The 256,933-nt window shown below is 45.8% G+C and overlaps 1 protein-coding gene and 1 pseudogene across 1 annotated transcript; both read left to right on the top strand.

The window, feature by feature from the left end:
- Positions 1–46,165: 46,165 nt before the first annotated feature.
- On the top strand, positions 46,166–198,744 carry efhd1 (EF-hand domain family, member D1). Its single transcript, XM_070883380.1, has 4 exons — positions 46,166–46,514; positions 154,770–154,917; positions 190,523–190,657; positions 195,928–198,744. Exons 1-4 carry the CDS (start codon positions 46,219–46,221, stop codon positions 196,057–196,059), a joined length of 711 nt encoding a protein of 236 aa, XP_070739481.1. The 5' UTR covers positions 46,166–46,218; the 3' UTR covers positions 196,060–198,744.
- A 21,139-nt stretch (positions 198,745–219,883) lies between these two features.
- On the top strand, positions 219,884–220,016 carry LOC139266383 (U2 spliceosomal RNA; annotated as a pseudogene).
- The last annotated feature ends 36,917 nt before the right edge of the window (positions 220,017–256,933 follow it).

The following is a 256,933-nucleotide window of genomic DNA, read 5'->3' as shown; positions in this document are numbered from 1 at the left end:
TATCCTCTCCGTCACAAAGACTGCCTATTTCCTCCTCTATAACATAACCATCCTCAACCCACCTGCTGCTGACACCTACGTCCATGCCGTTATTTCCAGACTCAATGCAATAATCTTGATTTCATCCAAAACTCTGCTGCTCATATCCTAACACACCTCAAATCCTATTCACCCATCACCCCTGCTGTACATAAATTCAGCTTCCTGAAACTGATCCTTAAACTTAGCTGACAGTTAAATTGCTTTCCCTTTTCAAGCAAACTGTTTGGCTGAACATTGGTTATATTTAACTCATGGTATCAGTCCATTAAGAACAGGGGAAGTTACATAAATTTGACAATAAAGTAAAGGTATTTTCAGGATTTAAAATATTTTCAGCATTTGTCAGAATTTTACTAGCAGTAACTTAGGTTGGAGACGTATTTTAGCACTTAATTGTTTCAAAGTTATCAGATGCATGGCAGTGTTATAAATAGGGGCAGATTTTCCTCTGGGCATAAATAATGGCCAGGCACATAGAGGAATATCCACCCATCAACGTTCTATTCTACAAATGTGAACTTTTCATTGGCTGAGAGAGTTTAAATGTGCAGCACATCAGGAGGTTTTGAATTAAGAAAAATTTGCATATATAAATATTGTGATTATGAATGAGTCATTAAGTGGCTATTAAATATTCATGAAACCGATCAATAAACGCTGAATAAAGGAAAGAACAGAAATTAATGTTTTGCATTGTAAAACAGTTTCAGCAATTTGTGAAGAGTTTCATCCACAATGTGTTCCTTCATTTTACACAACGGGGGATTTCTGTAATCTTATAAAGAGGACAATTAAAATCGCAATGTTATAATAAATGAGTCCAATGCAGTTTTTTATGTCTGTCAGATATGCAATTATGTATGTTTATTTGATCTGTAGTTCCTGTGGGACTTTATTATGCTTCACAGGTCACCCACAATTGATATGTAGCATTATGAGCTTAATTTGAGTGAAGTCACCCAGTTACTAGACAGTATTTTTATGGTACAGCTGAGCCAAAACACACCCTATTACATCTTATTAATTTTCAAAAGCTAGGATGTGGAGTATGAATTTTGAGGAAGTGAATATTTATAGAGAGACCACTCCCATCATAGAGGTTCATTCATTGGCTAAGGTAATTGAAACAGATTTGGAAAGCTGTCGAGTTCTCAGCACCTCCAATAGCTGAGAGAAGTTCCATCAGATATAGGTACTGAGCAGCTAAGGATGCTGGGAACAGTAGCCTGGATGGTGACATCATACATGAGTGGTCCTCAACCTCAGAGATGACATGAACATAACAGCATCTCTGGATGGGAGACCAGCCATCAGTGAGTATGTTTTCCAAATCTATTTTATGTAAAAATATACACTTTTTAATTTGTAACTTGGAGCAAAGCCATTATACAGTCTCATCATATAGTATAAATACACCCCGCCAATATAAAACTCTCATTTGTATCACAGTATATATTTCACTATAACATTACTGACTGATGGCACTCAATGTTTTTGTGTTATATGCATGTACTTTTACTGGATAGTTGGCATTATAGTCTATAAGATGATTATAGCATTGCTCACGGTCACTGTACCATGCAAGGGCCTCCAAGCAACTTTCACATTGGGATGTTGAAGAGATAAATACTTGTAATTAGAACAGCTACCAGAGTTGAGCACAAGTTAAATACATTGTTTTAAATTTAAAATGAATAGAAAGCCTGGAGATATTCAGCGGGTTAAGGGAAACTCAGGTGTGTGATTATTTGGAAGGGAGAAATCAGGAGTCTGGGAACACTCAGAGTGGATGTGGGAGTCTTGGAGCACTGGATGGAGGTCTGAGAGCACTTTGAGGGTCTATGAATACATAGGTGGCTGAGGTCTGGAAATACTCGGGAGATGGGGGTGATGGCTAAGGTTTGTGACCACTCGGGTCTGGAGTGTGGAACACATCTCGGAGAACTTGGGGAGGCCTGAGGTTGGAAATACTTAAGTGAGTCTGTCGCTGGAGACACTCAGGGAAATTAAAGAGCTTAGAGTGGGTGGGTCTGGGATTTTGGAGCACTTGCAAGGTCTGGGAGGACTTGGGGGTGGGGGTGTGGAGGAGTGATATCTGGGAATTCTCAGTAATGCTGGGTTATCTGAGTAATGAGAACTTTTGGTCTGTCAGCATTGGGGGTGTGGAGGTGGGGGGGGACTGGGAGCAGTTAGGAATTCTGAGAACATGGGGTGGGGAGGGGGGGTAGATTTAAGTGATCTCAGCTGGAGGAGAAAGGTGAGATTTGGGAGCACTCAGGAAGGAATGGGAACACTCGGGGTGGGGCAGGACAGAACTGAACGGCTGAAAGCAGGCAGCAGCTGCGACCTCACCAAGAGGATGGGAGCGGAGTGCACATGAAGAAGCCTGAACACGGGAGAAGTGTAGGAGACATGGGGCACTGAGGTCAACAACTCACCGAGGCCTAAAAAGATTCGAGACCCAAGGTCCAGCTGAACAATGCAAGCTGAGGGAATAAAGAAAAAGGAAACCCCTGAGAGTGTGGCAAGACCACGTGGAGGAAAGTTATTTTAAATATTGGTAGATGGAGAAGGTGAATTTAGTAAATTCTTTTCCTGAATTGTTTGTGTTTGTTTATTTTGTTTTTAGGCATATATTGCAGCCAAGTGAGGAAGCAGAAGATAAACAGAGCCCGTTGATGTACCACATTAGTGAAGCACAGGATGGCATTAAAATAGCGGTTGTAATGTTTACCAGCAGCTTTGAAGACTCCCTAAATGGCTCAGTGTGGGACATGAAGTTCGCGGACTCTCAGACCCCACCACTACTTTTGATTTTTCACGCTGCTTGTCTGACATCCATCCTGTATTAGATAAGCAGAAATTTCTTCCAATTAAATATTGGGAAAATAGGAACATGGGAACAGGAGTGGGCCACTTAGCCCCTCAAGCATGTTCTGCTATTCAATGAGATCATGGCTGACCTGTTAGCTAATTCCATATACCTGCTTTTGCCCTATATCCTTTAATACCTTTGGTTAACAAAAACTAGTAAACTCAAGTTTAAAATGAACAATTAACCTTGCATCAATTGTCATTTGAGGAAAAGAGTTCCAAACTTCTACCACTCTTTGCGTGTAGAACTGTTTCCTGACTTCACTCCTGAAAGGCCTGGCTCTAATTTTTAAACTATGCCCCTTAATCCTGGATTCCCCAACCAGTGGAAATAGTTTCTCTCTATCTACCCTATCTGTTCCCCTTAATATCTTGACAACTTTGATCAAATCACGCCTTAACCTTCTAAATTCCAGGGAATACAACCCTAACTGTCAAATGTCAGAGAGTGGAGAGCACCAGTTCAAACTGTCACAGGACGGGAGAGTGGAGAGCACCAGTTCCAACTGTCACAGGACAAGAGAGTGGAGAGCACCAGTTCCCACTGTCACAGGACGGGAGAGTGGAGAGCACCAGTTCAAACTGTCACAGGACAAGAGAGTGGAGAGCACCAGTTCAAACTGTCACAGGACGGGAGAGTGGAGAGCACCAGTTCAAACTGTCACAGGACGGGAGAGTGGAGAGCACCAGTTTAAACTGTCACAGGACGGGAGAGTGGAGAGCACCAGTTCAAACTGTCACAGGATGGGAGAGTGGAGAGCACCAGTTCAAACTGTCACAGGACGGGAGAGTGGAGAGCACCAGTTCAAACTGTCACAGGACAAGAGAGTGGAGAGCACCAGTTCAAACTGTCACAGGACGGGAGAGTGGAGAGCACCAGTTCAAACTGTCACAGGATGGGAGAGTGGAGAGCACCAGTTCAAACTGTCACAGGACGGGAGAGTGGAGAGCACCAGTTCAAACTGTCACAGGATGGGAGAGTGGAGAGCACCAGTTCAAACTGTCACAGGACGGGAGAGTGGAGAGCACCAGTTCAAACTGTCACAGGACAAGAGAGTGGAGAGCACCAGTTCAAACTGTCACAGGACGGGAGAGTGGAGAGCACCAGTTCAAACTGTCACAGGACAAGAGAATGGAGAGCACCAGTTCAAACTGTCACAGGACGGGAGAGTGGAGAGCACCAGTTCAAACTGTCACAGGACAAGAGAGTGGAGAGCACCAGTTCAAACTGTCACAGGACGGGAGAGTGGAGAGCACCAGTTCAAACTGTCACAGGACGGGAGAGTGGAGAGCACCAGTTTAAACTGTCACAGGACGGGAGAGTGGAGAGCACCAGTTCCCACTGTCGCAGGACGGGAGAGTGGAGAGTACCAGTTCAAACTGTCACGGGACGGGAGAGTGGAGAGCACCAGTTCCCACTGTTACAGGACGGGAGAGTGGAGAGCACCAGTTCCCACTGTTACAGGACGGGAGAGTGGAGAGCACCAGTTCAAACTGTCACAGGACGGGAGAGTGGAGAGCATCAGTTCAAACTGTCACAGGATGGGAGAGTGGAGAGCACCAGTTCAAACTGTCACAGGACGGGAGAGTGGAGAGCACCAGTTCAAACTGTCACAGGATGGGAGAGTGGAGAGCATCAGTTCAAACTGTTACAGGACGGGAGAGTGGAGAGCACCAGTTCAAACTGTCACAGGAGCATCCAGTCGTGCCCCGGTAACTGCCCCCAAAGGAAGTGGAGTGTGGGAAATTGCACTCCGCTTCCATTGAGGGGTGGTAAGGCCAATTCTGCGGCGGGAGCAGGACTTCCACGCTGGGGGCTAAAATTCCCTGCTCCAGAAAGTTACCGCCCCCAAGATGGGAGCCTATGCGGGGAGGCAGAGGGAAGTTGAGGGGAGACGGGAGCGGGGGATGGAGGGGAGAGTGGTGGAGGTGGGGGGCGGAGAAACCAGGGCGGGGGACAGGAGGGGCCACATTGCAGCGAAGGTCTGGAGGGGTGCGAAGTGTGTTGGAGGGGCGGGTCTGGGGGCTCTGTGCCTCGGTGCGGGGAGTGTTCGGAGTGGGGTGGACGGGTTGACTGCACAGATGGCGGTTGGTGGATGTGGTGTGATTGGCGTCGCGGGGGCGTGGCTCCGGGGTGGCCGGGGCTAGGGGCTCGACATCCGGGGGTGTTTGGCATTTGGGGAGGATTCTGACGGGATGGGGTGGGTTGGGTGCGGGGGGAGTGTTCCCGGTGTTGGGTGGGTCCGGAGCCGGGGGAGGGGGGGCACGCTCTTGGGATGGGGGGTGGGCTGTTTGCGGCTGGGATTGGGAGAGACTTCTTCACTTGGGGAGTTGTTGGCCTGTGAGATTCCCTGCCGCGGAGAGTTGTTGATGCCAGTTCATTGGATGTGTTAGGGAGGGAGTTGGATGTGGTCCTTGCGGCTGGCGAGGGTCGGGGGGGCGGGGGGGGGGGGCGGTGTGGAGGGGGCGTGGGGGGGAGGTGCTGGGGTGGATGATCAGTCATGATCGTATTGAATGGCGGTGCAGGCTCGAAGGGCCGAATGGCCTACTCCTGCACCTATTTTCTATGTTTTTATATTTAGCTTGTGTTATCCTTCCTCACAATTTAACCCATGGAGTCCAGTTATCATTCTGGTAAATCTACGCTGCACTCCTTCCGAAGATGTGGAGCCCATGTACATAGGTCATTAAAATGTCCAGGTGTGGTCTAACCAGGGTTTTGTATAGCTGTAGCATAATGTCCACCCCTTGTATTCTAGTCCTTTATAAAGGCCAGCATTTCATTCGCCTTTTTAAATATTTTATGTACATTTTAATGATCTCTGTACCTGGACCCCCAAGTCTCTTTGGACAACCACTGTTTCTAGCTTTTCACCATTTAGGAAGTACCCTTTTCTATCCTTTTTAGATCCAAAGTGGATGACCTCACATTTGCCTACGTGGAAATACATTTACCACAGTTTTGACCATTTCCTTACTTTATCAATATCTCTTTGTAATTTTAAACCTCTATCTACACTGCTTATAATGTCGCCTATCTTTATGTCATCTGCAAATTTGGATATGAGGCTTTCTATCCCATTATCTAAGTTAATAAATGCAGTGAATAATTGAGTACCCAACACAGATCCTTGTGAGACAACAATTTGAATACCTACCCATTATCCCTACTCAGTCTCCTGCCGCTCAGCCAATTTCCTAACTAGGTCAATAATTTGCCTTCAATTCTATGAGCTTCAACTTTAGCTAACAGTCTCTTATGAGGTACTTTATCAAATGATTTCTGCAGGTCCATATAAATATCACCCAAAGACATTCTCCTGTACACTTCTTTAGTCGCCTCTTCAAATAATTAAATGAGGTTCATCAGACATCACCTACCCTTTACAAATCCATGCTGGCTCTCTTTGATCAGCTGAAAATGTTCAAGGTGTTCAGTCATTCTATCCTTAATTATAGACTCTAGTTGTTACATATGTAAACCTGTAAATACCTTGTTTAACCACCAGAGGGCTCATCCCCTGAAGTCCCAAGGGATCCCACAATCCCTTGAGAGCACCTGTACATAAGGAGGCCTCACAGGCTGGAGAGGCACTCTGGAGACCTGTAAACCTGTAATAAAGGACTATGGTCACACTTTACTTTGAGCTCACAGTATCTGGTCAGACTCTATTCAATACTTAACAACTGGCGACAAGATACAGATGACATACCCCACTGCAATGATGCAGAGAACAGTGGGTATTCTGGAGAAATTTTCAGAGGGAGATGATTAGGAAACCTGCGTGGAGTGACTCGACCAATACTTCGTAGCCAACGAGCTGGAAGGAGGAGCGAATGCTGCCAAACGAAGGGCGATCCTTCTCACCGTTTGCAGGGCACCAACATATGGCCTCATGAAAAATCTGCTTGCTCCAGCGAAACCCACAGAGAAGTCGTATGATGATTTATGTACACTGGTCTGGGAGCATCTCAACCCAAAGGAAAGCATTCTGAGGCCGAGGTATTGGTTCTACACGTACAAGAGGTCTGAAGGCCAGGAAGTGGCGAGCTATGTCGTCGCGCTAAGATGCCTTGCAGGACATTGCGAATTTGAAGGACATTTGTTGCACATGCTCAGGGACTTCTTTGTACTTGGCATTGGCCATGAAGTAATACTTCACAAACTTTTGACTGTAGAGATCCCAACCTTGAGTAAAGCCATAGTGATAGCCAGAAATTCATCACCACCAGTGACAATACCAAACAAATCTCTCAGCACACGAGTGCTGCTGCAAGTACTGTGAACAAAATAATGTTGTTTCTGAGTCGTAACGTACAGGGCAGGCCTCGCATGCCTGCAGCTGCACGTCCGCAGATGTCTGAGTCCACCATCAAGGGTGGTGAATGCAAGGCCATTAACACCTTGTTGGCGCTGCGGAGATGATTCATGCCACTTCAAAGGATATGTTTGCAATGACTGTGGAACAATGGGACATCTCCAATGTATATGCAGACGAGCTGAAAACCCTACTAATCCTGCAAACCACCATGTTGCAGAGGGGGACAGATCCACGGTGGATCACAATGAACCAGAGCCTCAGACCGAGGAGGCAGAGGTATATGGGGTGCACACATTTACCACAAAGTGTCCCCCGATAATGCTGAAGGTTGAATTAAATGGACTGGACACGTGCGCGAGCCAATCCATTCTGAGCAAAAAGACTTTCGATAAATTGTGGTGCAGCAAGGCCTCAAGGCCAGTCCTGACTCCCATTCGCACTAAACGGAGAATGTACACAAAGGAACTGATTCCCGTAATTGGCAGTGCTACCGTAAAGGTCTCTTACAATGGAGCGGTGCACAAGTTACCACTCTGGGTGGTACCGGGTGATGGCCCCACGCTGCTTGGCAGGAGCTGGCTGGGGAAGATACACTGGAACTGGGACGACATCCGAGCGCTCTCGTCCGTCGACGATACCTCATGTGCCCAGGTCCGAAACAAGTTCCCCTCGCTGTTCGAACCAGGCATCGGGAAGTTCCAAGGAGCAAAAGTGCAGTTCCACCTGATTCCGGGGGTGCGACCCATCCATCACAAGGCAAGAGCGGTACCGTACATGATGAGAGAGAGGGTGGAGATCGAGCTGGACCGGCTGCAACGTGAGGGCATCATTTCGCCGATCGAATTCAATGAGTGAGCCAGTTCGATTGTTCCCGTCCTCAAGGGAGACGGCACCGTCAGAATCTGTGGTGATTACAAAGTAACTATCAATCGTTCTCCCTGCAGGATCAATACCCACTACCAAAGGCAGATGACCTATTTGTGACGCAAGCGGGAGGAAAAATGTTCACAAAGCTGGACTTGACCTCGGCCTACATGACGCAGGAGCTGGAGGAATCATTGAAGGGCCTCACCTGCATCAACACGCACAAAGGTCTCTTCATTTACAACAGATGCCTGTTTGGGATTCGATCAGCTGCGGCGATATTCCAGAGAAACATGGAAAGCTTACTGAAGTCGGTCCTGCACACCGTGGTCTTCCAGGATGATATCTTGGTCACAGGTCGGGACACCGTCAAGCATCTGCAGAACCTGGAGGAGGTTCTTAGTTGGCTTAATCGCATGGGGCTCAGGTTAAAATGCTCGAAGTGCGTTTTCCTGGTGCCTGAAGTGGAGTTCCTGGGGAGAAGAATCGTTGCGGACGGTATCAGGCCCACCGATTCGAAGACGGAGGCAATCGAGAACACACCGAGACCACAGAACGTGACGGAGCTGCGGTCGTTTCTAGAACTCCTGAACTACTTTGGTAACTTCTTACTGGGTCTTAGCACACTGTTAGAACCACTGCACGCTTTACTGCATAAGGGAGATGAATGGGTTTGGGGTAAAAGCCAAGAAAAGTGCCTTTGTAAAAGCTAGAAAACTGTTATGCTCAAACAAATTGCTTGTGTTGTATGATCCATGTAAGTGTTTGGTACCAGCATGTGATATGTTGTCATATGGTGTCAGGTGTGAATTGCAACAAGCTAATGAATCTGGGAAATTGCAACCGGTTGCTTATGCATCCAGAAGTCTGTCTAAGGCTGAGAGGGCCTACAGCATGATCGAAAAAGAAGCGCTAGCGTGTGTTTATGTGGTAAAGAAAATGCATCAATATCTGTTTAGGCTCAAATTTGAATTGGAAATCAACCATAAGCCACTAATATCCCTTTTTTCTGAAAGTGAGGGGATAAATATGAATGCATCGGCCCGCATCCAGAGATGGACGCTCACATTATCCGCATACAACTGTGCCATCCGTCACAGGCCAGGCACAGAAAACTGTGCCGATGCTCTCAGCAGGCTGCCATTGCCCAGCACAGGGTCGGAGATGGCACAGCCCGCAGATTTAGTTATGGTAATGGAAGAATTCGAGAGTGAGCAATCACCTGTTACCGCCCGACAGATTAGAACCTGGAAGAGCCAGGACCCCTTACTGTCCTTAGTAAAAAAAACTATGTGCTCCATGGGAGTTGGTCTAGTGTCCCGTTAGAAATGCAGGAAGAAATAAAGCCGTTCCAGCGGCGCAAAGATGAAATGTCCATACAGGCAGGTTGCCTTCTGTGGATAATCAGGTAGTGGTGCCAAAAAAGGGCAGGGACACTTTCATTAGTGACCTCCACAGCACCCACCCAGGCATTGTAATGATGAAAGCGATAGCCAGATCCCACGTGTGGTGGCCCGGTATCGATGCAGACTTAGAGTCCTGCGTGCATAAGTGTAACACATGTTCACAGTTAAGCAATGCACTCAGGAAGACACTACTAAGTTTATGGCCTTGGCCCTCCAAACTGTGGTCTCGGTTCCATGTCGACTATGCAGGCCTGTTCTTGGGAAAAATGTTCCTAGTAGTTGTAGATGCGTACTCCAAATGGATTGAATGTGAGATAATGTCGGCAAGCACGTCCGCTGCCACCATTGAAAGCCAGTGGGCCACGTTTGCCACGCACGGCCTGCCTAATGTCCTTGTGAGTGACAATGGGCCGTGCTTCACCAATGCTAAGTTCAAAGGGTTCATGACCCGCAGTGGGATCAAACATGTCACATCTGCCCCGTTTAAACCAGCATCCAATGGTCAGGCAGACAGAGCAGTGCAAACAATCAAGCAGAGCTTGAAGAGGGTAACTGAAGGCTCACTGCAGACTCGCCTACCCCGAGTCCTGCTTAGTTGCCGCACAAGACCCCACTTGCTCACAGGGGTCCCTCCCGCTGAACTCATGAAAAGGGCACTCAAGACAAGGCTCTCCTTAGTCCACCCTGATCTACAAGAACAGATAGCGAGCAGGCGGCTTCAATAGAATACATATCATGATCGCTCAAGTGTGTCACGCGAAATTGAGGTTAATGACTCTGTATTTGTGTTAAACTATGGACAAGGTCCCAAGTGGCTTCCCGGCACTGTCGTGGCCAAAGAGGGGAGTCGGGTGTTTCTGGTCAAACTTTCAAATGGACTCACCTACAGGAAACACTTGGACCAAATCAAACTCAGATTCACGGACTATCCAGAGCAACCCACAATAGACTCTACCTTTTTTGACCCTCCAACACACACACCAGTGGCAACCGACCCAGTGGTTGACCACAAAGCAGAACCCATCACCCGCAGCAGCCCAGCAGGACTCACCACACCAGACAGCCCAGCAAGGGCCCAACAAATGACTCACCAAAACCAACATTTGCACCGAGACGATCATGTAGGGAAAGGAAGGCCCCAGATCGACTCACATTGTAAATAGTTACAGAATTGACTTTGTGGGGGGAGTGTTGTTATATATGTAAACCTGTAAATACCTTGTTTAACCACAAGAGGGCTCATCCCCTGAGGTCCCAAGGGATCCCACAATCCCTTGGGAGCACCTGTACATAAGGAGGCCTCACAGGCTGGAGAGGCACTCTGGAGACCTGTAATAAAGGACTATGGTCACACTTTACTTTGAGCTCACAGTATCTGGTCAGACTCTTTATTCAATACTTAACACTAGTAATTTCCCTTCAACAGATGTTAGGCTAACTGGTCTATAATTCCCTGGTTTCCCTCTCTCACCTTTCTTAAATAGCAGAGTGACGTGTGCAATTTACCAATCTAAAGGAAAGTTCCCGAATCGAGAGAAGATTATACCTCATTTTCTTTGGTCCTCACCACTAATTCTGTTCCCTAGCCCCGACTCCATCCCCCTTCCTGGCTACTGTCTGAGGCTGAACCCGACTGTTCACGCCCTTGGCATTCTATTTGACCCCGAGCTGAGCTTCCAACCCCATATCTTCACCAAGATCGCCTATGTCCATGTCAGTAATATCGCCCATCTCCACCCCTTCCTCAATCCTTCTGATGCTGAAATCCTCCCATGCTTTTTTATATCCGGATTTGATTCTTCTAAAGCTCTCCTGGCTGGCCTCCCAACTTCCACCCTCCATAAACTTCAGCTCATCCAAAACTCTACTGCTCGTATTCTAACTTGCACCAAGTCCCATTCACCCTCACCACTGTGGCTCCCCTCCAGCAATGCCTCGAATATAAATTTCTCATCCTAGTGTTCAAATCCTTCTATGGCCTCACCCCATCTTATCTCTGTAACCTTCAACAACCTTCAAAATCTCTCCATTCATCCAATTCTGACCAATTGCAGCCCCAATTTCCATCGCCCTACCATTGATGGCTGTGCCTTCAGCTGCCTAGGCTCTAAGCCAGTGATGGGCAAAATCCGGCCCACCAAATCATTGGCCCGCTGGACAGCACAGAAATAGAATGCGAGCCAGAGCTCGAGCTGCATATTAGTCTATCCACTTTCACTTCTTATGGGTCAGAGATGGTCCCGAACTGCAGCCAAGGAATTCACAGTAATACTTCATTCAATTTATCAATTTGCAAAAGCGAGTCTCCCCAGCCCAATCTTAAACAGATCCGTTCCGTAATTCTGGGTCCCAATGGCGGGCATCCATACCCAGAATGCACTGCGTACTCAAATATGCCCTATCCATTTTAGAGTCGAGTCTGACTGCACATCTCAATGACTCTTTTACCAAAGAAAGAGACTGGAACTGCTTCTTTCCTCTCCCGGTACCCAGAATACCATGGCGGGGTGGGGGTTCTCATTGTCATTTTAGACACAGGAATAGATCCCGGAGCACAATGACGCCATTGTAGTTCAGGCCTTGCAAAGCCTCAGGCTCTCATACTCAACACACTAAAATGAGAACACCTCTCACAATGGAGACCCCACAGACTCTAGCCTCTCTGCCAAACAGCCATGTAGATTTTCAATACAATATATAATTGATCGATCAATCATTTCATTCATTTAGTAATGGAAGATGTTATTATTTTACATAACATTTTGTCTATTGAATTTATGTTTATAAATTATTGAGTGTAGAAGTGGAGTGATGAGCAACACTATGGGCCAGACTTTCCCTAAAGGTCCTCAACACCCAATTGCCCGCTGAGAAGCACCGCTAACGTTCGGCAAAAAAAGCTGGTGAGAATTTCCATTTTAAAGGTAAAAGTAAGCAGAACTAATTGCCCGGTGAGAAAATGGGCATTGCACACTCATTCTCGACGGTTTTCTCGGCGGGTAAGTACAAAGTTAGACAAATGGGCGGTCGTTACTGGAATGGACGGTTGGTAATAAAATTTAGTCCGAGGCTGCGATTGGGCTGAGGGAGGAGGGAAAACTTAAAAAAAACAAATTTCATTCAAAACAAATAACCACGTACAAAGCATTCCCAAGACAGTTTTAATCCTAATCGGCGTGTTAAAATTTTAACAAAATAATTAAAGAACCTTTAACTTACCTTTCTTTGCAGGGTCCCCCCTTAACGCCCTGTTCAAGCAACTTTTACAGGGCGGGTTTCTTGGCGATCTGGACGTCGGCGGTTGAGGCCAAACTTACGCCCTGGCGGTTGTTCTTGGCGTTGCACGTGGGCGGTTTGGTCCCAGCGGGCTACTTCAGATGTGGGCGATAACGTTCAAAAACTTACGTGGAAATTCTCGCCGGGCAAAAAAACAGCTGTAACGTCGAGAAAATCGCTGACAATGAAGCCAAAAGTCTGGCGCTATGAGTTGGCCTGTTTCAAATTTACCAATTTAACACTTTGCTCTCACTAATGACTGTTAATCGGGTTGTTAATTCTTGCACAATTATTCACTCGTTTTAATATTTATTAACCCATTTAATTAGCATAGTGGAGGCATAACTAAATGGACCCGGGTTTATTGGACATTGCATTCACTGTTTTTAATTTAAGCCCCTTTTCCCCATACCATGAACAATTTAAATTTATTGTCATGACTAGAAAAAGATTGCAGAGATTTATGTTGTTGGCAAGTCCCAACAATAGCACTCGGGGAAGCAATGTGCATTAAAATGTTGTATTACTTGTGCCCATTCTCAAGTGAAAGTCCACAAACTCTATAGGCATCTTGGCTTGTTTCAGGAGTGATAGTACGTTGACAATGAACAAGCCCAATTTGGTGAATGAACAAGCCAAAATGGATGGCTGATCTGGACTGCAGTTTGTGGTATAAATCATTTTCCGACTGCAGTTTCAAAAGCATCAAAGGACCACTTTCATGTTCAATTTTTAAAGGTTGTATAAATGTTTTTATCCTTGATTGCGCCTTATACCTTGTTTATAATTGCCAGTGGAAGCAGATTCGATCTCTCATTTTCCACGATAAGAATGAATTTAGACCATTTTGAATAAACGTATCGTGCACTTTTCAATGTGACTCGTAAACCTGCATCAATTTATTAGCATGTTAATAAATGTTATTTTTATGATGTGTGGAAATGACATGAAGGGTTCTTTTATACAATAAAGGCCATAACAAATTTTAATGATAGCTGCTGTTAACACAATTCATTTTATACGGCGGCAATGTTCCCTCTAGGTTTTTTACGTGCGTGGTCCCTTTAAGTTTGCTGCGCGGCTGCGCATGTGCAGTATCGTTTCCAGCAGCAGGAGCTAGTGAGCAGTCTGTGTGGGACTTCACAATTGGTCTGCCTAGGGGGTCACCTTAGGGGGCCCTCAACAGCTCACCAAAACTTGTTAAGTGGCCCTCCAATCCAAATAATTGCCCACCCCTGCTCTCAGGTCTGGAATTCCCTCCCTAAACCTCTCCACCTCTTTCTCCTCCTTTGCGTTGGAAAAAAGAAGATGGGAAGCTATTATGTATGTAGGCACCTTGTTAATGACTCCATGAGGCAGGGGTATGGTGCTCAAAGTGTGTAGACTATAATCCTTTATTTACAGCTCCTCGAGTGAGGACACCAAACTGTGAGCTCCCTTTTATACTGGGTTAACTGCAGTGTACAGATAACCCTTAGGTCTCCAGCAGCAGTACCCTCTGGTGTACAGGTAAAGTGTGTACAGTGTAAAGGTACATTCAGTGTTACAGACATCATATAACAATACAAGCATGCATACATAACAACACTTCCCCTTAAGCATTTTTCAAGTCCTTATTGTCATGACCTGGGGAGGTGATCAGTAGTGGGCTGTTATAGGTTGTGGTGAGGGTTGTGTGGGTGCCAGGTGTGATCCCTGTACTTGAGGCTGGCCTCGTACATTCACCCCCCCCCCCCCCTCACACACACAGACCATGTGGGTGCCACTGTTGTGAGATCCCTCAATGGGGTAGCCAGTGCAGCAGTGGGTAGGGTACATACTCTGTGGTGTGGGTAAGTGTGTGGTGTGGGCTCCTTGTCCTCCATTTGGGATGAGGGTATGGTCATCCCAGGGTTCGCCAGGAAAGCTGGAGGGTACTGGCCTCTCGCTCCTGGTGCTGGCCCTGCTGGCCAGGGGGTGTAGGGCTGGTCTGGGGCAGGTTGCCAGTGGTGGTGGCTGTGCTGCCCATTGACCACTGTCCCTGAAGTGGGTCTGCTCCCACTGGGTGTGTGTGTGTCCTTCCTGGGGCATCACATTTGTTCCAAAGGTCCAGGCTACATAGTCTGGTAGCCCGCTGGACCTGGGGGTCTCCCACCGGGGGATTCCTCTAGCATTTACATTGTCCCTGTAGAACCCAGTGTCCTTTAACAGTCTCCTACCTGTACATGACACGATGGCTCTGATCATACATAGTCGAGTCTACATTATTAATTACCTTTACATTGTTAATTGCAGCATTTACATCACTTTCTTGTATCATGGTCTCCCCATACATTAGTCATTTTGAATTTACCACCATAATCATTAGACCTTACAAGCTTGGTCTTAACCTTACTTACATAGGCATTCATTTCATTTTTCTCATCAGTTACACCAGCATCACAATTCCTCATTACATTATCATACCTGCACCTGTTTACTGCATTTTTAGCTTTAAAGTCCTTGTCATCTTTCAGTTGAAACTGTCCCTTTAAATTTTTTTGATTACCGGTCTTCTTTAAGGGAGCCTTCCAATCCAATTCGCCGCTCGGTGCCATGTGTCGCTCCTCCAATGCCGCCCTCGTGGTCTGGTCGTGGACATTTTGATTGCAGGTTCTTCTCCTCATGGTCTGGCCGCCATCTTCTGGTTCTCCTCCAGGTAGGCTGTGGTGGTCCTTTCTTCCTCAGGTTCGGCTATGGATGTCGGGAATCCACTTTTCTCGACGATATTCGCCTCTTGGAGTCCTGCCCCGAAAGGTGAAGTTTGGACTTTCGGTCCTGGAGATCTCGCCACGGTGTTGTGGAGTCATCACCGCACAGTCGAGCTGGACGGTGGGATCTCTAGATGCAGCGATGGATCCATGTTCGGGGCTGCGTGGGATGTCGATTGCTGGAGCCCGGAGGCCGTCGCCACTTCGACCGACTTGGATCGGCTTCATCCAATTTCTTCCCAACAGCGAGGGACCATCGCCGGCAACAAGCCACAGGGGGAGTTTGTTCATTACGCCGCCCTGGGAGACCTGGACATCCACATTGCTAATGACCGGGATTTTATCTTTGGTGTAGGTGAGCAGCTTTGCTTGGACACGAGACAGTTTTGGTCGATTGGCAGGATTTATCCAAATTTTATCAACTGTCGTTTGGCTCATCAAAGACTGGCTCACCCCTGTGTCGATCTCCATTGAAACTGGGACTCCGTCGATGTCTACTTCCATCTTCCACGGAGAACTTTCGGTGGAGCAGGTATAAATTCCATACTCTTCCTCCAGGGGTTGAGCAGCTTCATCTTCATCTGTGTCGGAGCCCTGATGATCAGCCAACTCTTCGGTGACGCAGTGAGTAAAACTTTTTCTGCACATTCTCTGAAGGTGCCTTTTCTCTTTGCAGCCTTTGCATGTATAGTCTTTGTAGCGACACTGGTGGGCCCTGTGGTTTCCTCCACTGCGTCAGCACGGGGCCAGCCAGTTTGCCCCATATGGCAGACTCAGGGTTGCGGGACTCGGGGCAGCAGTTCTGCCTTTAGAAGTAGCCATGCGGTGCACTGCATTCGCCGGTTTAAAGTCCTGGTCAGTATTCGCCTGGAGTCGCTGGCCGAAACCATGTAGGCCTGGCTCACTTGAATTGCTTTCTGCAGGGTGACCGTGATGTCCGCAGAGAGCAATTTGTGTAGGAGGCCCTCGTGGCCGATTCCGATGACAAATATGTCCCTTAGTGCTTCGTTAAGGTGGTCGCCAAAATCACACGGTGCAGCCAGTCTTCTTAAATGTGCAGCATACTTGGCAATTTCTTGGCCTTCAGGTCGCCGGTAAGTGTAGAACCAGTGCCTGGCTGTGAGGATGCTTTCGTTCAGTTTTAGTTGTTCCTGTATGATTGTTACAAGTTGCTCATAGCTCTTGGTGGTTGTCTTCTCCGGGGCTAGCAAGTCCCTGACGAGACAATGGATGGTGGGCCCACAACAGCTAAGCAGGATGGCCCTGCGCTTGTTTGGTCGTGTAGCCGGTGTGTCCCCATCCAGGTCATTGGCTATGAAGAAATGTTCCAATCTTTTTACAAAAGCGTCCCAATCTTTCCCATCGGTGAATTGTTGAAAGTTGCTGAGATTCGTCATGCTGTGCGTGTAGTTCATGACCTCATCTCCAGTTATAATGTATGAAGGCACCTTGTTAATGACTCCATGAGGCAGGGGTATGGTACTCAAAGTGTGTAGACTGGAGTCCTTTATTTGCTGTTCCTCGAGTGAGGACACCAAGCGGTGAGCTCCCTTTTTTACTGGGTTACCTGCAGTGCGCAGGTAACCCTTAGGTCTCCAGCAACAGCACCCTCTGGTGTACAGGTAAGGTGTGTACAATGTAAAGGTACATTCAGTGTTACAGACATCATATAACAATACAAGCATACATAACAGGAATAAAGTAGGTGAATCTTTCCCTTCCAAAAAAAAATTCCACGGTTATACTGTCCACAAAAGAGTAAATGATTATTAAAATAGTTTTTTTAAAGGATAGACTTATTTGTCATCATCGTCATTGTCATAGGCAGGTCCCTCGAAATCAAGGAAGACTTGCTTCCACTCTAAAAGTGAGTTCTCAGGTGACTGTACAGTCTAATACGGGAATTACAGTCTCTGTCACAGGTGGGACAGACAGTGGTTGAAGGAAAGGGTGGGTGGGGAGTCTGGTTTACCACACGCTCCTTCCGCTGTCTGCGTTTGGTTTCTGCTGCTCTCGCCGACGAGACTCGAGGTGCTCAGCGCCCTCCCGGGTGAACTTCCTCCACTTAAGGCAGTCTTGGGCCAAGGATTTCTAGGCACCGGTGGGGCTGTTGCACTTTATCAACGTTAGCACTTATTTGTACTAATAAAATGGCCGCCGTGTCTCTGATTGGCTCTCCATTATCACATGACCTGTTGTTAATTGGTCCCCTTGGAGGATAAGCCACACTCTGAAGTTTCTGTTGAATATGTAACTGGAACCACCCAGCCCAAGTTCTGACTGACTTTGCAAATTGTAATTCGATCCATTCTGACTTCAGAAGCCAGAGAGGACAGATCTCAAACAACCCAGCAAAAGTCACCAAGTTCCAGCCAAAGTCCCTTACCCCAGCCACCCCTTAGCCCCCCCATAGATGGAGCATTGTGTGTGGGTCACGGATTGTTAACAGGTTTATTGGGTATGAAGTGAATAGTGACAGTGTCGTGACTTCTGGATTTCATCCACTCTAACGATGTCCCGAGTAACACACACACTGAGCTTTCTGAGAAATTGGGTGTGGGTGTAAAGGGGGTTGGAAGTATTTGATCAGTCTTCCCTGAGTTCCCTCTCTTCCCTCCGATCCCTCCTCCCACTTCCCCTCTCTCTCCCCCCCATCTCGCTCTGTTCTCCCCCCGTGTCACTCTCTCCCCCCCCCAGTCTCTCTTCCCCCCACCTCCCGTGTCTCTCTCTCTCTCTCTCTCTCTCTCTCCCTCCCCCCCGTGTCTCTCTCTCTCTCTCTCTCTCTCCCTCCCCCCCGTGTCTCTCTCTCTCTCTCTCTCTCTTCCCCCCCCCCACCCCCTTGTGTGTGTGTGTCTCTCTCTCTCTCTCCCCATTTTTCTCTCTCTTCCTCATTCCCGTATCTCTCTCTCTCCTCCCCCCGTGTCTCCGTATTAAAGGAAGACTGTTCAGAGAAGGTTCACTAGGTTGATTCTGGAGATGAGGGGGTTGATAGGTTGAGTAAGGTGGGCCTATATACACTGGAGTTCAGAAGAATGAGAGGTGATCTTATCGAAACATATAAGATAATGAGGGGGCTCGACAAGGTGGATGCAGAGAGGATATTTCCACTAATAGGGGAAACTAAAACGAGTCAGGGCTGGAACAACCATTAGGCAAACTAGGCAATCGCCTAGGGCGGCAAAATTTGGGGGGTGCCAAAAAATTGAATTAAACGAATCTCTCCAAGGGATGTGCTGGGAAATGGGTTCGAATTCAGCGGGAATTCTCCTAACTAGAGCCCTTAATAATCAACCTGCCTTGAGTATTTTGAGTATTTTGTAACTAGGGTGCGAATGGCGTGCATTTAGTGTTATATAGAACACCGAGATCCCGCAGAACTAAAAGGAGCAGGTTGGAGGGGCGGGGCATGGGTGTCAAGGGAGGAAATAAAGGTACCCAAGTGATATCACCCTCTTTTTTTCCTGGCTCATTAATCTGACGCTGCCCTACGCTGTCCTTTCATTCAAGCACCTTGACATGTTTGAAGTTCAGGGCAAAGTGGGAAGATTTGGAACCGGAAAAAAGATGTAGCCAGGCGCTGCTGATTGCTGAGCAACGGGTGAGCATCGAAGTTGCAGTGGGTTCCCAGCTTTCCTTTTTATTTAATTTTCATTTGATTTTCTTCGTTTGTGGAGAGTGGGGTTTTTGTTTTACTGTTCACACGGCGCACCATGTGAGCCGCCGAACTGTCTGTTTGCCCTACCTCCCAGCCGTCCTCCCAGAGACAGGGAGTGAAATGGACACGGTGAAACTGACAGTGGGTGGCGGCAGACACACTCCCGCCATTCCATGCAGATCAACGCAGCTCAGCTCAGATCAGATGAGACATCCAGCTCCATGCATTAAAAGAACAAGCACTGTATGAACAGTGGGTGAAAACATCCTTTAAATGGAGACAGCTCTGTCACACACAGTTTGGCCACTGCTTCTGATTTATCCTTTTAAGATCCTTTTTGTCTTCTGAATGATTCCCCATTATAGATACTAATCTTGAAAATATTCTACTCACTCCCATCTTTATCACACTTCTCTTTCCCCAGTAAATCATCAGCTCTCTGGTAACTGTGGTGCTGTATTTTTTATAGCGTTGCCTGGTCCAAAAAAATGAATGAAGTGCCATTTTATATAATCTACTTCAAACTACAACAGTGTTGTCCTCTGCAAGGTGAAAAATACCTGGGTCATGATACGTGGATGATCACAGGATACTCGTCAATACAGATTGTGTTGTGTATACTGGTGTATATTCAGAGATTGAACTCCAAGTCATAGTCAACATCTTCACTGAAGTGTACGAAAGCATGGGCCTTACACTAAACATCCGTAAGACAAAGTTCCTCCACCAACCTGCCCCGCCACACAGCACTGCTCCCCAGTCATCAAGATCCACAGTGCAGCCCTGGACAATGTGACAATACCTCGGGAGTTTATAATCAGCAGGGGCAGACATCGACAACGAGGTTCAACACCGCCTCCACTGCACCAGCGCAGCCTTCGGCTGCTTGAGGAAGAGAATGTTCGAAGATCAGGCCCTCATATCTGCCACCAAGCTTATGGTCTACAGGGCTGTAGTGATACCTGCTCTCCTGTATGGCTCAGAGACGTGGACCATATACAGAAGACACCTCAAATCGCTGGAGAAATACCACCAACGATGCCTCCGCAAGATCCTGCAAATCCCCTGGGAGGACAGATGCACCATCGTTAGTGTCATCGATCAGGCCAACATCCCCAGCATCGAAGCACTAACCACACTTGACCAGCTCTGTCGGGCAGGCCACATTGTTCGCATGCCTGATGCAAGACTCCCAAAGCAAGTATTCTACTCTGAACTCCTACATGGCAAGCAAGCCCAAGGTGGGCAGAGGAAGCGTTTCAAGGACACCCTCAAAGCCTCCTTGATAAAATGCAACAGCCCCACCGACACCTGGGAGTCCCTGGCCAAAGACCGCCCTATGTAGAGGAAGTAACTTGGTTTTTCTGGCGTAACTTAAAAATCCCCAGTTTCCCCAAACAATTTGCACCAGCTTAACTGAGTTAGTTATGATTTTTTTAGGTTAGTTTTTTTCCCAAAAGTGGGCGTTACCAGCCACCAATGCCAGTTCTGCCCATTTAGGCAACTTTGGCCAGCTAATAGTTACTCCATTTATACTTAGGCCAGCGTATGTGGCCACTTCAGAAAGCCCTTGTGGAGAGTTAAAGAAATCGGCGCAGGAAGGTACATCGGAGACCATTCGGCCTGGGATAGGGGTGGGGAGGGAAGCGGAGAGGACCTGCACCTAAAGCACCAAGCCTTATAAACCACCAAACCTTGCAAACAAAAAGTTCTAAGAATTCAATAAGAAATAAAAAATTGAAGTAAGTCTAACTTCATCTTCAAACTCGGCCTGGGAAGGCATTGGGCCAGTCGGTGCGGGAGACCACTCGGCCAGGGCTAGGGGCGGGACGATCGAACTGGCCGGCATCGGGGCCCACAGAGCGGCTGCAGCAAGCAAATCAACGGAGAGGCTGGGGGGGGGGGGGGGGGTGGGGTGGGTGGCAGGTGGCGGGGGGGAGGGAGCTGGCAAGCATTGGGGGACCGAGAGCGAGAGCTTGCAATTCAACAGAGAGGCTGTGGGGTGGGGTGGGGGGGGGGGTTTGGTTGGAGGGAGAGAGGTCACAAGACTCAAGGGGGGGGCGGGGGGAGGAGGAGAGGACAAAAGATATTTGGGTGTGGTCCATCCATATAGACCTTGGGGGACGAGAGAGAGAGAATTGCAAACCTATGCTGCCTGCTTTCCTGTCATTTTGACCTTCTTTAAAAGTATGGGGGCAAGACTGACAATGCCATACCTTTTGTAAGCGTTCTGCATCATTGTGCTATGTAGGAGACAATTGATTAGAGCTCATCACATCAGGAACATCAGAGCCCATAGGCTGCTGGGCAGGAGGCCTTACCCACCTCGGCAATTTTGAGTCAAGTGTTTGTACCCTACCTGAGTGATGCAGAATGTGTCAGAAGGCCTCATTTCCACAGAGAAGTTGACCGTGAGATCTGTGAGTTGGTGAGACCAGATTTACAGCCGAGAAGCGTCAGAAGGACTGCTTTGTCAGTTGAAGTGAAGGTTACAGCTGCACTTTCCTTCTATGCTTCCGGATTGTTTCAAGCTACAACTGGAGATGTGTGTGCCATCTTTCAACATGCAATACATGTCTCCATTCACCAGGTTACGGGTGCACTGTATACGTGGAGGAATGACTTCATCAAGTTCCCAATGACCGCCTAAGCAATCCATGACAGGGCTGTGGGATTCTCAAGGATTGCTGGCTTCCCAAAGGTACAGGGCAGCATTGATTGTACTCACATCACCTTGCGAGCATCTTTGGAGAATGCCGAGCTGTTCAGGAATAGAAAAGGCTTCCACTCCATTAATGTGCTGCTCGTGTGTAACAACATGCATCGCATCATGTCAGTCGATGCGAGATACCCTGGCAGCACTCATGATGCGTTCATCCTACGTGACAGCGTTATATCTGACATGTTTGAGTGGCAGCCAGAAGGGCAGAGCTGGTTACTGGAAGACAAAGGGTACAGCCTCGCCACCTGGCTCATGACGCCCCTACGCGTAACCTGGACAGAAGTTGACCGTCAATACAACATTTTGCACATTACGACGCACGGCATCATAGAAAGGACCATTGGCATCTTGAAACAGTGTTTCCGATGCCTGGACCATTCCGGAGGCTACTTGCAATACTCCCATGAGATTGTCGGTCAGTTCACTGTTGTGTGCTGCATGCTGCATAACTTAGCCATCATGAGGCAGCAGCAGCTGGTAGTGGAAGAAGACCCACCTGCGGTGAGAGTGGCTGATGATAATGATTTGGACGATGCAGGTGATGAGCTGGAGGAGGTGGTGGAGGAGGATGATGATGAGGATGAGGAGACCATGCAAGTGCCTGAGGCCGGAGCACGACGGCGGAGGAGGGGATGTTAATGTGGAGGGCCTGGCTTGGGTCTCTTCAGAGGCTGGTGTGGGGATTGCAGTGGGAATGGCAGTTGATTCTGTCAATGGGTGCATGGCCTGGGTGTGTTCCCTTATTGCAGCAGCTAACTCACACATGCCCTCCCTCATGCACCCTGACAGTGTCTCTGACTTCCTTTGACATTCCCTCCCTCATGGACACTATTCCCTCACTGATGTGCCCGGACATCATTCCCATTTCTCGTGCCATTGCTGTTACTTCTCCCGACAGTCCTGCTACCTCATCACTCACCCCACTGATAGTGTCCAGGAGTGATCTGGTAAGGTCAATGCTCTCCGCACTCAATGCCATGATCTGGACTACATCTGTTGCATCCTGCACCTCTGGAGAGCGTGGTCGATTTCTCCTTCCCCTCACCCTGGGTCTGCCTCGCGGCATCCCTGTGGAAGGTGCAGGCTTGGATGGTGGGGCCCTGGGTGTTACATGCTGCATCCCACCACTGGGACCCGCAACCTCGGACGGTGAGAAACCAAGGAATGTCCCACCAGAACTCAAACCACTAGTCATAGAAGGGGCTCGCAACTCCGATAACTGCACATTCTCCAAATTCAGTATATAAGTGGTAGCTACATCCAGCTGACACAACCCCTCACCCCCATGTTGGTCTGGAGGGTTGGCTTCGAAGATGTTCTCGTGCTCCGGCTTGTCCACGTATGCATCTGAATCTTCTTCTGGATCTTCAGGATTAGCATCAGGTTCTGCAAAATGTAACAGAACAGTCAAATGTTTAGCAGCAGAAGAGGGGGCAGGATTGGTGGGTGGCATAAGTAGGCTCACACATAACAGGCCAGGCAGCAGGTTGATTTGGAGGGCCACGATGAATTTTCAGGACTTGCCCTCTCCCTCAAGTATGGGCCCAGCTTGAGCAGTACTGATTGTTTTTCTTCAGGCAGGACTCATCCAAGCAGTGACTCTCTCTTCCAAGGGTGCCAGTGTGTGCAGATTTGATGGGCCTCTTCCTATTCGAGTTCTTTCCCTTTTGTTGTGGGACAATTTCTTCTGCAAAGATGAAAATGCAATTTTTTAGAGAGGGTATCTTTCTGCTGGGTGGGACATATACAGCTGGTCACATTTACAATTGCAATTGCATTGAATAAATGAAAATATTACTTACACTAACTACTTGACCAAGGTCCTGCCATTTCTTGGTTCCAGTGTTTTTTCATTTCTTTGGGCGACCTCTGCTGGTATCCAGCTCCTGCCATCTGTTTTCAATTACATTAACTAGTATCTCCACTTCATCACGCAAGAAATTCTTTGTTCTTGGTGCACGTTGCTACATTGCTGTATTGCTGCAGCTGCTCTGAGACACTCGCAGCACTTTTCCAATGCTCTTAGACACACAGTGATTTTTCCAAACACACAGCATGCAGCAGTAAATTTTACAAATACAGCACTCCTTCTGGCACTTTGGCAGGCATGCAGCACTGATTTTACCAAACAGAGCACTGCTTCTTGAATTCAGCACTTCATTTTGTACCACAGCACTCCTTCTGGCACCAAAACACAAGCAGCTACCTAGCTCTTTAAAAATGACCGATTGTCAACTTTCAGCGCTACTGCGCATGCACGGACATCACCAGCAGACTACACTGCGCATGTGCAGACGTCCCAGCACAGATTTCGGTGCAGAACGCTGGCTCCACCCCCAACTCAACTGACCACGCTGCGCAACTACAGGGAAGAGGCTGGACAGCGGCCAAAGTGGCAACAAAATTTTTCAGCGCACCTCGGAACGGAGAAAAGCGGCACAACTCCGGTAAGTGCGCCGAAAAACGGGCTCGGCCAAAATTGAGGCCAATAGGCACACAGTTAACATACACAGAGGTATACTTATAAAACTTATAATATACAAATGTATATTATATGTGCACTGTAAGTATTATTGGACAACCTGATTATGCAACAACTTCAATATATTTTATCACAATGGTGCCTATTGCAGCTTTTGATCGCAGGGTTTTACTGTGTTAGCAGCAATTATCGTCCTTTCTCCAGTGTTTGGGGCTTTCAAGGAATATTAATCAGCAGGCTGTAAGTCATATACTTACAATATATCCCAGCTTGCTGTGAGCACATGAAATAATCACTGTCTATTGCAATTTTCCCAATTTATGACCAAACATTGTACAGCAGGCTCGGGTGTTTCCTGTCTCACACAATCTTCACCGTGGAGAGGACTTTGCAAGAAGCATATGGAAAAAAATGAAACACTTCTCCAGTTTGTGGAACATCTGCTGGACAGTGTTTGGTCATAAATTAGGAAAATTGAAATAAGTAGTGATTATCATTAATAATTTTGTTTTGGATATGATAATAAACCAGTACATGTAAGACATCTTGCAATGTTTTTTCCTTTATATTGGAATTGGTTGAGGTGGAAGGGATTGGTGGGATGCCAAGTGAACAGTTTGCTTAGGGCGCCAATTACCTTTGTGTCAGCCCTGGACATAGACTAAGGGGCCACCCATTTAAAACTGAGATGAGGAGGGATTTCTTCTCTTAAGGTGTTGTAAATCTGTGGAAATCTCTGCCCCAGAGAGCCGTGGAGGCTGGGTCATTGAATATATTTAAGGCGGAGATAGACATATTTTTGAGCGATAAAGGAATAAAGGGTTATGGGGAGCGGGCAGGGAAGTGGAGCTGAGTCCATGATCAGGTCAGCCATGATCTTATTGAATGGTGGAGCAGGCTCGAGGGGCAAGGTGGCCTACTCCTGCTCCTATTTCTTATATTCTTATGTTCCCTTCCCCGTGTATCTCTCTCTCTCTCCCCGCACCCCACCCATGTGTCTCTTTCCCCCGCCCCCACCACCATGTCTCTCTCCCTTTCTCTCTCCTCCACCCTACCGCACCCCCCCCCCCCCGGGTCAGTCTCTCCCTCCCGTGTCTCACTCTCCCCCACCATGTCTCTCTCCCTCTCTCTCCCCCGTGTTTCTCTCTCTTCCATATCTCTCTCCCACCCCCCTGTGCGAGTCTCTCTCTCTCTCTCCCCCTCCCCCCATGCCTCTCTCTCTCTCCCCCTCCCCCCCCCCCCCCCCATGTCTCTCTCTCTCCCTGCTGCTTCCCTTCCCCCCGCAGGCTCGGAGGAACAACGTGGTCAATTGCAGGGCCCACTTTCAGTTTCGGGCGGTGGGGGAGGGGCGGAGTCCAGAGGACATAGGCGCCGAAGGAACAGAAAAGAATTAGTACAAATAGTCACTCTGTTTTTTAAATGTTCTAGCCTTGTGGGGCGGCGAGAGTTTGTAGAGGGACATGATCGGGGCCCAGGAAAGGCCTGAGTTCAGGGCCAGAAGAGGCGAGGGCCCAGGGGCAGCACAGGTCAGCCCTCACTGCGATATGTGTGTGCACTATGTCCGTGCTGCAGAGCTGGTCTCCAGTCATCTTGGATAACCCTTATCACTGGACCAAGGCCTAGCTCTGTCAAGCCTGTGTGGTGGCTGGTGTGCAACGGCCACCACACGTTAAAAAAATCCACGCACAGGCATCTTGCATCCTTCAACACACAGTTCAAGACCTGGAATATTAGGTTCTTCATTGAAACACCTGTGAACTCATCCCTTTTTGGAGTGGAAGCAAGTCATCCTCGATTCGAAGGACTGCCTATGATGATGATGTCTCATGGGAAATCACAATGAAACCATTCTAACAGCCACCAATAGAGGGCAACAAAACATCACCGTAAAATGTTGGTATGTATTACCTGTACACACAAAGAATGCATGGAGTAAAAGCTAACGGTGTGTGTATATCCTATACAAACAACAGCTTTCATGTTTCTTAATGGAAATGTTACTCTTTATGCCAAATACAAATAAATAATGGTATACTTTACTTCAACCAAATTTGTGCAGTTGATGGCAACCCCAAAGTAAATTTACCAGGTCGATGAGGTTATTTTTGGTGGAAACCCTTTCTCTGAATTGAGGAGCATTCTTGCCAAATTTGATGAAGGAATGTGTTACACCAGTTGCAGTAACCTGTGATTGTCAGATTGAATTGAGCAAAATTAAAAAGAAGCAAACTCTTCAGGTGTCGACAGTTTTCCTCTTCATTATTAAGAGGATACTGATGAAGGTTCCCTTGTAGCTCAGCGGGTGTAGCAGTAGGGGGCCTAGTGAAAGTTGGATGTGACCAGATCAGGTTGGTTGCGAAATCCCAATTCCTCCAATAAAGAAAGAAACAACTTGCATTTCTATAGCGCTTTTCATGACAACAGGACGTCTTGAAGTGCTTCACAGCCAATGAAGTTATGCTAAACCCGTTCTAAAGTGAAGTTACTCTGCCCCCCGGTCATCAAAATCCACGGTGTGGCCTTGGACAACGTGGACCATTTTCCATACTTCGGGAGCCTACTATCAGAAAGGGCAGACATCGATGTCGAGGTCCAACACCGCCTCCAGTGCGCCAGCACAGCCTTCAGTCGCCTGAGGAAAAGAGTGTTTGAAGACCAGGACCTCAAATTTGGACCAAGCTTATAGTCTACAGGGCAGTAGTGATAACCGCCCTCCTATATGGCTCAGAGACATGGACCATATACAGCAGACATCTCAAAGCGCTGGAGAAATATTACCAACGCTGCCTATGCAAGATACTGCAAATCCACTGGGAGGATAGATGCACCAATGTCAGTAATCTCGCTCAGATCAACATCCCCAGCATCAAAGCACTGACCACACTCGGTCGGCTCCATTGGGCGGGCCACATCGTCTGCATTCCCGACACGAGACTCGCAAAGCAAGCTCTCTACTCAACTCCTACACGGCAAGTGAGCCCTAGGTGGGCAGAGGAAACATTTCAAGGACACCCTCAAAGCCTCCTTGATAAAGTGCAACATCCCCACCAGCACCTGGGAATCCCTGGCCCAAGACCACACAAAATGGAGGAAGAGCATCCGGGAGGGCGCTGAGCACCTTGAGTCTCGTCGCCGAGAGCATGCAGAAAGCAAGCGCAGACAACGGAAGGAGTATGCGGCAACCAGGCTCCCCACCCACCCTTTCCTTCAACCACTGTCTGCCCCATCTGTGACAGAGACTGTAATTCTCGGATTGGACTGTTCAGCCACCTGAGAACTCACTTCTAGAGTGGAAGCAAGTCTTCCTCGATTGCGAGGGACTGCCTATGATGATGATCATGATTCTTGTAATGTATGAAATGAGGCAGCAAATTAGCACACAGCAAGGTGCCACAAACAGCAATTAAATAAATGACCAGAACATCTGTTTTAGCTGGTTGAGGGATAAATATTAGCCAGGATGCCAGAAGAACTCCCCTGCTCTTCTTCGAATAGTGCCTTGGGATCTTTTCCATCCATCTGAGAGGGCAGATGGGGCCTCGGTTTTACATCTTATTTGAAAGGCAGTACCTCTGCCAGCCTAGATTATGTGCTTAAGTCTCTGGAATGGAGCTTGAAACCATGACCTTCAGACTCAGAGGCACGAGTGTTACTACTGAGTCAAAGCTGACACTGCCAATCTATTGACACTTACTCTCAAGGTTTAACTGTCATCCATGGAACCATGCCTCAGCATGGAACAAAGAAGATGGAAAAGAAAGTTGTGGTGAACATTCTGACGCACAAAATTTGGGAAAAAAACTGGCTTAAAAGTACAGTGCTGCTTGTGTCAGAGCAATTACACAAGGATAACTGGTTCCTTTATCCAGGTTTACTATGATTCTAAAAGTACTTATAGGATTACTTTGGCACAGAAACAGGCCATTCGGCCCAATCATTCCATGCTGACGTTTATGCTCCACACGAGCTTCCTCCTGTCTTTACTCATCTAAATCTATCAGCATAACGCTCTATTCCATTCTCCTTCATATGCTCGTCTAGACTCCACTTAAATGCATCTGTACTATTCACTTCAACCACTCCCTGTGGTAGTGAGCTTCACATTCTCACCACTCTTTGGGTAAAGTAGTTTCTTCTGAATTCCTTATTGGATTTCTTGGTAATTATCTTATATTGATGGCCTCTAATTATGCTCTTCCCCACAAGTGGAAACATTCTCTCTCTATCCATACTATAAAAACCTTTCAGAATTTTAAAGACCTCTATTAGGTCACCCCTCAGCCTTCTTTTTTCAAGAGAAAAGAGACCCAGCCCGTTCATCCTTTCCTGATATGTATACCCTCGCATTTCTGGTACCATCTTTGTAAATCTTCTCTGCATCCTCTCCAGTGCCTCTATATCCATTTTATAATATGGCGACCTGCACTGTACGCAGCACTCCAAATGTGGTCTAACCAAGGTTCGATATGGGTTTAGCATAACTTCCCTACTTTTCAATTCTATACCTCTAGAAATAAACCCTATTACTTGGTTTGCTTTATTTATGGCCTTGCTAATCTGTGTCACAATTTTTAGTGATTTGTGTATTTGTACTCCAAGACCCCTTCGTTCCTCTAACCCACCGAGACGCCAAGTAATAAGTGACCTCCCTATTCTTCCTACCAAAATGTAATACCTCACATTCATCTGTGTTGATCTTCAGATGCCAATTATATGCCTATTCTACAAGTTTATTATTGTCCTCCTGTAATTTGTTGCAGTCCTGCTCAGTATTGACTACCTCCCAATTTGGTGTCATCCGCAAATTTAGAAATTGTGATTATGATTCCAAAGTCTAAATCATTAACATAAATTGTGAACAACAGTGGTCCCTGCACTGGTCTTTGTGGCATACCACTACTTCTGCCACTGTGAATAGCTACCCTTTGCCCCTTCCTTCTGCTTTCTGTCTTGAAGCCAGCTAACTATCCATTCTGCTACTTGTACCCTGACTCTGCATTCTCTGCCCTAGTTCATCAGCCTATTATGGGGTACCTTATCGAAGGCCTTTTGAAAATCTAGATAAATTACACCTACTGCATTACCATTGTCTACTCTCTCTGTTACCTCTTCAAAAAATTTAATGAGGTTGGTCAAGCAAGACTTTCCCTTTTGAAATCCATGCTGACTATTCGTTATTATATTTTTGGTTTCTAGATGTTCTTCTATTTTCTCCTTTAGTAGGGATTCCATTATTTTTCCTACCACCAATGTTAAGCTGACTGGTCTATAATGTATAGTGGTAATATTGTATATGAAAAGCAGATCTTGGAGGTGCTCTGGTTCCTGACATTCTGTATAACCAACTTATAACCTGTTAGATGTATTTGGGGAATCATCCGGCTCTATGATGGCTAACTGATATGATGTGTCAGATATGATTATAGATTCCTAGAGTACAATAAACCTTTGAGATCAAAGTGCCATCTGAGCTCTGATGTGTCACTGCCTAGAAATTGCTCCCACGACTCTTCTATTTTATTTAAGTAATATATTGTAGGTAATTTTATTTTGCTTCTGTTTCTTCACATTGACAAGAATTATGAAAGGCACTCATGACCAGGACACTCTATGTTGATGTGCAATGATGTACACATTGAAGAATTAAAATTGTGATTTAATCATTACAAACTTATCAACTGATTGCCAGAAACCAACATAGGTAATATATAAGGCGCAGAAGAAATTGCATATTTGGGAGCGATTATAAGAACATAATATCATCGAAGGGTTCAGAAGAGATGGACCGTGAGCACTTTATTGGCAGCCAAACCAGGTGATATTATTTTCAATCTAATAACTCAAATGCATAGATTTTTTGATAATACATGGCACCATTCATTATATATAACAAAAAAATGCATTCTTGAAATTTAATTTGCAGTAGATTATTTTGTGTGATTTCTTAGTCACATTCAATTTCATTGCATGATTATCATACTCCTCCACTGAACTAATATTTATAGTTTGCTTGAGCTCCGAATAAAAATCAAATACTCCAATCTTCCAATACAATAATATTCACAGGTGCAATGTAAACAGAATAATATTAAAAGGGAGCAGTTAATTAAAAAGGATTTGATAAGTATAAAAGACTGGTATTTTATAATCATTTGATCCCAATGTTATTTTAGGTTGTAATAGAGTCACTGTGGTTCAGCAGAAAATAATATTACAGGAGTCAGCCTTTTAAACCCTTGCCTTTTCCAGTGCTAAAATTTCTTAGTATAATGAAACAAGGAAACTTAAATTTCTTAAGGATGTTCACCTGCAGTTAACTCCCACACCGATATTTCTGGTAAGATCTGCAATGCCTCACTACCAAGATGCATCCAGTTTCTTGTGTATCACCAAATCTTTAATGGTTTCAAATAGTTTGTGTATTAAATGGCAGATTGCTAGTCCCACATTCAATATTGGATGAACTGTAATTTCCTCCATCTAAACATTATGAAGACTGAAGCCATTATCTTTGCACGCAGCACAAAATCTATATCCTTGCTAGTGACTCCATACCCCACCCAGGCCATTGTCTCAGGCTGAGCCAGACTGTCAACATCCAGTTCAGTCACGAGCTGAATTTCTGATACCTCATCCTCTCTATCACAAAGACCACCTACTTCCAGTTCCATAATATTTTCCACCTCCATTCTTACCTCAGCCCATCTACTGCTGAAACCCTCATTCATGCTTTCATCGCCTCCAGACTCAATTATTCCAATGGTCTCCCAGCTGGCCTCCTATCCTCCACCCTCCATAAACTTCAGTTCATCCAAACCTCTGCTGCCTGTATCCTACCCTGCACCAAACCCTGCTCTATCACACGTCACCCTCGTCCTATATTGGTTCAAATTTAAACTCCCTCCTGGGCCTCAAGTTCTAGAAATCCTCTCGGCCTCTTAAATTTTCAATCATTAAGCTTTGGAATGAAAGTCATATTTATGCAAGGGAAAATAGGAATAAATGCACAAGTAAAAGTGGCATTTCGTGTTGAAAAAAACTACAACAATTGAAGCCTTTTATCTATTCATGCTTTTGTTACCTCTAGACTTGACTATTCCAACACACTCCCGGCCTGCCTCCCATCTTCCCCCTTCATAAACTTAAGCTCATCCAAAACTCTGCTAACCGTATCCTAACTCGCACCATATCCTGTTCACCTATCCCTGTGCTCGCTGACCTAAATTGGCTCCCGGTTGAGCAACACCTTGATTTTAAAATTCTCTTCCTTGTTTTCAAATTCCTCCATGGCCTTGCCCCTCACTATCTCTGTAATCTCCTCCAGCCCTACAACCCTCCAAGATATCAGCTCTCCTCAATTTTGGCCTCTTGCGCATCCACTATTTTTATCGCTCCACCATTGGCGGCTGTGCCTTCAGTTGCCGAGGCCCTAAGCTCTGGAATTCCCTCCCTAAATCTCTCCATCTCTCTACCTCTCTCTCCTCATTTAAGACACTCCTTAAAACCTACCTCTTTGACCAAGCTTTTTGTCATCTGCCCTAATATCTCCTTCTGTGGCTCAGTGTCAAATTTTGTTTGATAATGCTCCTGTGAAGTGCCTGAGGATGTTTTATTACATTAAAGGCACTATATAAATGCAAGTTGTTGTTGTTGCCATCATGGTCTGATATTCTGTCACAATTTATCTTGGAAAGTTTCATAGGGCAAAAGATAAAAATAAGATTACTGCAATAGTATTTAGCATTTATGTACTTCACAGCTATAAGCTAGAATACAGGTAGTGTGGGAGAAAGGACTGTTGACCTAGCAATTAAAATCTTCAAGCCAAAGGATCTGAGTCAGCAACTATATGGGTCACAAGTTTTGGATACAATGGTGTGTTCGAATTAGAGTCAATGAAAGACTGATTTAGTATAACATTATTGTTTTTTCCTTTAGCAGATACTGGGACAAATCTCTTACTATAACTGTTGTGACTGATTACCAACTCCAGGAATACTAACTCAAAGCTTTCAATATGAAGCTTAACCCTTGCCTAAAAATGTGTGGAAGAGATAAAAGAGATAATTCTACAATCTCATGCTGACAACAGGAAACTGTGGTTCACAGGCAGCATGGGTTGGAGAATTGGAGTTACAATATATCCAGCCCACGCAACTGGACTCCACTGGGATCATGAGTGCATGGAATTACCCCTAAACAGAAGACTTGCATTTATATAAGGATGTGTTTATTTGTAACACCTAAAAGCTCTGATTGGGTCCCCTTGATCACATGACTGATTGCTGATTGGTCCCCTTGGAGGATAAGACAAACCCATCAGTTTCTCTGGAATGTGTAATTAGACCTGCACTGCCTATGTATCAGTGACTTGCAAAGTGTAATTTGAGCCATTCTGACTGCTGACTCCAGACACAATAAAGCTCACAGGATAAGACTTTCTCCTACCCCCCCAAATAAGTTCCTGCCCCATCCCCTCACCTAAGTTCATGACCTAATCCCCCCCCCACCCAGGTTCCTGATCTAATCACCCCCAGCCTAAGTTTCTGACCTACTTCCTCACCCCCAGCCCAAGTTGCTTACATTCTCCCCCCCACCCGCCCCGCAACCCAAGTTGCTGACCTAATCCCCCCCCAACTCAAGTTAATGACCTACTCCCCCCCCAGCCCAAGTTCCTGACCTACTCCACCCACCCACCCCCCAGCCCAAGTTCCTGACCTACTTCCCCCCCAAGCCCAAGTTCCTGACCTACTCCCTCCCCACCCCCCCAGCCCACGTTCCTGACCTAATCCCCCTCCCCAGCCTAAGTTCCTGACCTACTCCCTTCCCCCTGCCCAAGTTCCTGAACATACCCCCTCCCCACCCAGCCCAAGTTCCTGAACTACTCCCCCCCCACCCAGCCCAAGTTCCTGACCTAATCCCCCACCCAGCCCAAGTTCCTGACCTACTCTCCCACTCCGCCCCCCCAGCCCAAGTTCCTGACCTACTCCACCCCCAGCCCAAGTTCCTGACCTAATTCCCCCCCCCCCCCCCACAGCCCAAGTTCCTGATCTTCTTTCCCCACTGTCTCCCGGGTTCCTGTCATTCTCCCCCTATCTACGTTCCTCACCCATGGATTCATGATCTTCTTCCCCCAACAAGTTTGCGACCTTTCCCCCTCCACCCCCCACCCCTCCACCCCCCCGCCATAGGGGTATTGGGTATGGGTCACGGATTGCTAACATGTTTATTGGGTATGAAGTGAATAGTGACAGTGTCGTGACTTCTGGATTTTGTCTAGTCTTGCCATCATGATCAGGCTCTCAAATCACCCTTCCCCCCTTTAGACCTGGATCACATTCTTCCACCATCCCCACTGTGCTCTCCATACTCTATATCCGCTCCACAGAGTTCCTGACCTACTTTCTCCCCCCGATTCTCCCCTCGCCCCGTTCTCTCTCTCTGATCCCCCCTTTCCCTCCAAATCCCCCCCTCTCCAACCACCCCTCTCTTTCCGACTCCTCTCTCTCTCTCTCTCTCTCTCTCTCTCTCCCCACTCGCCCTCTGACCCCTCTCTCGCCCTCTGATCCCTCTGTCTCCCACCGAGCCCTCTCTCTCCCTCTGATTCCTCTCTCTCCCTCCGATACCTCTCTCTCCCTCCGATACCTCTCTCTCCCTCCGACTCCTTTCTCTTCCTCCAACCTCTCTCTGCCCCCTCTCCAATCCCGCTGTCTCTCTCCCTCTCCCTCTCTCTCTCTCTCTCCCTCCCTCTCTGTCCCCTTTCCCCAACTTCGCTTTCTCTCCCCTCTCTCTGACCCTCCTCTCTCTCCCCCCCCTTTCTCCAACACCTCTCTCTCTCTCTCTCTCCCTCTCTCTCCGACCGCTCTCTCTCTCTCCGTCCGATTTCTCTCTCGATCCTCTGTTCTCATCACAAATCCAGTGAAGGGCTTTCTCCCACAGAGCTCCAGAAAGCGTGGGCCATGCCACACTGCAGTTTCAACTGTGGGATTCTGCGCATGCGTGGCCAGACCTCAGTGGCATGCGCATAAGTGGTTCAGGTGCGCATGCGCAAAGAGGGGCGGGGCCGACCGTGCGCATGCACAGAAGGACATAAAAATGATGTTGCAGATAATTCACTCCGTTTATATAAAACCTTATGACCTCTCTCTGAAACATGTCAAATTGCTTCACATACAATGAATTACTTTGAAGTGGAGTGCCTCTTGTTATGTAAACAAACATGCAGCCATTTTCTAAACAAGATTATCCCACAGGAGTGAGGTTAATGGCCAATTGATCTGTTTTTTTTTTAAGGCATTGGTTCAGAAAGGAATGTTGGCCTGCAACACTGGGAGAACATACTGCTTGTCTTAGAATAGTGACATAGTATTTTAAATTTCTACCTGAATCTCTGGAACAAACAGACGAGTCTCAGTTTAATGGCCAGAATTTTGCTGGCGTCAGAGGACTGGATTAGTGGTTAAATTTTAACTGATTGATAACGGGTGGGGACTCTGCTGTCAACCCACCGCCATACTACTTTCCCAGATGTCGGGTCTGTCCAAGCTGAACAGACCCGATACGCAATGGCAGGGGAATTAATTTAGATTATTATGACCTTGTTAAAAGCCTATTAAAAATAATTTTGAACTGAACTTACCATTTTACCAGATTTTCCACGAGGATCATGTCAGGAAAGGACAGCGGGAGTTATGTGACCATGAAGTCATTTCTTTACCTGACAGCTGCAAATGTACTATAAAAGTTCCCATCTCACAGTTGTTCACTTTGCACTTTCTTGCTTACTACATTTGGATGGTACATTGAGCTTTATGCAGGCTGCAAGTCTTTGGAGCAATCTCTCTATCCAGTGTCACCTCATTGGAACAATCTCTCTCACCAGTGACAGATCGCTTCTGTCATCTCAAGTTCACCTGCCCTCTATTACATTAGCATCAGTGCCCTTGAAACGATCTCATCTTGGTCCTCAAAATCCCACCATGATAAGCCCAACACCAGCAGCACCAGGCATACCTGCAGCATCAGCAACAACACCAACCTTCTCCGCAATCAACTGATGCTGCACAGGGCATCAACACCTGGCAGCATTGCTGTAAGGGTGCCAGGGACGGCTTCTCCATGGCCAGATTTCCTTCACTTGATGCTGTACACCCTGGCTGTCACATGGTGCACCAGGTTGCCACATGATGTGGGGCACCACCCCACACCAACACCATATAGCATCCCTACAATACCCAAGCCATTCCTTTCACATTCATCGCCATTGCGGGGGAACCGTTATATCTCACCATTCATTGCAACTCACTAAGCCACTTCCAAAGATGCACACAAATCTGCCCAGGTGTTGAAAATAAAGATTTCACTATTTGGCAGCACATTAACAGAAACTTTACATGAACAATGGTTAAAACGCCCAAGTGCCAACCCTTGTGTGTTGTTAGTTGGTATGATTGGACAGGGATCAGGGTGAGTGTGAGGGGTGGCTAGTGAGATGGGGAAGTGATAATGTTGATTGAGAGGGATGGGTGGAGGTGCAAGGTAAGTTCGTGTGAGTAAGGATGTGCAGGAGTATAGTAGGGAAGGCAGGTGATGGGGATGTGATGAGCAGCACAGCAGGGCGAATGTGGCTTTGCAGTAACGTTACGTGATCCACTGAGATCATTGAAAGGTTTGCACCACTGCAGCGTGGTCCTCCTGACGACATCTCTGCTTGTGCCCTCCAATGTGCAACCAGGCTGCGTTGGTCTCCTGGGGAGGACTCTTCTGCCTATTTGAAGGGAAGAGAACTTCCCTGCTTGTTGTGACTCCCTCCATAAGCATATGGAGGGAATCATGGGAGATACTGGGTGCAGGCCTGCATCTTTGTGCAGTCATTGTCAGTGTTTGCAGCACCTCAATGCTGTAGAATACTGACAGCACAACTGTCAAAATCAATTTGTACATGGTCCCTTTGAGGAAACCGGCTGATGATGCGTCATCAAATGACATCTTCAGACCCGCTTCCTTCAATTGGTTCGGGAAACATGCTGTACAAGCCCAATCAGCGTAAAGTCACTTCTGCACAGCGAGCTGGAACCAGTAGCAAGGTCGGGATCTGCCACCTACTCCGGCTGCACTGGACCCGCCGAGGTCAGCGAAATCACGGACAATGCCTTATAAGAACATAAGATCATAAGAAATAGGAACAGGAGTAGGCCATACGGCCCCTCGAGCATGCTCCGCCATTCAATAAGATCATGGCTGATCTGATCCTAGACTCAGCTCCACTTTCCACTTTATTTAAAGGACAGCACCTCCAACAATGCAGGACTCCCTTAGTACAACCTAGATTACGTGTTCAAGTCCTTACATGGAGCTTAAGCCCACAATTTTCTGTTTCGGAGACAAGAGTGCTACCAATTGAGCCAAATAGACAATCAAATGTAGTTGTCTTGTATGCAATCAAATCTCTTGGGGATGGATGCTGAAAATATCTGGCAAATTAGGCTGAGACATGGGGATGACAAATATTCTTAGAGTCACTTTTCTAAGGTCATGAGACAATAATTGAGTGTCAGAAACTATCTTCTTGCTAAATATTAATTAAAATTATCTTTGAATTTCAGTTACACCTTATTACATTTATTAACTGAGATCAATAGGTAGCCTCTATAAAATTATGATTTCAATTGATGTTTACAGGAATTAGTGACTTGGATCTAGAGAAGCCCCATTTCTGAAAAAAAATGTACCTAATTTGTAAAGTGAAGTGGTGCAATTAACACCTTATCGTTTAAACCATAAAAGGTTTGAGGTCTTAAGGAAACGCTTAATAGAATTTGCTATCAAGCAATAGAAAAATCTACCCAATTATATGATAATTCACCAAGAAAGGCTCTAGCTATCCACAAATTTTGGTAGAGGAGAGTTTTATTATTTCATCTTTCGATCATTGTAATATAATTTATGCATCACTTCCAATTTCTGGAAAAAAGTCATCCACTGGACCATGTTCGCTTTGGCTGCCTGCCTCTCTTCCCGGCTATGTCCATGCTCAGATGAACTTGGAGAAGGAACATGCGGTGTCCACCTGTATGTTTGAGGCCTTCTGTGACTGGTGGGCACCGCAGGGACTGGCGTGCATAGCGGATGGTGTACGGCCTGCAAGGCCATAAGCAGGCCGGTGCCATTGGACGGAGCAGTGTGCAGCGGCATATCATTACAGGGAGCAGTGTGTGCTGCTGCAGGAGAGCGACGGCTGCGAAGACAGGTCACAGATTGCACTGCGGGCAGGCACAGCAGGAGGGGCGAAGGAGTGGCAAAAGTTGTAGAGGGAAGTGACCGGGGCCCAGGAGAGGCGTGAGCTCGAGGCCCAGGAGAGGCGTGGGCCCAGGGACAGCACATGCCAGCCCACACTGCCATATGTGTGCGCACTAGGTCCGTGCAGCAGAGCTGGTCTCCAGTCGTCTTGGTTAATCCTTGCCACTGGACCAAAACCTAGCTTTGTCAAGCCCATGTGGTGGCTGGTGTGTAACGGCCACCACACGTTAAAAAAATCCACACACAGGCATCTTCTACCCTTCAGGATGTAGTTCGGGACCTGGAATATTAGGTCCTTCATTGAAACACCTGTGAACTCATCCCTTTTTGGCATGGAAGCAAGTCATCCTCGTTTCGAGGGACTGCCTATGATGATGAAATAATATTTTTATTAAGTTTTATGAGTTTCATTAATTTTTTATGATTTGGGTGTTTATTGTTTGCTAGATTATAGATTATTTTTCATTTGGGTTGATGACCCCAGGGAAATCCAGTGAGGATGTAACAAGCAGGGTGGATAAAGAGGGACCAGTAGATGTAGTGTATTTGGATTTCCAAAAGGCATTCAATAAGGTGCCACATAAAAGGTTACTGCACAAGATAAGGGGGTAGAAATTCAGGTCCGCCCGAAACGAGCCGCACCTACCATTATTTGGGCACCATTACCGCCACAATGGTCGCAGCGGCCATTCGATCGAAATTCAGTTTTTGAAAAAAAATGGCGGCCAGTGTATTGTCTGGCGGGAATCAGCAGTTTGCAGAAGTGTTGGTGGGGAGCAGGGAGCAGCCTTTGGAAGGCAAAATTCACTTTCTGCTGATTTGCTTTTAACGAGCCAGCTGGTCCCTGGCCGCCTTAAAGGCCAGTGTTTGCAGCTAGGCCCTGAGCAGGGAAGGCCTTTCAGTGAAGATTATGGCTGCTGCACCTGTAGCAAGGAGGGCAACCCATTTCTCAGATGCCGAGCTGGAGGCACTCATGCAGGCTATGGAGGTAAGGAGGCAAGTCCTGTGCCCCATGCAGGCAGACCGAGTCGGGAAATGCATGGAGAGCGATAGCTGTGAAGGTCTCGGGGACCTCCATTCATGATCGCATCGCCACCCAAAGCCGAAAAAGGATGAACGACATCATTCATTTGATGAAAGTGGGTACCTGTTCCACCAACTGCTGACCTTCTATCTGCGAGCCTCTCCTTCATCCCTCTCCAATTTCCCACCTTCACTATATAGTCATTGAAGCAGCATTTCATTGTTGAGGCCTCTTATATATATTTTTATATATATATATATATATATATATAATGTGTGTGTTCTCGCAATGAAGACTCCCTTTCATGTCACAGTTACAGCTGCATGTCAGGGACACACACGTGTGCACTCATTTCTGATGCCTCATGAAACTGCTACTCGGCAACCATTCTTTGTTTTACAGGCCAAAGTTGCGCACAACCGAATGGAGCAAAGCAGGACTGGTGGTGGTGAGGCTGAGTTTCAGATCCTTACACCTTTGGAAGAGAGGGTCCAGGCACTAGTGGGCATCCATCCTGCCTTCCCTGTGGCCTCTGGTACTGCCGATCCCGCTGTGGGTAAGTGAAGGCCCTTCTTTAATGCTATCTCTCCCTGAAAGCGACAGCGCCTACTGTGCCTTTCCTTCTGAAAGTGTGCAAGTTGCCGCCTCCATACGTTAACTCTCTACCTCCCCTTCGTGGCAGCCCTTGTGCCATTTATGCTTGCAAATGAGAAGCCTAGTAAGAGCCAAGGAGAGAGCTGTGGCAGCCGAGGCCAGGGAGATGTTGTTGTTGAGACTGAGAGGCGAGGCCTGAAGGACAGCCAAGAGGGCAATGACAGCCATGGCGATCCTGATGTCCTGGTGAACATTGGGGTCTGGAGCCTGGATGAGAGCCTGGAGCCCACTCCATCTATTGGCGCCATCTCGGATGAGGCAGAGGGAGAGGGGGACACTGCCGGCAGCACCGCATCACTGCTTCCTACATTCACACGCGCCAGCTCAGATACTGGGAGTATACGGTTGGATCTAATAGACATAACAGAGGGGTCTGCACTGGGTGTTGCCCCGGAGCCTAGTGGGCTGCAGCATGGTGAGGGGCAAAGAGAATCTCGGGTGCCATCTCTCTGGGGAGTGAATGTGCATAGTTCTGCCGAAGAGGACTCAGACGAGCCCATCGATGTTGGAGCTTATGAAAGAAGGGTGGAGGCCATGCATTCTCAGATGTTGGGGGCATTGGCAAGGGTGCCGGAAGTGGTGAGGAGCATGGAGGAGTCCGCCTCATACATTGTCGACAGCTCTGCGCACTCCATGGAGCCCATCATTGCCAGTGTGCAAGCAATGGTGGACTCCCAGAGAGACCGTGCGGGTCCAGCTGTGATGCCATAACTCGTTGGTGATGTGGCAGCTGCCATTACAGCACAGGCGCAAGGGAACGAGTGTATCGGTGCTGCTTTGGAGAGGATGCTGCGGCCTTGGAAGCTCAGAATGCTGTTATGCATCCCGGGCAACAGGCCACAGAGCGTCTTACTGCTATCATCTCTGGTGGCTTTGAGACTGTGGCTGCTCTAATGCACTCTCAGCTGGATGCCACCCGACACCTCAGTGTTGCCATCACGGCTGGGTCCACCACGGGCCATGGGGGGGACCTTTCAATGGGCGCCACAGCACTGACCTGAGCTCTCTCAGATTGGTGCCGGTGGGGATGTGCTGTCCCCGGGGAATGGCGCCGGCTCCTCGGACCAGGATCCTGATGATGTGCTCCCTCAGAATCACATAATTCCTAATGCCAAACCTGTCACTCGGCCATTGCCTCCAAGCATGGAGTGACCCGAGCCAAGGCCGACTGAACCCTCCAAGGAAGGGTTCCAGAGCCAGAGCTGGTCGAGGGTGTCCTAGAAGGACATTTGTAGTTTCTACACAGGGTATATAGTAGCCTTCCCAGACCCATGAAGCAGCCACAGGAGAGACACGGCGGCATAGTAGCAGGATAGGTTTGCATAAGAGAGGTTATAAGGAGATACACAAGGGTGAGAAATGATTATGTATATGTTTTTTGCACCTTTATTATGTAATAAATCTTTATTTTGTGTTCCTATATCTGGGCAGGTGTATCATTTGACGTTGGGCAATGATGTATGAAAGGACTCATTGGAATCCATGGAAAAGCAAAGTTGAAGGGTGAAGTGGGCATTAAATCATCTGAAACGAGCAGCAATGAGAAGGGTCTGCAGTTCCCTTGCAGGGTTGGGATGGCGCCAATGCTTCCTGGGTGGCTGGCGACGTGCATCCTTGTCCCCCTCCAACTTCTCCTCCTCCTGCGCTTCCTCCTCCTCCTCCTCCTGCACCTCCTCCTCCTACTGTTGTGCCTCCTCCTGAGGTGCTACTGCTGGATCGACCTCCAGTGGCAAGTACTGCAACACTCCACCAGAGCGGTCCAGGCAATGGAACCTCTGTTTGAGGATCCCGATGCAGTGCTCAATTCTGCACCTGGTGACGGAATGAGAGTCGTTGTAGACATGTTCGGCAGCAGTCCTGGGGTTGCGAAGGGGAGTGAGCAGCCAAGTGCACAGGGGATATCTCTTGTCACCAAGCAGCAATCCACAATCTCTTGTCACCAAGCAGCAATCCACAATCTTGGTTTGGGCCCAAGAACACAGTGGGCACACTGCTCTGGTGCAGCATGAAGGCATCGTGGCTACTGCCTGGATACCAGGCATCAACTGCCATGATCCTGCACTGGTGGTCGTACACTAGCTGGACGTTGAAGGAGTGCAATCCCTTTCTGTTCACGAAAATCTCCGCATGGGTTTGTGGTGCCCTCAGTGCGACGTGTGTGCAGTTGATGGCCCCCTGCACCCTGGGGAACCCTGTAAGCTACACAAATCCGGTCTGCCTCTCTATCTGCTTCTCCCTGCTCATCGGGAAAGAAATGTATTCCAGTCTTCTCTTGTAGAAAGCATCTGTGACTTGATGGATGGAGCGATGGGCGGAGAACTGAGATATGTTGGATATGTCTGCAGTTGCAGATTGGAAAGAGCCAGTTGCATAAAGGTTTAGTGCAATGGTCAGCTTAGTTTCAATGCTCAGAGCTGTCCTCGGCTTTGTCCAAGGCTGTAGATGTGGTGCAGAGCTCCCTCAGCATGTCCTTCCTGAATTGGAGCCTTCGCAGACATTGCTCATCTGTGAGATCCATGAAGGAAAACTGCTGGCAATGCACCCTTGCATGGTAGGACCTTCTTCCCCAACTCTATGCTGGGCCCCTTCTCACTTATCCTCTTCATGCTGCTCAGCTTCTGCAGGCTGCTGCTGGCAAGCATCTGCCTCGTCGCCCACTATCTGGTGCGGGGGGGTCAGCGTACCTGGCCCTCCTCCTCATGCCAGCTCCTTCCTGGCCAACCTCTCTGCCTTGAGGTATGTGGCCATCTCCAGGCCCTTCTCTATGTTGGGAAGCCTCCCTTGACTGCTGCCTCCGAATCCATTGCTGACAGCGCTGCCTTCTCCTGCGTGCCTCCCTGCCATGCACAATGTGCACCAGGCATCCCCCTGCTAGCATTGAGCTCATTGCGTCACTATGAGGCCTCTGTGAAGTACAGATTGAGGCCCCCAGGCCACTAGTATTCACTGCCGATCTCAAAGGGGCGAGTGAAAAACTTTTCACAAGTCCACAAAAGCTTTGACAGATCCAAAAAAGTTTGGTCCAAAAAAATGGTGATTCACGCAACACTGCTTTCAGCTCTGCTGGTGGTCTTGAGCCGGCCGGCCGGCACAATGCTCCGACACAAAAATCTGTCGTGGGCACCGTCAGGCAGCAGGTTGGATTTTTTATACTAAATATTGCTTCTGGGACAGAGCGGCAGTGGTGCGTGTTCGGATGACGTCTTTAAGGCCGCATCCACAGACCGCGGCAGAAATGGGAGGAGTGGGGCGGAAGTGAACACCGCTGCAAAAACACCTGAGGTAAATTTTGCTGGCGGTGGCCATTCAACCGCAAATCGGTGGCCATTCGACTCCGCCGCTTGGCCACCACTTTTCGGTAGTAAGAGGCCTTTTTAAGAGGCTGAATTTCGGCCCCAAGAGCTCATGGTGTTGGGGGTAATATATTCGTATGGATAGAGGATTGGCTAATTAACAGAAAACAGAGAGTCGGGATAAATGGGTCTTTTTCAGGTTGGCAATCAGTGACTAGTGGGGTGCCAGAGGGATCAGCTCTGGGACCTCAACTATTTACAATCTATACTAATGATTGGATGAAGGGAACGAGTGATTGTAGCCCAATTTGCTGACAACACAAAGGTAGGTGGGAATGCAAGTTGTGAGGAGGACACAAAGGGGCCGAAATTGCCCTTTCCCTTAAGGCCTGTTACCGTCGGAAATCGGTGCCCGCGCTGCTGAGTGCAATGGCCGCCGATTTTTCATGTAATGGCCATCATTTTTTAATTCCGCTCCTGCGATATCCCAGCGGTGACCTTCCCGCCCCCCCCCCCCCCCATCCCCCCCACCGCCACCACCACTCCACTACTGCCGATCTATCCTAAGTGCGTAAATAATAAAAATATTATTTACGCCAATGTTCTCTCCCCGATTGGGAAATTCCGCCGAAAAGATCTTGCTGCCGCTGCACGTTACTAAAAGCTGCTTCTTTCTGCCGGTGTAGTGAGGCTGTAGTCCTTGCAAAATGGTGGTGCGGCTCCCATTAAAGGGGAGGACCTACTGCCGCTGCCGCCTTTTTTTTTGTCAGCCGACTGCCATGTCGGTTCGACAATTATGCCCCCGGGTTCGGCCGGGCCACCAACAGGCAAGCCTGGCACCTCCTTTTGGGTGCCAGGTCACTGGTCCGGCCAAAACCCTCCCTGGTGGCCCAGTGGACCGAACTTAAACAAAGCTAAAGAATGGAATTTCGCTCAAGAGGCTACCACATCCACCGCGCCGGTAAAACCACGAGAAACAGGGTAGGAGCGTCTCGTTTCCAACAGTGGGCAATTTGGGCCCCAAAGATTCTGCAACGGGATATAGATAGGTTAAGTGAGTGGGCAAAAATTTGGCAGATGGAGTATAATATGTGAAAATGTGAGGTTATTCACTTTGGTAGGAAAAATAGAAAAACAAAATATTATTTAAATGGAGAGAGACTACAGAATGTTGTGGTACAGAGGGATCTGTACATGAGACACAAAAAGTTAGCATTCAGGTACAGCAAGTAATTAGGAAGGCAAATGAAAACTTAAAAAAAAAACTCCATTCTCTCAGGCCAAACTAATGCCAAATCACGGATGTTTCCAGATGAGAGAGTCCTGAACTGGAGAGGTACAACCTGTACTTGCATTGGAGGCAGTTCAGAGAAGGTTCACTAGGTTGATTCCTGGGATGAAGGGGTTGTCATATGAAGAAAGATTGAGCAGGTTGGGCCTATACTCCTTGGAGTTTAGAAGAATGAGAGGTGATCTTATTGAAACATATAAGATTCTGAGGGGCCTTGACAGGGTAGATGCAGAGAGGATGTTTCCCTTCGTGGGGGAATCTAGAACTAGGGGGCATAGTTTCAGAATAAGGTGTCGCCCATTTAAGACAGAGATGAGGAGGAATTTCTTTTCTCAGAAGGTCGTGAATCTTTGGAATTCTCTACCCCAGAGAGCTGTGTTGGCTGAGTCATTGAATATATTCAAGGTTGAGATAGATAGATTCTTGAACTGTTGGGGAATCAGGGGTAATGGGATACAGGCAGGAAAGTGGAGTTGAGGCCAAGATCAGCTCAGCCATGATTTTATTGAATGACGGAGCAGGCTCGAGGGGACATACGGCCTACTCCTGCTCCTATTTCTCATGTTCTGATGTGTTGTCCTGATTGGTCCAATCAGAAGACTAGAAAGAAAAGAGCTGAGACTATTTGAGACACTATAATATTTGCATAATAGACTTGTGGAATATGTTTACAAGGAAAGCCACCGAATTGGACAGTATAAATGAGTTCAAGAGGCAATCAATGGAATGGAAAGGGATTGAAGTATGCGGGCAAGGGGAGAAGGGGAAGTTGTGATCAATCAAAAAGGGAGGGTTTATCAGGCTAATTGGCCTTTTCTTATTCCAAACAATGTGTGTTCTCTTGTAGTGCACCCCCTCTCATCCAGTGTCTGACACACAATGTTAATTCCCTCCCTGAGGTTATCTACTACCCTCTTCTACCCTCCCTAAAAATGCAAATTGTATTAAAAAAAACATAATTGATAACCACACCAATAAATCTTTGGGAACAGTTAAGATGATGTATTTCCATTCTCTATGGTTTATTCACACCAACAAACCAAAAAATTGAGTGGAAATACAAACAAATTGATGCTTGGATTGTAGCAATGGTCTGAAAATCTTTACCCCTCTTGAACCAACAAGCTCCAATACATTATGTGATATTAATGAAATTCATATGCGTCATTCTTCCTGGGGCGATGCAGAGAAATGTTCACTAGTTCACTGTGTTCTTGCATTTTATCTCTAATATATTCACTTTACTTGATATGTCAGCATTGCTCAGTTAGTAGTGCACTTGCCTCTGGGTCAAACATCTGCGAGTTTGGCCGACTCCAGGACTTGACTGCAGTACTGACCGAGTGCCAGAGAGTGTCCTTCAGATGAAATGTTAAATTTAGGCCACGCCTGGCTCTTCTGGTGGTTCAGATAAGATGCCATTGCCCTGGTCAATATTCTGTTCTCAAAACATCACTACCACAAAAATAGATGAACTTGACCATTCAACTAATGCCTTCAGCCACCTGGACATTTGCTCTGGAATTCCCTCCCTAAACATCTCCGCATCTCTACTTCTCTCTGCTCCTTTAAGACGCTCCTTAAAACCTACCTCTTTGACCAAACTATTTGTCACCTAATATCTCCTTATATGGCTCGGTGTCAAATTTTGTTTGATAACACTCTCGTGAAGCGCCTTAGGCCATTTTACTAACTTAAAGATGCTACATAAATGTATGTTGTTGTTTTCGGGATCTTGCTATGTGCAAATTTCACTGCATATTTGCCTACATAGCAACAATCATTACACTTCAAAATATGTGAAGTTCTTTGAGGCATTTCCAAAACAATATAAACATTCTTTTTAAATTTAACTTCTATAATTTAAAAACAGAAAATGATTCTGTGGAAAATGTAAACACGAAAAATATTTTGTTCCTCAATGGGTTTCAGGTACCATGCAGGTAAAATGGCTACATGTTCTTTTTTTGAGGAGGTAGTCACCAGGGTCCTGTTTTCGAGATGATATCACAAACCAGTGTACTTTAGCACGAATCCTTCCTCCAACTCTCAAATTAACAGAACATAACATTGCCCACCCACCCCCTCCCCCCGGGTCGTGCTGATTGGCTTACTGAGAACCCAGCCTTTCTATTGGTTTGTGAAACTGTCAGTCAGATTGGCTCCACCCCCATCTCTCTGAGTTATAAAACAGGCGGCGGCTAGGAGTTTAATAAGTGTTTGTAAGTTTCACAGCTTGGTGCTGTGTCAGTTTTAGCAGGCCCTTTAAACACTCACGTGGAGGCATGGCATCTGAGGAGCTAGCCAAGAAACTCCAGCGCCGGCTGATCCTGGAGACGGCGACAGAGAATGCAAACGGTGAAATACTAGAGAATAACAATTATATAGATGTGGGTGTAGACACCGAGGAGAAACCAGTGACAAGCAACGCAGACACCGAGCTCTCCGCTAAACTGACCAGGAGACTGGGTATCAATGAAGGGACTACAGAGCCCAAGCAGGCTAAAGTGTTTAACCCTTACACGGAGTTCAAAGAATTCACCAGGAAACAGATCAAGGACATGGAAAAGATGTTCAAACAGTGAGTATAGGTGATCCTGTGAATTTACAATTCACTTCTATATCCACTTCTGTTTTCAGATCAGCATACTTACTAAATATTCAGTATATCAAATCAGAGCACGATTAATCATCGGGAAGGTACTGATTTATACCCGGGTTGTTCACAAGTTTTTCTATGTTTTTTTTTAAATTGGTGGGGGGCCGTGCTTGTATTTCTAATGGTGGAAATCGTGGAGAGATTCTCAATAGTTAAATGGACATTGAAGATTTTTCTTAATGCAAAAAGATGTACCATCATCTCCGCCAACCTGAACTGGCTCTAACGGGAATCTAATGCTCCGTCCGTAACGTTTCTGGGATGAGAGCGTTGTGCTTTTATAGTGAGCCTGGACTGGGAAATCAAACCTCCGGTTGTCTTTCAGACCTCAAAGAGCGGAGCGTTGAAGTTAGCCCGCGTCCGGTGAAGCTCGGACATAGCACGGCGACTGGGCGCTGGGCGGATTCTGGTGCGAGAGCACCTGTCATTTAACAAATGACCAGGAGTGGGATCGGGGTCGTACAGGAAGCGTGTAGACATTTCTCACCTACATCATTGGGTTATCTAGCCGAAGCTTTATTTTACCAGGTGCCTGCTACATTTCCTAGTGATAATTCTGTTTCTAATGATTAACAAGGTCCTACCAGTTTTGTGCAGTTTTTTAATGGCGCGTGCTGCAGTGTCACAGTCCTACATTGCAACAAATGAATACACGACACCAAAAGTATTTCATTGGCTGGCTGTAAAGCGCTTTGAGACGTCCGGTGGTCGTGAAAGGCGCTAAAGTATTTTTCTGTTGTAAACTTTCTAATGGTTAAGGATGCAGATCTGAATTATGCTCGGGGCAGGGACTGGGACTGGTTTAAACCGGGTGGCGAAGCTCTCTTCTTCCCTGGGGCATTCCGACATCAATGATCCCAAATCGGAGGTGTTAACCGTATATGTGCCGGCTCTGATCCAATGTGGGTAATCTAAAACCTGGATGTATGCAAATTAGTAATGATATATCCTGGTCTCCATAACACTGGCACAGATCAGCCCCGGCTGACCCCTTGTTTGTCATTGTACATTCAGACTTGGTATAGGTGCTAATTTAATTTCATGCTAATTCAAATTCTAGGCACTTCCCCCCCCCCCCCCCCCCAAAATGCTGGTACACTATTCGAAGTCCTGCTAGACACTTGCGGAAAGTATTTAAGGGCAGAGTCATAAAAAAATAAACTGGGTGAAGGCAGACTTTTAAGTAAAGCCCTGATCACGGCATTCGGTCTCTGTGTAAACGTAACACCCATCTCTGCTGGAGCACACATGTCACTGTTTATGTAGTCTCTAATTACATTGCTTGGTTGCTGCCTTTTTATAATGGTTCTGATTCACCCGACGGAATTATTCAGAAATCCTTGTGGCAAATTTTTTTTGGTGTATGTGGGGCGGAGGGGACTCTTTAGCTTATTTGCTCGAATTTGAAACACTCCAGTAATCTTGTGTGTCTTTTTTTTAATGGAATAGTTGAAATTCCAGTTCTGGAGAGACTTATTTTCTTTCTAATTCGGATCCAACCATGCATCCCATTGAGTCGCACAACCCACAAATGCATGGCCAATAGATAAACTAATGACAACTTTCTAACATTTAGAGTATGTACCTGTATATCATCTGTATCTGTTCTGCACTGAAATATTAGCAGCCTGTTCATTCTGTATGCAACGAAGGCACTTGGTGTCACATCTGATTCTCGTCCCCCACCCCAACCATGTGCTCAGCTCAGTGACTTCAATCTCTCTTCTCGCTACACGTTGCTTGTCTGAATTCTTGTCCCCCATAAATCTCGCCCCTCTTCCCCCGCCCCCCCCCTGCAATGTTTGACCTGGCCAACTCCCATGGACCTGACCACTGACAAAGCCATGTTTGACCATGACTTTGTCCTTGTATTCCCCCATCGTCCACATCCCACTACTTTTACCCCTGGGGAAAAAGTATATCTCAAGTCATTTACAACTTCACTTTTTAAATACCAACTCTCTAGCCTTTGGCCCACCATTCAGTACAATCTGCAGCCATTGATTTTCTCAACCAATCCCTTGTTGACAGCAGATATAACCCTGGCTTCTCTTCTGCACTACCAACTGTCTTAACCCTCTCCCCTCCAACAAGTATGAGGAGCTCATGGATTTATGTCAAAAAAATAATAGGACTAAAGGTGGACAAGTCCCCTGGGCCTGATGGCTTACATCCGAGGGTCTTGAGAAGTGGCAGCAGAGATAGTGGATGCATTGGTTGTAATCTACCAACATTCTCAGGATTCTGGGGCAGTCCCAGTGGATTGGAAAACTGCAAATGTAACACCCCTATTTTTTTTTTAAAAAAGGAGGCCAACAAAAAGCAGGAAATTAGAGACCAGTTAGCTGTTGGGGAAAATGCTGGAGCAGTAGTGGGACATTTGGAAAAGCATGATTCAATTAAGTAGACTCAGCATGGTTTTATGAAAGGGAAATCATGTTTGACAAATTTGCTGGAGTTCTTTGAGAATGTAATGAGCAGGGTGGATAAGGGGGAACCAGTGGATGTGGTGCATTTGGATTTCCAGAAGGCATTCGATAAGGTGCCACATATAAGGTTACTGCACAAGATAAAAGCGCATGGGGTTGGTGGTAATATATTAGCATGGATAGAGGATTGGCTAACTAACAGAAAACAGAGTCGGGATAATGGGTCATTTTCCGGTTGGCAAACAGTGACAGTGGGGTGCCTCAGGGATCGATGCTGGATCCTCAACTATTTACAATCTACATTAATGACAAGTTAGCTGATATGAAGATGAGTGGAAAGCAAATTGTGAGGAGGATACAAAAAGGGCTAAGTGAGTGGGCAAAGATTTGGCAGATGGTGTATAATGTGGGAAAATGTGAGGTTATCCACTTTGGCAGATATAATAGAAAAACAAATTATAATTTTAAATGGAGAAAAATTGCAAAGTGCTGCAGTACAGAGACCTGGGGGTCCTTGTGCATGAAACACAAAATTAGTATGCAGGTACATAACATAAGAACATAAGAATTAGGAACAGGAGTAGGCCACCTAGCCCCTCGAGCCTGCTCCACCATTCAAAAAGATCATGGCTGATCTGGCTGTGGACTCGCCTCCACTTACCCGCCCGCTCCCCATAACCCTTAATTCCCTTATTAGTTAAAAGTCTATCTATCGGTGATTTGAATACATTCAATGAGCTAGCCTCAGCTGCTTCCTTGGGCAGAGAATTCCACAGATTCACAACCCTCTGGGAGAAGAAATTCCTTCTCAACTAAGTTTTAAATTGGCTCCCCCGTATTTTGAGGCTGTGCCCCCTAGTTCTAGTCTCCCCGACCAGTGGAAACAACCTCTCTGCCTCTATCTTGTCTATCCCTTTCATTATTTGAATGTTTCTATAAGATCACCCCTCATCCTTCTGAACTCCAACGAGTAAAGACCCAGTCTACTCAATCTATCATCATAAGGTAACCCCCTCATCTCCGGAATCAGCCTAGTGAATCGTCTCCGTACCCCCTCCAAAGCTAGTATATCCTTCCTTAAGTAAGGTGACCAAAACTGCACGCAGTACTCCAGGTGCGGCCTCACCAATACCCTGTACAGTTGCAGCAGGACCGCCCTGCTTTTGTACTCCATTGCTGTCGCAATGAAGACCAACATTCCATTTGCCTTCCCGATTACCTGCTGCACCTGCAAACTAACTTTTTGGGATTCATGCACAAGGACCCTCAGGTCCCTCTGCACCTCAGCATGTTGTAATTTCTCCCATTCAAATAATATTCCCTTTTACTGTTTTTTTTTCCCAAGGTGGATGATCTCACATTTTCCGACATTGTATTCCATCTGCCAAACCTTAGCCCATTCGCTTAACCTATCTAAATCTCTTTGCAGCGCCTCTGTGTTCTCTACACAACCCGCTTTCCCACTAATCTTTGTGTCATCTGCAAATTTTGTTACACTACACTCTGTCCCCTCTTCCAGGTCATCTATGTACTATGTATATTGTAAACAGTTGTGGTCCCAGCACTGATCCCTGTGGCACACCACTAACCACTGATTTCCAACCCGAAAAGGACCCATTTATCCCGACTCTCTGCTTTTTGTTAGCCAGCCAATTCTCTATCCATGCTAATACATTTCCTCTGACTCCGCGTACCTTTATCTTCTGCAATAACCTTTTGTGTGGCACCTTATCAAATGCCTTTTGGAAATCTAAATACACCACATCCATCGGTACACCTCTATCCACCATGCTCGTTATATCCTCAAAGAATTCCAGTAAATTAGTTAAATATGATTTCCCCTTCATGAATCCATGTTGCGTCTGCTTGATTGCACTATTCCTATCTAGATGTTCCGCTATTTCTTCCTTAATGATAGTTTCAAGCAATTTCCCCACTACAGATATTAAACTAACTGACCTAAAATTACCTGCCTTTTGTCTGCCCCCTTTTTTAAACAGAGGCGTTACATTAGCTGCTTTCCAATCCGCTGGTATCTCCCCAGAGTCCAGAGAATTTTGGTAGATTATAACGAATGCATCTGCTATAACTTCCGCCAACTCTTAATACTCTGGGATGCATTTCATCAGGACCAGGGGACTTGTCTACCTCGAGTCCCACTACCCCCCTAGTGATAGTGATTGTCTCAAGGTCCTCCCTTCCCACATTCCCGTGACCAGCAATTTTTGGCATGGCTTTTGTGTCTTCCACTGTGAAGACCGAAGCAAAATAATTGTTTAAGGTCTCATTTCCACATTTCCCATTATTAAATCCTCCTTCTCATCTTCTAAGGGACCAACATTTACTTTAGTCACTCTTCCATTTTATATATCGGTAAAAGCTTTTACTATCTGTTTTTATGTTTTGCGCAAGTTTACTTTCGTAATCTATCTTTCCTTTCTTTATTGCTTTCTTAGTCATTCTTTGCTGTCGTTTAAAATGTTCCCAATCTTCTAGTTTCCCACTAACCTTGGCCACCTTATACGCATTGGTTTTTAATTTGATACACTCCTTTATTTCCTTGGTTATCCACAGCTGGTTATCCCTTCTCTTAGCGCCCTTCTTTTTCACTGGAATATATTTTTGTTAAGCACTATGAAAGAGCTCCTTAAAAGTCCTCCACTGTTCCTCAATTGTGCCACCGTTTAGTCTGTGTTCCCAGTCTACTTTAGCTAACTCTGCTCTCATCCCACTGTAGTCCCCTTTGTTTAAGCATAGTATGCTCGTTTGAGACACTACTTCCTCACCCTCAATCTGTATTACAAATTCAACCATACTGTGATCACTCTTTCCGAGAGGATCTTTTACTATGAGATCGTTTATTATTCCTGTCTCATTACACAGGACCAGATCTAAGATAGCTTGCTCCCTTGTAGGTTCTGTAACATACTGTTCTAAGAAACAATCCCGTATGCATTGTATGAATTCCTCCTCCAGGCTACCCCGTGCGATTTGATTTGACCAATCGATATGTAGGTTAAAATCCCCCATGATTACTGCTGTCCCTTTTTCACATGCCTCCATTATTCCCTTGATTATTGTTTACCCCACCATGAAGTTATTATTTGGGGGGGCCTATAAACTATGCCCACCAGTGACTTTTTCCCCTTACTATCTCTAATCTCCACCCACAATGATTCAACATTTTGTTCATTAGAGCTAATATAATCTCCCACAACTGCCCTGATATCATCCTTTATTAACAGAGCTACCCCACCTCCTTTCCCTTCTTGTCTGTCTTTTTCCGAATTGTCAGATACCCCTGTATGTTTAATTCCCAGTCTTCACCACCCTGCAGCCATGTTTCTATAATGGCCACCAAATCGTACCCATTTGTAATGATTTGTGCAACTAATGAAGAAGGCAAATGGAATTTTGACCTTTATTGCAAGGGGGATAGAGTATAAATGCAGAGAAGTCGTGCTACAACTGTACAGAGTATTGGTGAGGCCACACCTGGAGTGCTACATACAGTTTTGGTCTCCGTATTTAAGGAAGGATATACTTGCATTGGAGGCTATTCAGAGAAGGTTCACTAGGTTGATTCCGGAGATGAGGGGATTGTCTTATGAGAAGGATAGGTTGGGCCTATACACATTGGAGTTCAGAGGAATGAGAGGTGATCTTATTGAAACTTGTAAGATAGTGAGGGGGCTCAACAAGGTGGATGCAGAGAGGATATTTCCACTCATCGGGGAAACTAAAACTATGGGGCATAATCTTAGAATAAGGGGCCGCCTATTTAAAACTGAAGAGTAGAAATTTCTTCTCTGCCCCAGAGAGTTGTGGAGGCTAGGTCATTGAATATATTTATATTTAAGGTGGAGATAGACAGATTTTTGAATAAGGGAGTAAAGGCTTATGGGGAGCAGGCAGTGATGTGGAGCTGAATGATTAGATCAGCCATGATCATATTGAATGGCGGAGCAGGCTTGAGGGGCCAAATGGCTTACTCCTGCTCCTATTTCTTATGTTCTTAAATATTGCAACCTTTTTCTCAGGTCTGTGTGTGTCTCTGTCTGTTGCTCTTATTTCCATTTGTCTTGTCCATGAGTACCACCCACTGCTCTCTTGACTCTTTCCCCACCAAGTTGACCACCCATGCTAACTGACCATTCTAAATGGTTCTCCTTGCTTGGGTAGTTTAAACCCCTGAGTCCTTGCAAATTACTACCTTATCTCCAGCCTCTCATTCTTTTTTAGTTTTTCAGTGTTGTTGCCTCTCAAATCCATTAAAACATTTTTTTTTTACAACTCTCATTTGAATCTCTACAATCTGGTTCTGTTTCTGCCTTGGAACCAAAATAGCTCTAACCAAGGTCACAAAGAACATTTTCTGACTGATTGGGATGCATTATCCCTCCTTTACCTCTCTGCAGCCTTCAACATGGTTGACCATACCACCCCGTCCAATACTTTTCCTCCATTGTCTAGCTCTGTGGGACAGCCTCGCTTGGTTCCACACTTGCTAATCCAGTTGTATCCAGAGCTTCTCTTCCTGCACCATTCTTCCAGAATCTCGAGGATCTACCCCTGCCCCCGCCTCTTCCTCATCTACATGCTGTCTCTTGGCGACATCATCCGTCGACATGGGGTTAGCTTCCACATGAACAATGATGAGACTCGACTCTACCCCTCTCTGACCCCTCAACTGCCTCTGTTGTCACACTTTCTGATATCCAATGGTAGCATGCGTCACAATTTCCTTCAGTTAACCACTAAGTCCAAGAACTGGTAATGTAAATAGTGAATTAAAATTAATTGCTTTGACACAATTGCAGTTTTGAAAGTTGCTGTAACTGCAACGGATTGTGGCTTTAATGTGACTTATTCAAAATTCTAACAGCATAATTGTCTAAATGTCGCGATAGTTGTGAAATTTATCTTGCTTTATATAACTTGGTTATCTTTCAACAAAATGTCTTTTTCCATCATTTAAGATCTCTTTTCAGTTTCAAGCAGGTGCTGATGTCAGTGTACCACATGGCTGTCGGCTTCAACATGTTACATAGATCTGCTGAATTATAAATTTGTTACCTGTATTGAAATATGGAACTGAAGATGTGCAGCTCCACAACAAAACATAATGCTGCTTTATTATAAAGCAATGTGCATTAATTGGTTTATAAACTGCAAATGCTAATTATCAGGGTTTTTTCCCCAAGCCATTTAAATTCTTCAGATTGTTGGCAGCTTTCCTATTGGGTGCGTGCGTGGGTGGGATGGGGGGGGGGGCGGGGGGCAGGGGGAGGGGAAGGGGAAGAGAAATAGTTACTGCTGAGATTTTCTTTCAAGGGCAACTCCAGCTCCCAACTTGCACTTAGCACATGAAACACACCTCCTGTATCTAGTTCCAAACATTCCATCTATGCAAGAAAACCAGCAAAAACCAGCAAATTGTTTCTAGTTAAGTGAGGAGCCTTTGTCCTCATCACAATGACCTTCTGCTTGAAATGCAAATAGTAACCTATAAATATCACACAAAGCTCTTCAGTTTTGAAACAAGTTAGATTTACTTCTATTCATGGTAATCTTCTACACAGCTCAGACTTTGTGAAATTTCAGCCATGGACATCACGACCAGATGAATAAGTGGCATGTTGGTCTGTTAGTGATGTCATGCATGGATTTTTAAATTCTTTACTGTATAGATTATTTAACTAATGAATTAATATCAAAGTTTGGGATGTTTTAAGAGACTGGAGCCTTGTGCTGTACAAAACTTTTCACAATCAAAACTATTACTGCAAAAACAAATCCTCTTGAGTCTGTTTTCAATTATTTGCATAACATTAATTTCCTGATTGCTGTTTATTTCATCAGGTGTTGGTGATTAGATCAGATGACAAATTACAGTTCCCATTGATGTGACTGTACAATTTTTGAAACCAAGCACTTTAATTCTGAATTAAACTACTCCTACTACTACTACTACTACTGTTTTATTTTTTTCTGATGTGCTTGTGCAAAAATAGTACAACCAAAATGTATGAAATAATTGTAATATGCTGAGCAAAAGTAGCATAACCATAATGTATGAAATAGATTGTAATGTGCTGATCTTCTATTTATAATAATTTAATTGTACAAGGCTCCAGCCCATGTCACTCTTGTCTACACTTGGTATTCAGCAGCATCATGCCAGCCCTCAATAAACTTGTTATTATGAGTTCACACTGCCATTTGTAAACCACATGTACAAATGGAAAATATATTAAATGTACTTTACCCAAAACTGGGATGTTCTGCATTATTGATATACATTAGTTCTTGGAATATAGTAGGTTTCATTGGGTCTGACCTAGAAATGTTGCTTTTGGTAAATTGAGATGTGCTGACCTTGTATTCAAGGCATGTGATGGAGGGGATGGTGTCAGATGGAAGAGATGCTCCTTTTGCTGCTCTCCCCTGTTCATGTTCCACAGCATCCAGCTTTTTTTTAATAAATGCTCCCTTATTCCTTTGCTTGTACTTTGAAAATTGAGGTTTGGTGCTCTGACAGTGGTAGGTTCAATTTATTAAAAATATGTCAACAGATGATCTGACTGGTTGGTTTGTTTGTGAGCTAATTAGTTAAGAAAATTGTTGGTGCAATGACTTGATGATTTGGTATTTTTTTTACGTAAAGGTTAGTGTGCAATAAATATTATTTAAAATTGCTAGCATCAATATACCTTTTTTAAATATCAACTGGTATTGCTTAAGAGCTGTGAACGTACCTTGGCAACAAAATTAAACGAAGTGCATTCACACTACAAATTTAGTACTGGTGCAAAGTGGATTTGACTTCTTAACAATGCTAAACTTGTGGAGTATAAATCCGGTATCAGCACCTGAACTGCCTAGTGCAGTGAAACTACATCCACCAAGGAGATTGGGCTCTGACTTCAGATTCAGGCTGCACTTAGTGCAGTTAGCCCGTTGGCGTGAAGTGAAGCAGGTTGTCACCCATACAAAAGCATACACACTTGATCAGCTCTGCTGGGCAAGCCACATTGTTCATGGTACATTCATAATAAAAGATGAAACTGAGTAATGTGTACAATGAGCAAGTGTGACCTTCGCTCCTTTTTTAATTAGACTCCAGAGTGCAGGAACCTCGTGGGTGGCCTGCTTGTATACCATGCTCCCAAGGGATGCTGGATCCCTTGGGACTCCAACAGTTGGGCTGTCTGGTGATCAGGTGTCATACAGGTTACAAGGGGTTAAATACATAACAGTTTGCATGCCAGACACACGACTCCGAACTCCTTCACAGCAAACGAGCCAAAGGTGGGCAGAGGGAAGATTACAAGGATAGCCTCCCTGATAAAGTGCAACATCCCCACTGACACCTGGGAGCCCCTGACCAAAGACTACCCTAAGTGGAGGAAGTGCATCCAGGAGGATGCTGAGTACCTCGAGTCTAGTCACCGAGAGCAAGCAGCAATCAAACATAGGCAGCAGAAGGAGCGTGTGGCAAGCCAGTCCCACCCACCCCTTCCCTCAACAAATATCTGTCCCACCTGTGACAGACTGTGTGGTTCAGCCACCTAAGGACTCATGTTATGAGTGGAAGCAAGTCATCCTCGATTCCGTGGGACTGCCTATGATCAAGCAATAGCATAAACGCATCTTTTAGAATTGTGAAGCAGTATTACTGAAACATGGCGGTTTTTTTCTGCCCACTTTAAGCAGTCCCTAACAACAGGTTTATTTTTCAACTATACAAATGTTGAAATTATGAATCTGTTGGTGCCAAATTTAGTCACTGAACAAGCAATAGGATAATGTAGATACAAGATTGGAGGAAGTGATGTCCTAATTAGCAGATGATCCTAAAATAGGAGGCACAGTAAATAATTGAGGACTAAAGGAAGCTGTAAGGGGATATTGATGACCTCCTATAACCACGACCAATGATTTGCAGTGACTTAGTTAAATTCTATTCTGTTCTGTTTATCTTTAGACCCAATGGTTTATAGCAAATGAATAAGTCTAATTCCACTTTGCTTTTTCTAAAGCCACATTTATTGCCCATTGAGTTGCAGTGAATATGTTGTGTTGTGCTTTCTGCACTGAATTTTGCTTACAGCATTAAATACGAAAGGTGTGTGACTGGAGTCTCCTCGTATGTCGGCCAGACCGGGCAGGGTGGCAGGCTCCCTGGGCTTTTACATTAATCAAGCAGCTATTCTGTCTTTCTGGTGCCAGCATACAAATCATGATTTATTGGATTCAATATGCAACTTGCCATCATGGGACTTAAACTCATGATCTCTAGGTTGCTGGTCCCGTATCATAACCATCACACTACTATACTTTTTCATGGAATTATGGGATTTTTAACCAGTGTTATTTTTTTCAAATAAAATCACAAATCAGTGGCCTTGCTAATAACCAGTCTAGTTTCAGCCCAATTTGTTCAGTTATATTTTTTTAGACTGTCCATTGAGTTCAACTTTTTTTAATGGATGCTGTCTTATTGCTGAAGGTTTAAATTATGCTTTAAAGTTGACTTATTGAAGACTATCCATCTAAAGTATATAATCCAAAAGCAAAATACTGCAGATGCTGGAATATGAAATAAAAACAGAAAATGCTAGAAATACTCAAGCAGTTCAGGCAGCATCTGTGGAGAGAGAGAAACACAATTAATGTTTCAGGTCAATGTTGACCTGAAACATTAACTCTTTTCTCTCTCTCTCAATGCTGCCTGACCTGAGCATTTTCTGTTTATATAATCGTTTGGCAATGAGGCTTGCTTGACCGTGCCTTGCTCAGAGCTGGGGGAAATTCTGTTCTTGATATCAACATTCATCACAATACAAATCTAAAGTGGTTGGTGGTTGACATATTTTCCATCTTTGTGCTGCCTGTCTCTTTCAGCATGTTCAGTAGTCCATTGCTTCCTTCAGGATTTGTAGTGAAACTGGTAGCTACATTTTATACAAATGAGAAAAAGAACTAATGTAAAGCAAGGTCGTCAGAAAAGAATGAGAAAAGGCTGTTCAATAGGATGGTTGTGTGGGCATCGGAGTTGCCAACATTCTAAGATGGCAGGTTCAGTGCATCTTTTTTTTTTTTTCCCCTCCTCCTTTCTCACTCTTGCCCCTGAATTCCATCTGAAAATCTGGTGTAATATTGGGTCCAAAATGCTATGGGCTACAATTTCGTACCTATTGTATTCCATGGTGAGTTTTGACTGTCATACCAATAAAAGGAGACCTGCTTCTCAGAAGGGTTTAAAATAATTGGAATTACCCCAGCTATGCTCCCATTATGATTGGCTTCAGAATGGCTTTTGCAATGCCAGAGTGCAGATTACTTGTGTGGGCTTTGAGGGAAGAAGGGAAAATGTTTTTCCAAACCGTGCAACTGAATGGGATCCTCCATTCACTAAAACCCTTGAATAAACTGAGATTGGAACTAATGCTGGCTGCTGATATTCCTTTAAATCCAAGGCAATACTTTCCATTCACCCTTCCCCCTCTCCTCCTCCTCCTCCTCCTCCTCCTCCTCCTCCTCCTCCTCCTCCTCCTCCTCCTCCCCCCCCCCCACCCCTCTCCATCAGAAGTGTCTGGAAATGGTAGAATAATTCAACCAGGGCAATGTCAAATTTACCCCAGGGAAGGACTATAATCTAAGATCTGGGCTCTAGCTTGATTTCCAAGTTTATCAATAATATCTGGAACTTAGGCCAATAAATCCTGAAATAGATTTCTGTATCTGAGCTATGATACTGACCAACTTTAATGAGTAAATTAATAATGTATAAAGTCTCGACAGCCAACTGAATTTTTACTGGTAAAGGAACAGCAAATGACTAATGGGCACTGAAGGTTGAAGTTTAATTTATCATAACCTGCCCCAATGCCTGGTTCCAAAATTGGAGCTCACCATAAAAGTAAACTGAGCTCTCGTATCTTTACTTCAAATAAAGCTGTCAGATCTCGAGCTACTGACCCCTATTGTTCTGCCTTCTCTCCCATAACTCTATGCAAAAATGAAACTTTATTACAACCATGCAATTTACTAAAGTAGTCTCCATTTGTGAAATTTTATGCACGATCCATTTGTGTTTGGCAGTCTTCACATTGGGCTGGAATCGAAGGCCTTCTCCGGCCAGGCCACTCTTCTCCTCTTCTCTTGCATCCCATCCACTCAGCACCGTTAGTACAGCTTGTACTTGACTTCCTGTTTATTCACCATATTAAACTGTAAGTTGCAATTTTTTTAATGTAACATTTAAGTGGTTCCAATTCTATAGTTTTCCTTGTATTTTAAAGTGGAACTGGTAGTGACAGGAACTTCTGATTAATGGTCTTTTAATATTGAGGCAAATTTCTAGCCTCTGATAGAAATTTCTTTGTGTTAAAATGCCTTTCAAATCCAATTCTTCATCATAGTGTGTTTTTGTCTCCCTCCATTCCTGCACCAACACCACTTGGATTTACCAAAATGTATTTGTATTTTTCTTCGTAAACATGCACAGCAAACCTGGCCATTCCAAGTCAGTGAGTTATTTGATCCACTTCTTTCAAAACACCCTGAAGGAATGAGTCCAATGACCTGAGTTTAGTCCTCATGTGTTCCTTCAGGTTAGAATGCATCTGTCTTACTAAAAAAAAATGGCAGCACATGACCAGAGGTGCATTTGCCTCTTTCCACAAATAAACTGTTTCTGGTTCCTGCTGTTGTGGAACTAATGCAGCTGGAACATTTTTGTCTCTTGCCTTCGGGATCTGCTGTGCTTTTAATTCTGCAAATGCCATTTCATTCCGAATGCACAAATTGAGCTCCAAGTTTAAAAAAAAAAATCACAGCTTCTGGGCAGGATGAAATTGTGATAGAAACTAAATTGAACCAAGATTGGCTGGAATTCTTCAGAATACAGTCAGCTAGTGTGATCTCCTATACCAACCATGATTCATTTCTTTTTTTATATTTAGAAGCTTGCAAATCATTGATGTTTTCGGTGGATACGGGTCATGGTTAGTTATTAGATCCCCTGTTAATATTCTGATTGTATCACTTCCATTTGCCACTAATTATATTTTCCCCACAGTAGTTCAGTTAAAATTGCATATGTAGCTCTTCTATTTTACACTCGCAATCAAATCGAATGTTTTTTGGGGGAAAGGAGCTGAAATTGTATTTTTTTTTTTGCTGATATCCATAAACCGGATTGTGTTGCATTATCAAAGCCCAATAATTTGTTGCTTTTGTAGTTCTCTGTTTAGTGATTTTCAGTCTGAAATTCAGACATGAGTGAAAAAGATGGGAGTCTATTTTGTATACATTTTTTCCAAGGGAAGATAGCAAGCCGATTAATTGCCACTTTTACCTTCTCTCCTGGTTGTCTTCCTCTTCCACTGCCCCCACCCTGGTTCATGTACAAACTGATCATCATTTTGGATTTGATCCTTAGAGTGGCATTGGTAGTTGATGGAAGTCTGCTTTCAAGCAGTTCATACATTAGGTAGATATGACCAGTGGACAGCTGACCTTCCTAATGCCTGGCCCCTAACCAAGCCTCTGGCCATCTACCATCAATGCAGAGCTTGCGGCCAACACCTCTCCATAGGCAATTGGGCTTGTACAGCAGTGCCTGGTGTCCAGTTGTCTTGGACCCTGTTACCACTGGACCAAGACCTTGCTCAGCTAAGCCCATGTGGTTGCCAGTGTGCAGCGGCCACCCCACATTAAAAAAAACTCACGCACCGGCATCTTCCATATGAAGTTCGGGACCTGGAACGTCTGGATCCTCATGGACAATTCCAATAGCAACAGGCCGGAACGCCGCACCGCCATAATTGCCTGGGAACCTAGACGTTTTGACATCGACATCGCTGCCCTAAGCGAGACTCAGTGGGTAGGGGAAGGCCAGCTCAAGAAACAAGGTGGAAGTTGCACCTCCTTCTAGAAAGGAAAACCAGAGGAAGAACGCCTTCTTGGAGTCAGCTTCGCCGTCAAAAATGAACTGGTCAACCGCCTCAAACTCCCCCCTGCGGGGTTAACGAACACCTCATGACTCTTCACCTTACCCTATCCTGGAACCAATGCACCAGTCATCAGTGCGTACGCCCCAATATCCGATGATTCGGATGAGGCTAGAGGGTTTTTATTCCAACCTCAAGACATCCCTGTCCCGCGTCCCCACAGGCGATCAATTGATCCTCCTAGATGACTTTAATGCCAGGATCAGCAAAGACACAGCCCTCTGGTGAGGCATGATTGGCAGAGAGGGGGTAGGGAAAGCCAACTCCAGTGGTACCCTACTCCTGACAAAATGTCTAGAACACGAAGTCCTTATGTTCCAATAATGACTCCACGAGATGCTCTAATAATGACTCCACGAGGCCACGTGTTGTACTTGAACTGTAGTGACCTTAGTGAGGATCACACCTGGTGGCCTGCCTTTTATACTAGGCCAGGCACACCTGTACAGGTAACTTACAGGTCTCCCACTGCTGTGCCCTCTGGTGGCACACCTAGTGATGGTACGAACAGTAGCTATGTAAGATGAATGAAACTCCTCAACACCCTGCTCTGCCAGAGGGACACATACAAGGCATCGTGGCAACACCCTCGCTCCAAACACTGGCACCTGCTCGACTATGTCATCGTCCGAGCCAGGGATCACAAGGATGTGTGCATCACCCGCGCCATGACAGGAGCTGACGACTGCTGGACGGACCATTGCCTAATCCGATCCATCATCGATATAAACATAGTCCCAAAGCAGAGGGGACAGCAGAAGCAGTGCCGTTTTTTTTTTTTTTAAAGTTTATGCCGGGGCACTTATAGACCCAGCTAAGAGAGCCCTCGACAGCCAGCGCCTCTCAGCTAATCTGGCGTGCCTTGATGACCCTGAGATGCTGAATGCCCACAGCGCTTGGTCTGCCCTGCAGGTCTCCATAACCAGTGCCTGTGAAGAGACCCTTGGTTACTCAACCAGAAAACACCAGGACTGGTTTGATGAAAACGACAAGGAGATTCAAGAACCAATCGATCGTAAGCACAGAGCATTTCTGAGCCTCAAGCAACAACCCAACTCTGAGCTGCAAAGCAACGTTGGACCTCCACCTTGAGTCATCGAACAAAAAACCCGGGACTTAAAGAACAGGTGGTAGCTGCAGAATCACAGTGCGGATTTCATCCCCTTTGGGGCACAACAGACATGATCTTTGCAGCACGACAGCTGCAGGGAAAATGCAGGTAGCAGCGCCAGCCCTTATACATTGCCTTTTTCGATCTTACAAAGGCCTTTGACACAGTGACGGCTTATGGAGCGTCTTCCTCCATTTTGGATGCCCCCAACAGTTTGTCAACATCCTCCGGCTGCTCCACAATGACATGTAGGCCGTGATCCTTATCAGCGGTTCCATTACAGACCTAATCCATGTCCGGACCGGGGTCAAACAGGGCTGCGTCATCGCTCCAACCCTCTTCGCAATCTTCCTCGCTGCCATGCTCCATCTCAGTCTACAAGCTCCCGCTGGAGTGGAACTTAACCTACAGAACCAGTGGGAAGCTGTTTAACCTATGCCGTCTCCAGGCCGCCTGAGGAAAAGTGTTTGAAGACCAGGCCCTCCAATCTACCACCAAGCTCATGGTCTACAGGGCTGTCGTAATACCCACCCTCCTGTATGGATGATGTACAGAAGACACCAAGTCACTGGAGATATGTCACCAACGATGTCTCCAAGATCCTGCAAATACCCTGGGAGGACAGGCGCATCAACATCAGTGTCCTTGCCCAGGCCAACATCCCCAGCATTGAAGCACTGGCCACACTTGATCAGCTCCGTTGGGCAGGCCACACAGTTCACATGCCAGACACTCGACTCCCTAAGCAAATTGCTCTATGCGGAGCTCCTTCACGGCAAATGAGCCAAAGGTGGGCGGTGGAAATGTGACAAGGACACCCTCAAAGCCTCCCTGGTAAAGTGCGACATCCCCACTGACACCTGGGAGTCCCTGGCTGAAGACCGCCCTAGGTAGAGAAAGTGCATCCGGGAGGGCATTGAGCTCTTCGAATCCCAACACCGTGTGAAGAGGTCAGGTGGAAGGAGCGTGTGGCAAATCAGACCCTCCCCCGCCGCCGAATGTCTGTCCCACCTGTGACAGTCTGTGGTTCTTGAAATGAGTCCTTTGGTGGCTGAACAGTCCAATACAAGAGTGGAAGCAAGTCTTCCTCAATGCCTAATGCATCATAAGCAATCCCTCGGAAATGTGCTTATTCCATCCAAGGACGAGAGGGAATCAATCGCAGCAAAAAGATTACTTTCTCCGTTAATAGTGAATAATTCAGAGGCCATTACATTTTCAAAATTGATTTGTCATGCTTGAAGTGATGAGAGCTTGCTGGATTAAGTACAAACCAACCATCAATGTTTATGACTGGGTGCTTACTATTGTGATTCTATGAAATTATTTTGTTGGGTTTTCTAGAATTGCCTGTAAGTGAATCCTATGACTGGGAAATGCCTTTGTTTGGAAACCTGCTTTTAGTTAATTCTGTGTGTAATTTAGTTACTGAATTGTACATGCCTTTTGCATACAACATTACTATACTAACAAAAGGGGAGGAGGGGAAAAACCTCGTTTTTTAGAAAAGGTTATTTCCTTTTATTATGCAAAATGTGAACACCCTCCTTACTTGGCAACAAGTTTTACCTCAACCAATATTGCCACGGCAGCAATAGGTTGATACTGCAAACGTTGTCAATTTAATACCTTTGTTTAGACAATCCCACAATCAATGGCAGGACTACCAGCCTATTGCCAACGTGGACCATTTCGCATACCTCGGGAGCCTTTTACCAACAAGAACGATCATTGACGACAAGATTCAACACCGCCTCCAGACATGGACCATGTACAGCAGACATCTCAAGTCACTGGAGAGATACCACCATGTCTCCAAGATCTTACAACTCCCCTGGGAGGACAGATGTACCAACATCAGCATCCTTGGCCAGGCCAACATCCCCAGCATTGAAGCACTGACCACACTTGATCAGCTCTGCTGGGCAGGCCACATTGTTCGCATGCCAGACACGGGACTCCCAAAGCAAGCGCTCCACTCTGAACTCCTTCTCGGTAAATGATCCAAAGGTGGGTAGAGGAAATGTTACAAGGACACCCTCCAAGCCTCCCTGAAAAGATGCAACATCCCCACTGGGAGTCCCTGGCCAGAAGCAGCCCTGAGTGGAAGAAGCGCATCCGGGAGGGCGCTGAGCACCTTGAGTCTCATCGCCGAGAGCATGCAGAAAACTAACGCAGGCAACGGAAAGAGCATGCGGCAAACCAGTTCCACCCACTCCTTCCCTCAACGACTGTCACAGGTGGGGCAGATAGTCTGTGATTTTATATATATTGGATTGTTCAGCCTCCTAAGAACTCCTGTTAAGAGTGGAAGCAAGTTTTCCTCGATTCCGAGGGACTGATTTATGATGACCATACGAACTTCAAAATGGTGGATGTGAAACCCAGAACGAGTTTTAAATTATAATAACTTTTAGTTATTAATTGATATAAAATACTTAATGCAAGATCAACACATGCATAATGGATCAATTACCCTTTGTAAGATCTGAAATCATCATAATTTTGAACCAACTCCCATTTATTGGCAACATCAGTTGTCTTCAATACTTTCAATGTTGGGCTTTATTGCACCATCTCCCTTACAGAATAGAGCCTCCTGACTGATTTGCATCAAAACATACAAAACACCTGACTGAAATACTTCAGAAGAATTACTAAGGGGCTAGGGACAATCATGCTGTCCAGCATATTCAGACTAAACTTTTTTGTGCAAAGATGCAAACCAAGAAGTAATGTATTGCTTGGTAGTTGTTTGAAATCAAAGGATGTCCTTCTTCAGAGACCCATTTTATGTGATTAGAATCATAGAAATTTACAGCACGGAAGGAGGTCATTTGGCCCATGTCCACGCCAGCCAACAAAGAGCTTATCCAGCCTAATCCCACTTCCAACTCTTGGTCTGTAGCCCTGTAGGTTACGGCACTTCAAGTGCACATCCAACGTGGTGAGGGTTTCTGCCTCTACCACCCTTTCAGGCAGTGAGTTCCAGGCCCCCACCACCCTTTGGGTGAAAAATATTCTCCTCCAAACCCCCTCTAAACCTTCTACCAATTACTTCACAATTTGTGCTATTCTAATAATAATAATGACCTCTTATGGTTGCACTGAGAACCTAGGCTGCTGCTTGTATTGCTACCCATGCAGCTTCTAAAACCACAGAATAAGTCCCCACCTTTGTTAAATGAGCTTCTTTGATGCAGCCACAGCAGGCAGATAAACCTGTCCTTAATAGATTTTTATATCTCCCAGGCAGAGCATAAATTGCTGCCCCTCCCCATTTACTACATCACTTGCTGTGGGTTGTCTCTTTTGCATCTGAAAGCTCACATTCTTTAATACCTGTCTGATTTTAAAATTAGGCTTCAGAATTTGGTTGAGTTCAAAGGCTGTGATGGTCCCAACTCTGACTGTTTATGTATGCAGGTGGCTGGCAATTTGCTCCAGTAAACTGGCCAGATCAATTCCAGCACTCCACTGGCACATGGAACCCTATCCAAAAGACACATCCCTCCTACCCTACATCTTGCACATTTTGGCTTGTCATGGTTTCTGTATGCCAATGCTATCCAGTGATGGTGGCCAAACGTCTTGCAAGGGCTTCCTTGATAGCTGTCTTTTGTAAAACCACTGCTTAGCAAAAGGAGCAATTATTTGACCGATCTCTCTTCCTCCCTCTCCACCCTGCCACCCCTGAAGTATCCTCTGTCATGTATTCAACCAGTATTGTAACCCATGTATAAACTGACCTAAGTTGTACACCGTGAGAACACTGACCACTAGGTGGGAGACACTCCTAACTTGGACCTTCAGGTATAAAAGGGGAAGCTCCACTCACCATCACTTGAGTGCTAAGGAATAAAGGACAGGTCACAGACTGACCTCTCAAGTATGGGCCTCGTGTGCATTTATACTGTGTAGTAAGGACGTATCCTCCTCCTCTTGAGCAGGCAAAGTACATGAGGCTACCTTGTTGGGGTTGAACAGTTATTAAGCTGCATTGGGTGCCCCTGATTAACTGAACATTCTGTCTGGTTGAATGATCCTGATAACATTGCTGTAAAGCTCGTGCTCTCTGCATGCCTCCACATACTGTAAAGTCAGCTTGCTAATCTCTCATTCCTGCTCTATTCCGCTACGTATACCATGCTAACCCGCATGCCTCCATTGCTGAATTCTGAAATGTTGATCATCTGCTTGCTTAAGCTTGAGATTCTATGAAAAAATTGGTTCGCTGAGCCATCAGGTGCAGGGTCTGGAGCTCTTGGTCTGCAACCATACCTGTAAACCTTCTGGAACCATGGAAATTATTAAAATAATCAGTGTATTTGTTTACAACCCATTATATTTTCCCTTTCTGACCAGTGCAATCATAGCATTCATATCTATTGCAAGTTGTTGAACTTGGATTCTAAGCTTTCTGTAAACTTTAACATTTCTGCCTGTACAGTTTTGATATAGTCATAAGTAAGAAGAATCACACTTTTTTTAAAGCATTGCATCCACTGCATACTCTTGCAGACCAAAATCTGTCATGTAACCCACATAAAACTTTTAACCTGAGTTGAAGATTTATGCTCATCAATCTGGCATTAACCCCTTGCAATGTTTCACCTTGTCAATTGGGCCAACTTGTAATTGTACAATCGTGTATTACTTGGTGCCTACAGTGGATGTAAATTTACCACTCTGAATGTTAGCATAATATTGCTGCAGTCTGACCTGAACTCTGCCTACCACATATAGAACAACCATTTATCTTTAGTGCAACATTTTGTGCTTTATCTGCGTGGATGAAATCTTTTTATTCTGTTAAGTCCCCATGTGACTGAACTAGATTGAGAGTTCAGTTATTAAAACAATCGAGTCATTGTCCATTCTTAAAGTAGAAGAGCGTGGTACATTGGTGTTGACTGTCAATGCTATCCATAGCTGTCACAAATGTACTTCTCTCCTGAGGTACTGAGATAATAAGGCACATGGATATTTTGATCTGGTAAAACTATTCACTGGGGATACAGGCTTGTCCTAAATTTCTGTATTACTGAAAATTGCTGCAGTCAAAATATTTTAGATATGATGACCTGATTGAAAACCATGCTGTATAATTAATATAGCACTTAACTAGAACAAGTTGTCCTTGACATGTAACAGAGGGTTTATTATCTAATGTTCCTTTACTGTACTAAATACCAGCATTTGAATACTGCCCTTTCACCTCTGACCTGAGTTGGAATGCACCTTCACACTAGGTGAAATTGAGCTCTTGCAAGATGTCAAAGTAATATGGAAGAATCTTGATGCTCTTCCACATGGCTAAGTTCATAATTTAACATTTAATTAATCTTCTAGAACATAAATAGGAGCAAGAGTAGGCCATTTGGCCCCTCAAGCCTGCCCTGCCATTTAATAAGATAATGGCTGATTCTGATCATGGACTCAGCTCCACTTCCCTGCCTGCTCCCCATAACCCTTTACTCCCTTATCACTCAAAAATCTGTCTCCACCTTAAATATATTCAATGACCCAGCCTCCATAGCTCTCTGGGCACAGGTTTACAACCTTCAGAAGAAATTCCTCCTCCTCTCAGTTTTAAACGGACAGCCCCTTATTCTAAGACTGAGTGGAAATATCCTTTTTGCATCCACCTTTTCGAGCCCCCTCATTATCTTAAATTTTAATAAAATCACCTCATTCTTCTGAACTCCAATGTGTATAGGCCCAACCTATCTTCAGTCAACTCCCTCATCTCCAGAATCAACCTAGTGAACCTTCTCTGAACAGCCTCCAATGCAAGTATATCCTTCCTTAATTACGGAAACTGTACGCAGTACTCCAGGTGTGGCCTCACCAATACTCTGTACAGTTGTGGCTGGACTTCTCTGTTTTTATACTCTATCCCCCTTGTAATAAAGGCCAACATTCCATTTGCCTTCCTGATTGCTTGCTGCACCTGCATACTAACTTTGTTTCATGCACAAGGACCCCCAGGTCTCTCTGTACAGCAGCATTTTGCAATTTTTCTCCATTTTAAATTGTAATTTGCATTTCTATTATTTCTGCCAATGTGGATAACCTCTCATTTTCCCACATTATACTCCATCTGCCAAATTTTTCCCACTCACTCACTTAGCCTGTTTAAATCCCTCTGCAGATTTTGTGTCCTCCTCCCAATTTGCTTTCCCACCCATCTTTATCATCCGGAAACTTGGCTACATTACACTGTCCCTTCATCGAAGTCATTAATATAGATTGTAAATAGTTGAGGTTCCATCACTGATCCTTGCGGCACCCCACTAGTCACTGTTTGCCAAGTGGAAAATATTATGCTCAAAATAAAGGATGAAATGGAGTACTGTATGCAATGAGTAAGTGTGACCTTGGCTCCTTTTTTAATTAGGTTCAAGTGTGCTGCAAAAGCATGGGAGGCCTGCATATATAACAGTGCTTCCAAGGGATGCTGGGATCCCTTGGGACTCCAACAGGTAGGCCCTCAGGTGATGGTGTGATACAGGTTGCCAAGTGTTACATACATAACAGAAAATGACCCATTTATCCTGACACTGTTTTCTATTAGTTAGCCAATCTTCTCTCCATGCTAATATATTTACCCCCAACTCCATGAACTTTTATCTTGTGCAGTAATCTTTTATGTGGCACCTTATCAAATGTCTTCTGGAAATCCAAATACACCACGTCTATTGGTTTTCCCCCTTATCCATCCTGCTCGTTACATCCTCAAAGAACTCCAGCAAATTTGTCAAACATGATTTCCCTTCATAAAACCATGCTGACTCTGCTTGATTGAATTCATCTTTTCCAAATGTCCTGCTACTGCTTCCTTAATAATGGACTCTAGCATTTCCCCAACAACAGATGTTGGGCAAACTGGTCTATAGTTTCTTGTTTTTGTCTGCCTACTTTTTTAAATAGGGGTGTTACATTTGCCATTTTCCAATCCGCTGGGTCCGCCCCAGAATCCAGAGAATTTTGGTTTAATGTCCTAACAAAATGCAACTTTTAATAAATTAAAAAAAAAAACTCTGGGTAAATTAAGTTTTCTCGCTATTTGGGATATATTTGAAGTGACTCGTTCAAAGTGCTCCTGTTTACTGAACTATTTCTTTTTAAAAGGGCTTTTATTGAACTCCGACATTTCCATACTTTTTTTAGCTTATAATGCATTTCATGGTCTGCAGACCCATACAATGAAAATCTTGCATAATGCTGCAACGTTGCATGTTGAGTTGATGGGATATTTCCTTTCCAAAATATGGAGTCAGTGGTATGGTTAGTGGCATATAGAAGGATGCCAGCTGCATAGACTGGTGGTCTGTGCTGCAGCCCACTAGCCTTTTTTTTTTAACCATGAATGGCGATAGGGAGAATAAGGTCCATATTCTACCATATTGTTGAATGGGGAAATATGGATGAGGTGAACCTAGTGGGAATAGAGGTGCTCTCATGCTCTCTGTGAATTATTTTGCTGTCACTTCCTGTCCATCTTTTCATTCCTCTCCTGTAACAACTGAAATGCCTGAAGTAACTTTCAAGTCTTAGTTACCTGTGAGTGTTCTAAGTTCTATTTAGTGTTCAGTTCATGTAGTACAAACTCCAATGAGTAATTGATTTCATGGATGCTCTGTGCATCCTCACTGAACAGTGGCCTTTAACTACTTCACCAGTTTTTTTTTGAAGAACTAGTTAATGTAGTATAAAAACAGAAAATGCTGGAAATCTCAGCGGGTCATCAACCCGAAACGTTAACTCTGCTTTTCTCTCCACAGATGCTGCCTGACCTGCTGAGATTTCCAGCATTTTCTGTTTTTATTCTAGCATCCACGGTATTTATCTTTTGTATTAGTTAATGTAGCAGTCTTGCCATTGTGGACCAGGCAAAAATGGTGGTGTTTCTGTTCAGACAGTGGAGTTTTAAGGGGTGACCCGAGAGGTTTGACAGTCTTGAGGGATAGGACAGAGTAGAAATAAAATGTGTTTGTGATTGAGGGGTTTAGAACAAGAGGAGATAGACTAAAGGTAAGATTTAGGACGGAGACCAGGAAAAATGATTTTTTTTTTATGGCAGAGGATTGTGAATCTGTAGAATATACTTGGTGATTACAGCAGAGACCATGTAAGCATAAAGAATGGGTTGAATAGGTGATTTTTTTTTTTAAGGAAAGGAGAATTGAGAAATCTGGGAATCGAACAAGCACATGTATTAGGACTAACGTTTACATGGATGATCAGCACCAACATGGACTGGTTGCACTGAATGGCCTGTTTCAGTGTTGTGATTTCTATGTAGAAACAGTATGATGATTTTTCATGGGCATTGCTACTGATTTTGGTTTGGACCTGATGTGCTGCATCATACCAGACCCAGTGGAGAGGTTTAAGTAGTGGCTTTGTATTCTGTATCACTTATTACATGATGCATTAAATTTTGTGTTTGTGATTGGGATCTAATTAATAATCTCATTTTTGAGCAGATTGCCATTGTTTACTCCACAAGTCCTCTGACTGTCATTGTCTTTGTAATGCTGCCAGCATGACCCAGTTACCAGATTCAAGTGAGTCAGCTCTTTGTGCTGCAAAGTAGCCAGCTGGGCAGCAGTGGTACGAGAGATGTTGGTTTACTGGAATGTTTCCACAGTCATAAAATTCAATCAAACCCTGCACAAGTTTGACATTGTGTATGTTAGTATTACAAGTAGCAGCAAAGTTTTGGCACAGCTGGTTACCCTTGGCTGAAGTCAAAAGGAAGATTTATGTTATCTACGTAGTTCAGACACCCAAATTCATTGATTTAATATAGATCAATATTGTTCCACTTCCATTAAAACTGGTTTCCCCCTTAACTTTAGAAATTTAAAAACTCTTGCTTTCTCTATCTCTATCTCTCTCTGAAGTACAAAATTGCATGTCTGACAAAATCACAGCTTACACATGAATCTTTTGTTTCATAACTGTTTTTGCTCCAGCACCTAAATCACATTCTAAATCATTTCTTATTTAATTGGGAGCTTTTGGTAGTGTAGGGGTAATCCAAGTACCCAGTTGCCTACAGCTGAGAAGCTCCATTTCTAATGTGTTAATAGAATCTAGCTTTCCGCGGCAAGCTCATTTTGAAGGGCGGGATGGGGGTTGGAGGAGAGTGTGTGATAAAGATAATGAAATTGCACAGTTGAAAAAGTTTGATAAGCTGCCCTACAGTGCTCTTGTACACCTCCTAATGGTTGACAACCATGCTTTGTAAGCCCAGGAGCTCAGTAATTAAATGGCAATTAATACTTCCCTTTTTATTTTCCCTCCCCAAAATGACATTTTATTTCAGGATGAGTTGGATTTAAATTCCAGGTGCTTAGTCTGCCCTTTTTATATATTTAAAACAAATGCTTTTCTTCCCTTCCTATGCTATAATCAATCATTTTGTGAATGGTATACATGGCAACAAATGCTACCCTTGAAGTTGATTGTTGTTTTGCTCATTGGGTTATTTGAGATTGTGACCTAATATGTAGCCATAACCTCGTCATATTACACATTAGCAGTTGAATGCTATGGAAGTTTAAAATAACTTTCCTATGGGTTATTGGATTGCCTGGGTTATGTTGCATTAATGGATCTGAATATGTAAACCATCTCTCTGTCTCCACAACCAGGCCATATCTTTAATTATAATATTCAAGGATCCAAATTGCTAAATTGCCACTGGCCTGTTGCTGTGCTTTTCATTATTAAGTTTAATTACAGGAATGGAATTTAAATCTGCAGGTTGCTGACTCAATAGTAAGGTATTTGCACAATTCTGCTTTCTCCTATGACATTTAAGGAGATCAACTTCTTAGCTTGAGGGTGTCACTGGAGTTCAGTTCCAGCCAGTTAGAACTACATTATATTGCCTGGCCCCTGGCTGGTTAGATCTGTAATAGTCTTGCAAGAGACCTCTACATACAGGCATGGGCAAAACCTCTGCTGAAGCATTTGATGATTTAAAAAAATCTAACCGTTCAGAAAGCAGGTGGAAGACAATCCATGCTCTCTGTTGGTTTAAGTTGGTCATGAGGTTCATAGTGAGGAAGAAAGCTATAGACTGCAGGAAGATATCAATGAACTGGTCAGATGGGTGGAAAAGTGGCAAATGGAATTCAATTCAGAGAAGTGTGAAGTAATGCATTTGGGGAGGGCTAGCAAGGCAATGGAAAACACATTAAATGGTATGACACTGAAACGTGTAGAGGAACAAAGGTACCTTGGAGTGCATGTCCACAGATTTCTGAAGGTAGCAGCACAGGTAGATAAGGTGTTTAAGAAGGCATATGGGATACTTTCCTTTATTGGCAGTAAATTTTTAATTTTTTTTATCAGTGACTTAGAATATGAGAGAGGTTATGCTTGAAATGTAATCTAACGTACTGCATACAGTTCTAGTCATCATATTATAGGAAATATGTGATTGCACCAGAGAGAGTACAGAAGAGATTTGAGGATGTTGCCAGGACTGGAGAATTTTAGCTATGGGGAAAGATTGGATAGCTGGAACTGAGTAGGTTGAGGGGAGACTTGAATGAGGTGTAGAATATTGAGGAACCTAGATACAGTGGATAGGAAGGACCTACTTCCCCCAGCAGAGAGGTCACTAACCAGGGGGCATAGATTTAAAGTAATCGGTAGAAGGATTAGAGGGGTGTTGCAAACTTTTTTACACCGAGGGTGGTGGGGGTCTGGAACTCGCTGCCTGAAAGGATGGAAGAGGCAGGAACACTCATCACATTTTAAAAAGTAATTGGATATGCGCTAGAAGTACCGTAACCTACATGGCTATGGACCAAGAGCTGGAAAGTGAATTGGGCCGGATAGCTCTTTTTTGGCAAGCACAGACCCGATGGGGCAAATGGCCTCCTTCTATGCTGTACATTTTTATGATTTTATGAAATTGAGGAAGTAGATTTACTGCCTAGTAGGTCCAACTGAATTTGTAAATTTGTCTTGATTCTGATGTAGATTCTGTGAAACCTTGCATCTTCAAAAGTCTCTCTCTACTCAACTCTCTAGTAAGATCTGGGCTTGACTCCAGATGTACAGTGCCAGCATGACAAAGCCAAAGGGCTAGAAATTCAATGCTTGGCGCACGGGGTGCAAATGCCTTGCTGCCCGGGCGAGGCGCTGACCACACCTGCCTTTTCCAAGGAAGAGGCATACAAATTGGCCAGAAAAAGCAGCAAACCTGAGGCCTGGGAGAAATTTAGAATCGAGCAGAGGAGGACAAAGTGTTTAATTAGGAGGGGAGAAAATAGAGTATGAGAGGAAGCTTGCTGGGAACATAAAAACTAATTGCAAAAGCTTCTAAAGATATGTGAAGAGAGAGATTAGTGAAGACAAACATAGGTCCCTTGCAGTCAGAATCAGGTGAATTTATAATGGAGAACAGAGAAATGGCAGACCAATTGAACAAATACTTTGGTTCTGTCTTCACTAAGGAAGACACAGGAAAACTCCCTTCTCTTTCAAACCGTGCTATAGGACCTTTTACATCCACCTTCAAGTTAGGCTGGTCTCTGTTTATTATCTCATCTCATCAAAAAAAAAAGCACCTCCTTTCACAGAAGTACCTGCCTAGATTATGTGCTCATGAATGGGACTTGAACCCATGAACTTCTGACTCCGGCATGAGTATTGCCACTGAGCCAAGGCTGCCCCTAAATACCTCTGCACATTGACCTCAAAATAATCTTGGACATTTGATATAGTACAGAAAATGGATATCTTGTCATGATGATGTCATTAGTCAATACTCTGGATAGTATTTTACCACTGTTCACGTCAACCATACTACCACTAAAAAAAAAAATTCTGGAATTCCTTCCTACTAGAAAAATGTCTTGATATGCTAAGTTTAATTTTCTATTTTAAATAGGAATTATGGCATTAGTTGTCATGAACAAATGGATAAGCGCCAGCGCAATACCACAGGATTGGAAGAAAGCAAATTTAATGCTTGTATTTTAAAAGGGGGACCATTTCAGGTCTAGTTGACTTGCCTCCATGGTAGACAAACTAATATTCTAGGGTAAGCTAGAGGAGTATCTCGATACCTATAACCTAATGAGAGATGGTTAACCTCATTTAGAAATGCAAGTTCATGCATGACAAAATTCTTGATCACTTTGAGGACATTGGAGATAAGATAGTGGAATTCCCTACAATAGAGCTTCATTGTGCTCTGAGCTTAATGGGAATCTAGGATAGTATATGGGACTGGGTAAGCATTTGATTAAAGGCTAGGAAGCAGAGTAAGAGGTGTTCTGTCAGGCTGGGGAGATAAGTACTGTAAGGATTACTGATTTTATTTCCTTATTTATGTAAATGACTTTGGTAATATAGTTAGTGGAAACTAAGGACACAATTAAGAATTTGCAGCAGGATTCCGATCATTTGCACTCGTGAGCATGCAGATGGCACATTACATTTTAATACTGTTACTGTGCACTGGGTAAACTATGTAACAAGTAAAGAACTTGCATTTATAAATTGATTGCATCTTAGTGCTTCTCGTGAGCATAGTGAATTATGATGGGGAGGAAGAAGATTACAAATGGAATAGAATATATACTTGTATGGAGTCCACAGTTACTCCCACCCAGATATATGCACACTATAGGCGAAGATGCAAAGAGTCAATGGCAATGGAAGTGAGCAATTATATATATATTTATTTTTTTATATATATATATGAGCTGAAGGGGATCGTGTTGAAGTATATACAATATTAAATGGGTTGGTTAAGTTAAGCTAAATCAATAATGTTGTAAAATGTCAAGCGGTCAATCTGCCAGATATGGTAGATGGTGGAACAAAGATTCTAAGTACAAACTAGCAAAAAGTAAAATTAAATTGATCAAAGGGTCAATCATAAGTTCATGGAATAATCTGCTAGGCAGGATAGTTTTGAGATGTCAGGTTTAGGGGACATTGAAAATACAGTTGAGTTCCAGGCTGGGAGAGTTTGGATACTAGAGGGATAGTTTTGGTTGGCCAAATGTCTTGACGCTTGCTAAAATGAGTGCTGACTGTTTTCTTATCCGTAATCTCTGGAATTCTTCACTGTACTTGGATGGCTATGGTAAGAGAAGCTTTTATCAGCTGTTTGTGTTACATGAAGGTGTCTATCTGTCCATGTTTCAGACCAGAAGTTTTGGTTAGAATCCAAAATTACATGTAAGTGTTCAACATTGGGGAGGGGTGAAATGAAATGGGTTATTGCTTGTATTCTGTTTGATGAAGCACAGAATATTTTGGCAGTTGCACTTATTTGGAGTTCCTGTGCATGTTTGTAAATAGTTAACCCATCATTATGGTTGCATTTAAAAATATTGTGGGGATTATTTGCATGTAGAATGTGTAACTTGCTAATTCACAAACTGTGCCATTAAACTTATTCTGTAAAGGTTTGAACCAGAAGACTCGCTTGACTATTACTGTTCCTAACCGACCGAACCAGCATATAAATTATTGTCTTGCCTTTGGAGGGCCCAAATAGAGGTTACTTGTGCACAAGTTTAATTCTGGAATGTAGAAAATGCTTAAATGGAATTAACAGAACCCAATGGTACTTTGTAATGTGCATTATTTTGATTCAATTTTCCATATATATAATCTACCTTGATACTTCAGTGTGATGTAAGAGTGCTGCATTGATGGCTCTCCAACAAGACTGTTTCCTCCCCTCCCTCCAGTCAAATGGTGATCGATGCAATCTCCATCAATATCTGTGCCTATTGGCTAATACAGAACCAAGTTGTTCTGCACCCCACTTTATATTTTGGGAACTCCCTGACCATATTATTTTCTTCTCTTCCTGCCATGCTCTTGCCCTTCCACACAACCCGTCTCGAGTACCATAGCCCTTTCCACAGCAGGTGGGGCCTCAGTTTAATGTCTCATCCGAAAGACCTCATCTCAGGCAGTGCAGTGCTCCCTCAGCCTAGATTTACATGCTCAAGGTCCCGGAGTGGGATTTGAACCCCCAACCTCCTGACCCCAAAGTGAGTGCTACCAACTGAGCCACAGCTGACACAGGATCCTCATGTACCAATGCAGCCCCCGAGGAGTCCAATAAGTGCAGAGAAATAACTCTTAGACATTGGTCTTGTTAACTGTATACCAGCGAGCGCTTAAACTGGTTGACAGACAGGAAGCAAAGAGTAGGAATAAACTCCAAATAAGTGCAACTGCCAAAATATTCTGTGACTAGTGGGGTGCCGCAGGGTTCAGTGCTGGGACCCCAGCTATTTACAATATACATGAATGATTTTAGACGAAGGAATTGAATGTAATATATCCAAGTTTGTAGATGACACTAAGCTGGGTGGCAATGTGAGCTGCGAGGAGGATGCTATGAGGCTGCAGGGGGACTTGGACAGGTTAGGTGAATGGGCAGTATAATGTGGATAAGTGTGAGGTTATCCACTTTGGTAGCAAAAACAGGAAGGCAGAATATGATCTGAATGGTGACCGATTAGTAAAAGGGGAGGTGCAATGGGACCTGTGTGTCATGGTATATCAGTCATTGAAGGTAAGCATGCAGGTACAGCAGGCAGTAAAGAAAACAAATGGCATGCTGGCCTTCATAGCGAGGGGATTTGAGTATAGGATCAGGGAGGTCTTACTGCAGTTGTACAGGGCCTTGGTGAGGCCTCACCTGGAATATTGTGTTCAGTTTTGGTCTCTTAATCTGAGGAAGGACATTCTTGCTATTGAGGGAGTGCAGCGCAGGTTCACCAGACTGATTCCCGGGATGGCAGGACTGACATATGGAAGACTGAATCGACTAGGCTTATATTCACTGGAATTTAGAAGAATGAGAGGGGATCTCATAGAAACATATAAAATTCTGACAGGATTGGACAGGTTAGATGCAGGAAGAATGTTCCTGATGTTGGAAGTCCAGAACCAGGGGTCACAGTCTAAGGATAAGGGGTAAGCCAGTTAGGACCAAGATGAGGAGAAACGTCTTCATTCAGAATTGTGAACCTGTGTAATTCTCTGCCACAGAAAGTTGTTGAGGCCAGTTCGTTCGATATATTCAAAAGGGAGTTAGATGTGGCCCTTACGGCTAAAGGGATCAAGAGGTATGGAGAGAAAGCAGGAATGGGGTACTGAAGTTGCATGATCAGCCATGATATTGAATGGTGGTGCAGCCTCGAATGGCCTCCTCCTGCACCTATTTTCTATGTTAAGTTCCATATATTCCTCTCGCCATTTGAGTGAATACTAATTTCATGGGAGTTCACCATAAGTTCAGAGTACTCCCTGATAATTGGGGAATACACTCAAATCTTCCATCCATCCAGTCAAAGACTAATGGGAGTGGTGTCCTGTATCACTAAGGATCTGGGCATTGATGCTATGTAACTGTTCCTGAAAAGTGGGGGGGGGGGGGCGGTGGTGTGGTGTGTGTGCGTGCGCGCGCCTTGGCACTCTGCTTCCTCCAATGGCCCCAGCCTGCTGATGGTCTTGCAGGGGCCGGGACCGCACTCAAATCAACTCATTAGTAGAAGGTACAGTGCACACCCAAGAGCAGATCTATGCAGAGTAAGAATCCAGGAAAATGCTCTTCCCTTAGTATTTTTAAAATGACTGAGATTTGCAGTGATGTATTGTTCAAAGTACCATATGCATTTGAATGTTGAGTGAATAAAGAATGGAGAACAATATTTCAATGCGTGTGTAATCATGTGATGAGTATAGGCAAAAATAAATTCTTATACAAACGAATCACGAGTCCAACTCTTCTGTTGGATGCTAACCCATTTATTATATATGCTTTGTGTTCACTTCTATCAGGGACATTTTTCTGGGCTTTCAAACTGCTGAGTAAACCAAAGTATATCGTTGGCACAGTAAATGCTGTGATGCTAGCTTTGAGGATGAACGTATTAACATTTTTAAATGTGATGGATCTGCATAGAGTAAGGAAGTTCCATTGCTGATCTTTGACTCTTGCATAAAACACTAAACAACAAGCAATGCTGTTTCCTCTTTAAGAATCTGCATTTTTGGTTGCTTGCTTTATTCATAGTAGTGAGCTTTGCAACTTGTGTTTCATACTGCAAGTAATTAGGAAAAAACCCAAAGCCTTTCAAAGATTAAAAAGGACTATAAATTGTACAAGATTTATTGAGCTGGAAGTCAAGTTTCCTGTGGATTTAAAATGTTGCCTTCTAATTTTCTTAAAGCTGCACTGAAAGCTACAGGCTAAAAATGAGAAGGGCACTATTTAAAATCCTCCTTCCCCTTTTAACCAGATATGTGTACACTGTCCCATGATATCCGCTAATTGAAAAAATGAACTCTGGACTTCCATTCTTGCAGCTTCTAATACAAAACTCAATGCTATCTTGTGGCCAGACATCAGTACGTCCAAACAGACCTATTCCATCACTGGCTGAGGTTGAGTTCTACATGTAAAGTATTTATAGTTGGGATACTTCAGAATGAGAAATGGATCATTTTATACATGCAGCATATTCTGAGACATTCAGAACCCCTGAATGCCTAAAACTGGTCTGACTCAAATTGATCTTTTCACATTTTACAAGTTGGTTAATAAACTAACCTAATGGCACAGTATATTCTGCCACAGTTGTTGGTAGAGTTATGGTCCAGCTACGCTGTCATAGTTTTCTTTTTAAATAAGCTTCCTGGTCCAGCAGTGGTGTATATTATAATTCCCTAGCAGTATACTTTATCGATTTTTATTAATGTGATTTGGGAGTCTGTGCTTGCTGGCAGGATTTCTTGCTCTCTAGATTCCGTTTTGGACATACGGGGGGGGCAAATTTTAACTTTTTATAATTTAAAAAAAATTAAACGTGTAGGTTAGGAGAGGGGTGGGGTAGTTAGTGATTTAAAAATTGGAATCCTGATCTGAAGTTCCAGTTTTAACGGGGGCGGGCAGCCAACCCACTGTCAAGAGGCAGGACATCAATTTAAATATTACAATGAGGCTAGAAGCCTCTAACCTACATTTTGTGTTTACCTGTAATTGGTTGGGTTTTGCACACCCCATAAAACCTGGCAGTTACAGCAAGGTGAGGACTCCAGGCGGTAAGTGCCTTTTATACCTACCTCCTGGATCCTGGGGCTCTTTTGTGCTCTTGCTCTCAGCAGGGCCTGTGGAAAACCTATTCTCCTGACTGCGTTCCAGCCTCCAGCCCCAGCCTGTCTTTCCCATTATAATCCAGCCCATGGGAACAGAAGCCCTAACTTTAAGTACAACATTTGGCAGCTCTAAATATTCAATGAGAAAGTGCTCCTAAAAGATGGAAATATTCTGAATTATTACAATCCAGACTGTTCACTGATGCACACCCTACCAATCAGGTCTTGTAGTGCAAGAACATTCTCTCAAAATCTGGCCACCATTCTATTAATGTAGAGTCCATATTTTAATGGGTTCTGTGCTCGAACTAGACTTGCTTAATTGACTAAACATGAGAAGGTGTCCCTCTTCTAGCACTGAATCTGCTTGATGTGCTGTGGAAACTATCTATTACTGGGTTATGCTATTGACTAAGAATAGGAACTGGAGTATGCCATTCAGCCCCTTGAGCCTGTTCCTGCTTTTCAATTCAATCATTGCTAATCTCTAACTCTGCTCTATATTCCTTGATGTCCATGCACAACAAGGCTGCGATTTTGCCTACTGAGATGGGTCCAATGCAGCCGGAGTAGGTGATGGATTGCAACCCTGCTCCTGGCTCCATCCCGCTCTGAAAATAATTTTTACATTGATGGGGCTCTGAGTTTCCCAGCCTTTTAAAAGGAAGCACCTCTGATGTTGTTTGATGACCTGTAATCAGCTGGTTTCCTTAAGGGACCATGTCCACATTGATTTTGACAGTTGTGCTGTCAGTGTTCTACAGCATTGAGCTGCTGCAAACACTGGTAGCACTGCACAAAGGTGCATTTCTGCACCCAGTTTCCCCCACGACGGTCACAGCACTCCAGGAAATTCCCTTCCCTTCCAATGGGCGGAAGAGACCTCCCCACGAGATGAATGTAGCCTGATTGCACAGGAGGGCACAAGTGGGGATGTCGTCTGGAGGACCCAGCTGCAGTGGCATAAACCTTTCAATGATCTCAGTAGATCACAAAATGTTGCTGCAAAGCCACACTCAACCTCATCATGCAGTGCCACTCATCACATCCCCATCACTCTGCCTTCCCTAACCTACTCCTGCACATTCTCTCTCTCTCTCTCTCTCTCTCTCTCTCTCTCTCTCTCTCTCTCTCTCTCTCTCTCTCTCTCTCTCTCATATCTCACTAGCCACCCATCACACTCGCACTCATCCTTATCCAATCATACCAACTAGCACACTGAGGTTTCTGTTAATATGTTGTCAAACATTGAAATCTTTATTTTCAATACTTTGTCGTCTTGGACAGATTTGTGTGCACCTTTTGGAAGTGGCGTAGTGAATGATGAGACACAATGCTGATGAATGAAAGAAATGGGGTGGTGCCAATCTGGCGCATCATGTGGCAGCCGGGGTGTACAGCATTAAGTGAAGTAAATCTGGCCATGGTGAGGCCATCCCTGTTGTCCCCAGGCAGCAATGTGGTCAGGTGCTGATGTCCTGTGCAGCATCAGGTGATTGCGGAGAAGGTTGGTAGTGTTGGTGTGCCTGGTGATGTTGGGCCTGATCATGGTGGGATTCCAAGGACCCTGAGGACCAAGGTGATTTTTTTTTTAAGGGGACCGATGCTGCTGGAATAGATGGCAGCTGAAGCTGAGATGACCGAAACGATCTGTCAGTGGTGAGAGGTTGCTCTAAGGACATGACAGTCGATAGAGAGTTTACTCCAAACACTTCCAAACTGCATAAAGCTCAAGTGTATTCTAAATCCTGAAGGCTCCACCTTCTAAGATTGGAAAGTGAATAGCTGTGAAATGGTAGCTTTTATGCCACTTTTGCAGCAGTCAACTATTCAGAAGGATGTATACCCTTTGAAAACCCAATCTACTTACCTGACATGATTCCTGAGCACCGTGCACCTTGTCAAAAAGCTGAAAAAATGGTAAATGTCAGCTTTGGCTCAGTGGGTTGCACTCTCATCTGAATCAGAAGGTTATGGGTTCAAGTCGCACTCCAGGGACTTGACTCAAGTGGATGTAAAAGATCCCATGGCACTATTTCAAAGAAGAGCAAGGGATTATCCCCGGTGTCCTGGCCAATATTTATCTCTCCATCAATATAACTAAAAAACAGATTATCTGGTCATTATCACATTGCTGTTTGTGAGAACTTGCTTGTGCGCACATTGGCTGCTGCATTTCCTACACTTCCAAAGTACATTGGCTGTAAAGCGCTTTGAGATGTCTGGTGGTACTAAAAAGGTGCTATATAAATGCAACTTTTTTTTCTTTTTGAATTAAATTGCTTTAACAACCTCTTAATGATGTCAACTGCCTCCTCCGTTGCTTGGTGTCGTGTCTGTAAAGTGCTGACAGACCCACACTTGGGAGATTAGCATGGAGGCGGCTTGAAAGTGGGCTGTTGACCCGCTGCCGATTTTTAAAAATTAAAAAAAAAAACAATTATTTTGACAGCAGACCCGCCTCCGAACTTGCCCTCACGCCAGCAAAATTCCAGCCCAAAAATCTAACTGTCTTAAAAGCTACAATTGTCCTTGCATCCACAACCTTTTGGACTAGAGTTTCAGATGTGTGGAAAATATGCTGCATGATTTTACCTTAAAATAGCCGAGCTCTAATTTTAAGATTACGCCCTCTTGTTCTCAATTTCCCCCACCAGAGGAAATAGTTTCTCGGGCTCAATTTTCCCCAGTATTTGCTGTTTTTTTTGGAGTAGGCTGCTTTTTCTGGTCTAACTTAAAAATCGCCAGTTTCCCCAATCAATTTGCATGAGCGTAACTGACTTATATATTTTTTTAGGTTTTTTTTTTCTCCAAAAGCAGGTGTTACCAGCCACCTATGCCAATTCTTGCCATTTAGGCAACTTTGGCCAGCTAATAGTTACTCCATTTTTACTTCGGCCAGCGTATGTGGCCACTTGAGAAAACCCTTGTGTAGAGTTGAAGAAATCAGCGCAGGTAAGTACATCAGAGGCCATTCGGCCTGGGATAGGGGTGGGAAGCAGAGAGGACCTGAACCAACCAAGCCTTAGCAATGTTAAATAACTCAATGCGGAGTGCATTTGCAAACAAAAATTACTAACGAGACATTGAAAAATAAAATTCATTCAATAGAAACACCACTCCTTAGAGGGAACAGACTTGCAAAACCATCCTTCGCACAATTAAAACAATAATTACCACAATTCTATAAGAAATGTAAAAAAAATTGAAGTCGTACCTTCAGCATCAAACTCCAATCCACTTTTCTGCCCTCGGCCCAGGAAGGGAGCAGGCCAGTGCGGGAGGCCACTTGACCTGGTGCGGGAGAATGCACCGGGAAGCCACTCGGCCTGGGCTAGGGGCAGGAGGGAGCGAACTGTGTGGCATTGGGGCCACCGAGCGGCAGCAAGTCAACGTAGAGGCTGGGGGGGGGAACGAGCATACAGACCCTCCAACAACCTGGTAAACAATAGCATGCCATACAGCCCCTTTAACAATAAGCAGGGTCACAATATTGTGTATGTCCTAATGTAATTCATCTCTTGTTAAGGAATATGAAAGAGGTAGTGTGAGTGGCTTCAACAATGAAGGCCATTTTCAACGCAGTCCGTCAACTCTTCCCTCAGCCATGGTATTTTGAACAAACAGCCTTCAGTCTCAACAATATGGTGATTGTAGCGTTTCGCTGTACTGATGGCGTTACCTGTTGCAGTGCAGTTTGTAGGCTGTGAGCTCGCCACTAGTGAACACACCGCTCTGGCAGGTTTGCCACTGCGCATGTGCAGACGTCCCGGCACATTTTTCCGCCGCACACCGCAGGATTCACCCCCGAGGTGACTGGCCACGCTGCATGGGTCCAGAGTAGAAGCCAAACATCGGTGACAGTCCAACGATTTTTTCCTGGAGCATCTACTGGCGTAATGAAGTGGTGCAACTCGGGCAAGTATGCTAAAGAAATGAGCTCGGGGGAAAATTGAGCCCTCTGTATCTACCCTGTTTAATTCCTTTATCATTTTAAGCACCTCGACAAGATCACCCCTTAACCTTCTAAACTCCAGAGAATACAAGCCAAGTTTATGCAATCTGTCCCCATAGTTTCACTCTACCTTGTTCTGATTAATCTGCACTGTAACCCCTTCAAAGCTAATGTAACTTTCCTGAGGTGCAATGTCCAAAACTGAATGCAGCACTCTAGATGAGATCTGACCAAGACTCTCTTCAACTGAAGCATAACTTCCTCGTGTTTTTGTTTTCCAAACCCATTGAAATAAAAGCTTTTTCAAACATTCTATTTTTGTATCTGTACACTACACTAGTGTTTTTTTATACATGTACACCTAAATCCCTTTGCTCCTCCACAGTTCCACGTCTCTCCCCGTTAAGAAAATATTCAGATTTTTCTTCAATCCAAACCTTGCATGAACTTCTTTTGCCATAGTTTTACCCATCACTTAATCTGTCTATGTCCTTTTGCAACTTCCTCCTTCCAACTTGATGTGCAACTCTCTCTGCCTTCGTCCAAGTTATTCATAAGGTAAAACGCTGCAGTCTGGACATTTTCTTTAAGGTATTTGCATCAAAAACCGATGGCTGATGTCCATCAACTAGGAAAGTGACTAAAACTGATGGCTGATTGTTATGTATGTTAACTGGGTTTTACCTGCCACCAGAGGGCGTGACTGTCGGAGTTCTTATGGTCACTGGCAGACACGTGCAAGCTGTGTATATAATGTTGGCAGCCATGTTGAATCCTCACTTTTTGAGAATAAATAAACTGGAGTAAGGTCATGCCTGAACTAGCTCATCATATTAAGCCTCGGAGTTATTCGATACTTAACAATTAGCGATGAGTTAAACATACGAAATTTCACGCAACCATGTCTGTTGGAATTTTGGAGAGATTCATGGAAGGATAAGACTAGGAGGATTTCCGTGATCACCTCCACTAGTACTTCGTAGCCAATGGATTGGAAGGAACCGATAACTCAATTAAGCACAGGGCGGTTCTCACCGTTTGTGGGTTAAAACTTTATGGCCTTATCAAGAATCTACTCTCTCCGACTTGACCAAATGATCAGACTTGCGATGAATTGTGTACGCTGGTTTGGAACCACTTTAAACCGAAGGAAAGCATCATGTCGCGGTATCGTTTCTATACGCACAATCGCTCAGAGGGCCAGGACATGGCGGAATTTGTCGCTGACGTCTCGTTAGACCGTGCAAATGCTGCGGGACTTTTTCATGGCATCCTTCGAAAGCTGCTGGCTGCTGAATCTCTACACCTGAGCAGGGCCATCACGATCGCCCAGGCATGCATATCCACGGACGAAAACTCAAATATCTTCCCAGCATCGAAACTCACCGGGAAATACTGTGCATAAAATATCGTTGGCAGGCAGAGTTGTACATGGCAGGACCTACTCGTACGCGTTCGTACGACCTGTAACTGCTCAAAGTCCGCCAACGGGGGTGAATCAAATCTCGCCTTGTTGGCATTGCGGGGGCTATCATCGGGCTCATCAATGCCGATTCAAGCAATACGTGTGCAACAATGGGGCACCTTCACCGAATGTGTCCCCAACCGAGCAAGTGTGCTGCGACACACCACGTGGCTGAGGATGATCGATCCAGCGTGGATTAAGCAGCACAAGCAACTCAACCCAAGGTACAGGATGAAATGGTGAATGGGGTACATTCTTTTACCAAAATTCTTCCGATAATGCTGGAATTTAAACTAAATGGGGTTCCAGTATCCATGGAATTGGACACTGGTGCGAGTCAGTGAATAATGAGCCAAGGGGCTTTCGAAAATCTGTGGGACACTAAGGCAAAAAGACCCAAACTGAGCCCAATCAATGCGAAGCTGCGTACCTACATGAGAGCTCATACCAGTCATTGGCAGCGCAGCAGTAACTATATCGTACAATGGAGCTGTGCATGATTTATCGTTGTGGATCGTTCCAGGCTATGGCCCAATGCTGTTTGGCAGGAGTTGGCTTGAGAAAATTAAATGGAACTGGAAAGATATTAAAGCCTTATCAGCGGATGACGCTTCATGTGCTCAAGTACTGAGCAAGTTTCCCTCGTTCGAACCAGGCATCGGCAACTTCACAGGAGCCAAGGTGCATGTCCATCGAATCCCAGATGCAAGACCCGTCCATGAGGCTCTGGCGGTTCCGTACATGATTAGGGGGAAGGTCAAGATCAAACTGGACAGACTGCAACGGGAAGGAATCATATCACCAGTCGAGTTCAGCGAATGGGCCAGTCCAATTGTCCCGGTGTTGAAAAGTGATGGCACGGTCAGGATCTGCGGTGACTACAAGGTAATGATCAACCGAGTCGCGATACAGGATCAGTACCCGTTACCAAGGCAGACGACCTGTTTGTGCAATGCTAGCGGGGGGGGGGAGAAAGTCATTCATCAAATTGAACCTGACCTCCGCTTACATTACACAGGAGCTGATCGAACTTTCGAAAAAAAACTGACGTGCATCAACACACACAAAAAACTGTTTATATACCACAGATGCCCTTTCGGAATTCGCTCAGTGGCAGCCATTTTTCAGAAACATGGGAGAGTTTGCTGAAGTCTGTCCCGAGAACCATGTTCCAAGATGACATCCTGATCACTGGTCGTGATGTCACCGAACACCTGCACAACCTGGAATAGGTTGTACGTTGTATGGACAAAGTGGGACTCCGGCTAAAATGCTCCAAGTGCATTTTCACGGCACCAGAAGTCGAATTCCTGGGGAGCAAGATTGCAGCAGATGGCATCAGGCCTATGGATTTGAAGACCGAGGCCATCAAGAATGCACCCAGACCCCAGAGTGACGGAGCTGCGTTCGTTCCTGGGTCTTCTCCACTATTTTGGTAACTTTCTACCTAGTTTGAGCACATTGCTAGAGCCCTTGCACATGTTGCTGAGAAACGGTAACGACTGGGTTTGGGGAAAATCTCAAGACCGAGCCTTTGAGAAGGCCAGGAACCTGCTATGTTCCAATAAATTACTGGTACACTATGACCCATATAAGCGGTTAGTGCTGGCCTGCGACGTCTCATCATATGGGGTCGGTTGTGTGCTTCAAGCCAATGTATCAGGCAAACTCCAACCAGTTGCATACGTGTCCAGAAGTGTCTCTAAGGCTGAAAGAGCTTATAGTATGGTAGAGAAAGAGGCTTTAGCATACGTATATGGGGTTAGGAAAATGCACCAGTACCTGTTTGGGCTTCAGTTTGAGCTTGAAACAGACCACAAGCCGCTCATTTCATTGTTTTCTGAGAGCAAAGGCCTAAACGCCAATGCCTCATTCCACATTCAAAGATGGGCACTGACATTATCCGCTTATGATTGTCATCCGCCACAGACCAGGCACTGAAAACTCTGCTGATGCGCTTAGCCAGCTACCATTGCCCACAACCGGGGTGGAAATGCTGCAGCCCGCAGACTTGCTGCTGGTCATGGATGCCTTGGAGAGCGAGGGGCCACCCGTCACGGCTCACCAAATTAGGACCTTGTCCAGCCAGGATCCTGTACTGTCAAGTGTAAAAAGGTGTGTCCTAAATGGAAATTGGTCTGCCATTCCCAGGGAAATGCAGGATGAAATTAAGCCTTCTAGCCACCGCAAAATGAATTGTCTATTGTGTCTGTCAGACAGTCATGGGGTAATCGTGTTATGCCAAAAAAAGGCAGGGAAACTTTTGTGCGAGATTTACACAGTACCCACCCAGGTATTGTCATGATGAAGGCCTTTGCCAGATCTCTCATTTGGTGGCCCGGCATTGACTTGGATTTGGAGTCATGCGTGCATCAGTGCAACACTTGTATGCAACTGAGTAACGCACCTGTGGAGGCTCCGCTGAATCTGTGGTCATGGACATCCAAACCGTGGTCAAAATGTTTTTAATGGTAGTGGACGATTACTCCAAATAGATTGCATGCGTAATCATGTCATCCAGCACGTCCACAGCCACTATTGAAAGCCATGTTCGCCACCCATGGCCTGTCCGACGTCCTTGTCAGCGACAATGGACCGTGTTTCAGCAGTTCGGAATTCCACGAGTTTATGACCCATAATGGTGTCAAGCATGTCAAGTCTGCCCCTTTCAAACCTACGTCTAACGGTCAAGCGGAGCAGGCTGTCCAAACCATTAAGCAGAGCCTAAAACGCGTGACTCTCGGCTCCCTAGAGACCCGCTTGTCCTGCATTCTGCTCAGTTACCGGACGAGACCCCACGCGCTCAGTGGGGTCCCTCCTGCTGAGCTATTAATGGAGGCCTCAAAACCAGGCTCTCCCTTGTACACCTGGATCTCAATGATCATGTCGAAACCAGATGGCAACGGCAACAATGGTACCACGATTGCGTGGCCATATCATGTGACATTGCTGTTCATGACAGTGTTTGTTCTGAATTATGGTCATGGTCCAAAGTGGGTTGCTGGCACGGTTTTGACCAAGGAGGGGAACAGGGTGTTTGTAGTCAAACTGTTAAATGGCCAAACGTGCAAGAGGCACATCGACCAAACCAAACTGTGATTCACAGACAACCCAGAACAAATTGAAGATGACATCATCATCGAACAACCAACAAACCTCCAACCATCAGTTGACCCTTGTGTCACTCACGAAGATGAACCTACCATCCCCGACAGTCCTGTCAGACCAACTGCTGCACAATGCAGCAATGGTCCTACTAACTCACCCAAGCTTGGGTTTGAACTGAGGATCAACCAGGGAGTGGAAGGCCCCGGACCGTCAACTTGTAAGTACAACTTGTACCAAGGGCTTTGGGGAGAATGATGTTCTGTATGTTAACTGGGTTTACCTGCCACCGGAGTCCTAATGGTCACTGGCAGACACGTGCAAGCTGTGTATATAATGTTGGCAGCCATGTTGAATCCTCACTTTGAGAATAAATAAACTGGAGTAAGGTCATGCCTGAACTAGCTCACCATACTTAGCCTCGTGGAGTTATTCGATATTTAACACTGATAATGTCCATCGACTAGGAAAGTGACTAAAACCGATCGCAGATGTCCATCAACTAGGAAAGTGAACAATTAGATAGCATTTTGAGCAGACTTGTTTAAAGAAGGATTTACAGCAGAAAAGTCTATTCTTAAAAAAAAAAAAAAATAAATAAACTTATAGTAGTAGTCACAGAAGCCTTTTTAAAATTCTCATGAAATACATTAATGGAGACTGCAGTAAAACCCCTTTCCACCATTGCGCTTCTTCTATCGGTAGTGTCCAGCTTAATGTATGGCAGGAAGGAGCTTAATCCACTGGAGTGAATTTGCAAGTATCCTTGGTTGTCCTGACACTGAATTGACTTGCCATTGTGGTCTGGAATGGCAAGCATTTAAAATATAGGTCAAAATGTTGTTTTAATACTATAATTGGTATAACTGATTCTGTGACCTAATGAGAGAACCTATATGGTGCAAAGAAGAACAGGATCAGACTAATGAGTGGATTTTCCCTTGCGGCAGTTTTGTCAGCACAGTTAGGTTAGTTTGAGCTGGGGCATCAGGCCTCCCCTCTGATGATGCTAGAACCTGACCCATTTTCCATGGTTGGGGGTCATTACACATGCAAAGGCTCTCTGCAATAACTCCACTCTATGGAAGGAGTGAGGACAATGCAGTGGGACACTTGCTGCAACACCAGAAAAAGGGAGGTGGGGTATGGAGAACCAATATTGAGGGGGACAAAATATGAAATAGTTGGCTTGGGACAAGCCAACATGGAGGCACCCACCATAAGGAGCATGTGGACAGCGAAGCAGGTCCTCTTTCATTCACTGCCCTCTGATCTTCCCCCTCCCCCTGCAGTTCCAGCAAATACCACCTCTCTCTCTCTCTCTCTCTCTCTCTCTCTCTCTCTCTCTCTCTCTCTCTCTCTCTCTCTCTCTCTGGTAGGCAAGGAACTCCAAGTTTCCCTAAGCATGCCCCCCCCCCCCTCCCCTGCCACCATGTCATTTAAATGCAGCAGGACAGTCGAGGTGGGTAGTTGACAACCTGCGGGTGTGAGGAAGGGCTGCAGTGGAAGTTGAATGGATGAAAATGTGCAATGTATTTTATGGGGCAGAGATCTGGTAGTGGACCTCCCTGCCCCATTTTCTATGCTGATCTTTGGATGGCATAGCGCAGAAAAATCTAGCCCATAGTGTGCAATATTATCACTGAACCTACTGAATAATTGGGACATTTTCTCTCATAGAAAACATTGTGGTAATTGCAGATAACTACATGAGTTTTGTAATCTATGTATGGTATTTAAAAACTGGGCATTTTCATGGGGTGGAAAAATATGAATTACTAGTTTGAATTTGCTATGCGAGTGTGGATGCTATGGACTTGGTGATTTGGAACATCAAAAAGCAAATTCTTGTCTGTTTTAGTAATCTTTCTGCAAGCAATGGAAACATTCTGCTACACTGTGCATTGATCTGTGGGTTTAGACAGCACTTCGAACAGAAACCTGGAGATGCTTGTTCCAGAAATGGGTCACACAGCAGTGCTATTGGGCTATTTTCCTATAATGGAATAATTAAAATGGCAGCATAACCTATTCTAGAGTGGTTTGCAATGTTGCATGCAGTGCAGTCTTCAAATCTCTACATAGCTGTCTGAGACCTCTTAAACTGAATAGGCTGGGAGAAAAGTGTTTTAGTTAGAATGGTAATTAAACTAGCTAATTGGAAGTAGTGTTTAAAACTTGCTGAAATTTTATTTGGAGAGTAATGAAATGGCAACTTGTCTGGGTCGAATGTACCGTCAGTTCACCGATGCCTGGAAAGGTGCTCGGTCCAGCAAAGTGGATGAAATTTCAAATGTGGAATTATATAGAGTAGTGATTCACAAACTATGGGATGACATTTTCTCACTGCACAATAGTGCTAAAGGATTTGAAAAAGGTCTCCTGGGGAAGTATTTGCAACATAAATGTTTCCACCTCTAACTTCCACTTCATTGCACTAAGATTTAAAATTTAAATCTTGGTCAACTTCAGTGAAGGCTTGTTGACCGTGATTGAAGAAGACAAGCTGTCATCTTGTGTTACTGTATGGCTCATCAGGGTGGAAACTCTGGCATGTAGCCAATCAAACGTGTTTCAAATATTCAGCAAGTTTTATAAAATTTTTTTGCATGTACAAATGGTGTATTTCACTCCTCGTACAACATTCCCTTTTATAAACTTTGGTAGGGCACAGTCAGAAGGGGTGGCACATTGGTGTAATGTAGATTTCCACAACTTCCCAATCTTGGCTGGAACAGAAAAATAGTTCTTGAGGCTGCTTGTCCACATTCTCATGTTGTATTGCATGTCGCAGAGGTCTGATAGAAAAGCTTAGTCATCGGAAGTTTTAGTATTGCTATTGGTGGGTGTGTATGCATGTCCAAAGTTTTGTTATCTAAGCAGGGCAGGTTGAGAAAGCAGTTTAATAAGCAGATGCAATCCTGGCTTTGTAAATGGAGGCATACAGTGCAAAAGCAAGGAAGTTGGGTTGAACCTTTTATAAAACACTGGTTTGGCCTCAACTGGAGTATTGTGTCCAATTCTGGGCACCACACTTTAGGAAGGATGTGAAGGCCTTGGAGAGGGTGCAGAAAAGATTTGAGTGGTTCCAGGGCTGAGGGACTTCAGTTACGTGGATAGACTAGAGAAGCTCTGGTTGTTCTCTCTCTTTGAGCAGAAAAGGTTGATAGGAAATTTGAGGGGTCCAGATTGAGAGAAACTGTTCCCATTGGCTGAAGGGTCGATCACCAGAGGACACAGATTTAAGGTGACTGGCAGAAGAACCAAAGGTGACTGGAGGAAAACCTTTTTTTTGCGCAGCGAGTGGTTATGGTTTGAAATGCGCTGCCTGAAGGTGGTGGAGGCAGATTCAATCGTGGCTTTCAAAAGGGAGCTGGATAAGTAACTGAAGGGGGGTGGGGGGGGGGGAAATTTGCAGGGCTACGGGGAAGGGCGGGAGAGTGGGACTAGCTGAAGTGCTCTTGCAGAGAGCTGACACTGGCTGACTGGCCTCGTTCTGTAGTGTAACCATTCTATGGCCCCTATTTTGGTGCACAAATGTTTTTTGGTGTGAAATACTCGTTTTCCAACGTTTGTACATCGGCACCGACCATGTGCGGCAGTTTAAATTTTTTTTAACGCAGACACGAGTCAAAACTGGATCGGGTGCCGTTTTTGTGAACTTAATTGATTTTGGCCATCCGTGATGTTTTTTTGGCGCAGTGCACACTGCCCAAAAGCCCGCAAAAAAAAAAACATACATTAACTTAAGGAACCAGCGCGGGGCACAAGAGGACAGGAGCGAGGCAATAAGAATACACAATAAAATACCTTTTTTTTTTTCCACAGGGAACTCATTTTGGAGCAAGGGACAATGATTTCCAAGCTGAAAGGACTGCTCTCCCTTCCCTCTGCCCCGCTGCAATCCTGGGCAGAATGGCGTCCCGCTCCATCTGCAAGCTGAAGTTTGGGAGTAGGAGGGCCATTCGGCCAGGGATTGCAATGTATCCAGCTGCGGGGGGGGGGGGGGGAAAGCAGTCCTTTTGGCCGGGATTGGTGTGGGTGGAGCGGTAGCAGCAGAACTAGCTGGAGGGGGTGGGGATGTGGTGGCAGCAGATCCGGTGGGGGGGTTGCGTGCAGAGTGGGTCCAGCTGGGGAGGGAGGTCCTTTGTGGCCCTTTCTGCAGGGATGGGGTACCAACCTTTCGGGGGAGTGGGCTTCCGCTTGCTTTAGCATCTCTGGTTGCCCTGGCAACTTCAGCTTTTCACGCATGCTCAGAGAGTTTTTTTTAGCGCAAACTTGAAGCTCCGTCCCCCAGACTAACTTCGGAGGGCGCTGCGCCAAATTCAAATTTATTTGGCAAGTCCCATTTTATTTTTCTGGTGCAAACTTATTCACAAAATCGTATGTTAACATGCGTGGGCGCCAAAAATCCAGCAAGTGGAAAATGGGGGGCCTAAGATTCCATGATCTGGGACCATTTGGTAAGTAGCAAGGAGAAGGGAGCCAAGACACTTGTAAAGTTTAAAACATCATGCCATTAATTTTATCTATCTCAAGTTGCTAATACTAATTGATCCAAGTGTTCTAATTTATCCACCAATAAAGCAACAACACTTAAACTTCACTTTCCAAACCTTTCATGCCCACAATATTCAAGCATGACAAAGAGGTGAGTAAGAAATATAAATGGAAATGGGAATGAGTTGCCTGGGCTTTGAAGGCTAGAATATCGAGGCCTGAAGATTGAATAGTGATCCTTTTTCCTTCCCTGATCATCTAATAAATTTGGGTGGGAGAACTTTGCTTTATTACTACTTTTTTGTTAGCACAATCATGACACTTGCAATAATTTTAACATTTTTCAACCAGCTGATGAGCCACTTAATGGATATGTCAAAATTCCAGTCGGAGAGGAGAATATCATGTTGGGAAGGAACCATATTGTGATGGAGATAATATAGGTTCAGAAATTCTGAATATGTTGCCTTGCATATGCTCAGGCCTGTGGTTGTAGGTCCTGTCTTTCCTCCAAGAATGACTTGAAGTATAGGAGTGCCATTGAGTGACCAGGAAGGCCATTATTGTTGGGCACCTTTCTGTAAACTGTCTGCCAGTATAGTTCTGTTTCTTGTTGCCCCTCTTGTCTGAGGTGACGCTTTGAAATCTTGCACCCCCCCCTCCCTCCCCCCATTTCTTTTTGATGTTGAGCCCATTCATTTTTTTTTGAACCCCATGCCTGGCGAAGGGTCAAAAAGCACTTTCTTTTAGTTTAGCTGTGGAATGCTGCATAGTTTAAATGCCCTTAAGCCAATACAGAAAACCATTTTTTTCCCCTTTTTTTTGCTATGTCTGTTGATAAATATTTGAGGTATAGAAATCTCCCCTCAAATACAACCAACCAATCAATTCACTCTTTCCGCCTATGTTACACTCCTACCTGCACCTATTGGGCACCAGTGCCAATGAAATAAACAAAAGGACTAAAGGATATGGAACTATTTGCCTCCTTACATGGCAAAGGTTAACTTCCTCAGCTCTGTCTAAGATACAGATTAGATATATTTATTTAAAAAAATATATATATTTCTCCATCTGACTTTGGTACTCCTATAAATTGATGACTTGTTTAATGTGGGCAAAAGTGACTAGTAACTATCAAAGCTCTAGATTCATGAATATTGGAATATGAATATTTTATTAATTTTAAAAGATCTTTAATGAGAGGCAGCAGCTTTAAAATGTGTAGTTGAAAGTCCTGTCTGTGTTTTATCTTTTTAAAACTAGGATTTCATGGCATGGAATAGGGTGTCAATTGTTAGTGTTGGCTTTTGTTTCAGTTCCAGTTCTTTGTTTCAATGCAGTTTTATTTTGATCCTAAATGTTGTCTGCTGGAACAGTTTGTCTCATTGAGTGAAAGCTATTTTTAAAATGTGATCTTTATATATTATTATTTTTAAATATACACACAGGAATAAAAGGTGTAAGTTTGAAGGCTACAAACTTTACATGCTGTGAAGTAAACACTGGGTTGATGCAAAGATCAGATGAGACTGCAGATGTCTGCATTTTTGTGTTCCTGGAGAGTACCTGTGTCAGACGGGATGTGTCAGAGGTATAGGGCTCAACTTTACCCAGTCATTTGTGCTGTTTTTTCTGGTGTAAGTATTTAATTCAAAGTTTCTCCCTGGAATTTGTGCCAGTGTAACTACTTTAGTTACAATTTTTCTAGGTTAGGTTTTTTTGACATCCCTCATGTCTGCGCCAGTTTTCTTCATTTTTCGCAGTTTGCCCAAAATTTTTAATCCTAGGTCAGTGTATCTGGCCACTCCCGAAAAACCTTCTGGTGAGTTAACAGAATGCAGTGCATATTGAGAAATCAGCACTAAAAGCTGCCATTGTTTCTCATTGAAGTTTTTGTAGGGAGTCGAACACTTGAAATATCCAAAATAAAGTTCAACAGAGTACGTGGAAGCTTCTTGGATTTCTGAAGTTTTCCTTTTTTTATTTGCACGCCACCATTGAACATCTTCAAGTAGGGCTGGAGGGGTGTCGTAGCGTCGGCTGTCAGAATCGGCCCCGTGTCCAACTGTAGGGGCTTGGCTGAGCTGGACGGGGGACAATCTGAAGGCTTCTGCACTGAGCCTGGGGAGGGAGGTGCCGATTGGAAGGCGATTACACTAGGCACAAGACTGCAATGAGTTGGGAGGTGGGGGGGGGTGCGGGGGAGGAGGAGGAGAAGGGGAAAAGTCACCAAGACCTGGATGTGGTCCATCCATACAGACGGGGGGGGGGGGGAAGGAAGGGAAGAGGGGAGAGAGAACAAAGAACCTGTCCTGCCTTCCTGCTGTTTTGAGCTTCTTGCAAAGGTAAAATTTAACTATGGGGGCACTACTGACAATGCCATCCCTTGTGCGAGCCTTCTGCATCATGGTGCTACATAGGAAACAATTGATTCAACATCATCGGGTCAGGTAGATCAGAGCCCGTAGGGTGCTGGGCAGGACGCCTTGCCCACGTTTGGTATATTGAGACAGGCTTTCGTATCTGCACCCGAGTGATGCAGTCTGTCAGAAGGCTGCGTTTCTGCAAAGAAGTTGTAACTGATCTGAGTTGGTGAAAGCAGACCTGCAACCTAGAAGAGTCAGGAGGGCTGCTTTGTCAGTTGAAGTGAAGGTTACAGCTGCAATTTCATTTTATGCCTCTGGATCATTTCAAGCTACAACTGGGGATGTGTGCGCCAATTCTCAACATGCAACACATGTCTAAATTTGACATTTGACAGGTGACAGCTGCAGTATATGCACGGAGGAATGACTACATAAAGTTCCCCATGACCACCCAAGCCATGCGTGACAGGGCTGTGGGCTTCTCCAGGACTCCTGGCTTTCCAAAGGTACAGGGTTGCATTGATTGTACCCACATCTACTTGCAAGCACCTTTTTGGAGGATTGAGATGTACAGGAACAGAAAAGGCTTCCACTCCATTAATGTACAGCTCGTGTGGGATGACGTACATTGCATCATGTGAGTCAATGCAAGATACCCTGGGAGCACTCATAATGCATTCATCCTACGCGAGAGCGTTATATCTGCCATGTTTCAGCAGCAGCCAGAAGGGCAGAGCTGGCTACTGGGAGACAAATGGTACGGCCTCGCCACCTGGCTCATGTCGGCCCTACGCATAACCCGGACGGAAGCTGACCAAGAATACAACATGTTGCACATTGCAACATGCAACATCATAGAGAGGACCATGGGCATCTTGAAACAGCATTTTCGATGCCGAGACCATTCCAGAGGCTACTTGCTATACTACACTAAGATTGTCGGTCAGTTCACTGTGTGCTGCATGCTGCACAGCTTGGCCATGAGGCAGCAGCAGCTGATGGGAGAAGACCCACCTGCGGTGAGAGTGGCTGATGATGATGATGATGAAGAAGATGCAAATGACAAGCAGGAGGATGAGGAAGCCATGTAAGTACCTGAACCCGAAGGAGGAGGGCGGGCCACCGTGCCCCTGTAACAATTGCTCGAGCCTTGCAATCGTCCATGGCTCATCATGCATGCTTTGCTGCCTGAAGGCTCAGCGGCAATTATTCCACATGAACCATGTTTACAGTTTGGACCTGTTCCGTAATGTGTTGTATTAATGGAACAAATGATGGAAATGATTCTTTGCTTCAAAAGTTGTTAATAATGGAAATGATTCAGTTTTAATGGAAAATATATTTTATTCAAAAGTTTAACACTTCTTTGAACTTAACTTTAATAAAATTATTCTTGTATCAAACTTTAAAGTTTGCAGGTACGATCACATAAAAACTTTATGATCACTTACTAACTTTTAAACTTAAATTTACATAACTTACAAAAATCTTTTAATTTGAGAACAACAGTTACAACAGTAACAATAATAACTGCAGCAAAGAAAGGCTGCACCCATCTCTCCTCCACTTTATTTTAAGACTGCCCGCCGCGCTTGTTCTTGGTGACTCCACCATCCCTTCCCACAGGTGGTAGCAATGTTTCTGGGGTTGGTACCAAGCTGCTTATTTCCAAGATCTCGGGTAGTGCACACATGTTGTGGGGGGCGGCAACGTGGAGGGCCCAGCTTTGGGCTCTTCAGGTTGGTGTGGAGATTGGAGTGGTAGTTGATTCTGTCAATGGGCGCAGGATCTGAGCATGTTCCCTTATTGCAGCAGCTAACTCCAGCATGCCGTCCCTCATGCGCCCTGACAGTGTCTTAATGACGTGCAACATTCCCTCCCTCATGTTGAGCAAAACTGTCTCAACTACCTATGACATTTCCTCCCTCCTGTTCAATGATTGTGTTTGCAGCATCTGACATTCCCTCCCTGATGTTCACTGACAGCGCATCAGCTACCTGTGACATTCCCTAACTCATGGTCCCGGAGCATCGTTCCCATTTCTTGTGAGATTGCTGTTACTTCTCCCGACAGTCCCGCTACCTCATCACCCACCCCACTGATGGTGTCCAGGAGTGATCACGTAAGGTCAGTGCTCTCCCCTTTCATTACTATCATCTCGATCACATCTGTTATATCCTGCACCTCAGGAGAGCGTAGTCTGGCTCTCCTTCCCCTCCTCCCCATAGGTGTGGCTTGCACCCCACCATTGGGACCCGCAACCTCAAAGTGGGGCCTTGTGTGTGCCTCGCTGCATTCTACTGGAATCCCCAGCCTCTGACTGTTCCACCAACACTCAAACCACTAGTCAGGGAAGGGGTTGGCACCTCAATGGGCAGCACCTGCAACACCTCCAAAGTGAGTACAAGAGATGGGCCTGCTTCCATCCCCTCCATCTCTCCCTCCTCCTCACCCCCATGCTCTTGGTCTGGAAGGTGGGATTGGAAGATGTTCTCCTTCAGGCTTGTCCTCATCTGATTATTCTTCTTCGTCAAGCTTGGCCTCAAGTGCTGCAAAATATAAGAGAACACAGACAAATGGTTAGCAGCAGAGGAGGGGGCAGGGTGGGGGGCATAAGTAGGATCTCACTGCGCAGGCAACAGGCTGATTTGAAGGACCACGATGAATGATAGCACATTGCATCAACCGAAGCGTAGCTGATTGAGACATCCCCAGGAACCGAAGCATGGCTTGCCTGTGCAGTACGTAACATTTTAGCAAAGCCAGACTGGAATTTGCAGGACTTTCCCTCCCTCGAGTGTGGGCCCAGCTTGTGCAGTGGTGGTTTTTCTCCAGGCAGGACCCATCAAAGCAGCGAACCTCTCTTCCAAGGGTTTCAATGGCTGCAGATTTGCCCGGGCCTCCTCCTGTTCGAGTTCTTTCCCACCTTATTCCTGCAAAGCTGAAAATGCAACTTTTTAGAGAGGGTGACTTTCTGCTGGGTGGGACATATACAGCTGGTTACATTTACAATTGCAATTCCATTGAATAAATTAAAATATTACTTGCACTAAATACTTGACCAAGGTCTTGCCACTTTTTACACTGGCCTCCAGATCTCAGGTTGGTCACCATTGCGCAGTAATCTTCTGCAACTTGGTTCAAGTGTTTGTTCATTTCTTTGGGTGGGATTTTTATGTGACCTCTGCTGGTGTCCAGCTCCTGCCATCTGGTTTCAGTCACAGTAACTAGTGCCTCCACTTCATCCTGTAAGAAATTCTTGGTCCTTGCACCGCGTTGCATCTTGTATTGCTGTATGACACTTTTTTTTTTTTTTTCAATGCTCTCTCCCAGCACTCAACGTTGGTACACACACAACTGGCTCTTTAAAAATTGCCAATTGCCAACCTGGAGCTGTACTGCGCATGTGCGTCCATTTAAATAACATCAAAAACGTGTCTCTTTTTTTCCCGCGCAGAAGGCGTGGCATCGTTTTTTTCCGGCGCAGACAGCACGCTCCACCCCCCCCCCCCCCACCCCCCCAAGGTGACTGATGACACGCTGCGCGACACCACATTTGAATTATACATTGGATAAACTTTGGCAAAATATTTCAGGCCTAGAAAAACGGGTGTAACTCTGGCAATACGCCAGAAAACAGGCTTGGGTAAAATTGAGCCCATAGAATTTCGAATCACTAACTGGATGCAATATTTATCTGCAGAATAGCTTTAATCAATTGGAAGGGAAGGACAGACCCCAGGGACTTTTATTTAATGAACTGGTATTTTGAACATGGGTTTACTAATCAAGCCGAATACTGTAGCATTTCAGCTTACTGGGTCACCTTTTGGTTTGGATGCAGAATGTCAGAGGTCTTATTTCATGCAATATGAATATTCTCAATTAATTTCTTTTGAATTGTCTGTTTTTAACTGAACAGCATGTTAAGTTCTTTTATAGCACACCCCATCGAGCAGCGCAATGTAGGTTCACGCTTGTCTGTCTACTACTGATTTGAAGTATTTTGGTTATTTAAAAAAAGTGAATTCATTAATTTGAATTAACCAAAGTGGGAATTTAGCACTTACATTTTTTTTTAATGAAGCAACTCTTGCTCTAAGAGTAGACTGCGCTTTCCTGCATGTTCCAGCTGCTTGAAGGCTTCTCTGTTCAAAGGGCGAAGGGAACAAATGGAATAACTGCCCAGATTTGTTTTCCTTGCATCATAGCAGCTGGTTGGAGAGAAGCCTTAGAGTAGCTCATTTGTCTGTGGCTGGAACATGGTGCGTGGGGGGGGTGGGTGGGTGGGGTGGAAATGAGCTTGCAGAGTTGCCAACTTCACGCTTTATTGGGTTATATTATATTGGTCTTAATTGTATTGAAAGGGTTGTTTAAGTCCTTGTGATAAAGTTGGATACTAAATTCAAATGTATGCTGAATGGAGTACAAGTTCATGTTCACTAATTTTTAAACAAATCATGTACAATGTAGGAAAATGGTTACTGTGAGAATAAAGCGATCATTTTCTTTGCAATCAGCAGTGCTCTCTTGAAAAGGCTATGACTGTGTAATGGTTAAGGTTCTCCTAGCTATAATGGAGCCAAGTGTCGCCAGTGGTTCAGCAAGTGAGCAGCTGAGCTATATGGACTAGGAAGGTTGCAGGTTTGATTTTAAAAAAAAATTAAAAAAAATTCTTGATGTGGGCGTCGCTGGCAAGGCCGGCATTATTGCCCTTGAGAAAGTGGTGGTGAGCCGCCACCTTGAACTGCTGCAGTCTGTGTGGTGAAGGTACTTCACAGTGCTGTTTGGTAGGGAGTTTTATTCTCGTAGCGGTTTTGATACAACTGAGTGAAATGGCCTCGCGAGCCAGAGGGCAGTTGAGTCAAGCCCATTGCTGTGGGTCTGGAGTCACATATAGGCCAGATTGGGTAAGGATGGTGGGTTTCCTTCCCTAAAGGAGATTCATGAACCAGTTGGGATTTTACGACAATCTTCATTACTGATACTAGATTTTTATTCCAGGTTTATTTCATGTACGGAGTTGTTAGCTGGTCACAACTAGGTTGGAGGTGAGGAATGCTACAGTTGGACTTGATGCCCTTTGTTTATGGTCAGGAAATTTGCTGGTCACTGCTCCTGACTTGTTTTGTGGTTTATACTGGAAGTATATACGTGGGGATATTTGGTAAGGAAAAGATTGAGCTTGATTATGATAGCTCTTGCCACTGTATAACCTGTTAACAATTTTAAAACTCACCAAGCCAATTGGATGGGGTACCTGTAAATAAGAATCTGTAGCTGAACAAGACATTTACGCCTTCTAAGAGGAATGGAAGAAAAACTGGCAAACTGTAAAGGTGGGGAAAGGAAATGTCATAGCACTCTTCTACCAGCCAGTGAAATTAAGCTTATTCTAAAATGGAAGTATATCCATGGAATAGTTGGCAATGGCAATATCAGGAAAAGGGTGGAAATATTTCTGGTTTCCTGTTGCCAGATGCCATCCAGATTAGTTTCAACCAGAAAAATAAAAATGGTCTATTCTTAGTATTGCATGAATGTCTTCTGATAAAGAATAAACTCTCCTGCTATTGAAATAGCATAAATAACATTGTAAAAGAGTTTTAATTGTCACTGGGGGTTAGAAAATAAGGCCCGGTCTTTCCTGCTCGCATTTAATGTGAGCAAACACATTAAGTACAGGAGAGTCTCAATGATCCATATAATCCAAATATCCTGGGAAACTACAGGATGTATGCATGTTAAGAGTAGGCTGCATTGTGGGTAATGTGTAGATCAAAATAACAACCCTAAATGAGCAGAGCCATGGAATCTAAGGACTACCTTGCAATCTACTGGAATCTAAAACATGGGATATTTCGAACACTAGTTCAACTATTGAGGCTACACCCAAACTTAGTATGCATTTCCCCAAGACTTTAGAACTCCCTACCAGCAATATAGACTTGCAATTAAAGCTACAACTACTACCAGTTAATCTTCCAAATGTCTTTAATTATAATTTCCATGGTGGAAATGTTTGCCAACATTTAACAAACATTGCAACATTTTTAAAGAAGAATAGTCTGCTCTTCAAATTCTATTTCATGGTCTGTGCTTGTCCCCAATTGGCAGCACTCTTCAATCATGGATGATTTTCTTTATTTCTGTGACCTTTTTTGTGCCCCATTTTCTGTACATCCATGAAAGTTAAAATTGACCAAATACGTAAACAAAATTAGTATTTTGCTTAATAGTTGCATGTGGCTAAGTGGCATCTCTTTTGCTTGCTGTAGATTGATGGTTAGTGTTATGTATGTAACAACTATATAGACTGAATACTGTAAACTGCCTCAGGTGCAAACCTGGCTCAACTTTATTCAGGTCCAAATTGTTCACATTACATGGTGGCTTGCTTTATATACCTCGCCCGCACACGTGCGTACAGCCCAATGACCTCACAGTGGCGCCCCCTGGTGGCTGGTAAGCCCAAGCATTCATACATGACAACATCCCTCTTCAAGATCTTGGTATCAATCCTTTTATAAATTAAGATGGCCCGAGTTTTCCACTCTCAAATTGATAATCTCAGTTCAACTCCAGTTCTAGGTGAGTGTTCTGAGTCAGTTGTGACTGGAGGCTGGATAGCTGATCTGATGGGAGTGGCAATGACCATGTCAGAGATTGAAAGTCCAGATTCATTGACGGTAGAGTCCTCTGATGAATGAATATAGGTTGGTTGGTCACTGATCGTATCTACAACTTGTTCCAGTTCATCCATGTGCCGCAGCTTTATCTGATCAACATGTTTGCCTGTTCTTCAGCATGACAATAAACACTGTTATCCTCCTTGGCCGTAACAGTACAGGCGACCCACTTGGGACCTTGACCATAATTTAGCACATACACAGGATCGTTAGATGTCGCGTGACATGGCAGCACGATCATGATACCACTGCTGATTTTGACATCTGTTTTCAACGTGATTGTTCAAGTCAGGATGGACAAGAGAGAGCTTGGTCTTGAGACACCTCCATCAATAGTTCAGCAAGGGAGGCCCCGGTAAGCGTGTGGGGTTTTGTCCTGTAACTAAGCAATATTCATGACAAGCGAGTCTGCAGTGAACCTTGAGTTACACATTTCATACTCTGCTTGATTGTTTGGACAGCACGCTCTGCTTGACCATTAGAAGCAGGTTTGAATGATGCTGACCTCATGTTTGATACCATTTGAGTTTCATGAACTCTTGAAACTCCAGACTTGTGAAGCAAGATCTGTTGTCGCCCACAATGACATCAGGCAGACCATGAGTAGCAAACATGACACGAAGGCTCTCAATGGTAGCTGTGGGTGTACTGGATGACATGATTATACACTCTATCCACTTGGAATATGCATCCACCACAACAAAAAACACCTTACCCAGGAAAGGACCCGCAAAGTCGATGTGGATCCTCGACCATGGTTTGGATGGCCACGACCACAGACTTAGCGGAGATTCTACTGGTACTTTGCTTAGCTGCATGCAAGTGTTGCACTGATGCACACATGATTATAGATCAGAGTCAATTCCAGGCCACCATATGTGAGACCTGGCGATGGCTTTCATCATGACAATACCGGGATGAGTGCTGTGTAGATCACGTACAAATTTCTCTCTTGGGCATAACACGATTGTTTACTGTGGGGTAATCTGACTGAATGGATAGTTTGTCTTTGCGATGGTTGTAAGGTTTGGTCTCATCACACATTTCCATAGGTATAGCAGACCAATCGCCACCTAAGGACAATGTTTTACAACCGATAATCAAGTCCTGTCTGGTCCAGGTCCTAACTTGAGCAGTGACAGGGGTTCCATCACTCTCAAAAGCATCCATAACTAACAGCAGATCTGCAGGTTGTGACGTCTCCACCTCTGGTGTGGGCAAAGGCAAACAGCTCAGTGCATTGGCACAATTCTCAGTGCCAGGTCTATGGCAAATGACATAATCATAGGCAGATAATGTCAGCGCCCACCTCTGGATGCGGGATGATGCACTGGTATTGATACCTTTTTTTTAACGAAAACCATGAAATGAGTGGCTTGTGATCTGTTTCAAGTTAAAAACAAAGACCAAACAGGTACTTGTTATATATGTGACCATGTAAGTACATTGTTTAACCACCAGAAGACTCATCCCCTGGAGTCCCAAAGGATCCCACAATCCCTTGGGAGCATCTGTACATAAGGAGGCCTCACAGGCTGGAGAGGCACTCTGGAGACCTGTAATAAAGTACTACAGTCACACATTACTTTGAGCTTACAGTATCTGATCAGATTCTTCAAGACATAAAAGTACTGATGCATCTTTTTAACCCCATACACGCAGGCTAAAGCTTCTTTTTCTACCACACTGTAGGCTCTTTCTGCCTTTGACAAACTTTTTGAAGCATATGCAACAGGTTGTAGTTTACCCGACTCATTAGCTTGTTGGAGCATGCAGCCAACCCCATATGATGAAGCATCACAGGCCAATACTAGACGCTTACACAGATCATAATGTACCAGCAACTTGTTAGAGCAAAGCAGAGTTGTAGCTTTCTCGAAAGCTCTAACTTGAGACACACCCCAAACCCAGTTGTCGCCTTTTCTGAGCAGCATGTGCAGTGGCTCTAATAAAGTGCTCAATCTAGGTAAGAAATTACCGAAGTAGTTGACTAAGGAACGAACGCAGCTCCGTCACATTGAGGCCTGGGTGCATTTTTGATGGCCTTGGTTTTCGAGTCCATAGGCCTGATGGCATCAGCAGCAATCTTCCTCCCCAGAAATTCGACTTCTGGTGCCATGACGACGCACTTCGAACATTTCAGCCTGAGTCCCGCTTTGTCCAGACGATGGAGAACCTCCAAGGTTGTTCAGGTGTTCGGCAGTGTCACGATCTGTGACCAGAATGTCATCTTGAAACACAATGGTTCCAGGGACAGACTTCAGTAGATTCCATGTTCCTCTGAAATATGGCTGCAGTTGAGCGAATTCCAAAAGGACACCAGTTGTAGATAAACAGTCCTTTGAGTGTTGATGCATGTAAGTTTCTTCATGTCGACGAGCTCCTGTGTGATATAGGCCGATGTCGGATCCAGTTTAGTGAATGACTTCCCACCGGCTAGTGTTGCAAACAGGTCTTCAGCCTTCGGTAACGGTACTGATCCTGTTTCAAAAATCGGTTGATCGTAACCTTGTAGTCTCCACAAATCCTAACAGTGCCATCACTCTTCAACACAGGAACAATGAGGCTGACCATTCGTTAAATTCGACCGGTTATATGACCCCTTCACATTGGTGTCTGTCCAGCTCAATTTTGACCACCTCCCTCAGCATGAATGGAACAGCCCTTGCTTTGTGATGGACACGTCTTTCATTGGAGTCCAGGTGAATCTGCACCTTGGCTTCCATGAAATTGCCGATGCCCGGTTCAAACAGCGAGGGAAACTTGCTCAGCACTTGAGCACACGAAGCGTCATCCACCGATGACAATGCTTTGACATCGTTCTAATTCCATTTGATTTTTTTTCGAGCCAATTCCTGCCGAACAGCGTTGGACCATTTCCAGGAACGATCCATAACTGTAGATCATGAACCACACCATCATACAACACCTTGACTACTGCACTGCCAATCACCAGTGAGTTCTTTGGTGCAAGTACACAACTTGACATTGACTGGACTCGGCTTAGGCTTCACAACCTTAGTGTCAGTAACTTTTAACATTGTGTTGCCTATTTAAGTGTATCTAAGGGTTAAGTCATGGCAGGAGAGCTCGGTCGGGTGTTATGCTCCTCCTGTACCATGTGGGAACTCAGGGACACTTCCGGTGTCCCTGACGACTACGTGTGCGGGAAGTGTATCCGCCTCGAGCTCCTGACGGTCCGCGTTGCGGAGTTGGAGCTGAGGGTGGATTCACTCTGGAGCATCCACGATGCTGAGAATGACGTGAGTAGCACGTGTAGCGAGTTGGTCTTACCGCAGGAGAAGGGTCCACAGCCAGATAGGGAATGGAAGACCAGCAGGAAGAGTAGTGCAAGGAAGGTAGTGCAGGGGTCCCCTGCGGTCATCCCCCTGCAAAACAGATACACCGCTTTGAGTACTGTTGGGGGGGAGGACTCATCGGGGAGGGCAGCAGCAGCCAAGTTCATGGCACCGTGGCTGGCTCTGTTGCACAGGAGGGCAGGAAAAAGAGTGGGAGAGCGATAGGGGATTCAATGGTGAGGGGAATAGAAAATAGGTGCAGGAGCAGGCCATTCAGCCCTTCTAGCCTGCACCCCCATTCAATGAGTTCATGGCTGAACATGAAACTTCAGTACCCCCTTCCTGCTTTCCCGCCATAACCCTTGATCCCCCGAGTAGTAAGGACTTCATCTAACTCCCTTTTGAATATATTTAGTGAATTGGCCTCAACTACTTTCTGTGGTAGAGAATTCCACAGGTTCACCACTCTCTGGGTGAAGAAGTTTCTCCTCATCTCGGTCCTAAATGGCTTACCCCTTATCCTTAGACTGTGACCCCTGGTTCTGGACTTCCCCAACATTGGGAACATTCTTTCTGCATCTAACCTGTCTAAACCCGTCAGAATTTTAAACGTTTCTATGAGGTCCCCTCTCATTCTTCTGAACTCCAGTGAATACAATCCCAATTGATCCAATCTTTCTTGATAGGTCAGTCCCGCCATCCCGGGAATCAGTCTGGTGAACCTTCGCTGCACTCCCTCAATAGCAAGAATGTCCTTCCTCAAGTTAGGAGACCAAAACTGTACACAATACTCCAGGTGTGGCCTCACCAAGGCCCTGTACAACTGTAGCAACACCTCCCTGCCCCTGTATTCAAATCCCCTCGCTATGAAGGCCAACATGCCATTTGCTTTCTTAACCGCCTGCTGTACCTGCATGCCAACCTTCAATGACTGATGTACCATGACACCCAGGTCTCGTTGCACCTTCCCTTTTCCTAATCTGTCGCCATTCAGATAATAGTCTGTCTCTCTGTTTTTACCACCAAAGTGGATAACCTCACATTTATCCACATTATACTTCATCTGCCATGCATTTGCCCACTCACCTAACCTATCCAAGTCACTCTGCAGCCTAATAGCATCCTCCTCGCAGCTCACACTGCCACCCAACTTAGTATCATCCGCAAATTTGGAGATACTGCATTTAATCCCCTCGTCTAAATCATTAATGTACAATGTAAACAGCTGGGGCCCCAGCACAGAACCTTGCGGCACTCCACTAGTCACTGCCTGCCATTCTGAAAAGTACCCGTTTACTCCTACTCTTTGCTTCCTGTCTGACAACCAGTTCTCAATCCACGTCAGCACACTACCCCCAATCCCATGTGCTTTAACTTTGCACATTAATCTCTTGTGTGGGACCTTGTCGAAAGCCTTCTGAAAGTCCAAATATACCACATCAACTGGTTCTCCCTTGTCCACTTTACTGGAAACATCCTCAAAAAATTCCAGAAGATTTGTCAAGCATGATTTCCCTTTCACAAATCCATGCTGACTTGGACCTATCATGTCACCATTTTCCAGATGCACTGCTATGACATCCTTAATAATTGATTCCATCACTTTACCCACTACTGAGGTCAGGCTGACCGGTCTATAATTCCCTGTTTTCTCTCTCCCTCCTTTTTTAAAAAGTGGGGTTACATTGGCTACCCTCCACTCCATAGGAACTGATCCAGAGTCAATGGAATGTTGGAAAATGACTGTCAATGCATCCGCTATTTCCAAGGCCACCTCCTTAAGTACTCTAGGATGCAGTCCATCAGGCCCTGGGGATTTATCGGCCTTCAATCCCATCAATTTCCCCAACACAATTTCCCGACTAATAAAGATTTCCCTCAGTTCCTCTTCCTTACTAGACCCTCTGACCCCTTTTATATCCGGAAGGTTGTTTGTATCCTCCTTAGTGAATACCGAACCAAAGTACTTGTTCAATTGATCCGCCATTTCTTTGTTCCCCGTTATGACTTCCCCTGATTCTGACTGCAGGGGACCTACGTTTGTCTTCACCAACCTTTTTCTCTTTACATACCTATAGAAACTTTTGCAATCCGCCTTAATGTTCCCTGCAAGCTTCTTCTCGTACTCCATTTTCCCTGTCCTAATCAAACCCTTTGTCCTCCTCTGCTGAGTTCTAAATTTCTCCCAGTCCCCAGGTTCGCTGCTATTTCTGGCCAATTTGTATGCCACTTCCTTGGCTTTAATACTATCCCTGATTTCCCTAGATAGCCACGGTTGAGCCACCTTCCCCTTTTTATTTTTACGCCAGACAGGAATGTACAATTGTTGTACTTCATCCATGCGGTCTCTAAATGTCTGCCATTGCCCATCCACAGTCAACCCCCTAAGTATCATTCGCCAATCTATCCTAGCCAATTCACGCCTCATACCTTCAAAGTTACCCTTCTTTAAGTTCTGGACCATGGTCTCTGAAATTACTGTTTCATTCTCCATCCTAATGCAGAATTCCACCATATTATGGTCACTCTTCCCCAAGGGGCCTCGCACAATGAGATTGCTAATTAATCCTCTCTCATTACACAACACCCAGTCTAAGATGGCCTCCCCCCTAGTTGGTTCCTCAACATATTGGTCTAGAAAACCATCCCTTATGCACTCCAGGAAATCCTCCTCCACCGTATTGCTTCCAGTTTGGCTAGCCCAATCTATGTGCATATTAAAGTCACCCATTATAACTGCTGCACCTTTATTGCATGCACCCCTAATTTCCTGTTTGATGCCCTCCCCAACATCCCTATTACTGTTTGGAGGTCTGTACACAACTCCTACTAACGTTTTTTGCCCTTTGGTGTTCTGCAGCTCTACCCATATAGATTCCACATCATCCAAGCTAATGTCTTTCCTAACTATTGCATTAATCTCCTCTTTAACCAGCAATGCTACCCCACCTCCTTTTCCTTTTATTCTATCCTTCCTGAATGTTGAATACCCCTGAATGTTGAGTTCCCAGCCCTGATCATCCTGGAGCCACGTCTCCGTCATCCCAATCACATCATATTTGTTAACATCTATTTGCACAATTAATTCATCCACCTTATTGCGGATACTCCTTGCATTAAGACACAAAGCCTTCAGGCTTGTTTTATTAACACCCTTTGTCCTTTTAGAATTTTGCTGTACAGTGGCCCTTTTTGTTCTTTGCCTTGGGTTTCTCTGCCCTCCACTTTTCCTCATCTCCTTTCTGTCTTTTGCTTTTGGCTCCTTTTTGTTTCCCTCTGTCTCCCTGCATTGGTTCCCATCCCCCTGCCATATTAGTTTAAATCCTCCCCAACAGCACTAGCAAACACTCCCCCTAGGACATTGGTTCCAGTCCTGCCCAGGTGCAGACCTTCCGGTTTGTACTGGTCCCACCTCCCCCAGAACCGGTCCCAATGCCCCAGGAATTTGAATCCCTCCCTGCTGCACCACTGCTCAAGCCACGTATTCATCTGCGCTATCCTGCGATTCCTACTCTGACTATCACGTGGCACTGGTAGCAATCCCGAGATTACTACTTTTGAGGTCCTACTTTTTAATTTAGCTCCTAGCTCCTTAAATTCGTTTCGTAGGACCTCATCCCTTTTTTTGCCTATGTCGTTGGTACCAATGTGCACCACGACAACTGGCTGTTCTCCCTCCCATTTCAGAATGTCCTGCACCCGCTCCGAGACATCCTTGACCCTTGCACCAGGGAGGCAACATACCATCCTGGAGTCTCGGTTGCGGCCGCAGAAACGCCTATCTATTCCCCTCACAATTGAATCCCCTATCACTATCGCTCTCCCACTCTTTTTCTTGCCCTCCTGTGCAGCAGAGCCAGCCACGGTGCCATGAACTTGGCTGCTGCTGCCCTCCCCTGATGAGTCATTCCCCTCAACAGTACCCAAAGCGGTGTATCTGTTTTGCAGGGGGATGACCGCAGGGGACCCCTGCACTACCTTCCTTGCTCTACTCTTCCTGCTGGTCTTCCATTCCCTATCTGGCTGTGGACCCTTTCCCTGCGGTAAGACCAACTCACTACACGTGATACTCACGTCATTCTCAGCATCGTGGATGCTCCAGAGTAAATCCACCCTCAGCTCCAATTCCGTAACGCGGACCGTCAGGAGCCGGAGGTGGACACACTTCCCGCACACGTAGTCGTCAGGGACACCGGAAGTGTCCCTGAGTTCCCACATGGTACAGGAGGAGCATAACACCCGACCGAGCTCTCCTGCCATGTCTTAACCCTTAGATACACTTAAACTGGTAATAACAATGTTAAAAGTTACTGACCAATATAAGAAGAAAAAGAAAAACTACTCACCAATCACCAGCCAATCACTTACCCCCTAGGCTGTGACGTCACCTTTGTTTTTTTGCCTTCTCCCTGTAGCTGCACCGGTACGCCTCTCGCCGACCCCGGACTCGCGCTGCTCCGAGCTCCCGCCTCCTCGACTGACTGCTCGAACTGCTCGACTCCCGCTGGCCTTTATAGGCCTCTCGCCGACCCCGGACTCACGCTGCTCCGAGCTCCCGCCTCCTCGACTGACTGCTCGAACTGCCCGACTCCCGCTGGCCTTTATAGGCCTCTCGCCGACCCCGGACTCGCGCTGCTCCGAGCTCCCGCCTCCTCGACTGACTGCTCGAACTGCCCGACTCCCGCTGGCCTTTATAGGCCTCTCGCCGACCCCGGACTCGCGCTGCTCCGAGCTCCCGCCTCCTCGACTGACTGCTCGAACTGCTCGACTCCCGCTGGCCTTTATAGGCCTCTCGCCAACCCCGGACTCACGCTGCTCCGAGCTCCCGCCTCCTCGACTGACTGCTCGAACTGCCTGACTCCCGCTGGCCTTTATAGGCCTCTCGCCGACCCCGGACTCACGCTGCTCCGAGCTCCCGCCTCCTCGACTGACTGCTCGAACTGCCCGACTCCCGCTGGCCTTTATAGGCCTCTCGCCGACCCCGGACTCGCGCTGCTCCGAGCTCCCGCCTCCTCGACTGACTGCTCGACTCCCGCTGGCCTTTATAGGCCTCTCGCCGACCCCGGACTCACGCTGCTCCGAGCTCCCGCCTCCTCGACTGACTGCTCGAACTGCCCGACTCCCGCTGGCCTTTATAGGCCTCTCGCCGACCCCGGACTCGCGCTGCTCCGAGCTCCCGCCTCCTCGACTGACTGCCAGGCGTTTCTGTGGCCGCAACCGAGACTCCAGGATGGTATGTTGCCTCCCTGGTGCAAGGGTCAAGGATGTCTCGGAGCGGGTGCAGGACATTCTGAAAAGGGAAGGAGAACAGCCAGTTGTCGTGGTACACATTGGTACCAACGACATAGGTTTAAAAAAAGGGATGAGGTCCTACGAAACGAATTTTAGGAGCTAAATTTAAAAAGTAGGACCTCAAAAGTAGTAATCTCGGGATTGCTACCAGTGCCATGTGCTAGTCAGAGTAGGAATCGCAGGATAGCGCAGATGAATACGTGGCTTGAGCAGTGGTGCAGCAGGGAGGAATTCAAATTCCTGGGGCATCGGAACCGGTTCTGGGGGAGGTGGGACCAGTACAAACCGGACGGTCTGCACCTGGGCAGGACCGGAACCAATGTCCTAGGGGGAGTGTTTGCTAGTGCTGTTGGGGAGGAGTTAAACTAATGGCAGGGGGATGGGAACCAATGCAGGGAGACAGAGGGAGACAAAAAGGAAGCAAAAGACAGAAAGGAGATGAGGAAAAGTGGAGGGCAGAGAAACCCAAGGCAAAGAACAAAAAGGGCCACTGTACAGCAAAATTCTAAAAGGACAAAGGGTGTTAAAAAAACAAGCCTGAAGGCTTTGTGTCTTAATGCAAGGAGTATCCGCAATAAGGTGGATGAATTAACTGTGCAAATAGATGTTAACAAATATGATGTGATTGGGATTACGGAGACGTGGCTCCAGGATGATCAGGGCTGGGAACTCAACATCCAGGGGTATTCAACATTCAGGAAGGATAGAATAAAAGGAAAAGGAGGTGGGGTAGCATTGCTGGTTAAAGAGGAGATTAATGCAATAGTTAGGAAAGACATTAGCTTGGATGATGTGGAATCTATATGGGTAGAGCTGCAGAACACCAAAGAGCAAAAAACATTAGTGGGAGTTGTGTACAGACCTCAACAGTAGTCGTGATGTTGGGGAGGGCATCAAACAGGAAATTAGGGGTGCATGCAATAAAGGTGCAGCAGTTATAATGGGTGACTTTAATATGCACATAGATTGGGCTAGCCAAACTGGAAGCAATACGGTGGAGGAGGATTTCCTGGAGTGCATAAGGGATGGTTTTCTAGACCAATATGTCGAGGAACCAACTTGGGGGGGAGGCCATCTTAGACTGGGTGTTGTGTAATGAGAGAGGATTAATTAGCAATCTCATTGTGCGAGGCCCCTTGGGGAAGAGTGACCAGAATATGGTGGAATTCTGCATTAGGATGGAGAATGAAACAGTTAATTCAGAGACCATGGTCCAGAACTTGAAGGGTAACTTTGAAGGTATGAGGCGTGAATTGGCTAGGATAGATTGGTGAATGATACTTCAGGGGTTGACTGGATGGGCAATGGCAGACATTTAGAGACCGCATGGATGAATTACAACAATTGTACATTCCTGTCTGGCGTAAAAATAAAAAAGGGAAGGTGGCTCAACCGTGGCTATCAAGGGAAATCAGGGATAGTATTAAAGCCAAGGAAGTGGCATACAAATTGGCCAGAAATAGCAGCAAACCTGGGGACTGGGAGAAATTTAGAACTCAGCAGAGGAGGACAAAGGGTTTGATTAGGGCAGGGAAAATGGAGTACAAGAAGAAGCTTGCAGGGAACATTAAGGCAGATTGCAAAAGTTTCTATAGGGTATGTAAAGAGAAAAAGGTTAGTAAAGACAAACGTAGGTCCCCTGCAGTCAGAATCAGGGGAAGTCATAACTGGGAACAAAGAAATGGCAGACCAATTGAACAAGTACTTTGGTTCGGTATTCACTAAGGAGGACACAAACAACCTTCTGGATATAAAAGGGGTGAGAGGGTCTAGTAAGGAGGAGGAACTGAGGGAAATCTTTATTAGTCGGGAAATTGTGTTGGGGAAATTGATGGGATTGAAGGCTGATAAACCCCCAGGGCCTGATGGACTGCATCCCAGAGTACTTAAGGAGGTGGCCTTGGAAATAGCGGATGCATTGACAGTCATTTTCCAACATTCCATTGACTCTGGATCAGTTCCTATGGAGTGGAGGGTAGCCAATGTAACCTCACTTTTTAAAAAAGGAGGGAGAGAGAAAACCGGGAATTATAGACCGGTCAGCCTGATCTCAGTAGTGGGTAAAATGATGGAATCAATTATTAAGGATGTCATAGCAGCGCATTTGGAAAATGGTGACATGATAGGTCCAAGTCAGCATGCATTTGTGAAAGGGAAATCATGCTTGACAAATCTTCTGGAATTTTTTGAGTATGTTTCCAGTAAAGTGGACAAGGGAGAACCAGTTGATGTGGTATATTTGGACTTTCAGAAGGCTTTCGACAAGGTCCCACACAAGAGATTAATGTGCAAAGTTAAAGCACATGGGATTGGGAGTAGTGTGCTGACATGAATTGAGAACTGGTTGTCAGACAGGAAGCAAAGAGTCGGAGTAAATGGGTACTTTTCAGAATGGCAGGCAGTGACTAGTGGGGTACCGCAAGGTTCTGTGCTGGGGCCCCAGCTGTTTACATTGTACATTAATGATTTAGACGAGGGGATTAAATGTAGTATCTCCAAATTTGCGGATGATACTAAGTTGGGTGGCAGTGTGAGCTGTGAGGAGGATGCTATGAGGCTGCAGAGTGACTTGGATAGGTTAGGTGAGTGGGCAAATTCATGGCAGATGAAGTATAATGTGGATAAATGTGAGGTTATCCACTTTGGTGGTAAAAACAGAGAGACAGACTATTATCTGAATGGTGACAGATTAGGAAAAGGGGAGATGCAACGAGACCTGGGTGTCATGGTACATCAGTCATTGAAGGTTGGCATGCAGGTATAGCAGGCGGTTAAGAAAGCAAATGGCATGTTGGCCTTCATAGCGAGGGGATTTGAGTACAGGGGCAGGGAGGTGTTGCTACAGTTGTACAGGGCCTTGGTGAGGCCACACCTGGAGTATTGTGTACAGTTTTGGTCTCCTAACTTGAGGAAGGACATTCTTGCTATTGAGGGAGTGCAGCGAAGATTCACCAGACTGATTCCCGGGATGGTGGGACTGACCTATCAAAGACTGGATCAACTGGGCTTGTATTCACTGGTTCAGAAGAATGAGAGGGGACCTCATAGAAACGTTTAAAATTCTGACGGGTTTCGACAGGTTAGATGCAGGAAGAATGTTCCCAATGTTGGGGTAGAGTCCAGAACCAGGGGTCACAGTCTGAGGATAAGAGTTAAGCCATTTAGGATCGAGATGAGGAGAAACTTCTTCACCCAGAGAGTGGTGAACCTGTGGAATTCTCTACCACAGAAAGTAGTTGAGGCCAATTCACTAAATATATTCAAAAGGGAGTGAGATGAAGTCCTTACTACTCGGGGGATCAAGGGGTATGGTGAGAAAGCAGGAAGTGGGTACTGAAGTTTCATGTTCAGCCATGAACTCATTGAATGGCGGTGCAGGCTAGAAGGGCTGAATGGCTTATTCCTGCACCTATTTTCTATGTTTCTATGTCCCACAGCTTGTCGAATGTCCTTTGGCTCATTATCGATTGACTTGCACCCGTGTCCAATTCATCGATACTGGCATGCCATTTAGTTTCACGTTAACCATTATCGGTTGGCTCTTTGTCAGAAACGAATACTGTCCATACACTTCCTCCTCAGGTATATCTGGTTGCATATCCAGATCTGCGCTGGACTGTTCGTCATCATCCATGTGGTGAGTTGCAGCACGCTTGCTCAGTTGTGGACGCATTTTCTGAAGATGCCCCACTTTCGAACAGCCTTTAGATGTATTATTCAAAATGACACTGATGTTGATTGCCCCCACAACATCAACAGGGTGAATCTTCACCGTTGGCGCACTTTAAGCAGCTACAGGTTTCGCATACGCAGTCGAGTAGGCCCTGCCATAAGCAGCTCTGCCATATGATGAGACAATCTTGTTTACAGTACTTGCCGTAGTGCTCCAACTCTTCAATATCTGCCTTAAATTATCATCTGTCGTCATGCATGCCTGGGCAATTGTGATGGCCTTGCTCAAATCCAGCATCTCCGCAGCCAATAACTTCTGGAGGATCACCTCATGGTTGATTCCTATTATGAAGAAATCTTGCAGCATGTCTTCGGACTTACATGGCCCAGCAAGACGACTTAGGTCGGCGACGAATTCTGACACATTCTGGCCCTCAGAATGAAGATGTATGTAGAAGCGATAGCGTGAGATGATGCCGCCTTTTGGTTTGAGATGGTCACGTACCGGAGCACACAATTTCTCATAGTCCTCGTCCGTTGGACGTGCAGGTGAGAGGAGATTCTTTGAGGCCATAGATTTCCGGACCGCAAACAGTGAGGAAAACCGCCCTGCTCCTCACTGCGTCAGTAGCTTCCTCCATTTTGTTGGCCACGAAGTACCGGTCCAGGTGATCGATTAAAATCTGACCAGTCCTCTCCCTCCACGAATCTCTCCAGAATGGTGCTCATTTTGCATGCGAAGGTTCTTGAATTACCTCGTCGCCAAATGTTATGTATGTAATAACTCAATAGACTGAATACTGTAAACTCACTCGGGTGCAAACCTGGCTCAACTTTATTCGGGCCCAAAGTGCCGACATTACATGGTGGCTTGCTTTATATACCTCGCCCGGGCACACATGCGTACAGCCCAATGACCTCTGACCGTGGCACCTCCCTGGTGGCTAGTAACATACATGACCGTTAGAATCATAGAATTGTTATAGCACAGAAGGAGGCCATTTGGCCAGCCGAGCCTGTGCCGGCACTCCAAGAGCACTTCAGCTAGTCCCACTCACCCGCCCTTTCCTTGTAGCCCTGCAAATTGTTTTCCTTCAGGTACTTATCCAATTTCCTTTTTGAAAGCCACGATCGAATCTGCCTCCGCCACCCCCTCAGGCAGTGCATTCCAGATCCTAATCACTCACCGTCTTAAAGATTTTCCTCATGTCACCTTTGGTTCTTTTGCCAATCACCTTGAATCTGTGTCCTCTGGTTCTTGACCCTTCCACCAATGGGAACAGTTTGTCTCTCTCTGTCTCTCTCTGTCTCTCTCTGTCTCTCTATACTCTGTCTAGACTCCTCATGATTTTGACTACTTCTATCAAATCTCCTCTCAACCTTCTCTGTTCTCAGGAGAACAACCCCAGCTTTTCTAGTCTATCAACGTCACTGAAGTCCCTTATTCCTTCTCATAAATCTTTTCTGTTCCACTAAGGCCTTCACATCCTTCCAAAAGTGCAATGCCCAGAATTGGACAGGATACTCCAGTTGAGGCCGAACCGGCGTTTTATAAAGGTTCATCCTAAGTTCCTTGCTTTTTGTGCTCTATGCATCTATTTATGAAGCTCAGTATCCCGTATGCATTTTAACCACTTTCGCAACCTACCCTGCCCTGTCACCTTCAACAATTTGTGCGCATGTACCCCCAGGTCGCTCTGATCATGCACCCCCTTTGGGATTGTACTCTTTAGTTTTTATTGCCTCTCATTATTCCTACCAAAATATATCACTTTGCACTTTTCTGTAATAAATTTCATCTGCCATGTATCTGACCATTTCACCAGCCTATCTATGTCCTCTTGAAGTCTATCACTATCCTCCTGACTGTTAACTATACTTCCAAGTTTTGTGTCCTCTGCAAATTTGGAAATTGTGCCCTGAACACCCAAGTCATTTCTGTATATCAAGAAAAGTGGTCTTCCTAGTACTGATCACTGGAGAACAACACTGTATACCTATCTCCACTCTGAAAAACAACAGTTCACCACTACTGTTTCCTGTCACTTAGCCAATTTCATATCCATGCTGCCATTGTCCCTTTTATTCCATGGGCTTCAACTTTCCTGTGGTACTTTATCAAATGCCTTTTTGGAAGTCCATATATACCACATCAACCCATTGCCCGCTCTGTTACCTCATCAAAAAACTCTATCAAGTTAATTAAACCATCTGGTTTGATGCCTGCCTCACTATGGAAGATGTCATGTTTGTAACTACAATGTATTACTGTATACACTCAACCTAGATGCAGACCTTGGCCATGGGGTGAACTTGTGGGAGACACTCCTTACCTGATCACACCGGTACATAAAGGGAGGTCCAATGCAGGGTCATCACTTCTGGAGTCCTGTAATAGAGTTAAGGTCACAGAGTGGCCTTGTCCCTGGAATGTGCCTCATGGTTTCATGCTATAGAGTAAGGACATTGGCGATGAGAAACGGGAATTCACAACCCACGAGAATGGCCACCGGTAGCACAGAGGAACGGTACTGTGTTGGGGAAGACTGGGACAATTTTGTCGAGAGGCTTCAGCAAAGCTTCGTAACTAAAGACTGGCTAGGGGATGCAGCGGCCGACAAGCGATGGGCTCATCTCCGGACCAGCTGCGGGCCAAAGACTTATGCGCTCATGAAGGACTTACTGGCACCCGAAAAGCCGCCGGACAAAACCTTTGAAGAGTTTAGCAAATTAATCGGGGAGCACCTCAAACCGGCGAGCAGCATACACATGGCTCGACACAGATTCGACACCCACCGATGTTGTGAAGGGCAGAGCATACCGGACTTTGGAGCGGACCTCCGGCGTTTGGCCAGCCTCTTAGTTCACAGATGCCTGCAGGGGGGAGATGCTAAGGGACGACTTTATCGAGGGCATTGGTTATGCGGGAATTTTTCACAAGTTAATTAAGACCAAGGACTTGACCTTGGAAGCGGCAGCGTTGATGGCTCAAGTTTTCATGGCCGGGGAGGAAGAGACAAAAATGATTTACGCATGCAATTCTGCCTCTAATGTGGCGATGTATCAGGGAGTCAACATCATTTAATGCTACTCAGAGCCCCGCAGGCAGGCAGGGGCAGACGACATTTACCAGGCAGCAATAGACCCCAGAGCAGGACCTCAACAAAAACAATGGCAGGCTGAACGGACGTTCATGCCATCACAGTGGACAATGTGGCCCGGGATGGGGCCATTGACACCCACTAATAGGGTACTTAAAAGCAGTCAAAGGGGCAGTCAGCGTGGAATTCCTGGCCATAGTCCCTTTTTCCCCAACAATGGAAACTTTAACTCATGCTGGAGGTGTGGGGGAAAACACTCAGCCAGATTTTGCAGATTCCAACAGTTTGTCTGCAAAAACTGTAATCTCAGTGGCCAATTGGCTCGAATGTGCAGAAAACCTGCAACCAGACTAATATGAGGCAAATGGATCAGAAGAGGGTTCTGTGAGGCAGGATGACTTTTGGGGCAAATCTATGGATGCCGAGGTTCAGCGGGTCCATGTGGCGAATATTCACAGTTCATACACCAAAACGCCACCAATGATGAGGGTTTTGTTGAACGGTATCCCAGTACGCATGGAGCTGGACACTGGTGCCAGCCAGTCACTCATGGGCGTTCAGCAATTTGAGAAGCTATGGCCACTCAAAGCCAATAGACCCAAATTAGAATGTATTGAGACACAATTACGGACTTACACCAAAGAAATCATTCCGGTGTTAGGCAGTGCCATGATAGTTATCACACACAATGGGTTAGTGAACCGGCTGCCATTCTGGATTGTCCCAGGCAATGGTCCTGCACTGTTGGGGAGGAGCTGGTTAGCCGAGATGAACTGGAAATGGGGGGGATGTTCACGCAATGTCCTCGGTGGAGCGAAGTTCGTGCTCTAGTCCTACAACAATTCGAGTCACTATTCCAACCGGGCGTCGGGACTTTCAAAGGCACTAAAGTAGTAATACACATCACCCCGGACGCCAGGCCAGTGCACCACAAAGCCAGAGCGGTGCTGTATGTGATGTGGGAAAAAAATCGAGCGAATTGCACCGGCTGTTGCGAGAGGACATCATCTCGCCTGTTGAATTCAGCGACTGGGCGAGCCCCATCGTTCCCGTTCTAAAAGCGGATGGCTCTATCAGGATCTGTGGCGACTACAAGGCCACTATCCATTGGGTGTCCCTCCAAGACCAATACACGAGTGGAGGACCTCTTCGCCACGCTGGCAGGCGGCAAGCTGTTCACCAAGTTGGACCTCACTTCAGCCTATATGACCCAGGAACTGGCCGACGAATCCAAACTACTGAGCACCATCACCACGCACAAGGGACTGTTTGCGTATAACAGGTGCCCGTTTGGCATTCGATCAGTGGCCACGATTTTTCAACGTAACATGGAAAGCCTGCTTAAATCCATTCCTGGAACGATTGTATTCCAGGATGACATCCTCATCATGGGTCAAGACACCGAGGAACACCTCCACAACCTGGAGGAGGTGCTACGCTGACTGGACCGGGTAGGCCTGTGACTCGAAGTCTAAATGTATGTTTTTAGCTCCTGAGGTTGAGTTTCTGGGCAGGAGGGTTGCTGCAGATGGGATTTGGCCCACCGAATCCAAAACACGGGATTCGACGAGCACCCAGGCCTTGCAACACATCGGAGCTACGTTCATTCCTGGGACTATTGAACTATTTCGTGAACTTTCTGCCGAACTTGAGCACGTTGTTGGAGCCGCTACGTGTACTCCTGTGTAAGGGTTGCGATTGGTTTTGGGGGGACTGTCAGGAACGGACTTTTGATCGGTCGCGAAATCTACTTTGTTCAAACAAGTTATTGACCCTGTATGACCCAGGTAAACATGATGCATCGTCCTATGGGGTTGGGTGTGTGTTGCAGCAGGGTAATGCTGAGGGTCAGCTACAACCTGTGGCTTATGCCTCCAGGTCGCTCTCCCAAGCAGAACAGGGCTATGGGATGGTCGAAAAGGAAGTGCTTGCATGTGTCTATGGTGTAAAAAAAAATGCATCAGTACCTCTTTGATAGAAAGTTTGAATTAGACACAGACTTATAAGCCACTCACATCCCTGTTGTCAGACAGCAAGGCTGTCAATGCCAATGCATCAGCTCGCATACAGCAGTGGGCTCTCGCTAGCTGCTTATGACTACTCCATCCGGCACCGGCCCGGCACTGAAAACTGCGCTGACTCACTCAGCAGGCTCCCACTGGCCACCACCGAGGGGGCAGCTGAGCAAAGTGCTGAGATAGTCATGGCTGTCGATGCCTTTGACCGTGCAGACTCCCCCATCACAGCACACCATTTCAAAATTTGGACAATCAGAGATCGCTTCCTATCCTTGATTAAGAAATGTGTCCTGACTGGAGATTGGACACCCGCACACGGAGCATGCCCTGAGGAGGTCAGACCTTGATGAGCTCTCCATCCAAGCCGACTGCCTACTATGGGGCAGCCGGGTAGTCATGCCCCAGAAGGGCAGGGAGGCATTCATCAGGGAACTCCAGAGAGAGCATCCAGGCATTGTGGTGATGGCCATTGCCCGGTCACACATTTGGTGGCCGGGAATTGATTTAGACCTGGAACACTGTTCGCAGGTGCACGACCTGTGCCCAGCTGGGTAATGCGCCCAGGGAGGCCCCGCTCAGTCCGTGGCCCTGGCCCACCAAGCCATGGTCACGCATTCACGTTGACTACGCGGGCCCATTCATGGGGAAGATGTTCCTCATTGTAGTAGATGCGTACTCTAAATGGATCGAGTGCATCATCCTGAATTCATGCACGTCATCCACCACTGGAAAGCCTACGTGTGATCTTTGCAACCCATGGCTTGCCGGACATCCTGGTTAGTGATAATGGCCCGTGTTTCACGAGCTATGAATTCCGGGAGTTTATGTCGGGCAATGGCATCAACCACGTCAGGACTGCACCGTTCAAGCCGGCCTCCAATGGCCAGGCGGAACAGGCAGTCCAAATCATTAAGCAAGGTATGCTCAGGATTCAAGGACCCTCCCTACAATGCTGCCTATCGCGCCTCCTGCTGGCCTATAGATCCCGCCCGCACACTCACGGGGGGTCCCGCCTGCAGAGCTACTAATGAAACGGACACTCAAAACTCGGTTGTCCTTCATTCACCCAGTCCTGACTGACATAGTTGAGGGCAAGCGTAAGTCACAAAACGAGTACCATGACCGTAATTCAAAGGGGAGATGTATAGAAATAAATGATCCTGTATTCATCCTCAATCACGCCATGGGGCTCAAATGGCTTGAGGGTACTGTAATTGACAAAGAGGGGAATAGGGTTATTGTAGTAAAACTCAATGGCCAGATATGCCGTAAGCATCTGGACCAAGTTTTTAAAAAAAATTTCAGCATAGCCACGGAGGAACCTGAAGACCATGAGATGGAGCTCACACCACCGCCAGCGAATGTGCAACAAGAGCAATCAGAAGAATGCACAGTTCCTGAGGTCAGCCTGGACAAGCCGGAATCACCACAGGTGACAGACACTCACATCAGTGTCCAACAACCAGAGCACCAACTGCGGCGCTTCACGAGGGAGCGTAGACCACCTGAAAGACCAAACCTATGATCCCAGCAAGACTTTGCGTGGGAGGGGGGAAAGGTGATGTCATGTTTGTAACTACAATGTAACACCACTGTATTACTGCATACACAACTTTAGATGCACACCTTGACCACAAGGGGTGAACTTGAGGGAGACACTCCTGATCTGATCACAGGTATATAAAGGGAGGTCCCACGCAGGGTCATCACTTCTGGAGTCCTGTAATAAAGAGCTAAGGTCACAGAGTGGCCTTGTCCCTGGAATGTGCCTCGTATGGTTTTATGCTGTAGAGCAAGGACTTTACAGAAGAAGCATGATTTCTGTTACTAATGTTTGCATGAAGAAAACTCCGCATAGAGAGGTTGAGCGTTTATGCTGGTCACATGCTTTGTCGATTCAACAAAATGGCCTCGTGTTTTATTTTAGGAAAGGCCCTACTCTGCAAATTAGAAATTTGCACTTCAGCAAAAAGCGGTTATTGAGCCCCTCGCATTAAGGAAAGTAGCTTTTGCCAAGTAACGTCGTAGCCTATTAAATTAAATTTTTTAATAACTTTGATTGATTTTCTTTAAAATAAATCCCCATTGATTTAGTCTCTTTGTGTCAGATTGTGCAGAATAGAGGAGTTGAGCACCAGTCCAGACCTCCTTACAATCATGTGCAAAGCTATGCCAACCGCTGTAATACCAAGACATTTTAGCCCACAGTAGCAGTGTCAACAAGTTGTATGTTTTTTTTCAAATAAGTTTTGGGAAAGGAACAATACACTGGCGCCTGCTGCTTTTCTGCCCTAACTTGATCTTGTACTGACAGAGGTCCTGAGAATATCTCGTTCCTTCTGCAGTTCTGCTTCATCTTTTCGAGCACAAGATATCTGGAACTTGTTTATAGATCCACATATCATCTTTGGTATGTGCAGCTGTATTTCTCATTTTGCAGCTGCAATCTTTGTACATGATTGTAATGAGGTCTTGGCAAGTGCTGACTGGCTCTGACCTTTTTTGGATTTCACCCCTAAATAGTTTACCTTGCCAATGAACATATCTCCGAGACATGGGATCTGGACTCTACTACTTGATTTCCTGAGAGCTTCTCAATTAACCAACAAAAGCATCATTTGGAGAAGATTGAGATAGATGACCTGAAAAATGTGTTTGACAAAGATATGGACACTCTGCTCTTGTTTCAAACTTGTATTCAATTTATTATATTTTATTTGGTGATGCAGGTTCTGAAGAAATCTGGAAAAGACCTTCATTGAAGAGCTGAAGACTTGTGTGAAGCTGGATTCAAGATTTGTTTTTCCTTAACGCAGATTTGATCTGAATAGCATCTGTACACTGGGCTTAACTTGTGCCAAATACTTGCGCTAAGCTGAGGAACTTGCACAATGGTTTTCGACTGGCCTTTGATCCAAGTCTGAGATCATTCCTCTTTTGGCAGAGGTGTGCTGCTGCAATGTTATTCGATGTAGATTGATTGGTAGAACACATCTGTATACTGGCTTGCTATATGGCAAATATTTATGCTATGCTGAGGAACATGCACAGTGGTTTTTAGATGGAACTTTGATCTAGGGCTAGGATCAGCCATCTTTTGACAGGGGTATATTGGAGCAAACATTTTAATAGGAATTGTTTTGTTAATCTGTTCGAATTTAAACCACATCTTGTATAAGTATTGGAAAGTATCTGATTTTGCAAATTATTAAAAAAGCATTTCCCATAAACATAGTACCTTTTTGTAATGTAGAAACGTGCTTCTGAGAAAGAAAGGAATCCATGTGTGGAGCAATGACCAAAACTTTGAAGTGGAGGCTTTTAAAGGTGGAGTTCGGGCAGGTAGTATGAAGGCTCTGTTATTTTATTTATATCTCATCAACCCATATCAGAAGAGACACTAGGAATACTTTTACTCTTCCTTTCTTTATCATGATTCAGGATTTTAGCAGTTTAAAAATGCCATAGTAAATTAAACAGCCACTCTCTCGGTTTATTCCCTGGTGAGTGCATTTCAATTTCCAAGTTCTTGTGCAGGAAGGGTGAAGAGCGTCAATATTTTCCCCACTGAACCCACCACTGCAGCCCAACTTCAGGAAAGCCTTCTGTTTAAACCAGTTCATCTGGTATCTGCAAGATCTGAAAATCCTGAATTGTGCAGTGGAGGGAAATTCAAAGTCTGAAGAACTACTGCCTCTTTTCTGCTGAATGCCAATTAATCAAGTGGGGAAGGATGTATGGATGAATTGTGCTCATTCATTGAAGTGACCAGGCATTGCCAGGGGTAATGTGTTGGAATGGGTTATTTTAAACCTTGGCTTATTAATATCACCAGACGTGTGTGTGTGTGTGTGTGTGTGTGTGTGTGTTTGGATACAGCCTTTCTTTTGAAAAGGAAGTGATCTCATACTTTAGAGGCTCCTTACAAACTGGTTGCTGGAATTATTTTCTCCCACTGGCTTACCTTTATACCTGAAGGAAGCCAGGTGCAGACAGTAGAGTTTAAAGGAGGGTGGGATTAAGTTATTTAAAAAGAAAAGTCAACCACACGTTAAACCTTCAAAAGTTCTCTAGGAATACATTGACATGATATACTGGTACATGGAATAATAGCATTATTTTCAATGATGGATTGTCAATCCAATGAATAAAAATAACTTAGATTTCCTATCTTTAGTGTACTTGCACCATATGTTTTTCTATTAATTGACTGCATTATTTATTAAAGGAATTTTTGATATATGGTGACCCCTTTGCCAGTTAAAATCCAATATAAAGGTTTTGTGAGCCAAATTAAATCCAAAGTATCTAGCACTGCCATTGATTACTTGGCTATCTGTAGGGATTTAGAAAGAGTTGGGGATGCAGAGGAAATAATATTTTGATCTAGTCCTGCCTTCAACTACCAAATTTATATTAAAGTGCAATTAACTTTTTAAAATCAAATTTGACATTTGTAGCATCACTGAATTTTGGACAACTAAATTATACTGAACAGGACAATCCATGTTGGGAGTTCAATTATTTCTGCCTTGTATTCAGTAAATGTAGAACTTCCAAAAATGTAGCATGTAGACTTGGTCAACCATGAAATGGTGAATGCTGGGCAGCTTGTTTCAACTGATTCCATACCATCACGCACAGTACATGCATTGAATATTGTCACTTAAGGAACAACCTCATTTATTTTATTTAAGCAATTAACTTAACATCTAGCTACAGTCTGAGATTTTTTAATTGAGTAATGCAATATCTGCAAGTTTATCTTTACAGTATCCCTATTTGTTGGAAGACACTAACTTGATGGAGTGTACATTTGTCAAGATGTGTCGACAGCTATCCCGTAATGCCTTGGTCGTTACAAAAATGTTTCAGGTGGCTACATAAGCCTGGTTGCATTTCTATTGAAACAATGAAAATAATGGCACATGATCTGAGTTTGTGTATTTAGTTTAAACTTGATTTTTAACACTGCTCCAATTTTAAATGCCAATTTTAAACCAAATCTTTACATGGGCATGAAACATGGGAATACTGAACGCACTTGCAATTCCTAAATGTAGTATTGTAAAATCGAATCAAATTCACCGGTTTGAATTATTGATTTTAAAATTTTTATTCAACAGTCAAAAGATCCAGTCATAGAATAGTACAGTATAACTCAGAAGGGGGGCATTTGCACCAGCTCCTTCGAAGAGTAATCCAGTTAGTCCCACTTCCCAGCTCTTTCCATGTCCCTGCAATTTTTCCTCCAAGTATTTATCCAATTGAAAGCTACTATTAAATCTGTTTCCACCACACCACACCACCTAGAATCCCCGCTGAGGCACTAAAGTATGGTGGAGAGGCACTATTGGCACGAATGCATGACCTCCTCTCTCATCTGGAAAGAGAAAAGCATGCCGGGAGATCTCGGGGATACAGTAATCATGACCATCTTTTTTTTAAAAAAAGGGGACAAGTCCGACTGCGGCAACTACAAAGGAATCTCCCTGTTGTCGGCCACTGGGAAAGTCATTGCTAGAATCCTCCTCAACCGTCTTCTCCCTGTGGCTGAGGAGCTCCTCCCGGAGTCACAGTGGATTCCGTCCACTACGGGATACAATGGACATGATCTTTATGGCGTTACAACTGCAAGAGATATGGAAGGAACAGCACCAACCCTTGTACATAGTTGCCTTTGACCTTTACAAAGGTCTTTGACGCTGTTAACCGTGAGGGACTATGGAGCATCCGTCTCCTTTTCAGGGGCCCCCAAAAGTTTGTCGCCATCCTCCATCTGCTCCACAATGACATGCAATGATAATGTGGACCACTTTCCATACCTCGCGAGCCTACTATCAGCAAGGGCAAACATTGACGACGAGGTCCAGAACCGCTTCCAGTGCACCAGCGCAGCCTTCGGTCGCCTGAGGAAGAGTGTTCGAAGATCAGGCCCTCAAATCGGGCACCAAGCTTATGGTCTACAGGGCTGTAGTGATACCCGCCCTCCTGTATGGCTCAGATGTGGGAAGAAAAGTAAAAGTGGAGGGCAAAGAAACCCAAGACAAAAATCAAAAAAGAACACATTACAGAAAAAGTCTAAAGCGACAAAATGTGTTAAGACAAGCCTGAAGGCTCTGTGCCTCAATGCGAGGAGTATTTGTAATAAGGTGGATGAATTAACTGTGCAGGCAGCTATTAGCGAATGTGATATAATTGGGATTACGGAGACATGGCCCCAGGGTGACCAAGGCTGGGAACTCAACATTCAGGGGTATTCAACATTGAGGAAGGATAGACCGATAGGAAAAGGAGATGGGGTAGCATTGCTGGTTAAAGAGGAAATTAACGCAATAGACATTAGCTTGGATGATGTGGAATCTATGGGTAGAGCTGCAGAATACCAAAGGGCAGAAAATGCTATGGGAGTTGTGTACAGACCACCAAACAGTAGTAGTGAGGTTGGCGACAGCATCAAACAAGAAATTAGGGATGTGCGCAATAAAGGTACAGCAGTTATCATGGGCGACTTTAATCTATATATAGATTGGGCTAACCAAACTGGTAGCAGCACGGTGGAGGAGGATTTCCTGGCATGTATTAGGGATGATTTTCTAGACCAATATATCGAGGAACCAATAGAAGGCTGGCCATCCTAGACTGAATGTGTAACGAGAGAGGACTAATTAGCAATCTTATTGTGCGAGGCCCCTTGGGGAAGAGTGACCATAACATGGTAGAATTTTTTATTAAGATGGAGAGTGACACACTTAATTCAGAGACGAGGGTCCTGAACTTAAGAAAAGGTAACTTCGATGGTATGAGATGTGAATTGGCTAGAATAGACTGGCAAATGATACTTAAAGGGTTGATGGTGGATAGACAATGGCAAACATTTAAAGATCGCATGGATGAACTTCAACAACTGTACATCCCTGTCTGGAGTAAAAATAAAACAGGGAAGGTGGCTCAACCGTGGCTAACAAGGGAAATTAGGGATCGTGTTAAATCCAAGGAAGTGGCATATAAATTGGCCAGAAAAAGCAGCAAACCTGAGGACTGGGAGAAATTTAGAATTCAGCAGAGGAGGATGAATGGTTTAATTAGGAGGGGGAAAATAGAGTATGAAAAGAAGCTTGCTGGGAACATAAAAACTGACTGTTTCCTCTTCACATATCTATAGAAACTTTTGCAATTCGTGAAGACAAACATAGGTCCCTTGCAGTCAGAATCACGTGAATTTATAACTGGGAACAAAGAAATGGCAGACCAATTGAACAAATACTTTGGTTCTGTCTTCACGAAGGAATACACACAACGTTCCGAAAATACTAGGGGACCGAGGGTCTAGCAAGAAGGAGGAACTGAAGGAAATCCTTATTAGTCAGGAAATTGTGTTTGGGAAATTGATGGGATTGAAGGCCAATAAATCCCCAGGGCCTGATAGTCTGCATCCCAGAGTACTTAAGGAAGTGGCCCTAGAAATAGTGGAAGCATTGATGATCATTTTCCAACAGTATCAACTCTGGATCAGTTCCTATGGACTGGAGGGTAGCTAATGTAACCCCACTTTTTAAAAAAGGAGGGAGAGAGAAAACCGGGAATTATAGACCAGTTAGCCTGACATCATTAGTGGGGGAAAATGTTGGAATCAATTATTAAAGATGAAATAGCAGCACATTTGGAAAGCAGTGACTGGATTGGTCCAAATCAGCATGGATTTATGAAAGGGAAATCATGCTTGACAAATCTTCTAGAATTTTTTGAGGTAACTAGTAGAGTGGACAAGGGAGAACCAGTGGATGTGGTGTATTTGGACTTTCAAAAGGCTTTGGACAAGGTCCCACACAAGAGATTGGTGTGCAAAATTAAAGCACATGGTATTGGGGGTAATGTATTGATGTGGATAGAGAACTGGTTGGCAGACAGGAAGCAGAGAGTCTGGATAAACTGGTCCTTTTCAGAATGGCAGGCAGTGACTAGTGGGGTGCAGCAGGGCTCAGTGCTGGGACCCCAGCTATTTACAATATACATCAATGATTTTAGATGAAGGAATTGAGTGTAAATCTCCAAGTTGGCAGATGACACTAAGCTGGGTGGCGGTGTAAGCTGTGAGGAGGACGCTTGGAGGCTGCAGGGTGACTTCGACAGGTTAGGTGAGTAGGCAAATGCATGGCAGATGCAGTATAATGTGGATAAATGTGAGGTTATCCACTTTGGTGGCAAAAACATGAAGGCAGAATATTATCTGAATGGCAGCAGATTAGGAAAAGGGGAGATGCAATGAGACCTGGATGCCATGGTACATCAGTCATTGAAGGTTGGCATGCAGGCGGTGAAGAAGGCAAATGGCATGTTCGCCTTCATAGCTAGGGGATTTGAGTATAGGAGCAGGGAGGCCTTGCTGCAGCTGTATAGGGTCTTGGTGAGGCCTCACCTGGAATATTCAGTTTTGGTCTCTTAATCTGAGGAAGGACGTTCTTGCTATTGAAGTGCAGTGAAGGTTCACCAGACTGATTCCTGGGATGGCAGGACTGACATGTGAGATTGGATCAACTGGGCCTGTAGTCACTGGAGTTTAGAAGAATGAGAGGGGATCTCATCGAATTATATAAATTCTGATGGGACTGGACAGGTTAGATGCAGGAGGAATGTTCCCGATGTTGGAGTCCAAAACCAGGGGTCCTAGTCTAAGGATAAGGGGTAAGCCATTTAGGACCGAGATGAGGAGAAACTGCTCAAAACTCTGAGTTCTCTTCTGCAGTGAGTTGTTGATGCCAGTTCGTTAGATATATTCAAGAGGGAGTTGGATATGGCCCTTACGGCTAAAGGGATCAAGGGGTATGGAGAGAAAGCAGGAAAGGCATACTGAGGTGATTGATCAGCCATGATCTTATTGAATGGTGGTGCAGGTTCGAAGGGCTGAAGGGTCTACTCCTGCACCTATTTTCTATCTTTCTATATACCGTAGATACCTCATTGCTGGAGAAATACCACCAACGATGTCCTGCAAGATCCTGCAAATCCACTGGGAGGACAGACGCGCCAACGTCAGTGTACTCGATCAAGCCAAGATCCCCAGCATCGAAGCATTGATCACACTCGACCAGCTCCGTTGGGCGGGCTGCATTTTCCGCATGCCCGACACGAGACTTCCAAAGCCAAGTGCTCTACTCGGAACTCCGACAAGTGGGCAGAGGAAACATTTCAAAAACATTCTCAAAGCCTCCTTAAAATGCAACATCCCCACTGACACCTGGGAGTCCCTGGCCAAAGACCACCCTAAGTGGAGGAAAAGCATTTGGGAGGTCGATGAGCACCTCGAGTCTCGTCACCGAGAGCATGCAGAAAACAAACGCAGGCAGCAGAAGGAGCATGCGGCAAACCAAACTCCCCACCCACCCTTTCCTTCAACGACTCTGTCCTACCTGTGACAGAGACTGTAATTCCTGTATTGGACTGCACAGTCACCTGGGAACTCACTTTTAGAGTGGATGCAAGTCTTCCTCGATTTCGAGGGACTGCCTATGATGATGACCCTATCAGGCATAGCATTCCAAATCCTAACCACTCGTTACATAAAGTTTTTCTTCCTGTTGCCTGTGGTTCTTTTGCCAATCACCTTAAATCTGTGCCCTCTAGGTTATTGACATCAACCATTGGAAATTGTTTCTCTCAATTTACACTCAAACCTTCATGATTTTAAACACCTCTATCAAATCTCCTGTTGGGCTTCTCTGCTCTAAGGAGGAAAAACCCCAGCTTATAAGAATATAAGAAATAGGAGTAGGCCATCTGACCCCTCGAGCCTGCTCCGTCATTTAATAAGATCATGGCTGATCTGATCATGGACTTGACTCCACTTCCCTGCCCGCTCCCCATTGCCCTTTATTCCCTTATCATTCAAAAATCTGTCTATTTGTGCCTTTAATATATTCAATGACCCGGCCTCCACAGCTCTCTCAGGCAGAGAATTCCACAGATTTACAACCCTCAGGAAATTCCTCCTTATCTGTTTTCAATGGGCGGCCCCTTATTCTGAGACTAGGGCTAGATTTTACACTTTGTTGCAGATTGCCCAGAAATGGGCGTTATTTCCAGCGTGGGCAGTAAAAATGGGTTTTCAGACCGCTGGCTTGTTGCCCATTCTCAAAGCCCCTAGTCTCTATTTTTGAAATTGGGCATTACCACGAGCGATATGAAATGTGTGTTAGCATTAAATCTCTCTGACCTACTGCCGTAAAGTGTCACTGTCCTTAGCAACGGCATGGCAACGCTCGTTTCCTGTGATTCAGAGGTCATTACATGCGTAGAAGATGAGAGAGGGACTGAAAGAGTGTGTGCTTGTTTGCCTGTTGTGCGAGGCATGAGGGAGATTCACCAGCAGCAAAAAGCCTACTAAGCACCAAGATCATAGTTGGCACCGAGTTTTTGTCCAACAAAGAATATATAACATGGAAGGGATGGAGGAGGCCCTAGAGCTGGTGGCCAGGAACATTGGTGGCAGAGGGCTCCCAGTGGTCCCAGAGCGCGGCACTGCACCCCAAGGTGCCGCACCCCCATTGCCAACGACAGATGAGAGCCGGGTGCAACACCTACTGACTCGGAGCACGTTCCCACCTCTGGACCGTCCTCTCCTGTATCTGTCCAAGCAGCGGTTCAGCCGTCATTTCCCTACCCCCCCCCCCCCCAATGAAGCATCGCCTGAGGAGCTCTTCGGCCAGGCAGCTTGGAGTCAGGAGAGGAAGGGGTAGAGTGGGGGGGGGCGGGTTTAGTTTTTACAGAAATACTTATGATGTCAGACAAATGTTCGGTCTAAATATTTTTTATTTAACAAAGCCTTGTTGCGCATTAGCTCAGATAGCTGCACCGTTGCACGCTGGTTGTGCAACTCATTGTTGACCTTCAGGGAGTGGAATCCCTTGCGGTTCCTGAAAACCTCTGCACCTTGAAAAGGTGCCCGCATCGTGATGTGCATACAGTTTCTTAATATCAAAGGGTATAATTCCTTAACATGAAAGGGTATGATCACATTTAACTTCAATCAACTTAAACTTTAACTGTCACCAAGGTGATGCCCAAGGTGATGTATGACCTGCACACCCAGCAGTGTGTCAGCCTTGTAAATACCACCAACGTCCTTTCAGACAAAGCACTCATTTATGACCTCCTGACGCAAGAGTCTTGCAGCTATCATGCCACCACGGGCCCTTTCATGCGCTCGACAGGGGGTAGGGGCATGACTTCAGCTTCAGCCTGATTGGCCCGATGTCTGCATCCACCTCTTAGTCCCTCTAACAGGGAGAGGATCAGACCCTAATGGCAATTCTTGTCCCCTCCTGATAGCCAAGTTGTGCAGCATGGAGCACATGACCATGAATTGAGCTACCTGCTCAGGATGGTATTGGAGCTTGCCTCCTGAGTGGTCCAGGCATCTAAAGCGCTGCTTAAGCACTCCAATGGTTTTCTCCATGATCTTGCGAGTTGCTCTGTGTCTCTTGTTGTATCGCCTCTCAGCTTCGGTGTGGGTGTCATGCAGTGGGGTCATCAGCCAGGTGGCGGTCATATCCTTTGTCACCAAGCATCCAGCATTGACTTTGTGGCTGATTGTTAAACAAGTCAGATACAGTGCTCTCACACAGGATGTGAGCATCATGGATGCTGCCCGGAAATTGAGCATTCACTGCCATAATAATTTGCTGGTGGTCAATAATGAGTTGCACATTCAGGGAATGGGAATCCCTTGAAGTTCCTGAAAAGCGCTGCATCCTGAAAAGGTGCCCGCATCGCGATGTGCATACAGTCTATTGCTCCCTGCACCTTGGGGAAGTTTGCAATTCTGGAGAATCCTAGAGCCCTCACTGTGCCTCCCTGGTCATACGGAAGCTGATAAAGTCCATCCTGCGTGCGTACAGGGCTTCAGTGACCTGTCTAATGCAGCCATGTGTGGCATGCTGAGACAGACCGCAAATGAGGCCTGAAAAGAACCCAACGCGTAGAACGACAGTGCCGTGGTGACTTTGACCTCAACGGATAGTGCAGTACTGATGGTGCTGGTGGGCTGCAGATCTCCCCTTATGAGCTGGCATACCTCAGTGATAACCTCTTTGTGGACACGCAGTCTCCGAAGGCAGGTGTTATCGGACAAGTTGAAGTAAGACAGCTTCTCCCTGTACTTGCGGAGTGTGTAACGTCTGGCATGTCTTACATTGGGCACAAAATGCTGTGGAGTGTACCTTCTGCCATCTCGAGTCTGCAGCGTGTAATTGGTCATCAAGAGAGGATGAGAAAGGACAGGCCCCATTCCAATAGCTATCTGTTTTCCACCGATTGGTCACAGAATGAATGTCCCAACGAAGACACCTATTAAATTCCAAAAGTTCACCGTATGATAAAGATGTTTGTTCAGATGTTCACATCACCAAAGACCTTCAGAGTACATCCGAACTCCCCCGAAGCTTGAAGCAGAGCAGCCTTTTAAATAATATGACGTGATTTAGAACATGGCGTCCATAACGCTGTGAGTAGTTTCGGTTAGTTCCACTTTTTCCCGGCGAGCGATATTGTGTGTGAGGTGGTGAAAGTGATGCTGGGCGATCTCCTGGGCGTTAGTTTCGGCAAATGTGATCTTTATGACAAAATAAAGTGGGCGGTTGGTATTATTGAATCGCGATGTAATTACGTGCAGAAAGTAACGCTGAGCGATATTATGGGCATTGGTTTTGCCAAAAAAAAGTGGGTGGGCGGTATTTTTTCCTGGCGTTACACACATGGGGAAAGTAACGCTCGGCGATAAGTGTCTGAAAAATGGGCGTCAGTTTCCATTTTGTTGCTAAATGGATGATATCTAGGCATTATGTCATTTCAGCATTAAAATGGACGTTAAGTGAGCGTTATGCATGCAAAGAAAGTGGACAATCTAGCCCCAGGTCCCCTAGTTTCCTGTATTAGTGGAAATATCCTCTCTGCATCCACTTGTCAAGCCCCCTCATTATCCTGTTTCGATAAGATCACACCTTATTTTTAACTCCAATGTGTGTAGGCCCAACCTATCTTAAGTCAACCCCCCTCATCTCCGGAATCAACCTAGTGAACCTTCTCTGAACAGTCTCCAATGCATGTATAATCTTTCCTTAAATACAGAGACCAAAATTGTATGCAGTACTCCAGGTGTGGGCTCACCAATACCCTGTACAGAGCTCCTCGAGTCTCGTCACCGAGAGCATGCAGAAATCAAGCGCAGGCAGCAGATAGAGCGTGTGGCAAACCAGCCCTAGCCACCCCTTCCCTCAACGAATATCTGTCCCACCTGTAACAGGGACTGTGGTTCTCGTATTGTACTGTACAGCCACCTAAGAACTCATGTTAAGAGTGGAAGCAAGCCTTCCTCGATTCCGAGGGACTACCTATGATGATGATGATGTATAGTTGTAGCAGGACTTCTCTGCTTTTATACTCTCTTCCCCTTGCAATAAAAACATTCCATTTGCCTTCCTGATACTTGCTGTAGAAACATAGAAACATAGAAAATAGGTGCAGGAGTAGGCCATTCGGCCCTTCGAGCCTGCACCACCATTCAATAAGATCATGGCTGATCATTCCTTCAGTATCCCTTTCCTGCTTTCTCTCCATACCCCTTGATCCCCTTAACCGTAAGGGCCATATCTAACTCCCTCTTGAATATATCCAATGAACTGGCATCAACAACTCTCTGCGGCAGGGAATTCCACAGGTTAACAACTCTGAGTGAAGAAGTTTCTTCTCATCTCAGTTCTAAATGGCCTACCCTTTATCCTAAGACTGTGTCCACTGGTTCTGGACTTTCCCAACATCGGGAACAATCTACTCACATCTAACCTGTCCCGTCCAATCAGAATCTTGTATGTTTCTATGAGATCCACTCTCTCCCTTCTAAACTCCAATGTATAAAGGCCCAGTTGATCCACTCTCTCCTCATATGTCAGTCCAGCCATCCTGGGAATCAGTCTGGTGAACCTTCGCTGCACTCCCTCAATAGCAAGAATGTCCTTCCTCAGATTATTAACTTTTTGTGTTTCATGCACAAGGGCCCCCAGGTCCCTCTGTATTGCAGCACTTTGCAATTTTTCTCCATTTAAATTATAATTTTCTTTTCTATTATTTCTGCCAAAGTGGATAACCTCACATTTTCCTACATTATACTCCATCTGCCAAATTTTTGCCCACTCTTAGCCTGTCTATATCCCTCTGCAGATTATTTGTGTCCTCCTCAAAATTTGCTTTGCCACCCATCTTTGTATCATCAGCAAACTTGGCTACATTACACTCGGTCCCTTCATCCAAGTCATTAATATAGATTGCAAATAGTTGAGGCCCCAGCACCGATCCCTGCGGCACCCTACTAGTTACTGTTTGCCAACCGGAAAATGACCCATTTATCCCACCTCTCTCTTTTCTGTTAGTTAGCCAATCCTCTATCCATCTTAATATATTGCCCCCAACCCCGTAAACTTTTATCTTGTGCAGTAACCTTTTATGTGGCACCTTATCGAATGCCTTCTGGAAATCCAAATTCACCACATCCACTGGTTCCCGAACCTATCCACATAACTCTAATCCCTCATCCCTGGAACCTCCTATGTACCCTCTCCAAAGCCTTCACGTCCTTCCTAAAGTGTGGTGCCCAGAATTGGGAACAATACTGCAGCTGTGGCCGAATTATTTAAGGTTTAGCATAATTTCCTGGCTTTTGTACACTCTGCCTCTATTTATAAATTCTAGGCTTTATTTAACTGCTTTGTTAACCTGTTCTGCCTCCTTCAAAGGTTTGTGCACAAGCACCCCCAGATGTTCCTGTTCTTGCAACCCTGTTAAAATTGTACAGTTTAGCTTGTATTGTCTCTCCTTCATCCTACCAAAATGTATCATCTCTCACTTTTCTGCATTGTATTTTGACTGCTATTCCACCTGTCTGTCACGGTTTACAACACTTTCAAGTTTTGTGTCAACTGCAAATTTTGAAATTGTGCCCTATACCTCCAAGTCCAAGTTATTAATGTATATCAAAAACAGAAGTGGTCCTTGTACTGGATGGTGGGGAACACCACTTAATACGTCCCTCTGAAAAACAGCCATTCAATTACAACTTTGTTTTCCATTCCTTATTTAATTTTGTATGAAATGACTTTTGGAAGTCCATATACGCAACATCAACGGCACTGCCTTCATCCACTCTCTCAAGTTCGACAAACACTATTTGCCCTTAACTCATCCATGCTGGCTCTCTAATTAGTCCATACTTGTCCATATGGTAACTTTTATATAGAATATACAGCACAGATACAGACCATTCGGCCCAACCAGTCTGTCTGCATTTATGATACTCCACTCGAGCCTCCTCCCATCCTTCCTCATCTAACTCTATCGGCATAACCCTCTCTTCCCTTTTCCCTCGCGCTTATCTAACTGCCCCTATATTATTCACCTCAACTACTCTCTGGTAGCGAGTTCCACATTCTCACCAGTCTCTCGGTAAGGAAGTTTCTTCTAAATTCCCTATTTGATATCGTGGTCACTATCTTCCAGTTTTGCTCTTCTCCACAGTGGAAAAACTGTCTCTACTCTATCAAAACCTTTCATAATTTTAAAGACCTCTATTAGGTCACTCCTCAGCCTTCTCTTTTTTGAAGAGAAGAGAGATTCCCAGCCTGTTGATCCTTTCTTCATGGGTAAAATGTCACAGTTTTGGTTTCATCCTTGCACCCTCTCCAGTGCCGCTATATCCTTTTTTATAATGTGGCAACCTGAACTGCACACTGTATTCCCAAGTGTGGTCTAACCAAGGTTCGATACAAGTTTAGCATAATTTCTCTACAGTTCAATTCTGTCTCTCTAGAAATAAATCTGAATGCTTGGTTTGCTTTTGTTATGGCCTTATTGACTTGCATCATAACCTTTAATTTGTGTATTTGTACTCCGAGATCCCTTTGCTCTTCTAATCAATTTAGATTCTTATTTTCTAAGTAATATGTGACCAACTTAGTTTTCTTGCCAAATGTAATACCTCATACTATCTTGTCTTGAAATTTATTTGCCAATTATATGCCCATTATGCAAGTTTATTGATATTTTCCTGTAATTTGTTGCAGTCCTCCTTCATGTTGACTATCCCTCACAATTTGGTGTCGTCTGCAAATTTAGAGTTATGTTTTTGATTCCAAAGTCGAAATCATTCTCACAAATTGTGTACATCAGTGGTCCCAGCACTGATCCTTGTCAGACTCCACTTCCTATCTTCTGCCACTCTGGCTAGCTACACTTTACCCCCACTCTCTGCTTTCTGTCTTTCAACCAGCTATCCATTCTGCTACTTGTCACTTGACTCTGTATGCTCTGATCTTATTCATTAGTCTATTGGGCTAGACGTTCCATTAGTTTTGCGTCGCTACCGCCCATTTAAACGCTGAGATGAGTTATAACGGCCATTTATCACCCATCTCCCCCCAAAATGGAATCTAACGTACATTTATCGCCAGTGTCAGGTTTGGCATCAAGTTAATGGCGAGAATTAATTAAAGCGCCCGCCCATATTTTTAATGACATCAATGCCCAGAATGCAGTTTTTAAAGGAAATTAACGCCCAGAACATCGCCGAGCGTTACTTTCGGCATCTCGCCCATATATCACAGAAAAGATAGTTCGCCCCCAAAAAAAGCTGCACTCACCTGACTTGAACCCAACGTTATGGAATCCATTTTGTAAATCGAAGGACTTTTCATATAAAAGGCTCTTTCAAGTTCTGGGGAGCTTTGATTTAATCTGAGCTATTTTAAGGTGAATATAAAATCTGAAGAAACATTTTATCATATTGGACAAATTGACATTTTCGAGTTTTCGGACGAAAATTTATTATTTCTGAAGACTACGTATAATTGTAATGGGGCCTGTAATTTCTCAGCCAGTACTGATGACTACTCGCATGCTGCAGACTAGAGATGGGAGAAGGTATGTTGAACATTATGTACCCAAAGAGGTGGCAGATTGAGGAGGAGGAGGAGAACTTACACCCGACGCATTTGCAGGGAGAAGTGGTCTTACCTGAACTTGTTGGAGAACACATGCCTTAAGAGATTGTACTTCCAAAAGGATGTCATCAGTGAGAGATCTGTAACCTAACAGCACTATCAGGACTGCACTGTCCATTGAGGTCAAGGTTACTGCAACACTTTCCTTCTATGCATCAGGCTCCTTTCAGGCCTCAGTGCAAATGTCACCAGCTATCGCTCAGCATGCCACATTGCTGCATTCGACGGGTGACTGAAGCCCTTTACGCTTGCAGAATGGACTTTATAAGCTTCCCTATGACCAGGGAGGCCCAGAGTGAGTGGGCTCTAGGTTTCTTGAATAGCAAACTTCCCCAAGGTGCAGAGAGCAATAGACTATGCATAGCGCCCTGCGAGCACTTTTTCAGGATGCAGAGGTGTTTTGGAACCGAAGGGATTCCACTTCCCGAATGTGCAACTTGTTGTCAGCCACAAGCAAATAATCATGGCAGCAAATGCAAAATTTCCAGGCAGCATCCATGATACGCACATCTTGTATGAGAGCACTATCTGCCCTGTTTAAGAGTCAGCCACAAGTACAAGGTTGGATGCTGGGAAAAAGGATATGGCCTTTCCAGATGGCTGATGATCCCCCCCCCCCCCCCCAAACCCCAGTGTAAGCCCCAGATAGAAGCCAAGAAGTGATGCAATGAAAGCCACATAACCACACGCAATATCGTCAAAGACAATTGGAGTGTTTAAGCAGCGCTTCAGATGCCTGGACCACTCAGGAGGTGAATTACAATACCACCCTGAGCAGGTTGTTCAATTCATTGTGGTGTGCTGCATGCTGCAAAACTTGGCTATCAGGAGGGGACAAGAATTGCCAGATGAGGCTGCCGGTCCACCTCAGGAGAGAAGAGAAGGGGAAGATGATGAAGTGGATGATGACCTCTGGGAAGACACTCAGCCTGACGTTGGAAACATGCCCCCACCCCTCTAGACCGCAGGAAAGGGACCGTGGTGTTTACGCAGCTGCAAGACTGTTGCGTCAGCAGCTCATAAATTAAAGGTTTGCATTACGTTGGTGACCGTTACAGTTTATTTACATTACATTTAATATTTGCCTTTTATGGTATGGACTCGCCAGTGTTTAGCATTGCAACTATCTGAAGACAATGCACAACAATGTTGGTTAATAAAAAAAAAAAATGTAATGTTAATAGAGAATTTTTTTAAATCAAAAAAACACAACACAACAGTACCCCCTCCCCCACACAAACTTTGAACATTTTAACACAATAACAAATACAACTAGGATTTTAATAAAAATGCATCCACCCCCCACCTCCCCCAAACCATCACAACAATGAAAAATTTAACAATCACAAACAATTTAAACAACTAACACAATAACCCAAACATACACCCATGTGGTACCTTTGTCAAAGGCCTTTTGGAAATTGGATGTATTAAGTCTACTACATCACCCTTGTTTACTCTGTTACTTTTCAATTCAATGAGTGGTCAAGTAAGACTTTCCCATTTGAAATCCATGCTGACTATTCATTATTATATTTTTGGTTTCTAGATATTTTTTCTATTTCCCTTTTTTTTTATTAGGGATTTTTCCTACTATCAATGTTAAGCAGACTGATCTATAATTCCCTGGATGGTTTAACATGTTCTATCTCCCTCCCTAAACATTGGCTATCCACAAGTCCTGTGGCACTGCACCTATTTTTTCTAATGAATTATTAAATATGTGTAATAGTGCCTTTGCTATCTCTTCCCTAGATTATGTTAAAATGTGCAGATGGAATCTGATCGGACCAGGGATTTTATCCTCCTTTTGAGTTTGATTAATGTGTTTTAATATTTTTATTATGTCTATAAGCACTCTAGTAATGACTCCATGAGGTAAGGTATTATACTTGAACTGTGGTGACCTTAGTCCATTTATTACAGCTCCTGAGAGGGTACAGCATGGTGCGCTCCCTTTTATACCTGGTTACCTGTCGTGTACAGGTGACCCCTAGGTCTCCACCAGTTGCACCCTCTGGTGGTACAAGCATAATGTATGCAGTGTGAAGGTACATTCAGTAACCTTATGTAACTGTACATTGAGTGTACAGGGAGTATACTTATGTTATACATACACAACAATTTATTTTTTATTTAAAATGTGGTTATTATTTCCAGTCTCATCATGCATCTTGTGTCCACTTGATCCATCTCCCTGGTAAATACTGAAGCAAAATAATTATCTAATATTTCTGCCATTTCAATATCACCATGTGATTTTTATCACAACTGTCAATGGCCCTACTACCTTTTTATTTTTTTAAATATGCCTGTAGAATATTTTACTATTTCTTGATAATTTAATTTATTGCTCCTCTTGGCCTTCCTAATTGTTTTTTTGACTTCTCTCCTTGTCTTGCTCTCCTCTGCTGTCTTAGTGTATGCCTCTGTCCTTGCCCTCAAATTTCCCTTGTCTTTTTTTCATCCTTACTGTCTCATTAGTGTGTTTGTTTTTTGTTTTTTTAGCTGAATCTATTTTCCTGGATTCTGTTGATAACCATTTTTAAATGTTTCCCATTGTTGTTCGACATCATTGTTTGCCAATATTGTTTTATTTTCCCAAGTTCGGTTCTATTCTCAGCCCCTTAAACTCAGCTTTTCTCTAATCTATTACCTTGGTCTTTGTCATGCCTATATCCTTCTCAATTATTATATTATGGTTGCTATTGCCGAGATGTTCCCCTACTTTTACATCTCATCTGCTCTGGTTCATTTGTCATTACAAGATCCAGTAGTGAATCCTCCCTTGGGCTGCTTACATATTGGGTTAGAAATGAGTACTGTATACATTGTAGGAACTCCATCCCTTTATCCCCTTTACCCTCTTCTGGTCAATTAATTTCAGGATAGTTGAAATCCCCCATGATATTCATTTCCCTAATTTGTTTACATATTTCTTCCTCCACCTCCCTTCCACAATTGGGTGGTCTGTAGATTGCCCTTAGTGTGATTGATCCTTTTTTATCTTTTTTTTCTCTATCCACATGGATTCTAATTCTGTTTCTCTGCTGGCTGGATTACTTTTTTCTACTGCCATTATGTACAGCAACTCCATCTCCCCCTTTTCTTACTCTACCTTTTTTTCCTGGGTTATTTTTTCTAAAAGCTTCCCCATCACTGACTTTGAACTGACCAACCTGTAATTGCCAGGTTTAGCCTTCTCTCCTTTTTTCTGAACAAGGGTGTAACGTTTGCAATCCTCTGGCACCACCCCTGTATAAATGATTCATCACCATAAATGTTTTGCCTCTGAGGCTACATTTAATTGCTCCTTGGCATAAAGTACTATGATTATGAAAACTGGTGGAATAATCTACACTGATGTTGATACATGAACATCAGTGCCAGATTACACCCGAATATCTTGGTACCTCAAGATCTTGGTGCTTAATCAGGTGAGTAATGACAATCTGCCCACTGAGGCTCTAATTGCAGAATTGATGTATTCCATTGAGATTTTGTGTCTGCAAGACTAGGACCTAGGACCTCCATAGCATCTTGATGTGCTGTTGGTGGTGGTCCATTACATTTTCTGAGCCAACTGTTACTTGGTAACTTTCCATAACTTGACCAGGGCTACAGTTGGGCTATAAATGTTGGAGTCCATTATTAAAGAAGCAGTAGCAGGACATTTGGTAAAGCAAAATTCGGTCGGGCAGAGTCGGCATGGATTTATGAAGTGGAAGTCATGTTTGACAAATTTGCTGGAGTTCTTTGAGGATGTAACAAACCGGGTGGATAAAGGGGAACCAGTAGATGTGTATTTGGACTTCCAGAAGGCATTTGACAAGGTGCCACGTAAAAGGTTACTGCACAAGATAAAAGTTCATGGGGTTGGGGGTAATATATTAGCATGGATAGAGGATTGGCTAACAGAAAACAGACAGTCAGGCTAAATGGTTCATTCTCGGGTTGGCAACCAGTAACTAGTGGGGGTGGCGCAGGGATCAGTGCTGGGACCCCAATTATTTACAATCTATATTAACGACTTGGAAGAAGGGACTGAGTGTAACGTAGCCAAGTTTGCTGACAATACAAAGATGGGAGGAAAAGCAATGTGTGAGGAGGGGACACAAAACCTGCAAAAGGACATAGACAGGCTAAGTGAGTGAGCAAAAATTTGGCAAATGGAATATAATGTTGGAAAGTGTGAGGTCAGTACTTTGGTGGAAACAATCAAAGAGCAGGTTATTATTTAATTGGAGAGCGATTGCAAAGTGCTGCAGTACAGCGGGACCTGGGAGTACTTGTGCAAGAAACACAGGTTAGTATGCAGGTACAGCAAGTGATCAGGAAGGCCAATGGAAACTTCCCCTTTATTGTAAAGGGGATGGAGTATAAAAGCAGGGAAGTGTTGCCACAGTTGTACAGGATATTGGTGAGGCCACACCTGGACTATTACATAAGGATATACTTGCTTTGGAGGCAGTTCAAAGAAGGTTCACAAGGTTGATTCCGGAGATGAGGGGGGTTGTCTTATGAGGAAAGGTTTGGTAGGTTGGGCCTCTACTCATTGGAATTCAGAAGAATGAGAGATGATCTTATTGAAACTTATAAGATTGTGGGGGCTTGACCAGGTGAATGCAGAGAGGATGTTTCCACTGATAGGGGTGACTAGAACTAGAGGGCAAAATCTTAGAATAAGGGGTCGTCCATTTAAAACTGAGATGAGGAGAAATTTCTTCAGAGGGTTGTGGATCTCTGGAGCTCACTGTCTCAGAGCTGTGGAAGCTGGGACATTGAGTACATTTAAGACAGAAATAGACAGTTTCTTAAACGAGAAGGGATTATGGGGAGCAGGCAGGGAGGTGGACCTGAGTCCATGATCGGATCAGCCATGATCGTATTGAATGGCGGAGCAGGCTCGAGGGGCCGTATGGCCTACTTCTGCTCCTATTTCTTATATTCTTATGTTCTTATTTGTTTACCTGCAATGTCGGCATTCACTCAATGGTACCACTCTTGCCTTGAGTCAGAAGGTCATGTCGCCATTCCTTCATCATGGCTCGGTCAAAATCCTGGAACTCCCTACCTAACAGCACTGTTGGGCGTACCTTCATCACAAGGACTGCAGCGGGTTCAAGAAAGCGGCTCACCACCACCACCTCCAGGGCAAATGGGGATGGGCAATAAATGCTGGCCTTAGCAGTGACAATATATTTCCAAGTCAGGATGGTGTGTGACTTAGAGGGGCACTTGCAGGTGATGGTGCCCCCATGCGCCTGCTGCCCTTGTCCTTCTAGGTGGTGGAGCTCGCAGGTTTGGGAGGTGCTGCTAAAGAAGCTGTGGCGAGTTGCTTCGGTGTGTCTTGTACATGGTACACACTTCAACCACGGTGGTAGAGGGAGTGAATGTTTAAGGTGGTGGATGGGGTGCCAATCAAATGGGCTGCTTTGTCCTGGATGGTGTTGAGTTTCTTGAGTGTTGTTAGAGCTGCACTCATCCAGGCAAGTGGAGAGTATTCCATCACACTCCTGACTTGGGCCTTGTAGATGGTGGAAAGGCTTTGGGGAGTCAGGAGGTGAGATACTCGCCGCAGAATACCCAGCCTCTGACCCGCTCCTGTTGCCACAGTATCTGAAGCGCTTTGTCATCCTGTGATTGTGAAAGGCACTAAAAACGCAAGTGTGTGTTTTGTCTTTGTCTTTTGCTGCCTGAGGAACCATGAAACAGTGGACTTTCAACAATAACAACTAAGAGAAGGATTGCTTTACATCTGTGACTGGATATTTCAGTCAACCAAGTGCGAAGTGACCCATTTTTTATTTTTACTTTTTAAGCGAAGGGTGGGGGTGGGGGGAAAAGGAAAACATGTGTAAAAGATGTCTGCTTTATTGGGACACTGATGCAACTTCATCAACTCTTCTGTTGGTGCTGTGTACAGTTACTGGTGACTAGCACAACCAGTGTGTGTGTTTTTTTTTAATGATTAGCTTGGAACCTCTTTGCAATTGAAATGATAGAGCTCCAGTGACGCCAGTACAGCTTGGCTTAATTGTATGTTTAAGATTTTTTCTTTTTTTCCCCCCCCCCTTATCCCCACCCCAGTTGTCATCTCAATTTAATTACCATTCCATATGTCTTTTTGGATATGTAGTTTCATTCCATATGTAGTTTCAGTAATATCTTTCATATTGTCTGCTACTTGAATACAGTACAAGAACCTCATGTACTGTACTTGCTAGAACAGGAAATTGTTTAAATTTCATATCACATGATAAAGAATTAAGCTAATCGTTGACCTGACAGTGTATCCACCCAAAATGGTACTTTACTTTCACTTATTCCTAGACTTGCAACATTTTTCCTGATTTTATTTTTACTGCCAGTTTCCATCATTTAAAGCTTTTTCTTTTATATGTCCATTTCAAAACAGCCGGATTAAATTTATAAACTCAATGACCTTTAAATTTAAAGGGGCGGGAATGGGGTCGGGTTAAAATAAAGTGCGGAAATCAGACTGTGGACTCCGGCAAAAGGCAGATGGGGGGCCTAATTAACCGTTGCGGCCTGATTACATCATTGGCATTGCAACTTGAATTTGGTAGCAAGTGAGGGGGAAGCCCGACCAGTGTGACTCCCGGCAATTGATCCGAGGTAGGAGCTGCCGACTCCCCAAGGTGAGTGGGTCTCTCAGCACTCCATGTCGGCCTGGAGGAGCTGGTGTGCTCAAACTGCACCCCAAGCCTCGGCCCCTCAAGGAAGCCTTTGGTCCCCGCCAGCCCTCCCAATTCCCGCCCTCAGTTGATGCTCCCTTCTGAGTGCCAGGGTCCGTACCTCGGGGTTCTTGGCTGCAGCTTCCTGCCACTAGTGCAGCCTCCTGCTCACTCACCAGCCTGCCCATTTGGCCAGCTGCTGGGCAGAAGGCAGCCCTACAATATGTTACTGAGGCCCTGCCAAAAGGATCAGCAGGGTCTCCACATATATGTGTGTGTGTGTCAGTGTCAATCTACCATTCCGATATTACCACTACATTTTAAACCGCTCAATTTAATGCCTGGAATGAAATACGACTGCTGTCCTCAACAATGTTCCCGTTAAACTGCGTGGCCTAAAGGTCCCGTGCTGGACGCTCAGCAGCTTTACAATGGGGAAAACCACGCATGCACGGAAATTTCTATGGGCCGCGCACCCAAAAAGAATTAGTGGCAACATTGGTCCTCAACAATTTTTGTGATCTAAAATATATTATCCAGAGAAAGGAGCTCTTTCATGTATGAAATAGAATTCTACTAGGGCAGCAATTGCTGAATAAACAAACTACAGCTGGAGTAAATTAACATGAATATGGTGGATTTATTGATGCCAATGCAGTTCTTTGAGTGGATCCAACATTCCTGATGCTGCTTGCAAAAACTGAAAATTTCAGAATTCTAATGGAACAAAAATAAGCCAAGGCTCTGAAATGTTGTATCACAACATACAACCAAAGAGAAAATTAAGCAAACGTTTTTGTGAAAGTTTGTGCTGCTTCAAATGAGATGTGTTGGGGGAAGGGGAGAGACAAAATGTAGCTGGGATAGGATGTATTTTTAACTCTTATCACCAGATACTTGCAATACGACTATTGCGTGGGTTAGATGTAAAATGAAGATTCCTTTTCACTACCCTCGAAATATGCTGTAACACTATTGCATGCACTTCTATTGTCATGCCAGTCATTGTATGGGCTATTTTGAACTAGGCCAGTGAAAGGGCTCTGGAGTAATCCAATGCCATGAGGACGAAAAACATCATTGCCAAGTGCCCCCGGCAGACTGCACCATCAATATATCACTAATATTCCACAAAAGCACACATCTATACAAAATAAAACAAATTCATAATCCAATTTCTTTCATAATGCAGTTGACATCCTGCAGTGCCCACTGGTCGAGAAGGCCTCGAGCATATTGATGGACTTGTGTGATCCCTCTCCAGGGACACCTGGACATGCACAAGGCCACGGAAGGGTGGCAAGTAGTTTGAGCAACCCTCTCCATGGATCCTATGCATCTTGGACATGTGAATGGCAGTTTAAGCGAGACCCAGGAACAGTCCTCCAATTTGCTCGCACCTACCAGGTTATAGAAGATCCGGTGTGTTGGGCAATAAAATGCAACAAAATGTTGAGAAGCAGCCCCTTCTACTGTAAATGCGAAATGTCCTCATGCGTGCTGCTGAATGGACAAAGGCCTGCTTATCTGTAAAGTAGGTAATATGATGTTTGAAACCATGCAACACTCTTAACATAGAAACATAGAAAATAGGTGCAGGAGTAGGCCATACAGCCCTTCGAGCCTGCACCGCCATTCAATGAGTTCATGGCTGAACATGCAACTTCAGTACCCCATTCCTGCTTTCTCACAATACCCCTTGATTCCCCCTAGTAGTAAGGACTACATCTAGCTCCTTTTTGAATATATTTAGTGAATTGGCCTCAACAACTTTCTGTGGCAGAGAATTCCACAGGTTCACCACACTCTGGGTGAAGAAGTTTCTCCTCATCTCGGTCCTAAATGGCTTACCCCTTATCCTTAGCCTGTGACTCCTGGTTCTGGACTTCCCCAACATTGGGAACATTCTTCCTGCATCTAACCTGTCCAAACCCGTCAGAATTTTAAACGTTTCTATGAGATCCCCTCTCATTCTTCTGAACTCCAGTGAATACAAGCCCAGTTGATCCAGTCTTTCTTTGTCAGTCCCGCCATCCCAGGAATCAGTCTGGTGAACCTTCGCTGCACACCCTCAATAGCAAGAATGTCCTTCCTCAAGTTAGGAGACCAAAACTGTACACAATACTCCAGGTGTGACCTCACAAAGGCCCTGTACAAATTTAGTAACACCTCCCTGCCCCTATACGCCAATTCCCTCGCTATGAAGGCTAATATGCCATTTGCTTTCTTAACTGCCTGCTGCACCTGCATGCCAACCTTCAATGACTGATGTACCATGACACCAGGTCTCGTTGCACCTCCCCTTTTCCTAATCTGTCACCATTCAGATAATAGTCTGTCTCTCTGTTTTTACCACCAAAGTGGATAACCTCACATTTATCCACATTATACTTCATCTGCCATGCATTTGCCCACTCACCTAACCTATCCAAGTCACTCTGCAGCCTCATCGCATCCTCCCCGCAGCTCACACTGCCACCCAACTTAGTGTCATCCGCAAATTTGGAGATACTACATTTAATCCCCTCGTCTAAATCATTAATGTACAATGTAAACAGCTGGGGCCCCAATGTAAAGGGGCTGCAGGAGGGGTCAAAACTAAAAATCTTGGTTTAAAAAAACTAGTATTAAAACACTCTACCTTAACGCACACAGCATTCGAATAAAGTAAATGAGTTGACGGCACAAATCATTACAAATGGGTATGATTTGGTGGCCATTACAGAAACGTGGTTGCAGGGTGGCCAAGACTGGGAATTAAACATACAGGGGTATCTGACAATTCGGAAAGATAGACAAGAAGGGAAAGGAGGTGGGGTAGCTGTTAATAAAGGATAATATCAGGGCAGTTGTGAGAGACGATATTGGCTCTAATGAACAAAATGTTGAATCATTGTGGGTAGAGATTAGAGATAGTAAGGGGAAAAAGTCACTGGTGGGCGTAGTTTATAGGCCCCCAAATAATAACTTCACAGTGGGGCGGGCAATAATCAAGGGAATAATGGAGCCATGTGAAAAAGGAACGGCAGTAATCATGAGGGGTTTTAACCTACATATCGATTGGTCAAATCAAATCGCACGGGGTAGCCCGGAGGAGGAATTCATAGAATGCATATGGGATTGTTTCTTAGAACAGTATGTTACAGAACCTACAAGGGAGCAAGCTATCTTAGATGGCCCTGTGTAATGAGACAGGAATAATAAACGATCTCCTAGTAAAAGAGTCTTGGAATGAGTGATCACAGTATGGTTGAATTTGTAATACAGATTGAGGGTGAGGAAGTAGTGTCTCAAACGAGCGTACTATGCTTAAACAAAGGGGACTACAGTGGGATGAGGGCAGAGTTGGCTAAAGTAGACTGTAAACACAGACTAAACGGTGGCACAATTGAGGAACAGTGGAGAACTTTTAAGGAGCTCTTTCATAGTGCTTAACAAAAATATATTCCAGTGAAAAAGAAGGGCGGTAAGAGAAGGGATAACCAGCCGTGGATAACCAAGGAAATAAAGAAGAGTATCAAATTAAAAACCAATGCGTATAAGGTGGCCAAGGTTAGTGGGAAAATAGAAGATTGGGAAAATTTTAAACGACAGCAAAGAATGACTAAGAAAGCAATAAAGAAAGGAAAGATAGATTAATGAAGGTAAACTTGTGCAAAATATAAAAACGGATAGTAAAAGCTTTTACTGATATATAAAATGGAAAAGAGTGACTAAAGTAAATGTTGGTCCCTTAGAAGATGAGAAGGGGGATTTAATAATGGGAAATGTGGAAATGGCTGAGACCTTAAACAATTATTTTGCTTCGGTCTTCACAGTGGAAGACACAGAAACCATGCCAGAAATTGCTGGTCACAGGAATGTGGGAAGGAAGGACCTTGAGACAATCACTATCACTAGGGGGGTAGTGCTGGACAGGCTAATGGGACTCGAGGTAGACAAGTCCCCTGGTCCTGATGAAATGCATCCCAGGGTATTAAAAGAGATGGCGGAAGTTATAGCAGATGCATTCGTTATAATCTACCAAAATTCTCTAGACTCTGGGGAGGTACCAGTGGATTGGAAAGCAGCTAATGTAACGCCTCTTTTTTTTTTTAAAAAAGGGGGCAGACAAAAGGCAGGTAACTATAGGCCGGTTAGTTTAACATCTGTAGTGGGGAAATGCTTGAAACTATCATTAAGAAAGAAATAGCGGGACATCTAGATAGGAATAATGCAATCAAGCAGACGCAGCATGGATTCATGAAGGGGAAATTATGTTTAACTAATTTACTGGAATTCTTTGAGGATATAACGAGCATGGTGGATAGATGTGTACCAATGGATGTGGTGTATTTAGATTTCCAAAAGGCTTTCGATAAGGTGCAACACAAGGTTACTGCAGAAGATAAAGGTACGCGGAGTCAGTGGAAATGTATTAGCATGGATAGAGAATTGGCTGGCTAACAGAAAGCAGAGAGTCAGGATAAATGGGTCCTTTTCGGGTTGGAAATCGGTGGTTAGTGGTGTGCCACAGGGATCAGTGCTGGGACCACAACTGTTTACAACACGCATAGATGACCTGGAAGAGGAGACAGAGTGTAGTGTAACAAAATTTGCAGATGACACAAAGATTAGTGGGAAAGCGGGTTGTGTAGAGGACACAGAGAGGCTGCAAAGAGATTTAGATAGGTTAAGCGAATGGGCTAAGGTTTGGCAGATGGAATACAATGTCGGAAAGTGTGAGGTCATCCACCTTGGAAAAAAACAGTAAAAGGGAATATTATTTGAATGGGGGGAAATTACAACATGCTGCGGTGCAGAGGGACCTGGGGGTCCTTACGCATGAATCCCAAAAGGTTAGTTTGCAGGTGCAACAGGTAATCAGGAAGGCGAATGGAATGTTGGCCTTCATTGTGAGAGGGATGGAGTACAAAAGCAGGGAGGTCCTTCTGCAACTGTATAGGGTATTGGTGAGGCTGCACCTGGAGTACTGCGTGCAGTTTTGGTCACCTTACTTAAGGAAGGCTATACTAGCTTTGGAGGGGGTACAGAGACGATTCACTACGCTGATTCCGGGGATGAGGGGGTTACCTTATGATGATAGATTGAGTAGACTGGGTCTTTACTCGTTGGAGTTCAGAAGGATGAGGGGTGATCTTATCGAAACATTTAAAATAATGAAAGGGATAGACAAGATAGAGGCAGAGGGGTTGTTTCCACTGGTCGGGGAGACTCGAACTAGGGGGCACAGCCTCAAAATACGGGGGAGCCAATTTAAAACCGAGTTGAGAAGGAAGTTCTTCTCCCAGAGGGTTGTGAATCTGTGGAATTCTCTGCCCAAGGAAGCAGTTGAGGCTAGCTCATTGAATGTATTCAAGTCACAGATCGATTTTTAACCAATAAGGGAATTAAGGGTTATGGGGAACGGGCGGGTAAGTGGAGCTGAGTCCACGGCCAGATCAGCCATGATCTTGTTGAATGGCGGAGCAGGCTCGAGGGGCTAGATGGCCTACTCCTGTTCCTAATTCTTATGTTCGTATTATGTTCACTACCCCCAATCCCCAGTGGTAATTCTACAGTTGTCTCCGGGAAGGTATTCACATGGACCTTTTTGGTTTAGTAAACTCTTGCCTAATGAGGCTTTTTGTAGTGAATTCATAAATTACTGTACCATTCTAAAGCAAATTTGACTTTCTTGCTATCTTGATGTTTAAAATAGCCTTATTTATATAAGAGCGTCTTAAGGTTGCAGGGATTTCTCTCTGGTCGCTATCTTTTATAAGGTAACTGGCTCATGTTTGGATCATGTCATTACATTTCTCTTTGGAAATACCAATTGTGGTCTTTTTCTAAAACAAAACTTGCCAATCTCTCGTGCTGAAAACTGCTTGGAAATTAAAAATGCTCATTAGAAAAAAAGTTATTTCTCTTTGCAGCTGAATTGGGTTGGGGGGTGGGCATGGGGGCTCAGCACCTGTTTGCTTTCCTGCATAAGTTTAACATTTGGTATTCTTTACCTAGTCTAGTCAGAGTTAACCAGAATGACAAGATTCCTTTCACCTTAACCATCAGGCACTCGAGTCACTACAGTTAGTGCAAATCATTATGCACCACATAGTTGTAGAGAAATTAGAAAGCGTACAAAGCAGTGTCTGTTTTTCTTGGACTCTTAACCAATCTTTGAAAGCCATGAATCTTGGCATATTGAAGTAGGTGGGGAATGTGATAGTTGAGGGCTTGGATGGATAAAACGGCCTTTTATTTTTGTTAGCATTTGCTACCACTTTCTGCTAATGGCAGATAAAGCAGCTGCATTGTTCTAACTGAATTCCGCTTAGATTACAGCTAAAAAGCTGACGACAGTATGTGGGAATGGGGGACAGAAATGCCGAGCACAGTTGTGCACATTACTTTAGATGCAGGTCGTTTTTTGTAGAGGAGCCAGTTGCCTCCCTGACTGGGCCCCTCTGTCACAAGACATGAAAGAATCTATTTATAAATGTCAGAGCTGGAGTGAAAACCTTGTGTATGAATGAAGAATGTTTCTGTGTAACATTTTAATCCTTTCCTCAGTCTGTGAATAAATCTTTACTTTTATACTTCTGTTCAGCAGAACATATGAATTAATTAACCCTCGCGGCATCTTTTTCAGGGTTACTGTATTGCAAATATATGCACAACAACTTGGTTTGGTTGTGGCCTACAATAAAGCAATCCAATCATACTATATAATAGACTGTCTGAATTGAGCATGCTGATCCTACTCAATACATTGGCCAGTAAAAATTACAAATGCATTCAGTGCATCAAATTAAAAGCTGTTCTAATTTTTTGATCATTTGTTTTGTTTCCAGGTTGGATCATTGCCAATTATTTAAATATTATGATTAAAAGTAGGCATAATGTACATCCAGTTTTTTTTTGAGAATCTGAGGTTCAGAGAATCTTTGAATACAATTGGTGTGTCCCCTTGAGGTTCAGGAAGAACTTGTGGATGTGTTTTGTGCAGTGTACATGCTGGACAAATCGCATCCGAGCCCCAGCAGAGAAATGAAGGATGTATTGAAATTGTTTGATGATGCAGGAACCTATCATCTTGGATCAATACACTTCCATGAATGCCTGTTCAGCTTGCAGGGATTTCTTTATGGTCGCTATCTTTTATGATGTAACTGGCTCACGTTTTGATCTTGTCATTGCATTTCTCCTTGGAAATGCTGATTGGTGAGTTTTTTGTTTTCGAAAGAGACCACCATCTCTTGTGCAGAATAAGCAACAAAGGTTGTATATAAAGCAAAACTCACCAATCTCTCGTGCAGAATATGCGTTCTTGTATAAATAAGGCTATCCTGAAGGTAGCTTAGAGGGCAGTTGTCACTTTGGCTTGATTCTGCAGGTGCCGAGTGTCATTTGCCATCGTTGCCCTCAAGTGATGACACTTCAGTGGTGCAGCTTTAAATGGTGCATTAAAGCTTATGGGATGACTATCTATTCACTTGTAGTTTCCTAACCTTTATTTAAATGTACTGAAAATATACTGAAAAGGATATATAAAGCTGATTTTTGAACCTATCATGGATGCTGTGTCTTCGTAACATAAGCTTGATTATTGGACTGATCTGACCTGATCTTTGCTGTGCCATACAGTTCTAATAATAGTTTACTTTTACTATCAGATACATTCAGCATTTTGAATGAGGAATATTTAGTTATATATATATATAACCTTTGTTGCTTATTCCTGGTATTTTGCCAGTCTCCTAGATTCTCAAGTTATTTTTAAATGCTGATTAGTGCCTATTCTTATGTGCGAACAGGCCAAGGACTTGACAAGCCACTTACTTCCTAGTCCTTGAAAGGGCTTCAACCATTTCAAAAATAGCAGGGCCCTTTTTAGCTGTATTATGGAATGTTGGATCAGTGACTTTTTCTAAATCTGTAAAATCTCATGTGCAATTACTTCTGACCAGTATATTGGATTTTTCTCCCTTTCGTCCACCTTTTCTCTGTCAGCTGTTTTATAAGCTTCTGTATTTGTGTACATTGAGTGTACAGCATGTGTTGAAGTTTCAGCTGCTGACCTTTTTAAGTCTTCACCCTTTTTGGTTCTCATTGTTTAAAGACCAGAATCCTCGGGTTAGAGGGAGGTCAGTAGTGCAAGTACAAATCTGGAAACCTGACTTCTGCAAGCACTTTAAACCAGTACACTTTTTTGTATTGCTCTATAGCTTTAAAATAGTAGTCGCAGATGTGATGTGTCAATAATGGAGTAAGTTCATTCATGGACCAAGAGCTAAAAGTTGTCAGATCTCCAGTAAAGTGTATATAATGGCCCAGAATTTGCTGCAATGGTACTATTGGCAGTAAACTCTTAAGTTAGACCGTTGTGCTCCCCAATCTTCCAGTGGTGAACTCACACCACAATTTGCTGGAAAAATAATTCGCCTACACCGCACGGAGCACATGGTGGATTGGGAGCAGTGCAGCCAATGTCCAATGCACATCCAAGATATTGGGGTCTGACACGAAATGGAACAATAGGTATTTAATGGCCCTGATTTTCCTGTAATTAAAATTTCACTTTTAATTACTTCCTGATCCTTGAAAGGGGTTCAGCCATTTCAAAAATAGCAGGACCCCTTTTAGCTGTATTATGGAATGTTTGATCAGTAACATATTTTTTAAATCTGTAAAATCTCATGTACAGTTACTTCTGACCAGTAACTTCGTCTTTCAATGGTGAGCCAGGCAGCAAAATGCCATTTTCGGGAGGCTAATGGCGGAGCGGTGCAACTTTTGGATATTCATTTAATCACACGCCTGCCCTTCACTTAAAGTTGCTGTACCATTTGTGCATAAATAATGGTGAGTGCTATAAATCTGTAATTTTTGACAGGAAAATCTGGGCCACTGTTCCATAAAAGTAAGAGCGAAACAATTTGCACAAGTTTTCAAGTTGCATATTTTTTTTAAACTTGATTTAATATCAATAGTTTGCTCTTTCCCCCCCTTATTTTTGTAGTTCATTATCATTGCTTATAATCGGGACAGCGCGAATGGCACCAGTCTCATAAAGAAGGGCCATTCATTGCTGTTTCAAATCTTGGGTGTCTGGTTAATTTCAAATCAAACAGTATGTCTTGTCCAAGTGGCTGGTTGCTTTATTTTAAACAAAGCTATGACATTAGTAAGGCTGGCTTGATAAAAGACTAGCTGTTATCTACTCTCACACACTCAACCCACTTCCATATATTGCTGGTTTATTTCTCTTCCATTTTACCCCAAACAGGATTGTCATATCGACCTAGTGTGCCAGATTGAATGTATTTGGCAAAATTGTTTATTTCCACTCCTGATCAGATTGATGAGTGAAAGGAGATTCCTCCTAACCCACACCTGTGCAACTTTGTTAAATGGGTGGTGCTGAGGCATCCAGTTTGTAAAAGGTTCAATAACTTGTAGGCAACTACATTATCAACTCGACGTGGAACTTCTGCTTTCCTGCCCCACTTTTTTGAGGGTTAATTAATGCTGCTGTCAATGAACAATCAATGTCTTGACTGTAGTCATCTTAACCGTAGTCATCAATATTGTGGGGTTTTTTTGCCTGAGGAGGCATGCTGTTTTTGATGCCTTTTTCTATATTCGTTCACAACTTCTCTTTTGAAAAGTAGTCATTATTGCTTTGATTATAAATAGATATCTTACTAGATGACCAAAATTTTGCTGTTGCTAAATGAAATACATTCTTCAGTAAATTTTGCAGGGAAATTGCTGAATGATTTTTGTTTTTGTCTGGGATTTCGAAAATTTATACTTGGCCTTCTGCTCCATTTGGAATAGAGAACTGTGAGACTACTTGTCTGTTTACCCGAGTGAGCAAAAATGTAGCACTGCAATTTATTATTCAATCATAAAATAATTGTGTTCTACATTTTGCATTCATTTTTTTTAATATAGGAGAATATAGTTCTAATAGTGACTGAAATTGAAAGCTATTGACTGGTTACTCCTAGTAACCACGAATGTTTGACTGGTCATGGTGGTATTAAATCTAGTTATTATCCTTGGAGTAAATGTAGACTAGTGGTGGTTGTAGAAAAGTGTGTGTGTTGGTCCTTTTGACTGGCAAAAGGTGTTCTGAAGTTCAACAATACTACTCCATAATTATTTCACTGTTTAATTATATAAATAATTGCCCATACATTTTGTACACGCAGCTTTCCGTTACTATGGTATTGATAAGTTCAGTTCCTGTGACAGTCAAATATTTTAAATCTGAGATTCTAGGTTCTATTTGGACTGTTGCTGAACTCTGCAATATTAATTTAACTGTGGTGGACTGCAAGAAAGATTGATCATGCAGATATAGCACATTAACTTAATATAGAGTATGGCACACTAACTGCATTTACAGAGTTCCCTAGATGAGCCAAGGTCAGATAGTTAGGATTTACTATTCAAATGGATTCTCCCTGCATCTCCCCCCCCCCCCCCCCACCAATAACCTCCATATTTTCAGTACGTAGAATTTGGTACAATACTTAATTAAATTGGCTCTGAAAAATTTTGCATGATTAGAAGGTTTGAAATAGTCAATAGTTATCTGGTCATTCCACTGGTGTAAAATATGAATAGTCAGCAAGTTTTGGTGTCTGGTATCCTGTGTTTTTTCTTCATTCCCTAGTGTGACAGGGTATTAATGCTGCGTACCAAACATTCATAGATGCGGAAAAAACCTAGATCTTCCATCGCAGTCAGAGTAAGTCATCAATCCCGACACCTAAAAGGTGAAATCGTCTTTCCATAGACCTATAGAAATTTATAAGATGAAGGGAAGCCATTCAGCCCATGTCTGAACCATCCACAAATTCATCTTATTGCTGTGCTCTCTATGGTCTGAATTTTAATGGGCAGGTAAGTTGAGAGTGGAAGAGGGGTGGAGGCTCTGAAACGGTTGGGGTAACCTGGAAGAATGTGTTTCCCATAGGTCCTGCTGAATTGAATAGTCGGGTCTGGTTTGCATGGGGAAACCTGTTTCCCACCCACAGCCAGCTGGATTGGAGAGGCTGGCTGGATGTGGGTGGGTAGGCCTGCGACACTAGGCCACAGAAGGAATCGGGGGCGGGGGGTGGTGGCGGTGTGAAGGAGCACTGGGAGAGCGATTTGGCGAGTGGGGGGCGCGAAGGGGCACTGGGAGAGGGGGGGGCGAAGGAGTATTGGGAGGGGGGGGGTGGGCGAGGGGAGAAGAGAGTCTCTAATTATGGAGGATGGGGGCGTTAGTTAGTCAAGGAGGCTACATCCAGGAGGGAATTATAAAGGCACTTGCCTCCTGGATCCAGCAGTTTGGAGTCTGCAAAACTCAACCAGCTAAAGTTGGATTTTAAATGTGAGGCATGCCAGCCTCATTATAATTGAAATAAATGACCCACCCCTGTCGTTAAACCCGGAAGTGGGTGGGTCGGAGGTGGATTCTGGTCTGGATTCAGATTTTTAGTACTAGCTTCCCACGTGACCCCGGGGTTAAAATCCACGCACCCCCCCACCCCCCCACCCCCGGCACCCCTCCCACCAAACCTCTAGTTTCCTTTTATTTTCGAATAATCACTTTTTTTCTAACTCAACTACCCTGTATTCCCTGTTGCAAAGCATTCTATGCTCCAACAATCCTGTGCAAAAAAATTTCTCCTAACACCTCTTCTCTCTGTAATTTTAAATTGACCTTTTATCACTAAGTCAGCAAAGGAAATGGAGTGATTAGGGAAAGATTATCAAAACTTTTATAATTTTAAAAACCGCTTCAATCTCCTCCAGTGGAAATATCTCGCGTCTTTCCTCGTAACTGCTAGTTTGTCATCTTTTCATAACTTTTTATTAAAATGCTTATTAGAAAGCCGTAATTATATAGTACCTTCACACTTTTCTTTCCTCCTCTTTGGAAGCATATTCAATAAATGTTAATTCTTATGGTAAGCTTTTTATAATGCCAAGATTGCAATGGATGGGTAAGCAAGTGTTCTTTGGTATAGCTCTCACTAATGACATTTGAAATCCAAACTTGATTAGGAAATTGATGGCACTGAAATAGCAGATAATTTGGGTTGATTTTCTTCTTTTTCCCCATCTTTATTTATTTCCTTTTCCCCTTCTCATCCCATCATTCCTCTCTCCCCCCCCCGCCCCCCCCCCCACCCCCTGCCAATAGCATCATGAGAGGTTGCCTGTTTCCATGTCTCTTATTTGTCATTTCCTGTACTGCAGCTATGACTCTGGAAAAGATGGCTTCATTGACTTAATGGAACTAAAATTGATGATGGAGAAACTTGGAGCCCCTCAGACTCACCTGGGCCTGAAAAACATGATCAAAGAAGTAGATGAGGATTTCGATGGGAAGCTGAATTTCAGAGAGGTGAGGCTATGGAGATGTGTAAATTATTGGGGCATGTTTGCTTTCCACAACTGCATTTTGAATTGCTTGTCATAAAATATAATGAGCATTTGTACTGCTCTGCTATAGCATTTCACAATTGTGCATATTCAATCCATGCTTACAGTAGAATATTGTAATGCCTGCCCTGCCTTGCAAACTAGTCTAATTTATTTGATGTGGAAACTAACTCTTTTGTACCTTTTTTTTTAATATAAAGTGGAAAGTTTATGCCGGGAGGTCTAGGTTCTCAACTTGTGACTTCCATTGAGTTGATCAAGGGAAAATGACTCTTTTTTTTTTTGCATTTGGGGTGGAGGAGCACAGTAAATCGGGAGGAAAAAAATGGTGAATCATTGGAGGGAATTTGAAATGCCGAAGCCTGTGTTGTAATCCAAACAGAATATGTAGTAAAAAAATTGTCTGTGCTTTTGAACCCAAATTCAACTACTTCGTCTATCTTGGCAGATGCTCTTTTTCCCCTGCCCACCCCAGGTTATAAATATAGAATTGCTTGCATTCCAATTGAGGTACTAAACATTCTTCACAAATGGTAAGAATCTGAGTCGGTTTGGGGATGAAGTAATTGGTTTTAGCAGAGCTTACACAACATTGCTTGGTTTCATCGAAGATTACTGAAGAGATATCATTTGTATGAAGTGGTGTACTTGCGACTTGTCGGAACTCATTTTGATGTACTGTGATGTATTTACATCTCAAAATTAAAGCAAAAATGTACAACTATTCAGGTCAGCAATGTTGAAGCTCAGTCAGTCTGATAAAGCAATAAACAGTTGGAATATTCTCGAGCAAGAAATCTATTTGATATGGAGTGAGTAAATACCTACAGTTGTTATTCAGCCGGTTAGAGAGGGAAACTAGCAATTTTTATACCTTATTTGTACTGTACCATGGTCTTTATCCCAGTGGTATTGAAACTACAGAAGGTAAGTTTAAAAGATCCAAACAGCACCATAATTGGAAGTGCTGCACAAATATTTGCGATGACTGACTGACTCCTGTCTGTAATGCAGTAAGTTCATAACAATGTTGGTGTCCTTTCTTAAAATTATACTGTCTGCCTGCATCATGTTAAAGTCAATAAATGCAACGCTGTCTCGGGAAAGTCTGTGATCTCTAATGATTGAGTTTTAAATATGTGCTTATTGAAGCAGTTCATGCGAACGGCTCTTCAGCTACTCTGGCCCCAAGTTTCCACATGATTTGCTCCTGATTTTTAGGAGCAACTGGTGTAGAATGGAGTATCTTAGAAATCGGAATTCTCGCCATTTAGTTTGCTCCAGTTCTAGTCAGTTAGAACAGTTTCACTTTGGAACAGAATTTTTTTTTCAAAGGGGGGCGTGTCCGGCCACTTACACCTGTTTTCAAAGTTTCGTCAGTGAAAACTTACTCCAAACTAACTTAGAATGGAGTAAGTGAAGATTTTTGTACGCTCAAAAATCTTGTCTACACTTTAGAAAATCAGGCGTAGGTTACAAATCAGGCGTAAGGAATGGTTTGGGGGTGGGGGGGGGTTTAAAATGGAAGTTTACAAACATTAAACACTTCAGTTTTACAAATAAAGAGCCATCATCAATAATAAATGATAAATACATCAATAAGAAATAATTTTTTTTTTTAAATCAATAAATAAAACATTTTCCACTTACCGACTGCAGCACCGGGAGCCCTCCAACAGCATGCTGGGATGCCCCCCCCCCCCACCTCCCAGTATGTCTCTGTCAGTGTCTCTATCTCTGTCTGTGTGTGTGTCTCATTCTCTGTCTGTCAGTGTCTGTGTTTCTGACAGCGAGAGGGGGGGGAGCAGAGGGAGGGATGGGGGAGAAGGGGAGGGAGAGAAAGAAAGGAGATTGGGGGAGGGGGGGGGGGAAAAGGAGAAGAAGGGGGAGGGAGGCTGAACGGGCCGGGCCCGTGACTTCGGGCAGGGCCCGTCCCCAGCACCAGATTTACAGATAGGTGGTGTTGGGTCGGGTCGGAGGGAGTGCGGGTCGGGTCGGGGGGAGGGAGGTCAGGTCGGATCCAGTCCGGGGGGTGGGGGGGGGGAAGCGGGAATCGGGTCGGGGTCGGGTCCGGTCCGGAGGCGGGGGGAGCGGATGTCGGATCCGGTCCGGAGGCGGGGGCGGGGGGGGGGGAGAGAAAGCAGGAGTCGGGCCGGTCCGGAGGCGGGGCGGGGGGGGGGGAGCGGGAGTCGGGTCGGGTCCAGTCCGGGGGGTCGGGGCGGGGGGGAAGCGGGAGTCAGGTTGGTGTCGAGTCCGGTCTGGGGGCGGGAAGCAGGGGTCGGGTCGGGAGCAAGCAGGAGCTGGCCGTAGGAGGAGCCTTATGCACGCAGCCCCAGTGAGGCCATTCGGCCAGGGCTAGGGGCTGCATGCTTTGGCCCCTCCCACACAGTTTTGGGCGCCTGGAGCTACTGCACATGCGCGCGCCCACTGTAGTGTGCATGTGCAGAGGTCCCGGCACTGTTTTCAGCGCAGGGACCTGGCTCCGCCCCCTACCACTCGTGCTGCACTGCGCCGAGGGCCAGAGGATCTGCAGGGAGGTGGAGAATCTGGAGGTTTTTTTAGGCGCACTGTGGCGTGAAAAACGGGCGTCCAGGTCGGGACTGCGCCGTTCTAGGCGCGGCTCGAAACTTGGGCCCTTAAAGCTGCCAGTACCAATGATCAGAACTTGCAAGAGCTATTTGCCTGGATTTGGAGCTCACGATCCGCGGTGCAATTCTGTTTCATATTAGACTATGTACAGATTTTTTAAATATATAAATTGCGAATCTCCGCCACCTTGCTAGGGTCTGACCAGTTTGGCATCATTTTAGCACATCAACAGGAGGGATTTTAATCCCTTCTTTGCTATTTTCTCCTGGATTAGTCTGGAAACCTAATGTGGTCAAAGGATTTTTTGATCGGAATCCTGAATTGGCTGTGCATCTTATTTTCTGGGGGGAAGGGAGGGCTGGTATGTGACAATGCGATCGACCCCCAAAAAAGTGGGTGAGTTGTATGGGTCTGTGGCCTTTTCTTGTCCCAGGGCAGTTAATTGGGTAGCATATCAGAACAAAGTAGGCTGGATTTAATGAGGATACATCTTGAAAATTGGTTATCTTGACTAATTCATTATGGGGGAGAAGGGGCTAACTTTTAATACTTCAAAAGTTCGCGCCAGGCGCAAACGAATCCTAACTTCTAAATTGGGATTTAGCGCCAATTAAGAAGGAAAGGGGAGAGGTAAATAAGGCACTAATGACCTCGGGGGGGGGGGGGGGGGGGGGGGGGGGATTAGCAAAAGAGCGCTGCCCAATTTCAGATGACTTGTATTCAGCAATCATCCTTCAATCCTTCACACTGCCTCATTCCAGCTCTTCAAGGAGAGGTTATAACAAGCTGCAACTGCTCATTTTCACCAGTGCTGCATTTGAGGGAGAGCTGAGCACAAGTGGAAGGAGTTTCAGGTATGGCTGCTGCAAATCCAGCTGGAAGGGAGAGGGCACTGCGTTTTAATGACATGGTTTTGGTGGGGACAGTTGAGAGAAGGGGGATGTGCTCTTCCTGGCAACTGGAAGGAGGCCGTTGCCACAGGTCTTCAGGGCCATGTGGAGGGAAGTGGCCGAGGTGCCGGCGAACACTGTGGTGGATCGAACACTCGTTGTTGAACTTCTTCAGGCACACTCAGTCGGGTGGTCAAGGTGAGTACATGCTTCCACACCTCCTACATACCAGCCCCTGAACCTCTATCTGTGCACACTGAGCAAACCACCAAATGTGTGCAGCTACTCAAACTCACATCCTCATCTCACACACCTTGGCTACATTCACAGCTATTCAACAATGACAGGCATATCTCCCACATACATAGCTGGACTCTTATTCACATAAATTTCTTTCTTTTGCAGGCCAAGACGGCACATTTGGAGGGAGCAACAGGACTGGCGGGGGTGAACCTCAGCTGCAGGAACTGTCCAATCTGGAGGAGCAAGTGCTGTAGCTCATTGGCGCGCAGCTGGTGGCCGTCGGCGATGTCAACCCCGCTGAGTATCTTTAACCCCTCTCCTTTCCTCATCCCACTTCCCCCTCACACACCAGAAGGCTTTGTCACTTTCCAGCTCCTGATACTGTCTGCCTTCCTTGCTCCATCCCTGCCCTCCCCTGAACATGAGTCTTGTGCCATTTATGCTTTCAGATAATCAGCCAGCAAATGACCAGCCTATCCCTGAGCCCTCCAATGATAGTGATGAGTGTCATGTATCTTACATTATTATATATAACTGTATCCTAACATGCTATACATGACTAATAAGATATGACCTGTAACCACCAGTATACCTTACCACCAGGGGTGCACTTGCAAGAGACAGGTATACAAGGACAGGTCTCCGGCAAGTGCAGCATTCCAGAGCTGTGAAATAAAGGTGCAGGTCCAGAGTGACCTTGATTTCACTACATTCCTCGTGTGAATCTGTACTGAGGGGACAGGACTTTACAGTGGCGACGAGTTACGGGATTACAGAATCCACAGAATGGCGAACAACGGATCAGATGAAAAGTATAATGCGGGAGACAATTGGGAGGACTTTATAGAAAGGCTCCAGCAAAGCTTTGTAACCAAAGACTGGTTAGGCGACAATAAGGCAGACAAGAGAAGAGCCCATCTCTTGACCAGCTGTGGCTCGAAAACATACGCTTTAATGAAGGATCTGTTGGCACCCGAGAAACCAGCAAGCAAGTCGTTTGAAGAATTGAGCACACTGGTAAGAGACCACCTGAAGCCAGCGAGCAGCCTACACATGGCCAGACACAGGTTCTACAACTACAGATGCTGTGTGGGCCGGAGCACACCCGACTTTGTGGCGGAACTTCGGAGGTTGGCTAGTTTATGTGAGTTCTCCGATGAACTGAGGAGAGAAATGCTGAGAGACATTTTCATTGAAGGAATAGGCCACGCAGGCATATTCCGAAAGCTCAGAGACCAAGAAACTGACCTTAGAGGCAGCAGCACTGGTTGCACAGACATTCTTGGTAGGGGAAGAAGAAACGAGGTTGATTTACAATGCAGGTACGACAATTAACGAAATATCGGAACCAGAAGTTCACGGCACTAAACAAGCTGCTACCCCCACACACCGACAAAACCGGGAGAACAGGCTCTCGACAGCGGGCAGTGGCGCAAGAAGCTATCAAGGGCCACAGGAACGGCCGTTCACACCTCATCAATCCACAATGTGAGAAATCAACTATAAACAGAGAAGCTCAAAGAGAGATCAGCCAGATGCAGCTCATTCTTTGGGAACACTTTGAACAATGGAACCGGTCTGTGCTGGAGGTGTGGGGGTGGGCACTCATCAAGGGGATGTCGATTTCAGCAGGCTGTTTGCAGGAACTGTGAATATACAGGGCATTTGGCCCGCATGTGCAAAATAACGGCAGCTCGGCTGGTATACGAATCGGATGGGTCGGAAAGCGGACCAGAAGATGGTGGGGACAGTACCTGGGACACCGATGTACAGCGGGTCAACACGATCAATGGCCGCTGCTCCTACAACAGGACGCCTCCTATAATGAGGGTCCTACTCAACAGGATACCTGTCAACATGGAGCTGGATACGGGAGCGAGTCAATCTCTCATGGACGCTCAACAATTTGAACAACTGGCCACATAAGAGACAGACCAAATCTCACGGGTCAACACCAAACTAAGGACCTATACCAAAGAAATCGTACCAGTCCTTGGCAGTGCCATGCTCTCTGTCACACACAAAGGGACAGTGAACCGACTTCCCCTGTGGATTGTCCCCGGAGACCCCCCAGCACTGCTGGGGAGAAGCTGGCTAAACTGGAAATGGGATGATGTCCATGCCATGTCATTAGAGGAACGGACCTCCTCAACAGTTATAAAGCGATTTGAACATCTCTTTCAGCCAGGTGTAGGCACCTTCAAAGGGGCCAAAGTCAAAATCTACATCACACAGGATGCTGGACCGGTCCATCACAAGGCCTATGTGATGAGGGAAAAGATTGAACACGAACTAGACAGGCTTCTGAGGGAAGGCATTATATCACCTGTGGAATTTAGCGACTGGGCAAGTCCCATCGTCCCAGCCATGAAGCCTAATGGATCCGTACGAATCTATGGGGACTACAAATCTACCATAAACAGAGTCTCCCTACAGGACCAGTACCCGCTGCCCAGAGCGGAGGACTTATTTGCCACATTGGTTGGAGTTAAACTTTTCTCAAAATTAGACCTCACATCTGCGTATATGACGCAAGAATTGACCGAGGAATCCAAGCTACTCACCAACACACATCGAGGCCTTTTCATGTACAATCGATGCCCATTCGGCATCAGGTTGGCAGCTGCCATATTCCAGCGCAACATGGAGAGTCTGCTCCAGTCCATCCCGGGGACGGTTATATTTCAAGATTACATACTTATCACGGGCAGGGACACCGACTCCCATATCCGTAATTTGGAGGAAGTACTAAAGCGATTGCATCGGGTAAGCCTATGAGTCAAGAAATCCAAGTGCCTGTTTCTTGCACCCGAGGTTGAATTTTTGGGCAGAAGGATTGCCGCTGATGGAATCCGCCCAACAGAGTCCAAAACAGAAGCAATTCACCTGGCACCCAGACCCCGGAATGTCTCAGAATTGCGTGCCTTTCTCTGGCTACTCAATTACTTTGGGAACTTTATGCAGAACTTAAGCACACTGCTGGAGCCTCTCCACGTGCTACTCAGGAAGGGGTGCGATTGGTTTTGGGGGGACGTCCAGGAACGCGCCTTCAATAAGGCACGCAACCTTCTGTGTTCTAATAGTGTTTTGAATTTGTTTGATCCAGGTAAAAAGCTAGTTCTCACATGCGATGCGTCAGCGTATGGGGTCGGGTGCGTTTTGCAACATGTCAATAGTGCAGGCAAATTACAACCCATAGCTTATGCCTCCAGGTCACTTTCGCGGGCGGAGCGCGGGTATGGAATGGTGGAGAAGGAGGCGCTCGCATGCGTGTAAGGTGTCAAAAAGATGCACCAATATCTCTTTCGGGGCCAAGTTCGCGTTAGAAACTGACCACAAGCCCCTCACGTCCCTCCTATCCGAGAGCAAGGCAATAAACGCCTCGGTGCGATTTCAACGGTGGGCACTCATGCTGGTGTCCTACGACGATACCATAAGGCACAGACAACTGCCGACGCGCTCAGCAGGCTACCCCTGGCGACCACGGAAGGGTCTGACGAACAGGACTGAGATAGTCATGGCAATCAATGCCTTTGAGTCCACAGGTTTGCCCATGATGGCTCGCCAAATCAGAGCCTGGATGGCCAGCGATCCCACATTATCCTTAGTAAAAAGATGTGTCCTAACCGGTGACTGGGCAGAGGCTCGTGATGCCTGCCCCGAGAAATTAAAACCCTTTCACAGGCGCATGCATGAGCTATCACTACAAGCAGACTGCCTGATGTGGGGCAGCCGAGTAGTCGTGCCTCTGCGAGGCAGAGAGGCATTTGTCCGGGAGCTCCACTGCGAGCACCTGGGGATCGTTCTCATGAAGGCCATAGCCAGATCCCACGTCTGGTGGCCTGGTATTGACGCGGACTTGGAGCTCTGCGTCCGAAGGTGCACCATTTGTGCCCAACTCAGCAATGCCTCCAGGGAGGCTCCCCTGAGCCCCAAGCCCTGGCCTACCAAACCGTGGTCGCGGGTGAACGTAGACTATGCGGGCCCATTCATGGGCAAAATGTTCCTCGTAGTTGTGGATGCATTTTCAAAGTGGATCGAATGCACCATTTTAAACTCGAGCACAACCTCCACCACTGTGGAGAGCCTTGCAACCATGTTTGCATCGCACAGAATCCCTGACATATTGGTCAGTGACACTGGTCCATGCTTCACCAGCGCAGAATTCCAAGATTTTATAATTGACCACGGCATAAATCACGTCAAGACAGCACCGTTCAAGCCGGTCTCCAACGGCCAGGCGGAGATAGCAGTGCAAATCATTAAACAAGGCATGCTTAAAATCCAAGGTCCCACACTGCAGGGTCGCCTGTCGCAACTGCTGCTGGCATACAGATCTCGTCCGCACTCATTGACTGGGATCCCTCCCGCGCAACTGTTGATGAAAAGAACTTTAAAAACAAGGCTCTCATTAATCCTCCCAGATATGCACGAAATCATTGAGGCAAAACGCCGTAAGCTGACTGAGTACCATGACAGAAATTCGAGGGGGAGATGGAATGAGATAGGGGACAAAGTGTTTTTACTAAACTATGGCAGGGGTCCCAAATGGCTTGCAGGGACAGTAACAGGCAAGGAAGGAAACCGGCTACTGGTAGTACAAATGGACAATGGCAAAACCTGCCGGAGGCATGTAGACCAAGTCAAAAGCAGATTTACCAACAACACTGCGGAACCAGAGGCAGACTACAATGTGGAACTCGCACCACACCTGGTGGACAGACAGAGGGAACAACCTGAGGAAAGAGCAATCCCAACAGACAGCCCAGGCGAGATACCAGCAATCACACCCAAAGAAAAACAGACACCAAGGCAAACAACTGAACCACAACTCAGATGCTCCACGTGAGAGCGTCGACCACCTGAGACTGAACCTATAAAGACAATAAGACCTTGGGGGAGGGTGATGTCATGTATCTTACATTATTATATATAACTGTATCCTAACATGCTATACATGACTGTAATAAGATATGACCTGTAACCACCAGCATACCTTGCCACCAGGGGTGCACTTGCAAGAGACAGGTGTATATAAGGACAGGTCTCTGGCAAGTGCAGCATTCCAGAGCTGTGAAATAAAGGTGCAGGTCCAGAGTGACCTTGACTTCACTACATGCCTCGTGTGAATCTGTACTGAGGGGACAGGACTTTACAATGAGGGAAAAGAGGAAGAAGACCGAAGCACCATGTCACTGCATCTTTCACCTGCAGGCACCAGCTCAGAGACTGGTACTACACGGCCCTTGGGTCCTTGGAGGTTAGCTTAGCAGAGGGGTCTGCATTGGGTGAAGTAGTGGGCTGCAACAAGGCCAAGGGGAAAGGGTAGCCCGGGAGCCAGCTCCCTGGAGGGAGAGTTGAAGTGTGAGTACTGCTGCACAAGACTCAGATGAGGATATTGATGGAGAGGTGTTCACCAGAAGGGTGATTGCCATGCACTCCGACATGATTGATTCAATGGCAAGGTACCCGAGAGCAATGGTAAGGAGCGTGGAGGAGTCTGCCTCCAACATTGCGTAGAGTTCTGCACCACATCATGGAGCCCATCACTTCCACTCTGCAGAGGAATGGTGGACTCCCACATAGACCGTGCGGATCCAGACCTCGTGACGCGTGTCATGGTCAATGTGGCAGCTTCCATTGCAGTACAGGCAAACGCAACGTCTTAGTGCTGTAATGCAGTCAATGGTTGGTCGCATCAAGTCTCAGACTGCTCTCGTGCAGTCTCAGCTGGATACCCCACGTGCTCTGGCTGCTGCCATCGCCACTGGGTCCACCACAGTCAACCAGGGATCTCACTGTGTTGCAGCAGCCCACCAATCTGTGCTCCAGAAGATGGTGGAGCTGCTGAGGTACTGCCCCATGGGCCTGGCAGTGAGTCAGTGGAGCATGAACCTGCTGTGCTCCCTCAATGACCGCATTCCTGAGCCCACCAAAGCCACTCTGCCATTGCACTTATCGCGGCCTGTCATCCAGCCAGCCCAAACTGCTGGCATCCAGCCTGAGGTGGTGCAGTCTATAGCCGGGCCTTCCAGGTCCAGGACTGGTCAAGGGCATCTGTAGTCTCTGGTCCGAACACTCCGCAACCTCCTACCAGCCGTGCTGCAATCACGTAGGACACATTGCGAAGGAGTTCTAGAATAGGTAAACAGAGTATTAAGAGGGGACATAATGAATTGCACAAGGGTGATTCTTAAATATAATTGCTGTTTATGCTAGTGTTAAATGGTATGAGAAATTTTTATTGGAATGTTGCATATTTGGGAGTGTCTCTCATTTCTGTTTTGGGCCTGTGGTATGGAAGGGAAAATTGATGTGCTGATGGGGACGTGCAGAGCAACAGGGAAATGGGCTGGAATTCACTGGAACCGAAGTCTGATGAGATGGTCGCGACCGCCCTTGCAGAATGGCGATTGAGTCCTCCATCGTGCTGTTCTTGCTCCTGCTTCTCGTCATCCTCCTTCTCCTGACGTGGTGGAGCTATGTGGTGTATTTAGATTTCCAAAAGGCATTCGATAAGGTGCCACACAAAACGTTACTGCAGAAGATAAATGTACGCAGAGTCAGAGGAAATGTATTAGCATGGATCGAGAATTGGCTGGCTAACAGAAAGCAGAGAGTTGGGATAAATGGGTCCTTTTTGGGTTGGAAATCAGTGGTTAGTGGTGTGCCACAGGGATCGGTGCTGGGACCACAACTGTTTACAATATACATACACTACACTGTCCCCTCTTCCAGGTCATCTAACAAAATTTGCAGATGACACAAAGATTAGTGGGAAAGCGGGTTGTGTAGAGGACAGAGACTGCAGAGATTTAGATAGGTTAAGCAAATGGGCTAAGGTTTGGCAGATGGAATACAATGTCGGAAAATGTGAGGTCATCCACCTTGTGGGGGGGGGGAGAAACAGTAAAAGGGAATATTATTTGAATGGGGAGAAATTACAACATGCTGCGGTGCAGAGGGACCTGGGGGCCCTTGTGCATGAATCCCAAAAAGTTAGTTTGCAGGTGCAGCAGGTAATCAGGAAGGCGAATGGAATGTTGGCCTTCATTGCGAGAGGGATGGAGTACAAAAGCAGGGAGGTCCTGCTGCAACTGTACAGGGTATTGGTGAGGCTGCACCTGGAGTACTGCATGCAGTTTTGGTCACCTTAAGGAGGGATATACTAGCTTTGGAGGGGGTACAGAGACTATTCACTCGGCTGATTCTGGAGATGAGGGGGTTACCTTATGATAGATTGAGTAGACTGGGTCTTTATTCGTTGGAGTTCAGAAGGATGAGGGGTGATCTGATGGAAACATTTAAAATAATGAAAGGGATAGACAAGATAGAGGCAGAGAGGTTGTTTCCACTGGTCGGGGAGACTAGAACTAGGGGGCACAGCCTCAAAATACGGGGGAGCCAATTTAAAACCGAGTTGAGAAGGAATTTCTTCTCCCAGAGGGTTGTGAATCTGTGAAATTCTCTGCCCAGGGAAGCAGTTGAGGCTAGCTCATTGAATGTATTTAAATCACACACAGATTTTTAACCAATAAGAGAATTAAGGGTTATGAGGAGCGGGCGGGTAAGTGGAGCTGAGTCCACGGCCAGATCAGCCATGATCCTGTTGAGTGGCGGAGCAGGCTAGATGGCCTAGTTCTAATTCTTAGGTTCTTGTGCCTGGTGGCAATGGCTGTGTGCTCATGATGGCCAAGGTGTGCAGCATGCAACAGACAATGACCAAAAGGGCCCCCTCCCCCTCAGCCGAGTACTGGAGGGCTCCAGCAGTCAAAGCAGCAGAACCATTGTTTGAGCCCTCCGATGGTCTGCTCAATGATGTTCCTGGTGGCAACATTGCTCTCATTGAGTGCTGGGTAGGAGTGTTGGGGTTTTGAGGGCAGGTGGAGCGTGGATAGCCCTTGTCTCCAACCAACCAGCCGTGAGCTTGATGTGATGCTGGAAGAAAGCTGGTATGCGGCCCTGGTGCAAGATGAATGCATCGTGGCTGCTGCCAGGATAGCGGGCATTGATGGTGAGGATTCTGCATGGTGTCACACACCAACTGCATATTCAGTGAGTGGTAGCCTTTGCTGTTACGGAATACCTCAGGATTGTGATGCGGTGCCCGCAAAGCAACGTGGGTGCAGTCACTGGCACCCTGCACCATGGGAAAGCCCACTTTCCTGGCAAAGTCACATGCACACTCCAGCTGCTTCTCTCTAGGAGATGTATTCCCTTCTTCTGTACAGAGCATCTCTGACCTCGCAAACGGAGATGTTGGGAGATGTCTCCTGTTGCACATTAGAAAAATCCGCTGGTGTAGAAATTGAGCATGGTGACCTTGACTACCAGCCTGGTCTGAGGCTCGAGGTCTGGTTGCAGGAGATGACAGAACTCTGACCACGTCCTTGCTGAAGCACAGCCTTTGAACACACTGTTCCTCAATGAAATTGATGTCTGAGAACTGCTGCCAGAATACCCACTGAGGGCAAGGTCTCCTGTTGACAGCCCTGTTGGGTTTCCTCGCTCTGGCCACATTTTACTGTCTTTCTCTCTGCCTAAGTTGCCTCCGACAGTGGTGTCGGAGCAGGAGATTGAGTGCCAACACGGCACCCATGAAACGATATAAATTTTGGACTTTCAAATCTGCCCTCAATAAAAAGTCATGAATGTTTAACAGCCAGGACACTCCTTCAACTGAAAATCGCTGAAATCTGTCAAAACGCCTGTCTGCCTATGTGGAAGTAAGTAGTAACCATTATTGGCCGACTAAAAATGTTCCTGCAGATGACGCCTTTAAATAGCGCTGCTCCAGCTGACCCCTGACCGATGCTGTCATTGTCAGTGCCAAGCGGAAACACTGGACAAGAGCAAATTTACCGGCGCAGGCACGAGGCACTGCACACGCGACGATGTCATCATTGCAGGGTGCAGCCGAGCGGGACGCGATCACAAATTTCCCGCCCAGTTTAGCGGGAGGCACTGTTGTCGCCACACCTGTGCGAAAACTCATTTGTGCCCCGTTACACTAACCGGAGGTGCAAACTACCCCAATTTTGCTCCTTATGTATTTAATCTGCTTATTTCCATAGATTAAAAAAAGTATTAATTGTTTTATTTAAAAAAATATATATTATGTGTGTGTGTATATACATATAATGTCCAGATGGCGCTGTTCTAGCAGCTAACTTTTAAGCTGCTTCAGCACAGTAACTTACCGTGACACACCTACATATGTTCCTTCCTCCAATAGTAATTTGTTAATTATAGTATACAGAGCGCCAAATGGCCTAGCAAATCTGTGATGCTTTGTATTCTATTACTGTTTGGTTTTTTTTTTCCCCCCCCCACTATATCTAACTTTGTCTAATTGGCATTTACAGTGTCAGTAGTAAAATGTTTAGACAAAGTTATATTAAAGCTTTGGAACACCAGGGAACATCAATCTCTATGTTCGTTTATTAAGAACAAGCTCTTGAAAGATTCCCTAGCTGTATCGCCATGTGGCCTTGATACTTGTAGCAGTCTAGCATAAAGAATAATTTGTCCTTGCCAGCAAGCTTTTCTAAATATGGCTGTAGTGGAAAAGTGTAGCTGGAAGCCAAGAATGGTGAAAGATGCTGATAATATATATCAGATTTTGACAAAGTGGATTACGCATCATATTTTAAGTGGCATTTCTTTTCTTGCACGCCTCTATTTCCTGAGCCTTAGATGAAGTTAGGATTGCCGACTTTCCCGGAATGTCCTGGAATCTCCAGAAATTAAAGATCAATCTCCTGGACACTGCTGTGAGCAACCCAGGAGAAAAATCATGGGCATTGAAATAGTTGTTTGTTTTTTGAACACTTTTTTTTGTTTTTAGTTATAAAAATTATTGGAGATGGCGGGTGGGGGTGAGGATGGTGGGGGAAGCTGCTTTGACAGTCGGGAATCATCTAATTGGGCAACAGTCTGTTCACTTTCCAATTGGCATGGGAAAGCAGGAAGGTGGACACATTCGGAGAAAAATGGGGGCAGCACATTTGGAGATGGGAGGTCATGTGATGAAACCTCACAGAATACACTGAACCAGTGTTGGCAACCCTAGATGTAGTAATGAACTCCGAATATATGAAAATGTAATGAAAAGACCAGCTGGTCCATCAGCCTGTCTCTGTCCCTTACAGTTGTGGTGATGTTTTGAACATCACTTTGAGAAACCTCACCCCTTGGCACACATGTAGTCTCCTGGGAGAGGTGAAAAACCAAATCAAAAACCCAAGGCCAGTTAGGAAAAAAAATATTCCGATGGGCACTGGGCAATAACCTAGTCTCGGAGATCACACTGCCTATGACTTGTATTATTTGGTACCTACCTCTTGTATGATGTGATCTTTGCTTCAGCTTTCTCAAAGGTGTACGGTAAATCAGCACTCACCGCACAAGCCGGCAACTTGTTCCCCAGGTCTATTATTCTTTGGGAAAAGAAGAATTGTTTAACATCTAACCTATTTCGTCCCTTGTGTCATTTATATTGACCCTTTGTCTTTCCCAACCCATCTAAATGAAATAATTTCCCTGTTCCCTGTAACATCAAAGTATGCTTAGATTAGCTATGGTCCTGCCCACATGCATAACACTGCACTTTGAGTTAAATAACATTTGTCAAATGCAGGCACATCCCCCCCCCCCCCCCCCCCTCCAACACCAAGATCTAATTGCAGTTGTTTAGTCTCCTCCACAGATCTAACGTATGGTTTTTAAATCTTTGTATTGTCTACAAACTTACAGTTCATTCATCTAGGTCATTGCTCTAGATAGCAACGGTCCTAGAACTGATCCCTGAGGAACACCATCAGTAACTAGTCTTCAAGCAGATCCACAATGTTTTGAAGAACACAATTTAGTTACAGTTCATCTAATATGATCAATATAATGTTTTTGCTGTGTATCCTGCTTCACAGAAGTGTAATTATAGAATTGTTATAGCAATTCGGCCCATCGAGCCTGTGCCGGCTCTCGAGCAATTCGAGTCCCACTCCCCCAGCCTTTCCCCATAGCCCTGCAAATGTGTTCCATCAGATACTTATCCAATTCCCTTTTGAAGGCCACGATTTGAGTTTGTCTCCAACACCCTCTCGGGCAGTGGATTCCAGATCCTAACCACTCGCTGCAATTATCTTTTTAAAAAAAATTTTAAAAAAGTTTTTCCTCGTGTCACCTTTGGTTCTTTTGCCAATCACCTTAAATCTCTGTCGTCTGGTTCTCGACCCTTCCACCAATGGAAACAGTTTCTCCCTATCAACTCTGTCTAGAGCCCTCATGATTTTGAACACCTCTATCAAATCTCCTCTCAACCTTCTCTGCTCTAAGGAGAACAACCCCAGCTTCTCCAGTCTATCCATGTAACTGAACTCCCTCATCCCTGGAATGATTCTGGTAAATCTTTTCTGCACCCTCTTAAGGCCTTCACATCCTTCCTAATGTGCGGTGCCCAGAATTGGACACAATACTCAAGTTGAGGCCAAACCAGTGTTTTATAAAGGTTCATCATAACTTCCTTGCTTTTGTACTCTCTGCCTCTATGAAGCCCAGGATCTCATATGTTGTTTTACACGCACTCATTGAAAACCTGTCTTAGACCACCTTGTATTCTCTCTGTCTGACCCCACCTTGCTATTTACTATTACTATGTCATCATCATAGGCAGTCCCTCGGAATCGAGGAAGACTTGTTTCCATTCCTGAAATGAGTTCTTTTGTGGCTGAACAGTCCAATGCGAGAGCCACAGACTCTGTCACAGGTGGGACAGATAGTCGTTGAGGGAAGGGGTGGATGGGATTAGTTTGCCGCACGCTCTTTCCGCTGCCTACGCTTGGTTTCTGCATGCTCTCGGTGACGAGACTCGAGGTGCTCGGCGCCCTCCCGGATGCACTTCCTCCACTTAGGGCGATCTTGGGCCAGTGACTCCCAGGTGTCAGTGGGGATGTTGCACTTTATCAGGGAAGCTTTGAGGGTATCCTTGTAACGTTTCCGCTGCCCACCTTTGGCTCGTTTGCCATGAAGGAGTTCCGAGTAGAGCACTTGCTTTGGGAGTCTCGTGTCTGGCATGCGGACTATTTGGCCTGCCCAGCGGAGCTGACCGAGTGTGGTCAGTGCTTCAATGCTATGTACTATTGTAGTGTCAGCTGTGGCTCAGTGGGTAGCACACTCGCCTGAGTCAGAAGGTTGTGGGTTCAAGTCCCACTCCAGTGACACAAATCTAGGCTGACGCTCCAGTGTAGTGCTGAGGGAGGTGCCGTCTTTCAGATGAGACGTTAAACTGAGGCCTGGTCTGCTGTCTCAGGTGGATGTAAAAGATCCCATGGCACTATTTTGAAGAAAAGCAGGGGAATTATCCCCGGTGTCCTGGACAATATTTATCCCTCAATCAACATAACAAAAACAGATTATCTGGTCATTAATACATTTGCTGTTTGTGGGAGCTTGCTGTGTGCAAATTGGCTGCTGCGTTTCCCACATTACAACTGTGACTACACTCCAAAAGTACTTCATTGGCTGTAAAGCGCTTCAAGACATCCGGTGGTCATGAAAGGCACTATATAAATGCAAGTCTTTTATTTCTTACTCTCATGCTACCTCTGTCTCCCAATCCTTTATGTGCTTTATTTCTCCCTTCTAATGCTACATCCCGGTGCCCATCCCCCTGCCAAATTAGTTTAAACCCTCCCCAACAGCACTAGCAAACCCACCCCCTGTGAGGACATTGGTTCCGGCTCTGAGGTGTAACCCATCTGGCCTGTACAGGTCCTACCTGCCCCCCGAATTCCTCGGAATATGAAGTCCTCCCTCCTGCACCATCTCTCCAGCTATGCATTCTTCTGCTCTCTCCTCTGATTTTCTATACGCACTAGCTCATGGCACCGGGTGGTCGTACTTTTTAATCTCCTTTCATGGCTCCCTATAATCTGCCTGCAGGACCTCATCCTCCTTTCTACCTATGTTGTTGGTACCATTATGGACCACAACCTCCTGGTTGTTCACTCATTTTCCACCACCATCCCCCCCACCTTTGAAAGTTCTGTAGCCGCTGACTGACATCCTTGACTCTGGCACCAGGAAGGCAGCATACCATCCTGGAATCACTTCTGCGGCTGCAGAAACGCCTGACTGTTCTCCTAACTATTGAATTCCCTACCACTATTGCTCTCCCGATCATCCTCCTCCCCCCACTACAGCTGAGCCAGCTGTGGTGCCATGGACTTGGCTCTGGCTGCCTTTACCATAGTGAATACTGGTTGGATGCACTTGGGACTCCTGCACTATCTGCTTGGTCTTCCTTATCTCTGTCGGCATACACTTGCTGCAGGGTGACCACCTCCTGAAACATGCTATCCATGTAGCTCTCAGACTCATGGATGAACCGCAGTGATGCCAGCTGCTGCTCAAGGCAGTTGTGAGGGATGATATTGGCTCCAATGAACAAAATGTTGAATCATTGTGGGTGGAGATTAGAGATAGTAAGGGGAAAAAGTCACTGGTCAGCGTAGTTTATAGGCCCCCAAATAATAACTTCACGGTGGGGCGGGCAATAATCAAGGGAATAATGGAGGCATGTGAAAAAGGAACGGCAGTAGTCATGGGGGATTTTAACCTATATATCAATTGGTCAAATCAAATCGCACGGGGTAGCCTGGAGGAGGAATTCATAGAATGCATACGGGATTGTTTCTTAGAACAGTATGTAACAGAACCTACAAGGGAGCAAGCCATCTTAGATCTGGTCCTGTGTAATGAGACAGAAAAAATAAATGATCTCCTAGTAAAAGATCCCCTCGGAATGAGTGATCACAATATGGTTGAATTTGTAATACAGATTGAGGATGAGGAAGTTGTGTCAGAAATGAGCGTACTATGCTTAAACAAAGGGGACTACAGTGGGATGAGGGCAGAGTTGGCTAAAGTAGACTGGAAACGAGGACTAAACGGTGGCACAATTGAACAGTGGAGGACTTTTAAGGAACTCTTTCATAGTGCGCAACAAAAATATATTCCGGTGAAAAAGAAGGGCGACAAGAGAAGGGATAATCAGCCGTGGATAACCAAGGAAATAAAGGAGAGTATCAAATCAAAGACCAATGCGTATAAGGTGGCCAAGGTTAGTGGGAAACTAGAGGATAGGGAAAATTTTAAGCAACAGCAAAGAATGACTAAAAAAGCAATAAAGAAAAGGAAGATAGATTACGAAGGTAAACTTGCGCAAAACATAAAAACAGATAGTAAAAGCTTTTACAGATATATAAAACGGAAAAGAGTAAATGTTGGTCCCTTAGAAGATGAAAAGGGGGATTTAATAATGGGAAATGTGGAAATGGCTGAGACCTTAAACAATTATTTTGCTTCCATCTTCACAGTGGAAGACACAACAACCATGCCAAAATTTGCAGGCCACAGGAATGTGGGAAGGGAGGACCTTGAGACAATCACTATCACTAGGGGGGTAGTGCTGGACAGGCTAATGGGACTCAAGGTAGACAAGTCCTCTGGTCCTGATGAAATGCATCCCAGGGTATTAAAAGAGATGGCGGAAGTTATAGCAGATGCATTCATTATAATCTACCAAAATTCTCTGGACTCTGGGGAGGTACCAGCGGATTGGAAAGCAGCTAATGTAACGCCTCTGTTTTTAAAAAAAAAAAGGGGGCAGGCAAAAGGCAGGTAACTATAAGCTGGTTAGTTTAACATCTGTAGTGGGGAAAATGCTTGAAACTATCATTAAGGAAGAAATAGCGGGACATCTAGATAGGAATAGTGCAATCAAGCAGACGCAGCATGGATTCATGAAAGGGAAATCATGTTTAACTAACTTACTGGAATTCTTTGAGGATATAACAAGCATGGTGGATAGAGGTATACCGATGGATGTGGTGTATTTAGATTTCCAAAAGACATTCGATAAGGTGCCACACAAAAGGTTATTGCAGAAGATAAAGGTACACGGAGTCAGAGGAAATGTATTAGCATGGATAGAGAATTGGCTGGCGAACAGAAAGCAGAGTCGGGATAAATGGGTCCTTTTCGGGTTGGAAGTTAGTGGTGTGCCACAGGGATCAGTACTGGGACCACAACTGTTTACAATATACATAGATGACTTAGAAGAGGGGACAATGTAGTGCAACAAAATTTGCAGATGACACTAAGATTAGTGGGAAAGCGGGTTGTGTAGAGGACACAGAGGCTGCAAGGAGATTTAGATAGGTTAAGCGAATGGGCTAAGATTTGGCAGATGGAATACAATGTTGGAAAGTGTGAGGTCATCCACCTTGGGGGGAAAAAAACAGAAAGGGAATATTATTTGAATGGGGAGAAATTACAACATGCTGTGGTGCAGAGGGACCTGGGGGTCCTTGTGCATGAATCCCAAAAAGTTAGTTTGCAGGTGCAGCAGGTAATCAGGAAGGCGAATGGAATGTTGGCCTTCATTGCGAGAGGGATGGAGTACAAAAGCAGGGAGGTGTTGCTGCAACTGTATAAGGTATTGGTAAGGCCGCACCTGGAGTACTGCATGCAGTTTTGGTCACCTTACTTAAGGAAGGATATACTAGCTTTGGAAGGGGTACAGAGACGATTCACTCAGCTGATTCCAGAAATGAGGGGGTTACCTTATGATGATAGATTGAGTAGACTGGGTCTTTACTCGTTGGAGTTCAGAAGGATGAGGGGTAATCTTATAGAAACATTTAAAATCATGAAAGGGATAGACAAGATAGAGGCAGAGAGATTGTTTCCATTGGTGGGGGAGACTAGAACTAGGGGGCACAGCCTCAAAATACGGAGGAGCCAATTTAAAACAGAGTTGAGAAAGAATTTCTTCTCCCAGAGGGTTGTGAATCTGTGGAATTCTCTGCCCAAGGAAGCAGTTGAGGCTAGCTCATTGAATGTTTTCAAGTCAAAGATAGATAGATTTTTAACCAATAAGAGAATTAAGGGTTACGGGGAGAGGGCGGGTAAGTGGAGCTGAGTCCACGACAAGATCAGCCATGATATTGAATGGCGGAGCAGGCTCAAGGAACTAGATGGCCTACTCCTGTTCCTAATTCTTATGTTCTTATGTTCAAGCTCCAAAACCTCGAGCTTGAGCTCCTACAGCAGATGACACTTCCTGCCAATATGGCTATCCAGGATACTGGAAGCATCTAGAGTTCCCACATGGCACAAGATGTGCATTCCACCGGAATGGGGTACCCTGCCATGCCTCTACTTAAGTTAGTTAAGTAAGTTAATAATCTATTAACAGAAACAAACTCAAGACTTAAAGAACACTCATCACTAATTCCAGTTTTTCAGCTGTGATGAAGCGATCTTTAGCGGGACCATGTGAGGAGTATCCTGGTTTGGTTTGAGGCTGTGCCTCTTCCTAGTGGTGGGTTGTCCTCTATCTAGCAGTCTGGGGGGAAATTAAGATTGGTAGTTAATAGGTTAGATTGCCCATTTCTAGTCGCACCAGAGTTCCATGAAACAGATGTCTTGGGACATTATTGGGGAACTGGGCTTTCAACAGTATTGCGCTTTGGCAGTCTCAACCCAGTTCCAATTCCCAGTAAACCCGCTGAACTAGCTTCACAAAACTGCCAACCTATTTGGCATTAACTCAAAGCTTGGAATGATTTGATAGAGCTGGAGTGTGTTTAACATAGTTCAGTGGCAACCTGAGTTGGTTGGAACTGATATTTCCTTGTTACTGCCTTTTGTGAATGATGCAAGTTTATAAAACAAAGCGTTTGTTTTGCCACTGTTTTAAATTGGCACCAGGAGTTGCACACTATACAACCTCATTCAAGAACAGTTGCATAAATAAATGGCACACACAAATCTTCTCGCCAATCGGGAATAAAATCCCTCTGCCTCTCTGCCTCTCTGCCTCTCTGCCTCTCTGCCTCTCTGCCTCTCTGCCTCTCTGCCTCTCTGCCTCTCTGTCTCTCTGTGATTTCAGGAACACTAGTGGGAATATCTAATATAAAAGAACTTTTATGATCTTGGGCCATCCCAAAGAATTTGAAGTGTAGTCAGAGTTAAATGATCAGATAAGTAAGCTACTTTAGTAATGTTAGTTAGGGAACCAGGAGAACTCCCACTGCTCTTATTTGAATAGTGCCATTGAGATTTTTACACTCCCCTTTAGAATGTAGATGGCTTACAATTTAACATCTTATCTGAAAGATGACACCTCTGACCAATATCAGCCTAAATTATGTGCTGTTGTCTCTAAGGCTGGGATTTTGCTCACTTTGGCAGGTCCGGTGTGGGCGGTGGTGGGTTGCGGTCCTGCTGCTGGTTCCACCCCGCTGCCTAAAATGAATTTACATTTGTAAAGTCCTGTCCCCTCAGTACAGACTCACACGAGGCATGTAGTGAAGTCAAGGTCACTCTGGACCTGCACCTTTATTTCACAGCTCTGGAATGCTGCACTTGCCTGAGACCTGTCCTTATATACCTGTCTCTTGCAAGTGCACCCCTGGTGGTAAGGTATACTGGTGGTTACAGGTCATCTCTTATTACAGTCATGTATAGCATGTTAGGATACAGTTATATATAATAATGTAAGATACGTGACAACATTGATGGCGCTTGTTAAGCCCGCCCAGTGTGTTTCCTGGTGCAATTAGAGGAAGTGGGTCTGGTGATGTCATTCATGACTTGTCATCAGTTGGTTTCCTTAAAGGGACCCTGGCCACCTTACTTTAATGCTTGTGCTGTCAGTGTTCTACAGCATTGAGGTGCTGCAAATACTGACAATCACTGCACAGAGGTGCAGGGCTGCACCCAGGCTCTCCCATGACTCCCTCCATACGCTTATGGAGCGAGTCAGAGCAGGCAGGTGTAAAGTCCTTACTCTACTGCATGAAACCACACGAGGCACATTCTAGGGACAAGGTCATTCTGTGACCTCAACTCTTTATTTACAGCACTCCACAAGTGATGACCCAGCGTGGGACCTCCCTTTATATACCTGGGAGATCGGGTAAGGAGTGTCAGCCACACGTTCACCCCTTGTGGTCAAGGTGTGCACCTAGGTTGTGTGTATACAGTAATACAGTGGTGTTACATTGTGGTTACATACATGACATCAGGGAGGTTCTCTTCCCTTCCAATGGGCAAAAGAGACCTCCCCAGGAGACCAACACAGCCTGGTTGCACATTGCAGAGGAGGGCACAAGCAGGGATGTCGTCGGGAGGAGTCGGCTGCAGTGGCGCAAACCTTTCAATGATCTCATGCGATCACAAGATATTAGTACAAAGCCACGCTCAACCTCATCCTGCTGTGCCTCTCATCGCATTCCCATCACTCTGCCTTCCCTACCCTACTCCTGTACATCCTTACACTCATCAACTCACCTTACACCTGCACCCATTCCCTCCTCTCTATCTACATTATCACTTCCCCATCTCACTAGCCACCCCTCACATTCTCCCTCATCCTAGTGCAATCATACCAATTAACAACACACGGGTAATCACTTGGGTGTTTTATTCAATGTTCCAGTAAAGTTTCTGTTAATGCGCTATCAAACATTGAAACCTTTATTTTCAACACTGCATTCTTGGATAGATTTGTGTGTACCTTTTCGAAGTGGTTTAGTGAGTTGTAGTGAATGGCGAGACATTATTGTACCCTTCCCCCCCCCCCCCAGCAATGGTAGTGAGTGTGTAAGGAATGACTTGGACATTGTAGGGATGCTTTGTGGGGTGGTGCCAACCTGGTGCATCATGTTGCAGCCAGGGTGTACAGCATCAAGTGAAGTAAATCTGGCCATGGTGAGGCCATGCAGTTAAAGTTTAATGTCATTTTTTTTTTTAAAGCCTGTTCAGGATCTGTTATGTTCATTTATAATGAGTTTAATTGGGTTGCCCACCACTGCCTATCAGGTCTGCTCAGCACTGACGGACCCGATATTAGGAAAGGCACGTTGCAACGGATTGATAGCAGATTCCTGACCTGCTGACAAAAAAAAACACTTTCCCACCGGACTCGCCACTGTCCCGACCGCTGCCACCCTGGATATATCTCGTGTACACATACACACGCTAATTAGACATCAAGATATCTACATAATTTTAATCTATTGCTACAAAGAAGTGGGTTTTGGTGCACATCTTATACATATCTTCCAGTCATGCATCAGATTGCCAGTTTAATTTTCAAAGAAATCCTGCAAATGGCTGTCATCCAACCTACTTCCTTTACTGGGGTGTCTTAGATATATCCTCTTGGATCCCACCTAAGGAATTTCCAGGGCACTGTTCATTCAGCTAGTTCCTACTTGCACTGGAGGCGGTTTAAATGGTTTAATCAATGTATTTGTTATCAATCTCCTGTGGGAAATAGTATTGCCTGGAAAACTTGAGACATATGTTTCTACTGAGCTAAATTTTAAGCCATATGGAGAGGAAGATTTTCTGTGTGCTAGGTATAGTAATTGTAAATCTAGTTATTATAAACTGGTTTACAATTTCAGTACAGCTAACTTGCAGAAGAAATCTCTCGCCATGGTTTTCTAGAATACATGAAACCACTGACTCTTGGGTGAGTTGGGTCGAAAAAGAATAGAAGTTTGGGCAATTTGCTTTTACTGAATGGCTTACACCTATCTTTTCCTGATCGGACTTGACCTGTGCTACTTGCAAACCATATTGCGACCTTTCATAACTGAATATTTGTAACTTATTATAGATTCTGGAAATGGCATTGCTTTCATGTTGCGTACATGGAGCTCAGCGTCCACTTTCCATTTTACATTCAGGAACTTGTGTCTGCAGACCCATTACCCTGAGCAAAGTACTAATAATTATTCAAATTTAGAGGCCTGGGGATAGAACTATGCAGATTTTAGAATCATTACAGCACAGGAGTCCATTCGGCCCATTGAGCCCGTGCTGGCTCTCTGCAAGAGCACTTCAGCTAGTCCCACACCCCGCCCTTTCTCTGTAACCCTGCAATTTCTTTTCTTTCAGGTAATCCTCTAATTCCCTTTTGAAAGTCACAATTGAATCTATCCCCATCACCCTTTCAGGCAGTGCATTCCAAACTCTGCTTTTATATTTAAAAAAAAAAAAAGTTTTTTCTCATCTCCTTTTGGTCCTTCTGCCAATCACCTTAAATTTGGGTCCTCCAGATCTCGACCCTTCTGCCAATGGGAACAGTTTCTCACCATCTATTCTGTCTAGACCTCCCATGATTTGGAACACCTGTTAAATCTACTCAATCTTGCTGCTCGAAGGAGATAATCATCATCATAGGCAGCCCCTCGGAATCGAGGAAGACTTGCTTCCACTCTTAACAGGATTCTTAGGTGGCTGTACAGTCCTATACAAGAACCACAGTCTCTGTCACAGGAAGGACAGATCGTTGTTGAGGGAATAGATGAGTGGAACTAGTTTGCCGCATGCTCTTTCCGCAGCCAGCGCTTGATTTCTGCATGCTCTCGGCGACTAGTATCAAGGTGCTCAGCGCCCTCCCGGATGTACTTCCTCCACTGGGGTGATCTTTGGCCAGTGACTCCCAGGTGTCAGTGGGGATGTTGCACTTTATCAGGGAGGCTTTGAGGGTGTCCTTGTAATGTTTCCGCTGCCCACTTTTGGCTCGTTTGCCATGAAGGAGTTCCAAGTAGAGCGCTTGCTTTGGGAGTCTCAGTTCGCATGCCAGACACATGTGGCCTGTCCAGCGGAGTTGATCAAGTGTGGTCAGTGCTTCAATGCTGGGGATGTTGGCCTGGTCAAGGATGCTAACGTTGGTGTGACTGTCCTCCCAGGGGATTTGTAGGATCTTGCGGCGACATCGTTGGTGGTATTTCTCCAGCGACTTGAGGTGTCTACTGTACATGGTTCATGTTTGAGCTATACATGAGGGCTGGTATTACTACAGCCCTGTAGACCATGAGCTTGGCAACAGTTTTGACGGCCTGGTCTTCAAACACACTTTTTTCCTCAGGCGGTCGAAGGCTGCACTGGTGCACTGGAGGCAGTGATGGATCTCGTCGTCAATGCCTGCTCTTGTTGATAGGAGGCTCCTGAGATAAGGGAAGTGGTCCACGTTGTCTAGGGCCTCGCTGCACAACACTGCCTCCAGTCTAAGGAGAACTGCCCTAGTTTTCTCCACATAACTGAAGTCCCTCATCGCTGGAACCATTCTTCTTGTTCCTGTCCATTTTTTTTTTCTTTCTCTTCTTTCAAGCTAATCTTTGTTTTTTTTTTGAGACATACCCTTGACCCCCTTGGGTCTGGAATTCACTCTGTGTAAAATCCTTTCAGCGGAAGTGCAAGCAAAATGTATCTTAAGAGGTTGCAGAATATCAACATAACAGCTGAAGCTGTCCACAGTGTTGGTAATGATTCATTTTGAAACAGATGTATGTTAACCCCTGGGGCAAAGGCTGTTTGGCCTTGACTTAAAGTAATGCAGTGAACAACCTTGCTGTCTCCATTGGTTCTCAATTGCGCTAAAGGAAATGAGCCACCACTTTCTCTGTAAAGAATTAATGTGGGAGTGTGCTTAACTGTTGCATCAACTTAATCAGCCATGGAGCAACATGGAAAACCTTGCATGGTGGTGACCACTTGTTTAAACAATCGAAGCGCAAAACAAAAACTCTGCCTGTGAACTGATTGCATATATTAACTTGTTTAAAAAGAATATTCTTGTAGACCGTTTTGGTACTAGAATAAGTTTATGAAGGCGGTCTTTACTGAAGCAAAAAGTTACTCCTTTTCCTGCTTATTTTATAAGAGTCCCAGTATTGCCTGCCACAGATTACATCTGTAATGAGCAAAACCCCATAATACAAGAATTAATTGGCAAATACCTATTTTTAATATTTAACTCGGTTGGAGTTAGTATCTTGGACACTTATTGGCGGACACTAAAGGGAAGAAATTGCCCTGCGTCCCGATTGGGATCGGTAACCTGCTCACGTGATACTTCCTGTGCCTGGCGCGGAATTCTCTCAACGGAAATGGTCTTGCCGCACCTCGGATGAAGTGGAGTGCAATTGTGTAGTGCTGACGTATTTCAATGCCCCTCCCCTTCACTTAAAAGGGAGGGGCACTGCGCACTCTGCATGGCCTTCACTAAGCTACCAGGGCTGCAGTTTGGCACCCAAAATGAGTGCCGGGCTGCACGATGGCAGCCCAGACCATGCAAGGAAGCAAGATTTCGGGCTGACCAGTGAGTCGGCAAAACTGATAAGATGGCGGCACGGGGTGCTTGCCACCTCCCCGTTAACTTCCACCTCCCCGTTAACTTCCACCTCACAAGCAAATGACGGCCCGCTTCGCAACTTGCGAAGCAGTCGCTGACATCAGCTTGTGCCAGCTGCATGGGGCAACATCTATCGCAGGGTGGCAAGAGGTCGGCGCGCAGCATTAAGGAGTCAGTGGCACAACGATGACGTCATCGCTAGTTGCACGGTGAATTAGGGTGCTGCTATGGCAGTGCCTCCACAAGCTCACGAGCATTTTAGTGGGAGCCGGTAGCAGGCCCCCCCCCCCCCCCCGGGCGAAAAATGTTTTGCGACGATTATCGCTAACGGGCATTGCAAAAAAGGGCAATTTCGACCCCTAAAGTTCCGATTTTTAACTCCTGCCGAGAGAATTTAACTCCCGGGTCTCATCCATAAAGGCCTCATCCGTTTCCTGCCTAGACTTGGGGATTTTGGGCACTAGGAGACCACTGCCGGGGACCTGAAGGAATGATCTCCGGCAGTCGGCTAAGTGCTAGTGAGAAGGATTGGGTGGGTGGGAGGGAGGATTTTTTTGGGGGGGCCTGGAGGAGCACACCTGTTCCTTTTTGGCCCACCAGAAAATAAAAATAGATATATTTTAAAGTACTTTCATTTTTCTGGACCTAGGTTTCTCCTGGGATCCACTTGTCTCCAGATTGGGAGCCATTATATCTTCCCCTCGCAGGCCTCTCGTTAAAATTGCAGCCAGGCCCCAATGACGTGATCAGAGTCGGATCTGCATATTTAAAGAAGGATCCTGCTCCTTTTCAGGCAAAGGAATATCTGTACTGTTAAGAAACTTCCATGGATCACCAAGGAAACCGGCATGATAGGAAAATAGCTGACTGAAAACAGTGAACGTTTTTTTTTTTTGCCTCAAAGCTGGTTTATTGCAGATCCTGTCCAACATGACACAAGGTACATTTTTGTTGCTTTTAGGAGTAGCGATATTCCAAGATATAAAAGGGATATTTCTGTTGTCTGATTGATTTAAGAAATTTACAATTCTTTGTGTGAATGTAGTGAAACAAACCTCTCGATTTTTGTTTATTTCCACTTGTTTCTGGGGGGGAAAAAAATTTAGCTTCTTTCAGTATCTCTCAGATGCTAATTCCAGTGAATTTACAATCTGTCACTATTTGCAATGGCCTGACCTTGGTAAAACTGAACAGCAATAATGTTTTGTGAATTCGAAGAAAGAAACTAGATATGCCTGTGTAAAACTGCACAATTGGAGAGGTAGCTTTTGGAATGAAGTGGATAATATTGCCAGGACTGTGATGGGATGTAATACAATATAATTAGCTTCTGTTTTGATTCCTACATTTTTAAATGGGACATTCTAAAAGTAATTAGTCATTTGGTAAAATGACATGTTGACATACTGCACGTAGAATTTACATTTGTAACTGGAGGGTGTGATCTCTTACTACATTCGAATGGTAGTAGCAAAGCGAGTCAAATGTCTATCTAAGTCAGATATCCAGGCCAAAGCTTCCGGTGTAACAACGTGACTATCTTGTAGGCTGCTTGTGAAGTTCCTCTGAGGGCATTGCTCAAAGATGTGCCCAAGGGTTTGATTAGGAGCTCCACAGTCGCATGATGAGATGCTTCAATCTTCCATCTATGGAGAAGGTGGCAGCATCTATCTGAAAAGTTCTGAGGTGGTTGATGGTTGTCCACTGTTTGTGAAGAAAGTTTGATCCTTCAGGTTGTACTGTGGGGTCCTCTATGGAATCCATCATTATCATCATTGGCAGTCTCTCAGAATCGAGGAAGACTTGCTTCCACTCTTAACATGAGTTCTTAGGTGGCTATACAGTCCAATACAAGAACCACAGTTTCTGTCATAAGTGGGACAGATAGTCGTTGCGAGAAGGGTGGGTGGGACTGGTTTGCCGCATGCTCTTTCCGCTGCCTGCGCTTGATTTCTGCATGCTCTCGGTGACGAGACTTGGGGTGCTCAGCGCCCTCCCGGATGTACTTCCTCCACTTATGGCAGTCTTTGGCCAGGGACTCAAGTGTCAGTGGGGGTGTTGCACTTTATCAGGAAGGCTTTGAGGGTGTCCTTGTAATGTTTCCGCTGCCCACCTTTGGCTCGTTTGCCGTGAAGGAGTTCCGAGTAGAGCGCTTGCTTTGGGAGTCTAGTGTCTGGCATGCGAACTATGTGGCCTGCCCAGCGGAGCTGATCAAGTGTGGTCAGTGCTTCAACGTAAGGAATCCATTCCGTATGTCTCAGTTCTTTCAAGCATTTCGCCATTGGTCATCAAGGCTGAGGGGGGATCGCTGATGGGTCTCGGCGACAGTCCAAAATGGCCTTCTAGATTTGAGACAGGTTGGTAGGTTCAAGTCGGCCTGGATCAGCATGTCTTTGCTGATTTAGCGGTTGTATCCTCTGGAGCCTGCATATTCGCAGAGTAGGTGTGTTGATGCGATGCTTGCAAGCACAGGCAGCCAAGGTGTCGGTGTCCATAAAAGCGTACTGCTGATGATTCTTATAGTAGGATTCAGCTGGACATCAACAGATTTGGCATGCAGACTTGATAGCCATGCTGGAGAGCAGTACACCACTGTAAAGTGCACCAGGGCAAGCACTGCCGTTTGGAGGGTTTGAGCGTCTGCTCCCCATGGCTCCATTGAGTTTCTGGAACAAATTGACCCTATTCTTGAGCTTCTTCCCAAGGTTCTGAAGATATTACCTATATGACCGGGTGCAATCAAGCGTGACTCCTAAATAGGGTTTTTTGGCATGGTTTAAAAGTCAAAGCTTGGTTTGCTTGATGGGCGTTGAGGTGACGGTCTTTTGCAGGCTTGGCCGAAGTCTCCATCGCTTGTCCATCAAAGTCTTCATTCTCTGTAAATCACTGATCAGGGTCATCTCGGTGATGGACAGATTCATGTTTTGCGTAGCCAAGGCAACGTCATCAGCATACATGAACTTGCGGGACTCTGTTTTGGACAGGTCACTGGTGTAAACATTGAATAATATGGGTGCCAGGACAGAACTCTGTGGGAGATCATTGTTCAATGTCCTATATCTGCTCTTAATGCCAGAGAACACACTGAAGCGTTGGTTGCTAAGCATGGAGTTGAGAAGATGGATCGTTGTTCTGCAGGGTAAAATGGTGGAGAGCTTAAACAGTTCATGCTTCCATACTGTGTCATATGCCGCTGACAGGTCCACGAGGAGCTGGTGCTGGAAGCTTGCTTCGATGTGCATTGTTAAAGCTACCACTTGGTCGCAGCAGTTACGGCCACTCAGGAAGCCCACCTGCTTCTTAGAAAAGATTGGCTCAATGGTGGGGGCTAGTCTGGGGAATGGTAGCCGATCCAGTACTATAACCAGTGCAAAGTAAGGAGACTGGGTGGTAACTGGGTGCTTCACAAGCATTCTTCCCCTGCTTCAGAAGGGCAATTGTTTTAGTTTCCCTCCAAATAGGTGGAATTTTACCAGTTGCCAGTACCACCTGAGAAGGAGGAGGTCAATCATCTATTTGCATTTAAGAATTCTGGTTAAACACCATCTCGACCAGCAACTTTTACAGATTTGGTTGTCGACAGGGCTGCGTTCGTTTAGTTCAGCCAAGCTGAATGGATCAGACATAGTTGACGATCTTGGTGCCGCCATCAAGTTTGTCGAAAGCTGACACTTTACCTGCCGTTGAAATGATTTGTCCATCGGAACCTTTGATGTTTGTAGCAAGGGGAGACTAGAACGAGGGGACACAGCCTCAAAATACGGGGGAGCCAACTTAAAACCGAGTTGAGAAGGAATTTCTTCTCCCAGAAGATTGTGAATCTGTGGAATTCTCTGCCCAAGGAAGCAGTTGAGGCTAGCTCATTGAATGTATTCAAATCACAGATGGATAGATTTTTAACCAATAAGGGAATTAAGGGTTACAGAGAGCAGGCGGGTAAGTGGAGCTGAGTCCACGGCCAGATCAGCCATGATCTTGTTGAATGACGGAGCAGGCTTAAGGGGCTAGATGGTCTACTCCTGTTCCTAGTTCTTATGTTCTTATGTTAGCAAGTGGGTTGCACTGGTGTCTGCTCTGTTGGCCATTCTGTGTTTATAGGCGGGGTTTGCCCTGCCAGGTTAATGGAACAGGGCCAATGCTTTCCTGCTGGAGTAAGTGAAGTTAGCCTTCTCCACAAGGCTCCTCCACCTTTTCACATCTCGCCGAGTTCAAGGACTCTAGCACTGCTGTGGCTGGGTCCTTGTTCAGAAAATACTCTCTACTTGGGGCTGGTCTCAATAGCATGGGAGTTATCCCCGGGTCCTGGCCAATATTTTTCCTTCAATCAACATTACTAATACATATTATTTAGTCAATATCAGTGCTGTTTGTGGGAGCTTGCTATGTGCAAATTGGCTGCTGTGTTTCCTACATTACAACTGTAACTACACTCAAAAGTACTTTATTGGCTCTACAGCGCTTAGTGGTCCTGTGGTTGTGAAAGGCACTTTATAAAGGGCAAGTCTGTCTTTCACGCTTGTGCTTGCCATAAGTTCTTCTCTACTCAATCCAGCTGGGATCCATACCTAGTTGCTATACAGACAAGTGGTTTCTTTAATAAATTTGGGGAGTGAGGAAGGAAAGCCTTATAAAAGAGAATCCTAGATCGGTCCAGGCATTGGAGGGAGTGATTGGCTTATCAAATCATTTTTTGTGGTGAACCTGTTAAATATAATTCTGTTATATTGTCATCTGTGGTATTGCTCATAGAAAGTTATTGTTGCTACAAAGGGAGGGCTAGGAGTGGAGAAGGGCTCTCTTGGCAATTAATTGTATTCTCTTGGTTACAGTTCATTCTTTATATTTTGTTGCCTATGCTGCTCCCAATAATGGTTTCCCTTAGAAACATAGAAACATAGAAAATAGGTGCAGGAGTAGGCCATTCGGCCCTTCTAGCCTGCACCGCCATTCAATGAGTTCATGGCTGAACATGCAACTTCAGTACCCCATTCCTGCTTTCTCACCATACCCCTTGATTCCCCTAGTAGTAAGGACTTCATCTAACTCCTTTTTGAATATATTTAGTGAATTGGCCTCAACAACTTTCTGTGGTAGAGAATTCCACAGGTTCACCACTCTCTGGGTGAAGAAATTCCTCCTCATCTCGGTCCTAAATGGCTTCCCCCTTATCCTTGGACTGTGTCCCCTGGTTCTGGACTTCCCCAACATTGGGAACATTCTTCCTGCATCTAACCTGTCTAACCCCGTCAGAATTTTAAACTTGTCCTTTATTGCTAATGGGTGGGGGGGGGGGGGCGGGAGGCTGAGGGGATGTGAGAGAGAGAAGGTAAGTGGGGCTTACAAACATCCAGCCTTGGCATGCTCTGTAAATAGTCAGGCTTGCAGTCTAATCCAAAAGATCCTAGTCACGTGCTGCTGCTGATGCCAGCTTTGCCATTGCTCCCCCTCTGTCCCCCTCCAATTTTAAACATTTTGTCGCTGCCGTTAGATTTCAAAGGAAGATGGTTGTAATTGGCATTCTGGAGCCAGTTAGAAAGAGCCAAGGTATTGGCAGAAATAAATAATGCAACTCAATAACTGATACTCCAGACCATACTCTAAATTGACACCTCAAAAAAAAAAAAAGAGTAGGCCTTTCAAGAGATTTACAACATTGTACACGTGATGAAGAATAAGGATCTTGCTATGAATTAGTTAACTTGACCGAGTTATTGTGTTATTAATGTCACATGAATACATTTTGAAATAAAAAAAAACAAACCCAAATCCAGTTCACCAAAATAAACAATTGGTGTTAGCTTGACTTCATGTGTCTCGTGTAAGTCAGTACACTAGAGTCAGGACTTAACAGTGGCGACGAGTTACGGGATCACAGAATCCACAGAATGGCTACCAACAGCTCAGATGAGAGATACAATGCTGGAGACAATTGGGATGACTTTATAGAAAGGCTCGACCAAAGACTGGCTGGGCGACGATAAGGCAGACAAGAGAAGAGCCCATCTCTTGACCAGCTGTGGCTCGAAAACATACGCTTTAATGAAAGACCTGGCACCCGAGAAACCAGCAAGCAAGTCGTTTGAAGAGTTGAGCACACTGGTAAGAGACCACCTGAAGCCAGCGAGCAGCCTACACATGGCCAGACACAAGTTCTACAACTACAGACGCTGTGTGGGCCAGAGCATACCCGACTTCGTGGCAGAACTTCGGAGGCTGGCTAGTTCATGTGAGTTCCCCGATGAACTAAGGAGAGAAGTACTGAGACTTTTTTATTGAAGGAATAGGCCACGCAGGCATATTCCAAAAGCTTATAGAAACTAAGAACTTGACTCCAGAGGCAGCAGCACTGGTCGCACAGACGTTTTTGGCAGGCAAAGAAGAAACGAGGCTGATCTATACTTCGGGTACGACAACCAACGAGGCATCAGAACAAGGAGTTCACATTGTGAAACAAACCGCTACCCCCACACAGACAAAGGCAGGAGAGCAGGCCCTCAACAGCAGACGGTGGTGCCAGAAGCCATCAAAATCAAGGGCCACATGAACGGCCGATCACATCTCATCAACCCACAATGTGAGCAATCGACAACAGATTGAGAGAAGCTCAAGGGAGATCAGCCAGACGCAGCTCATCTTTCGGAAACAATGGAAACGGTCTGTGTTGGAGATGTGGGGGAAGGCACTCAACCAGAGTGTGTCGATTTCAGCATGCCGTTTGCAGAAACTGTAACTACACAGGGCATCTGGCTCGCATGTGCAGAAAAACAGCAGCTCGGCTGGTATACGAATCGGAAGGGTCGTAAAGCGGACCAGAAGACGGTTGGAACAGTGCACGGGACGCTGAGGTACAGCGGGTTAACACGATCAATGTCCACTATTCTTACACCAAGACGCCTCCAATTATGATGAGGGTTCTACTCAATGGGATACCCGTTAACATGAAACTGGACACGGGGGCCAGTCAATCCCTCATGAGCATTCAACAATTTGAACAGCTGTGGCTGCACAAAAGCAACAGACCAAAACTCAAAGATTGGCACCAAGCAACGGGCTGCAATTTACCCGCATCATTGACCTGCTGTAAAATGCACCCGACCCCATACGCTGACGCACCGCACGTAAGGACTAACTTTTTACCTGGGTCAAAAAAGGCTAAAACACTCTTGGAACATGGAACATAGAAGGTTGCATGCCTTATTGAAGGCGCGTTCTTGGGCGTCCCCCCAAAACCAATCGCACCCCTTTCTGAGTAGCACGTGGAGAGACGACGTCAGATGGGTGCAACAACCGCGCTAGCGCCCTGCTCACTAAATTCGGTTCGGCTGCCTCATTTAGCGACAGCCACTAATCATGTCTGGAAAAAATAGTTGGTACAGCCTTCCACAGTCGTTAACTGGTGGCTACTTAAAGGGATTAGGACGCGCTTCCCTCGGAGGTCACAATCAGTGCAACGTTTGCACAGAGCACGGTGCGTGAGCCTCCAAGTTTGCAGCGGCAGACAGACTTAACAATATAGCTTGAAAACCAGTGATTTTGAAAACTTTAATGGGTGCATTACTATTGCTAGGCGCAAACTTTTTCTAGGCGGTAATCCAGGCGGAGCGATATTTTTAACTCCTCAATGGACGATAACTAATTTCAACCCCCTGGACTCCATTCATGCAGCACAAGGGCAGACTGGAGAAACATACATAAACGGTTTGTGCATGCATGTATAGTTCTTGCAAATACGGTGTTTAAAACCTGTTTTCAGCTGGTCTTCCCACGGTATCAAGCTGCAAGATTCCCAGAAAGCAGAGGAAGAATTGGTGTGCAACAGCAACCATATGTTTGGCTAATTGAATTCAGGAGTAAAGTCTATATCTACATAGTGGCAATAACCAGCCCTGAGGCATATGATCATCAAAGCAGGGAAGCCACAAAATAAGGACGGAGCGATTTATGTAATCAATGTGTTCATGTGTCCATGTGCACAAAACATTGAAGATCAGGAAGTTTTCTTACAGAGCAAAAGCTCTTGCAGATTATATTCTAGGAAGAGAAGATACCCAGTAGAAGGGAAAGCATTTTTACAACTGTTCAGTCTCTAAGTATAAAATGTATTTAAAATGCTGCTTGATATCCCCGCCCCATTACTACCATTGAGGGTGCTTGGGTTTGTCTTCAAAGGGTCAGTTTAAAACTTATACCAGCTTTGTACATTTTATGTTCTATTCAGTCCTGAGTTGCCTTATTACAGTATTTCATTTTATAATGGTTCCCCAAATGTTTTTTTAAATTCATTTCTGGGATGTGGGCATCACTGGCAAAGCCAGCATTTATTGCCCATCCCTAATTGCCCTCGAATGTGGTGGTGAGCCACCACCTTGACCCACTGCAGTCTGTGTAGTGGAGGTACTATACTTGTTTTTTATAACTGAGTGACTTGTTAGGCTATTTCAGTGGGCAGTTAAGAATCAACCACATTGCTGTGGGTCTGGAGTCGCACATCGATCAGACCGGCAGATTTCCTTCCTTAAAGGACATCAGTGAACCAGATGGGTTTTTATGACCATTTCATGGTAACCATTACTGATACTAGCTTTTGGATTTAGTCATTGAGCATTATTGACTCATGAAACAGCAAAAGCCATTAGCTCAAATGTTACTCATATTTAATTCCAAAGAAGGTGCATATTCCACTATAAAGTTATAAGTCTGGTATAACATTTTCTTAAAGGTACACTGCAACCAAATGCTTGGCTTCAGCGCTACATTTTAGTTTTCTGTTTCTGGTTTGCAACCAAACCATAGTGCAGTGTTACATACAAACTTTTCTTTCTCCCTTTTTTATTTCCTCTACCCAAAGCAAGGCCACAATCCCAATGTCTTACTCAAGGGCCACTCTTGCTGATACTGCAGTATGCTGCACCATGGAGTAATGGGACGTTGATCTATGTCCTGGCCCTTCACATGAACTCCTGATTTTCAATTGTGCTGCTTTGGACAGTTCCCAAGAGGAGGCCAGGCTCTTCTCCCAAAGAGAAAAGCTCAGTTATTTTAATATTCCCCTTGTTCTTGCTGTCTGGAAGTTAGGATAAACTTGTTTCCTAATGGCATTCCCTTGCTTTTTTTTTTTGCTGACAAAAAGATAGGGGAATAGTACTAAATCCTGGTTTAGTCAGCAAGCCCCAAATGGAGCCCAGCAGTCTGCCAAGAGCAACCACGAATGGAGGTAGGGCACAACTTGCCCAACTCTCACTGGACACCACTGCTGCAGCAGTTGTGCCATGTCAGAGCAGGTTTCCGGTATCTTGATTGAAAGCGAAGAGCTTAACTCATGGATTCACAACTTTCCACATTTTTGTGGTATATTTTGCTGATCTTTCTGAGCTAATGGAAGATTAGTGCTTTCTTGAGGATAGTTTCATTTAAAATGATAATGCCACTGCATTTGAAGTGAATTGGGACTTGAATTAGAATTTTGATTCCTTGAATTTCAACCAACACTTAGTGGCACAGTACATAACTATCTATATCCTGGGTACTTATAGAAATTGTTGCACTGAGAGCTGTCTTTGGACTTGACATGGGGACAGAGTTGATGGTGTTCACTGATTGCTCAGAGTACCTGTGCTTCTTTCTAGTTTCTTCTGATATTCCATAAAGCAGCAGCAGGCGAATTGGAAGAAGACAGTGGGTTGATGGCCCTGGCCAGGCTCTCAGAAATTGATGTCTCCAGTGAGGGGGTTCAAGGTGCCAAGCATTTCTTTGAGGCAAAGGTAAAGTCTAACTGTCTGACCAAGGTGAAAATATTTACAGAACTGGGGAAAAACTGTAAAACTGAACTTTTATAAATGGTTGGCTGAACAACCAAGTAATTCTTGGGCTGCCAGTGCTCACATTTAAAAGTCTGTGTTTGCTAACCATGACTTTTGCCTAGTGTTGAACTGTACTGATGACACTGGGAGGTGTAATTGGACAGCACTCATCCTGCACTCTGCCTGGAATGTGTAATTTGATCCCGTCCGTGGCAGTCAAGCAGTAGACTGGCAGAGTTTCGTTGTAGCTCTTTACATTGCTGAGTTCAGACAATGCACTGCATTAGCACTTCCGAGTTCAGACATGGCACAACGTTAGAGGGTGGGTCCATATGGGAAATGGCAACTTTATTTGTGTGTATTTCTCAGTAGTTCAGTCTGGAGGTGTTTCAAACATATGAATGTTTCGATTTTAGCACGTATTGGGCATTCTGAAGATGGAAAAATAATTGAACTATCTGAAATTTGCAACTTATTGGAACCATCTATCGGAAGTCTTGCTTTAGCAGAACTGGAAATGCTGCTAATATTGGAAGAAGGGAAGTGGGTTGAAACTAAATAGTATTGGGTCAATAGCTAGTCATAAAGTAAGGTTTTAAATCTGAGCTGATTAGCATCAAGTATCACGCCTCTTTCTCTCCCCCGCCCCCCCACCCCCGTCCATCCCAAGAATGCCGGTAATAACTTGCTACTTTGAAGTATTTCAGATGTATAGCATTGAGCTAAATGGTCATGAACTATACTGCAGTGGTGCAAATTTCAAATTTCAAAATAGTTGCTCAATTTCTCGATTGGTGGTGCTTTTTCTAAAAAACTTTAAGGACCAGTCTCATGCACACACAGGTGCATACTTCAATAATGGTCTTTTATAACCAACATTTACCAACGGTTTAAATAGTGATTTTTGTCAGCTTACTTGCTATTGGCAGCTATGCAAATCCTTTCTGGTGATGTGGTTCAGTTTCTTTATGGTTGGTTTATATGTGGCTAGCTAAAATCTCATTAATTGAAAAGTTCAAAATGTTTTCATAGAAACATAGAAAATAGGTGCAGGAGTAGGCCATTCGGCCCTTCGAGCCTGCACCATCATTCAATAAGATCATGGCTGATCATTCCCTCAGTATCCCTTTCCTGCTTTCTCTCCATACCCCTTGATCCCCTTAGCCGTAAGGGCCATATCTAACTCCCTCTTGAATATATCCAATGAACTGGCATCAACGACTCTCTGCGGCAGGGAATTCCATAGGTTAACAACTCTGAGTGAAGAAGTTTCTCCTCATCTCAGTCCTAAATGGCCTACCTCTTATCCTAAGACAGTGTCCCCTGGTTCTGGACTTCCCCAACATCGGGAACATTCTACCCGCATCTAACCTGTCCAGTCCCGTCAGAATCTTATGTTTCTGAGATCCCCTCATCCTTCTGAACTCCAGTGTATAAAGGCCCAGTTGATCGAGTCTCTCCTCATATGTCAGTCCTGCCATCCCGGGAATCAGTCTGGTGAACCTTCGCTGCACTCCCTCAAGAGCAAGAACGTCCTTCCTCAGATTAGGAGACCAAAACTGAACACAATATTCCAGGTGAGGTCTCTCCAAGACCGGTACAACTGCAGTAAGACCTCTCTGCTCCTATACTCAAATCCCCTAGCTATGAAGGCCAACATACTATTTGCCGCCTTCACCGCCTGCTGTACCTGTGTGCCAACTTTCAATGACTGATGAACCTTGACACCCAGATCTCATTGCACCTCCCCTTTTCCTAATCTGCCACCATTCAGATAATCTGTCTTTGCGTTTTTGCCCCCAAAGTGGATAATCTCTCATTTATCCATATTATTCTACATCTGCCATGCATTTGCTCACTCGCCTAATCTGTCCAAGTCACCCTGCAGCCTCCTAGTGTCCCCCTCACAGCTCACACCGCCACCCAGTTTAATGTCATCTGCAAACTTGGAGATATTACACTCAATTCCTTCATCCAAATCATTAATGTATATTGTAAAGAGCTGGGGTCCCAGCACTGAGCTCTGCGGCACTCCACTAGTCACTGCCCGCCATTCTGAAAAAGACACGTTTATCCCGACTCTCTGCTTCCTGTCTGCCAACCAGTTCCCTATCCACGTCAGTATATTACCCCAATACCATGTGCTTTGATTTTGCACACCAATCTCTTGTGTGGGACCTTGTTAAAAGCCTTTTGAAAGTCCAAATACAACACATATAATGGTTCTCCCTTGTCCACTCTACTAGTTACATCCTCAAAAAATTCTAGAAGATTTGTCAAGCATGATTTCCCCTTCATAAATCCATGCTGACTTGGACCGATCCTGTCACTGCTTTCCAAATGTGCTGCTCTTTCATCCTTAATAATTGATTCCAACATTTTCCCCACGACTGATGTCCGGCTAACCGGTCTATAATTACCCGCTTTCTCTCTCCCTCCCTTTTTAAAAAGTGGTGTTACATTAGCTACCCTCCAGTCCATAGGAACTGATCCAGATTCAATAGATTGTTGGAAAATGATCACCAATGCATCCACTATTTCTAGGGCCACTTCCTTAAGTACTCTGCGATGCTGACTATCAGGCCCTGGGGATTTATCGGCCTTCAATCCCATCAATTTCCATAACACAATTTCCCGCCTAATAAGGATATCCTTCAGTTCCTCCTTCTCTCTAGACCCTCGGTCCCCTCGTACTTCCAGAAGGTTATTTGTGTCTTCCTTCGTGAAGACAGAAGCAAAGTATTTGTTCAATTGGTCTGCTATTCCTTTGTTCCCCATTTTAATTTCACCTGAATCAGACTGCAAGGGACCTACGTTTGTCTTCACTAATCTTTTTCTCTTCACATATTTATAGAAGCTTTTGCAGTCAGTTTTTATGTTCCGGGCAAGTTTCTTCTCGTACTCTCTTTTCCCTCTCTTAATTAAACCCTTTGTCCTCTGCTAAATTCTAAATTTCTCCCAGTCCTCAGGTTTGTTGCTTTTTCTGGGCAATTTATATGCCTCTTCCTTGGTTTTAACACTATCCTTAATTTTCCTTGTTAGCCACGGTTGAGCCACCTTCCCCGTTTTATTTTTACTCCAGACAGGGATGTACAATTGCTGAAGCTCATCCATGTGATCTTTAAATGTTTGCCATTGCCTATCCATAGTCAACCCTTTAAGTATCATTTGCCAGTCTAATCTAGCCAGTTCACTCCTCAAACCATCGAAGTCACCTTTCCTTAAGTTCAGGACCCTAGTTTCTGAATTAACTGTCACTCTCCATCTTAATAAAGAATTCTACCATGTTATGGTCACTCTTCCCCAAGGAGCCTCGCACAACAAGATTGCTAATTAGTGCTTTCTCATTACACATCACCCAGTCTAGGATGGTCAGCCCTCTAGTTGGTTCCTCGACATATTGGTCTAGAAAACCATCCCTATTACACTCCAGGAAATCCTCCTCCACCGCCTTGCTACCAGTTTGGTTAGCCCAATCAATATGTAGATTAAAGTCACCCATGATAACTGCTGTACCTTTATTGCATGCATCCCTAATTTCTTGTTTGATGCTGTCCCCAACCTTACTACTACAGTTTGGTGGTCTGTACACAACTCCCGCTAGCGTTTTATGCCCCTTGGTATTCCGTAACTCCACCCATACCGATTCCACATCATCAAAGCTAATGTCCTTTCTTACTATTGCATTAATTTCCTCTTTAACCAGCAATGCCAACCCGCCTCCTTTTCCTTTCTGTCTGCCCTTCCTAAATGTTGAATACCCCTGGATGTTGAGTTCCCAGGCTAGGTCACCCTGGAGCCATGTCTCCGTGATGCCAATGACATCATACCCGTTAACTGCTATCTGCGCAGTTAATTCGTCCACCTTATTCCGAATACTCCTCGCATTGAGACGCAGAGCCTTCAGGCTTGTCTTTCTAACACACTTTGCCCTTTTAGAATTTTGGTGTACTGTGGTCCTTTTTGCTTTTTGCCTTAGGTTTCTCTGCCCTCCACTTTTACTTTTCTTCTTTCTAACTTTTGCTTCTGCCCCCATTCTACTTCCCTCTGTCTCTCTGCATAGGTTCCCACCCCCCTGCCATATTAGTTTAACTCCTCCCCAACAGCACTAGCCAACACTCCCCCTCGGACATTAGTTCCGGTCCAGCCCAGGTGTAGACCGTCCGAACCGGTTCCAATGTCCCAGGAATTTGAATCCCTCCCTTCTGCACCACTCCAAGCCACGTATTCATCTGAGCTATCCTGCGATTCTGACTAGCACATGGCATTGGTAGCAATCCTGAGATTACTACTTTTGAGGTCCTACTTTTTAATTTAGCTCCTAGTTCCCTAAATTCGTCTTGTAGGACCTCATCCCATTTTTTACCTATATCGTTGGTACCTATATGCACCACAACAACTGGCTGTTCACCCTCCCTTTTCAGAATGCCCTGCAGCCGCTCCGAGACATCTTTGATCCTTGCACCAGGGAGACAACATACCATCCTGGAGTCTCCATTGCGGCCGCCGAAACGTCTATCTATTCCCCTTACAATTGAATCCCCTATCACTACAGCTCTCCCACTCTTTTTCCTGACCTCCTGTGCAGCAGAGCCACCCATGGTGCCATGAACTTGGCTGCTGCATGCCCTCCCCTGATGAGTCATCCCCCTCAACAGTACCCAAAGTGGTGTATTTTTTTTTGCAGGAGGATGACCACAGGGGACCCCTGCACTACCTTCCTTGCACTGCTCTTTCTGTTGGTCATCCATTCCTTATCTAGCTGTGTACCCTTTTCCTGCGGTAAGACCAACTCACTAAATGTGCTATTCACGTCATTCTCAGCATCATGGATGCTCCAGAGTTCATCCACCCGCAGCTCCAGGGCCGCAATGCGATCTGTCAGGAGCTGCAGGCGGATGCACTTCCTGCACACATAGTCGTCGGGGACACCGGAAGCGTTCCTGACTTCCCACATAGTACAGAAGGAGCATATGGGTCACATGACTCATTGAACTTGTTGCAAGCTCACTATTCTCTGCACTGCTAGTCACAATCTCTGATGGCAATAGGGTGACTTGTGAAGCAGACACACTCAGACCATCTGGGAGTGACTGACTTGAGCAATGATGGCAGTGGACGTGAAGCCAGTTGGTGCCTCTCCCTCAGTTGGAGAATAATGCAAGCTTTGGGAAAGTGAGTGAGATTTAATGTTTAAGTAAATCACAATCTTTACTTGGACTTGTTTCTAGGTCCAGGCTCTGACCACTGGCAGTAAATTTGAAGCTGAAATCAAAGCCGAGCAGGAGCAGCGCAAGCGTATGGAAGAAGACAAGAAGCAGCGAAGAGCAGCCTTTAAAGAACTGAAGGCAGCATTTCAGTAGCAGCTTCTGTGGCTTGTACAGCACAACCACTTGCACAGATCTGTAAAGCATAGAACTAAATCCTAGCAGTTGGACAACTAAAACTTGCACTAAGTTTCTCGGGTGCCATTTTATTTTAATTTACCTAAAGTATAGACGTGTCATTTTTTAATTGTCTAACTGATTTGACTTGGTATGCAAGCCTCTAAATTGCAATCGTGATATTGGCACGACAAAACTACTAGTCCTGGTCTAGGGTAGTGTGCTTGTTGATTAGGAGGTTGTCTGTAGTCGCCTTCTCTCTCCCTATTTATTATGTTAAAATTAACAGCTTAGGGCTGTGCTTTTGTAGAATTTAATGCCGCTTGGACATGCTGCACTAAATTATACACCATTTGAAGTATTTTTGAATTTATCTTTTGTAGTATTTTTTATATGTGTATATATAATCTGCAGTTCATTTGGGAACAAGTTTAGGCCATAGATGCAGACGTTAACTTTTTTTCGATGGTATCTGTGGAAACTGCTTTTTGTGCTTTTAAACAAGTACTTAATCCAAAGACCAATAATCATTTTAACAATTTAATCTGCAAAACTATAAAAGAATGGATGCTTAAAATGGTGTGGATAATTCAAAAATGTTAATATTGTATCAATATTGAATTAAGTCCTGCTGTGACTAAACATTTTAAATCAGTTTTGATAATGCTTAGAAATGAGTAATATGTAGATTTCTAATTGTACATTTTTCAGATACTTTCTAAACATGTTGAATATCAACTGTACAATTGATGGAAGACTTGTGGAGTAGCAGGGTTGGTGTATGAACTCTCTGCGACACAACAATAAGATGCAAACTCAAGTTCATGATTACCCACAGTAATTTACCAGCCTGCTACGTGGTCTGGGAGAGACCCTGAGGCTGGTTGGTTCTCACAAGGAGAATAAACTTACTGGTCAAGTAATGCCACCTTAGTTTGTGTGACTCCTAGAGGTTGCTTAGAATGACTTAGAAGCAGGTTATCTTTCTGGCTATCCTCTTCGACAGTGGAAAGCTGACAGAAATAAAGGGTGGGGGAGGAGATATTGAACACTTAAAAATATCCCTTGTTTTTAACGATATCAAGTAACCTGATAAATAACTGTTAGTCAGTGTTTTGACTGCAGAGTTAAATATTTGTTGGAACACAACTTTCAAACCTTTTTTTAGCTTTTTTTAAAAAAAAAATAATGTATATATTGGCTTTTCGTCACTGTGCATGAGTTTCTCACCACACATGCTTGGTTGAGTTCGTTGCCTACAGGAAACATTTGGAGCAGAAAACATTGCTCTATGTTGCAATCACTTCTGATCCTTTGTGACCTATGACCATTCAATAACAAGACTACATGAGTGTTTTATTTTACAATTGAGGATTGACTTGTAGAGTTCCCAGAAAACTTCACAAAATATAATCCAAAAAGAAAACTAAGTGCATTCCTAAATCATGTCTTAGTCAGTGTGGTTTATGAATGAGTTCCTCTGCTGACCGAATCCAGCTACTCAATATCTGGTCATGTTACCATTTATGGTTTCTGCACATGTGTTATGGTGGAAGGTCATGTAGACTTGTGAGATGCTGTTGTAGGCTTACTGTCACCTCTCTAAACTTGGAGTCCACAAATGGTGAACAAAAAGAAATGTAAATCTCAAGCTTTGGTTAAAAAGCCCAAGCCCAGAGGTTTTTGTTTAAACCGGATCACTTTTGGGGGTGGGGGAGGAGGAGGAAGAAGCCGAGAAGGATGAGGGAAAGGACTGACTTTGTTTCACTAGGGTATATGGTCCTCCAATTTTAATCACTACACTGAGGTTTCTAATGGATAGCAAGCACAATAATCACCGGGACCCTGCTCCACAACTGGGATAAAATGAATAAATGGGATGGTTATGTAAGATGGAAACATGGGTATATATTTTTGGGGAAGGTAAAGGTGACCAAGGATATAGTAAGTTATTTCAAAATATTAAAATTCTATAGGGGAAGGAAAATGTGCAAATATTTAACTCTGTAATTTGACTAATTTATAAGCAAGCTTTTAAAAAAACAGCCTGATTTGATTTGCATTTTAAATGACGATTCCTTCCTAGCTCTGCTGCAGTATTTCTTCCTCCGTGAATCTTATTTTTTTTCCAAGTTTTCTCTCCTTGAATGAAACCTGAATTGTTGCACTTGTGTGTACCAGTGCATTACTGAGTTGTTACAGCACACTGAACTTGCTAGTCATTCCCACGTGATGAGATCCTGACCTTAGCCGAGCTGTTCTGTTTAGGATGTTGCCATTTGGAGTCATTATAACATTTCCCCAAGGCATGGGTAGTGAAAAAAAGTGAACCGGCAAGGTGCTCTGGTCTCCTGGTAGCCAGCTGAAGAGTAAACCGGACGAGACCTGAGCAGGATGAGGACTGATTTTATCTGGAGAAAATGGAGGAAACTGTTGTGTATTTAAAAGCAGAGTCAAGAAATAGAAATTTTAAGGTGCCACATTAATAGTATTGCTATTGAAAATGCTGGAAATTTCAGTACTGTAATTATCTGGGAATTACTTTGGGGAGGAACAATCCTTTAAAAATCTGAGTTTCTAAGTATTAAATGCATTCTAATACTTGCTATGTGTTTATGCTATTTAAAATCATATATTTTTTGAAGTAATAAAATAAATACTAATTCATCCGTTATGAATGTGTGAACTTTTCTTGTGCACTTCCACACACTAGCTTTATGAATTCAGCAGACATTTGTCTCCCTGTCCAGTTTTCACATTAAAAACGGTTTCTGTATTTGACCCATGTAATACTGATGGTTCCAGTTCTGTAGCGTGCACAAAATGGCTATTAAAACCAGAAATGTAATTACAGAAAATATAGAAATGCCAGACTTGCTTCGCTGCACAACAAAGCACCTTGGGAGGGGTGAAAGAGGAGTATTTTAAGAAGACCCTAAGGGAGGGAATGCCTGAGCCAGGGGATTAGATGGCAAAGTATGGCTCCCAAATGGTAGGACAAAGGGAGTGGGGGATGCATAAGAGGCCAGAGTTTGAGGAATGGAGTGTGCTAGGGGGGATTGTAAGGCTGGAGGAGGTTACAAAGATAGCGAGAGACAAAGCCAGGAAACTTGAGCATTTTAAATTGGAGGATAGCTGAATGCTGTTGGGCAGTCCCACTATGATGGAATGAATTTGGATGGTACCTGATTGCATACCTGCAGGAACACTTTCCATGACCTGTTTCAGATCCTTCACTTCAAGTCTGGGGCTGGGGCCGACCTTCTGGAGGATCAATCAACCCATGACGTGACTCGGGTAAAGGGACTGCCACTGAATAAAGACTGACACTAATTAGTACTGTGTTTCTAAATCATACCCACCATGTGGATTGAGGGGATCTAGAAGCTGATAATGACACCGCTGTTACAACAGAACAGAGCCAATATACGTACTGTCAGTTATAAGGACATGTACCGTAGAACTGGAAACTGACAGCTGCTGATGCTATTTGGAAGTGACTTGAAAATGCAGGTACGGATAATTACACAACAACTTGTATTTCAGACAATTTTGTTGAATTTCTGCTTAATGTTTAGATGTGCATAATGCTTTACTAACTAAATGTATTGGGAGACTTCATGCAAGGGGAAACTGTAATGTAAACTTACCCGACATCTGGGGCTCCAGGGCAGAATGATTTAACACCTGGCAAAATCTCAAAGATCTTTTGTGATATTTTCCTGAGGCCAAATTAGACTTTCCTTCAGTAGAATAGCACTATGATCATGCCCTTTTGATCATTAAACATCGTACATGGTTTTTTTTTCTGCCACAAGTCATTTCAAGTCCATTATCCTTTTCTGGTGTATGTAATTTTCCTTCTGGTGTCAATTATGGATGTTGCTGTTCCAAAGAAAGTGACAATAAAAATATTCAAATGGCAGAAGCATGTCTGTTGTATCCCTTCTGGATTTAATTTCATGCCCTTGTATATCATGTGACAGTGGTGTTAAATTAAGGCATTGATCTATAGAAATTGCTGTCTATACACTTGATCAGTAAGTGAAGCCCAATATCTTCAGCATGAAGACCTTTCAGACCTACAGACTGGATTATTGCTATCTAAAGCTCTTTATCTTTATGCTCTCCGAATCCATTGTTTTTATGTTGAGAAAACAAGGTGAAAGGCCGCAGCCCACAATGCAGAGCGGCACCAAGTTTGAAATGAAAAACCTAAATGGTGAGATATCTAAGAGGGTAAAATTAGATTATGCCATAGTTGTATTTTTTTTTTTAAGACTAAGGATGAAATAGCAGAAAGGGACAGAGATCCATAATTTTGAGAAGGGATGGGGCGGGGTTGGGGGGGCGGAGGGAGGGAAAGAGAGAGAGAGAGAGAGGTATGATCAATTTAGAAACTGGGAGGTGTCTTGATTTTCAACAGCAAGTGTGCATGAGGAAAGTGCAGAGATGTACTGACCACAGAAGGATTGGCTACAAAGACAAAAAAGGTTATACTAGAGAGAGAGGTTGAAGCTGAAAGATGGTTCAGCTATGAGTCAACAAGTTTTTTGTTGTGTAAGAGAGGTGTTAGAAGGCCTTTCAGATATCCGAGTAGCATTCAAATCTTGCACAGCTTGGACTTCGAGTCAAGTGTTGGAGCAAAGTGTTTGCTCTATCCTAGTTCAGCCCCTCGAGCCTGTTCCGTCATTCATTTAGATCATGGCTGATCTGTACCTTAACTTCATTTACCTGCCTTGGTTCCCTATCCCTCAATACCCTTGCTTAATAACCTATCAATCTCCATTATGCCCCTTTTATTCCAGACTCTCCCACCAGAGGAAATAGTTCCCTTGTCTACCCTATCAAATTATCCTAAATACCTCAATTATATCACCCTTTAATCTTCTATACTGGAGGGAATACAAGTGTAGTCTATGCAACTTACCCTCATAATTTAACCCGTTCAGCCCCAGTGAATCTTAGCTGCACCCCTCCAAGGCCAATATGTGGTGAGGTGCCCAGAATTGAATGCAGTACTCCAGATGCGGTCCAGACAGAGTTTTATATTACGGTATCATAACTTTGTGTTCCAGGCCCCTTGATGAAGGCTAACATTTCCATTAGCTTTTTAAATTAATTTTTGTACCTGTCCACTGGCTTTGTGATTTCTGTACACGGACCCCTAAATCTCTCTCTTCATCCCCAGTTCCTACCATCTCGCCAATTAGAAAGTACTCTGATCAATCTTTCTTGGGTCGAAAGTGGATGACATTGCACTTCCCCACACACACCATCTGACGCAGTTTTGCCCACTCACTCACACACCCAATGGTGTGAAAAAGGAAACCACTTACTGGAGACCACTTTAGAAATGGAGGAGAGGTGCGTGTTCCATTTGCAGTCAAAGACCAAGAATGTTAAGTAAAGTAATTTTAATACTGACTGCTATTTCAAGAGTGATAAAATGGATTGTTTCATGTATTGTCAGATTTCCTGTCAGGATTCCCATTAAAGATAGGAATTCCTGTAGATTTGGGATCACTATCAGCAACTGAAGTGTCTCAGAAATGTGACTGAATAGTGAAAGAAACCTTGCAATTCTGCCCACGATGGTCACGAGGTGGAGCCAATATATTCATATTACACAGGCTCCATCTAGTGGCTGTTATGTACAGAACAATTGTGTGTGTATTCTACATGGCTACTATTGGTACCATCTCAAGGTGTGCCACCAGAGGGTACAACAGTGGGAGACTCATAGGTTACCTGTACAGGTGTGCCTGGCATAGTATAAAAGGCAGGTCACCAGGTGTGATCCTCACACTGAGCTAACTAATAAAGGACTAAGGTCACTACAGTTCAAGTACAACACACTGCCTCGTGGCGTCTGTGTTAGAGCAACTAAGGTCACAAAAACTGGCGATGAGATTACGAACTTTCACACGAAAATGGCTACCCTTGGTACGTTGCAGTAGTTCGCCGATGGTGATTGGGATGCTTTTGGGGAGAGGCTACAACACTTTTTCACAGCAAATGACCTGGCAGGAGACGACCCGGCCACACTGGCTGATAAGCGCCGCGCTATCCTGCTAACCAGTTGTGGGCCCAACGTCAATGGCCTTGTCAGGGACTTGCTGGCACCAGTGAAGACAATGACCAAGTCGTACAAGGAGCTCGTAAACCTGATCCAGGAGCAACTCCAACCCAAGGAGAGCATCCTCACAGCCAGATACTGGTTCTATACCCACCGAAGGCCAGGAAGTCGCGAAGTATGCCTCAGGAGGCTGGCGGCACTGTGTGAGTTCGGCACCCACCTCAACGAAGCGCTGCGGGACATTTTTGTCATAGGAATTGGCCATGAGGGCCTTTTTCACAAGCTACTGTCGGCAGATACCACAGTCACCCTGCAGAAGGCCATCTCTGTGAGCCAGTCATTCATGACCTCGACCTGCGGCTCTAGGCAGATGTCTCACCCTCAGGACTCAAACCCGGCAGGTACTGTGCACAGAGTGGCGCCATTCAGGGGCTGGACTGTAAAGCGTGAATCCTCTCTGGGAAGAGAGAACAGGCCCCCGAGTCCCTTAACTCAGAGTCCGCTGAGGGGGCTAACCGAGTAGCACCATGCTGGCATTGCGGAGGAAATCACAGGGCTCACCAGTGCCGTTTTAAAGACTATGTTTGCAAAGGCTGCAGCACAAAGTGCCACCTCCAGCGAATGTGTAAGAGAAATAGGACACTCTATGTTGATGAGTCTGCAGATGGCCATGAATCTAGCGTGATTTATGAATTGTTAGATAGAGAGGCAGCCCAGTCCCATGGGGAGGTACACAGCATGTTTACCTGCACCAACGGGTGTTCCTCGCTGAAGATGGAAGTCAAGATAGAGGGAAGTCCAGTCTTCATGGAAGTGGACATGGGGCGAGCCAGTCAGTGATGAATCAAGGAGCCTTTGAGAGGCTATGGGACAATCCGGCTGAACGACCCGAGTTGGCCCCGGTTCAGGCAAAGCTGCGCACCTGCACCAATGAAATCATCCCAGTCGTTGGTAGTGTGAAAGTAAAGGTACTCCATGATGGCGGGTGCACAAGTTACCTCTGGATTGTTGCAGGTGATGGAGCAATGTTGTTCGGCAGAAGGTGGATGGAGAAGATCCATTGGAAGTGGGGAGACTTCACCCCTCCAATGATCGAAGCCCTCTGCACTCAGAGGCAAAGCAAGCCCTCACCTGAGAGCAGAACTGGCACCGATGAGCTGACCAGCACGGCACCCGAGACACAGACCGCTCCGCACGACTGCGTGGAGAGGATCCAGCTGAGACGATCCGAACACACCTTCCAGGCTCCAGTGGCAGGACTCCGGAGGGAGAAAATCGGATCCAGAAGCGACTTCCCAACTGCGGAGGCAGAACCCGGGGAGAAGAGGATCACCGCAGTCGACATCGTGGACGAAGGAAAGATGGCGCCCGAACCACGAGGCGATGTGCTGAAGACCAAGATGGCTGCGGCCAGACCACGAGGTGCAGCAACACGTGGCACCAAACGGAGAAGTGGATTGGGGTAAAGCAAGCAAGACTCTCTTAAAGGAGGCCTGCAACCCACTACAATTAAAGGGACAGTTCCACACATTTCAGCAATGTAACAATAATTGTAAGTTAGAGACAAAAGATGTAACGGATTATGTAAAGTGTGCAACTGATAATCGGAATTGTATACATGCAACCAGCGAGGAAAAGTCGAGAGATTATGTACAATGTGTGATTGATGATCTGAATTGTGCATATGCAACCAGCGAGGAAAAATCGTGATCGGACCCCTAGAGTGTCCATCATAAGTAAGGAAAAGTTGTTCCCACTGCACGCAGCCAATGCAGCGGGCAGACACCCATCGGGTGCACACAGGTCCAGCGAGCTACCCAATGCGTCCCGGGGACCAGAGTCATGCACTATGAAGTGTGGCCACAAGCAGCCAACACACACGAGCTGCGAAGCAAGTGACCTCAGCAGGGCAATGGCAACGGTATTGATTCCATGCCCCTGGGTCAGCTCCATCTCTCAGGCAGCCAATGGCACCAACTGCCATGAGCTGGAAGGAGCAGACTGCACCAAGGCCATACCCCTCGATGTAGGGTCACCCACCACTGTTCCCCCAGAGGAAATAAGTACCAGCCAGGATTCCAAACCAAACGACACTCAGGCCAGCGAGTCAGCAGTTCCCTGTGCACTGCTAGACAACAGCTCCTCGGGGAACAGCTGTGACCCAGGGCGTAAAGAAAGGACAGGGAGGTGCACCCGCCCGATGCTAGGAACCACGGCAACAGCCCCGCGAGCAGGCTATGTGAGCCAATCGGGTTCCCACTGCCAGCAGCGGGCACTGAACCGCCACCAGACTGCAGGGACACCATCCAGAACTAGCTTGTCCTCACGCACCGGTCACCGCATCGACAAGGCATCTAACATACTTGTCGCACCACGGAACCACGACAAAAACCCACTTACCTGAAGTTGAATGTATATGAATGCCAAGAGCCCCTGCCACATCAATGTGGGAGGAGGGGAGGGAGGGAGGGGTGGGGGGAGAATGGAGTGGTCAGGAACACACACACACAAACAGCAACCACCAGCACGCTACTGCACCCAAGGTTGAGCTGGCCCGCCAGAGGTCAACCAGACAAAACCCACATAGAGCTAAGCCCAGAGCACAGTCAATGCAGAGAGAATTTGCACTAAGGGTTCAGAGGGGAGTGATGTCATGTATTGTACATGGCTACTGTTGCTACTATCTCAAGGTGTGCCACCAGAGGGCACAACAGTTGGAGACTCATAGGTTACCTGTACAGGTGTGCCTGACCTAGTATAAAAGGCAGGCCACCAGGTGTGATCCTCACTCTGAGCTAACTAATAAAGGACTCTGGTCACTACAGTTCAAGTACAACACACTGCCTCGTGGAGTCATTGTTAGAGCATCTAAGGACACAACAGTGTGGGTCAGATCAATTAACGCCGCACACAGTAGGAACCAAATCTGTGAAATTGTCTGTGTGGCATAATTGTAATTACCCACAAGTTCTCATACTTGCCTCCACGGACCCCCGGGTGTCCATGAAACTTTCTAGCGGTCCGTGAAATTATGTAAAAGTGCAGCGGGCAATGGGCTTGCTGTGAGCTGGGAAGTGGGAGCAGAGTGGAATGGCTAGCTCACCTAGGAAGGGAGATGCCTGAAGGTTATAAACCCATTTAGAATCAATTCTCAAATTGTTTACCAACAAAATAGCTTTCCTAGTTGCCCAGGCTAAAAAAAAATACAATACTTAGCTTCAGGTTGCGGTTTAGAGACCATCCTTTAAATCTGAGGGGTATGGTTAAAAGGTTCAAGTCTTTTGCCTGGATAAAATGCCATGCTATTTTACAAGGAAGGAAAACTGACCGACTCAGTTAACCCACTAGAAGATCCCTCTTTACACAGATCACAGACTGTGCAATGACACAAAGTAGTGTGTGGCCAAAATCATGCCACCTTCTAAATACTGAGTTGGGACTGAGTGTCGTTAGCATTGCTATACCAACATTTTCAGGAAACATAGTGGTAGAGTTTAAGCTGCGGAGTTAGGGACACTTTCCCTCCTTCACCCGGGGAAAAACATTACACCAAAAATAGACAGACTCTGCTGTGAGAAGCAGGCACACAAATCTCACTGATATCTAAAGAAAAGAAAGACTTGGATGTATATGGTCTTTCACGACCACCTCTCAAAGTGCTTTACAGCCAATTGAATAGCCAAGTGTAGTAATGGTTGTAATGTAGGAAACACAGTAACCAATTTGCACAGAAGCAAGCTCCGACAAACCGCAATGTGATCATAACTGTTGTGTATCTGTAAAGCATGCACTCCCATGTTCCGCCACCAGGGAGCTCATCCCCTGAAGTCCCAAGGGATCCTAGCATCCCTTGGGAGCGCTGTATATAAGCCAGCCCCTAAGGCCTGTTCCTCACTCTGGAGTGTCTTATTAAAGACTGAGGTCACTCTTACTTTAACCTCCATGTACATCCTCATCTGTGTTAGGAACACAATAACTGGCGATGAGAATACGAATCCAATGCAAAGATGCAGCAAGCTGTGGGCATCCTGGAGAAGTTCTCGGAGGGTGAGGACTGGGAAGCCTATGTCGAATGGCTAGACCAGTACTTTGTAGCCAACGAGCTGCACAGAGAAGGAAGCGCTGCAGAAAGGAGAGCGGTCCTCCTCACAGTCTGCAGGGCACCGACCTAGAGCCTCATGAAGAATCTTCTGGCTCCGGTGAAACCCACAGATAAGTATGAGGAGCTGTGTACACTGGTTCGGGAGCATCTTAACCTGAGGGAGAGCGTGCTGATGGCGAGGTATCGGTTCTACACGTGCCAGGGATCTGAAGGTCAGGAAGTGGCGAGCTACGTCACCGAGCTAAGGCGACTTGCAGGACAAAGTGAGTTTGATGGCTACATGGAGCAAATGCTCAGAGACTTTTTTGTACTGGGCATTGGCCACGAGACGATCCTGCTTTTGACTGTAGAGAAACCGACCCTCAGTAAGGTCATTGCGGTAGCACAGGCGTTTATGTCCACCAGTGATAAAATCAAACAAATCTCTCAGCACACAAGTGCTAGCAATGTTCATAAATTAACTGGAACTGTGTTTGCGAGCAGAAATGTACAGGGCAGAAGCCACGAGTCTGCAACTGCCAGCAGGCCTAAGATGACTCAGAATCCCCAACAAAGGATGAATGCAAGGCAGTTCACACCTTGTTGGCGTTGTGGAGGCTTCCATTCAACCGATTCATGCCGCTTCAAAGGGTAAGTTTGCAAGAGCTGTGGAACAATGGGGCACCTCCAACGAGCTTGCAAACGAGCTGCAAGCTCTGCAAAACCTGCTAACTACCACATGGCAGAGGAAGATCGGTCCATAGTGGATCAAAGCAATTTCGAGCCTCAGAGTAAACGAGGTGCACACATTTTTGACAAAATGTCCACCTATAATGCTAAACGTAAAATTGAATGGCTTACCCGTAGCCATGGAACTAGACACTGGCGCTAGCCAATCCATCATGAGTAAAAAGATGTTTGAGAGACTGTGGTGCAACAAGGCATTCAGACCAGCCCTGAGCCCCATCCACATGAAACTGAGAACGTACACCAAAAAACTTATCACTGTCCTGGGCAGCGCCATGGTCAAGGTCACCTACGAGGGCACGGTGCACAAACTGCCACTCTGGATTGTCCCGGGCGATAGCCCCACACTGCTTGGAAGGAGCTGGCTGGGCAAAATCCACTGGAACTGGGATGACATCCGAGCGCTATCACATGTCATGTACCCAGGTTCTTAAGAAATTTCCTTCCCTTTTTGAGCCAGGCATTGGAAACTTTTCCGGGGCGAAGGTGCGGATCCACTTGGTCCCAGAGGCATGACCCATTCACCACAAGGCGCGAGCGGCACCTCACATGATGAGGAAGAGAGTGGAAATCGAGCTGGACAGGATGCAACGTGAGGGCATCATCTCCCCAGTGGAATTCAGTGAGTGGACCAGCCCTGTAAAGTCCTTACTCTACAGTATGAAACCACACGAGGCACAGTCTGGGGTCAAGGTCACTCTGTGACCGTAACTCTTTATTCACAGGACTCCAAAACGATGACCCTGCGTGGGACCTCCCTTTTTATACCTGTGTGTTCAAGTAAGGAGTGTCTCCCACAAGTTCACCCCTTGTGGTCAAGGTGTGCATCTAGATTGAGTGTATACAGTAATACAGTGGTGTTACATTGTGGTTACATACATGACATCACCTCCCCCCAAAAGTCTCATTGGGAACATAGGTTTAGTCTTTCATGTGGTCTACGCTCCCTCGTGGAGTGCCGCAGTTGGGGCTCTGTTGTTGGACATTGACGTGAGTGTCTGTCACCTGTGGTGATTCCGGCCTGTCCGGGCTGACCGCAGGGACTGTGCATTCCTCTGATTGCTCTTGTTGCTTGTTCACTGGTGGTGTTGTGAGCTCCATCTCATGGTCTTCTTCAGGTTCCTCCGTGTCGATGCTGAACCTTTTTTTTTACTTGATCCAGATGCTTACGGCATTTCTGACCATTGTTGAGTTTTACCATGATGACTCTATTCCCCTCCTTTGTCAATTAAAGTGCCATCAAGCCATTTGGGCCCCATGGCGTGATTGAGGACGAATACAGGATCATTTATTTCTATACATCTCCCCCTCGAATTATGGTCATGGTACTCATTTTGTGACTTGCGCTTGCCCTCAACTATATCGGTCAGGATTGGGTGAATGAGGGACAACTGAGTTTTGAGTGTCCATTTCATTAGTAGCTCTGCGGGCGGGACCCCCGTGAGCGCGTGCGGTCGGGATCTATAGACCAGCAGGAGATGCGATAGGCGGCATTGTAGGGAGGGTCCTTGAATCCTGAGCATACCTTGCTTAATGGTTTGGACCGCACGTTCCGCCTGGCCATTGGAGGCCGGCTTGAACGCGCAGTCCTGCCATGGTTGATGCCATTGCCCGACATAAACTCTCGGAATTCGTAGCTTGTGAAACATGGGCCATTATCACTAACCAGGATGTCCGGCAAGCCATGGGTTGCAAAGATCACACGTAGGCTTTCCACGGTGGTGGATGACATGCATGAATTCAGAATGATGCACTCGATCCATTTCGAGTACGCATCTACCACAATAAGGAACATCTTATCCATGAACGGGCCCGCGTAGTCAACATGAATGCGTGACCAGGTGGGCCAGGGCCACGGGCTGAGCGGGGCCTCCCTGGGGGCATTACCGAGCTGGGCACACGTCGTGCACCTGCGAACACAGTGTTCCAGGTCTGAATCAATTCCAGGCCACCAAACGTGTGACCGGGCAATGGCCTTCATCAGCACAATGCCTCAGTGCTCGCTGTGGAGTTCCCTGATGAATGCCTCCCTGCCCTTCTGGGGCATAACAACCCGGCTGACCGATAGTAGGCAGTCGGCTTGGATGGAGAGCTCATCCATCCGTCTGTGGAGCGGTCTGACCTCCTCAGGACATACTCCGTGTGCAGGCGCCCAATCCCCAGTCAGGACACATTTCTTAATCAGGGATAGGAGGGGATCTCTGCTTGTCCAGATTTTGATCTGGCAGGCTGTGATGGGGGAGCCTGCGCTGTCAAAGGCATCGACAGCCATGACCATCTCGGCACTTTGCTCAGCTGCCCCCTCAGTGGTGGCCAGTGGAAGCCTGCTGAGCGCGTCAACGCAATTTTCAGTGACGGGCCGGTGCCGGATGGAGGAGTCATAAGCAGCCAGCGTGAGAGCCCATCGCTGTATGCGAGCTGATGTGTTGGCATTGATAACCTTGCTGTCTGACAACAGGGATGTTAATGGCTTGTGGTCCGTCTCTAATTCAAACTTCCTATCAAAGAGGTACTGAAGCATTTTTTTTACACCATAGACACATGCAAGCGCTTCCTTCTCGACCATCCCATATCCCCGTTCTGCTTGAGAGAGCGACCTGGAGGCATAAGCCACAGGTTGTAGTTAACCCTCAGCATTGCCCTGCTGCAACATGCACCCAACCCCATAGGACAATGCATCACATGTCAGAACCAATTTTTTACAGGGGTCGTACAGGGTCAACAATTTATTTGAACAAAGTAGGTTTCACGCCCGATCAAAAGCCTGTTCCTGACAGTCCCCCCAAAACCAATCACGACCCTTACGCAGGAGTACGTGTAGCGGCTCCAACAATGTGCTCAAGTTCGGCAGAAAGTTCCCGAAATAGTTCAACAATCCCGGGAATGAACGCAACTCCGATGTGTTGCAGGGCCTGGGCGCTCGTCGAATCCCCTCTGTTTTGGATTTTGTGGGCCAAATCCCATCTGCAGCAACCCTCCTGTCCAGAAACTCAACCTCAGGAGCTAAGAACACACATTTAGACTTATTGAGTCACAGGCCTACCCGGTCCAGTCGGCGTAGCACCTCCTCCAGGTTGTGGAGGTGTTCCTCGGTGTCCCGACCCATGATGAGGATGTCGTCCTGGAATACGATCGTTCCAGGAATGGATTTAAGCAGGCTTTCCATGTTTCATTGAAAAATCGCGGCCGCTGATCGAATGCCAAACGGACACCTGTTATAAACGAACAGTCCCTTGTGCGTGGTGATGGTGGTCAGTAGTTTAGATTCGTCGGCCAGTTCCTGGGTCATGTAGGCTGAAGTGAGGTCCAACTTGGTGAACAGCTTGCTGCTTGCCAGCATGGCGAAGTGGTCCTCCGCTCTCGGGAGCGGGTATTGATCTTGTAGGGACACCCACTGATGGTGGCCTTGTAGTCACCACAGATCCTGACAGACCCATCCGCTTTTAGGATGGGAACGATGGGTCTCGCCCAGTCGCTGAATTCAACAGGCGAGATGATGCCCTCTCTCAACAGCCGGTCCAATTCGCTCTCGATCTTTTCCCGCATCACATACAGCACCGCTCTGGCTTTGTGGTGCTCTGGCCTGGCGTCCAGGGTAATGTGTATCACTACTTTAGTGCCTTTGAAAGTCCCGACGCCAGGTTGGAATAGTGAATCGAATTGTTGTAGGACTTGTGAGCACGAACTTCGCTCCACAGATGACATTGCGTGAACATCCCTCAATTTCCAATTCATCTCGGCTAACCAGCTCCTCCCCAACAGTGCGGGACCATTGCCCAGGACAATCCAGAGCGGCAGCCGATTCACTAAGCCATTGTGTGAGACAGCCAACATTACACTGCCTAGCACCGGAATGATTTCTTTAGTGTAAGTCCATAATTGTGTCTCAATACATGCTAATTTGGGTCTACTGGCTTTAAGTGGCCATAGCTTCTCAAATTGCTGAATGCCCACGAGTGACTGGCTGGCCTCAGTGTCGAGCTCCATGTGTACAGGGATACCGTTTAATAAAACCCTCATCATCATTGGTGGCGTTCTGGTGTATGAACTGTGAGTATTCGCCACATGGACCCGCAGAACCTCAGCGTCCATCGATTTGCCCCAAAAGTCATCCTGCCTCACAGAACCCTCTTCTGGTCCATCCGCCTCATATATTAGTCTGGTTGCAGACTTCCTGCACATTCGAGCTAAGTGGCCACTGAGATTGTATGTTTCCGCAGACAAACTGTTGAAATCTGCAAGATCTAGCTGAGTGTTATCCTCCACATCTCCAGCATGAGTTAAAGTTTCCATTGTTGGGAACAATGGGACTATGGCCAGGCATTCCGCGCTGACTGTCCCTTTGACTTCTCTTAAGTACCCTATTAGTGGGTGTCAATGGCTCCATCCCGGGCCGCATAGTCCACTGTGATGGCGTGAATGTCCGTTCAGCCTGCCATTGTCTCTGTTGAAGTCCTATTCTGGGGTTTATTGCTGCCTGTGGAGCATTGGACTGCCCCTGCCTGCCTGCGGGGCTCTGAGTCACATTGATGATGTTGATTCCCTGATCCATCACCACATTAGAGGCAGAATTGTGCGCATATATTATTTTTGTCTCTTCCTCCCTCGCCATGAAAGTTTGAACTATCAACTCTGCCGCTTCCAAGGTCAAATCCTTGGACTTAATTAATTTGCGGAAAATTACCGCATGACCGATGCCCTTGATAAAGAAGTTCCTTAGTATCTCCCCCCTGCAGGCATCTGTGAACTTACAGAGGCTGGCCAAATGCCGGAGCTCCACTACGAAGTCCGGTATGCTCTGTCCTTCACGACGTCGGTGGGTGTAGAATCTGTGTCGGGCCATATGTATGCTACTCGCCGGTTTGAGCTGCTCCCTGATTAATTTGCTAAGTTCTTCAAAGGTATTGTCCGTCGGCTTTTCCGGTGCTAGTAAGTCCTTCATGAGCGCATAAGCCTTTGGTCCGCAGCTGGTCAAAAGATGAGCCCTTCGCTTGTCGGCTGCTGCATCCCCCAGCCATTCTTTCGTAACAAAGCTTTGCTGAAGCCTCTCGACAAAATCGTCCCAGTCTTCCCCAACACAGTACCGTTCCTCTGTGCTACTGGTGGCCATTCTCGTGGGTCGTGAATTCCCGTTTCTCATCGCCAATGTAAAGTCCTTACTCTACAGTATGAAACCACATGAGGCACATTCTGGGGACGAGACACATTCTGGGGACAAGGCCACTCTGTGACCTTAACTCTTTATTCACAGTACTCCAAAGACAATGACCCTGCGTGGGACCTCCCTTTTTATACCTGTGTGATCAGGTAAGGAGTGTCTCCCACTAGTTCACCCCTTGTGGTCAAGGTGTGCATCTAGGTTGAGTGTATACAGTAATACAGTGGTGTTACATTGTGGTTACATACATGACAAGCCCGATTGTTCCAGTATTCAAAAGTGATGGCACGGTCAGGATTTGCGGCGATTATAAACTAACTATTAATCGTTTCTCGCTACAGGACCAATACCCGCTACCTAATGCAGACAACCTATTTGCGACGCTGGCAGGAGGCAAAACGTTCACCAAGCTCGAGCTGACTTCAGCCTATATGAAGCAGGAGCTGGAGGAGTCTTCGAAGGGCCTCACCTGCATCAACACGCACAAGGGACTGTTCATCTACAACAGATGCCCGTTTGGAATTCGGACGGCTGCAGCGATCTTCCAGAGAAACATGGGGAGCCTACTCAAGTCGGTACCACACACGGTGGTCTTTCAGGACGACATATTGGTCACGGGTCGGGACACCGCCGAGCACCTACAAAACCTGGAGGAGGTCCTCCAGCGACTGGATTGCGTAGGGCTGCGGCTGAAGAGGTCGAAATGCGTCTTCATGGCAACAGAAGTGGAGTTTTTGGGGAGAAAGATCGCGGCGGACGGCATTCGGCCCACAGACTCTAAGACAGAGGCTATCAGGAATGCGCCCTGGCCACAGAACGTCACGGAGCTGCGGTCGTTCCTGGGACTCCTCAACTATTTTGGTAACTTCCTACCGGGGTTAAGTATCCTTTTAGAGCCCCTACATGTGTTATTGTGCAAAGGTGAGAACTGGGTATGGGGAAAAAAACAAGTAATTGCTTTTGAGAAAGCCAGAAACATTTTATGCTCCAACAAGCTGCTTGTATTGTATAACCCGTGTAAAAGACTCGTGCTAGCATGTGACGTGTCGTCGTACGGAGTCGGGTGTGTATTACAACAAGCTAACATTGCGGGGAAGTTGCAACCTGTCGCCTATGCTTCCAGGAGCTTGCCTAAGGCTGAGAGGGCCTACAACATGATTGAGAAAGAGGCATTAGCGTGTGTGTTCGGGGTAAAGAAAATGCATCAGTATCTGTTTGGCCTCAAATTTGAGCTGGAAACCGATCACAAGTCCCTCACATCCCTGTTCGCTGAAAACAAGGGGATAAATACTAATGCCTCAGCCCGCATACAAAGGTGGGCACTCGCGCTATCAGCGTATAACTATACCATCCGCCACAGGCCAGGCACCGAGAACTGTGCGGATGTTCTCAGTCAGGTACCATTGCCCACCACGGGAGTGGAAATGGCGCAGCCTGCAAACTTGTTGATGGTGGTGCAGCCCGCAGACTTGTTGATGGTCATGGAAGCGTTTAAAAATGATAAATCACCTGTCACGGCCTGCCAGATTAGGACTTGGACCAGCCAAGATCCTCTGCTGTCCCTAGTAAAAAAACTCTGTACTGCATGGGAGCTGGGCCAGCATCCCCGTTGAAATGCAAGAGCCAATCAAGCCATTCCAGCGGCGATAGGACAAGCTGTCCATTCAGGCAGATTGCCTGTTGTGGGGTAACCGCGTAGTGCTACCAAAAAAGGGCAGGGAGACGTTCATCTCGGATCTCCACAGCACACACCCGGGTATAGTAATAATGAAAGCGATAGCCAGATCCCATGCAGTGTGGTGGCCCGGTATCGACTCTGACTTCGAGTCCTGTGTACAGCAATGCAGTGTATGTGCTCAGTTGAGCAACGCGCCCAGAGAGGCACCACTAAGTTTGTGTTCCTGGCCCTCCAGACCATGGTCGAGGATCCATGTCGACTATGCGGGCCCGTTTCTCGGTAAAATGTTCCTGGTGGTGGTGGATGCTTTTTCAAAATGGATTGAATGTGAAATAATGTCGGGAAGCACCGCCATCGCCACCATTGAAAGCCTGAGGGCCATGTTTGCCACCCACAGCCTGCCTGACATACTGGTCAGTGACAACGGGCCATGTTTCACCAGACAGGCAGTACAGAATGCATGGAGGGAGATTGCAGGAGGGTGCTGGCCAGCCTGCACCCGGCCCTTCCAGGGTGGCGATGGGTCGACGGGGATCATCATCCTCTTCCTGCGCCTCCTCCTCCTCAGGTAGTACTACTGGCTTGACCTCCAGCGGCTCATGATGACCAGGTTATGCAGCATGCAGCAGACCATAACTGTCATGTATTCAACCAGCATTGTAACCCATGTATAAATTGACCTAAGTTGTACACCGTGAGAACACTGACCACTAGGTGGGAGACACTCCTAACCTGGACCTTCAGGTATAAAAGGGGAAGCTCCACCCACCTTCATCACTTGAGTGCTAAGGAATAAAGGACAGGTCACAGACTGACCTTCTCTCAAGCATGGGCCTCGTGTGCATTTATACTGTGTAGTAAGGACTTATCAATGGCGACAAGAAACTGGGATTTAAACCACACGAGCATGGCCACTAGCAGAACAGACGAGAGGTACTGTGTTAAGGAATGGTTGGGACAGAGATTCAACATTGTTAAAGCAGCACACAGTTCTCCAGGCAGACAAGGGTAGTCAGGCATGCCCCAACATGTAGTCGAACCCAGAGGGGGAGTTCGACAGAGACAATGGTAAGCTGAACAGCGATTCATGCCATTGCAAGGGACAATGCGGCCAGTAATGGGGCCATCAACACCTGTTAATGGCGCACTCAAGGACAATAACAGGGGCAGTCAGGGACGATCGACTGGCAAGGGACCTTTTGTTTCAAACCGCAACTCATGCTGGAGGCGTGGAGGCAGACATTCAGCCGGAGTTTGCAGAGATGAGCAAAATACCTGCAGAAATTGCAGAAATGGACACTGGGGGAAATCGCTGGAAGCTGAAGTTCAGCGAGTTCATGTGGAGCACGTATACAGTTCATACACCAGGACGCCACCGATAATGATGAAAGTGCTCCTCAATGGAGTTAGACACGGGTGCCAGCCAGTCCCTGATGGGTATCAAACAGTTCGAAAAGTTGTGGGCATCCAAGGCCAGGAGGCCAAAATTATCGTCGATTGACGCACAGCTACGGACTTACACAAAGCAGATCATTCCGGTGCTAGGCAGCGCCACAGTAGTCGTGACCCACAAAGATTCGGAGAACAGGTTGCCAAAGAGGGAAATAGGATTCTGGTAGTTAAACTTACCAATGGACAAATCTGCCGCAAACATGTGGATCAAACAAAAAGGAGGTTCAGCAACCCCGTAGAAGAAGCAGAGGAAGAACACGATATAGAGTTCACGCCACCACAGGTGACCGAACACCGGAACCAAAGGGAGGAGAGCCCAGTCACTGGGCAGTCCGGACAGGCCTGAGGCACTGCAAACAGCAGACACTCAGGCCAGCGCCCAACAACCGGAGCCCCAACTCAGACGCTCTACAAGGGAGCGTAAACCACCAGAGAGACTCAACCTGTGATCCCAATAAGACTTTGGGGGGGGGGAGGTGATGTCATGTATTCAACCAGCATTGTAACCCATGTATAAACTGACCTAAGTTGTACACCGTGAGAACACTGACCACTAGGTGGGAGACACTCCTAACCTGGACCTTCAGGTATAAAAGGGGAAGCTCCACCCACCTTCATCACTTGAGTGCTAAGGAATAAAGGACAGGTCACAGACTGACCTTCTCTCAAGCATGGGCCTCGTGTGCATTTATACTGTGTAGTAAGGACTTATCAATAACGATTGTGGAGGCCCGTTGAGAAGAGTACTGCAAGGTGCCACCAGAGCGGTCCAGGCACTGGAATCTCTGCTTAAGGATACCAATGCACTGCTCAATAATGCACCTGGTGGCACAATGAGCGTCATTGTATGTATGCTCTGGCACAGCCCTGGGGTTCTGCAGTGAAGTGAGCAGCCACTGGGATATCCCTTGTCCCCAAGCAGCCAACTGCAATACAACTGCCAGTGAAGACGACGGGCACACTGGTCTGGCACAGAATGAAAAAATCATGGCTGCTGCCTCCCTTGCCCGCTGCCTGTCTGCACGGTGCTGACCACGACACCTTCTCCTGCGTGCCGACCTGCTTCTGAGCGGGTGTACCAGGTGTTGCCCTCCCAACACTCCTCCCATCCTCAGGGTGAACCCTGCCAAAGAGTCAGACCTGAAAGTTGTACAAAAGTACAGGGATATGTGCAAACCTCTGAGCAGCACTCAGCATGTTTAATGGAGCCAAAACAATTAATAAAACTATATCAAGAGATAAATACTGCGGACAATGGAAAATGAAATAAAAACACTAATAATTAATAAAACTATATCAAGAGATAAATACTGTAGACCATGGAAAATGAAATAAAAACAATAATAATTAATACAACTTTTTCAAAAGATAAATACTGTGGATGCATGCTGAAAAATGAAATAAAAACATTAATAAGTCATAAAACTTTTTACCTAACAAAGGACCCCAGCGGTGTCGTGTTCGAGCACCGCATCGAAAACCTCGCGGGGGCAAAAAAGTCCTACCTTTTCCTCGGTGAATTTTGCTTGTAGTCCCTTTCCAGCACTGTAGAATTTACCAATATTTCGCAAAGATTCCTGATACCTTTCCCCTGCAGAGGAGAAGAATCCCTTTCTGGACTTTTAAAATGGAAGGAAAAACTTCGGGACACAAATGAGTTTTAAAGGGGGAGACGAGGCCTGCAGGGGATAAAAGGGGATGCATTCATGGAGACCCCACCCCCCCAGTGATTGGACTCATAGGAAAGGGAATTTAATTTGGAACTATCTACCAGAAAGTTTGAAATCCTAAAGTGCACATGGAAGAAACTACGAACTTTAATCGGATTTGGGATTTTTAAAAGGTGAATGTTGGGTCTGCAAAAAAAGGGGTGGGGTCAATCTCTAAAGGGCCAGTTTGGACATTGGAGCTAATCAAATTGTCTGGGAACTGTTTACCCTCGAAACTTGCCCCTAGAAAACATTAGCATTTAAACAATCGACCATGGAAGAAACATTATCCACCCCACCCAGAGGACCCAAATGTCACATACATATTCCAACACCTTTTCAACAGGCATAGAAATATCTGGCTCAGGCCAGACTAGCACAATGGACGAGAGCTCATCAACTTCGAAAAGCCTATTAATGCCAGATAAGGAAACCTTTTTGGGGTATATCTATTCCCAGTTTTACCAGGAAAAGATACGGACTCAAACACAGACACAGACACGAGCAGCCGGAGCTGGGGAGTGAAGAAATGGAGTAGTGAAGGAAACTACTAGAACTCATCAAGAACTGACCGAGCACGAGGCCCACGAAATGGAAGGTTGTCAGCAACCAAATTGACAACCACTCTACAATCTACTTCTGAACGACCCAGCGGGTGAGAAATGACCAAAAAGGACTAACTAAAACTATTCCTAACCAAAGAAAGTGGGTATTTACCCCATACATCCAAAACGCAACTTACCGCATCAACGGATGCACCCCAACCGAAAACTACGCAGTCTGAAGTCCTCTCCTCCGACCGGGGTACGGCTCGCCTAGAAGGCCAAGTGCAGCGAACCCCGAAACCGTGATTCACCGGCAACTGCCAAAAGGGATTGCTGAGCATAGCCCCTGAACCCTCAGAGCTATAACTTAGTTAGTTAGGGGAATTGGGAGGGGGGAGGCTGGGATAACTTGTGTAAATGTATCTGCATTCTCCTCTTTACCCCATTTAGAGTTTAAGCTGCATTCTTTTCCCCACAGGCTGTAATTTGACATTTTATGTGTTGTACCCCTCAGTGTGTATTGGTATTACTATTCTGTGTGTGTTATTAAAGGTGTGCCTTTTGTGGTGTCTGTAGCACACAAATCACTGACTCCACACGGTCTGGTGTAAATCTAACTGCTGTGACCTTCGTCCTTTATTGTTCTAGGTATTTCCAGGTTTCCCACCACAGCGCCCTCTGTGGTGTGGCATAGTGCTTACATTATATTTAAGGTACCAGGACAATACACACATCAATACATAACATCACCTTCCCCCCCCCCCCCACCAGGACGCAGGATGACGATACACACATCAATACATAACATTACACTTGTCCAACGGAAGGCAGGTAGGCATAGACAGTACGTTAGTATGGTACATAATGTCTGGTACATTAACTAGTTATTGACTGGTAACGGAGCCCTGATTTCCTTGTTAGCCCTTATCATTAATTGTACTTCATTTCCATTATTTTACATAAATACAGTGGCCATTCAGCATTAAAAAATTATTATTTTTTTAATTTCAAAATATACTTTATTCATATAAAAATTTGTACAGTCCATTCAAAAGCACTTCAGTACATTTAGCTGCGGTCAGCAATCCCATACACTACATTTGGGTGCTGACGGCAGTTCTGTTCGATACATTGCCTTGCTTTTCATTTCAAGTACAATTCGGTACAATACGGGATACCTTGTAGTACATTAGACAAATTAAATTACATGTGTCACTATACAGTACACGGAATGGGTGACGGTACATTTACATTTTTTCTTTTCAATGTGCATTACGAAACAGACCTTGTATTGTACATGGCACTACATAGGTGTTTACAGATCATGGTGCTCCATGTACACAAAAAAGAAGTTACAAGTACGGCCCGAGGGGAGATTTGTACTGATTCCTGCCCCTGGGTTTCCCGTGGCAGAAGGGCTTTAAACTGTGCCCACCGTGCCTTTGCGGCGACTGCACCAATTTTAAGTGCGTCCCTCAGCACGTAATTCTGGATCTTGGATTGCGCCAGTCTGCAATACGCAGACGTGGACATCTCCTTGCTCTGGAAGACCAGCAAGTTTCGGCAAGACCAAAGAGCGTCTTTTACCGAGTTGATGGCCCTCCAGCAACAGCTGATGTCTGTCTCGGTGTGTATCCCTGGGAACAGCCCGTAGAGCACAGAGTCCTGTGTTACGGAGCTGCTTGGGATGAACCTCGACAGCAACCACTGCATCTCTTTCCAAACCTGCCTTGCGAAGGCGCAATCCTGAAGGAGATGGGTGACAGTCTCGTCCGCCCCGCAGCCGACTCGGGGGCACCGTGCCGTGTTGCTGAGACGTTGGCTTTGCATGAAAGCTCTGACGGGTAAGGCCCTCCTCACTGCCAACCAAGCTACGTCTTGGTGCTTGTGTGAAAGCTCTGGCGATGAGATGTTCTGCCAGAGGAGTTCGACAGTCCACTCAGGGAATCACCCGACAGGGTCCACCCTCTCCTTCTTTCGTCGGGCGTCCAGGACGTTACGTGCTGACCACTGTTTTATGGCCTTGTGGTCAAAGGGGTTTTTTGTGAAAAACTTTTCCACAAAGGACAGGTGGACAGGCATGGTCCAACTGGTGGAGCGTTTCGCGGCAGCGTGGCCAGGCCCATCCTTCGCAACAATGGGGACAGGTAGAACCTCAACATGTAGTGACACTTGGTGTTTGCGTACCGGGGGTCTGTGCACAGCTTGATGCAGCCCCACACAAAGGTGGCCATCAGGATGAGGGCCACGTTCGGAACATCCTTTCCTCCACTGTCCAGAGATTTGTACATTGTGTCTGAGGCTTTGCCTGAAACAGAGTGCTGCCTCTTTTCATGCATTGCTGTTCAAAGACTATCGCTTCTCGGCCTTTTGGCTAAGATCAAGTGTAGTATCTGTTGATTGGGCATTCATATGCAAATTGACTGACTGCAGAAACTCGTTTTTCCAGTTTTGCTGGCTCTGGCCTTTGGCTTGGGCCAAGCGCCAATTGGAGAGAAGAGGAAACTCTGCATGTCGACCGACCATTCGGCGGGCCTACAGGCCCGGAGGCCCTCCTAAGTGCCGGACTGGCACAACGAGAGATTGAGGGCTTCGGCCAAAATACACATCGAAAGGAGGAATCTGCAACCCGGATGGCGGCCAACCGAGCGGCGAACCAGGGCGTCCGAAACACCATCCGAGTGACGGTGAAGAAAGTGGATGGACAGTCAACCATCAACCGGGACCTGTTCGTGAAGAAAATCCTGCTGGGAACATGTGGCATGAAAGTCACCGACATCTTCACCTTGCAGGACCTCCCGAAGAGAGGTTACTTCGATGTGACCTTCAGAACCGTCGCCCTCTGCCTGAAGTTCCTCAAGGGTTTGAAGGAGGCGAGTGAACCGCTGCACTCAGTGCTGACTTGGGAGCCACTGTTCACCTTCCCGTCGCAGAGAAGACGCATTATCACAGTGCAGATGTACAACCCCCACATCCCGGTCATTGATGTGCTGACTTTCCTCACCAGGTATGTCGATGGGGCAGGAAATAGCAGCGACGTGAAAGACTTGCACGGGATATGAACCAGTAAACGCCAGATCCAGGTCACCATGAAGGTGGATGCCAGCGGAACCATCCTGCAGCCCCCTCCAGCTTTGCCATCGGAGGAAGTCGGGGCTACATGGTGTACGCCGGCCAACCCAACGTGTGCCGCACCTGCGGGAAGGCAGGCCATGTGGTGGAAAGCTGCAAAACTGTCATCTGCCAAAACTGCAAGAACGAAGGCCACCAGACAAAGGACTGTAAGGAGACCAAGTGCTGCAACCTCTGTGGTCTGGCTAGGCACCTTTACAAAAACTGCCCCAAACGCAACTTCAGCTATGCGCAGGCAGCAAAGAACATTACACCAGAGGAGGAGGAAGCTGAGGAACACAATGCTCCAGAGGAGGCCCACACCCTCCCCCCGACCAACATCCTGGGCAAAGAAGCAACCGCCCCCGTGGACTCGGAACAAGTCGGCGAGGAAGACAAGCCTGCTACGGCGAGCTGCGAGACACCAGCAGCCAGCAGTGAAGCTCTCCCCCAGCGCACCGAGTCCAGGAACGAGGAGACAGCAGACGATGAAGCGGGATGGGAGACCGTCAAGAAAAAGGCCGCAAGCGTAAGGAGAACTGGCGAGCAAGGGCCCCTGCGGAAATGACAGGGAAGAGGCGGCTAACGACCACGACAGACAGCAGCGACGGCAGCTCGTCTGATGAGGAAAAGCGAGAAAAAGCCTCTCACCACCGACACCAAAACAAGAGGAAATACGCCAACCCACAGCCACAGGCGACCGGGAGCAGTGAAGCGACCAGCGCAGCCCCGCTCCAGGAACCCGCGAGCAGCGAAGTGCCCAGCGCACACGAGCTCCGGAACAACGAGAGCGGAGAAGCAACCAATGCAGACCAGCTCCGGGACAACGGGAGCAGCGAAGTGCTCAGCACACCCCACCTCCAGAATACCGGGAGCAACGCAGCGATCGAAGCACACCAGCTCGAGACCGCTGCGACTGAGGAAAAGAGGGAACCACCAACACCAGGCGAGGACAGTACAGAGGACATATCGGACTTAATGACAGAACTGCAGCAGTCCCCTAGTCGAAACACTCCCACGGCAGAGGATGACAACCACGCCAGCCCAGGTGGAGTAGACTTTCATAGTAATAACTTACGCATGCTGGAACTGGCCATTGAGCAGATGTCGGGCTTAAAGGATGATTTATCCGAAGTGTAATGTTTGTAACTGTAAAAAAATAGCTTTAAAATGGATTTTAAAATTGCTACTATTAACGTGCGTAGCGTAAAATCGACTACGCGATGTGTTTCCACCTTGGGGTACCTCGCCAAGGTCAAAGCGGACCTGCTGTTCTTGCACGAGTGTGGTCACGATGGTGGGCCCATGGACAATCTATATGGTCAGGAGGCAACGACTGCCGGTCTTCCGGCCTAGGCATTCTGCTGCGGGGAGGCCACTTCACCATCACCGAAGTTAAGGAGGTGGTGGGCGGCCGCCTCCTCGTAGCAGACGTAATGTACAAAAATTCCCCTCTAAGGCTAATTAACGTGTATGCCTCGCCTCTCAGAAGTGAGCGGCTGGCTCTCTTCCAGCAGCTCCCACTGCTGCTGGCGACGTCCAGGCCGGTCATTCTGGGCGGTGACTTCAACTGCGTCATCGATGTGGCTGGACGATCCAGCAGAGTCGACAGCAAACTGGACGCCACGTCCAGACTCCTGATGGACGCGGTAAAAGACGCCAAGCTGTGCGACGTCTTCAGCAACCCTGCAGACGGAGCACCGCGCAGATACACCTGGTCGAGACCAGACGGGTCCGTTCGTTCCAAAATAGACTTCCTGTTTGTGTCCTACACGCTCAAGATCAGATCCACCGACGTCACGCCGGTGTTCTTCTCTGACCACTGCCTCCTACTGGCCGACTGTCGCCCACAGGAAAACCAGAAAGTTGGCAGAGGGATATGGAAGCTGAACGTGAAACTGTTGACTCCGGAAAACGTGGAGGAACTCAAGAGGGATTACAAAGGTTGGAGAACCGTAAAACCCCTCTGCGATTCCCCGATACACTGGTGGGAAACAATCAAGACAAACATCAAGAGGTTCTTCATCCTCAAAGGTGTTCAGGAGGCGAGAGGGAGACAGAGGGAATTGTCCCAACTCCAGAAGAGTATGCAAAACCTGCTCCTGTTGCAGTCAATGGGGGTCGATGTCGCGGAGGAACTCGAAGAGGAGAAGGGCCAGCAAGCCTCGCTCTTTGCCTCAGAGTCCTCCAAAATCATTTTCCGCTCCAGAGTCTGCTCCGTCGAGCAGGATGAGATGTGTTCGAGCTTCTTCTTCCAAAAGGTACACAGGGGGAGCTCTGTGATCACCAGCCTAAAGGAAGAAGACGGTTCTCTGACGTTTTCGCAGTCTGACATGCTGAGGATCAGCAAATCCTTCTATGCCAGGCTGTATGACGTCAAGCCCACAGACCGCGCGGCCTCCCAGTCATTCCTGTAGTCTATCACGGAGGTCCTAAACGACAGTGAGCGGGAGAGTCTGGATCACCCGTTAACTCTGGATGAGATGACAAAGGCCGTCCTGTCCCTTGCGATGAGTAAAACTCCCGGAAGCGACGTCTTACCGGTCGAGTTGTATTCGGCTCTGTGGGACTGGATGGGCTCAGACCTGCTGGAAGTGTACGAGGGTATGCTTCTGGCTGGCAGTATGTCAGAATCAATGAGGAAAGGCATCATCACCCTCATCTACAAGCAGAAGGGGGAGAGGGAGGAAATCAAAAACTGGCGGCCCATTTCGCTGCTCAATGTGGACTACAAGATTCTGTCAAAGGTCATCGCCAACAGGGTCAAGTCTGCTCTTGAGCTGGTGATTCACCTGGACCAGACCTGCGCTGTCCCCGGCAGGAAGATCTCTGATAGCCTGGCGCTACTCAGGGATACGATTGCCTACGTGCGGGACAGGGGGGTAGACACCTGCTTAATCAGCTTAGACCAGGAGAAGGCCTTTGACAGGATATCGCACACGTACCTGATGGACGTGCTCTCCAAAATGGGGTTTGGGGACGGTATCCGCAATTGGATCCAACTGCTCAACAGAGACATCAGTAGCACAGTTCTAATCAACGGGTGGGAAACTGAAAGCTTTCCGATCAGATCTGGAGTCAGGCAAGGCTGTCCTATCTCATCTGTCTTGTTTGTGTGTTGTATCGAGGCCTTTGCCGGGTCCATCAGGAAGGATGCGGGCATTAGAGGGGTGACGATCCCAGGCAGCGGAGGTGCTCAGGTCAAGACCTCCCTGTACATGGACGACGTGGCCATCTTTTGCTCGGATCCGTAGTCGGTCCGCAGATTGCTCACAACCTGCGACCAGTTTGAACTGGCCTCGGGAGCGAAGGTCAATCGCAGCAAAAGCGAGGCCATGTTCTTTGGCAACTGGGCTTACCGATCCATTATTCCCTTCACCGCTAAGCCAGATTACCTAAAGGTGTTGGGAATATGGTTCGGAGCGGACGGGGCGTGCGCCAAAAACTGGGAAGAGCGTATCGCCAAAGTGAAGCAAAAACTGGGATGGTGGAAGCTGCGCTTCCTCTCCATGGCAGGAAAGAACCTGGTCATCAGGAGTGAGGTGCTCTCGGGGTTGCTACACGTGGCACAGGTCTGGCCCATCTCTCGCTCCTGTGCCGCGGCAGTCACCCGGGCCGTCTTCCACTTTGTCTGGAGGTCCATTTGGCCCCTTGCGCCTGCTCCGCCATTCAATAAGATCATGGCGGATCTGATCATGGAATCAGCTCCACTTCCCTGCCCGCTCCCCATAAACCTTTACTCCCTTATCGCTCACAAATCTGTCTATATGCGCCTTAAATATAGTCAATGACTCAGCCTCCACAGCTCTCTGGGGCAGAGAATTCCATAGATTTACAACTCTCTGAGAGATGAAATTTCTCCTCATCTCAGTTTTAAATGGGCGGCCCCTTATTCTGAGACTATGTCCCCTAGTTTTAGTTTCTCCTATGAATGGAAATATCCTCTCTGCATCCACCTTGTCGAGTCTCCTCATTATTTTATAAGTTTCAAAAAGATCACCTCTCATTCTTCTGAACTCCAATGTGTATAGGCCCAACCTATTCAACTTATCCTCATGTCAACCACCTCATCTCCGGAATCAACCTAGTGAACCTTCTCTGGACAGCCTCCAATGCAAGTATACTGTTACATTTGTAAATCTGTATATACCTTGTGTAACCACCAGAGGGCTCATCCCCTGGAGTCCCAAGGGATCCCACAATCTTAAGGAGACCTCACAGGCTAGGGAGGCACTCTGGAGACCTGCAATAAAAGACTAAGGTCACTTTGAGTTCACAGTATCCAGTCAGACTCTTTATTCATACATAACAACTGGCGACGAGCTACAGTTGACGATCCCAACAATGCAGAGAACAGTGGGCATCCTGGAGAAATTTTCGGAGGGAGATGATTGGGAAACCTTCGTGGAGCGACTTGACCAATACTTCGTACCAACGAACTGGAAGTAGAAGCGAATGCAGCCAAATGAAGGGCGATTCTCCTCACCATCTACGGGGCACCAACGTATGGCCTCATGAAAAATCTGCTTGCTCCAGCGAAACTCACAGAGAAATCGTATGATGATTTGTGCACACTGGTCCGGGAGCATCTGAACCCGAAGGAAAGCGTTCTGATGGCGAGGTACTGCTTCTACACCTAAAAAAGGTCTGAAGCCAGGAAGTGGCGAGTTATGTCACCGAGCTAAGACACCTTGTAGGACATTGCAAATTTGAAGGAGATTTGGAGCACATGCTCAGAGACTTTTTCGTACTTGGCATTGGCCATGAAGTGATACTTCGCAAACTTTGGACTGTACAGACCCCAACCTTGAGTAAAGCCATAACGATAGCCCAGGTGTTCATTGCTACCAGTGACAATACTGTTATGTATGAATAAAGAGGCTGACTGGATACTGTGAGCTCAAAGTAAAATGTGACCTTAGTCTTTTATTGCAGGTCTCCAGAGTGTCTCCCCAGCCTCTGAGGCCTCCTTAAGTACCTGTGCTCCCAAGGGATTGTGGGATCTCTTGGGACTCCAGGGGATGAGCCCTCTGGTGGCTACACAAGGTATATACAGGTTTACATACATAACAAATACTAAGCAAATCTCTCAGCACACGACTGCTGCTACAAGTACTGTGAACAAAGTGATGTTGTTTTCAAATCGCAACATACAGGGCAGGCCCCACATGCCTGCAGCTGCACGGCGGCAGATGTCTCAGTGTCCACCATCAAGGGTGATGAATGCAAAGCTATTAACACCGTGTTGGCGCTGCGGGGGTGATCATCATTTCCATTCATGCCGCTTCAAAGGGTACGTTTGCAAGGGCTGTGGAACAATGGGACACCTCCAACGTATGTGCAGGTGAGCTTCAAACTCTGTTAATCCTGCAAACCACCATGTTGCAGAGGAGGACAGATCCATGGCCGATTACGACGAACCAGAGCCTCAAACCGAGGAGGCAAAGCTATATGGGGTGCACACATTTACCACAAAGTGTCCCCCGATAATGCTGAAAGTTGAATTGAATGGACTCCCGGTGTCAATGAAGCTGGACATGGGCCCGAGCCAGTCCATTATGAGCAAAAAGACTTTCGATAAATTCTGGTGCAGCAAGGTCTCAAGGCCAGTCTTGACTCCCATTCACACAAAACTGAGAACTTACACAAAGGAACTGATTCCCGTAATCGGCAGTGCTACTGTAAAGGTCTCCTACGATGGAGCGGTGCACAAGCTACCACTCTGGGTGGTACCGGATGCTGGTCTCATGCTGCTAGGCAGGAACTGGCTGGGAAAGATACGCTAGAACTGGGATGATGTCCGAGCGCTCTCGTCCGCTGACTACACGTCGTGTGCCCAGGTCTTAAACAAGTTCCCTTCGCTGTTCAAACCAGGCATCGGGAAGTTCCAAGGAGCAAAAGTGCAGATCCACCTAATTCGGGGGGCGCAATCCATCCATCACAAGGCGAGCGCCGAACCGTACATGATGAGAGAAAGGGTAGATATCGAGCTCGACCGACTGCAACGAGAGGGCATCATTTCGCCGATTGAATTCAACGAGTGGGCCAGTGCGATTGTACCAGTCCTCAGAATTTGTGATGATTACAAAGTAACTATCAATCGTTTCTCCCTGCAGAATCAATACCCACTACCAAACACTGATGATCTTTTGCTGCACTGGTGGGAGGAAAGATGTTCACGAAGCTGGACTTGACCTTGGCCTACATGACGCAGGAGCTGGAGGAATCATCGAAGGGCCTCGTCTGCATCAACACGAACAAAGGTCTCTTCATCTACAACAGATGCCCATTTGGAATTTGGTCAGCTGCGGCGATATTCCAGAGAAATATGGAAAACTTACTGAAGTCGGTCCCGCGCACGGTGGTCTTCCAGGATGACATCTTGGTTACAGGTCAGGACACAATCGAGCATCTGCAGAACCTGGAGGAGGTTCTTAGTCACCTCAACCGCATGGGGCTCAGGTTAAAATGCTCAAAGTGCGTTTTCCTGGCGCCTGAAGTGGAGTTCCTGGGGAGAAGAATCGCGGCGGACGGTATCAGGCCCACCGATTCAAAGACGGAGGCAATTGAGAACACACCAAGGCCACAGAATGTGATGGAGCTGCGGTCGTTTCTAGGACTCCTGAACTACTTTGGTAACTTCTTACCGGGTCTCAGCACACTGTTAGAACCACTGCGTAAAGGAGATGAATGGGTATGGTCCAAAAGCCAAGAAAATGCCTTTATAAAAGCTAGAAAATTGTTATGCTCAAACAAATTGCTTGTGTTGTATGATCCATGTAAGCGTTTGGTACTAGCATGTGATGCTTCGTCATATGGCGTCGGGGGTGTATTGCAACAAGCTAATGAATCTGGGAAATTGCAACCGGTTGTTTATGCATTCGGAAGTCTGTCTAAGGCTGAAAGAGCCTATAACATGATTGAAAAAGAAGCGTTAGCGTGTGGTTTTGGGATAAAGAAAATGCATCAATATCTGTTTGGGCTCAAATTTAAATTGGAAACTGACCATAAGCCACTGATATCCCTTTTCTCCGAAAGTAAGGGAATAAATCCGACTGCATCAGCCCGCATCCAGAGATGGGCACTCACGTTGTCTGCATACAACTACGTCATCTGCTACAGGCCAGGCACAGAAAACTGTGCCAATGCTCTCAGTAGACTGCCATTGCCCACCACAGGGGTGGAAATGGCGCAGCCCGCAGATTTAGCCATGGTTATGGAAGCATTCGAGAGTGAACAATCACCCGTCACAGCCCGACAGATTACAGCCAGGACCCCTTACTGTCCCTAGTAAAAAATTATGTGCTTCACGGGAGCTGGTCCAGTGGAAATGCAGGAAGAGATAAAGCTGTACCAGCGGCGCAAAGATGAAATGCCTATACAGGTAGACTGCCTTCTGTGGGTAATCGGGTTGTGGTCCCCAAGATGGACAGGGACACTTTCATCAGTGACCTCCACAGTACTCACCCAGGTATTGTAATGATGAAAGCGATAGCCAGATCCCATGTGTGGTGGCCCGGTATCGATGCGGACTTAGAGTCCTGCGTGCACAAATGTAACACATGCTCGCAGTTAAGCAATGTACCCAGGGAGGCGCCACTAAGTTTATGGTCGTGGTCCTCCAAACCATGGTCCAGGGTCCATGTCGACTATGCAGGCCCATTTTTGGGTAAACTGTTCCTTGTGGTTGTAGATGCCTACTCCAAGTGGATTGAATGTGAGATAATGTCGGCAAGCACATCTGCTGTGACCACTGAAAGCCTCTGGGCCATGTTTGCCATGCACGTAATGCCTGATGTCCTTGTGAGCGACAAAGGGCCATGTTTCACCAGTGCAGATTTCAAAGAGTTCATGTCCCATAATGGGATCAAACGTGTTACATCTGCCCCGTTTAAGCCAGCGTCCAACGATCTGGCAGAACGAGCAGTTCAAACAATCAAGCAGGGCTTGAAAGGGGCAACTGAAGGCTCACTGCAGACTCGCCTATCCCGAGACCTGCTTAGCTACTGCACGAGACCCCACTCACTCACCGGGATCCCACTTGCTGAACTGCTCATGAAAAGGGCACTTAAGACAAGGCGCTCGTTAGTTCACCCTGATCTACATGAACAGGTAGAGAGCAGGTGGCTTCAACAAAGTGCATATCATGATAGCGCAAATGTGTCACGCGAAATTGAAATCAATGATCCTGTATTTGTGTTCAACTATGGACAAGGTCCCAAGTGGCTTCCCGGCAGTATTGTGGCCAAAGAGGGGAGCAGGGTGTTTCGGGTCAAACTTTCAAATGGACTCATTCACCGGAAACACGTGGACCAAATCAAACTCAGATTCACGGGCTTTCCTGAGCAACCCACTTTGGACCATACCTTCTTTGACCCCCCCAACAAACACACCAGTGGCAACCGACACCGCGGTTGGCCATGAAGCAGAACCCATCACCTGCAGCAGCCCAGCAGGACTCACCACACCAGGCAGCTCAGCAAGGCCAGCTGCGCAGCAACCCAGTGAGGGCCCAACAAACAACTCACCAAAACCAGCATTTGCACCGAGATGATCAACCAGGGGAAGAAAGGCCCCAGATCGACTCACCTTGTAAATAGTTACACTGTTGACTTTGGGGGAGGGGGGGGAGTGTTGTTATATATGTAACCTGTATATAACTTGTGTAGCCACCAGAAGGCTCATCCCCTGGAGTCCCAAGGGATCCCACAATTCCTTTGGAGCACAGGTACCTAAGGAGGCCTCACAGGCTGGAGAGGCACTTTGGAGACCTGCAATAAAAGACTAAGGTCACACTTTACTTTGAGCTCACAGTATCCAGTCAGACTCTTTATTCATACATAACATATATCCTTCCTTAAATATGGAAACCAAAACTGTTCGCAGTACTCCAGGTGTGGCCTCACCAATACCCTGTACAGTTGTAGCAGGACTTATTTGCTTTTATACTCTATCCCCCTTGCAATAAAGACCAACATTCAATCTGCCTTCCTGCTTACTTGCTGTACTTGCATACTAACCTTTTGTGTTTCATGCACAAGGACCCCCAGGTTCCTCTGTACTGCAGCACTGAGCAATTTTTCTCCATTTAAATTATAATTTGCTTTTCTATTATTTCTGCCGAAGTAGATAACCTCATATTTTCCCACATTGTACTCCATCTGCCACATTTTTGCCCACTTACTTAGCCTGTCTATATCCTTTTGCAGATTTTTTGTGTCTTCCTCACAGTTTGCTTTTCCACCCGTCTTTGTATCATCAGCAAACTTGGCTACATTACACTTGGTCCCTTCATCCAAGTCATTAATATGACTTCTACCTTCTGGTTATTCTGCTCGTCTGATTTGACAATTCACGGGAGATCAATGGTCCAATTCCAAACTTTAAGATGGAATAAATACAAAATTTTACCTTTCGTCATTATACTCTTGGCAATCATCAAAATACATACAAGTTACAACACAGAAACAGGCCATTCAGTCCAACTGGTCCATGTTGGCACGTGAGCGAAAGGTTTGACTGACACTGATGGAGCAGTGATTGGGGTTAAGATTAAGACTTATTATTGGTGCAGAAGAGCAATTTTGCATCTAGCTTGTGCTATAACTAAATTGGAATTTGCTTAATGCTGATTTAAGAGTCATTTTGCCAGTTCCTGAATAGACTGCATTTTAATAATTTTGGGATGCAAACACCCCACACACTCTCCGTACTGAATTTGGAGAAAGTGTTGAAAGTGCCATTGGTGTGTTAGCAGAAGGAGTTCCTGGATGAGAAAATGCTATTGCCTCTTGCAAACTAGCCAAGTAAATCTACAGGATATTCGACTGGCTCAGTAAGCATGCTGGAAGAGGCTGGGGTGAAAAAAGTCAAAATAAAGGTTTATTGCATTTGGATTGTGCAGCCTCATAGAGTAAAAATGACCTTCCATATATTCCCAATAAAATAAGCATGGCGGCTCTCTGAAATTAGAAAAGTTCCATACGTTTGACTGCCTTTCTATCACTCCCCCAAAGCTGGGAAAACAACAGGCTCTATCCCCAAACATTGAAGTACGGTGTAAAAATAAATGTTATGTTCTTTCTCTTTGCCACCAAACCATAAAAGATTGGTGGAATGAACTGTAGAACCAGCCAAGGAAACTGGATTGAGCTAGCAAAGGTGGGAAATAGATAGGGGAGAGGGAGAAAGTGAAGTGCACATATTGCAATATAGCAGGGAGTCAGCTGAATCTGCACACAATACAACAAAGCTACCCTCACTTTATAACTAATCTACCTGCAACACAAACAGCAATTCATTAATCCTTGAGAAAGTGTCGAGGCAAACTAGGATTAGTGTGTGACCAGGACTATGTAATATTTGTAGTATTCGAAGTGTCAACTGTGGCTCAGTGGGTAGCACTTACGCCTCTGAGTCAGAAGGTTGTGGGTTCAAGTCCCACTCCAGGGATTTGAACACAAAAAGCTAGGCTGACACTCCAGTGCAGTGCTGAGGGAGTGCTGCGTTGTTGGAGTTGTTGTCTTTTGGATGAGATGTTAAACCAAGGCCCTGTCTGCTCTCATGGGTGAACGTAAAGGATCTCATGGCACTACTTCAAAAAAGAGCATGGGAGTTGTCTCCGGTGTCCTGGCCACTATTTATCCCTCAATCAACATAACAAAAACAGATTATCTGGTCATTATTGTTATGTCTGTAATGCACTTGTGAATGACTCCACAAGGCAATGTGTTGTACTCAAACTGTAGTGACCTTGGTCCTTTATTCGTATCTCCAGAGTGAGGCACAAGCATGGTGGACAGCCTTTTATACTGGGCCCTGCACACATATGCAGGTCTCCCATCGCAATGTCCTCTACTGGACAGCCTCTGCCACAGGGGCAGGAAACTCCAGTCTCCACCCTCTATTGGTGCCAGCATAGTATATACACAGTGTAAACCTTATTGATAGTACATCAGGTAACAAGTCTCCATCTTATGCAACTATATAGTGACTATACAGAGAGTATATCTATAGTCTGCATATATAACATCACTCTTCCCTTTGTGCCGATTACCTTTGCATTATGTGCTCTGGCTTAGCTCTCCCCAGACTTAAGTGTCAATAGCTCTTGCACCTTGGCTGTGCTTTGGCTTGGCTCTCTCCCTGTTAACCCCCAAGTCCTTTTGCCACCACGTTGGGTAGTGGTTACCAGTTTGGATGGTTTGATGATGCAGTGGAGGTTCCAGTGGGTTTTGGATGTGATCCATGTGTGTGTCCATGGCTACATACATCCATTTCCCTTCCCCCCCCACAGCGAGATTGTGCAGCAAGCCCATTACATTAACACATAGGATCAGACACGGTACAAGTACAACGAAAGGAAGTTACAGTTTGTATCGTGGCACCTTGGTTCAGTGACTTACATTCGTTACGTTTTGCGGTCGTGCGCCAGGATTGGGTAGATTGCATTCATGGTTCAGTCATGGTAAGTACTGAGGTAGCAGTACAGGTATGTGAGGATGCAGGTTCCAGAGCCACCGGATGGGGTCCTAGTCATCTGATAGCGGCGCTGCTCCCCCTGCTAGCGGGATGAGCTCACCTAGCCAAGACTCAGGGCCTTTACTGTTGCCTAGTGGTGGGCAGAGCCACAGATGTGTGTGGCCTCCCTGTCCTCCTTTGAGGGCTGCAGAATCTTCTGCCTGCTCTCTAACGGTGTTGGGAACCTGGCTGTTCCAGGTCCCGTTTGGGGAACTCGATGTTTCTGACCTTTCGCTCCCGGACATGGCCGAGATAGCGACTGGGTCTGGGGGCTGTGCCGTCTCCACCCGGGTGGTGGGCAATGGCGACCGACTGAGAGTATTGGCACCATTTTCCTTTCGAAGTCCATGGCGAATAGTGCCATCGGGTGCCTGCAGCGTGGGATAGGGTATCAGAATCAGTGCCTTCACCCTCCTGAGGTCACTGGCTTATAATTTGTGGGGACACCTGAGGCAAGGCATCAGGGTCAGCGCCTTTACCCTCCTGAATTTGCTCACTTGCTACTTTTGGGGACACTCTATTCCCGACATCTCGCAACAACATTTTGTTCTTTACATTAGGAATAGTACCGGCATCTTGCAACAACATTTTGTTCACAATCTTAATCGGTTCATTACATTGATTGCTATGCATACAATGTCTCTTCAAGTTCAGTTGGTTGCAAGTCTCTCTTTAAGAGAACCCTGCTGGCTTTAGCCCAATCAAATCCTTTGTTAGACACCACGTGTTGGTCCCTCAGCGTTGCACCTTATGATATGGCCGTGGCCATCTTTTTTTCAGCCACGCTGCACCTCGCTGCAGCAGGGACACCATCTTGCCTCTGTCCTCGAGATCGACTACCTTGGTCCTTCTCTCCTGGATTCTGCCACAAAAGCTGGAAGAGTGCCTGTGAATTCGATCTTCCTCCCCAGGACTCCTGCCACTGGAGCCGGGAAGGTACTTTTAGGTCGTTCCGGTCGGATCATTGCTACACAGTCGTGATGGATGGTCTGTGCCTCAGGTGCTGCACTGGTCTGTTCTCTGGTGCCTGGCCCAAGTGAAGGTGAGGTTTTGCTCTGCCTGAGCACGGGGGACATCGATTGCTGGAGTGAAGAGGTCTCCACTGGATCTTCCCCATCCACCTTCTTCCGAGTATCAATGGACTATTACCTCCAACAATCCGCAGAGGTAACTTGTGCACCATGCCATTATGGAATTACACTTACATCCTCACTAGGACTGGAATCCGCTCCTTGGTGTAGGTGCGCAGCATTTCCTGTATTGGAACCAGCTCGGGTCATTTTTTGTTCCAAAGCCTCCTGGCTCATCACTGATTGGCTCGCTTCCGTGTCCATGAAGACTGGAATGCCGTTTATCTCAACTTCCATCTTCACTGGAGGACAATCGGCGGTGCAGGTATACACTCCATACACTTCAGCTTGGGGCTGAGCTGCCTCTGTGGCCAAATTATCATACTCCCCGCTGGATTCAAAGTCATCTACCGACTCCTCTGCTAGACGGTGAGTTGTATTTCTTTTACACATACGCTGAAGGTGGCCCTTCGTGTTACAAGCTTTGCATACATACTCAGCAAACTGACACTGGTGAGCTCTATGGTTTCCTCCGCAATGCTAGCATGGTGCTACTCGATTAGCACCCCTGGGCGGACTCTGAGTTCTGGAACCCTGAGGTCTGTGTTCTCTGCCCTGGGCAGAGCCACGTTCTACAGTCTTGCCTGTGAAAGGCATCATTCTGTGTACAGTACTTGCCAGGTTTGAGTCCACAGGATGAATAATTTGCTTTGTGCTGCAGGTCGAGGTCATGATCGCCTGACTGATGTTGATGGCCTTCTGCAGGTTGACTGTGGTGTCGGCAAATAGCTTGTGACGGAGACCCTCGTGACCAATTCCCATAACGAAGATGTCTCGCAATGCTTCGTTGAGGCGCGTGCTGAAATTACATGGTGCCGCAAGTCTCCTGAGGTCGGCAGCATATTTGCAATCTCCTGACCCTCAGGTCTGCAGTGAGTGTAGAATCTGTGCCTGGCTGTGAGGATGCTCTGTTTTGGTTTTAGTTGCTCTCGAATTAGTTCAGTCAGCTCATCGTATGTCTTATGCTTGGCCTTCATGGGTGCCAGCAAGTTCCTGACGAGGCGGTAGACCTCGGGCCCACAACTGGTCAGCAGTCTAACCTTGCATTTCTCCGCCAATGTGTCCATCTCCCCTGCCAGGTCGTTTGCCACGAAATATTGCTCGAGCCTTTCCGTGAAGGCATCCCAATCATCACACTTTGTGAAGTCTTTTAGTGTGCCAAAGGTAGCCATAATCGCATGAAAGTCCATATTCTCTTGTCGCCAGTTATGTTTGTAATGCACTTATGAATGACTCCACAAGGCAATGCGCTGTACTCAAACTGTAGTGACTTGGTCCTTTATTCGTAACTCCAGAGTGAGGCACAAGCATGGTGGGCAGGTTTTTATACTGGGCCCTGCACACCTTTGCAGGTGACCCTCATGTCTTCCATCACATTGCCCTCTAATGGACAGCCTCTGCCACAGGGGCAGGAAACCCCGGTTTCCACTAGTTGCACCCTCTCGTGGTGCCAGCATAGTATTTACAGTGTAAACCTTATTGATAGTACATCAGGTAACAAGTCTCCATCTTATGCAACTATACAGTTGACTACACAGAGAGTATATCTATAGTCTGCAGATATAACAATTATCACATTGCTGTTTGTAGGAGCTTGCTTGCGACCAAATTGGCTGCCACGTTTCCCACATTACAACAGTGACTACACTCCAAACGTACTTGACTGTAAAACACTTTGAGAGGTCTGGTGGTCATGAACGGTGCTATATAAATCCAAGTCTTTCTATCTTTTTATTAGGTACCCGAGGAGACAGTTCAACTTGGTAGCCGAGGCGATGGTTACATTACACTGGATGCATTTATATGACAGCTGCAGCATCAGTGTAAAATGATCTTGCTTTGCATCAATGCTGCCATTAAAGCGTAAATGTAGCCTAAATCACAAGTCAAGGCTCAACCTGATATCTGAATAAGGAGGAGTGAGATTTCCTGGAAGAGATAATTAAATTTTGCTTCGAAATCAGTTTGAGCCTTGACCTCCATTTGTCACTCCACAAGTTTGACACTAAATTTGGAGGGTAAATATAGCATAGAATATCTCATGCTTTGGCACTATCAGCCCTCCTCTTGTTGACAAAAAGTCATCAAAAAATATAAAATGAAAACCAACTTATGAAGTTATGAAAATCCTTCAACAGTGGTATTTGTGAAATATTCAAAAATGTGCATAGTTAAGTCAAGTTTACACACTAACTTGTGCCATATATCATCAAATGTATTGACAGTGCCCCAGTGTCAGTACAATTCTGCGACTGAAACCCAAAGGTGTAATTTATTTAAAGCAACATGCTTTATTTAAAACCCGAGATACATCACAGGGAAAACATGTCAATGTAGCATCTCATTCACCAGCTGTCATATTTTGTCATCCTTCTAACATTTTTTATTTATTAACGATGTCCACTGTTTAGATGCACTCTTTCTAATATACAATGAATGTTTAAATCACGTTGTTTTTGGTCAGTCACTAATGGCCCAGTAGTAGCAAAGAGGCCCAGAAGAGACGAGGGCCCAGGGGCAGCTTGGGCCAGCCCACACTGCAATATGTGTGCACGCTAGGTCTGTGCAGCAGAGCTGGTCTCCAGTTGTCTTGGGTAATCCTTGCCACTGGTCCAAGACCTTGCTTTGTCAAGCCTATGTGGTGGCTGGTGTGCAACGGCTACCACACGTTAAAAATATCCGCGTACAGGCATCTTCCATCCTTCAAGATGTAGTTTGGGATCTGGAATATTAGGTCCTTCATTGAAACTCCTGTGAACTCATTCTTTTTGGTGTGGAAGCAAGTCATCCTCGCTTCAAGGGACTGCCTGTGATGATGATGATGATATTTATCCAATGAGCAGGTAAGCGATACAGACCAGGAAAGTTTCAAATCCAATCCTGTGTTAGCTGGACTTAGGGAGAACAGTGTTGACGGTGCTACAGTTGTTTTCAGCATACTTGAGTTAAGGAAGGGAAAATCAGTCAGGGTTCAAATTCCTGATTTTATCCAGTGATCCCTTCTAAAAGATGTGCATTTGCGGACATCAGATGAAGGCAGGATCAGGCTTCCCTGCTGATTCCCACGTATGAATAATGCTACGTAGATGAGGTACTGGAGAACAATGCTCATGCATTTGTAACCCCACAACATGAGTTTGCATTTGTAATAGCACCTTTTACATAAAAAATGCTACAACATGCTTCACAGAGGAGGAAAACAAAAACAGGCACCGAATCTTTGTAAGAGAATTCGGAGAAGTGATCGAAAGCTTGGTCAAAACAGTGAGTTTTGAGGATACTTTTAAATGAGAGGACGGAGATAGAGAGTGGAAGTAGTTCCAGAGATTAGGGTTGAGTTGGCTGAAGGCTTTGCCACCAATAGATTAGCTCAGGGATGAGTGGATGCACAGGACGCAAGGGTCAGAGGATTGATAGATATCAGAGAGCAAAAGGCTGGAAAAGGTTGTGCAGGTAGTGTGGGATGAGGCTATGCAGGCAACTGTTGATGAAGACTATAAATTTGATGAATTATGGAACAGGGAGCAAAGTTAGGTCATCAAGTGGTGCTTAGTGTCAGATAGGATGTGGGTGGTGAATTTGACCAATTTGAAGTTTATCGAAGATGGAGGTTAGGGCACTAGCAAGTAGGGCATTGAAGAAATTGAGTCTTGAGGTGACCAAGGCATTGATAAAGATTTCAGTGACAGTAAGCTGGGTTTGTCGTGTTTGTAACCTTCACATAACTGTAACCTTTATGTAACAACTCTGTACACTGTATACACCTGAGAAATGCACACCTTGACCACAGGGGGTGAACTTGTGGTAGACACTCCTCACCTGGTCATCCAGGTATATAAAGGGAGGTCCCACGCAGGGTCATCACTTCTTGGTCCTGTGAATAAAGGTACAGGTCACACAGTGACCTTGTCTCCAGTATGTGCCTTGTGTTGATTTGCTGTAGTGTGTAAGGACACAACATTTGGCGACGAGAAACGGGAATCAACGACTCAAGAGAATGGCCACCGGTAGCATGGAGGAACGGTACTGTGTTGGTGAGGACTGGGACGATTTCGTTGAGACTCCAGCAGAGCTTTGTCACGAAGGACTGGCTGGGAGCGGCAGTGGCTGACAAGCGAAGGGCGCATCTACTGACCAGCTGTGGACCTTTGACATACGCGCTGATGAAAGACCTGCTCGCACCCGAGAAGCCGGCGGACATGACCTTCGAGGAGCTCAGCAAACTGATCGGTGAGCACCTCAAACCGATGAGTAGCATACACATGGCCGACACCGATTCTATACGCACCGACGTCGGGAAGGACAGAGCATACCAGACTTTGTTGCGGACCTTCGGAGCTTGGCCAGCCTCTAAGTTCACAGACGCCTGCAGCGGGGGAGATGTTACGGGATTTCTTCATTGAGGGCATTGGCCATGCGGGATTTTTAGGAAGCTAATTGAGACCAAGGACTTGACCTTGGAAACAGTGGCGTTGATGGCTCAAACCTTCATGGCGGGGGAGGAGGAAACCAAGATCATATACGAAGAATCCAAGCTACTGACGACCATCACCACGCACAAGGGGCTGTTTGTCTACAACAGGTATCCGTTTGGCATTCGTTCAGCAGCCGCTATCTTTCAGAGGAACATGGAAAGCCTGCTCAAATCCATCCCCGGAATAATCGTATTTCAGGACGACATCCTTATCACGGGTCGAGACACCGAGGAACACCTCCACAGCCTGGAGGAGGTGCTACGCCGACTGGACCGGGTAAGCCTGTGACTAAAGAAGTCCAAGTGTGTGTTTTTGGCCCCAGAGGTCGAGTTTTTGGGAAGGAGGGTTGCCGCAGACGGGATCGGCCCACCGAATCCAAAACGGAGGCGATCCATCGTGCGCCCAGGCCCGGCAACACATCAGAGTTGCGTTCATTTCTGGGACTATTGAACTATTTCGGGAACTTTCTACCGAACTTAAGTACATTGCTGGAGCCGCTACACGTGCTCCTGTGTAAGGGTTGCGATTGGTTTTGGGGGGACTGTCAGGAATGGGCTTTCAATCAGGCGCGGAACCTGCTTTGTTCTAATAAGGTATTGACCCTGTACGACACCTGTAAGAAATTGGTTTTGACATGTGATGCATCATCCTATGGTGTTGCAGCAGATTAATGATGAGAGCCAACTCCAACCTATGGCTTATGCCTCCAGGTCGCTCACTCAAGCAGAAAGGGGGTATGGGATGGTTGAAAAGGAAGCATTCGCATGTGTCTACGGGGTGAAAAAGATGCACCAGTACCTTTCTGGCAGAAGGTTCGAGTTAGAAACGGACCACAAGCCGTTAACATCCCTCGGGGGAGTGTTTGCTAGTGCTGTTGGGGAGGAGTTAAATTAATATGGCAGGGGGATGGGAACCAATGCAGGGAGACAGAGGGAAACAAAAAGGAGACAAAAGCAAAAGACAGAAAGGAGATGAGTAAAAGTGGAGGGCAGAGAAACCCAAGGCAAAAAACAAAAAGGGCCACTGAATATAAAGGGGCTGCAGGAGGGGTCAAAACTAAAAATCATGGTTTAAAAACTAGTATTAAAACACTCTACCTAAACATGCGCAGCATTCGAAATAAAGTAAATGAGTTGACGGCACAAATCATTACAAATGGGTATGATTTGGTGGCCACTACAGAAACGTGGTTGCAGGGTGACCAAGACTGGGAATTAAACATACAGGGGTATCTGATGATTCGGAAAGATAGACAAGAAGGGAAAGGAGGTGGGGTAGCTCTGTTAATAAAGGATGATATCAGGGCAGTTGTGAGAGACGATATTGGCTCTAATGAACAAAATGTTGAATCATTGTGGGGGGAGATTAGAGATAGTAATGGGAAAATGTCACTGGTGGGTGTAGTTTATAGGCCCCCAAATAATAACTTCACGTTGGGGAGGGCAATAATCAAGGGAATAATGGAGGCATGTGAAAAAGGAATGGCAGTAATTATGGGGAATTTTAACCGACATATCGATTGGTCAAATCAAATCGCACGGGGTAGCCTGGAGGAGAAATTCATAGAATGCATATGGGATTGTTTCTTAGAACAGTATGTTACAGAACCTACAAGGGAGCAAGCTATCTTAGATCTGGTCCTGTGTAATGAGACAGGAAAAATAAACAATCTCCTAGTAAAAGATCCTCTCGGAATGAGTGATCACAGTATGGTTGAATTTGTAATACAGATTGAGGATGAGGAAGTAGTGTCTCAAACGAGCGTACTATGCTTAAACAAAGGGGACTACAGTGGGATGAGGGCAGAGTTGGCTAAAGTAGACTGGAAACACAGACTAAACGGTGGCACAATTGAGGAACAGTGGAGGACTTTTAAGGAGCTCTTTCATAGTGCTCAACAAAAACATATTCCAGTGAAAAAGAAGGGCGGTAAGAGAAGGGATAACCAGCCGTGGATAACCAAGGAAATAAAGAAGAGTATCAAATTAAAAACCAATGCGTATAAGGTGGCCAAGGTTAGTGGGAAAATAGAAGAGTGGGAAAATTTTAAACGACAGCAAAGAATGACTAAGAAAGCAATAAAGAAAGGAAAGATAGATTACGAAGGTAAACTTGCGCAAAACATAAAAACAGTTGGTAAAAGCTTTTATAGATATATAAAACGGAAAAGAGTGACTAAAGTAAATGTTGGTCCCTTAGAAGATGAGAAGGGGGATTTAATAATGGGAAATGTGGAAATGGCTGAGACCTTAAACAGTTATTTTGCTTCGGTCTTCACAGTGGAAGACACAAAAACCATGCCAAAAATTGCTGGTCACAGGAATGTGGGAAGGGAGGACCTTGAGACAATCACTATCACTAGGGGGGTAGTGCTGGACAGGCTAATGGGACTCAAGGTAGACAAGTCCTCTGGTCCTGATGAAATGCATCCCAGGGTATTAAAAGAGATGGCAGATGCATTTGTTATAATCTACCAAAATTCTCTGGACTCTGGGGATGTACCAGCGGATTAGAAAGCATCTAATGTAACGCCTCTGTTTAAAAAAGGGGGCAGACAAAAGGCAGGTAACTATAGGCCGGTTAGTTTAACATCTGTAGTGGGGAAAATGCTTGAAACTATCATTACGGAAGAAATAGCGGGACATCTAGATAGGAATAGTGCAATCAAGCAGACGCAGCATGGATTCATGAAGGGGAAATCATGTTTAACTAATTTACTGGAATTCTTTGAGGATATAACGAGCATGGTGGATAGAGGTGTACCGATGGATGTGGTGTATTTAGATTTCCAAAAGGCATTCGATAAGATGCCACACAAAAGGTTACTGCAGAAGATAAAGGTACGCGGAGTCAGAGAAAATGTATTAGCATGGATAGAGAATTGGCTGGCGAACAGAAAACAGAGAGTCGGGATAAATGGGTCCTTTTCGGGTTGGAAATCGGTGGTTAGTGGTGTGCCACAGGGATCGGTGCTGGGACCACAACTGTTTACAATATACATAGATGACCTAGAAGAGGGGACAGAGTGCAGTGCAACAAAATTTGCAGATGACACTAAGATTAGTGGGAAAGTGGGTTGTGTAGAGGACTCAGAGAGGCTGCAAGGAGATTTGGATAGGTTAAGCGAATGGGCTAAGGTTTGGCAGATGGAATACAATGTCGGAAAGTGTGAGGTCATCCACCTTGGGGAAAAAAATAGTACAAGGGAATATTATTTGAATGGGGAGAAATTACAACATGTTGTGGTGCAGAGGGACCTGGGGGTCCTTGTGCATGAAACTCTTTTAGAGTCTACCTGCAAAACATAAAACATGTATCCGTGCCACCCGACCTGGATGACACACACAAGACATTTACAAGGCCCTTTTTTTGTTTTTTTTTTTGTTTTTTTGGGGTTTTTTTTTTGTGGTTTTTTTTTTTTTGGGCACTAAAATCAAATTTTTCCTTATTCCAGTGCCCCCTATAAAAGGAGAGGGGGACACTAAAAGCACCGGCAATTAAAACAAATTAAACTTTAAAACGTAAAATCAAATTAAAATTTGGTTGCCGGGCGTGATGATGCACTCCAGTCCCTCCGGTGCCCAGCTCTCGCGGAAGGCCGCGAGCGTACCGGTGGACACCGCGTGCTCCATCTCCAAGGACACCCTGGACCAGATGTAAGAGCGGAAGAGAGGCAGGCAGTCAGGTTGAACGACCCCCTCGACCGCCCGCTGCCTGGACCGGCTGATGGCACCCTTGGCCGTGCCCAGGAGCAGTCCTACGAGGAGGCCTTCGGACCTACCCGCTCCCCTCCGCACAGGGTGCCCAAAGATCAGGAGAGTGGGACTGAAGTGCAGCCAGAATTTCAGGAGCAGCCCCTTCAAATAATAAAACAGGGGCTGCAACCTTGTGCATTCCATAAAAACATGGAACACGGACTCTTCCAGACCGCAGAAATTGCAGGCGGCCTGGGAGTCCGTGAACCGGCTTAAAAATTTGTTGCACGGCACTGCTCCGTGCACCACCCTCCAGGCCAAGTCCCCGATGAATAGTGGGAGGACCCCTGCGTAGAGGGCCCTCCATCGGGGACCCCCGCCTCCTCCGGACGGCAAGATGGTACGCCATGGCGTGTCCGGACGGCCGGCGAGGATGGCAAAGTTGAGGGTGTGCAGGAGCAGCCCGTACAGGAAACCCCTCCGCGCGGAACTGAAAGGCACGGAGGGGATTTCCCCGAGGCGGCTCAAGTTGTGAGGCGCCGGCCCCCGAGGGAGGTTCCGGGGTTTGGCGCCGATGAGGAATTCCGTCCGGACGGGGGTCAGTTCGGACGGGGTCTCCCCACGTGCTTGAGCCTCCTCGATGCACCTAACGGAGTCAGGGCCCAGAGCTGTTTTTAGCGACTCGATGGCATCGGCCGCGTGGCGGACGTTGGCAGAATTAAGGCGCCGCGCCAGCGTGTCTGGCGCCATCCAGCCCGCTCCTCCGCCATTCCTTGTGCATGAATCCCAAAAAGTTAGTTTGCAGGTGCAGCAGGTAATCAGGAAGGCGAATGGAATGTTGGCCTTCATTGCGAGAGGGATGGAGTACAAAAGCAAGGAGGTCCTGCTGCAACTGTACAGGGTATTGGTGAGGCCGCACCTGGAGTACTGCGTGCAGTTTTGGTCACCTTACTTAAGGAAGGATATACCAGCTTTGGAAGGGGTACAGAGATGATTCACTAGGTTGATTCCGGAGATGAGGGGGTTATCTTACGATGATAGATTGAGTAGACTGGGTCTTTACTCGTTGGAGTTCAGAAGGATGAGGGGTGATCTTATAGAAACATTTAAAATAATGAAGGGGATAGACAGGATAGAGGCAGAGGGGTTGTTTCCACTGGTCGGGGAGACTAGAGCTAGGGGGCACAGCCTCAAAATACGGGGGAGCCAATTTAAAACTGAGTTGAGAAGGAATTTCTTCTCCCAGAGGGTTGTGAATCTGTGGAATTCTCTGCCCAAGGAAGCAGTTGAGGCTAGCTCATTGAATATATTCAAATCACAGATAGATTTTTAGCCAATCAGGGAATTAAGGGTTATGGGAAGTGGGCGGGTAAGTGGAGCTGAGTCCACGGCCAGATCAGCCATGATCTTGTTGAATGGCGGAGCAGGCTCAAGGGGCTTGGTGGCCTACTCCTGTTCCTAATTTTTATGTTCTTATGTTCTTATTAATGTTGGGGAAGTTCAGAACCAGGGGTCACAGTCCAAGGATAAAGGGTAAGCCATTTAGGACCGAGATGAGGAGAAACTTCTTCACCCAGAGAGTGGTGAACCTGTGGAATTCTCTACCACAGAAAGTTGTTGAGGCCAATTCACTAAATAAATTCAAAAAGGAGTTATAGTCCTAACTACTAGGGGGATCAAGGGGTATGGCGAGAAAGCAGGAATGGGGTACTGAAGTTGCATGTTCAGCCATGAACTCATTGAATGGCGGTGCAGGCTCGAAGGGCCGAATGGCCTACTCCTGCACCTATTTTCTATGTTTCTATGTTTCTATGTCCTGACTGGGGATTGGGCGCCCGCACAGGGAGCATGCCCTGAAGAGGTCAGACCGTTTCACAGACGGATGGATGAGCTCTCCATCCAAGCCGACTGCCTACTATGGGGCAGCCGGGTTATCATTCCCAGAGGGGTAGGGAAGCATTCATCAGGGAACTCCACAGCAAGCACCCAGGAATCGTGCTTATGAAGGCCATTGCCCGGTCACATGTATGGTGGCCGGTAATTGATGCAGATCTGGAACACTGTGTACGCGGGCCCGTTCATAGGAAAAATGTTCCTCATTGTTGTTGATGCGTACTCAAAATGGATCGAGTGCATCATATTGAATTCGTGCACGACATCCATCACAGTGGAGCGTCTGCGTGCGGTCTTTGTGACCCATGGTTTGCCGGACATCCTAGTTAGCGACAACAGCCCGTGTTTCACTAGCTATGAATTCTGGGAGTTCATGTCGGGTAATGACATCAAACATGTCATGACAGCACCGTTCAAGCCGGCTTCCAATGGCCAGGTGGAACGTGCGGTCCAAATCATAAAACAAGGCATGCTCCAGATTCAAGGACCCTCCCTTCAATACCATCTATCGCGCCTCCTGCTGGCCTACAGGTCCCGACCGCACTCGCTCAAGGAGGACCTGCCAGCGGAACTACTTATGAAACGCACACTTAAAACTCTGCTGTCCCTCATTCATCCAGTCTTGTCAGCCATTGTTGAGGGCAAGCGCTAGTCCCAAAATGAGTGCCACAACCGTAACTCAAAGGAAAGATGGATAGAAATCGATGACCCTGTATTTGTTCTTAATCACACTGTGGGGCCCAAGTGGCTCGAGGGTACTGTAATTGGCAAAGAGGGGAATAGGGTCATAGTGGTCAGACTCAACAATGGGCAGATATGCCGCAAGCATCTGGACCAAGTAAAAAAAAGGTTCAGCATGGACACTGAGGAACCTGAGGAAAATCATGAGATGTTGCCCACACCACCGCCAGTGAACGAGCAACAAGAACCGTCAGCAGCATGCACAGTCCCAGCGGTCAGCCCGGAAGAGCCGGAATCACCACAGGTGACAAAGACGTATGCCATGGCTCAAAAACCAGAGCCCCAACTGCGGCGCTCCTCGAGAAAGCGTCGACCGCCTGAAAGATTCAATCTTTGACCCAAAGACGTTGAGGGGAGATGATGTCATGTTTGTAACCTTCACATAACTGTAACCTTTATGTAACAACACTGTACACTGTATACACCCGAGAAATGCACACTTTGACCACAGGGGTGAACTTGGGGGAGACACTCCTCACCTGGTCATCCAGGTATATAAAGGGAGGTCCCACGCAGGGTCATCACTTCTTGGTCCTGTGAATAAAGGTACAGGTCACAGAGTGACCTTGTCTCCAGTATGTGCCTCATGTTGATTTGCAGTAGAGTGTAAGGACACAACAGGGTTGTATTATTGCGAAGATGAAAGTAAGTACCTTTGGTGGTCGATAGGTACGAGTTTTGAAGTTCATCTCCGGGTTGAACAGAACAACAAAGTTGCACACAGCCTGAGCAGCAACCTGGGAACGGGATACAGTTAGTGGTGCGAGTAGCTAGCACCGTCAGTTGTGGAGGGTAGATTAAATAAATAAGGATCAGAATGATTGTTTACATTTTTTTAAATGTGTGCTTATGGAACACCATTGAAACAGGCAATTATAGCTATATCTTCGTTGTTGCTGAAGATTTAACCATCTGTAAATCTGGTAATCTTAAGTTATGTAGAGTTCTCAACTCTAGAACATATTCACACGAGGCATATACTGCAGACAAGGTCACTCATGACCTGTACCTTTATTCCCCGGACCAAGGATTGCTGAGCCTGCATGGAATCTCCCTTTAAGTACCTGGCTGACCAGGTAAGGAGTGTCTCCCACAAGTTCATCCCCTGTGGTCAAGGTATGTATTTCACAGTTGTATACAGTGTACAGTGTTGTTACATATTGATTACAGTTATGTGAAGGTTACAAACATGACATCACCTCCCCTCCAATATCTTTGGGTCAAGGATTGAGTCTTTCAGGTGGTCGACGCTCTCTCGTGGAGCGCCGCAGTTGTGGCTCTGGTGGTTGAGCCGTGGCATGTGTCTCTGTCGCCTGAGTTGTTTCCGGCCTGTCCGGGCTGGCCGCAGGGACTGTGCATGCTGTTGACTGTCCTTGTTGCTCGTTCACTGGCAGTGGTGTGGTTGACATCCCATGGTCTATTTCAGGTTCCTCAGTGTCCATGCTGAACCTTTTCTTTACCTGGTCCAGATGTTTGCAGCATATCTGCCCATTGTTTAGTCTGACCACTATGACCCTATTTCCCTCTTTACCAATTATGGTGCCCTCAAGCCACTTGGGTCCTAGTGCATGGTTAAGCACAAATACCAGGTCATCCATTTCTATCCACCTCCCCCTTGAGTTTTGATCATGGCACTCGGTTTGGAACTGCCACTTGCCCTCAACAATGTCTGCCAGGCTAGGGTGAATGAGGGACAGCCGCGTTTTGAGCGTGCATTTCATGATGATTTCCGCTGGCGGGACTCCCGTGAGCGAATGTGGGCGGGACCTATAGGCCAGCAGGAGGCGCGATAGGCGGTACTGAAGAGAGGGTCCCTGGATATGGATCATGCCTTGTTTTATGACTTGGACTGCACGTTCTGCCGGGCCATTGGAAGCCGGCTTGAACGATGCCGTCCGGACGTGTTTAATGCCATTACCCGACATAAACTCCTGGAATTCATGGCTGGTGAAACACAGGCCATTGTCACTGACCAGAATGTCCGGCAAGCGGTGGGTCGCGAAAACCGTGCGCAGACTCTCCACGGTGATGGATGTCGTGCACGAGTTTAATATGATGCACTCGATCCATTTCGAGTATGCATCAACTACAATCAAGAACATTTTTCCCATGAACAGCCCCTCATGGTCCAAGTGGATGTGTGACCATGGCCTGGTGGGCCAGGGCCACGGGCTGAGTGGGGCCTCCCCGGGGCATTGCCCAGCTGGGCACACATCGTGCACCTGCGAACCCAGTGTTCCAGGTCTGAGTCAATCCCCGGCCACCATACATGTGTCCGGGCAATGGCCTTCATTAGCACAATGCCAGGATGCTCGCTGTGGAGTTCCCTGATGAATGCTTCCATTCCTTTCTGGGGCATGACCACCTGGCTGCCCCATAGTAGGCAGTCGGCTTGGATGGAGAGCTCATCCATCCGTCTCTGAAACGGTCTGACCTCCTCGGGGCACGCCCCATGTGCGGGCACCCAATCCCCAGTCAGGACACATTTCTTTATCATGGATAGGAGGGGGTTCCTGTTGGTCCAGAGTTTGATCTGGCGAGCTGTGATGGGGGAGTCTGCGATGTCAAAAAACTTAACGGCCATGACCATCTCGGCGCTTTGCTCCACTGCCAGCGTGGTGGCCAGCGGAAGCCAGTTAAGCACGTCAGCGCAATTTACAGTGCCTGGCCGGTGCCGTATGGTGTAGTCATACACAGCCAGTGTGAGAGCCCATCGCTGTATGCGTACTGACGCATTGGCATTGACAGTCTTGCTGTCGGACAACAGGGATGTTAAGGGCTTGTGATCCGTTTCTAATTCGAACGGTCTGCCGAAAAGATACTGGTGCATTTTTTTCACGCCGTAAACACAAGCGAGTGCTTCCTTTTCGACCATGCCGTACCCACGCTTTGCCTGGGAGAGCGACCTAGAGGCATAAGCCACCGGTTGTAGTCGGCCATCGTCATTTCCCTGCTGCAACACACACCCAACCCCGTATGATGATGCATCGCATGTTAAAACTAGTTTTTTACAGGGGTCATACAAAGTCAACAGTTTGTTGGAACAAAGCAGGTTCTGCGCCCTGTTGAAAGCCCGTTCTTGACAGTCCCCCCAGAACCAGTCACAACCCTTACGCAGGAGCACATGTAACGGCTCCAACAATGTGCTTAAGTTAGGCAGGAAGTTCCCGAAATAGTTCAAAAGTCCCAGGAACGATTACAACTCCGAGGCGCATGACGGATCGCCTCCGTTTTGGATTCGGTAAGCTGGATCCCGTCTGTGGCAACTCTCCTGCCCAAAAACTCGACCTCTGGGGCCAAAAACACACACTTGGCCTTTTTCAGCCGCATGCCTACCCGGTCCAGTTGGCGTAGCACCTCCTCTAGGTTGTGGAGGTGTTCCTCAGTGTCTCGACCCATTATTAGGATGTCATCTTGGAATACGATTGTTCCGGGGATGGATTTGAGCAAGCTTTCCATGTTCCTCTGGAAGATTGCGGCCGCTGAACGGATGCCAAACAGACACCTGTTGTAGATGAATAGTCCCTTGTGCGTCGTGATGGTGGTCAGAAGTTTGGATTCTTCAGCCAGTTCCTGAGTCATGTAGGTCGAAGTGAGGTCCAACTTAGTGAACAGCTTGCCACCTGCCAACGTGGCGAAAAGGTCCTCCGCTCTCGGGAGCAGGTATTGATCCTGCAGCGACACTCGGTTGATGGTGGCTTTGTAGTCGCTGCAGATCCTGACCGAGCCATCCGCTTTAAGGACAGGAACGATGGGACTTGCCCAGTCACTGAATTCGATGGGCGAAATTATGCCCTCTCTGAGCAGCCTTACAATTCACTCTCAATTTTCTCATGCATCACATACGGCACCGTTCTGGCTTTGTGTTGCATTGGTCTGGCATCCGGGGTGATGTGTATCACTACTTTGGTGCCCTTGAACGTTCCGACACCGGGTTGAAACAGTGACCTGAATTTTTGTAGGACCTGCGAGCATGAACTTCGCTCCACAGATAAAATGGTGTGCACATCTCCCCATTTCCAGTTCATCTCGGCTAGCCAGCTCCTTCCCAAAAGCGCGGGGCCATTTCCCGGAACAATCTAGAGTGGCAGGCAGTTCTGTGATCCATTGTGTGTTACCATCAGGTTTGCACTGCCCAGACTGGGATGATTTCTTTGGTGTACGTGCGTAGCTGCGTGTCAATGTGTTCCAGTTTGGGCCTGCTAGCTCTGTGTGGCCATAGTCTCTCAAATTGTTGGACACTCATAAGGGACTGGCTGGCTCCCGTATCCAGCTCCATGCGCACCGGGATGCCATTCAATAAAACTTTCATCATCATGGGTGGCGTTTTAGTGTATGAGCTGTGGACGTCAGCCACATGAACCCTCTGAACCTCAGCATCCATGGCTTGGTCCCAGGCATCATCCTGCATTTCAGACCCCTCGTCTGATTCCTCTATTTCATAGATTAGCCTCGCTGCAGCCTTTTTGCACATTCTAGCCAAATGTCCTCTGGCATTACAATTCCTGCAGGTGAACTGCTGGAACTTGCAGCTTTTAGCAGTATGTCTACTCCCGCATCTCCAGCATTGGCTGAGATTGTTGTTCACAAAGGGGCTGTTACCAGGCATTCCTCTCTGATAGTCCCCTTGGTTGTTTCTAAGCACTCTGTTGGTGGGTGTCAATTGTCCCATTACGGGATGCATTGTTCCTCTTGATGGCATGAACTGCCAATCCTCCTGCCATTGTCTTTGTTGCTGTCCCACCCTAGAGCCTGTTGCTGCCTGGGCGGTGTCGAATTGCCCTTGCCTGCCTGCCTGGGCAGTGTCGAATTGCCCTTGCCTGCCTGCGGGATTCTGTATCACTTTTACAACATTAACTCCCTGGTTCATCGCAACGTTAAAACCGGGGCTGCTTGCGTAAATTATCTTGGTCTCCTCTTCCCCCGCCAAGAAGGTCTGAGCTATCAAAGCTGCCCTTTCCAAAGTTAAGTCCTTGTCCTCAATAAGCTTCCTGAAAATACCGGCATGACTAATGCCCTCAATGGAAAAATCTCTTAAAATCTTCCCCCTGCAGGCATCTGTGAACTTACAGAAGCTGGCCAAGTGCCTCAGGTCGGCAACGAAGTCCGAGATGTTTTGTCCTTTCCGACGCCGGTGTGTGTAGAACCGGTGCTGGGCCATGTGTACGCTGCTCGCCGGTTTCAGATGTTCGCTGATCAGCTGGCTGAGCTCTTCGAAGGGCTTGTCGGCCGGCTTGAGAGGTGCAAGCAGGTCTTTCATCAGTGCGTATGTTTTTGTCCCGCAGCTTGTCAGTAGATGCGCCCTCCGCTTGTCAGCTGCTTCCACTCCCAGCCAGTCCTTTGTGACAAAGGTCTGCTGGAGTCCCTCCACAAAATCGTCCCAGTCCTCACCCACACAGTAACGTTCCTCTGTGCTACCGGTGGTTCAGTGATTCCCGTTTCACGTCGCCAGATGTAGAGTTCTCAACTCTAGAACATAGTCACATGAGGCATATACTGCACACAAGGTCACTCATGACCTGCACCTTTATTCCCCAGACCAAGGAGTGCTGAGCCTGTGTGGAACCTCCCTTTAAGTATCTGGCTGACCAGGTAAGGAGTGTCTCCTACAAGTTCACCCCCTGTGGTCAAGGTGTGTATTTCACAGTTGTATACAGTGTACAGTGTTGTTACATATTGGTTACAGTTATGTGAAGGTTACAAACATGACAAGTTATAAGAAAGTATTACATCTGCACCTTGACTTACTCAATCATGAATTTCTCAGTAAATTTCAGAACAGTACGGCAACATTGTACCCTATTTTCGTTATCTGGAAATTTGCTATTTTGTACATTCTGTAGCATTGTTACTGATTTAAACGTTTCACCTTGTAAGTCAATGTACCATATTCTTGGTATAATCACTTAAAAAAAAATGCTTATATTGCATTATAAACCCTGGCCTCTATTCCCCCCTTCTAATCTTTTTAAACTCCTCTCCCCAGTCTCCATCCTCACCTCTGACAATAAGTGTGAGGTGCTCATGGACTTCTTTGTCTCTAAGATTGAGACCATCCGTTCGGCCGCCTCTGCCTCTTCCCTTCCTTCCTCTAGCCCACCGGGCCAAACTTCATCTAAGGATGCCCACTACCCTAGCCCTGACCTCACATCTTTCTCCAGTTTCTCTCCGATCTCCCCTCATCCTGTCCATGAGACCCACTTCCTGCTCCCTTGACCCTATTCCCACCAAACTGCTGAGCACCCAACTTCCTTTTCTGGCTCCCATGTTAGCTGACATTGTTAATGGTTCTCTCTTCTCAGGTACTGTCCCCCTCTCCCTCAAATCTGCCGTCATCACCCTCTCCTCAAAAACCAACCCTCGACCCCATCTTCCTTTCAAACTATCGTCCCATCCCCAACCTCCCTTTCCTCTCCAAAGTCCTTGAACGTGTTGTCGCCTCCCAAATCCCTGCCCATCTTTCCTGCAATACCATGTTTGAATCCCTCCCATTTGGTTTCCGCCCATGCCACAGTACCGAAACTGCTCTCATCAAAGTCATAAATTACATCCTCGTCCTTCTTGATTTGTCTGTAACCTTTGACACAGTTGACCACTCCAACGCCTCTCCACCATCGTCCAGCTGGATGGGACTGCACTCGCCTGGTTCCATTCTTATCTATCTAATCGTAGCCAGAGAATCACCTACACCTGCATCTGAAAACACAGCATCGATTTCTACATGTATGCTGATGGCACCCAGCTCTATCTCACTACTACTTCTCTCGACCCCTACATGGTCTCTAAATTGTCAGACTGCTTGTCCGACATCCAGTTCTGGATGAGCAGAAATGTTCTCCAGTTGAATATTGGGAAGACCGTAGCCATTGTTTTCGGGCTCCACCACAAACTCCGTTTCCTAGCCACTGACTCCATCACTCTCTCCAACTTCTGTCTGAGGGTGAACCAGACTGTTCGCAACCTTGGTGTCATATTTGACTCTGAAATGAGCTTTTCACATATCCGCAGCATAACTAAGACTGCCTATTTTCACCTCCGTAACATTATCTGTCTCCGCCCTTGCCTCAGCTCATCCGCTGCTGAAGCCCTCATTCATGCCTTTGTTACCTTTAGACTTGACTATTCCAACGCACTCCTGGCTGGCCTCCCACATTCTACCCTATGTATACTACAGGTGATCCAAAACTTAGCTGCTCGTACCCTAACTCGCAACAAGTCCCACTCACCTATCACCCCTGTGACCTACATTGGATTCCGGTTAAGCAATGCCTCGATTTCAACATTCTCATCCTAATTTTCAAATCCCTCCATGGCCTCGCCCCTCCCTATCTCTGTAATCTCCTCCAGCCCCACAACCCACTCCCCCCCCTACTGAGATGTCTGCGGTCTGCTAATTCTGCCCTCTTGAGCATCCCTGATTATAATCGCTCAACCATTGATGGTCGTGAGTTCTGTTGCCTAGGCCCCAAGCTCTGGAACTCCCTGTCTAAATCTCGCCGCCTCTCTGCCTCTCTTTCCTCCTTCAAGACGCTCCTTAAAACATACCTCTTTGACCAACCTTTTAGTCACTTGCGATAATTTCTATTTAAGTGGCTCACTGTCAAATTTTTTATCTCATAATACTCCTGTGAAGTGCTGGGACATTTCAATACATTAAAGGCGCTATACAAATATAAGTTGTTGTTGTTTTTGCTAATTGGGTCTAATCTGTCTATATAAACAAAAAACCAAATTCACAATTTTCATCTCAAATAAAACGTTGAATATTTACAAAACAGCTCCTGAAATTTACATGCACAAACAATTTATTTAAAAAAATCTACTTTATATCATTTAAGTTTTTCTTTTTCTTTTAGCTTTCACTGATCAAGGTGAGTATCACCAAAAGCGGTTCTACTTCCAATGTGACATTAAGGAACTGTGTTTAAACAATGACTGATCCTATCTGAGTGAAACTGCCAAGTTAGAACTGAATTTTGGATGGTTCGGGCCACTTGTTGAGTGCTCGATTGAAACGGGGTTTGAGATTAACACAAACTTAAGTTATAAAGTAATCTTACTGGAGATTCATCCACTGGTCTGTGCTAAATTCAGACCAAAGACTTGGAGGTAGAAGAAAAATATTCCAATCTATTGCAACACCCAATTTTTTTCTTTAGTGTTTGTCATACCTTATTATTGTTCATTTAGTTTATAAACATTATTTTGTTATTTTTGGATATTGTGTTGTGGATATTCTTTCACAAGTGCCAATGTGGCACATCTCATGTGACCTGAAAGCATGAATCAAGGAATGCTGATGATGCAAAGTACAAAGGAGCCCTGAGGAACCCATGCTGGAGGCATTAATTCCAAATCTCTGCCAAAATCTGAGGCATGCAGCCTCATTTAAATATTATAACCCGCCTCTCCAGAGTGGGTTACTCGGCTGACCTCAAACCCGCTGCGGTTAAACTGGAAGTCGGCGCATTCGTGGTGGGTTGGGCTACCCATTTTTAACCATTTAACCCCCACTCCCGACATTGTCCTGCCCATTCTGGGAGTTTAAAATTCCCCCTATAATCTTTACGGAGTGAGTCATGGCTCAATGCTAGTATTCCTGCCTCTGAGTTGAAAGATTATGTATTCAAGTCTTACTCCAGCCATAGTTTTCATAGAACACAGAACGGCACAGATCACATCCTGTAAAGCATTAATGTTAAGGAAAATAAACATAAGTTCTTACATAACAATGGAGAGAAAAAGGGAGCATTAGTCAAATATTTCCACAAAATTCTGCATTTTGTAACTCTGTTGTAGAAAGTATTGTTGTAGGTCTCGAGAGAGAAAACTCTCTAAGGTTCCTATATTGTGCCTGTACCGCTTGGGTGTTGGCTGATGTTCTGAAAAGGGTTCCAGTTCCTCCTCCTTCCTCGGGCCTGTCTTTCTGTTGTACTCATACTGTAGAAAATCCTAAAAGCAAATCTTATGGCCTTGAATCTTTTGGGCTATGACCTTTTTCTCCTTCTTCTCCTCCACAATTTCTAGTGTTATAATGTTTGTTGCAAGAATTCAGACAACAATTTCATACCGCTGGATGAATTGGATCGGCATTTGCTGCTTATATCTAGGGTCTCATACAGCATGGCATTTGGCTCAGGGAATTGTCCACCAGAAACCAACTCACTTAAACAAACAGTGAGTAGTTAGTGGAGTTGAGAAACAGATCAACCATGATCTGGTTGAATGGTGGAACAGGCACGATGGGCCGAATGGCCTACTCCTTGTTCCGATGACTGCTTGTCCGACATCCAGTACTAGATGAGCAGACGTTTCTTCCAACTAAATATTGGGAAGACTGAAGCCATTGTCTGCAGTCCCCTTAACAAACCCCATTCCCTAGCCTTCGACTCCATCCCTTTCCCTGGCAACTGTCTGAGGCTGAACCGGATTGTTCGCAACGTTAGTGTCGTTTTTGACCCTGAGATGAGCTTCCGACCATATATCTGCGCCATCACTAAGACCCCTATTTCCAACACCGTAACATCGTCCCTGCCTCAGCTCATCTGTTGCTGATACCTTCATACATGTCTTTGTTACATCTAGACTTGACTTCTCCGACGCATTCCTGGCTGGCCTCCCATCATCCAATCTCTCTAAACTTGAGGTTATCCAAAACTCTGCTGCCCGTGTCCTAACTTGCACCAAGTCCCATTCACCCATCACCTCTGGGCTCGCTGACCTACATTAGCTCCCAGTTGACTCGATTTAAAAATTTTTATCTTTGTTTACAAATCCCTCCATGGCCTCCCCTGCCTCCCCCCCTCCAGGCCTCCGCTGCCCCCACCGCCATCTCTATAACCTCCTCCAGCCCTACAACATATCTGCGCTCCTACAATTCTGACCTGCTGTCCTGCAAGTAGAATAAAGAGATCAGGCAACAAGTTATTTTTCAAGGGGAAGGTTGACTTGTGTCTCTTGGGGAATCAAGGGATGTGGGGATTGGGCGGGAAAGTGGAGTTGTGGGCGAAGATCATCCATGATCTTATTGAATGGCAAAGCAGACTTGAGGCGCTGCATGGCCTGCTCCTGCTCCCAATTCTTATGTTATTATGTCTCTATTGTACTGCCCCAGTGAGGACAGGCACACATGCACTCAGATGCTTGTGAGGATTTTATTAATTATTAAAACAATAGTTCGGTTCCAGCTGGCGTCTTGTGTCAAATTCTAGGCATCACACGGTAGGAAGGCTTTGGAGAGTGTACATAAAAGATTTACTAGAATAGTTCCAGGGATGATGGATAGATTAGAGAAGTTGGGGTTGTTCTCGTTAGAGCAGAGAAGGCAAAGAGGAAATTTGATAGAGGTGTTATGAAGAGTTTAGCGCGAAATTGTTTCCAATGAATAAAGGGTCGCTGATCAGAGGGCACACATTGAAGGTGATTGAAAAAAAAAACAGAGGCAACATGAGGAAAAACTTTTTTATGCAACAAGTGGTAAGGATTTGGAATGCACTGCCTGATAGGGTGATGGGTACAGATTCAATAGTAGCCTTCAAAAGGGAATTGGATAGATAATTGAAGGAGAAAAAATTGCAGGGATATGGGGAGTGGGACTAACTGGATTGCTCTTCAAAGGACCTGGCACAGACTTGATGGGCCATATAGCCTCCTTCTGTGCTGTACTATTTAATGATTCTATGAATTTCCTCCCTAAATCTCTCTGCCTCTCTACCTGTCCTTCCTCCTTTAAGACGCTCCTTAAAACCTACCTCTTCTGCCCTAATATCTCCTTATGTGGCTCAGTGTCAAATCTTCTTTGATAATGCCTGTGAAGTACCTTGGGATGTTTTACTATGTTAAAGGTGCTATATAAATACAAGTTGTTGTTACATAGAAACATAGAAAATAGGTGCAGGAATAGGCCGTTCGGCCCTTCGAGCCTGCACCGCCATTCAATGAGTTCATGGCTGAACATGCAACTTCAGTATCCCATTCCTGCTTTCTCGCCATACCCCTTGATCCCCCTAGTAGTAAGGACTACATCTAACTCTTTTTTGAATATATTTAGTGAATTGGCCTCAACAACTTTCTGTGGTAGAGAATTCCACAGGTTCACCACTCTCTGGGTGAAGAAGTTTCTCCTCATCTCGGTCCTAAATGGCTTACCGCTTATCCTTAGACTGTGACTCCTGGTACTGGACTTCCCCAACATTGGGAACATTCTTCCTGCATTTAACCTGTCTAAACCCGTCAGAATTTTAAACGTTGGCCTACTCCTTGCTCCCATGTTCCTTTCAAGAGAGACCCAGGCATAGAAAAAAAATAGAAAAGCAAATTATAATTTAAATGGAGAAAAATTGCAAAGTGCTGCAGTACAGAGGGACTTGGGGGTTCTTGTGCATGAAACACAAAAAGTTAGTATGCAGATACAGCAAGTAATCAGGAAGGCAAATGGAATGTTGGCCTTTATTGCAAGGGGGATAGAGTATAAAAGCAGAGAAGTCCTGCTACAACTGTACAGAGTATTGGTGAGGCCACACCTAGAATACTGTGTACAGTTTTGGTTTCCGTATTTAAGGAAGGATTACTTGCATTGGAGGCTGTTCAGAGAAGGTTCACTAGGTTGATTCTGAAGATGAGGGGGTTGACATGAAGATAGGTTGAGTAGGTTGGGCCTAAAATAATTGGAGTTCAGAAGAATGAGAGGTGATCTTATCGAAACATATAAGATAATGAGGGGGCTCAACAAGGTGGATGCAGAGAGGATATTTCCACATAGGGAAACTATAACTAGGGGACATAGTCTCAGAATAAGGGGCTGCCCATTTAAAACTGAGATGAGGAGGAATTTCTTCTCCGAGGGTTGTAAATCTATGGAATTCTCTGCCCCAGAGAGCTATGGCGGCTGGGTCTTTGAATATATTTAAGGCACAGATAGACAGACTTTTGAGCGATAAGGCAGTAAAGGGTTATGGGGAGCAGGCAGAGAAGTGGAGCTGTGTCCATGATCAGATCAGCCATGATCTTATTGAATGGCGGAGCAGGCTCGAAGGGCCAAATGGCCTACACCTGCTCCTATTTCTTATGTTCTTATAGTATTCATCATCTGAGGGTAAAGCCAGGAGTGATATTTAAACTGATTTTGAGCGTGAAATTGGGCTATCCAATTTGAATTTTGATTGCAAATTTCACTTAACTCTTCTCACAAACATATCCTAACTCTGGCTATCCTTGCCTGGTGTTTGTGGGTTTGTATCCCAGCCTACAGGTGGGTAGTGGGGGATTGTTGGCATTGAAAAGTAAACTGTTGTGACATTTTACACCCTGTTGATAAATAAGATTGAACTCTGTTGTGCAGAGATTGCATTTAATGAAGCACATACTTTATCAGAGCACCCTCCAACCTATGACCTCTACCACCTAGAAGGATAAGGGCTGCAGGCGCATGGGAACACCACCACCTCCAAGTTTCATTCCAAGTCACACACCATCCTGACTTGGAAATATATCGCCGTTCCTTCAATATCGTTGGGTCAAAATCCTGGAACTCCCTCCCTTCATCACAAGGACTGCAGCAGTTCAAGAAGGTGACTCACCACCACCTTCTCAAGAGCAATTAGGGATGGGCAACAAATGCTGGCCTTGCCAGTGATGCCCACCTCCCATAAACAAAAAAACTTTTTAAACATTCTATGCAATAAATATAATCCAAGGCTATTTGTGTCTGATAAATGTCAGGAAATACATTTTGATCAAGATCAAACTCATTTAAATTAATAGAGCTGTGTTCATTCTTTTTTTGAAAAAAGGTGTGATGCATCGAAATAAGCTTAATTTTTAAACCAAATTGACTGCGA

Source organism: Pristiophorus japonicus, chromosome 6 (genome assembly GCF_044704955.1).
Source record: "Pristiophorus japonicus isolate sPriJap1 chromosome 6, sPriJap1.hap1, whole genome shotgun sequence".
NCBI lineage: Eukaryota > Metazoa > Chordata > Chondrichthyes > Pristiophoridae > Pristiophorus > Pristiophorus japonicus.
Note: the sequence above shows the minus strand (reverse complement) of the source record. Positions and strands in the feature narration are given on the sequence as shown.

Bases quoted from the DNA above. Each gene is read 5' to 3' on its own strand.
- efhd1 (XM_070883380.1), top strand. From the start codon at position 46,219: ATGGCATCTGAGGAGCTAGCCAAGAAACTCCAGCGCCGGCTGATCCTG. The intron at 46,515-154,769 runs GTGAGTATAGGT...CCTGTACTGCAG, and splicing joins ATGGAAAAGATGTTCAAACA to CTATGACTCTGGAAAAGATG. The intron at 154,918-190,522 runs GTGAGGCTATGG...GCTTCTTTCTAG, and splicing joins GGAAGCTGAATTTCAGAGAG to TTTCTTCTGATATTCCATAA.